The sequence below is a fragment of the Pan paniscus genome, chromosome Y (assembly GCF_029289425.2).
Source record: "Pan paniscus chromosome Y, NHGRI_mPanPan1-v2.0_pri, whole genome shotgun sequence".
Taxonomy (NCBI): Eukaryota; Metazoa; Chordata; class Mammalia; order Primates; family Hominidae; genus Pan; species Pan paniscus.
In genome coordinates this window covers 34,798,232-35,086,589 of record NC_073273.2, presented here as the reverse complement: position 1 = coordinate 35,086,589, position 288,358 = coordinate 34,798,232, and the positions used below count along the sequence as shown (strand labels likewise).

General features: G+C 38.5%; 1 long non-coding RNA gene and 1 pseudogene across 1 annotated transcript; one reads left to right on the top strand and one right to left on the bottom strand.

Annotated features, from left to right (window-relative positions):
- The first annotated feature begins 89,540 nt into the window (after positions 1-89,540).
- Positions 89,541-279,295, top strand: LOC129395515 (RNA-binding motif protein, Y chromosome, family 1 member F/J-like; annotated as a pseudogene).
- LOC129395557 (uncharacterized) lies at positions 208,360-238,644 on the bottom strand. The gene is made up of 3 exons (XR_008622938.1): positions 238,175-238,644; positions 233,921-234,083; positions 208,360-208,484 (listed from the first exon to the last, which is right to left on the bottom strand). It is a non-coding gene; the product is annotated as an uncharacterized LOC129395557 (long non-coding RNA).
- Positions 279,296-288,358: the final 9,063 nt, after the last annotated feature.

Sequence of the window (288,358 nt, the reverse complement as noted above, 5' to 3'; positions counted from 1 at the left end):
TTGCAGTAGCAATGAGCCTGGCTCCTCCTCTTATTGTGTGGAAGTAGGGAAACAGGCAGGCAGGAAGCCCACTAGTAGGAACTCTGGCCTTGCAGGAGTCACTGTTTCTCCCTTTTCTTCCCTTTTACCCAATAAAACCCTGTGTCTGTCTTATCATTTAAATTGTCTGTTAGCTGAAATTTTCATAGCTGCAGGACAAATAACCCTGTTTTTAATTGAATAAGGGAATGTCCTGCAACACTGGGGGCGAAAAAGAGTATGAAGCATAGGGATGGAAAGAGATTAGTCAATGGATACAAAAAATGCAGTTAGATGGAAGAAATATGTCACAGCAGGGTCACTGTGTTTAGTAATAATGCATCGTAGGCTGGCAAGGTGGCTCATGTCTGTAATTCCAGCACTTTGGGAGGCTGAGGCAGGAGAATCACAAGGTCAGGAGTTTGAGACCAGCCTGGCCAACATGGTGAAACCTTGCTTGTCTCTACTAAAAATACAAAAAATTAGCTGGGCATAGTGGTGGGCACTTGTTATCTGGCTGCTCAGGAGGCTGAGGTAAGAGAATCACTTGAACCTGGGAGTCAGAGGTTGCAGTGAGCTAAGATTGCACTATTGCACTCCAGCCCAGGTGACTGAGTGAAACTCCATCTCAAATAATAATAATAATAAACAATAAACAATAAAATAATAATGCATTGTATATTTCAATGTAGAAGAGAAAATTTCTAGGGTTCTCATCACAAATTATCAACCTTAGAAGGGATGGATAAATACCTTTATTTGATATATGTATGCATGTATAGAATAACATGGTCTTCCATATATAAGTGTGCATGTATTATATGTCAATGGAAAATATAATAAAATTTAAAATGTAAAAAGTAACACAGTGAAAGAAATAGATGGAGAGGCAAGAAAAAATGCAAAACAGGCCAGGCACGATGGCTGACTCCTGTAATCCCAGCACTTTAGGAGGCCGAGGCGGGTGGATCACGAGGTCAGGGGATCAAGGCCATCCTGGCTAACACGGTGAAACCCCATCTCTACTAAAAATACAAAAAATTAGCCCGGCATGGTGGCGGGCACCTGTAGTCTCAGCTCCTCCAGAGGCTGAGGCAGGGGAATGGTGTGAACCTGGGGTCGGAGCTTGCAGTGAGCCAAGATTGTGCCACTGCACTCCAGCCTGGGAGACAGAGCCAGACTCCGCCAAAAAAATTAAAAAAATTAAAAAAAAAAAAAAAGAAAAGAAATAATGCAAAACAACACAGACACTTATGAATGTATATACATGCAAATTCAGAAAAAAAATAAAATGTACCTGAGACATAAAGACAAATAAAGCTAAGAGAAGATGGCATAAACTCACACTGAGTACATAAAGAAAGCTGGGGGTCACTCCCTCTCCTCTTTTGAGTGCCTGTTTATTCGAAAATAGTGTCCTGATTATGATACCTCTGCTGCCAGGAGGCCAAGGTGGGTGGATCACCTGAGGTGGGAAGTTCAAGACTAGCCTGACCAACATGGTGAAACCCCCTCTTTACTAAAAATACAAAATTAGCCAAGTATTGTGATGCATACCTGTAATCCTAGCTACTTGGGAGGCTGAGGAAGGAGATTCACTTGAACCCAGGAGGCGGAAGTTGCAATGAGCTGAGATCACGCTATTGCACTCCAGCCTGGGCAACAAGAGCAAACCTTCATCTAAAAACAAAACAAAACAAAACAAACAACAACAACAAAAATGAGAAAATAGTGTCCTGAGACCCAGTAAACTGGCACAAGGTGCTCCACCAGCTGTGCTTCTTATCTGTACTCTTTATCACTTCTCTTCTCCACCCATTTGTTTTTCCTACTGGTGCTTTATTTCTGAGATACTACTGCAAGAGACTGAGCTGCATGTTATTACTGTTAAACTGCTGGAGAAAATGACACCGTTGAGATTAATGTTCATCCCTCATGAACTTTTACAACTGAAACAATTGAAAAATCCACCAAAATCATATCTACTGATGCCCATTATGCATCCCTTCAGTAGTTGTCTTGCTATATCTCGTGATAGTGAGGTCAGACCACTAGTTAAATAAGTTAAGACAAGTAGTGATGTTTCTGTAGATCGAACCTCTGTTCATATTGCAGCCCTTTTGAATTTACATAGAATAATACCATACATATCTTGGAGAAAAAGAAGAATAGAGGGAAAAGTCTGGATTACTTTGGCTCTTACCTCAACCATGTTCTCCTCAGTGTTACTTCTTATTAGTGAAGATAATCTTGAGTGTCCATTCTACAACTTCTCTCTCTCCATCTTTCTCTGTCTCTGTCTTTCTCTCTCTCTCTGTATACATATATGCATACATTTAGGTTGATAATATCTCAACTTTTCTGAATAAAGCTGGGACCAACATGATGGTGTAAGTATCTCTTTAATATACTGTTTTTCTTTTTCTTGAATAATGAGGTTGCTGGATCATATAGTAGGTTTTATATTTGTTTGTTCACCTTGTGAGAAACCTCCATACTATTCTCCATAATGGCTAGCTCAGACACAGTAGAATAGGCTACCTAAGGTTTTTTTATTTATTTTTATTTTTATTTTTGAGATGGAGTCTTGCTCTGTTGCCCAGGCTGGAGTGCAATGGTGCAATCTCAGCTCACTGCCACTTCTGTCTCCTGGGGTCATACCATTCTCCTGACTCACTCTCCTGAGTTGCCGGGATTACAGGCACACCCCACAATGCCTGGCTGTTTGTTTGTTTGTTTGTTTGTTTGTTTGTTTTTGTATTTTATTCACCATGTTAGCCTGGTTGGCCTCAATTTCCTGACCTCGTGATCCGCCCACCTCAGTCTCACAAAGCGCTGGGATTACAGGAGTGAGCCACTGCTCCTGGCCAGTGAAGTTCTCTACTCTAGTCCCTAGTTCTCATTTCATCTCTGGATCTGTCCATGACCTGGGGGAAATTTCTGCCCTCAGTGGAAGGAAAAAAATCTGGTTGTCTTTATAACTTGTTTATGTAGAGCCATAGGTTCTTTAGCAAACATAGGCAGTAAATGGTTAATAATTAGACCTGGTTTTGTGCAAGATCTAGTGCTGTCCTGGCTTCATGTCTGTCCCACAGTGGAGTCCTGGGGTGGTGGACACAGGGGTGTTATTTTTACAGAGAAGGGGAGAGGGAGGGGGAGTGGGAGAGGGAAGAGGGAGAGGGAGAGGGAGACGGAGAGGGAGATTTGGTTGGAAAAAAGTAGGGGAAGAGGACTAAAGCATCTGCCTGCTAATTTATAAAGTTCTTCTAGACCTCATTTAAGACCATTCATCTATGTGGTGCTTTTTACACATCTATAAGAATCACAACATTACTGGGCTTAGGAAGCTCCCTAATGCAGATAAGGTTTAGATAGTAACACCAAAGTTTTTTTCAAATATCTGAAAGCCTTCCCCCGTACTGGTATAAGCAAGCTCAGACTGTGAAGACAACAATAACTCTTCAATGCCCAGAAACCAATGAACATCAACAACCAGCAAGACCACCAAGGAAAAATTGACTGTCCCAGACAAACTCAGCACGGCATTAGGGATCAATCCTGAAGAAACAAAAGATATGTGGTCTTTCAGATTTAGAATTCAAAATAGTTCTGTTTGGAAGATAACACAGAGAAGAAATTCAAGATAAATTCAGCAAAGCACAGAGAAGGATGACAGAATTTGAGAAAACACTGAGAAGAAATACAGAATTTTATCAATTAGAAATTAAAATGTTAAAATTCATCATTTTACAAAATCATTTACATAACTAAAAAGAGCCAAGGAGCATTTTAGAAGGTAAAGTATAATTCAAAAACAGAAAAATGCACTGTCTTTTATTTATTTATGTATGTATTTATTTATGTATTTATTTATTTCTGAGAAGCAATCTCACTCTGTTGCCCAGGCTGGCATGCAATGGCATGATCTAGGTTCAATGCAAACTCTACCTCCTGGGTTCAAGCAATTCTTCTGCCTCAGCCTCCCAAGTAGCCGGAGTTACAGCCATGCACCACCATTCCCAGTTAATTTTTGCACTTACTTAGAACCAGAATTTCACTGTATTGGCCAGGCTGGTCTCTAACTCCTGACCTCATGATCCACCCACCTCAGCCTCCCAAAGTGCTAGGATTACACACATGAACCACTGCACCTGAATACATCTGTGTCTTTTGTAGAATAACTGATCAAGCAGGAGAAAAAAGTAGTGAGCTTGAAGACAGGTTATTTGAATACAGTCAGAGGAGACAAAAAAAAAATTAAAGAAATTTAAAAAAAGAATAAAGTATTCCTACAGGATCTAGGAAGTAACCTCAAGGGGAAAACTGAGAATAATTGGCCCTAAAAAAAGGCAGAGAGTGAGAGAGAGCTAAAACTTTATTCAAAATCATAACAGTAGAGAACTTTTCAAACCTATAGGAAGATATTTGTTTCCAAGTTCAAGAAAGTTGTATAGAACACCAAGGAGATTTAAGCCATAGAAGGCTACTTCAAGGCATTTAATAAATAAAGTATCAAATAAAGTATAATAAATAAAGTATCAAAGAACCAACTTCAGTAAAGTTGGAGGATATGAAATCAACCTACAAAAAAAGTAACATTTATATATGTCAATGGCAAACTGTCTAAAAAAAATCAAGAAAGTAATCTCATTTACAGTAGCTACAAATAAAACACCTAGAAACTAACTTAAGCAAAGAAGTGAAAGATCTGAAAACTATAAAAAATTGATGCAAGAAATTGAAGAGGACACAATAACTAGAAAGATATTCTATGTTCATAAACTGGAATAATTAATACTGTTAAAATATTTATACTACCAAAATCAGGTTTAATGAAACCTTCATAAAAACACCAATGACTTGCTTCATAAAAATAAAAAAAGAAACAAATTAGTATGGAACCACAATGACCCAGAATAGCCAAATCTTTTTTAAGCAAAATGATCAAAGCTGGAGGAATTACATTACCTGATTTCAAATTATTCTATAAAATGATAGTAAAAAATTAAAACATAAAAAGCTACATGCTACTGCCATAAAAACAAACACATTGACCAGTGGAACATGTTAGACAATGCAGAAAAGAATTTATACATCTACAGGGTACTCATTTTTAACAAAGTTCCCAAGAACATACACTGGAGAAAAGACAGTCTGTTCAATAAATGTTTCTGGGTAAACCAAATATCCATATGCAGAAGAATGAGAATCAAATCAATATGGAGTAAAGACTTCAGATGTAAGACCTCAGATTATAAAACGGCTAGAAGAAAGCATTGAAAAAAAGGCCCTCAGGACATTGGTCTGGGCAAATATTTCTTGACCAAAACTCCACAAAAACATATTTCTTTACCAAAACCAAAGCAAAAATAAAAAGTGAGATCAAAACAAATTAGAAAGCTTCTGCATAAAGGTGGGCAGATCACGAGGTCAGGAGATCAAGACCATCCTGGCTAACATGGTGAAACCCCGTCTCTACTAAAAAATACAAAAAAATTAGCCAGACCTGGTGGTGGGCACCTGTAGTCCCAGCTACTCGGGAGGCTGAGGCAGAAGAATGGCATGAACCTGGGAGGTGGAGTTTGCAGTGAGCTGAGATTGTGCCACTGCACTCTATCCTGGGTGACAGAGTGAGACTCCATCTCAAAAAATAAAAGCTTCTGCATAATAAAGACAACAATCAACAAAATGAAAAGACAACCCACAGAATGGAAAAACATTTTGCAACCTACTTATCTAACAAAGGAGTAATGATCAGAATATATGTTTATATATATCTGATGACTAATCAGAATACAGGAGCTCAGACAACTCTAAAAGAAAAAACTCATAATCCAATGGTAAAAAATGGACAAAAGAGCTGAATAGACACTTCTCAAAGGATGACATAAAAAATTTCATACAAACAGGCATATTTTATCTGAGCATATATTCCATACTTTTCCCCCAAAACTGAAATCAGGTAATCAAAGAAATTATTTAACATAAATAAAAATACGTCTGAAGTAAGTAAAATGTATGAGACAAACAAATGTCCATTACCTAATAAATTTATAAATAAAATGTAGAAGTTTCATACAATGCAACATTAATTAGTCATGAAATAAAGAGTGACTGGTATAACCCCTTGAAACACTGAAAATCTTATGCTACACAAACAAAAACAAGAAACATAAGGGCACACACTGTGAATTGTTAAATAAAATATTCTAAATAGTAAAATCTCTTTGTTTATGTCATCCAGTATAATACTATTTACTATTTATTGGACATAACTTGAGGTCCTTAATTTCTAGACATCAAAACTTCAAAGGACTATTTTTCCATGGCGTTTAACATTAAAATTAGTGAATAGTGAATTCATGTATTATGTGTATTTTTTATTGCAAACCATTCACATTACTGTAGATCCTGAACTCATAAGCAAGGATCATGCAAATGTTGGCAGCAAGCCAGAAAACCACTCTGCAAGCAAACAAATACTCTGCAGAGAATGGAAATTCATACCACAATGCCAAATGTCTAACCTCAGTCATCTTAGAATTATACATATATTGACACACTAATTCACATAGGATCTGGAACTTAAGTGATTGGTTGGTTGTTGATGAGTTGACCTGATTTGGGGAGAATTTGTCCTGGAATAATGAAGGGAATGGGGGTTAATATTTCTTCTTACCTGCTTGTTCTTCCCCAGCACCTTCAACTTTATTTTCCTCCTCTTCAGCTTTTCCTCTCCTTCTTCACCCTGACCTATTTCTTCTTTATCCTTTGCTTCTTTAGACACTTCCTTAGCAGCTTAGTCCTCTTCCCTGCCACCTCTTCCTCATCCTCTTTATTATCTTTCTCCTCCTAGGCTTTTTCTTCAGAGGGGTACTAGTCTTTGCCTTCCTCAATCTTAGCGCTCTCAATGGATTCCTCCACCATGATCTACTCCTCTTGCACATGGCTACTGTAGTAGGACAGGAAGGAGTGGGTGGACATCATGTAGGAGTTGGTATGTGAACCCCAGTAGGTGATCAACCAAAGACCAGGGGGTCTGGAAGCAGTGTGCTTCCCATGCTGCTGAAACTCAGCTGGGTCTCCTTGCCTTTGAAGGGTTTCCTCTGAGCTGTAGCCTCAATACAAAGAGCCATCTTCATGTGGAGGACTTGGTATTCATTTAGGTATCCAGATGTTTAACTTTGCCATCTTCAATTCATTTTCTAATTTGTGGATGATGGCCTGCACACTACTGATGTAGGTGTTCAACTTGTCCTTTGGCTCCTGCAGCTATATCTCCATTACTTCCTTCATGCCCTAGCATGTTTTGATCTCCAAGTTCTTGGTCTTGAGCAGGTAGTGGCTCTGAGACACCTTGTTTCTGGTGCCTTGCATGGCATAGACCCTCTTGACGGTGCTCTGGCTCAGCAGTCTAAAGGGCTCTTAAAGCACTCCTCTGCATGCTCTGCATGCTCTTGGCAGCCATCTTTCCCTACTGTGGGCAGATGACCTCCAGCAAGGAGGTGAGGTTGAGCTTGGTGAACATGTTTATCTCTATGGAGATCTGCACATACTGGATCTGCCCCTGAAAGTGGATGGATCTCCTCTTAGTGAAATGTCTTCAGAAAGGCAATTTTGCCCATCAGGCTATCCAGGTGCTTTTCGCTCTGCTGTGGTGCAGCCTGGTCAGAACATTTGCAGGCTTCCATCCTGCTGCCCTCAGCATGTTTGTAGGAAAATTTTGTATCAGGGTAATAAAAATATTTTTAAATTAGTAATTGCAGTGAAAAAACATTGTGAAACAATTAAAAACCCCCAAGTGTACGCTTGAAAATGATACAATGTAAATATATCATTATATAGGATATATAAATTATATAGATCATTACCATTTCAGTTAAAAGTTAAAATTTATGAGAGCAAATGTAGAAACTAGTGGGCATTATTCTTAAATGTGTCTAAGATAATACCAAAACTCTGTATTGCTGGGAATACAGACTATATACAGAGTATTGGTATGGAGCAGTAGGGTATTGCTATGAAGCTACCTGAAAATATGGAAGCCACATAGGAATTAAATAACTAACATAGGTTAGAAGAGTGTGGAGGTCTCAGAAGATGATAAGGAAAAGTTTGGGACTTCCTAGAGTGTTACTAAATTGTTGTGACCAATGTGCTGATAGTGATAGGGAAAATGAAGTAGACACTGAGGAGATCCTGCATGGAAATAAGGAGCTTATTGGGAACCGGAGCAAACGTCATGTTTGTTACACATTAGCAAGGTACCCTTGATAATGCATTGTGCCCCTGCCCTAGGGATATGTGGAACTCTGAAATTGAGTATGGTGACTTAGAGTCTGTGGTGGAAAAATTTAGGGTATGTGGTGAAAAAAATTTCTAAGCAGAAAGTGCTCCAGATGTCACCTGGATGCTTCTAACAACCTAAGCTCATATGCATGAGCAAACAGATGACATGAAACTGAAACTTATATTAAAAAAAAGTAATACAGCATAAAAGTTTGGAAAATTTGCAGCCTGCAAAGTGGTAGAAAAGCAAAGCCCTTTTTCAGAGAAGAAATTTAAGATGCTGCAGTAAAGCAAAAAGGAGCTAAGTGTTAGTATCCAAGACAATGGGGAAAAAAACTCTAAGATATTTCAGAGAGCCTCTTTTACCACAGACACAGAGGCTTAGCAAAGATAAATGGTTGTTTCATGGACCATATTCAAGGACTTTCAGCTCTGCACTACTTTGGGACACTGCTCCTTGAATGTGAGCACATTTCACACTCTTCAAATTCTCAGCAGAATTTGTTATTCAAAGTCTTTTGAATAAAACCCATTTTAACTAGATTGAGATGATATCTTATTATAATTTTAATTTGGATTTTTCTGATAATCAATGATCTTGAGCACTTTTTGATATACCTGTTCACATTTGTATGATTTCCTTTGAGAAATATGTTTTTCAAATATTTTGACCAAATTATGAGATTTTCCTATAAATTTTTTCCTATAGATTGTTTGAGATTTTTATTTATTGTGATTATTAATCCTTTGTCAGATGGGTAAGTTACAAATATTTCTTCTATTTCTGTGAATAATCTCTACACATTGTTGATTTTTAAATTTTTCCCCTGCAGAAACTTTTCAAGTGCATGTGATTCCAGACGTCCATTTCTGGTTAGGTTGCTTGTGCTTCTGGGGAATTGCTGAGGAAATCTTTGGTCAGGCAGGGTGGCTTATACCTATAATACTAGCTCTTTGCAAGGCTAACTTATATGGATTTTTTGAGCACAAGATTTCAAAACCAACCTGAGGACATGATGTAACCCCATCTCTACAAAAGTGAACAAACACACAAAAAAATTTCCATGGTATGTGGTGATATGTGCCTGTAGTCCCAGCTTCTCAAAGGCTGAGACAGGAGATTGCTTTAGCCTTAGAGATGGTGATTGCCGTGGGCTTTGATCTTGCCACTGTACATCAGCATGGGTGACAACCTATCTCAAAAAAAAAGCAATATTTTTTTCACATTAATAACCTGGAGATTTTCCAAAGTCTTTTTTTGTAATTTCAGAGTTTCAGGTTGTAGACTTCAGGCTTTAATTGACTTTGATTCAGTTTTTATATATGGCCAAATGTAGAAGTCTCATTTTTATTATTGCACATATGGAAGCCCAGATTTCTTGGCATCTTCATTTAATAGGGTGTATGTTTTCCTCAGTGGATGTTCTTGGCACATTTGTCCAAATTAGTGTACTGTAGCTGTGTGGATTTTTTTCAGGTTCTTGATTCATTTTCATTTTTCTGTGTTTCTATTTTATGCTAGTAAACTGGCTATTTAAGGCTGTTTTACTTACTGTGGCTCAAGACTCTAATTTGAGGTCAGATAATTTGATTTATCTAATTTTGTTCTTTTTTCTAAGGACAGGTTTAGCTATTCTGAGTCTCTTGTGGTTCCATGTAAAATTTAAAATTATTTTTTCATTTATTTCAAAAATATTATTGGTATTATGTTAGGAATTACATTGAATCTGTAGATTGCTCTGGGTAGTATGGACATTTTAACAATATTGTCTTACAATTCCTGAACATAATATGTTTTACCATTTTGTAGTGTCATCTTCAACTGTTTTCATTATTCAGATCTTTCACTTCTTTGGTTAATTTCTAAGTATTTAATTTTATGTGTGACTATTGAAAATGAGATGATTTCTTATTTCTTTTTCAGATTGTTTACTGTTTCAGATTTGTGTCTGTTAATTTTATATACTACAACTCTACCCAATTTGTTTATCAGCTCTACTAGTTTTCTTGTGGTGTCCTTAAGTTTTTTTTCTAATATGAGATTATATCACCTGCAAAGTAGAATAATTTGAATTATTCTCTTCCCACTTAAATGTCTTTCATATATTTCTTTTGTCTGCTCTCTCTAGATAGAACTTCCAGTACTACGTTGAATAATAGTGGTCACAGTGGGCAACTTTGTTGTATTGTAGATTATAGATAAAATATGTTCAGTTTTTCCCCATTCAGTACAATACTGAATATTTTTTAGTCTGTCATAAAAGGTTTTTATTATGTTGAGGTATGTTTCTTTTTTCTGCTGTTTTTTGAGGATTTTTATCTTGAAGGATGTTGAATTTAACCAATTGCTTTATCACCATCAATTGAAATTATATAAAATTTATCCTTTCTTTTATTGAAATGATATAGCAGACTGTTTGATTTGCATACATTAAATCATGTTTTTATTCCAGGAATAAATCCCACTTGGTCATGATATATGATGCTCTTAATATATTGTTGAATTTTGTTTGCTAGTATTTTATTGAGAGTTACTGCTTCAGTAGCCATCAGAGATATTGGCCTGTAGTATTATTTTCTAGATGTGTCTTTGTCTGGTTTGGGTATCAGGGTAATATTGGCTTTATCTAATTAGTTGGAGTAATTCCATTCTCCACTATTCCTCAGAATAATTTGAGTAGAATTAATATTAGTTTTTCTTTAAAAGTTTGGTAGATTATAGCGTTGAAGGCTGTACTTTACTGTGCTTTTCTTTGCAGACATATTTACATTATGGTTTTTATCTCATTACTTGTTATTGGTCTATTCCGGTTTTGAATTTCTTCCTGGTTCAAACTTGATGGATTCTGTAAGTCATGAAATTTGTCCATTCTTTCTAGAATTTTCAATTTATTGGCATATTGTTGCTCATAGTAGACCTAATAATACCTTGAATTTCTGCAATATCTGTTATAATGTCTTTTTTCACATTTTTAATTTTTTGCTATTATCTCTTATTTTCTTAGTCTGGCTAAATTTATCAATTTTATTTACTATGCAAAAAAAACTTTTAAAAAGTAATCTTTTATGCCAAAAAAACTTTTAAAAAGTAATCTCTTCTATTGTCTTCTCTATTTCAATTTTATTTATTTATGCTCTGATCTTTGGTATTTCTTTTTTTCTACTAATTTAGGGGTTGGTTTTCTCTTGATGTTCTAGTTCTTTAAGATACATTGTTAGGTTGTTTATTTGAAGTTTTTCCCCTTTATTCATACATAAATGCATACCTACAAGCCTTCCTTTTAGTATTTATTTTGCTGTATTTCATAAGTTTGGGTATAATATGTTTCCATTATCATTTGATTTGAGAAAATTTCCACTTTATTCTCACTTTTTGACCCATTAATAATTTAGGATGTTAGTTTATTTTATTTGAATGTATTTATATTTTATTTCAATAATTTGGGAGATATGTGTTTTTTAGTTAACTGAATAAGTATATAGTGATGAATTCTAATATTTTAGTGTCCCCAACACCCAAGTAGCCAAGTAGCTAAATATACCCAAGTAGTGTATATTTTACCTAGTATGTAGTTTTGTGAAAAATCCCTGAATCCTCTTTCAACCTTCACCTTCTGAGTCTCTAAATTCCATTTTGTTTCTCTGTATGCCTTTGCATACTTGTAGCTTAGATCCCACTCTTAATTGTTTTCACTTATAAGTGGGACCTAAGCTACGAGTATTCAAAGGCATACAGAGTGAATTCATGTGTCCCACTCCTATGGACTTCACTCAGAATAATGACCTCTAGCTACATTCATGTTGCTGCAAAAAATCATTGTATTATCCTCATTCTGTTTTTATAACTTCTCTCAAAGAGAATCTCATTCTCTGTTTTGAACCTCCTGAAGCTGGGGTAGAGTAACAGCATCATTCATGTGGCCTCTATCACTATGACTATGTGGACTTAACCCTGAAGCAAGCAAAGCACTGAGTCTCAACCAAAGCCTTCTGTAAGCACTTCTTGACTACTGCCTATTTTGACTCAAGATCTTTGGACTCTACAGTCAGCAAGTGCTGAAGCCAGTCAGGTATATGTTCTTCCCATCAGGCTGTCAAGATCTCCCAGGCCCCAAGTTGTTATTATTTTGTAGTTAGAAACTAGAGTCAAAATTTTAGAAGCCTAACTTGTGTTCTGTTACACTGAGGTTGAGCTGGCACTTAAACCACAAGATGCAATTCTCCTAAGTCTTTCTTCCTTTTTATAAGAGGCAGAGGATTCTCATTCTATGATCACCATGACCCCAGGTTTCAGGAAGTATTTCTGCACTACTACCAATGTTCCCTGAAGGCTCAAGGGCTCTTAGGCCATCTTGTAATTGTCGCTTCCAGGCCTGAGACTCAGGTTTCTGATCAGAAGGCTCCCTTGTGATCCAGAGAAGGTCTAGAAATGAACTTCAAGAGTCATAGAATAGAATTCCTCAATAATTTGCTTGCTCTATACCCTGCTGTCGCCTAGCTGGCACCTAAGCTGCAAGAAAAATGTCTTCTTTACATTTCCCTTTGCTTTTTATCACACAGAAGGAATTTTGCCCCATAGATGTCATGTGGAATTTGCTGTGTGTCACCTGAAGCCACTTAGTCTCAGAGGCTCACCCAACACCTCTGATGCTGTACCTATTGATGGTTATTTAGAGCCCAAGGGCTCCTCAGTTAACATCTGATGAATGTGGCCATGACTTGGTTCTTTCCTAAAAGGCAGCATGTCTTTTATGGTCCAACATAGCTAGAGATGTTATTCAGAAGCTAGGTCCTAAAAAAGAAACCTCATGACTCTGACCAGTTCCCTATCCTGTTGTGGCTGAGCTGAGCTGGTATTCAAGATGGAAAACAAAGTTATCCATATTCTTCTCTCTTCTCTTTTGAATTGGAAGAAAGCTGTCTCTCTCACTCTCTCTTTTTTTTTTTTTTTTTTTTTTTGAGACAGTCTTGCTCTGTCACCCTGGGTGGAATGCAGGCAATCTCGGCTTACTGCAACCCCTGCCTTTCAGTTCAAGAGATTCTCCTGATTCAGTATCCCAAGTAGCAGGGACTACAGGTGCATGACACCACGCCTGGCTAATTTTTTGTATTTTTAGTAGAGACAGGGTTTCACCGTGTTAGCCAGGATAACTCAAACTCCTGATCTCGTGATCCGCATGCCTTGGCCTCCCAAAGTGCCAGGATTACAGGCATGAACCACTGCGCCTGGCAGAGATCTCTTTTTTATCTATTAGCTGTGCAGCCTGTGATTAGGAGAGCAATGATGCCCTCACTCTCTTAACCACTCCAGCTGGGGGTTTCGGTAGATCTTGATTCCCCAGTCCACTGTCTCTGAGCTTAGTTCAACACTAGAATTTGCATAAGAGTTGTGGTCCTTATGAAAGTCCTTGAAGACTGCCTTTCAGGTTTACTTAGAAACCCAGAGCATTTTAACCCTCAGTAGTGAGGTAGGTAAAAACTCCAGTTTGTACTGCTGGAATTGCCAATTCCCCTCTAACTTGGGCTGGATTAAATGCTCCCTTTATGACTTAGCATCTGCTGAGTTTGGTTCATTTTTTTCCTTTTTGCTCTAACAGGACAGCACTCAGTTTATTGCTTCAAAATTCCTGTTTTCTCTTCCCCAGCACACAGAGATATTCTTTCAGCATACCATACTGCCATAGAGTGGTGGAGGAATGACACCAGTAATTTGAGACCTCTTCAGTGGCTCTGTGATACAAAGTTAAAACCAGGTACTTTGAGTGTCTCTCTCTTATATATAAGGTTGTATATAAATACTAGAATAAATATTTTCATTATTAGAATGCAATATTAGAGGAAAAATAAAATCCTGTAATTTGCAGCAACATTGGGTAAATATAGACAACATATGATAATGAAAGTAAAGTTTTATTTTGTTTAAATTGGCACATAATTTTCTACATGTATAGGTTAAAAATGTGATGTTTTAATATATGTAATTATGTGATGATTAAATCAGGGTAATTAATATATCCATTAACGTAATTATGTGTTATTTTCTTGTGGTGAGAATATTCAAAACTCACTTTTTTTGCTATTTTGAAATATATGGAACTTTATTGTTTATCATAATCAAGGACTATGCGATAGAACACTAGAAATTATTTTTATTGTCAAATTCTAAATTTATAACAAATAAGACAACTACTTTCTTTCCTTCCTTTCCACTTCATATATTTTGTTAACCACTATTGTACTCAATACGTTTATAAAATCAACCTTTATCAAGCTCTCAAATGTGAGTGACATAATGCAGTATTTTTATTTCTGTGACTGGTTTATTTCACATAGCATAACATCTTATGGTGTCCTCCACGTTGGCACAAATGTCATCATTTTGTTCTATTTATGACCAAATAATTAACTATTGTGTAAATATACCACATTTTTATGTACTCATGTTGATAAAATTTGTAGTTGATTTTTTTTTATCCTGGCTATTGTAAATAGAGCTGCAATAAGCATGTAAAAACAGATTTTTTTTTTTTTGTAAACTGATTTTCGTTACCTTGAATAAATACTCAGTAGTGGGATCTGTGAATCATATGGTGGTTGTAATTTTAGTATTTTGTAAACACTCAACACTTAAAAAATATAAGAACAGTGCTAATTTACACTCTTACCTGCAGTATATATATTTCCTTCTGTCCACAACCTCACGGTCATTCGACAATTTTTTAATCTTTTTACTGATAGCTATTTTCACTAAAGTGAGAAAATATCTCACTTTTGTCTTAATTTATATTTTATGGTGATAAGCATAACATTTCTGATATTAATGGGAGTATTCGTATATCCGCTTTTGAGGAGAATGTGCATTTCTTCTTTTGAGAATTGCCTAATCAGATTCTTTGTCAATTTTTTTTTTTTTGAGACCAAGTCTCTCTGTCACCCAGGCTGGAGTGCTGTGACATGACCTTGCCTCACTGCAACCTCCGCATCCCAGGTTCAAGCAATTCTCTGCTTCAGCCTCGCTAGTAGCTGGGATTACAGGCACCCACCACCACGACCTGCTAATTTTTGTATTTTTAATAGAAACGGAGTTTCACTATCTTGGGCAGGTTGGTATTGAACTCCTGACCTGCCTCGGTCACCCAAAGTGCTGGGATTACAGGAGTGAACCATCATGCATGACCTCTTTGTCCATTTTTTAAAAATCAATTTGTTTTGTTTTTTGCTAATTAGTTTCTAGTATATTCTGGATATTAGTCCAATAGCAAATTTCTTAATTTATTCTTCTATTTTCTATGAAAATACTTTGCAGTACAATGTGGTGAAGTGCATCAATTTTTCATTTTGCTGCTTCTGCTTTTAAAGTCTTATTCATGAAACATTTGACTAAACTAATGTCTTGAGGCGTTTCTTCTATTTTTGTGGTAGTTTTATAGATCAGAAACTTATGTTTAAAGTCTTTTCTTTTTTATTTATTTATTTATTTATTTTTTGAGATGGAGTCTTGCTCTGTTTCCCAGGCTGGAGTGCAGTTGTGCCATCTCGGCTCATTGCAGGCTCCACCTCCCGGGTTCATGCCATTCTCCTGCCTCAGCCTCCTGAGTAGCTGAGACTACAGGCACCTGCCACCACACCTGGCTAATTATTATTATTTTTTTTAATTTTTTTAGTAGAGATGGGGTTTCATCATGTTTGTCAGGATGGTCTTGAACTCCCAACCTCAGGTGATCCACCCACCTCAGTTTCCCAAAGTGCTGGGAGTATAGGCATGAGCCACCGCTCCCAGCCAGTTTTGTTTAAGTCTTTAATCCATGTTTAGTTGATTTTTGCATAAAGGGTGAAATGTAAGCCTTTTAAAAAAGTAAGAATTTTATTTCTCTGCATATTCAGTATTTCCAACACAATTTATTAAACACACTATTCTTTCATCCAAAGAATGTTTTTCAGGCCATGTTGAATAATCTAAGTTGAGAATGTGTGAATTTATTTATTTTATTTCTCTGTTCTCCCTCAATTGTCTATATGTCTGTACTTACACCTATATCATGCTGTTTTGGTAACTACAGCTTTTTTGTCAATTTTAAAGTCAGATACTGTGATTCATCCAGCTTTGTATTTCTGCTCAGTAGATTTTTTGATATTCAGGTTCTTCTGTGGTGCCATTAAAATTTAATGATTGTTTTATCTACTTATATAAAAATCTTGTTATTTTGACAGAGATTTAATTTGATCTATAAATTGTTTTGGATAATATAATTATTTTAACATTTTTCACAAACTATAATCCCATGTATTTCATATTTGTGTCCTTTTAATTTTTTTTGTTAGCATTTTGTGGTATTTCAGAATTTTTTTTAATCTTTTTGTTTGAATTGATTTCTTGCTAAGATTTATTTATTGTTTTCAAATTGAATGCTGTTGGTATATAGAAACATGGCCAATTTGTATATGTTGATTTTATATCCTGTATGTTTACTAAATTTGTCTATCAGTTGTAATGGTTTCTTTGGTAGAGTATTTAGTTTAATTGTTTAACTGTATAGAATTATGTCATCTGCAAAGAGAGGTAATTTAAGTTTCCCTTTTCTAATTTAAATGTTCCATATTTATTTCTATTTCCTAAGTCCTCTGGCGAATACTTTCAATACTGTGTTGAACAAGTGATGAAAGTAGGCAACCTTGTCTTATTGGAGTTACTAGAGAAGTCAAAAAAAAATTAATCTTTCCCCCTTTACTGAAATGTGGGTTTATCATATGTAGTTTTTATTAGGTTGACGTATGTTACATACTAAATTTTTGGAAATATTTCTTATGAAAATATGTTGAATTTCATCAAATGATTTAAGATGAGCTCAATGTACTACATATATTGAGATTATTGTATTGTTATGATGATTATTCTGCTGATGTGATGTATCACATTTTACAATATCTCTATGTTGAATTTTGTTTACATTCCTGTGAAAAATACCAGTTTACCATGTTATATTATCTTATTTTTTGTTTTGATAATATTTTATTGAGGAGTTTGCATCAGTGTTCATTAAAGATACTGACTTGAAGTTTTATCTTTTATTATGTCTTTGTTTCATTTTGGTATTAGGATAATTCTAGCCACATAGAATTATTTAGGAAACAGTCTTTATTTTTTGGAATAACCCAATGATTTATATGAATTCTGTACTAATGTTTGGTAAAATTTATCGCTAAAGCCATTTATCACTAAAGCCTTCAGATTTATTTTGTTGAGATACTTATAACTTACTATTTAAATTAATTTTCGGTATGTTCAAGTTTTATTTATCTTTTATTTTAGATTAAAATTATTTTATTTTTATAATTTTTATTTTCTTTTTAATTTTTGTAGGTACATAGTTGGTGTACACATTTATGGAATATCTGAGATATTTTGAAATAGACATTAAATTTGAAATAATTTTATCATGAAGACTAGATTATACATTATGCCAAGCATTTTATTCATTGAGTAGCAAACAACCCATTTACTCTCTTTTGTTACTTCTAAATGCACAGCTATTATTGGCTATAATCACTTTGTGTGCTATCAAAGAGTAGGTCTTATTAATTTTTTCTATTTTCTTTTTATGGCTTAAACATCTCCACCTCCTGATCAGCTTCCTATTATTCTTTCCAGCCTCTGGTAAACAGCCCTCTACTCACTATGTTCATAAGTTCATTTGCTTTATTAGGTTTCACAAATAAAGAAAATGTGTAATGTTTTGCCTTTCTGTTCCTGCTGTATTTTACTTAAAATAATAATCTGACATCCATCTATGTTGTTGCAAATGAAAGCATGCTATATTTTATGGCTTATTAGTACTCCATTGTGTATATGTACCACTTTTTTACTCACTCATCTTTTGATGAATACTTAGGCTGCCTCCAAATCTTAGTGATTGTAAACAATGTTGTAACAAACACAGGTGTGCATATGTCTTTTTGATAATATGAATTTTCTTGCTTTGGGGTATATAACCAGGAGTGAGATTGTTAGATCATACAACAGCTCGATTTTTAGCTTTTTTAAAAATCTCCCAAATGTTCTCCATAGTGTCTGTACTACTTTACATTCCCAGCAACAGTGTAGAAGTGTTCACATTTCTCCACATTACTGTCAGCATTTGTTACTGCCTGTTTTTTTTTTCTTTTTGTATCAGCCGTTTTAACTGGAGTGATATCTCATTGTAGCTTTTATTTGCATTTCTCTGATGATCAGTGAAGGTTAGCAACTTTTTATATGTCTATTTGCTACTCATATGTTTACTCTTGAGAAATGCCTATTCAAATATTTTGCCCATTCTTTAGTCAGGTTATTAGATTTTTTTTCCTATATCTTTGTCTCAGCGCTTTATATATTTTGGTTACAAATCTCTTGTCAGGTGGGTAGCGTGCAAATATTCTGTCAGATTTCATGGGTTATCCCTTCCCTCTTCCTTTTTTTTCTGAGCAGAAGCTTTTAACTTGATGTGATAACATTTGTTTATTTTTGCTTTGGTTGCCTTTTTGTGCTTATGAAGTATTAAACACATAATTTTTCCTGAGACCCATGTTCCAGAGTTTGTCCACAAAGTTTATTTTGTTGTAGTTTAAGAGTTTAAGGTCATAGGTTAAATTTTAATTCATTATGATTTGATTTTTGTATATGGTGAGAGATAGGTGTCTAGTTTCATTTTTCTGCATATGGATATCCAGTTAATTGAGCAACATTTATTTTAAAAAAAACTGTCTCTTTCCCCAGTATATGTTCTTCACACCATTGTTGAAAATGTGTTTTCTGTAGGAGCATAGATTTGTTTCTTGGTTCTCTATTCTGTTCCATTGGTCTATGTGTCTATTTTTATGTTAGTATCATGTTGTTTTGGTTACCATAGCTCTGTAGTATAAATCAAAGTCATAATGTGATTTTTAAAATATTTTTGTATAGAATAGCTTTGGCTATTCTGGGTCTTTTGTGGTTTTACATACATTTTATAATTAGTTTTTAATATTTCTTTTAAGAATATCATTGGTGTTTTGAGAGAGAATGTATTGAATCTGTAGATTGCTTTGGGTAGTATTGACTTTTTAGCAATATTGAGTCTTCCAGTTTTTGAATGTGTAATATTTTTCAGTTATTTTGGTGTTTTTTTCAGTTTATTTCATCAGTGTTTTAGTTTTTATTACAGAGATATTTCACTTCTTTGGTAAAGTTAATCCCTGAGTATTTAATTTTCTATGTGGCTATTGCAAATGCAATTACTTTTTAAATTTTATTTTCACATTGTTTCCTGTTGGCATATAGATATGCTACTAATTTTGTATGTTTATTTTGTATCCTGCACCTTTACTAAATTTGTTTATTCATTCTAATAAGAGTCTTTAGGTTTTTCCAAATGTGAGATTATATAATCTGTAAGCAAGGATAATTTGACTTATTTCTTTCCAATTTAGAAACTTTTGTATCTTTCTCTTGTCTCATTGCTCTAACTAGGACTTCCAATATTATGTTGAATAAAAGTGGGCCACAGTGGGTATTCTTGTCATATACTAGATCTTAGATAAAAGGCTTTCAGTGTTTCCCTACTAAGCATAATAATACCTGTAGGCCTATTATATGTGGTTTTATTGAGGTATGTTTTTCTCTCCCCAGTGTCTGAGGTTTTTATGTTGAAGAGATGTTGAATGTAATGAAATGCATTTTTGGCATCAATGGAATTATCGTATAATCACCATATACAAATCAATCAGTGAGATGAATCAATGTTGATATCATTCATACTTTATTTTACTTTATTTTATTTTATTCTACTTTTACAATTGTTAGTAATGTCAGTGAGGTCATGTTGGTGAGGTCATGTTGGTGAGCCTTTGATTCTGCCATCTTTCTCTCCATCTCTTCATGCCCTTTTCTGTTCTGGTTTTTATTAATTCTTTCTTCTTCAATCTGAGTAAGCTATCTAAGTGTAGAAATTTATCAATTTCCCTTGGGTTTTTAACTTGTTTGTGTATATAGTTATTCATAATAGTTTCCAATGATTTCTTGCACTTGGTTAATGGCTTTACTTATTTTTTGTTCTTGTTTTTTCTTTGTCTAGCTAATGGATTTTCAATTTTAAATCTTTCCAAATAAACACATTTATATTATGATGATTATCTATTTTTAATCTGAATTATATTTTCACTGATATTTTTATTTTGTCATATCAACAGATTGATTCATCATACTGATTTATATATGGTGACATATTATGCTTGCATCACAGAGATAAATTTTACTCAATCATGATGAATGATCTTTCTAATGTATTGTTGAATTCAGTGTTCTAGTATTTGATCGAGGATTTTCATATCAAAATTTATCAGATATGTTAACCTGTAGTTTTCTTGTTTGAATGTGCCTTTGGTTTTGGTATAAGTATAATACAGGCTACACAAAATGAGTTTGGAAGTTATATTCTTCTCCTCTATTTTTTAGAATAATTTGAGTAGTATTGTCATTAGTTCTTCACCTCATGGGTTAAAGTAATTTTCTGCCTTAGCCTCTGTAGTAGCTGGGACTACAGGTGCATGCCACCATGACAAACTCATTTTTGTATTTTTGTAGAGATGGGGTTTCATCATGTTGGCCAGGCTGGTCTCACACTCCAGGCCTCAAGTGATACACACGCCACCAGCCTCTTAAAGTGCTGAAATTACAGGCATGAGCCACTACACCCAGCCTTTCAAAAAACACTTTGTATCTCTATTTCTTTGTCTACTTCTACTTTATGGCCAATAATTCTTACATTTGTTTTTTTTTTTTTTGAGGCTACATTATAAATCCTATAGATGCATTATATTATTTTATTATTTATTATTTTGTCTTATTTTACTGTACATTTTTAATAGTCTGTCTTTAAACTCACTAATTATTCCACTTGATTTTTTGTTATTAAATAATTTTCATAGATTCTTTAGCATGACAATTGTATTTTTCAGCTACAGAGTTTTTGCTTGCTTGTTTTTAATTATATACATATCTTTGAATAGCTTTTCTGATATAAATCTAAATTCCTATTTGTGTTACCTTACATTAGTTTGAATTTTCTAAACATGACTATCTGCTCATCTGTACAGGGAAATCATGTGCATATAGGGTATATGCCGTATTTTTATATAAGCATACAATGCAAAAGAATCGCATCAGGGTAAGTGAGATATTCATCTTCAAGCATTTATTTTATCTTTGTATTACAAGAAAGAATTATACTTTTAGTCATTTGAGTTAGGGTTTTTCTCCTTTTTAAATTATTTGCTATGCATCATTAGGTTTTTAGAATTTAAAAACTTTCTATTTACCTGATATGGGTGTTCGTTGATATAAACAGTCTCAGTACTGCATTTGCTTTATTCTACATGTCCTGGTGTGACATATTTTTATTGTCATTAGCTTAGATGTTTAAATCTTAATATATTTGTTAACTTGTGGTTCCTCAGGGTCATGTTATTTCTCAACAACCTCGCCAGTATCTCTTATTTCCTGGCTTTTCAATAATTGCCATTCTGACTATTGTGAGATGGTACCTCATTGTGGTTTGGATTTGCATTTCTCCAATAATCAGTGATGTGGAGCTTTGTTTCATATGTTTGTTGGCTGCATAAATGTCTTCCTTTGAGAAGTTTCTGATCATATGCTTTGCCCACTTTTTGATGGGGTTGTTTTCACTTGAAAATTTCTTTATGTTTCTTGAAAATTATGGATATTAGACCTTTATCTGATGTGTAGACTACAAACATTTTCTACCACCCTGTAGGTTTCCTGTTCACTCTGATGATAGTTTCTTTTGTTGTGCAGAAACTCTTTAGTTTAATTAGGTTCCATTTGTCAATTGTGGCTTTTGTTGCAATTGCTTTTGGAATTTTTTTCATGAAGTATTTGCCCATGCCTATGTCCTGAATGGTGTTGCCTAGGCTTTCTTCTAATTTTGTTTTATGGTTTTGATGGCTACATTTAAGTGTTTAATCCATCTTGAGTTAATTATATAGGTGTAAGGAAGGGATTCAGTTTCCGTTTTCTGCATATAGCTAGCCAGTTTTCCCGTACCATTCTCTTGAATAGGAGATAATTTCCCCATTACTTGTTTTCATCAGGTTTGTCAAAGATCAGATGGCTGTAGATGTGTGTTGTAATTTTTGAGGCCTCTGTTCTGCTCCATTGTTCTATATGTCTGTTTTGGTAGATGTGCCATGCTTTTTGGTTTTGTAGCCTTGTAGTATAGTTTGAAGTCATACAGCATGATGACTCCAGCTTTGTTCTTTTTGCTTTGAATTGTCTTGACTATTGGGGGTCTTCTTTGATTCCAAATAAAATATAAAATAGTTTTTTTTTTTATTCTGTGAAGAATGCCAATGGTAGTTTGATGGGAGTAGCATTGAATCTTAAATTACTTTGGGCAGTATGACCATTTTCAGGATATTGATTCTTACTATCTATGAGAATGTAATATTTTTCCATTTGTTTGTGTCCACTCTCATTTCCTTGAAGAGTGGTTTGTAGTTCTGCTTAAAGAGGTCCTCCCCATCCCTTGTTAGCTATATTATTAGGTATTTTATTCTTTTTGTATTGATTGTGAATGGGAGTTTATTCTGGATTTGTCTATCTGCCTATCTGTTGTAGTTGTAAAGGAATGCTTGTACTTTTTGAACATTACTTTTGTACCCTGAGACTTTACTAAAGTTGTTTATCAGTTTAAGGAGTTATTGGGCTGATCATGTCACCTGCAAACACAGAAAATTTGACTTCCTCTCTTTCTATTTAAATAACTTTTATTTCTTTCTCTTTTATGATTGCAGTGCTGAGAACTTCCAATATTATGTTAAATGGAGTGGTTAGAAAGGACATCCTTGTCTTGTGCCATTTTTCAAAGGGAATACTTCCAGGTTTTGCCCATTTGGTATAATATTGGCTGTGGATTTGCCATAAATAGCTCTTATTATTTTGAGATATGTTCCATCATTATCAAGTTTACTGAGTGTTTTTTACATTAAGGGATGTCGAATTTTATTGAAGGCATTTTCTGGATATATTGAGATATTCACATGGTTTCTGTCATTTGTTCTGTTTATGTGATAGATTACATTTATTGATTTGTGTATGTTGAACCAGGCTTGCACCCAGAGGATGAAGCCAACTCGATCATGGTGGATAAGCTTTTTGATATGTTGCTGGATTTGGTTTGATGATATTTTATTGAGAATTTTTCATTGGTGTTCATCAGGTATATTGGCTTGATATTTTTATTGTTTTGTCTTTTCCTGGTTTGGGTATCAGGATGATTCTGGTCTCATAAAATGAGTTAGGGAGGAATCCCCCTTTTTCTATTGTTTGGAATAGTTTCAGAAAGAATAGTATTAACTTCTCTTTATATATCTGTTACAACATGACAGTGAATCCATCTGGTCCTGGGCTTTTCTTAGTTGGTAGGCTATTCATGAGTGCCTCAAATTCAGAACTTGTTATTGGTCTATTCAGGGATTTCACATCTTCCTGGTTTAGTCTTGGGAGGGAGTATGTGTCCAGGAATTTATCAATTTCTTTTAGATTTTCTAGTTTATTTGTGTAGAGGTGGTTATAGTATTCTCTGATGGTAGTTTGTATTTCTGTGAGATCAGTGGTGATATCTCCTTTATCATTTTTATTGTGTATATTTGATTCTTCTTTTATTATTTGTTAGTCTAGCTAGGAGTCTATTTTGTTAATCTTGAAAAAATCTGGTGTATTCATTGAGTTTTTGAAGGGTTTTTTGTGTCTCTACCTTCTTCAATCCTGCTTTGATTTTACCTATTTCTTACTTCTTGTAGCTTTTGAATGTGTTTGCTCTTGCTTCTCTAATTCTTCTAATTATGATACTAAGTTGTCAATTTTGGACTTTTTTTGCTTTCTGACGTGGGCAGTTAGTGGTATAAATTTCTCCCTTAACACTGCATTAGTTGCGTCCCAGAGAATCTGGTAAATTGTTTCTTTGTTCTCATTGATTTCAGAGAACTTCTTCATTTCTGCATTAATTTTATTTACCCTGTAGTCACTCAGGAACAGGTTGTTCAGTTTCCACGTAGTTGGTGGTTTTGAGTGAGTTTCTCAATCCTGAGTTCTAATTTGATTGCTTTATGGTCTGAGAGACTGCTTGTTATGTTTTTAATTCTTCTGCGTTTGTTGAGGAGTGTTTTACTTCCAATTATGTGGTCGATTTTAGTATAAGTGCTATGTAGTGCTGAGAAGAATGTATATTATGTTGATTTGGGACAGAGAGCTCTGTAGATGTCTATTAGATCTGCTTTGTCCAGAGCTGAGTTCATGGGTTAAGTATTCTTGTTAATTTTCTGTTTCATTGATCTCTGTAATATTGACAGTGGTGTGTTAAGGTCTCCCACTATTATTATGTGGGAGTTTCAGTATCTTTGTAGATTTCTAAGAACTTGTTTGATGAATCTGAGTGCTCCTGTAATAGGTGCATGTATATTTAGAATAGTTAATATTTCTCATTGCCTTGATCTCTTTACCATTATGTAATGCCATTCTTTGTCTTTTTTGATCTTTGGTGTTTTAAGGTCTTTTTTCTCAGAGACTGTGATTGCAACCCCTTTTTTTCTTTTGATTTGCTTGGTAAATATTCCTCCATCCCTTTATTTTGAACCCATGTGTGTCTTTGCACATGAGATCGGTCTCCTGAACACAGCTCACTGATGGGTCTTGACTCTATATAATTTGCCAGTCTTTGTCCTTCAATTGGAGAATTTAGCCCATTAACATTTAAGATTAATACTGTTATGTTTGAATTTGATCCTTTCAACATATGATCCCTTATTTTGAACATTAGTTGATGTGGTTTCTCCACAGCATCAACGGTCTTTACAATTTGGAATGGTACCGGTTGTTTCCTTCCATGTTTAATGCTTCCTTCAGGAGCGAGTGCTTGTAAGGCAGGCATAGTGGTGACAAAATCTCTAAGCATTTGCTTGTCTGTAAAGGATTTTATTTCTCCTTCACTTGTGAAGCTTAGTTTGGCTGGATATGAAATTCTGGGTTGAAAATGCTTTTCTTTAAGAATGTTGAATATTGGCCCCCACTCTCCTCTGGCTTATAGGGTTTCTGCTGAGAGATCTGCTGTTAGTTGTACAGGCTTCCCTTTACAGTTGTACAGAACTTCCCTTCCCTTTATAGTTGTACAGGCTGTCCCTTCCCTTTATAGGTAACTCGACCTTTCTCTCTGGCTGCCCTTAACACTTTTTCCCTCATTTCAGCCTTAGTGGATCTGACAATTATGTGTCTTGGGGTTGCTCTTCTTGAGGAGTATCTTAGTGGTGTTCCATTTCCTGAATTTGAATGTTGGCCTTTTTTGCTAGGTTGGGGAAGTTCTTCCGGATAGTATCCTGAAGTGTGTTTTTCAACTTGTTATCATTCTCCTCAACACTTTCACGTAAACCAATCAATCACAGCTGTGGTCTTTTCCAATAGCCCCATATTTCTTGGAGGTTTTGTTCATTTGTAGTGGGAAATCAGAGAACCAGAGAGACCAATCGGGTCACAGAAGGATTTATTATTTAGGGTGTGCCCCAACTCCGTGGACTAGCATCCAGAAAAAGTGTGAGCACCAAACAAACAAGGCAAGTGCCTTTTATGCATCTTAAGGCAGGCAGTACACGAGGCAGGAAGCAGGCTTACAGAAGTGAGAACAAAAAGCAGTCAGTCACATTATGACGTGTCTTACAACTTTGGAAAAACATGTTTTGCAGCTAGTGCTTATCTATCTTGTGACCTTTCAGTTGTTCAGCAGAAAAACAGGAACTTACAGAACTTACAAAATATGCAGAGGGTAGATTATGGATAATGTTTCACAGAGAAGCAGTTAGTATTCTTTCTTAACTCCTACTTCAGTGTTGGGGGGCTACTTGAGGCCTATTTTATTCTAACTCTAACAACAATTTTTACGCAAGTTTTACCTTTCCTTTAATTCTCTACTTCATTTCCCCCTTTGATGCTTTTTATGAAAGAATTTTTAATAGAAAGCACCACTATCATCTATTTCTCAATGGGATGGCACACTTTCTTCTCTAGATAGAGGATAGTGTTTACTTAAAGCCATCATTTGGGTGGTGGTTTGCCTTGTCACAATTGCTTTTATACTTGACTGAACTCTTCTGATCAAAAGAGGCAGGAGAGAAGGGAGTATTAGACACCCACTTAAGATAACTACAAAGCAGCCTGTTATGGTTTTAAATCCACAAAAAGATGAAAAACATCCTCCGAAGAAGGAGTCTGGAGACCAGCCTTTCCTGATTTGCACTGGAACATGAGCCAGCTTTCACATCTTTGCAGTAATCTTAGTTGTTCATTATCATCAATTTCCAGACAGCAGTTTGTTAAACTGAACTTCCCACATACTGTCCTTTCTGAGGCCAGGAGTTAATCTAGTACCAACCTATTTTGATAAATAGTTTCTCTCCTCTGTGTGGCTTGCACGGCGACCAAATCTAGAGCCCTTGATGTTTCCTTGGTTATAATTTCAAGAACAGCTTGTAACCTTATGACATGGCTGATCATGTAAATGAGGGTATGATATCCCCACATTCCATCTTCTGCCCAGGTGGCTTGCCCATAGTATTTAATAATTCTTTCAGGAGGTCATTCATTACATTTCCAGTCTCATATATCTATATCCTTTTTGAAGTTTGTTCTATTTTTGAGACTAACAACAAAATAAAATAACCTCCTGGTTCCTTTTTATTCTCATCATAAACTGTATACCCTGAAGTCTCACCCTGCTTTAGGGGGATTAAGAAAGAGAAAGGTCTAATTATTTTTAATACATTGGCCCCTGACCACTTAGGCGGCAGTTTCTGATACGCCTATGTTCCACAGATGCAATGGAGGCCAGAGGGTACTTGCCAAGAATTTGGATCCTCAAGCTGATACCAAGAATGGTGCGAGGTGGGAAACTGAGAAAAGGGGTTAAAATAAGATAAGGAGGAATCATTTTTTGTACTCCTCCATGGAATTTTCCTTCAGTTCTATTATAATATTTTTGCCCTAAGCAAGTTAATTATCCTACTACATCTGTAAATGCTTCTCCTCAATGGATGATACAGTACCTTCAAATTATAGAGGTATTCAGTATCCACACGCTGGCTGAGTCTATTGATTCATTGGTGGATTTAGGAAGAGTGAAATTATCTTGAGGCATTAATTCTTTTGCCTCCCATGGCCATTGGTCTTCTACATTTGTTCCTCCACAAACATAACAGGAAGTAATTCCTAAACTGCCAGTTATGTTTTCAGCTAGCTGGGTGAATAAGTTTTTGGTTGGAGGAGGTGGCTCAGATGCCTTCTGGTTGGAATATTTATAAAATGACATGAAAACTAGAACTGAGGTATTGGCTGTTTTGTTTGTTTTCTTAATAATAAATAGCTAGATTTCCATGGCTGCCTTTTGATCAGCAACTCCTAACGTTATGGGATATCCTGTAGTCCATATGAGTTCATTTGGCTTTAAGATAGTAAAATTCACAGTACTACAGGAACATGTTTTCCAATTACAGTGAGGTTTGGCTAGCATTCTGGTAAGTAGAGCCTCCTCTAATGGGTTGTGTAACCATGTTGAGCAGCTCCAGCATCCAATCATCACTAGGTATCTGGCAGAGCAAATGGAGGGTGCACATCCAGTGGTATGACAACTGCTAAGGTAACCTTCAGGGTCAGAGATAATAATTAAGTGAGTGGACACTGTGAAAGTGTGTTGGCAAAGGTTAAGATATAAGGATATGGCATCTATGCCAAGGGAAAAACCCTTATTTTGATTCAAAAGATCCCCATCTTTTGTTTTTGCATGAGATTCAAACTAGAATTCTGTGAGTGGAGTCTTAGGGTCATAACATATATATAGTTGATTATTTCCTGGGTCACAAATTGAATATGTTATTTGGTCATATACACAGGTACCCAAATGTGCCCTGGCACACATGTAATGAGTATGATATAGCAGAGTTTTAGTTAAAGTTCTTCCAGACTTTGTGGTATGAGTGCAGTGGGGGCACCATTCCAGGTGCTTTCTCTTTGCCATAGGCAGTGGTAGTAGCAAAATAAAAATAAGGAGTGGCATGTTTACACAAAGTATGGACAAAAAAGGTCCTTTCCTGGGAGGAGGGACTGGCAAAAATTATAGCATAGCAACAGAACAATTAATATTACTAAGATAGCAACTAAACTTAATACTTCTATCCACATTTACTCATCTGAGGAAGACTCTTCAAGCTTCAGCTGTGCATAGACTAGTCAGCTTCTGGTGTGACTAGGGCAGGGCTTGAAGTTTCCTCAAGCTTCAGCCATGTGTAGACTGTCCAGCCTCTGGAGTGGGCAGAGCAGAGTGGTTGTCTTTCTCAGCATGACTTGGTTCCATCGCAAGATCAGCCCTGTTGGGTGGTCTGGGTCTTCCTGACTGGTCCACTTGTCCAGTGCTGCCAATTTCGGCCAACTGTGGTGGACCCACAGTATGATACCTGCAACTTTAACAGCTGTGGAAGTAGACAAGATTACAGCATGGGGCCCATCCCATAAGGGTCCTAGAGTAGTTGGATTCTGTTTCATAACTCAAACCGGGTCCCCAGATTTGAGCGGGCATATTGGGTCTGTTAGACTTACAGGCATCATTTCCTGTACCCAGCCATGGACTTTCTGCATAGCTAGACCTAAGGCCTCTATTTGCCTGGTTAAGGTTAATTCCCCTAAATCATGGAGGTCACCTTTAACCTGAGTTATGCTGGGGGTGGTCTGCTGAACAAAATCTCCTAAGGTGAGTACCCAGTTTGTTTGGTAGTGGGGCACCTGACTCAGAGGAGGACTCCGGGCAAAACCTGATCCCACCTGAGATGAGTTTCTTGACAGAATTTCTTCAGTAGTTGCTTGAGTGTTTGGTTCATCCACTCTACTTTTCCTGAGCTTTGCAGGTGGTAGGCAGTGTGCCACTTCAATTTTATTTTTAGTAGTTGTGTTAGCTGCTGTACAATCTCAGCCACAAATGCCTGGCCATTTTCTGATCCTATAGTTACAGGCAGTCCAAATCTAGGAATGCAGTCTTTTAACCGCACTCTAGTTACTTCCCATGCCTTTTCTGTCCTGTTTGGGAAAACCTCAACCCACAGTGAAAAGATGCAAACAAGCACTAGTAGGTACCAGTGGCCCCCAGCCTGGGGCAGTTTGGTAAAGTCTACAAGTAAATTTTCACAAGGTGTAGCTCTGATTTCTGAACTGCTGGGGGCCAGGTTGGCCCCTGCCATGGGTTGTTTTGAGGACAAATCAGACATTGCTCACAGATGGCTCGAGGGATGGGGCTAAGTCTTTGCACATAAAAGTGCCATCCTAGCAAGGTTTCTAGTGCTGTCTTCCCATGTGGGTTCCTTGGTGGAACTGATTTACAAATCTGGGAGTCATCATCTCAGGTATGGCTAGCCTCCCATCAGAGAACTTCCATCATCCTCCCTCAGTGTAGTTTCCATTTTCCTGAGCAAAACAACTCCTTTCATTTAGAGTGTAATTTGGGATCTCTGGGAGGGAAATCTCTGGGAAGAGAGGCATTGCTAGGGCTCCCTCTTTAGGAGGAAAAGTGGCCATTGATGTCCATTGTGCCTTTTTATCTGCTTTTCTGTTTGCTTTTGCTTCAAAATTTCTGATGCTTTATGTCCCTTGCAGTGAATGACAGCCACCTTTTCTGGGGCCCACGCAGCATCTAAGAGTTGTAGAATTTTCTCTTTATTTTTTATCTCCTTTCTTCCTGCAGTTAAAAGTCATCTTTCTTTATATATGGCCCCATAAGCAAGCAGTGTCACAAAGGCATACTTAAAGTCAGTATAACTGTTAACCACTTTTCCTCTGGCCAACAGAAGGGCTCTTGTTGGAGCTGTTAGCTCTGCTTTCTGAGCAGATTTCCTAGCAGGCAGAGGCTGAGCCTCTACCACTGAGTCCCAGGTTACTACTGTATATGCAGGTTACTGGATCCCTTCTGAGATAAAACTGCTCCCATCCATGAAGTACTCAACATCTGGGCCAACAAGGGGCTGGTCTGTTAAGTCTTTTCAGCTAGAGAATAATTCCTCCACTACATCCACACAATAGTGATAGGGAATGGAATCTTTTGGCCTTTTTATGGGTAGCAGAGTGGCTGGGTTTAAAGAATTAACAGTTCCTATGATTACATAAAGATTTTCAGATAACAGTCCTTGATATCTATCTGGTAATTCTTGGGTTTGACAACCAATAATGTCCCCTTTGATCCATCAAGATGATAACTGTGTGGGGCACTCTGATGATTAGTTTTTGTCCAAAGGTCAATTTATTGGCTTCTTGTGACAAAAGGGTTGTAGCAGCTGATGTCTTAAAGCAAGGGGGCCAGCTTAGCACCAAAGGGTCCAGCTGTTTGGATAAATACACCGCTGGTATATGCCATGACCCCATCATTTGAGTCAGGATCCCTACAGCCACTTCCTTCCATTCATAGACATATAGGAAGAAAGGCTTAGTCTGATCTGGCAGTCCTAAGGCCAGGGCCTGGATTAAAGCCCTTTTGATCCCTTGTAAGCTTTTTCCTGATTGGCTTCCCAAAGAAGGGGCTCTTTTTCCCCACTTTGTGGCTTCATACAGCAATTTTGCCATAAGTAAAAAATTTGGAATGTAGATGTGGCAGAAACCTGCTGCTCCTAGGAATTCCCTTATTTGGCACCCGGTGGTTGGGATGGTACTGCACAAACAGTCCGCTTTCACTCACTGCCAAGCTCACATTTCCCTTCACTTATTTCAAAACCTAGATATATGACTCCTTCTGAACAGATTTGTGCCTTTTTCTTGGATACTTTATATTTGGCCTTCCACAAAAGGTGGAGGAGTTTCTCAGTGCCCTGAAGGCAATCCACCTGAGTGGGGACCATAAATAGGAGGTTATCTATGAACTGCAGTCAGAAGCATTTGTCATTAGGAGGAATGAAAGCTCCTGAGATCTGATGCTAGCACTTCTCCAAAGATTGTAGGGGAGTTCTTAAACCCCCGTGGGAGCCTTGTCCAAGTATACTGTGTTTCTCCCCAATGAAATGCGAAGATAGGTCAGCTCACTGGCACCAGCTGGAGACAAAAGAATGCATCCTTTAGGTAGAAGAAAATAAACCAGGCTGCACTAGCTGGTATTTGTCCTAACAAGGTGTATGGGTTGGGCACTACTGGATAGATTGTCTCTGTGACCTGGTTTATGGCACACAAATCCTGCACTGGCCCATATTCCCCAGATGGCTTTCATACTGGCAACAGTGGAGTGGTCCAAAGTTATCTGCATTTAACTATGATTCTGTTCTTGAAAAGCCAGTCTATATGCTTTTGAACACCTTGGATGGCTTATATGAAAATCAGTTAATCAGTTACTGACAAACTCATACCAGGGTGACTCCTGGTTTTAACTCTACTAAGACTGGTGCCTGATTTACAGCCAATCCAGGTGGATTGTTTTCTGCCCATACTCCAGGTATTTTGGTAACTAGCCCATACTTCTCAAGAGGTCCTAGAAGTCCTTGCTTAAGTGGTACTTGTGCATATAGCCTCCATTCCTCAGCTTTTGGCACTGTGAGGGTTAACACCATAGCTTTTGGTTGATGTAAGTTTAAATACATATTTCCTTGTGGTGCAAAGGAAATGTGTGCCTGTAGTATTTGGAGCAAGTTTTTCCCTAGCGAAGAAACTTGACAATTTGGAAGGTATAGAAACTCATGGTGGACTTCTCATCCTCCAATAATGCAACCGCTTGACCAGCAAAAAGGCCTTTTTCTGAAACTCCAGATCCCCTGAAAATAGTGATATAATTCTTACATAGTAGCCCTATGGGTTGGGTAACTACTCAGTGTTTAGCTCTGGTATCTACCATAAAGTCCATTCATTGGTCCCCTCTCTCCACTGTGACCATAGGCTCCTGGTGGCCCAAAGAGATGGAGACCAGTCTGTCTCAGTCCTCCACAGTCTCTGCCAGGCTGATCAAGTTGGCATCCGGTTTCAGAACACAACGACTTACAGCTGGTAGCTCTGGCCAAGCTCCCTGGTCACAGATATTGCCCTTATCCTTCTCTGGACATTCATCCTTCCAATGTGCTTTCTTTTTGCATAATGCACACTAATCCCTCTCCAGCCTTCTCTGGCCTTCAAATCTGGGCCACTTTGACCTCTTCATGACCATGACCATGACCACATCCTTGTCCCCTTACAATGCTAGTTTCTGTTTCAACAACGGCTGCCACCAGTAGCTCAGCCTTTTTCTTAATCCTCTGCTTAGCCTCCTTCCTTTCCTCTTGATCATGGTTAAAACATACTTTGGTGGATACTTCTATTAGCTGGGTGGCATTCATGCCTGCAAAACCTTCAAGATCCCAAAGTTTTGTTTAGTGTCTGCCTGTGCCTGACTAACAAATGACATATTCACCATGCACTGATTCTCTGTAGCCTCGGGGTCAAATGGGCTATAGAGCTGGTAGGCCTCACAGAGACTCTCATAGGACTGACTTGGGCTCTCATCAGCCTTTTTAAGGACCTCTGAAATTTTTCCTATGTCCATTGCCTTTTTCCCTTCAGCTTTTATCCCATTTAAGAGTGCTTCCTGATATCTCTGCAGGCAGAGCTGCTCTTTTGCCTCATTTGGGTTCCAATTTGGGTCTGTTTCTGAGAACTGTTCCTGGGCATACCGCCAGACATCATGTGTGCCATCAGGTGCATTGTTCTCTATCCACCGGAGGGCCTCTTTGGACACCCTCTGATGCTCCTTTGTATTGAACCATGTCAGAAGGAGCTGCTGGCAGTCTGGCCAGGTAGAATTGCGAGTCAGAAAAATGGACCACATCAGGTCTATTACAGACTGGGGCTTCTCTGTATAGGATGGAGTATGCTGTTCCCCATTTAGGTGGTCTGTGATGGAGAAAGGCTGGTAGACAAAAATTCACTGCCCACCCCGGACCTGGCCTTGTTCATAATAATAGGTCTGTGCTCGAGTCTCATGGAAGAGCATTTGCAAGGCTTGGGTGCAGCCTGACCAGAAGTGGCTTGCTGTTTAATCCTGCCTTTCCTCTTCGGTTTTTATGGGCAGGGGCTCAGGATCCCCTCCATGGGGTTATGCTGCTTGAGACTCACTTTTCTCTGAGCCTGATTCCTCGAGGGCCATTTGCTTTCTGCCTTGTCTTAGCCCTGACAAGGATGGGTGTATTGGAGCATAAGAGGGAGGAAACTTTCTTTCCTTGGAAAGCGTTTGGAAGACTGTTTTTTCCTGACTACTCTGTTGCTTTTTCTTCTCCTCTGAGGCTCCTATTGAGATAGACTTCTCAACTTCCTTAGGTATAGCTCAGGCTACCAGAGACTTACAATAACTTGTCAAATAAGGTTGTATTCATTTGGGATGTGTTAGAACCATGTTCAACCAGGAATCAATATATGGGAACTGATCTAGGTTCCCAGGCTGTTCTCCAACCCCTGTCACTGCCCTAAACACATGGCCAATTTCTTCCCTATCTATTGTGTCTTTGGCAGGCCACACAACATTAAAAGAAGGTCAGTCTAATTCACAGAGAGTTCTCAACCTTTGGGGGGTCAGTTTTACCCCATAATCTCCTCCAAAGCCTTTCTCAGAATTATTTAACATGCACTCCAATGGAGAAGCTTTTGATGATTTTCCTCCCATTCCTCCTTTTATGACACACACTCACTCTACCTTTTGTTACGGACTGATCAGACTGTTTCCTATTACTGGAATTTCATGCACTGCTTAGCTAGGACAGTATCGTATTCCCACTGCAGCTGCTGCAGCTGTAGGGCAGCTCCTGTCAGCCTTATACAGATCGCTCTAGATCTGGTCAGCCACACACTGGCTTCAGAGCACACAGTCCACATTAAGAGATCTGTGCCTTCACCTGTCATGCCCCATGTTGGCCCTTCCCAGAACTGTCTCTTTAATGTGCTTTCACATGCCTCCTCACTCCCAGTTCACGTTTTTTAATTAGGGTGGCAACTCATTTTTCTTGCTACGTCTAGTTTCAGTTTTTATTTTCCTAAACTGACTTAGTGAGCCTCTTTCATGTGCTGTGACAGTTAGGTTGTAAGTTTCATCCAAATTGGCAGGTCACTCCCACTTTCCTCAGCCCCTCTGTGTTAGACGAGTAGTCACACCCTGGGAAGTGATCAGGCCCCCGTTTCATCCTTACTGGATGGGTCTTGACTTGGGGCTTCAGGCCTTACCATGTTTTTGAAGAATGCACGCAGCTCCTGGAATTGTCCTGTAGCCCCTTTGCCAGTTCCATTGTGCTGTTAGGGAAGGGCACTGGGATGCAGGAGAGCTGGTCTCCTCTCCAGTCTGAAGTTCTCCTGTCAGTGCCTAGGATTTCAGGTATCCCCTGCTCTCGGGCTCCAGTCCTATAGGCAAAGGAGACAGAACATTTGCCATCTCCAATCCTGGATGAGCCCCTAGAAAATGTTACAGGAAATCAGAGACTGGAGAGACTGATGGGGTCAAAGGACGATTTATTATTTAAGGTATACACTGGCTCAGTGGACTAGTGTCCAGAAAGTCTGAGCACCAAACAAACAAGGCAAGTATCTTTTATGCAGTTTGTTTTTTGAGGCAGAGTCTCACTCTGTCACCCTGGCTGGAGTGCAGTGGTGTGATCTCAGCTCACTGCAAGCTCCACCTCCCGGGTTCACACCATTCTCCTGCCTCAGCCTCCTGAGTGGCTGGGACTACAGGTGCCTGCTACCATGCCTGGCTAAGTTTTTGTATTTTTAGTAGAGACAGGGTTTCACCTTGTTAGCCAGGATGGTCTTGATCTCCTGACCTCGTGATCTGCCTGCCTCGGCCTCTCAAAGTGCTGGGATTATAGGCATGAGCCACTGCTCCCGGCCTTTTATGCATCTTAAGGCAGGCAATACATGAGGCAGGAAGCAGGCTTACAGAAGCGAGAACAAAAGCAGTTAATCATCTGTGACACGTCTTACATCTTTGATAAAACATGTTTTACAGCTAGTGGTTATCTATCTTGTGACCTTTCAGCTGTTCAGCAGTAAAACAGAAACTTAGAGAACTTACAAAATATGCAGAGGGTAGATATGGTTAATATTTCACAGAGAAGTAGTTAGTATTCTTTCTTAACTCGTACTTTGGAAGGGGGCTACTTGAGGCCTATTCCATCCTAACTCTAACAACAATTTTTAAGCAAGCTTTAATTTTCTTTTAATTTTCTACTTCACATTCCTTTTCTTTTCTCTAATCTTGTCTTCATGTTTTATTTCAGTAAGCTGTTCTTCAACCTCTAATATCCTTTCTTCCACCTGATCAATCTGGATATTGATACTTGTGTATGCTTCACAAAGGTTTTAGCACTGTTTTTCAGCTCCTTCAGGTCATTTATATTTTTCTTTAAACTGGGTATTCTAGTTAGCAATTCCTGTCACCTTTTATAAAGGCTCTTAGCTTTCTTGCATTGGGTTAGCACATGTTCCTTTAATTCAGAGGAGTTTTTTATTACCCACCTTCTGAAGTCTACTTCTATCAACTTATGAAACTCATTCCCCATCCAGTTTTCTGCCCTTGCTGGAGAGGAATTTCAATCATTTGGAGAAGATGAGGTATTCTGGTTCCTTAAATTTTCAGCATGTTTTTGGGTTTTTTTTTTTTTTTGGTTTTTTTTTTTCTTATCTTCATGGATTTATCTGCCTTTGCTCTTTGAGGCTGATGATCTTTGGACAGGTTTTTTTAGTGGGGGTCCTTTTGTTGATGGTGGTATTGTTTCTTTCTGTTTGTTTTTTTCTAACGGTCAGGTCCCTCTTCTGCAGGTCTGCTGCAGTTTGCGGGAGGTCCACTCCAGACCCTGTTTGCCTGGGTGTCACCAGTGGAGGCTGCAGAACAGAAAGGATTGCCGCCTGCTCCTTCCTCTGGAAGCTTCATCCCAGAGGGGCACTGGCCTGATGCCAGCCACAGCTCTCCTGTACAAGGTGTCTGTCTACTCCTGCTTGGTGGTATCTCCCAGTTAGGAGTCATGGGTGTCAGGGACCTACTTGAGGAGGTATTCTGTCCCTTAGCAGAGCTGGAGCACTGTGCAGGGAGAATCCTTCTTGACAGATGCTGCTCTCTTCAGAGATGGCAGGCAAGAATATTTAAGTATGCTGTTGCTGGGCACATAGCCAGCCCTTTCCCCATGTGCTCTTTTTCCACGGAGATGGGAGTTTGTCTATAATCCCTTGAATGGGGCTATTGCCTTTCTTTCAGAGATGCCCTCCCTAGTGAGGAGGAATCTAGAGAGTCAGTCTGGCCACAGCTGCTTTGACATGCTTTGGTGAATTCTGCCCAGTATGAACTTCCTGGCCTCCTTAGCACTGTCAGGGGAAAACTGTCTACTCCATCCTCAGTAATGGTGGATGCCTCTTCCCCAACCAAGCCTGATCATCCCAGGTTGATTTCATGCTGCTCTGTTGGCAGCAAGAATTTCAAGCCAGTGGTTCTTAGGGTGCTGACTCCATGGCAGTGGGACCCACTGAGCAAGACCACTTGGCTCTCTGGCTTTAGCCCTCTTTCCAGGGGAGTAAATGGTTCTCTCACTGGGGTTCGAGGTTCCACTGGGAAAAACAAACAAACAGACAAACAAACAACAGCAACAACAAAAACAAAAAAAGTGAAGCTAGCTTGGTGTCTGTTGAAACAGCCACCCAGTTTTATGCTTGAAACCGAGGGCCCTGGTGGTGTAGGCACACAAGGGAATTTTCTGCTCTCTAGATTGCAGATCCCATGGGAAAACTGTAGTATCTGGGCCAGGTAGCACAGTCTTTCATGGCTTCCTTGGGAGGGGAGAGATTGGTTCCTGGCTTCTTGTACTTCTCTGGTGAGATAATGCCCTCTCTTGCTTTCTGCTCACCGTCCATAGGCTTCGCCCACTGCCTAAACATTCCCAATGAGATTAACTGGGTACCTCCTTTGTAAATGTAGAGATTATCCATTCACTTTCTGCATTGGTCTCAATGGAAGCAGCAAACTGGAGCTGAGCTGTTCCTATGTGGCCATCTTGTCAGATCTCCCTGTAATTCTTATCTTATTAAATTGTCTTAACAGAATTATCCACTGACAATGTCAATGTATCAGAAATATATGAGTTTATTTATTTGTTAATTTTTCATTCAACTACATATTTCTTTGTGTACACACTTTGAGTAGTTCTTCATTTAAATAATTATTGTAGTTATTTAGTAATACTTAGTAATATTAGCAGTAAAGAAATATGAACAAGAGTTTCTTTTCTGTCTCAACAATTTTGGCTAACCAGACATCAATACAAATTTTATAAGATAATTTTTTAGTTCTGCAATGGAGAAACAAATTAGAGATTGACAGATTTATATAAAATTTAAAATAAAAATTTGCAATTCTGCACAGAAAAGTACAGCAATATGCTAGAAAAATATTAAGTTTGCAAATAAGTTTGAAAAAAGATTTGCACTTTAAACATGTTAAATCTTAGAATTTGGGATCCAAATGCATTGTTCTACATTTAATTCTTTTTTATACTTCATATAATATTTTGTACTTTTAGTATACAATTATCACAACATGTATACATTTTTAATATTGATTTTATTATTTTTGTGTTATTCTAAATAAAATTATGTCTATAGTTTTGTTTCCATATTGTAGATTACTAGAGTTTAGAAACATTTCATTTAGGTGTTGATTTTTAATACTTCTATCTATGCATTAAAGTATGCAAAATTTATATGAACGTAATTTATATTACTTTTTACATTTTTTTCTAATGACTTAGGCTAGAAGTTCCAAGGCAAAGTTAAGTGAAAGTAAAAAAAAAAAAAAACGCATCCTCATTCCACATCTTATTTAAAAGTAAGCTTCCACTTAGCACTACTGAAGAAAAGAATACCTGTGAATTGTAGTGCTCTCTATGAGAGAGGAAATTTTCCTTTCATTTCTAGTTTATTTACTTTTAATAATAAATATATTTTTTGAAAATGTTTGTTGTATAAGCTATGATTATACTGTTCCTTATTATATTCTTATTCTGCATTGCATTTATTGGTTTTATAACTAATTTGTTATAAATTATTTAGGTACGTGACTCTTTTGGAAGTTATGTAAGCCTTGAAGTGTTGATGGATTTTAATTGTTAAGCATCCCATAAGGATTTTACATCTGTCTTCAAAAGGGGGTGGCAGGGGTTGGTCTGTATCTGCCTGTTCCTTAGTATTTTTTGTTCCAGATTTGGTCTTAGAGTAATGTTGGTTTATTGGAAAATTGTCTTCAATGTTTAGGTAAAACTAGGAAAAAATCAAAGATTGACTAAGTTACAGTATTATGTCTACTTTAACTTGTTGACAGAGTTTAGCAGTAAAGCCATCTGTTTATGATATTTTGTTTGTTAGGTGTTCTAAATTACTAATTTAAATAATTTACTTACTCCAGTTAAGTTTGGCTTTTTAAATTTCTTATTCAGTAGTTTTTGAGAATCATGTATTCTTAAAAAATTATTCAATTATTCTAGGGTTTTAAATTAGAGGTATAAATGTGTTTATAGTATTCTTTAGTACTTTTAAAATATCTGTAAAATTTATAGTAAGTACTTTATATTATTCATATAATTTACTGTTGTTAGGTGTGATATGTAGAATTGTACCTATTTGTTGATGTCATTTGTTTTTTATTATGTAATGACATTGTCTCTTTTAAAACATTTAGCTTGTAATCTGTCTTGTTTGATATTATTAAAAACACTCAACGTTCTATTTGATTAGTATTTCCATGAGAAGTTTTTTTTTTCCAGTTTGTAATGCCAAAAGAATTTTGAAATTTATATCCAATGTGATTCTTTATTGACAAAATGTATCTGGGTATGCATTTTATTAACTCTGCATTTTATATGTTATTTATTTATTTAATTTTTGCTAAGTTCAGAGAATAGAGTATACATGCAGGTGTGTTACATGGGTATGTTGTGTACTATTGAGTTTTGGCCTTTAGTGTGTCCATCACTCAATTAGTAAATGTTGTTTTGAATACTTTTTAACTCCCACTTTCCTTCTGTACTCTCCTCTTTTGATGTCTCTAGTGTTTATTATATCCCTCTCTATGGCCACGTGTACTCATCGTTCACCTTCCACTTACATGTAAAAACATATGGTAAGTGATTTTCTGATTTTGAGTTATTTTACTAAAGATAATTGTTTTTAGCTCTATGGATGTGGTTGCAAAAACTGTAACATTATTATAAATATTTATGGTTATGCAGTATTAAATCATGTATAGACACCACATTTTCATATTTTCAATTCAATCATACTTTGATGGAAACTTGGGTTAATTCCATGACCTTACTATATATATATATATGTATGTATGTATGTATATGTATATATATATATTTTTTGAGACAGTCTCTTTCTGTCACCATGCTGGAGTGCAGTGGTGAGATCTGGCTCACTACAACCTCTCCCTCCTAGCCAGGATGGTCTTGATCTCTTCACCTCGTGATCTGCCTGCCTTGGCCTCCCAAAGTGCTGGGATTACAGGCATGAGCCACTGCACTCAGCCAACCTTGCTATTTTGAATGGTGCTATGATAAACACAGCAATGCAGCTGTGTGTTTGATATAACTCCTCTCACCACAACCACTTTGAGTAGATATCTAGTTGTGGCATTGCTGGGACAAATGGTAGTTCTATTTTTATTTCTTTGAAAAATTTTCAACTGTTTAAATAAGAATTGAGCTAATTTTATTCTCAGGAACACTATATCATTATTCTATTTTTCTGCAATTTAGCCAGTGTTTGTTGATTTCTGAATTTTTGTAATAGTTATTCTGACTACTGTGAAATATCTCACTGTGATTTTGATTTTTCTGCCTCTGATGATTAACAATGTTGAGCATTTTTTATCTATTTGTTGTTCACTTGTATGTTGTCTTTTGGGAAATATCTGCTCATGACTTTTGCCCACAGAATGTTTTCTTTCCCTGGTTAGTTATTTGAGTTTCTTCTAGAGTCTGGACATTAGCCCTTGTAGGAAGTATTTTTTGCCTTTTTTTTTTTTTAATATTCTACAGGTTATCTGTTTACTGTGTTATTGATTTGCCATACTGAAGCTTATTAGTTTAGTTGTTGCATTTGTTCCTGTATTTGTTGCATTTGCTTTTGAGGTCTTAGCTATAAATATCTTTAAACTGTATTATTAAATAACAGATTGTATGACTTATCTGTTTTATCTACAATACATAAAAATTGTACTATTAAATAATAAAGTGTATTATTTATCTGTTTTACATACTGTTGGTTTTGCTTTGCTGGTATTTTGAGAATTTTTGCACTTAGGTTTATTAGAGACATTGGTCTGTAGCTTTCTCTTCTTGTATTTGTTTTGTTTTGTTTTTGTCTGGTTTTTATATTGAAATAACACCTGCCTTCTATGAGTTAGGAATAATTTTCTCTTCCTCAATATTTGAAATGTTTGCAGGAGGATTGGTATTAGTTTCTCTTTGCATGTTTTGTAATATTTTGCTGTGAATCCATCTGCATCAAGGCTTTTTTTTTTTTGTCAGGTGGAAGCATGAATACTTGTTATTCAAGTGTTCAGGTTTCCTGTTTCCTCCTGGGTCAATCATAACAGGTTGCGTGTTTTCAGTAATTTGTTCATTTTCTCTAGATTTACTTGTTTGACAGTTAATAGTTGTCACAATGCATCTGGTAATCCTTTGTATTTCTGTGGTATCACTTGTAATGTCTTTTTTATTTGTTTTTAATTTATTTATTATTATTTATTTATCTTTATTTACTGTTTATTTTGTGTTTGAGTATTCTTGATTGGCTTACTTGCAACTTACTAATTGTGTTTGTATTTTCAAAGCAATAGGTTTTATTTTGATCTTTAAAAAAATTTTAGTTGCTATTTGATTTAGTTCTGCCTTTATTTCCATTATATATTTTCTTCAGCTATTTTTGGGTTTGTCATGTTATTTCTTTTCCAGTTTCATGATGTGTGTTATAAGACTGTTAATTTGTAATCATTCTTCCTTTTCAATGTAGGCATTAAATATGTTAAACTTCCTGCTTAGCAGTTTTGCTGTATTCCACAAGTTTTGGTACATTGTGTTTTCCTTTTTGTTTGAGAAAATGTTTTTATTTTCATCTTAATTTTTTACAGAGTCAGTGATCATTTCACATCATGTTTTTCAATTTTTATTTATTTGTGTAATTTCCAAAAATTATCTTACTATTGATTACTAGTTTTATTCCATATTTAGTTAACAATATAATAATTTCAATTTATTTGAATCCCTAAAATTTGCTTTGTGTTCTATTCTTGAGAATGTTGCATATGCTGAGAAGAATGTGTATTCTACAGATGCTGGAGGAAACGTTCTGCAAATATCTATTACATTTATTTGTCCTATTGTATAAAGTAATGATTATGATTCTTTTTAAATTTTTATTCTAGATTATCTGCCTTCTAGATAATGAAATTGTAAAAGTCTGTTTTGTGATAAAAATGTCTTGAAGCCTTCAGCTGATCTTTAGGATTTTACTCTATTGTTTAAAATGTATAAATTTAAGTGTACAGTGCAATTTTATTACGTGATCATATTGTGTAGTGATAAAGTCATGGTTTTAGTGTATTAATCATCTCAATAATGTACATTGTACCCATTAAGTATGTCTCATCAACCAAGCTCTTTCCATCCTGCCACATTTCTGACTCTCCAATGTGTATCATTCTATACTTTATGCCCATGCTTACAATATTGTGAATATACAGTATTTGACTTTATGTTTCCAAGTTTGTTTGTTTTAGATCATGGCCTCCAGTTTTATACATGTCAATAGAGAGGACATGACTTTATTCTTTTCTATAATGAAATTGTATTTTATTATGTTTATGTAGCATATTTGTTTAATCTAATTATATGTTGATAACCAGTTTAGGTAATTCTATTGTTTTACTACTGTGAATAATGCTGCAATACTTATATGAGTATGTATTTTATATAATGATTTTAATATCTTTGATAGATACCCAGTAGTGGGATTGCTGGAACAAGTGGTACTTACAGTTTTAGTTCTTTGATAAATAACCATTCTGTTTTTCATAGAGGTTATACTAATCTATATTCCCACCAACAGTATTAAGCATTCTTTCTTAGCATCCTCATCATCTGTTTTTCTTTTTATGTAATAGCCATTTTGAGTGGTGTAAGATGATATCTATCTTACGGTGGTTTTAGTTTGCATTTATTTGATCATTAGTGATGTTGAACATTGGCTTATATGCATGCTGGCCTTTGGATGTCTTCTTTTGATAAATGACTATTCATATTATTAATAGCTTTTATTATCCTTTCAAAACTTAAATTTTGGTTTTCACAAACACATGAAGGTTTCTTACACAGTTAAACTCAGGTCATAGGGGTGAGTTGTAAAGATTATTTCATCACCTGGAAATTAAGCCCAATACCCAATAGTTATCTTTTCTGCTTGTCTCCCTTTTTCTTCCCACTATCCTCAAGTAGACCCCACTGTCTGTTATTTCCTTCTTTGTTTTAACAATTTATTACTTAGCCCTAACCTTTGATGAAAACTATTGGTTTTCTCTTCCAGCATTAGCTTACTCAGATTAATACCCTCCATCTCCATCCATGTGCCTGCAAAAAAAAACCATAATCTTGCTTTTTTATATGTATATTGGCATAGTATTCCATGGTATATATATGCCATATTGCTTTATTCTGTCTATCATTAATGAACATTTATATTAATATCATGTCTTTGCTATTGTAAATACTGCTGCAATGAATATTCATGTGTATGTCTCTGTGTGGTAGGATGATTTATGTATCATCCTTTGGTACACACTTAGTCATAAAATTGCTTAGCCAAATGGTAGTTCTGCTTTTAGCCTTTTGCAGAATCACAATACTGCTTTCCACAATGCTTGAACTAATTTATGCACCCACAAACAGTGTATATATGTTTCCCTTTCTCTGCAGTCTTGCCAGCATCTGTTACTATTTCACTTTTTAGTAATAGCTTTTCTGACAGCTGTGAGATTGTATCTTATTGTGGTTTTGATTTGCATTTATCTAATCATCACTGATATTGAGCTTTTTTTATACATGATTATTGGCAGCATGTATGTCTTCTTTTAAAAAAAATCTGTTCATGTCCTTTTCCCATTTTTAATGGGGTTTTCTATTGGAATTGTGTTAAAGTTCTTTATAGATGTTGGGTATTAGACTTTTTCAGATGCATAGTTTGCAAAATTTTTCAGATTTTTGTCAGATGCACAGGTTGCAAAATTTTCTCCCATTCTGTAGGTTGTCTGTGTACTCTGTTGATTGTTTCTTTTGCTGTACAAAGTAACATTTTAATGGTTTTATTTGTTTTTCCTGTTGTTTGAGTTTATTATATATTCTAGATATCAGTGTATTTCTTTTGTTTCTACCCTGACCTTTGTAATTTATAATTTTCTACACATTGTGAGTAGTTTCATTTTGTTTTCCTAAAACTCTGAGTTGTCTTATTTGACTTTTTAGAGCTTTTTACTTTTAAGTGTTGGAATTTGTTGCTATCAACTTTTCTATTTTAGTGATATTTGATTTTTCTTTTTAATTTTATATATTGTGTTTACTTTTTTATTTGTCTCAACATTTAAACATATTTATTTTTACTTTTTTTGGTTCATTGATTTTTCAGGAGCATGCTATTTAGTTTTTACATATCTGTAAATTTCTGTAGTTTCTAATGTTTTCCTTTATATTTTTAACTTTATAGTGTTATTTAATTGTGGTACAAATAGATATTAAATGTGATCTTGTTAAGTTTGTTGTGACTTGTTTTTTGTCCTAACATATAATCTATTTCACAAAATGTTCAAAGTGCAGGTTAGAATAATGTGTCTTCTACAGCATTTGGAGGAGTAGCTTTTATCTATTTCTGTTGGCTCCATTTTATCTAGAGCACAGTTTAAATCAGGTTTTGTGATTAAATCAAGTTGTGTTCATTGTCTGTAAATTATCTGACTTGCTGAAAGTGAGAGATTTAAGTGCCCTGCTATTTTAATATTGCAGTATTTCTTTAATTGTGATAATATTCTTTATCACAGTTTCTTTAATAGCTATAATGTTTACTTCATACATCCAAATGTACCATTGTTGGGTGATCATATATTTACACTGATTATATTTTTTTCCAAATAGATCACTTTGTCATGGTATCATGACCTTGTCCTTCTTACAGTTTTTCACAAAGTTTGTTTTATCTAATATAAATATAGTTACTTCTGTTTGCTTTGGATTTGTACTTTATGGAATAATTTTTTACATTCTTTCACTTTTAGGCTATACATTTTCTGAGAAGAAAGATGATAAAATAAATATTTTAAGAAATATATCCAGCTCTACAGATTATGTTTTATGTAATTCACCCAGTTAAAATACACAATGTGGCCAGGTGCAGTGGCCCATTCCTGTAACCTCAGCACTTTGGGAGGCCAAGGCAGGTGGATCACCTGAGGTCAGGAGTTTGAAACCAGACTGACCAACATGCTGAAACTCTACCTATCTCTACTGAAAAAACAAAAATTTGCTGGGTGGTGGTGTACACGTGTAATCCCAGCTACTCAGTAGGCTGAGACAGGAGAATCACTTAAACCTGGGAGGCAGAGGTTGAAGTGAGCCAAGATTGTGCCATTGCACTTCAGCCTGGGCAGTAGAGTGAGACTCAATGTCAAATAAAAAAATACACAATGTATTTGCTTTAGGTATAATCACATATATGTGCAGCCATCAACATACTTCGTTTACAAACATTTTCATGTAAAATTAAGTGAAGAAATATTAAAATATTATATTCCTTTCTCCAGTCACATCTCAATCTTAATGAAGGATTAATTTGTTTTCTGCACATATAACCTTTTTGTCTTTCTGTGTTCCATTCATTTTATAAGGATATGATAATATTTGGCCATTGGAATTGATGTTATAATGGCTGAAAAGCAGCATTTCAAACATAACTCATCCACTTAAAAAATAATGTGTCAAAAACCACATTTCGAATTTTTTTTTTTTTTTTTTTTTTGAGATGGAGTCTTGCCCTGTCACCCAGGCTGGAGTGCAGTGGCACGATCTTGGCTCACTGCAAGCTCTGCCTCCTGGGTTCACGCCATTCTCCTGCCTCAGCCTCCCAAGTAGCAGGGACCACAGGCTCCCACCACCTCGCCTGGCTAATTTTTGTATTTTTAGTAGAGACAGGATTTCACCATGTTGGCCAGGATGGTCTTGATCTCCTGATCTTGTGATCCGCCCACCTCGGCCTCCCAAAGTGCTGGGATTACAGGCATGAGCCATTTTGAATATTTTATCCAAAAATAATATTGGAATTTAACAGGGGAGTGACATTAAATAGCAAGAATTAGGAAGGAAAAAGTGAAGAGGCAGCCTGCTTGACCAGTAATGGCCAGGAGCTGGGAGTGAATTCCCACTCTCCAGAAAGGGTGAAAAAGGAGCTTTCTGTAGTCTGTGTTTTTGTTTTGTTTTTTGTTTCATCAAGTCATTTTATAATTCAGGCCACAGGACAGCACTTTAACCTTCTCTGTCACTGAATCCAATGTAGAAAGTTTCCAGACTTTGAGAAGAAACTGCTCCAGAGAGAGAGTTCATCATGAGCCCTGTGTCTTTTGTAAAATATAAGTGGCTATAACAAAGCTCACACTTATCACTGACTCACCACTACTGTGTGCTGTCTCAGGTCCCAGAATTGCCCGTTCTAAGCACTAAGAAAATTCAGGTTATTGTTTGTGAAACAGATGCATGGACAGGGTGAGCTCCTGTGGAAGACTGCAGTAGCTCAATGTGGGCTTAGTCATCAGTGCTAGAAAATGGGTGCCACTTCCAGAACTTAAATGAGACACAGTAGCCATGCAGGCTTGGTTTTAATACAATGGCAGGCAGTGGGAAGTTTCTAGCATCCATGAGAAAGTTATAGACTAGGCATGGATTGCTGGGCTATACAGGTCAAACATATCTGCTGTGACAGCTAGGTCTGAGAAGCCCCTGTAGGACTGAGGTGAGACAGAAATGCCTATTTCCCTCTCATTAGTCAAGACTCTGATTGCTGAAGCTGGCCCCATTGTCTACATAGAAGCTGCCAATCTTCATCTGAGAATTTAGGCAAGTCTGAGGGACATCCTTCCCATGACCATCATGGCTGGTGCATGCACTCACCATTAGGGAGACTGAGAGCAACCTTATTCATTTAGGCTCTGCTTGGCTTTGCCCCCATCTACCAAGCAAAAGTACACAGTCTGTGGCCTGGGGATTGTACAACAGAATCCATGAAGTGAGAAACCCAAGAACATCTCCTGGGGAACTGATGATGGGCATAAATGCCTGATCACTCAAAATATTCCATCATATCAGCTGGTTCCTATATACGGGCACCATCTGCTGGCCCAGAAAACAAATTAACACCCAAATATCTAATGCAACCACTGCGAACAAGAGAGCACTGTGCTTGAGATGGAGCAGAGTACCTCACCATTTCTAACACAATCACTTACTCTATGCCACTGAATCAGGGGCTCAAGAGCCTGCTTACCTGACTAGTTCATCAGTATTGTAACCAACACCTGAGAAAACCACCCAAAGGTCCAAGAATTGACCTGCCTGAAACTCTGAACACAAGTGCCAATGTAGGCTACTTTAAGACACAAGGATACACCTCCTTAACCACCATCAGTACCACTAAAGCCTGAAGATGGACTTACCTGGAATTCTAGTACCCAATAAAACTTTATCACAGCCTCCACTAATAACCGCACCCTAACAACCCAAGAATTATATAAATACTATTAACACAGCTTACAGCTGAAGAAATAATGAAGAGATTTCACACCTGCATGCATCTGGAATCAAAGCCAAAGGTGTCTACTCAACTAAAACCATAGACATTTCTAAGAGAAAGATCCCATCTCAACAAAAGTATTTGCTAAAAAAAGGAAGAAGGTACTCTTACACCAGGTGCAAAAAATATCAATGTAAGGATAAAGAACACGTGAAGAAACAGAAAAAAAAAAAAAAACCACTTCTGATGGAATACAAAACGTTACCAGTAACGTATGTTAACTAAATATAAATTACTTATTTTTAATATTTCAACTCCTATTTTACATGCAGAAGCTACATATTCTTGTATGTTACATGGGTATGTGATGTGCTGCTGAACTGCGTCATATAAATCTCATCACCCAGGTAGGAAGTATAATACCCAAAAGGTAGTTTTCAACACAACTCTCTACTTGCTTCCTTTCCCCCCTAACAGTAAACAGCGTCAGTTGTTCATGTGTGCTCAAATTTAAGCTTCAACTTACAAGTGAAAATATGTGGTAGTTGGTCTTCCGTTCCTGAAATAATTTGCTTAATATTATGGCCTTCAATGGCAACTATGTTTCTGCAAAGGACATTAATTTTTTCTTTTTATAACTGCACAGTATCCAATTGTGTAATGTGCAACATATTCTGTATCTGAACCATCATATATGGGCCCCTGGATTGATGCAGTGTTCTTTTATATTGTGGATACGATGGTAATGATTATACAAGTTCATGTTTATTCTTGCATAGAAAAATTTTCCTTAGAGTATGTACCTACAGCAATAAGATTATTGGGTTGAATGTTGGGTTGGTAGCACTATGTTATCTGACAAATCTCCAGACTGCTTTCCACAGTGACTGAACTAATTTACATTTACTCTCAAAATGTATCAGTGTTCCCTCTTCTCTGGAGCCTCATCAGGATGTCTTATTTTTTGATATTTAATAATAGTTATTCAGACGAGTGTGAGATGGTTTCACATTGTGGTTTTAATATGCATTTATCTGATGGTGAGCAATGATGAGCATCTTTTCTTATCTTTGTTGATCGCTTGTATATCATCTTTTGAAATACATGAGTTGTGTGTTTTATGCTTGTTTAAATATTTTTTAAACATAGTCACCATGGTGACTATGAAGTGGTCATCTTGTTCCTTGGAAGTGGTCATCTTGTTCTAGCCAGAGTTCACTGTATTTCCTAAATTTGCATGTCAACCTATCTAATGAGATTACAGAAATTTTCATGACCTTTATTTATTCTGTCTGTCTTCTGTCTTAGGAATGACAATAAGTCATAGATTTTGTCTCTTTAAATAATGCCATATTTTGCGGAAGTTCTTATTTTTACTTTAAATAATATTTTATTTATTTATTTTTTCTTTTAGCTGAATTGATCAGAAGTACGAGCCTTTGCACTCTGAGATTTTTTTTTTTTTCTGAGATTGGTGTATTCTGCTGTTGGTACTCCTGATTGTATTATAAAATTATTTTACTGAATTTGTAGCTCTGAAAATTTAATTTGGTTTATCTTAAAATGATTATTTTAGTTCTTGGTCGATTTATTTGATTCTCGGGAATTTTTGGATTAGTTTTCAGCTTTGTTCTGAATTTTGATTAGCTTCCCTATAATCCATAATGTCTTCCATTTAAGTCATTTCAGACTGGTTAAAAAGTATGGATGGGAAGCTTATGGTTTTACTGGGACAGAAGGGGGTACTCTGGCTTTTTGAATTGCACTAGGTTGAATAACACAGGATTATTGCACAGATACATTCTTCTCTGTGAATGTTGTTATTCCTTTAATTTTGATATTAGTTTGATATTGACTTTGTTTCTGAATGTTTTATAGAGACAAGGCTCTGTGCAGGGATTTTGTGGCTGAATTCTTGTGACCGGTTTAATAGAGGAGTATATTAGCAAAATATTTTTGGTTTTATAGTTTAGGCTGTGATACAGCTGGTGACATTTAAGAGTAATAGCCAGCAGGTAGGTTTTTACTAAACTTTTTTTTTTTTTCCCTCATGTTTGCAGCCATGCTCAGTGTTGTGGGAGGCAGGGAGGTGACACCCTCACCATGTCCACTACTGGGCTTGGGGAAGTCCCCTACTATTACTGACAGCATACCCACTTTTATTTTATTTATTTATTTAATTTATTTATTTCTTCATGCATTCATTTATTTATTTTAGAAAGGGTCTCACTCTAGCCAGGCACGGTGGCTCACGCCTGTAATCCCAGCGCTTTGGGAGGCCAAGATGGGCAGATCACCAGGTCAGGAGATCAAGACCATCCTGCCTAACATGGTGAGACCCCGTCTCTAATAAAAATACAAAAAAAATCAGCCGGGCGTGATGGCGGGCACCTGCAGTCCCAGCTTCCCAGCTATTCTGGAGGCGGAGGCAGGAGAATGGCGTGAACCCCGGGAGGCGGAGCTTGCAGTGAACCCAGATGACGCCACTGCGCTCCAGCCTGGGAAACAGTGCGAGACTCCGTCTCAAAAAAAAAAAAAAAAAAAAAAAAAAAAACAAAAAAAAACAAAGGGTCTCACTCTGTTTCTCAGATTGCAGTGCAGTGGCAAGATCTCGGTTCACTGCAACCTCCGCCTCCTGGGTTCAAGTGATTTTTGTGCCTCAGACTCCCAAGCAGCTGAAACCACAGTCAGGCACCACCACAGTTGGCTACTTTTTTGTAATTTTAGTAGACAGAGTATTTCTCCGTTTGCCAGGGTGGTCTCAAACTCACTGGCCTTAGTTGATCCACCCACCTCACCCTCCCAAAATGCTGAGATTACAGATGTGAGCCATAGCACCTGGCCCATACCCACATTTCTTCTGTTATGTGTTTCAGTCTGTGAGGCTCCTTTGGAAAGAGTCAATGACTGGGAGATGTCACACTTTTTCTGTACTAGCTTTGTGAAGGAAGGCATGTTATGCTCCCACACCAGCCCATGATCAATAAATCACCCTTGTCAGTTCTCCAAGAGTGTGGACTCTTTCCGAACTCATCTGCCAGCCGTGATTCTCAACATTCCTGAGCTGCGTGCTGCAGCCCTTTGGTGCCAGGTTAGGCATATGGCTTTATTATCCGTATGTTTGAAACACAGTTCCCATGTTCCAGGTGCACTGAGAGATCTAAAGTGCTCCAAGACTACAATGAAGGAATATACCTTCTATGTGCATCAGAAGCTGTGCTGTGCACTCAATCCTGGTAAGGAGGTATGGCTCCTGGGAGGCACTGGGAGGTAGGTGTGCCTGCAAAACAGACATGCCCAAGTCCTGCAGGGAAGCTGGCTTTACTTTCTTTTATACCTATATAGCTAGGGCTAGGTTTTCTCTAAGAAATGTGAAGCACTTTCAGGGAATGGACACCTATGACTGCACAGTGAGCTGCTCCACACACAAAGGCTCTGCGCTGGCTGAAGCATTGCTTTTCTTACTCTCTGGGAAGATTACTTTGCCAGCTCAAATGTTCTTAGGGGACATGTTGTCCCCAGGACCTAGAATCCCAGTGCTCTAGGGAAAGAGTTGGAAATTCCACAGCTTTTTCACTCACCAATTTCCCCTGAGAAATTTAGGACCAAGAACTTCCCCGAGCATTCAAGTTTCTCATAGTGGATTCCTAGCTTGTTCCTTCTAGAGCATTAGTGTGTGCATCATATCCATGCACTCTCCACATTTTCTTTCTAAAAATCTGTACAAATTATGTTTGTTTACTTGGAATGTTGGTGTCTACTAATGGGAAAATAACTTTCTGGCTGCATCAAATTGTTCTTCTTGCCCCTGAAGTCTGAAAATAAATTCCTTAAATTACACATAAATAATTCACAGTATACATTTTTTAAAAGCTCAAGGAAAAGCAATAGTAAAGTGAAACCAGAATTTAGAGAAACACAGTTATACAATAAAAAATTTTCAAGAAGATACATATTTTTAAAAAATAAAAATAAACACAATTATGGAGATGAAAAATGTATTGGCCAGGCGTGGTGGCTCATGCCTGTAATCCTAGCACTTTGGGAGGCCGAGGCGGGTGGATCACAAGGTCAGGAGATCGAAACCATCCTGGCGGACATGGTGAAACCCCGTCTCTACTAAAAATACGAAAAAATTAGCCAGGTGTGGTGGTGGGCACCTATAGTCCCAGCTACTTGGGAGGCTGAGGCAGGAGAATGGTGTGAACCTGGGAGGCGTAACTTGCAGTGAGCAGCGATTGCACCACTGCACTCCAGCCTGGGCAGTACAGCAAGACTCCATCTCAAAAAAAAGAAAAAAGAAAAAAAAGAAAAATCTACTGAGCATACAAAATACATTAGAAACTTTTAATAATAGACTAGATATAGCAGAAGAAATAATCTTAGAATTTGAAGACATATCTACTAAAATAATCCAGTCAGAAAAATATGAAGAAAAACTATTAAAAATGTTTAGCACAAGCTTTGAGTCATTTGGGACAACATAAAATGACCCAATGTAGAAACAATCATTATTTATAAGAGTGAAAGAAAATTAAAAGGTCCAGAACATTATAGAAATCAAATGTACATGTTAAGCTAGCCTTGGGAAAATAAAATTTATTGTCAGTTGTTACTCCTGTGACTGACTGAAGACATTTCCATGACACCTTATCTAGTTAAAAAAGCAAAGTAGTATGTAGACAATCACTCTTTGAACATATTATCTGGGATGGAACATGGAGTAGAACAGAAAGTAAAGGAAAACTCCATATGCTGGGAGAGATTAGAAGGGCAGGCAGCCTATGAGGCCAGGACCAGCCAAAACCTGGGAATAAATACTCTATATAGAAGATAGGTGAGTATCTTTTGGCAGCCTACTTTTTAATTGGATCTTAAAGTACAGATCATATGACAGCACTGTGATTCCGTCAGCCCCTGCATTTAACTTGAGAAGTCACTGGGAGACAGTGAGTAAAAACTTCTCTGAAAAGCATAACATACTTAGTGACTTGGGTAAGATGCCATTCTTGATCCTAGCAAATTGTGGCTGGTTTTGGGAGCTAGCAACAGCAGCACCTCTTGGCATCAGAAAAACTTAAGCTGTATATAATGCAATGGGACTCAAGTGGGAAATATGATCCCACAGCCGGAACTAATAAAAAGTATGGAGTGGGTTCTAGCCTCTAGCACTATACCTGGCCTTCCTCCAATTCCACGAGTTGAGCAAAAGAAGAGCTCTTAAGGATGTTTGATGAGTTACCAGCTAATGTCTCCTATGACCCAGGCTATGATGGTGTACATCAGCAAACTGCAGTGACTAAATAAATATCCACAATCTTGTCACAGTTGGCTTAGAGGGAATGAAGCCTGCTGGGACTGGGAGGTGAGAAGAAAGCAGGTTCCATTGCACCAACAAATACTTTGGTGCTGGAAATGCATGCTTTTGTTTGTGATGAGAGCTCAGCCTAGGAGTAGTTGCCTATTGCCCAGACATTTTACCAGAACAATGAGGACTCTTTCATTTTTAACATCAGGGCTGGTGCCTGCACCTGCCTTTGAGGCCTGATTGCAGGATTTACTAGTCCAGCTATGGATAGCTTTACCACACTCTCTGAGACACAGTGTGGAATCCAGGCCACTGGTCATTCCACAGCTGAATTCACCCACTGAAATATCCATGCACTTTTCTCAGAGAACAGTTGATAGACAAAATCTTACTGTTGTAGTTTTGCCAGTGTAACAAGATGAAGCAGTTTCTCATTTGTGATGACATCTGGAGTTTTTTGTTCTACCCTCAAGAAAATTAAGGAGTGCAGAACAGTATAGTGAGGTTGGAGCAAAAGTTAAATAAGTGAAATAAGAAAGCTCTCTGCCAGAAGAGAGGGATTCCTGAATGAGTTACTCCACATGAGGCTGAGGTTTAGGAATTTTATGAACTGGGAAGGGGAAGGAGGAATGTGCTTAGTCTGCAAGCTGTCCTGGAGAGTGCTGACTTAGCTTGGCCTGGGACCAGTTAAAAACTTGGCCAAAGACCTTGGCCCAGGACAAATCAGAGGCTGAACTGATGATTTATAGACTCTGTTTAGCTTGGCCAGGGATCTATTTAGAAGCTGAAGTGAAAGCTTAACCCAGGACCTTGGACCAGAGCCAATCTTAATCCAGAACTTGGGCCAGGGGCTGAAGTGATGCTTTAGAGAGTCTGGGCTCACACTTTGCACAAGAAAGCAAACTATCCATTGAAACCCACTGGAGCCCACTGTGTTTATGATCACAAAATGAGAAAAAACTTCCTGGGAACCTACAGATTATACAAAGGATAATGGCATTCTTATGTTAGGTCTTATTTCCTTATCTGAGTGAACCAGAGGTTTGTACAAATTTTTATCTGAATGGGCTGGGAGTTACCGTATTTGTGCAGCCATGGGCATGTCTCCAGGTACAACAGCCTGTGATAGTTTCCTTATGGTGCCTGCAGCTTGATTTTTTTTCCAGCCTGCTTTGTTTCTTGCATGGGGATGAGGAACTGACCCATGGGTTGGGGACTGTCCAGAGTCTCTTCCCTTGTTACCTACCTAAGGCAAACTAACAGTCTCCTTTCATTACCACCATATTAGCAGCTGGCTCTTGTCTTCAATCATTACTTATTGCACTTGAGGCCAGCCCACAAAGTCCACTGTAAAAATTGCTAACACAAGAGTACAGAATGTGGGAAAAAGGAGAGCTTCTCAAGTCACTGGTAGCACTCTTGCCCGGTCACTCCAACTAATAAAAGGGTTTGAACCAACTCATCCACCAGCCAAATTGATACTACAACTAGGATTTCACCACATGACAAAATTCCACCGAACCACAAATAAAAAGATTGAGAATAATTTAAAAAAATCAACTAGAAAAAAAATTAAGCATATAATGAAGATAAAACCTCACATATCAATATTAACCTTGAATGCATAATCGCTAAATATTTATAATCCAATTAATAGCTCTATTTGGTTGAGAGGCTGAGGTGGGTGGATCACGAGGTCAGGAGATCGAGACCATCCTGGCTAACATGGTGAAACCCCGTCTCTACTAAAAATACAAAAAAAAAAAAAAAATAGCTGGGTGTGGTGGTGGCCACCTGTAGTCCCAGCTACACGGGACATTGAGGCAAGAGAATGGTGTGAACCTGGGAGGCAGAGCTTGCAGTAAGCCGAGATCGTGGCACTGCACTCCAGCCTGGGCTGGAAAAAACAGTCTCAAAAATAAATAAATAAAATAAAAAATACTGTATTTGGTCAGGCAAAGTAGCTCACACCTATACTTCTGGCATGTTAGGGAGGCCAAGGTGGATGGATCACTTTAGTCAAAGAGTTTTAGATGAGCCTGGACAACATGGTGAAAACCCATCTCTACAAATAAAATGCAAAAATTAGCAGGGCATCATGGCATGTTCTTGTAGTCCCAGCTAATAAATAGGCTGAGGTGGAAGGATGGCTTGAGCTCCTGAGACACAGGTTGTAATGACTAAATAAATATCACACAACAACACTCCTGATTGGGCAACAGTGCCAGACCCTTCTTCAAAAAAATATATATATATACACACACACATACACACACACATATATATTTGAAAAAGTGAATAAAAAATGTTCACTGCCTACAAGAAATTCAGCTTCCCTCTAAAGACAAATATAATCTAAATGTATACAAACAGAGAAAGATAATCCAAAAAAACCTATAAAACAGAAGTTAGCAGAAGTGGCCACACTTAAATGAGAGAAAATTCTTTGAACTTAAAAGTAATCCAAAAAACCTATAAAACAAAAGTAAGCAGAAGTGGCCATACTTAAATGAGAGAAAATTCTTTGAACTTAAAAGAGTAAAAAATATTAAAATGTCCATATATAATGATAAGAAATTGATTCAGAAGGTGAATAAAACAACTAAGTACACATCAAACACTATTGCTTCTAGATTTATGAAACAGATATTACTAAATAAAGAGATAGCAATGCAATACTATGGGAAAGTTTAACACACCACTTAGAGGATTAGATAGACCAGTGAGACAGAAACCCAAAAAGAAAGCCTGAACTTGTTAAATTAAACATTTCACAAAAGAGACCTAACAGATGTATACAGAAATTATATCAAAAAACATCTGCAAAATGTAAATTCTTATTAGTACATGCCATTTGATTAAGAGAGATTATATGTTAGGCCACAAAACAAGTCTTAACAAATTTTAATAATTCAAGATCATATTAATGTCTGCTTTGACCACAGTGTAATAAGCCAAAAATTAATACCAAGAACTTTGAAAACTGTACAAATACATGAAAAGTAAACAACATGCACTTGAATGATCACTGAATCAACAATGACAATAAAATGATTTTAGCTGAAATAAATTGAAAAGAAAACACAACATACCAGTCTCTGATAAACTCCAAATAGTATTAATAAAGAAGCTTACACTACTCAGTGCCTACATTAAGAAACAAAAACAATAAAAAATTAACGGCCTATTATTGCACCTCAAAAAACTAAAAATAAATAAATAAAAACAGAAAAAATCAAACTCAGTGTTAGCAGAAAAAAAGACATAGCAAAGATCAGAGAAAAACTAATAATAGCAAAAACACAATACCAAAAATTAACAAAATGAAAAGTTGTTTATTTGAAAAGACAAATACAACTAATAAACCATCAACTAGAATAACAGAAAAAACAGAAGATAAAAGATGCAAGTAAACAAAGTTGAAAATGAAAAAGAAAACATTACAACAAGTGTCACAGAAATAGAAAAGTGTATGAAGAGACTACTATGGACATCTGTGAATTCAGAAACTAAAAAACCTAGAGAAAATGGTTAAGTTTCTGGAAACATGAAGCCTTCTAAAATTGTAACTAGAAAAAGGAGAAAACCAAAACATATCAAGAATGAGTAGCAGGGTTGAATAACTATTTTTTTTAAAACCCAAAGGGAAGTACAAAAACATATAAATTTACAGACAAATTTCAGTAGCCATACAAAGAACAAATGCCAATTTTTCAGAATCTATTTCAAAATTTGAAGAAAAGATACTTACTCTTAGCTCATTCTATGAAGTGAACATTATCATCATACTAATACCAGAAAAAGACACACTCATACACACAAGACATGCACAAATCCAAAACAACAAAACATATTCATTATGAGTGTGGCCACAAAGGTTCTTAACAAAATATCAGCAAACTGAACCCACTGGCACAATAAAAAGAATTATACATTATGAGCATGTGGTTGATATACCAGGGATGAAGGGACAGTGCATTACATTTAAATCAACAGAAGTAATAAACAGAAATAATAGTTTTCTTTAAAAATTTGCCTATCTTTATAGATAAAAACATTTGATCAAAGGATTTCCTTATGAAAAAAGAAACCCTTATCAGACTAGGCTTATACAGAACATACCTCAAAATACCATCTATAATAAACAATCTATAATAAACCAATAGCCAGCATCATATTGACTGAGGAAGAATTGAAACTTTATCTGTAATTACTGGAAACAGACAAGAATGCTGATTTTTACCTCTCCTAAAAAACACATTATTGGAAGCCCTAAGCCATCAGGCAATAGCTACAAATAAAAAGCATTCAAATTGTAAATTAGGAAGTGAAATAATTTCTCTTCACTGATAATATGATCGTATATCTGGAATATCTAATAAATGAATTGAGTCAATTATCAGAAGGCAGCATTCAAAAATCAGTTTATAAAAATCAGTTGTGTTTCTACATACCAACAACAATCTAGTTGAGAATAAAATTAAGAATGGATTCTATTTGCAATAGAAACAAAAAATACTTAACTAAAGCAATGAAAGATGCCTACAATGAAAACTACAAAACACTAATGAAATAAATATTAAATCACACAAAAATGAAAACTCATGCCATTCTCATTGATAATAAGAATATTATTAAATGACCATAGTGCTGAGAGCAATCTACAGGTTAAATTCAACTGTTATAAAAATATTGATTTTATTTATCACCAAAAGATAAAAATTAATTCAAACATATATGGAAGAAACCAAAAAGAGCACGAATAGCAAAATGATTCCAAGAAAAAAGAACAAAGTTGAAGACATTACCTGATTTTAAATTTTATTAGCAAGTGTAATAAAAATAGTATGGTTTTTATATAGAATTAGACACATAATTTAACAGAACAGAATACACAAGCCAGAAATACAGCCACATATTTCCAGCTATTGATATATATAGTCCACTAGTCTTCAATCAATTGGACAAAAACACACACTGAGAAAAATGATACTCTTCTAAATAAATGGTACAGAAATAATTTGATTGCATTATTCAGTGGAAGGACACATGAGATCCCTTTCTTTCGCCATAAAGGAAAATCAAATCCAGATCAACTAAAGACTAAAATGTGGACACAAACTTACAAATGTACTTGAAAAAAAAGAAAAAACACTCTGAGCATTGTTGTAGGCAAATATTACAAGATTAAAATCTAAAAAGCATAGGAAACAAAAATAAGTAAGAGCGACTTAAACCAAAAATACTCTGCACATCAAAAGAAATCATCTAGAAACTGAACCCACAATTTACAGATTGGGTAACATTTTTCAATAAATTTTGACAGGGGACTAATTTATGAGAAACTCATATACAATGCCTATATCCCCATTGTATCTTGGAGTTAACTGTTTTGTATTTTTTTTTATTTTATTTTACAAGTTTATAGGTGGAAGAGACTTGCCTTATCTCAGACGAGACTTTGGACTTGAACTTTTGAACTACTGTTGTGATGAGTTAAGAATTCATAAATTTATGAGAAACTCAACTTCAACAAAAGAATCTTATTAAAAAGTGTGTTTATTTGTCTTATTCTCACACTGCTATAAAGAACTGCCTGAGACTGGGTAGATTATAAAGAAAAGAATTTAAATTGATTTACAGTTCCAGAAGTTGCTCAGAAAGCATGGCTGGAGCACCTCAGAAAAGTGACAGTCATGGCAGAAGGGAAAGGAAAATCAACCAAGCCTTCACATGGTGGTTGTAGAGAGCAGAGAAAGTGCTACACACTATCATGAGAAAAACAGGAAAAAATCTGCCCTCATGATCCAACCACCTTCCACCAGGCTGTTCTTCCAACACTGAATATCATAATTATACATGAGATTTGGGTGGAAACAAAGTCAAACCGTATCACTTCACCATGCCCTCTCCCAAATCTCATGTCCTTCTCAAATTTTAGAACAAAATCATGCCTTCCCAAGAGCCCACAAATTCTTAACTCATCACAACATTAGTTCAAAAGTTCAAGTCCAAAGTCTCATCTGAGATAAGGGAAATCTCTTCCACCTATAAACTTGTAAAATAAAAAAAAATACAAAACACTTAGTAACCTCCAAGATACAATGCGGATATAGGCATTGTATAAATGCTACCATTCCAAAATGGAGAAATTGGCCAAATGAAAGGCGCTAAAGGCCCCATGTAAGTCCAAAATATAGCAGGGCAGTTATTAAATCTTAAAGCTGTAAAATAAGATTCTTTGACTCCATGTCTCACATCCAAGCCATTTGATGTAAGAAGCAAGCTTCCCAGGAACCAAGCAGCCCTACCCCTGTGGTTCTACAGGATACAGCCTCATTGGCTGCTTTTACAGGCTGGCATTGAGTGCCTGTAGCTTGTCCAGGTGCAAGGTGCAAGCTATTGGTGGATCTATCATTCCGAGGCCTGAATGACAGTGGACCTCTACTCACAGCACCACTAGGCAGTGCCCCTGCGGGGACTCTGTGTTAGAGATCTAGCCCAATATTTCCTTCTGCATTTCACTACTAGAAGTTCACTTTGAGGAATCTGCCCCTGCAGCACATTTCTGCCTAGACATTCAGATGTTTCCATACTTTCTCTGAAACAAGGGAGAGGCTTCCAAACCACCATTCTTGTCTTCTGCACACCTGCAAGCCAAACACCACATGGAAGCTGCCAAGGCTTGGGTTTGCACCCTTTGAAGTAATGGCCCAAGATGTACCTTGACCACCTTTAGGTACATTTGGAGCTGGAGCAGCTGGAATGCAGGTTGCCAAGTTCTGAGTCTGTCTATAGCGGTGGAGATTTGGGCTGGTCCACAGAACCATTTTTCCTTCCAAAGCCTTCAGGCCTATAAGGGGCAGGGTTGCAGCAAATGTATGGAAAGTACACTGGAGGCATTTCCCCCATTGCATTGTTTATTAACATTCAGCTCTCCTTTACTTATACAGATTTCTGCTGCCTTGATTTCCTTTCCAGCGGATGGAGGGTTTGTTTTGTTTTGGTTTGGTTTGGTTTTGGGTTTTTTTGTTTTTTTTTTTTTTTTTCCGAAATGATCAGGCTGCAAATTTTTCAAACATTTATTCTCTGCTCCCTTTTTAAATGTAAGTTGTAGTTTCAGGTCAATGCTCTATGTAAACGCATGTGGGCTTTTATAAGCAGCCAGGTCAATTCTTGAAGGCTTTGCTGTTTAGGAAATTTTTCCTTCAGATACTCTAAATGATCTTTCTTAAGTTCAAAGTTCCACATATTTCTAGAGCATTTCCACAATGCAGCCAGTCTATGTTTTTGCTAAAGCATAGAAAGAGTGACGTTTGTTCCAGTTCGCAGTAACTATCTCACCTTCACGTCAAACTTCCTCAGCTGGGACTTCACTGTCCATATCACTGTCATCGTATTGGTTACAGCCATTTGATTAGTCTCTAGGAAATTCCAAACTTTTCCTCACTTTTCTTCTTCTTCAAAACCCTCCAAACTTTTTTAGCCTCTCCCTGTTACTCAGTTCCGAAGTCGCTTCCACATTTTCAGGCTTTTTTTTTTTTTTTTTTTTGAGGTGGAGTCTCGCTGTGTCGCCCAGGCTGGAGTGTAGTGGCGCGGTCTCTGCTCACTGCAAGCTCCGCCTCCCAGGTTCACGCCATTCTCCTGCCTCAGCCTTCCTAGTCGCTGGGACTTCCGGCGCCCGCCACCACACCCGGCTAATTTTTTGTATTTTTTAGTAGAGACAGGGTTTCACTGTGTTAGCCAGGATGGTCTCGATCTCCTGACCTCGTGATGTGACCACCTTGGCCTCCCAAAGTGATGGGATTACAGGAGTGAGCCACCGCGCTCGGCCCATTTTCAGTCATTTTTATAGCAACGCCTCACTTCCCTGGTACCAATTTCGTGTATTAGTTATTTCTTACTGTGCTATAAAAAACTAACTGAGACTGAATAATTTATTTGAAAAAGAGGCTTAATTGACTCACAGTCCTGCAGGTCATACTGGAAGCATTACTGGGAGTCCTAAGTAAACTTACGATCATGGCGGAAGGGCAAAGGAAAATTAAGCACAACTTCACATGGCAGCAGTACAGAGAGCAGGGGGAAGTATTATACACTGTAAAACAACTCGATTTCAGGAGAACTCACTTATTAACATGGGAGCAACAAGGGAAACTCCTCACCCATGATCCAATTCCCTCCTACCAGGCACCTCCTGCAACACTGAAGATCACAATTCAACATGAGATTTGGGTTGGGAAAGAGAGTCAAACTGTATCAGTGGGCAAATAACATAAGCATCCTTTTTCAAAAGAAGACATACAGATTACAAAGAGTAATATGCAATTTTTAAAGTTAATAATTATCAGAGAAAAACAAAGACATAATGTGATATAATCTTACAGTTACCAAATTGCTGTTGTTCAAGGGGCAAAAAAAAAATAACTGATGTTCAGAATATGCCAAGAGAACTAGTTTTCTTATATACCATCAGTGGAAATGGAAATTTGTACAACCTTTATGAGAAACAGTTTGGTGATTTCTCTAAGAATGAAAAATAGAGCTATCATTCCACCTAGCAATTTCACTACTGTGTAATCAATAAGGAAAATAATAAGTGTTAGTGTAGATGTTGAGAAAGTAATACCTTTGTAAACTCTTGGTGGGAATATAAATTAGCATAGAAATTTTGGAAGAGTTTTAAGGTTCTTCAGGAAGCTAAAAATATAATTACCATATTATTCAGCAGTTTCACTCTTTAGTATATATCTAAATAAATTAAAAGACTTGTGTTAAGAGATATTTGCAGTCCCATTTTTATTTCATCATTATTTATAATGGACAACACATGCAAAACCACCCAACTGTCTATCAATAGCTGAATTAATAAAGAAGAAGTGGTACATAAAAAATGGAATTTTGTAAAGTCATGAAAATACGTTACGGGTGACTATACAAATGTAACTAGAGTACTTGCTGTTAAGTGAAATAAGCCAGGCACAGAAAACCAAATAGTTCATTATCTCACTTACATATGAAAAATTCAAAAGTTAATCTATAAGAACAGTGAGGAATAAGATAGTTACTGGAGTCTTAGGAAAGGGAGAGAAATGGATAAAGAAAAAATGTTGATCAGAAAATATAAAGTTGCAATTAGATTGGATGAATACATTTACCAATGTATGACATTGCCTGATGACTACCATTAGCAGTAATAGATTGAGGACTTCAAAACTGCTTACCTTGGTTTTTAACACTTTCACCACAAAAATTAAGGAGGTGATCAATATACATTAATTATCTCTTTTGAATGTGTTTCTTAGATAGATAGATAGATAGATAGATAGATACATAGGTAGACAGATATTGAAGCATCACATTTTACTCCATAAATGTTCACAAGAATTATTCGTCATTTAAAATATTTGGGAAGAATTAAACTGGTTTTAACTTCTGAAACATTGTATCCCTTGAATATTACATTATGCATACTTGAGAATAATGTGTCTTGTGATTTTCGAAGTTAAGTTTTATATATAATTTTTACACATTACTTCTACTCATTTTACAGCATTAAGTTATCCAATTTCTTATTGATTTTGTGTCTGTTTTTTTCTTATTCATGTCAAAAATTAGTTATGAAGTTTCTATCTCTCATTGCAAAACTTCCTTATATCTCCTTTCAATTTTATGATTTACTTTATATATGTTTAATAGCTCTCTTTTGGTGCTCATGTTTCTACTTACAATATCTTATTTCTGTATCAAAAATTTATATGTATATATACATATATATACATTGCACAGAAATGCTGCATATATATATATGTGTGTGTGTGTCATAAAATGTTTTATGTCTTTGACTTAAAGTTTATTTTGCCTGAAAATACCAGCCTCCATAAGCTAAGTCTATTTCTTTACACTTTCCATGGGAGGATTTTTTTTCTTTTTTGAGGGGGGAGTCTAACTTTTGTCACCCAGGTTGGAGTTGGTGATTATCTCAGCTCACTGCAACCACCCTCTCCCAGGTTCAAGCAATTCTCCTCCCTCAGCAGCCCAAGTAGCTGGAGTCACAGGCACCCACCTCCATGCTTGGCTAATTTTTGTATTTTTAGTAGTGACAGGGTTTCATCATGTTTTCCATGCTGGTTTCGAACTCCTGACCTCAGGTGATCCACCCACCTCTGCTTCTTAAAGTGCTGGGATTATAGGTGTGTGCCACTGGACTGCTTTTTATTCTTACATGTTATACCTCTTTTTTGTAATTATTTTAAAGGTGATTATCTTGTGGATAGCATTAAGTATTATTTTTTAATTTTTCCACTGTGTCAATCTTGTTTTTTTCAAAGTATAAAGAGTTTATTATAATAATTATGATCTTATTCAACTCTTAAAAAGGGTTTATTATAGTAATTATAAGGTCAGGGAGTTCAAAACTCAAGAACTCAGCCTGAAACACCACAGCAGGTAGTTGTCAAAAATTCTCATGACAGCCACTGTGAATCTCATGTATGCTTATATTTGTTAGTTTCCAACTGCCTCCAGAGAAGTGGTTTCTCCTCTTGGGCCCTATAAATCTCTCTCTTTTGAAAATTATTTGCCTATTTATATATTGTATACATTTTATGTTTATTTTTACATTTTTAGAGATAGGCTCTCACTCTGTCACCCAAGCTGGAGTACAGTGATGTGACTGTAGCTCACTGTAACCTAAAAGTCCAGGGCAAGTTTAATACTTTTTTTTTTTTTTTTTTTTTTTTTCCCCGAGACAGAGTCTCGCTCTTTCACCCAGGCTGGAGTGCAGTGGTGCGATCTCGGCTCATTGCAAGCTCCGCCTCCCAGGTTCACGCCATTCTCCTGCCTCAGCCTTCCGAGTAGCTGGGATTACAGGCGCCTGCCACCACGCCTGGCTAATTTTTTTTTTATTTTTAGTAGAGACAGGGTTTCACCATGTTAGCCAGGATGGTCTTGATCTCCCAACCTCGTGATACATCTGTCTCGGCCTCCCAAAGTGCTGGGATTACAGGCGTGAGCCACCTCGCCAGGCCCCAAGTTTAATTCTTATACACATAATACAATTACTAAAAAGCAAGTTGTCTTCAATTTACCTATTTATCTTGTTTCTTATATACTTTATGTTTCTCAATTCTATCTTTTATTAAAATTGATTATTTAGCTGTACTGATTTGAATTCATTCTTATATTACTCTCTGCATATATTTGTTATTTCTTGCATTTATGCATATATTTCAATGTGCAACTTAAATTTACAATATTCTACTTTGAATAACAATTTGGTTTCATACTATGCAAATGCTCTGCTTCTATCTTTATTTTTTCTCCTTTACATGAGTATATTCATAGACTGCAACATCATAAATGGTATGTTATTTAGCAACAATTTGTATTATGTTGTGCAATTATTAAGTCATCTAGAAAAATGTGACAAATTATATAAATATATGATAACATTGCATTTCATATTTACTAAACATTTATATTTACTAGTGTTATTCGTTTTTCTCTTGGCCTTAAGGGTCATCTACTATTCTTTTATTTCAACAAGAAAGTTTTTTTTTTACATTCCTTCTTTCTTTTTTTTTTTTGAGGCGGAGTATCGCTCTGTTGCCCAGGCTGGAGTGCAGTGGCACAGTCACGGCTCACTGCAAGCTCTGCCTCCTGGGTTCTGCCATTCGTCTGCCTCAGCCTCCTGAGTAGCTGGGATTACAGGCGCCTGCCACCATGCCCAGCTAATTTTGTTTTTTTTTTTTTGTATTTTTAGTAGAGATGGGGTTTCACCGCGTTAGCCAGGTTGTCTCAATCTCCTGACCTGGTGATCCGCCCACCTCGGTCTCCCAATGTGCTGGGATTACAGGCCTGAGCCACCGCGCCTGGCCAGCATTTCTTAAAGAGCAGTTCAACTAGTTTTTAGTGTTTGTTTAACTAGAGGTAGAATACTTTGTTCTTCATTCATGAACAATAGTTTTTCTAAATATGGAATTTTTGTATGAGAGCTTTGTTTTCCTTTTCTGAACTTTATGCCATCCTATTACAATATGCCATCATATTGCATTTTATTTATAAAAAATTATTTTGTATGGCTTTAATATCTGTTGAATTTTTTAATTTTTAATTTATATATATATATTTATTTATTTTATTTTACTTTAGGTTCCAGGATACATGTGCAGAACGTGCAGGTTTGTTACATAGGTATACATGTGTCCTGGTGGTTTTCGCTCCACCCATCAACCCATCATCTACATTAAGTATTTCTTTTAATGCTATCTATGCCCTAGCCTCCCACCCCTCAACATGCCCTGGTGTGTGATGTTCCCCTCCCTGTGCCCATTTGTTCTCATTGTTCAACTTCCACTTGTGAGTGAGAACATGCAGTGTTTGGTTTTCTGTCCTTGTGTTAGTTTGCTGAGAATGATGGTTTCCAGCTTCATCCATGTCTCTGCAAAGGACACGAACTCATTCTTTTTTGTGGTTGCATAGCATCCCAGGGGGTGTATGTGCCATATTTTTTTTTATCCAGTCTAACATTGATGGCCATTTGGGTTGGTTCCAAGTCTTTGCTATTGTGAATAGTGCTGCAATAAATATTATGTGTGCATGTGTCTGTATAGTAAAATGACTTATAATCCTTAGGGTATATAACCCATAATGGGATTGCTGGGTCAAATGGTATTTCTAGTTCTAGATCCTTGAGGAATTGACATGCTGTCTTCCACAATGGTTGAACTAATTTGCACTAATTTGATAGTTACATTAATTTTTATATTTTTGTTCTTTGACATTTGTACTAGAATTAAAATATCCTATTATACTATTACATTATTATAATATTTTGATATACCTTTGTATTTTCTTTTGCTAGCAATAATTATACTTTTAAATGCTTTATGTTTCTATTTAGTGTCCTTTTGTTTTGACATAAAGGATTATTTAAACTATTTCTCATAAGACAAGTCAAGTGGTGATGGATTTCTTCAGTTTTACATATTTCTTTGCTCAAAAGTATTTCTTCACTTAACAATTTGCAAGAGTTAAGGTAAAGAAGTCAATGCAACAAGAAGAGCTAACTATTCTAAATATGTATGCACCCAATACAGGAGCACCCAGATTCATAAAGCAAGTTCTTAGAGACCTACTAAGAGACTTAGACTCACACACAATACTAGTGGGAGACTTTAACACGTCCCTGTCAATATTACACAGATCAAAGAGACAGAAAATTAATAAGGATATTCAGAAGTTGAACTCAGCTCTGGACCAAGCAGACCTAAAGGCATCTACAGAACTCTCTACCCCAAATCAACAGAATATACATTCTTCTCAGCATCACATTGCACTTATTCTAAAACTGATCACATAATTGAAAGTAAAACACTCCTCAGCAATGCAAAAGAATGACAATCATAATAATCAGTCTCTCAGACCACAGTGCAATCAAATTAGAACTCAGGATTAAGAAACTCATTCAAAACCATACAACTACATGGAAACTAAACAAACCTTCTCCTGAGTGACTACTGGGTATACTGGGTAATAACAAAATGAAGGCAGAAATAAATAAGTTATTTGAAACCAATGAGAACAAAGACACAATGTACCAGAATCTCTGGGACACAACAAAAGCAATGTTTAGAGATAAATTTATAGCACTAAGTGCCAACAAGAGAAAGCAGGAAAGATCTAAAATTGACATCCTAACATCACAATTAAAAGAACTAGAGAAACAAGAGCAAGCAAATTCAACAGCTAGCAGAAGACCAGAAATAACTAAGATCAGAGCAGAACTGAAGGAGACAGAGACACAAAACAACCCTTCAAAAAATTAGTGAAGCCAGGAGCTGGTTTTTTGAAAAGATCAACAAAATACATAGACTGCTAGACAGACTAATAAAGAAGAAAAGAGAGAAGGATCAAATAGACACAATAAAGACAACAAAGGGGATCACCTGGTCCCACAGAAGTACATACTACCATCAAAGAATACTATAAACACCTCTACACAAAAAAACCTGAAAATCCACAATAATTCCTGGACACACACACCCTCCCAAGTCTAAACCAGGAAGAAGTCAAATCCTTCAATAGACCAATAACAAGTTCTGAAATTGAGGCAGTACTTAATAGACTACCAACCAAAAAAAGTACAGGACCAGACAGATTCACAGCTGAATTCTACCAGGGGTACAAAAAGGAGCTGGTACCATTCCTTCTGAAACTATTCCAAACAATGGAAAAAGAGGGATTTCTCCCTAACTCATTTTATGAGGCCAGCATCATCCTGATACCAAAACCTGGCAGAGGCACAACCAAAAAAGAGAATTTCAGGCCAATATACCTGATAAGCATCAATGAAAAATCCCCAATAAAATACGGATAAATCTAATCCAGCAGCACATCAAAAGGCTTATCCACCATAATCCTGTTGGCTTCATGCCTGGGATGCAAAGCTGGTTCAAATATGGACTTAATCCATCATGTAAACAGAAACAATGACAAAAACCACATGATTTTCTCAATAGACACAGAAACGACCTTTGATAAAATTCAACACCGCTTCATGCTAAAAACTCTCAGTGAACTAGGTCTTGATGGAACGTATGTCAAAATAATGAGTATTTATGACTAACCCACAGCCAGTATCATACAGAATGGGCAAAAACTGGAAGCAATCTCTTTGAAAACTGGCACAAGACAAGGCTGTCCTCTCTCACCACTCCTATTCAACATAGTGTTGGAAGTTCTGGACAGGGCAATCAGGCAAGAGAAAGAAATATAGGGTATTCAAATTGGAATACAGGAAGAACCAAAGTTACTGGTAAATAATTATAGCATGAGTAGAATACTGAGGAAAGGGTGCAAACACCTGTCATAGAACCCATGGGAAGGAACTAGAGCACAGAAAAGAGTGAAAGAAAATGTTTAGCAGAGATTGACTCCAAAGGAACTTGAAATACCATGAAAAGAGTACGTGGGGATGCATTGTTTTGCTCCCCTGGTTGCTATAGGAGTCTTTTGACTGCTGAACTGTCAGATAGCCCCTGTGCTCTCATAAGCCTGTGATTATGAAATGTAGGTAGCAATTTGGGAGCTTATTTTATTTTATTTTATTTTATTTTATTTTATATTTTATTTTATGTTTAGGCTCACTGCAGCCTCCACCTCCCAGGCTCAAGTGATCCTCCCATCTCAGCCTCCCAAGTTGCTAGAACTACAGGCATACGCCACCAGGCTCAGCTACTTTAATTTTTTTGTATGTTTTATGGAAACAGCATTTGAATATGTTGCCCAAGCTGGGCTAGAACCTGTGGGCTCAAGCAATTTGCCCATCCCAGCCTCCCAAAGTGCTCAGATTACAGGTGAGAGTCACTGCAATTGGCAGGGGACTTACTGAAGGCAGAGTACCAGGTAAACAACTTGCACAGGCTCTCTTTTCATCCTCCCAGATCTGAGTTGAGAAAGCATGTATCATACTGGTTGTGCACCCAATTTGGGACTCTATTTTACCCAGGGAATTCCAGCTATTGTGTCTCCACATATCTAGGCCCCCAACAAACCTTCCCCAAATGCACTTAGGATGCAACAGTCACAAAAATATGGCAGGACCCTGGAAAGATGCAGAATTCCTGGAGGCCTAGCCCTCAGGGCCAGCCACCTCTAGGGAAAGGAAGAGTAAAGCATGCCAAAGCATTCCTCAGTTCAGTGGAAACAAGATTGCATGCTCTTCTCTGCCTTAGAGCACTCTGCTTGTGAGAAAAAGGTGATTGTAACCATCCAAAGAAATACAGATACTGTGCTCAGATCTGCATTGGATTAGTGTGGTTCCATTCCATTGAACAGGGAGCAATAGCACCTAGCAATGGACATGGAGAGAAGGGCATATCCTACTTCACTCCCATTACTGTGGATGCAGCATGACTGCAGCATGACTGTTTCTCCTTTTGGGGTTGCAGAAAAGGTAGGACCCATCCCCCCACAAGGAGTAAGAGCATTCCTGCAGCAGAGAATAGATGAGCCAAAGAGCTATTGTTGGCAGAGGAAAAAGGATTTACCTTGAAGCCACTTTGGTGGTAGTAAGACAAGCATGTATCTTGGGTGGCTTGGAGATAATAAACAGTCTTTATCTGGGCTGAAAATAATGACCCCTCAGATACAGTGTGAAAGGAACGTGGATTTTGTTTCTGCCTGGCCAGTGTATGGAGCGTATCTCTTCTACTCTCCCCTTGCAAAGGCCTTGGCCCATTTTGCTACAATCTGTCTCTTCTACTCCAATCAGGGAAAATACTTTCACTCATCAGTGGGGTACCTGATGGTAAATCACCTCTTACCCATAAGTGCCACCTGGAAACTGTAGTTTAAACTGCGCAACCAAATAATAAAACACATAGACAAACATAAGGGCATAGTGCTGCAGGATGGGATAAGCTTTTTGACACTTCCACAGTCCCAGTTTCACAGAAGATACTAAGGTTGATCAAGTCCCCAGTGTGTTACTCCTACAATCACCATTTCAGAACATCAGTGCACAGAAATGCTATGTAACTAATGAAAACCTACAGAGACTTGGCTCATTGAAAAGACCCAGAATCAAGGTCAAGTGACAAATACAACATACATTACAGTCACTCCCTAAAGAGGGGAAGTTCAATTTGAGTGAAAGTAAATTCAAAAATACAAAGTGACACCTTGTCCAATTGAGAAGGCATCACTGTATAGACCCTGCAAATATGATCAAAAATGCTGTTTTGATAACTCCCAAAATCAAACTTGCTCTCTGGCAATAAATTTTAACCAAAATAGAAATTCTAAAATGACAGATAAAGAATTCAAGATACAAATTTTAAGTCCAATGAAATCCAAGAGAAAGTTTAATACAAACACAAAGAATGTGAAACAATTCAGAATATGAATACATTTACCAAATGGATAGATATTGAAGAAAAGATAATTTATTGAAATAAAAAACCTCATTGAAGAAATTACTAGTGTTAAAATCCTTAATAATGAATTAGACAAAGCAGAATTTTGAAAATTTAAAGCCTGAATATAGGACTTTCAAATTAACATAGTCAGATATAAAGAAGCAACTAAAAAAAACATATAAACAATTATTTTGAGAAATATAAAATTATGTAAATCAACCAAACCTATAGGTTTTCAGACCCATAGGTTTCCTGGGGAAGAAGAAAATTGTAACAAGCTTTAAAAATCTATATGAAAAATTAAGTAAAACTACACTGATCTTCTCAGAGAATTAGACATCCAGTTTCAAGGAGCCCAAAGAGAACTTGGAAGACACTTTACAAAATAAACCTATGAAGGCATATCTCATGAGAGAGTGCAAAACGAGCACAAGAGAAAAAAATCCTAAAAGCAAGAGAGAATAACCTAGCTAATTATAAAGAAAATCATGTCAGATTAACAGCAAATTTCTCAGAAAGAGCTAAAGAAGCCAGAACTGATTGTGGTCCTCTTTTTTCCATTTTCTCAATTAAAAAAAAAAAAAAACAACTGTAGCTAAGTATTTTGTTTGCTGCCAAACCTAGTTTTATAAAGGAAAGAAAAATGTGTAATATTCCTCGGAAAAGCAAGCACTAAGCAAAATTTATCACCGCTATACTGGTTCAAAAAGGAAAAGCTCAAAGTTTTACAAATGGAAACAAAAGGATGATATCATCACAGAAATAAACAAAGGTATATAACTCAAAATATTACAAAACAATTACACCAATGAGACTACAAAGTGAACAGGTAACAAATAACAGTATGACAGCAACAAATTCCCACATGTTAATATTTATCTTAAAAGTAAACAAGGTCCAACTATAGGCTATACTTACAAGAAACTAACAAAAATGTAAAGTTATTCACAGACTAAAATTTAAGACATAGAAAAAGAATATTATGCAAACAGAAAACAAAAGTAGGAGTAGCTGTCCTTATATTAGATAAAACATACTTTATTATTAAAGGTTCTAGGTTATATTTGTTTTGTTTTATTTTGGTATTTGTGGGCCCCTGGTAGGTGTATATTATCGTAAAGTACATAAGATTCTTTAAAAAAGATGCATGCAAAATAACAATCACATCATGGAGATTGGGGTATCCATCCACTCAAGCATTTATCCCTTTAATTACAAACAATGCAGTTACACTCTTTGTGTTATTTTAAAATGCACAATTAAATTATAATTGACTAGAGTCACCATGTTGTGTTATTGAATAGTAGGTCTTATTCATTCTTTCTAATAATTTTTGGTACCCATTAATAATGCCCACCTCCCTCCAACCCCACACAAAATTTCCAGCCCTCTAGGAACCATTCTCCTACCTCTATGTCCATGAATTCAATTGTTTTGATTTTTAGATCCCAGAAATGAGTGATAACATACACTGTTTGTCTTTCAGTGCCTAGCTTATTTCACCTGACATATTAAGCTCCAGTTTCACCTATATTCTTGCAAATGACAAGAGTATCTCATTGTTTTTGATGGCTAGATACAACTCAAATGTGTACATGTACCACATTTTCCTTATTTATTCATCTGTGACTGGGCACTTACATTGCCTCCAAATCTTAGTTATTATGAACAGTACTGCAACAAACATGAAAGTGCAGATATTTCTTTTATATACTGATATTCTTTCTTTTGGGTGTATACTAAGCAATGGAATTGCTGGATCATATGGTATCGCTGTTTTTAGTTTTGTGAAGAAGTTCCAAACTGTTTTAAATAGTGGTTATATTAATTTACATTCTCAGCAACAGTGTACAAGGATTCTCTTTTCTATATATTCTCACCATCATTTGTTATTGCCTGTTTTTTGGATATGACATTTTAACTAGGGTAATATGATAACTCATGGCAGTTTTAATATGCATTTCTCTGATGATCAATGATGCTGAGCACATTTTCATATCTATGTTAGCCATTTGTATAGCTTTTTCTGAGAAATGCCTATTTAAATCTTTTGCCCATTCTGATCAAATTATTAGATGTATTTCCTGTAGAGTTGTTTGAGATTTGTATATATTCCAGTTATAAATTTCTTGTCAGATAGGCAGTTTCCAATTATTTTCACCCATTATGTAGATTATCTCTTTAGTTTGTTGATTGTTTCCTTTGCCAAAATGCTGTTTAACTTGGTGTGATCCAATTTGTTCATTTATGCTTTGGCTTCCTATGCTTGTAGGGTACTTCTCAAAAAAATACTGGGACACATACACCCTCCCAAGACTAAACCAGGAAGAAGTTGAATCCCTGAATAGACTAATAATAGGCTCTGAAATTGAGGCAATAATTAAGAGCCTACCAACCAAAAAAAGTCCAGGACCAGATGGATTCACAGCCAAATTCTCCCGGAGGTACAAAGAGGGGCTGGTACCATTCCTTCAATGAATAGAAAAAGAGGGAATCCTCCCTAATTCATTTTATGAGGGCAGCATCATCCTGATACCAAAGCCAGGCAGAGACACAACAAAAAAAGAGAATTTTAGATGAATATCCCTGATGAATATCATTGCAAAATTCCTCAATAAAATGCTGGCAAACCGAATCCAGTAGCACATCTAAAAGCTTATCCATCATGATCAAGTGGGCTTCATCCCTTGATGGAAGGCTGGTTCAATGTACACAAATCAATAAACATAATCCATCATATAAACAGAACCAAAGACAAAAACCACATGATTATCTCAATAGATGCAGAAAAGGCATTCGACAAAATTCAGCAGCCTTTCATGCTAAAACCTCTCAATAAATTAGGTAGTGATGGGACATATCTCAAAATAATAAGAGCTATTTATGACCAACCCACAGCCAATATCATACTGAATGGGCAAAAACTGGAAGCATTCCTTTGAAAACTGGCACAAGACAGGATGCCCTCTCTCACCACTCCTATTCAACAGAGTTTTGGAAGTTCTGGCCAGGGCAGTCAGGCAGGAGAAAGACATAAAGGGTATTCATTTAGGAAAAGAGGAAGTTAAATTGTCCCTGTTTGCAGATGACATGATTGTATATTTAGAAAACCCCATCGTCTCAGCCCAAAATCTCCTTAAGCTGGTAAGCAACTTCAGCAAAGTCTCAGGATACAAAATCAATGTGCAAAAATTACAAGCATTCTTATACACCAATAACAGACAAACAGAGAGCCAAATCATGAGTGAACTCCCATTCACAATTGCTTCAAATAAAACAAGATACCTAAGAACCCAACTTACAAGGGATGGGAATGACCTTTTCAAGGAGAATTACAAACCACTGCTCAACAAAATAAGAGGACACAAAAAAAGGAAGAATATTCCATGTTCATGGATAGGTAGGATCAATAATATGAAAATGGCCACACTGCCCAAGGTAATTTATAGATTCAATGCCATCCCCGTCAATGCCATCCCCATCAATGACTTTCTTCACAGAACTGGAAAAAAAACTACATTAAAGTTCATATGGAACCAAAAAAGAGCCCGCACTGCCATGACAATCCTAAGCCAAAAGAACAAAGCTGGAGGCATCACACTACCTGACTTCAAACTATACTGTAAGTCTTCAGTAATCAAAACAGCATGGTACTGTTACCAAAACAGAGATATACACCAATGGAAAAGAACAGAGCCCTCGGAAAAAAAATACCAAACATCTACAACCATCTGATCTTTGACAAACCTGACAAAAACAAGAAATGGGGAAATGATTCCCTATTTAACAAATGGTGCTGCAAAAACTGGCTAGCCATATGTAGAAAGCTGAAACTGGATCCCTTCCTTATGCCTTACACAAAAATTAATTATTTTGCTGTGCAGAAGCTCTTTAGTTTAATTAGATCCCAATTGTCAATTGTGACTTTTGCTGCCATTGCTTTTGGTGTTTTAGACATGAAGTCCTTGCCCATGCCTATGTCCTAAATGGTAATGCCTAGGTTTTATTCTAGGGTTTTTATGGTTTTAGGTCTAACGTTTAAGTCTTTAATCTATCTTGAATATCAGATAGCTTTTTATAGCAGTGTAACAACAAACTAATAGGGGAAATTGTTACCAGAGAAGTGGGGTGTTGCCATAAAGAGACCTGAAAATGTAGAAGTTACTTTGGAATTCAGTAACAGGCAGAGGCTGGAACACTTTGGAGTGCTCAGAAAAAAATAGAAAGATGAGGGAAAGTTTGAAACTTCCTAGAGACTTGTTGAATTGTTGTGACCAAAGTGTTGATAGTAATATAAACAAGGAAGTCCAGGGTAAGGTGATCTCAGATGAAGATGAAAAACTTATTGGAAACTGAAATAAAGAGTAAATAAAAACTTGCTATGCTTTGGTGAAGAGACTGTCGGCATGGTGCACCTGCTCTTTCAGAGATCTGAGAAACTTCAAAGTTAAGAGAGATGATTTAAGTTATCTGGAGAAAGAAATTTCTAAGGAGCAATGCTATCAAGAGTTATCCTGCCTGCTTCTAAAAGCCTCACTCATATGAGTTTGCAAAGGGAAGGTCAGATATTAAAACTTATGTTTAAAAGGCAAACAGAAAATAATAGTTTGAAATATTTGCAGGCTTGAACTTGTGGTAGAAAAGAAAACGTCGTTTTCTAGAAAGAAATTCAAAGCCATAGTAATTTACGTAAGTAAAGAAAAGCTGAATGTTAATAATCAACAAAAATGCCTCAGGATATTTCAGAGACCTTTGCAACAGCCCCTCCCCCACCTCCTATTCCGCCCACTTCCCATGCCCTGCCCCCTGCTGCCTCGCTAGCACAGGCCTGCAGGCCTAGAAAAACATGGTTCTATGGGCCAAGCTCAGGACTCTACTGCTCTGTGCAAACTTGGGACATGGTACCCTGTGTCTCAGCCACTCCAGCTCCAGCTGTGGCTAAAAGTGGCCGAAGCTCAGCTTGGATCATTGCTTCGGAGGGTGCAAACCCCAAACTTTGGTGACTTCCATGTTGTGTTAGGGCTCTGAATGTGCAAAGGCAAGAGTTGAGCTTGGGGGCTTCTGTCTAGATTTCATAGTATGTATGAAAATACCTGGTGGTTTAGGCAGAAGTGTGCTGCAGGGTGGAACCCTCATGGAAAACTTCTGATGCAGTGAAGAGAAAAAACGTAGGGTTGAAGTCCCAACACAGAGACCCCACAGTAACACTGCCTAGTGGAGCTGTAAGTACAGGGCCACTGCCCTTCAGATGCCAGAATGATAGGTCCATTAACAGCTTGCACCTTGTACCTGGAATAGATGTAGGCACTAAATGACAGCATGTAAAAGCAGCCAAGAGGGATATATCTTACAGAACCACAGGGGAAGAACTGCCCAACACCTTGGAAGCCCACCCTTTTCATCAGTGTAGCCTGGATGTGAGACATGGAGTCAAACAATGTTATTTTGAAGGTTTAAAATGTAATAACTTCCCGGTTGTGTTTTGGACTTGCAGGGGACCTCTAGCCCCATTGTTTTGGACAACTTCTCTTTTTTGGAACAGAAGCATTTACTCAATGTCTGTATGCCCTTTTATAACTTAGAAGTAACTAACTTGTTTTTTATTTTACCAGCACATAGGCAGAAGGGACTTTCCTTGCCTCACATGAAACTCTGGACTCAGACTTTTGAGATAATGCTGGAAGAAATTAAAACTTTAGGGGACTGTTGAGAAAACATGATTGGTTTTGCAATGTGAAAAAATGCATGGAATTTGGGAGGAGCCAGAGGTGGTATTTGACTCCCTGTTCTCACCCAAATCTCATGTCAAATTGTAATCTCAGATGTTGGAGGAATAACAAGATGATAGGTAGTTTGATCACGGGAAACATTTCTGCTTGTTTTTCTCATTATATTGAGTTCTCATGAGATCTGGTTGTGTGTTGCACTTTTCCTTCTGCTCTCTCTCATTTCCCTATGTGAAGAAGATTCTCGCTTCTCTATTTTCCTTCTCCCCTGATTAAAAGTTTCCTGAGAGTTCCCCAGTCACCCTTATGGCCTGTAAAACTGTAAATAAATTAAACCTTTTTCTCTTCATAATGTACCTGGCCTTGGGTAATTCTCTGTAGTTGTGTGAGAATGGACTCATACAGAAGTCTTTCCATATGTTAAAAAAAAAAAACTTAGATGTTTTTGTCTATGCTTTATCCCTAGCCCAAAGATGACATGGTTTTTGCTAACTTGTGTAGTTACTGCCTTGGTGATCTTGAGCAAATTCTTTTTGAGTTATCTAGATTACCAGGCCAAGACATATATTCTGTTTTCTTTATTCCAAACAAATGGAGTCTGTCCCTGTGCAGAATCATCTAAAGCTGTGGTGACACAAGCACCCCCCTGGCTAGACACTATATCTGTGCTGTACCTAAGGTATAAGAAGAAGTCTGCTTTATTTTCCCTCTACTTTTTTCAAGAGGAAGGAGTTTTGCCTGACAGTCACCACAGGACTCTCACCTGCAGCCTATAATTCTTAGAGGCCCACCCAAGAACCTTGATGTAGTACCTGGGTATCACTGCTAGTTATTTAGGGCCAGAAATCTCTTCAGTTAGCTGGTAATAAGTGCTCCAAGGACTGAGCACTTCCCTAAATGAACAAATCAAGAGGAATCACTTTATCTGCTCAAACTATATTACAAGGTTATAGTAACTACAAGAGCATAGTACTGGCATAAAAACAGACATAGAAATCAGTAAAATGAAATAGAGATCCCAGAAATAAGGCACATTACTACAATCAACTGATATTTGAAAAAGTTGGTAACAAGCTAGACTGAAGAAATAATACCCTTTTCAATAAATGGTGCTAGGAAATAAGCTCGTGCATAAAAATAAAACCAAAACTATAAGTTTCATCATTTGAAAACATTACCTCATGATGAATTAAAAACTTAAACTTAAAATCTGAAATTATAAAAATCCCAGGAGAAAGAGAAAAATGCAGGAACTCTCTACTGGACAATGGCCTGGGTAAAATGTTTATAACTACGTTTTCAAAAGCAAACTAACAATGAAAAAATGTAGGCAAATGAGATGCAGTCAAAGTAAAAACCTATATATATATATATATATATATAAACATATATGTATATAAACATATATATAAACATATATAAACATATATTTCTGTTTTTTCTGTTATTATATATGGTGAGCACATTTGCTTTAATTATACATATACGATTGCTGAATATATATGTATATATATAATTAGCAGAGTAAACAATCTGCAAAGTAGAAAAACAATTCGCAAACTACGAATCTGACAATTGGCTGATATTTAGAATCTTAAAATCATTCAAACAATTTAACAAGAAATAAAAAAATAACTCCTTAAAAATGTAGGCAAATAATGTGAACAGATATTTCTCCAAGGAAATCATACAGGTGCCCAGCTAACAGAAAATGTTTAAATCATTAATCTTGAGAGTAATGTAACTTACAACTACAGTGAAATATGATACTGCACAAGTCAGAGTGGGTAAGATTAAGAAGCCAAAAATCAACAGATGTTGGTGATAACACAGAGAAAAAGGAAAGTTTATACACTGTAGATGGGTAAGTAAATTAGATCAAACTGTATGAAGTGTTGCATGAAGATTTTCAAATAACTAAAAGTACATCTACCATATAATGACAATTTCGTTACTAGGTACCTAATTAAAAAATAACAGGTCATTATATCAAAAAGATACCTTCACTTGCTTGTTGATCACAGCATTATTTATAGTAGATAAGCTACATAATCAACCTAAGTGTCCATCAATGGATGATAGAAAAAGTAAATATGGCATATATTTATACCATGCAATACCTTTCAACCATATAAAAGAATAAAATCATGTAGTGTGAAGCAACATGGCTGGAACTGGGGGCCATTATCCTAAGTAAAATAATTGAGAAACAGAAAATCAAATACCACATCTTCTCACTTATAAGTGGAAGCTAAATAATAGGTATACATGGCCATAAAGAGTGGAAGGAGACACCTTACAGACTTCAAATGGTGTGAGGGTGAGATGGGTGAGGACTGAAAAATTACCCATTGGGTCAACATACACAAATTCATTACTATACAATATATTCATGTAAAAAACTGCACTTCAAACCCCCAAAATTACAAATGAGATTGCTTTTTATTTTCTTTATTACTAGTGAGCTTGAGCAACTCCATGAGTTTACTGGCCATCCATATTTCTCTTAGGTTAAATGCCTGTTCATATCTTTTGAACAATTTTGAATTCAGTTTGCTGTGATTAATTATTCAGGAAATATTTATATACTCCATCATTGATTTTATACACAGCAAACATACTTTACCACAGTTGTAACTTCTACTTGAATTTCATTCGTATGTTTTTATAAACAATTTTTTTTAGTCTATTCAATATTATAAACTATTTTCTTTGCATTAGGATTCTTTGTGTTTCATTAGAGGACACTTTTTCACTCTGAGTTTATAATGTTATTCTATAATTATTTCCTAATTTTTCTTCTAAAAATATGTGATTACTTTTAACACTTAAATTTTTAATCTATTTGGGGTTGACATTTGAATATGATGGATATAAGCTAGACATGTTTTTGCATTTTTTTAGGGATAACAAACTTGCGGTGCTTGATTTGTTAATCCTTTTTCCTACACTAATGTTCTGCCATCTCTGTCATATTAATTCTTTATGTATACATTAATCTAAACTTAGGCTCAACTCATTGGTTTCTGTCACTTTCCCCGCATCAACACATGCTGTTTCTATAGTTGTATGTTGGCTAAGACCATTCTTCAGATGTAAAACAATAAATATATAATCTATTTTGTCTTTTGACTCTCACTTTAAGTTGCATGTGTTCTCTTGTTTTTGGTGATCTTTGTGATGGTATGCTTCATTTTAACCTGTTGGACTATTACAGGCATCACTTATGGAGTCATTTTTCCAATGAGATTAACCACCAGTTTTGTTTGTAGTCAGAGAGCACGATGTGCAGAATCCAGTTTTTTTTTCCCTTTTTCTTGTAAATGCTATTCAATAACATATTTGTATTGTATGAGTTTTTAACTTCTTCTTTAGACATTAGTGTAAACTGAGAGCATACTCTGGGTAAAATTAGATATAATAAAATAGAAAACTTTTTGGACCACTTAAAATATGCCAGATATACTTCTAAATGTTATATATGCATTATCACATTTAATTTATATAACAACCAAACCAGATTGCTGCACCAAAGAAAGCACTGATTACTAACCACAATACATGTGCTCCTAATCTTAGCTCAAGCTTATTAACTATACAAATGTAGTTATTGATATGGCCATATGTGGTACTCTACAATGATTAGTGAAAACTTGGAGTTTTCATAAAGACAAGAAGTGTCATTGACCCTGTTGGTTGCCTACCTAATGCCTCTCTTATTCCTGAAAACGTTTTTAAGATAAATAGCCTTCTTCCAACTGCTATATGGTTCAGAGTCAGCTGGACCCATCATCAGGCCCAATGGGTTTAGAGAAATTTAAGGAGTTCAACATTGGTCACAAAGATATCATTGACATAAAAGTGTGCCTAAATTTAGCTCAATGAACCACAAGGGAGGAAGGGCTTAGGAAAAGTTCTTCTTTCTCATTGAAAAAAGACACATAGGGTAAGGTCCTTATCTGCCACTAAGTCTTTACTGTTTTCAGATAACATGCATAGCAGGTGTTTGTGATCATAAAGGAAACTAACTATAGGATGAGGTCAAAAGTGAGAAACATGGAGTAAAATCTCAATGGAAGTAACCTAATATTTTTAATAAAATTACTAAACTTCAAATTATACCATACTGGGTACCTTATTGTAAAGTTAGTATTTTTTTTATTGTGAGAAATAATGCACATACTGCTATTGATGTAGTAAATATATATTTTTCTAAAAAACAATTTGGCAACATAGGGATTTTAGTTAAAAATGTATAATTTTGAAAAATTATTTTTTAACCAGAAATATAAATAAGATTTTCTAAACATACCATATGGCAGAAGAAATGGCGAGAATCTGACACAGAGGCTGAATTTAATATGCAGAAGGATGACCCAGAAAGGGAGATGAAGAAAGCATAGCCACACAGTTGGCAGAAATTGAAGACAAAGATGTATCAAAGGAGCTAGATGTATTCTCACACTTCTATAAAACACTGTCCAAAACTGAGTAATTTACAAAAATAACTGAATAACTAAATAAATAAATAAATAAATGCCACACTGTTTTGCAGGGCTGGTAAGATCTCAAAAAACTTATGATTATGGAAAAAGGAAAAGCAAATCTTTCCTCCACAGGGCAGCAGTAGGAAGAATAATGAGAGACCTGCAGAGTGAAGAAGGGAAAGCCCATCACAAAACTATCAAATCTCATGAGAACTCACTGACTGTAACAAGAAAAACATGGGGTAACTGCCATCATGATTCAATTATGTCCCACAAATTCCTCCTCCAACATGTGAAGATTAAAATTTACATTACAATTTAAGATGAGATTTGGGTAAGGATACAAACAATATTTTTTTTCTCCTAACCTACACATATTCTATGTTATCACATTTAAAAATATAATCATGCCTTTCTAACAATCTCCCAAAGTCTTAACTCATTGCAACATTAATCCAAAAGTCCAAGTTCAAAGTCTCATCTGAAACAAGTAAGTTCCTTCTTATTGTGAACCTGTAACATCAAAAGAAAGTGAGTTACTTTCTAGATATATCGGGGGTATAGGCATTGACTAAATGCACCCATTTGAAGTGGAAAATTGTACAAAACAAAGGGGCTACAGACTCAGTGCAAGTCCAAAATCTAATAGAGCCGTCATTAAATCTTAAAGTTTCAAAAAAAATTTTGGACTCCTTGTCTCATATTCAGGCCACATTGATGAAAACTTGGGCAACCACAGCTTTCGGCGGCTGTACCCCTGTAGCTTTGCACGGAATAGCTCCCCATAGTTTTATGGGGCTTTTATGGCTGGCATTGAGTGTCTGAGGCTTTTCCAGGTGCGTAGTGGAAGCTGTCAATGTATCTACACTTCTGGTGCCTAGAGGACAGTGTCCCTCTTCACAAAGCTCCACCTGGCAATGCTCCAGTAGGAACTCTGTGTAGAGGTTCCAACCCCATATTTTCCTTTGGCACTGCCCTAGCATGGGTTCATAAGGTCTTTGGCCCTTCAGCAGACTTATTCTTGGACATCCAGGTGTTACCATACATGCTCTAAAATCTAGGCAGAGGTTCCCAAACCTCAAATCTTGTCTTCCTTGAACCCACAGTTAAAACACCACATGGCAGCTGCCAAAGTGGGGGGCTTGCACCACCTGAAGCAACATCCTGAGCTATACCTTGACCCTCTTATTCACGGCTGAAACAGCTGTGATACAGTCTCCTGGACCCACCCATAAAACCATTTTTTTTCCTCCTTTGCCTCAGGGCCTGTGATGAGAGGGGCTGCTGCAAAGACTTCTGACATACTTTGGGGACATTTTCTTCATTGTCTTGGTGATTAACCTCTGTTTTCTCTTCACTTAGGTAGATTTGTACTACCTGCTTCAATTTCTTCCCAAAATACGGGTTTTTATCTTCTACCCCATTCTCAGGCAGCAGATTTTTTATAATTTTATGCTTTGATTTCCTTTGAATGTTCTGCCTCTTAGAAATTTATTCTGCCTTGATAAAAAACAAGTCGTTTAGACAATTCCTCTTCAAAGAGTTTCACTTTGCTACAAACAACTGTTCTTCTCCAAGAGGTCTTTACTTCCTTGTGCTGTCTGTCCTGAAGTCTTACTTCCCTGTTCTTTGTGTAATCTTGCCCACCAATCTGTCAGCCCCTCCTGCCCTGCTGTGCTCAGGCATGCCCACCAAGAAATCACCCTCCTGCCTTCCCACCAGTGTAACCGCATTCCTGCACTCTTCAAGTTAGCCAACTGCATTCTGCTTAGATTGTGTGGTCTAACTCCAGCCAATGGAGGCACATACACTAACAGGGACAAGCTGCATTAAAAATCATAAAAACTCCTGCTTTCCTCTGTTCTGGGTGCTCTTGCCATTGCTGCATAAACAAGATGCACCCTCCTGCAGGAGTAACTTTGCCTTGCTGAGAAAATTTATGTTTGAGTGCTATTTCTTTTGCAGCACTGAAAATTTCTTTCTAACATGCCTGGTACCCCAAAGTTCCACAAATATCTTGGGCAGGTGGCAAAAAGCCACCAGTGTCTTTGCTAAAGCACATCAAAGCCACCTTTGCTCCAGTTCCCTACAAGTTTCTTTTCTCCATCTGATACCATCTCAACCTGAAGGTCATTGTCCATATTACTATCAGCATTTTGGTCACAGCCATTAAATAAGTCTCTGTGAAGATCCAAACTTTCTCACATCTTCCTTTCTTCTTAGCCTTTTAGGTCATAGGAAGTGTCTAACTTTTCCAATCTCTTTTTCTTTTTCTGAGTCCTATAAACTGTTTCAACCTCTGCCTGTTACTGCCAAAGCTGCTTCCAAATTTTCAGGTATCCTTACAGTGGTATCTCACTCTTAGTGTTCTAATTTATGCATTGGTCCATTCTCACACTGCTAGGAAAGAACTGCCTGAGACTATGTAATTTATAAAGAAAAGATTCAACTGACTCACAGTTTTGCAGGGCTGATAAGGCCTCAGGAAACTTGCAATCAGGGTAGAAGAGGAAGCAAGTGCATCCTATTTTACATGGCAGAAGAAAAGAGAAGAATAAAACAAATTCAGACTGAAGGAAATTAAAGCCTCTCACAAAACTATCAGATCTCATGAGAACTCACTATTATGAGAACAGCATGGGGGAATCACCTCACAGTTCAATCAGCTCCCATGAGATTCCTCTTTCATCCCATGAGGATTACAATTTTGATTACAATTTAAGATGAGATTTGGGTGGAGACACAGAGCCATACCACAGCACTAGATAAAAATGATTTTCAAATAGATAAAGAGGTAAGTAGAACTGCATGCTTGTTTAAAAACATGATGTAAACATAAAATTCCACTCTAGATTCCTAGACATGAAAGTCATGAATGGCCATAGCCAGAGTGAAGGGGCTGGAAGTGAGATTGATTTTGGTTTATTTCTAAGTATGTGTGGTCACCTATCAGAATGCAGCTCTCCTATCTCATTTAAGTGAAAAAAAAAAAAAAAAAAAAAGGAGTTATTACTCTAATTGCCATGACTGCCAGCCCACATTACTCAGCTACAAAACCCTTTTGAGGTTTGCAGAAAACCCACTCATTCAAGGCCACATCGCCATTCCCATGAAGGTCTACATACAATGAGTAACAGAATGGGTCCGAAGTCCCAGTTCTCTTGCCCTCCACTGCAGACAGCTCTGAAGATTCATTCCATTTTCCAAACTCCTGATAGGGCTGGATAAAGCTTATATTGAGACTGTCTTGCAGCTCAATGTTTTTTCCATGCCCTCTGGCTTCTATGCCCTCTCTATGCCCTCTCTATGTCCTCTCTACTGCTTCTATGCCCTCTCTACTGTGTTGACCCTAAGAGCACAAAGTGATCAATGTAGTGTTGTGTATTTCTATCTAAGCATCTACTTTCCAAGCAACACACTTCACAGAAAAGAAAATTATGGCCTTACTACGGATGAGTTCTCTTAGCAGCAGAAAGTGAGAAATTTGAAACGATTAACTCTAATTTTTTTCAAAATGTTTGATAATTTAGGGAATGTAAGAGATATAACTTAAAAGACTACTTAGAGAGTTTTCTTCCTTTATATTTTTATTTTAGAGACTTACACTTTATAAACACAGACACTAAAGAACATTTTTAAAATACTTTAAAATGCCTGGAAGTAAACATTGAAAAAATATTTTTCCATGCATACAAACAAGAAGGTGTAAAGAACTTTCAAAGGACAAAAACAATAAAAAAACAAGACTTTGAAGAAATCATAAAGCCTTAAAGCCAATGCATTTACTGGGCTAATTGTCAACTCCTCATGGCTCCTAGACCTTTGTTTTAATGGGCTTGATATAGGGGGAAAAAAAAGTAAATAACCTAGTTAAAGAAAAGTGCTGATCAAGGCTCCCTTGCACAGTTAAAACAACCAAAGAGGACACTCATATTCAAATAGTTATCAAAAGTGTACAGGCATTGTAATGGTTAATACTGAGTGTCAACTTGGTTAGACTGAAGAGTATTGGTTGGATGCAAAATATTGATCCTGGATGTGTCTGTAAGGGTGCTGCCAAAGCAAATTAACATTTGAGTCTCTGAGCTGCAAAAGGCAGACCCACCATTAATCTGGGTGGGCACCGTCTAATCAGCTGCCAGTGCAACTAGAATATAAAGCAGAGAGAAAAATGTGAAAAGACAAGTCTGGTCTAGCCTCCCAGCCTACATCTTTCTCCTGTGCTGGATGCCTCTTGCCCTTGAAGGTTGGACTCCAAGTTCTTCAATTTAGGGACTCAGATTGGCTCTCCTTTCTCCTCAGCTTGCAAACAGCCTATTGTGAAACCTTGTGATCATATGAGTTAATACTTAATAAATTCCCCTTTATATATCCTATTAGTTTTGTTCATCTGGAGAAGCCTAATTCAGATTTCAGTGATACGAGTGGTTCTAGAGGAAAAGAATATTAAGGATGGAGTTATTTTCTAGGTTTGAGTTTCTGGGATTGGACTCTTAATACTATTATGCCCCAAAATGCTAAGGACTCTACTTCTAGTAGTATCAAGACTGAGAGTTCATGACATGAACTATATAATGTGATGGTTAATACTGAGTGTCAACTTGATAGGATTAAATAATGCAAAGTATTGATACTGAGTATGTCTGTGAGGGTGTTACAAAAGGAGATTAACATTTGAGTCAGTGGGCTGCAAAAATAAATGCATTTGGCACTCCCGATGCACTGCTCACGAGAAACAAGGAGTTTAGTGATTTTATACATAACACCTTTGACTATATGTGGAGAATCAAGGAAAATAATGAACCTGGTTGGTTGCAACTAAGTTCAGTGGAGAAAGTGATGAAATAAAATAGTGGACTCAGGGATTTTCTCTCTCAGCTTCAGAAGCAGATATTGAGCCTCAAATCTGCAAAGAATCGCCCTGTGTGAGAGTCTTATCTCCTGTAGAGAAAGAGATGAAATTGTTGAAAAACAGACACAAGCTCTTATCCTGTGAGTGGCTGACCTGCAAGGAAAGGTGCATGCACAGCCTCACTAGGTGTCTACTTTTAAAGAAAAGGCATTGATTGGAAAATATTGGGTCCCTGAAACTTGGAAGGGGGGCATAAGGAAGGACCCTGATGAAGCTGGGGACACTGAGTTTATAAACTCTGATGAACTTTTTTTGCCAGAAGAAACAGCTTCCCCATCCCTAGCAATGGCAACATCCCCTCCCCATCTCATGTTGCCATCAGCATCTCCACCTTTGCATGACGTGATAAACACTGCACTTCCTGAGGAAACAGTGATGGGGTCCCTTGAGGCAGTTTCCAGGCAAGATAATGCTGATTCTCCTGAAGAGGCACCCTGAACACCCCTGTTTGCTTCTAGACCTATAACTAGACTGAAGTCCTGGTGGGCCCTTGAAGATGAGGTTGACAGTATGACCCATGAGGAGGTGCATTACACTTGAACTGCTAGAGTTTTCTAATTTATATTAATAGAAATCAGGAGAAAAGTCATAGGAATGAATATTAAGGGTGTAGAATAATGGCGGAAGAAAACATTGAGTTGGATCACACTGAATTTATTGATTTGGGCCCAATAAATAATGACTCTGCATTTAATGTTGCAGCTCAGGAAGATAAAAAAGTTCTAATAGTTTCTTTGCTTGGTTAGCTAAAATATGGATTAAAAGATGGCCCACAGGGACTGAGCTGGAAATGCCTGTTTGGTTTAATGTAGAGAAAGGGAAACAAAGGCTTAGAGACCTTGAGATAGTGGAGTGGATTAATCATATTAGACCCATTCATCTTAGCTGGGAGGGTCCAGAAGACATATCCTTGACCAATTCTTAGCAAAATAGGTTTGTGAGGGCAGCACCTGTATCTTTGAAGAGCCCTATAATTGCTCTTCTCTGTATGTCAGATCTAACGGCAGGAACCACAGTTACTCCACTACAAAATTCAAATATGATGAGAATAACTGGACCCCAAACTAGCAGGGAACAAGTAGTGGCATTCAACAATCAAAGGCAAGGTGGACATAGCTACTGTAATGGATGGTGCAGGCAAAGCAAGAAACAGAATAGTCTCACTCACTTAGAGCTCTGGTATTGGCTAATTAATCACAGTATTCCTATAAGTAAAGTTGATAGGAAGCATACTGCAAAAAAACTAATTGGAATTTTAAAAAGAGAGAATCACAGCCCCTCAATTGATGTCCAGGCTGGAGCCCGTTTTCAGACTGAGAAACTTTGAATAAAGGGGAGTCTGGGTTCCATTGAGGAAGGACCCTACTACTATACTGAAAGTTTATGCTGTTAATCTTTCTCTAATCCTTCCCTAAGGAGACCTCTGGCCTTTTATCCAGGTGACTGTGCACTGGGGAAGGGAAAATGATGAGACATTTTGGGACTACTGGATACTGCTTCTGAGATTGCGTTGATTCAAGGGGACCCAAAACGTCATTGTCATCCTCCAGTTAAAGTAGGGGCTTATGGATGTCAGGTAATTAAAGGAATTTTAGCTCAGGTCTGACTTCCAGTGGGTCCACTTGGTCCCTGAACTTATCCTGTGGCCATTTGCCAAATGCCAGAATGTATAATTTGCATAGACATACTAAACAGCTGTCAGAATCCACACACTGCCTTCCTGAAAGTTAGGGTGAGAGCTATCGTGGTGAGAAAGGCCAAACAGAAGCCATTAGAGCTGCCTCTACCTAGAAGAATAGTGAATAAAAACAATATTGCATCCCTGGAGAGATGCAGAGGGGTGTGAAAGATGCAGTGTCACCATCAAGGATGTGAAAGATACAGGGGTGGTGATTTCCGCCACATCCCCATTTTTGACTCTCCCATTTGTCCCGTGCAGAAGAAAAATGAATCTTAGAGAATGACAGTGGATTATTCTAAGCTTAACCAAGTGGTGATTTCAATTGAAGCTGGTGTACCAGCTGTGGTTTCATTGCTTGAGCAAATTAACACATCTCCCAGTACCTGGTATGCAGCCATTGACTCGGCAACTGTCTTTTTCTCCATTCCTGTCCATAAAGCCCACCAGAAACAATCTGCCTTCAACTGGCAAAGCCAACAATATACTTTTGTTGTCCTACATCAGGTGCATGTTAACCCTCTGGCATTGTGCCATATTCTTATTTGGAGAGACCTTGAATGCTTTACAATTCATCAAGCTATTACACCAGTCCATTACCTTAATGACATTATACTGATTGGATCCAGTGAGCAAGAAGTAGCAAACACACTGAACTTATTTGTTAGACATTTGTGTGCCAGAAGATGACAAATAAATTCATCTAAAATTATTTCTTTTTAAAAGCTGGACCTCTGTGCTGCTTATGAAACATACATCAAACACAAGGCAAGAAACAGAAAATAAATTATGTAAATGGATATCTGGGAAAATTCTATGCCCCTAGTAAACAATGCATATTTTCAGATTTAAAGCAACAATTAATACTAAAGGGAAAATTATTGCCACCTACATAACAACAAAACTTTCAGTAGACTAGGAGTATAATACAGTTTTAATCTACACTTCTAAAATATAGACAGCAAAAATTAATGAAATTATAATAAATTAATTATCATGAAACATTTTAGTACAACACTCCAAGATTATTGGTTCAGCAGAGGTTAAACTATGTAAGAAGCTATTCAAAAACTTTATCTGATAGGCGGTTTTAGGCTATGGTATCTAGCAATGCACATTCTTCTAAAAATTCAGAAACATTTACAGACATACTATGCCATAAGGTAAGTCTCAATACATTTCAAAGGTTCATATATTATCAAGAACACATTATCTGATTCTAATACAAACAAGTATAAAAATATACATATTTTTAACCTTGTAAATTGGAAATATATGACAGACTTCTTAATTACACATAAAAAACACAAAACTTGAAATTCAGAAATAAATAATAGTTTAAAATATTAAGTATCAGTACTTTGGAATCCTGCTAAAAAGAAAGTTAGTGATAAATTAAAAGGTTGAAATGTTGTATTTCATGAAGAAATAAGAAAAGCTGACACTAATATGTGAATAATTTGTTACAAAGAATTAGGAAAAGAAGAAATAAGTACACCAAAAGAAACAAGTATGAATTAGAAAATAATGAACCAAGAGCAGAAGTTAATCAAATAGAAATAGAATTAGTTCTTTGAGAAGATTACAAAGCTTACAAATCTCTGACCAGATTGATTGGGGAAGAAAGAACACATAATATCAAGACATAAAGAGAGGGCATGTTCAGCGAGGCAGCAGAAATTTAGAAATACAGCAGTATTAGGAACATCTTTATGCAAATAAATTTTAATTCTTCAGTGAAACAGAAAAGTTTTACAAAAAAAGTCAGTTACCCAAACTGACACAAGAAGAACTAGAAAACTTCACTTGCTATATCATTTTGAAAAAAATGCATCCACATTTAAAATATCCCTATAAAAAAGTATTAGAATAAGTGGCTTTTATAGTTGCATTCTACTACACATTCAAGGAAAGAAATGTTTCAGAGAAGTGAAAAAGAGAAGAAAAACACAAAACCCTAATTAATTTTCAAATGAATAATTTCGTTACTACTTTCAAACAAAAAGCATAAGAATTAAGCCCAAAAAAGATTAATTTAACTTTAGAACAACACTGTGAAAACATGAGCAAAATATAAGTATATTATTTGTTTTCACACAGCTGCAAAGAAATATCCGAGACTGGGTAACTTATAAAGAAAGGAGACTTAACTGGCTCATAGTTTCTTAAGCTTTGCAGGAAGCATAGCTAGGAGGTCTCAGAAAACACACAATTATGCGAGAAGGCCAAGGGAAAGCAAGTGTGTCTTCAGATGGTGGCAGGAAAGAGAGTGTAAAGGGGGAAGTGATACACATTTTCAAAAAAGTCGATCTCATGAGACCTTACTTACTATCATGAGAAAATAAAGAAGTCTGCTCCCATTGTGTCCGAAATTGGTGGGTTCTTGGTCTCACTGACTTGAGGAATGAAGCCACGGACACTCACAGTGAGTGTTAACAGTTCTTAAAGATGGTGTGTCCAGAGTTTGTTCCTTCTGATGTTCAGATTGTTCGGAGTTTCTTCCTTCTGGTGAGTTCGTGGTCTCACTGGCTTCAGGAGTGAAGCTGCAGACCTTCACAGTGAGTGTTACAGCTCTTAAGGTGAAACATCTGGAGTTGTTCACTCCTCCCAGTGGGTTTGTGGTCTTGCTGGCCTCAGGAGTGAAGCTGCAGACCTTCGTGGTGAGTGTTAACAGCTCATAAAGGTAGTGCAGACCCAAAGAGTGAGCAGCAGCAAGATTTATTGCAAAGAGCAAAAGAACAAAGCTTCCACTGCTGGAAGTGGACTCTAGTGGGTTGCCACTGCTGGCTTGGGCAGCCAGCTTTTATTCCCTTATCTGACTCCACCCACATCCTGCTGATTGGCCCATTTTACAGAGATCTGATTGGTCCGTTTTGACAGGGTGCTGATTGGTGCATTTACAATCCCTGAGCTAGACACACAGTGCTGATTGGTGTATTTACAATCCTCTAGCTAGAAGTAAAAGTTCTCCAAGTCCCCACTAGATTAGCTAGACACAGAGTGCTGATTGGTGCATTTACAAACCTTGAGCTAGGCACAGAGTGCTGATTGGTGCATTTACAATCCTTGAGCTACACACAGAGCACTGATTGGTGTATTTACAACCCTTTAGCTACAAGTAAAAGTTTTCCAAGTCCTCACCAGATTAGCTAGATACAGAGTGGTGTATCCAGGAACCCCAAGCTAGACATAAAGTGCTGATTGGTGTATACACAATCCTCCAGCTAGACATAAAAGTTCTCCAAGTCCCTACCCGACTCAGGAGCCCAGCTGGCTTCACCTAATGGATCCCATGCCAGGGTCACGGGCGGAGCTACACACCAGTGCCGCGCCACACATCTGCAGTCCTCAGCCCTTGGGCGGTCCATGGGACCGGGCACCACGGAGCAAGGGCTGGCACCCGTCAAGGAGGCTCAGGCTGGTGGGAGCCCACCACAGGGGTGCTCCAGCATGGCAGGCTGCAAGTCCTGAGCCCTGCCCCATGGGGAGGTGGCTGAGGCCTGGAGAGAATTCGAGTGCAGCATGGGGGGCCAGCAGTGCTGCGGGACATGGCACCTCTTCTGCAGCTGCTTGCCCAGGTACTAAGCCCCTCGCTGCCTGGGGCCGGGTGGCACCACTAGGCCACTCCGAGTGCGGGGCCGCCAAGCCTGTGTCCACCCAGAACTCGCGCTGGCCCGTGAGCACCATGCACAGCCCTGGTTCCCGCCCGCCCCTCTCCGTCCACACCTCCCTGCAAGCAGAGGGAGCCAGCTCCAGCCTTGGCCATCCCAGAGATGGGCTCCCACAGTGCAGTGGCGGACTGAAGGGGGCTCCTCAAGCGTGGCCAGAGTGGACACCCTGTGGCCTGAGGAGGTGAGGAGAGCAAGTTGGGCTGCTAGCACTTTGTCACCTCTCGCCATGATCCAGTCACCTCCAACCAAGCCCCCCTCCAAAACATGAGGATTAAAATTCAGCATGAGATTGGGGTGAAAACAGAGCCAAAATATATCAATGAGCAAACAAATATAAGGTTATACATCATAACTACAAATCTACACAAAATTTATTTCAAAGACAAAAGAGTGGCTCAACTTAAGAAAATATATTAATTTAATGCATCATACTAATATATTAAAGTAGGAAAAAATAGAATTACATCAATGAATACAGAATAAACACCAAATAAAACAAATAGCTATTTATATATAATAAGACATTAAAGTACAAATAAAGAAAATGTTCCTTATCTGAGAATACTTCCTTCGAAATCAGAAGAAAGACTAGAAGACTCACTATTACCATTTCTCTTCAACATTGCCGTGGAGATTTTTAACGTATATGATAAATAATACTCATAATGATAATAATAATACTTTATAAGAATTGGCAAGAAAGAAGTAAAACAGTCCTCATCTGTAGATGACATGATTATCTACATGGACAACTTCAAAGAATATACAAACCATATATATTAATAAGAAAACTTAGAAAATTTTCTAGATGTAGTATTAAGATGTCAAAGTTGAAATTACCTACCTTCCAGTAAAAGAAAGACACAGGATGGTTTTGAGTGATAATGGAGGCTGTACTTCCATTGTGAACTGTGTGATATTGAAGTATACATAATCCTCCCTCAGTATCAGTGGGGGATTGGTTCAGGACTTCCATGGATACCAAAATCTGCAGAGTCTCCATTTCTTGGCATTAAATGGTGTAGTATTTGCATATAACTAGCTGTCCAGCTCTTAAATAAGGTGGGAGTGATTCACTGCAGTAGGCACTAAAAAGAAGACCCTTCTATTATCAATGGAAATTCTCTGGGAGAGAAAACAGCTAAGGGCAAATCTAAAGAGGTACCATTGTTACAGGCCACTGGCTACTGCCAGGTACTGCACCCATGTCTGGAACACTACACTGTACCCATGAAGAAATTTAATGGACAGGACAAAAAGGGTTATAAAAAAATCCCTCGGGATGGTTACTAGAAAGCAACAAAACTCTTTCTCCCTGGGGCAATGCAATGAAAGATAGTTAAGCCTTTATATGACTCCTCACATTTGGGACAAGTCTCAATATACAAGTTATTTTCTCATATCATTTAAGGAAAGAAACTATTCTACACTATAAAAAGGATGATCAGGGCCTGTGAACTCTGTGGCTGTAACAATCCAGGAAGCTACTCCATACCCCTACCTGTACCCAAACCTTTACAACATTGAGGGACATATACCCTGAGAAGACTGGCAAATATAATTTTTTTGTTTGCTTTTGACACAGAGTCTCACTCTGTTGCTAGGCTGAAGTGCAGTGACACAATCTCGGCTCACTGCAACCTCTGTCTCCCAGTTTCAAGTGATTCTCCTGCCTCAGCCTCCCAAATAGCTGGTATTACAAGTGCGTGTCATCAGGCCCAGCCAAGTTTTGTATTTTTAGTAGAGACGGGGTTTTAGCATGTTGGCCAGGATGGTTTCAATCTCCTGACCTCGTGATCCACCCGCCTTGGCCTCCCAAAGTGCTGGGATTACAGGCATGAGCCACCGTGCCTGGCTGGTAAATAGATTTTTATCAGATACAACCATACAGGGGCTGGAAATATGCACCAGTATTTATAGACAACTTGACCAAGTGAATTGAGGCTTTTCCCACTTTATGAGTGCCCACATTTTTACTCAATAAGATCAACTGCAAAGTTTCGATGACCTGAAAGCCTTCATAGTGACAATGGACCTACCTTCATAGCCAAAGTGACCCAGCAGCTTGCATTCAGCTTTAGGCATTACCTATCACCTTCACTCCCCCTGGAGTACTCAATCCTCAGGTAAAATAGAAAAATCTAATCATGTTTTGAAAAGACATTAGCTAAGCCATGTCAGGAGACCTCAGAGACCAGGTTCCTCTCTTAGCCATAGTCTTTATACACATAGGAATGACCCTTAAAAACCTCCAGAAAAATCCATTTGAGAGGAGTTATGTGAGGCCATTTTTAGCTTGAGGTCTCCTGCTTAATAAAGAGATACATAGTTGACTCATAAGTTGAAACATATTGTCAACTTAGACCAGTTTAGAAAAGTCCTCCAAGCCTATGGACAAAAAGTATTGCCCCCTCTCACAAGGCAATTAACTGACCTCCTATTCAGTCATGAAACTAGTAAACATTTTGAAAGAAGCATCCCCTGACAATCAGTTACAACCAAAATAGAAGGGCCCCTATCAAGTGTTGTTGACTATTCCAGTCCTTTTAAACTTTAGAGCATACCTAGTGGTGGATACAATTGTCCAAGATTAAACCTGTTTCTTTTTTTTTTTTGAGATGGAGTCTCACTCTGTCACCCAGGCTGGAGTGCACTGGAGTGCAGTGTCACGATCTTGGCTTATTGCAAGCTTTGCCCCCCGGGTTCGTGCCATTCTCCTGCTTAGCCTCGTGAGTAGCTGGGACTACAGGTGTCCGCCACCATGCCCGGCTAATTTTTCTTGTATTTTTATTAGAGATAGGTTTTCACTGTGTTAGCCAGGATAGTCTCAACCTCCTGACCTCGTGATCCACCCACCTCAGCCTCCCAAAGTGCTGGGATTACAGGCATGAGCCACTGCACTTGGCTTAAACCTGTTTCTTATAAGTTGCAGGCACAAATGGAGGACACTGTAACCTAAATTTTTGGAAGATCTCCACTACCTATTTAAAAGAATCAACAGTCACTCATCCAGAAGTGGCAACATGATGCTGCTGGTGGGAATAGAGGGTATGTCTACTAGGGAAGCCAGAGAAAACACAATTGAGCTCCTTAATTTTCTAGAAGAGGAATGGTATCATTGTCAGTTTCCCAATTTTCTGGAAAGAAGGGTATTTCTCTGTTTTTTCCACCTTTTTAAAATCTATCTTAGGACGCTTGACAGCTCTCTTGTTACTAATTTACTTGTTTGTTTAACCTCATAGTAAGGTCTGTATCTTGTAGATTACAATATTTCCAGGTGCAAACAATGCTGGCATAAGGCTTTTGAGTTATATAGTGATCTGGATAATTGTGGTGTTCTGCCTTTCACCCCTTTAGCTCATGTATCCAGAGACATTTAGTTCTGTAGTGCTAGGCAAGGCCAATGCTCATGATTCAACAGGAAGCAGTTACAGTGCATGGACCTCCTCCCTCCTGCAGCCCCCTTTAGATTAAGGGAAAGTATTTAACATCTGAGTGGAGAATAAGGTTGAAGGTGAGACTCAACTCCAGGGGTAGGGCTCACGCATGATCCAAATTGAGGACTACCTAAAAAACAGGTCTTAGGCAGAAGCAGTTTTCAATCAGACATGCTCACCAGTGTGCTATGGCACTTAACATTGCTATCGCAACACCCAGGAGTTACCACCCTTCTATGGCAATGATCCAATGATTACCACCCCTTCCCTATAAATTTCTGCATTTATCAATCCATGCAATTAAAAGCAAATATAAATATGGCTGCAAGATATCCCTGAGCTGCTATTCTTTTGCTATGGCATAGCCCTGTTCTGAAAGAGGAGCCACAGGGCTGTAACACTGCCAGAGCCATAATTCTGTCTCATCAGTTAAGCTATTTTTTTCTACCTCTGGTTTGGCATTGAATTATTTCCTGGACAAAGTCAAGAAACCAGTGGGCTTAGCTCTGCTTGGGGCTTGCCTCTCCTGCATTGTGTCTACAATTCCATTCCAAGATTTAGTAAACTATGAATTAACCAGATGAAGTGAATGCAATTACTTTAAATGCAAAAGTTAAAGGTCACCAGAAGAATTAAATAATCAACATAGAGAATATTTTAATGCAATGTTTTCATAATCCAAAATAATGTAATAATCATTAATAAAGTATTATATTTTTAAAGATAGCATATTATTGATTATTTTGTTTCCTGCTTCAATATTCCTTAGCATAACATTAATATTGATAATGATCTTATCTTTCTATAAAATATTTTGTTCAACTTTAAATTTCATTAATAATTATTTATGAATATTGCACTGAAATACAGATCTTAATTACTGAGCTTTTTAAATTAATAAATCTCAGTAGAGTAGTTTTACCTTACAACAAAATTGAGTAGAAAGTATAGAAAGCTCCCTTACACCCTATGCCCACATGTACAACCTTTCCCACTATCAATATTTCTGATGAGACTGGTATGTTTGTTACAGTTCATAAACCTACATCAATACATTATCACTCAATACCTGCAATTTACATTAGGGCTAACTTTTACTGTTGCACATTCTATGGGTTTTTACAAATATGTAATAAAATGTATCCAAAACTGTAGTATTATATAGAATAGTTTCACTATTGTATACTCTAATACCTGAGTTGTGCCTATTTATTACGCTCTCCCTTGTAATCAATTGCAACCACTGATCTTTTTACTTCTTCAACATTTTTTTCTAGATTGTCATATATTTGAAATAATACGTGTAGCATTTTATGATTGGCTTAGTTCACTTGTAAATATACATTTAAGTTTCTTCCATGTTTTTTCATGATTTGAAAGCTCATTTTTTCAGTGCTGCACAGTATTTCATAAATATTCCATAAACCACAGTTTAACCACTTTAATATAGAACAACATCTATATGCAGATTTTGATGTAAATATGTTTTTAATTTAGTTGGATAAATTCCAAGAAGCAAGACTGCTAGATGAGATCGAAAGAGTACGTTTAATTTTGTTAAACCAAACCAAAACAAAGCCTACCATTCTTCCAAATTTGCTGTTATCAGTGCTTTCAATTTTTGCAATTTTATATTTAATTTATTATCAAATTCACAACTCCCCAGTATTATATGACGTTTATCATCCTTTCATATGCTCATTCCCTTAGTCTTAACTACTAGGGAAGCAAAGGAAGAGGATATGTGAGACTTGGAATTGGAGGCTGCAGTGAGCTATGATGGCACCACTGCATTACAGCCTGGGGACAGAGACCCCATCTCAAAAGAAAAAAAAAAAAAAGAAGAAAAGAAGGAAGGAAAGGAGGAAGGAAAAGAAAGAGAAGGAAAGGGAAGGGAAAAAGGAGAAGAAAAAAGGGAAAGGAAGAAGGAAGTATTAATTTGTCAGGAAAACAGTGACTCCTAAGCACATTTTTCAGGTTTCTTCCCTAGAATTCATTGCAAAGGAATTTTTTGTGTGTGTGAGTTTACTTGTTTTGTTTTGTTTTTTGTTTTTGAGACAGGGTTATGCTGTATCACCCAGTCCAGAGTGCAGTGGCGTGATCTTGGCTTAGTGCAAACTCCACCTCCAGGATTTAAGGGAATCTCCCAGCTCCCACCTGTAGCTGGGACCATAGGCCCACACCACTACTCCCAGACAAGTTTTTGTATTTTTGCTAGAGACAGGCTTTCAACATTTTGCCCAGGCTGGCCTCAAACTCCTGGTTATCTGACCCGCATTGGCCTCCCAAAGTACTGGAATTACAGGCATGAGCCACCAAGCTGGGCCTACATATTGGGTTTTTATTTCTTTCCAAACAATTCTTGATAAATCACGGTTTTTTAAAAACTTATCTGTCATCTTATTTTCCACATCACTATCATAATAGTCAAACATTGCTTATAATTCTTTTATGTTTCTTTCTCTTGTTAAGAGTATTTGAAACATATTTCATGTATCTCTGGCACCATAATAATTTAAATTATTTACACCAAATAAGTGGGTGTAATAGAGATAAATGGTGATAGCTTAAAACTGAGACAAAATAAATGCGTTTAAGTTATTCTATTAACTTGCCACACTGACTTACTCTTGTAATCCTACCATTGGGAAGAGGAGATGTGAGGATGTCCTTGAAGTCACGAGTTGGAGACCAGTCTGCGAACATAATGAGCCCTTTAATCTATTGCCATTTTGGCGCCAGGGACCAGTTTAGTGGAAGCTATTTTTCCACAGAAAAGAGGTGGGTAGGGGGAAAAGGTGGCGAGGTGGACACACCAGGGAGATGAGGGGCTGCAGTTCCAGGAGGAACACAGGGTAGGGAGGGGCTTCGGGTCAGAGCAGTGTGACAGGAGGCAGCGGTGGGGCAGCGGAGCTGCGAGGGGGACAGGGCAGGCCAGCGGGGAATAGGGAGAATGGATTCTGGATGAAACCGTTCCACCTCAGTTCATTCAGGCATTACATTCTTCTAAGGAGAGCGCCACCTAGATCATCGCATGCGCAGTTCAAAGTAGGGCTCCTACTCCGGTGAGAATCCAATGCCTTTGCTGATCTGACAGGAGGCGGGGCTCAGGCGGTTCTAGCGATTCGTCACCTGTTCTGCAGCCGGCTTCCTAACAGGCCGCAGACAGGTACCGGTTGGAGACCAGGGTTTGGGGATCCCTGATCTATTGTACATTTCAAATCACTAAAACATTGTAAAAAATTTAAAATGCTCTCCCCCAAGAAAGGATGTATTTTAATTAGCTTGATTTACTCATTGATTTAAATATTAAGCTGGGCGTGGTGGTTCACCTTTGAAATCTCATCACCTTGGTAGCATCAGGCCAGAATATCGCTTGAGACCAGGAGTTCGAGACTAGCTTGGGTACGATGGGGAAACCTGTGTCTATTAAAGAAACACACAAAAAATTGCCTGCTAGCTCTGGTAGCAAGCGCCTGTTGCTGAGACGTGGGAGGATCACTTGAGACTCGGTAGAGGAGGCTGCAGTGAGCAGTGTGCACTTTAACAACAAGAAATTTACATCTGAAGAAAAAATACACAAAACATCACATTTTGTAGTCTAAATATATAGTTTTCAAATGAAATTATTTAAATGGGGCATCCTGCGTTTTGCAGCTTAAGAAAATTACAATAGCTTTTCTCATCTCATTTTTACAAACAAGTTTTTGTCAGGTAAGTATTAAAATGCAGCATTTGTCCATGAAGTCACTGCCCCTTTTGCTCTGCATGTTACAAATTTTACATATTTAAAGTAAGAAATACTAAAAATATGTCAGCCTCTGTAAGGGAATTTCACTTGAGTTTTCAACACAGTATGTAATAAAATTTTATCTTTTGGGATTATTTATTGTTATCTAAACAAGATTTTTTTTTTTTTCCATTTACAGCAAAATGGTGGAGGCAGATTGGCCTGGCAAGCTTTTCATTGCTGGCCTCCATTTAGAAACCAATGAAAAGATGCTTAAAGCAGTATTTGGGAAATATGGTCCCATATTGGAAGGCAAGTGTTTTTTTTAAATATATGTATGTATATAAATAAAGAATCCTTTTTTAGATGACATATTCTTTCATAAACCTTGGGATATTGAAACAAATAAGTGATGTGAATACAAATATGAAGTAGATTATTGTTTGTGAAAAAGAAGATGTGCTACATTATCCTAGAATGTGTGATGCGTTAAGTTTTTTTAGGTGATTTTTTAATACTGGAAAACTTTTCAAGGAATTTGAATAATATAATTTGTGTTTGATCCCTTAGTGGAAGGCATGTGCTCAGTAAATGTCTCAAATTTGGCATTGTGAAAGACATGGTCATTTCAGGAAAAAAAAGAGATATATTTGGTTTGGGAGAAAACATCTAGAACTGAAATATAGTGGATGCAAAAATGTTTGTAAAATGTGTTTAGGTTAAATGTGACAGTGTTATTGATAGGATACTTAATACTTTTAGTCTTTGGATGGAAAAGAAATAAAAGTAGAACAAGTCAAGAAACTATCTTTTTCAAAATGATGGTAGGTGGAGATCAACAGCTTCTTGGAGAAAAAGGAGCCCTTCAGGAAGTCTGAGATCTGCAAGAGGAGGTAGTGGAGGAACAAGAGTGTTTCTTCCCTCATGTGAGGGACACTTGGGTAATGTTTTCAAATACAAAGATGAAACCATAGGACTGAAAGACAGTAAGTTTGAAGATATCAAAATTTCTTAATTGTTTTACTTCCTTTATGTACAGAAAATTAACTTACTGATAATGAGCAAAATTATTTGTAAGTACTAAAGATATATTATGAGAATGATTGAAATAATATGAAAATTTCATTTTAAAATCTTAATTTGCATTGAAATAACACATATTTAAAAGAAAATTGAGTTTATTAATATTGATTGTACTCAACAAGTTTTCTGCAGAACTCATTTACATTCATTATGCTTCAGAGTTTCTTATTTTGGGGCCAAGAACTTTATATAAAATGTATTATCAAAATATGATGGAATCTTGAAAACCTTCCAACAGGAAATAAGAAGTCATTATTTTAGGATTGATCTTGCAATATTTGTTATTTGTGTATACACATGCAAATATCTATACAAATGTATTCCTTTGCCATTTTGATAGGCATGATTTGCACATCGGCCTGCCATAAAGCATTTTGTATTTAAGAAATGTGTAACTTCAGTTTCTCAAAAGAGTCTGTGACTCAGGAAAAGTCTAAAAGCCACTGCTTCACAAATATGTTAGTATCTTTCTTTGCTGGAGGATGAGTCACTGAAAATGGCATTTATGAAGGATCTACTCAATAGGAATGAGGGGTCAATTTTTACTTAAAAATATTCATGTATTAAAAAAATTGGGTCAGTTGTATTATCTATTAACCAACCTTCAAAAATATAACATTTAATTTGAGTTTTAATAACCAGATGTGTAATTCATTGGATATGTTTTCTCAAGTTGAAATTGCAGTGTTTGCTCCATTTTAAGGTACATAGCTTCATGATTTTTTTTTCTCAATTGATTTTGAGGGTGAAGATTAATACTACTCTGCCATGATGAGAATATGCATTTTCTTACCTGTGACACCACCAGGTCATTAGAATATATCTACATTTTTTGTAAGTATATGAAAATATTTTTTATTATTTAATATGCAGTTCTTAAAGATTATTAAAATTGAGCATAGCCTAAGCTAAAAATTAATATTTCATAATGGATTTGTAATAATTGAATGTTATGACACAAATTTTACAGATAATGTATTTTTCTGAGGTGCCATGTTTTGATTTTGTAAATATTTGAGTTCTTTAAATGGAATTTGGAGTACTCTTATGATATGTTTTGAAAAAACTTTCCTCATACCAGAATTATCTGAACAATAATGTATCATTTTTCTCCTAATATATTTTTCTTTATCTAAATTGTGTTTATATATTTAACTGATAGATTTTTGCCCTCTCTTCACTATGCATTTATCCCATATCTCTCTCTCTCTCACACCAGTATAAAATTCTTTTTTTTTTTTTTTTGAGACGGAGTTTCGCTCTTGTTGCCCAGGCTGGAGTGCAATGGCGTGATGTCGGCTCACCACAACCTCCGCCTCCTGGGTTCAAGCAATTCTTCTGCCTCAGCCTCCCGAGTAGCTGGGATTACAGCTAATTTTGTATTTTTAGTAGAGACGGAGTTTCTCCATGTTGGTCAGGCTGGTCTTCAACTCCCAACCTCAGGTGATCCTCTCACCTTGGCCTCCCAAAGTGCTGGGATTACACGCGTGAGCCACCACGCCTGGCCTGATTCTTGTGTTATTTTTTAGGCTTTCTTTTGTGGCCAGGCTGGAATGCAGTGGTGCAACCTCAGCTCACTGCAACCTCCGCTTCCTGGGCTCAAGCGATTCTCCTGCTTCAGGCTTCCATGTAGCTGGGACCACAGTTGCACACCAAGAGGCCCAGTTAATGTTTGTATTTTTAGTAGAGATTGGGTTTCACCATGTTCCCCAAGATGGTCTTGATCTCTTGACCTCATGATCTTCCCAACTCAGCCTCCCAAAGTGCTGGGATTGCAGGTGTGAGCCACCATGCCCAGCCATTTTCTAGGTTGTCTAAACGAATTTTTATTGCTTGTATTGCAGTAATATGGTATAGAAATACTAAATTGTATTAGTTTAGACACATGAATTCGTAAGATTATCATATTTAAGAAATATTTATAAACAAGTAAAACTTAGCCATTTAAGACACAGTGATGTTACTTAACTAAAAAGTTTTTTGTTTGTTTGTTTGTTTGTTTGTTTTTTCGTAAACACAGAAGGTGGTGGATACACTTTTGATCTCAACATGACTTCTTCTAGGGGGCCATTTCCATTTGAAAAAAGGTCCGTGTTCAAGAAGTGGAGGTTCTCTTCCTAAAAAATCTGCTTCTTCTGGGCCGGCTGCGGTGGCTCATGCCTGTAATCCCAGCACTTTGCGAGGCCGAGGCGGGCAGATTACGAGGTCAGGAGATCGAGACCATCCTGGCTAACAGGGTAAAACCCCATCTCTACTAAAAATAAAAAAAAATAGCCAGGCATCGTGGCAGGCACCTGTAGTTCTAGGTAGTCGGGAGGCTGAGGCAGGAGAATGGCATGAATACGGGAGGTGGAGTTTGCAGGGACCCGAGATTGCGCCACTGAACTCCAGCTTGGGCGACAGAGCGAGACTCCCTTTCAAAAAAAAATCTGCTCCTTGTATTGTGGCAAGAAGCAATAGTGGGATGGGAGGCCAAGGTAAATGCTATCTTATAGAAAGACAGTTGTTTTTGTATGACAAAAAAATGAGTTATTTTAACTGGATGCTTAACTTTTAGTTCAAGAAACAAAATAGTAGTGACATACACATAGGCATATTTACTAATTGATAGCTTTTATTGTAGTTTCCGTCGCACTAGGTTAATTTCACATTCATGATGAGGAAATACTTTAGCTTCTAATTGTAAATCAAAGAAGTGATTACACTGAGGCAAACATTAGTTTTAATCCTGTGTTTGCTAGAGAATTCCTCTTAATTTTTCTTAAAGTTCCTGGCACTATACTTTGATGGTTGGCTTCTTAATCTAATGAATTATTCCATTTCCTAGGTCCCTGGGTAGTGGTCCTCCAGTGGGTCAATCTAAAAATTGTTTGCTCAGTTTCTTTGTTGGGTTGGAGTCTTGTTCTCACCAGGTCAGAGTGTGTTGGTGAGATGATGGCTCAATACAGCCTCAAATTCCTGGGCTGAAGCAATTCTCCTGTTTCAGCCTCCTGCATTGCTGTACCTACAAGTGTGCACCACCACACATAGCTAAATTTGTTTTTCTTTTTTCTATACTTTTGTAGAGACAAGATCTCATTACATTGTCATAGCTGATATTAAAGCCCTGGGCTCAAGCTGTCCAGCTGCCTCAGCCTTCCACACTGGCTCACAGTGTGAGCCACTGCGCTTGGCCATCCAGGTTCTAAGACCTCAATAATACTTATGTGCAAGGAATTCTTACTGGTTTTGTGAAGATACTAAGAACTAAAAGAACTTATTTTGCAAATAAGCAATCACTGGGCTTAAACAATATTTAATAATAAAATTAAGGCTAGAAAGATAGACTTGAAGGAGTCCAGCATTTTTAAGTTTAGTGCATACCACAAAAGTTCAGAGTTGTGAAATATATGGGGGTGTAAATTACTCATTAAGATTGTACAGGGATGTTGAAACCTTAACACAAGATCCTTAGTGTAGGATTTGAAATTATTGGAGAATTTAGTTCTAAGCAGCCTGAGGTGAACAGTAGGATTGAATAGAAGTAATGTTTTTGAGAAGAAGTGTAAGATTTCAGACTGAACAGAAGAAAGCAAGAAAATAATATAACAGTTCTTAGCAAAGAAATTTAAGGAGAACAAATTAAAATTCTTACCTAGCCCTCCTTCCTAATATGGAGGAAATTGAAAACTGCCATTTTCAACATTTCTCATATAGAGTATCAGTGAAGTTAAATATTTATTGATATCAGAATACACAAGCCAGCACATTTCCATTAGAAGACTAGCCAGTGAACACATCATAGGAGAAAGACTGACCTCTCTGAATTACCATGTGAAGAGTATGATAAAAGAGGAAGCTTTCTGTTTTTGAAAGAGGTACAATGTTGTAATGACCCCTTTAAGAGTATTGCTAACTGCAGTAAAAATAAATATTGGCCATCATTAGAAGAGCTGTACTAGGACATTTTAATTTGTCAACATTTAAGATAGAGCCAATCACTTAGAGATAAAGGAGCACTTTTATGTAAAAATTTAGCATGCAGTCTTTCAAAGGTAGCAGTATTTGTGTGTGTGAGATGGATTGAACAACATGGGAAAATTTACCTTCTTCAGCTGAGAAAGGACAACATATGTAAACTTTATATTCAGTGAAGAGTTTGATGGTTTTACATGCTTTCCCTGAGTCAATAGTAATCATCAGTAATTCATATGAAAAGAAAAATAATAACTAACTAGTTATTAACAATTAAAAATGAACTTTTACCTAAGAATTAATGTCTGCCTTCAGCTTCGTTAGAAGAGCTGGCCTTGTGGAGTCATGGGATTATCCAAAGCCAGAAGAAATATTTAAGTGTCATGAATGTCTAGTAATTTAGGGAAAGAAGAATAGAGTCATACAAGAAATAATTTTAAAAAGTTGTTTTACAGAAGAAAAAACGGTGTTTCAGATTTTGTGTCCTTTACATAATATTTAATCATTTTAACATTAAATATCCCATGTCACTTGGATGAGAGAATTATGGAGGTCCTCCATGCAGAGAGCCAGTCTCTTCCTGAAGAAATGACCATGTGTCACCAAGAGATGAGGGTTATGCAACTAAGGATAGGTAAAGGAAAAATGGAAAAATAGTTGACTTTTGTTGTGGTGATGAAATTCACATAACAAAATTAAACATTTTAAGGTAAATAGTTAAGTGGTGTTTAATGCATTCTGTGTGGTGCAACAACTACCACCACCTAGTTCCAAAACATTTTCATCACTCCAAACTACAGCTCCACTACCAGTTAAGCAGTTCCTTTCATTTTCTCCCTTCTGTCAGCCACTAGCAAACAACAATCTGTTTTCTGCCTCTGAACTTACTTTTTCTGGGTGTTTCGTGTTAATGAGCTCAAACACTACACGACTTTTTATATCTGTCTCCTTTCATTTTGCATGATGCCATGAATGTTCATTTACATTGTAGAACTTCTTTCCTTACACGAGCTGCTAACCCATTATTTTATTTGGGTTGTTTCCACCATAGTATTTCTATATGCACGTATTTGTTTGGGTACATTTATTCAATTCTTGGTATATATGAGTGGAATTTCTTGGTCCTATGAAAATTGTGTTTATTTTCTTGAGGAAGCACCACATTTCTCCATACTGCCTGCATCATTTTCCATTCCATCTAGCATTGTATCAGGGTTACAGATTATCTACATCCTCTCAAATGCTTGGTATTTCCTGCTTTTTAAAATTTATTTCCATTCCAGTTATGTGTGAAGTATGGTATCTCATTTTGGTCTTGAAATGCATTTTCTGAATAACTAATTATGATTATTTGTTCCATGTGCTTTTTGAGCATTTGCATATTTTATTTGGAGAAATATCTGTTCAGATGTTTGGGCCTTTATTTTGTTTAAGTTGTAAGTTATGTTTTGGATCCTAGAAGTTGATAATTTAAAATTTGTTGCTTTAACTTATGGAAGTAGAATTCATACAAGTTCCTGAGACACCAGGGATGATGCTCCACCACCTAAAGATTATCGATACCATGACTACGGTCGTTCTAGTTGGAGTGAACAATCCTCTGGAGGATATAGGTACTAAAATAATTTCTGGTTTTGTCAAAGAGATTTCTTCAGTTTTTCCTGCTGACATTAACAAACGTTTTTTTAAATTTAATGACCGTGATGGCTACCAAGGGGGCTGTGGTAGAGATCATTCTGAACGTCCAAGTGGAAGTTCTTACAGAGATGCATATCAGAGTTATGGTAAGTGTCTGGGTTTGATTTGTAAATTATAGTATTATATTTAATAGATGAGATCATTGCTTTAATAAAATTTTAAGGAAGATCATAAAGGAAAAATATAGCATGTTTAAACACTGAGAACTGAGAATTGTTAACAGTATAATGCATAGTGAACATGTAGATGAGAACTTCAGTTCATTTTCAGAAAATGTGACTTAACATCATTTATTTTAAAATAAACTTTCTTATACTTTGAAATACTATTCTTATGCTTCTTTACAATAAAACCTTTTGACTGTTTCAGGCATAATAATATGCTCTCAATGAAGACAGGGGAAAGCAGATTTTTCCAAATAGTACTTTAACTGAGACATGCATTAGTGATACCATTAAAAATGTTTAAATGTAGTTCATTATAAGTTCTATATTTTATCAACCTTGCAGGGACCTCTCATGGTGCACCACCTGCACGAGGGCCTCAGATGAGTTATGGTGGAAGTAGTCACTATGATTATAACTGTACATGAGATGGATATGGCAGAAGTCAGCAGAGTTACTCACAGAGGTGGTGATGTGTATTCCTGTGATCATGGGCACAGTGGTAGAAAAGAGTGGAAGTAGTCACTATGATTATAACTGTACATGAGATAGATATGGCAGAAGTCAGCAGAGTTACTCACGGAGGTGGTGATGTGTATTCCTGTGATCATGGGCACAGTGGCAGAAAAGAGTGAAGGAATCACCGCATATTCTTACTCATAGGTGGGAATTGAACAATGAGAACACATGAACACAGGAAGGGGAACATCACACTTTGGGGACTGTTGTGGGGTGGGGGGAGGGGGGAGGGATAGCATTGGGAGATATACCTAATGCTAGATGACGAGTTAGTGGGTGCAGCGCACCAGCATGGCACAGGTATACATATGTAAGTAACCTGCACATTGTGCACATGTAACCTAAAACTTAAAGTATAATAATAAAAAAAGAAAAAAAAGAGTGAAGGAATCTACCTTCTGTGGATAGGGTGTACCCTGCTCCTCATGAAGGATACGATAGCTCAAGTTATGGAGCACCTACAGGAAGTGGTGGGGGAAGCTGATGTGAAAAAGGAGACTGAAGCAGATATTAAAGGAGATATTCAAAATAATACTTACCGTGGTATTCAGCAGTCTGAGGCAGGAGAATTAATTGCTTGCTCCCAGAAGGCAGAGATTGAAGTGAGCCAAGATCTCATCACTGCACTCCAGTCTGGGAAGCAAAGCAAAACTGTCTCACAAAATAAAAACAAAGAAAGAAAAAAAATAAAGAAAGATAATACTATCTTTCTTTGCTTACCAAACCTTGCTTGCAAAGCAAAAATTAAAATACTATTTCTGCATCATTACGTGAGTACCACTAAAACAAAATGTTGATTTTGGAGGGAGAGGTAGATCCTAACTTCCTCTATGAATTTTTTGGGTATTAAGATGAAAAGGAATTTCTTTCAAAGTAATTTCATAATTGTTAATGCTATTTGAAAACTATCTGTTTAGATGATATGGGTGTATTAAAACGTTTAGAATAAAATTATACATATAATAGGTAATGCCTGATTTTATTGCTACACATGTTTAAAAGCAAATTTAATAGAAGACTAAATTGCGATGTTTGTTGAAAATTTTCTTTTGTAGCTTTGAATAAAACTAAATACAAAAGTAGGCATAGGTTACGTCTCCCTTGCAAACTGCACACATTTTCTAATTAGGCTGTGTTTCTCTTTAAAAACTTACAAGCTTTAAAAGTTTTAGAAGTCTTCAGAAAGACTACAAAACTGTCTGTCTCACCATAAGATGTTTACAAGTCAGAGGAATCATGTAGGTAAAAGGAAATAATTAGATATCATTGATACTAAAGTTTAAGACATGCAGAACATTCTTCTTGAAGCATTCTGTGACTGAAAGGGGATAATGGTGATGAAAACATTTTTTTCCACCTAAACAAAAACTGAACCAGCTATGTTTCCTGAGTACATAGCTTAATGAAATTAAGTGTTCCTAATTTAAATAGTGGAAAATAAGTGTTTTTACACGGGAAGTACTCACGTTAATGAATTCCTATAATATTTGGCAATGGTTGTTGCTAAGGAATGGTTTAGCAATAAGTTCTTACAAATAGAAATTATCTAGAAAGCTTGGGATTTTATCAGAATTTTTTTTTTAAGACAGATTCTAGCTTTGTCACCCAAGCCGGGGTGCAGTGGCTGGATCTTGGCTCACTGTGACCACTGCTTTCTGGGTTCAAGCTATTCTCCTGCCTCAGCATCCTGAGTTACTGGGTTTACAGGTGTGTGCCACCACAGTTGGATAATTTTTTTGTATTTTTAGTACAGAGAGCATTTCACCATGTTGGTCTGACTGGTCTTAAAAACCTGATTCACCCTCCTTGGCCTCCCAAAGTGCTAAGATTACAGGCATGAGCCGCCAGGCTCAGACTATCAGATTTAAGTGAAGGTATGAATAGGAATGCTTTAAACCTCATGGTTTTTGGAAAGTGAAGTGTGTAAAACATACAACATCATAAAGTTTCAGATAAGTGATTGCTTAAAGGTTTAAGATATTTAAGATATCATCTAATGATAAAAATGAAAAGATTTGGACCCAAGTAAGTAAACCAATTAATTTTCCTGATCATACAACTTAAAGAAATGAAATATATGAAGATACAGAATTTTACAGTCCATAATTCTTAAAATTTACAGCCTAATCTGTAAGGAGGATGTATTTTTATGAGAAAATTTTGACAAGATCATAGTTTTTATAGGGTAAGGGTGCAAATAATTTTAAAGGGAGAAGTTACCAACTTTGATTTTCAAGTGAGTTATTTATGTTATGAAGTTGTGTTTTTATTCGCCTATAATGTAGGATTGTGAAAGGATACAACTCTCTAGTCTTGTGTATCTTTACAACAGCAACACGAGAAACAGTGTCTGTCCAGGTGTGATGGCTCCAGTCTTATATCCCAGCATTTTGGGTGGCTGAGTGGGCATAGCACTTCAACTGAGGAGTTTGAAACCAGCCTAGGCAACATGGAGAAATCTTGTCTGTACAAAATAGGCAAAACATTTACTGGATGTGGTAGTGCATCAGTGTAGTACCAGATTTTTGGGGGCTGAGGCGGATGATCGCTTGAGCCCATGACATCCGGGTTTCAGTGAGCCTGTTTGCTCCATTGCATTTCAGCCTGCATGACAAAGCAAGACCCTGTCCAAAAAAAAAAAAAAGGGAAAAAGGAAAAAGTATCTGTGATACTCTCTCCCTAGGATTTTTTAACCCAAATTATCTCCATGAGGTATTCTGTCATAATGATTAAAAGGTAGGGGAAACAGAAGAGTAACCTGTAACATACCATTTATCAACCTTGTAATAGGGATTCTGTTTCAGCAGGTTAGAGTAAATGGAGAAAAATCATCAAATAACAAAAGCTAAAGCCTTATTGCATCATTTTTCATAGGAACATAATGCTTATGAATGAATAATAGGATAATTTTTTAATCATATTTGTCCACATGCATTGCTATGAGAAAATACCTGGATTTGATAGTTTATAACAAACATTTCTTGTAATCCCAGAGGCTGAGAAGCCCAAGGTCAAGGCATTAGCAAATACAGGGTACAGGTGAAGGGTCACTTCCTGGATTTTATTTTTATTTTTATTTATTTATTTATATTTGAGATGTAGTCTTGCTCTGTCGCCAAACTGAAGTACAGTGGCACAATCTCAGCTCACTGCAACCTCTTTCTCCAAGGCTCAAGTGATTCTCCTGCCTCAGCCTCCTGAGTAGATAGGTCTACAGGTGCACACCACCACACCTGGCTAATTTTTTATATTTTAGTAGAGACAGTGCTTCACCATTTTGGCCAGGATGGTCTTGATCTCCTGATCTCATGATCCGCCTGCCTTGGCCTCCCAAAGTGCGGGGATTACAGGCATAAGCCGCCGTGCCCAGCCACTTCCTGGATTTGAAACACCCCTCTTGCTAAGTCTACACATGGTAGAAGTGGCTTGGGAACTCTATAGTCTTTTAGGAGTGTGCTAATAACATTTATGAGGGTACTGTCTTCCTGAGCTGATTACTTCCCATCAAAGGCCCTTTTCCCCTTCCAGCGGGAAGCCAAGTGACACTTCCACATGTTGAGCTTAAGGATGGTGGTGTGAGGTGGCAGTGATGATGTAATGAATTCTTTGGTTTGCAGTGTTTAACGCCTCCAGTGTTGGCATCAGGTATTAAAGGCATGAAGATGATTTTTTAATTATTCAAATGTAGTCATCCACCTTCAGCTTACAAGGTTTGGGGACAATTGGGCAGTTTTACTTTTCAGTGATGCTAAATCATGAAAGGGGGATACAGTGTTGAAATTTTAGTTTGGAGAGTTGTAGCTATATATTGGATAAAATCAGAATTGAAATTGTAGACTATGTAAGACAACTCACATGAGTGTGTTTTAGTTTTCCATTGAAACAAAATTCTCTCTGCAGTTACTTCTCTTAACTCTTGTTCACAAAATAAGTTTGGTCTGACTAGATTTGTCCTCATTTTTTACCTAAGTGCAGTAAGAATTGTCATTGACCACAAAGACATACATATATACATATTTTATTATATATTTTATATATATATTATATATCTTATATCTTATATATTTTATTATATATAATTTATATATATATAATTTATATATATATATATAATTTTTAAAATTACAGACAATGTCCAGCTCACTGCAATCTCCACCTTGTGGTCTGAAGTGATCCTCCAAACTCAGCCTCCTGAGTAGCTGAGACCATAGGCACAAACCGTTATGCTTGGCTAATTCTGTATGCTGTTTGTTTGTTTGTCTGTTTGTTTGATTTTGGAGATAGGGTTTTACCATGTTGCGTAGGCTAGTCTTGAACTTCTGGGCTCAAGTGGTTCTCCCACCTCTGCCTCTGAATTTGCTGGGATTTCAGGTGTGAGCCACCATGACCGGCCACAGAGGCCTTTCCACCTCACTTGGTGAGAACTTTATATAATTAGTTTCACATTATACTTTTTAAAGCCTTGAGACTAGAAATCAAGCCAGGAACTTGCCACCAGACTTCCCTTTCAGATTCTATACATTTGGTTGAATTCCTTTCCTCTCAGAGTCCTCAAATATCGTGAGGTTCCAGAGCTTGCCCAGAAGTAATCTTTCTCACATCTTCGGCTAGGAACTCTAAGAAACTAACAGGCTGGTTTTTCCAAGAGGGCTCTATAAGTATTTTCCCCACAGTCAACTTTAGTTCTTAAAGCTGCCTGGTTATCCCTGATTTTATGCGAATCATTCTTAAATGTATTTGATATTTCAGACAAGGCTTTGTAATAAAACCAGGTTCCAATTAGGTTCTGTTGAAAAGAGAACACATTCTTACTGAACTTTATAAATGACTCAATTGCTATATAAATGTTTATAAAATCTTAAATGTCCAGTGAACATAACATAGCTTAACTAATAAATTAGTAAATCCAAGAAGGATACAAATGACAAATTTATTCTCTCTCTTTTCTTTTTTATCTTTTGAGATTGAGTCTTGCCCTCTCACCGAGGCTGGACTGCAGTGGCATGATGTCGGCTCACTGCAACCCCTGCCTCCCGAGTTCAAGCAATTCTCCTGCCTTGGCCTCCCAAGTAGCTGGGATTACAGCTGCATACTACCATTCCTGACTAATTTTTCTATTTCTAGTAGATATGGGGTTTTGACATAATGGCCAGGCTGGTCTCAAACTCCTGACCCCAGATGATCCACCTGCCTCGGCCTCCCAATATGTTGGGATTAAAGGCATGAGCTACCATGCCTGGCCCACAAATGTCTTTTTATACTTAATAATAACAACAATTTGTAATATGTAGCTGTTTGTATTAAACAATTTTAAAGTAATCTTAGTTACTAAATATTTGCATGAGTGATGTGAGCTTGAATACGTATTTCTAGAAAGGATTGTTAGGCGTATGTAATTCACAATAGTGATCATTTATCTCTAAGCCAATTTGAATAGCTCCCTTTTAAGTGATATTAAAAATTAACTTGGTAGTAATATCCAGAGATAGAAATATATCACACACACGTAGCATATATGCATAAAAATATAGAGACAAAAAGATTACGTAGCTCTCCTAAAATTTAGTCATGAATGAGGCAATAGGGTAATATAAAACTTGCTGGTTTATGTCCATTTTATATTATGTCTAAATTGTTCTTCTGGAAAATGATACAAGGTTGCCTATTCAATAGGAGGTCTGATACCTTTGTCTGTATTGATGAAGAATAATCTTATGATATTATTTTGCCCTAATATTTTATCTGTGGAGCCAGAGGACTACATTTTAGGCATAGAATACATCTAGTTGCAGTCTGGATGTCTCCAAAGGCTGGGTAGATAAAATACTCAATCCCTTCTAATTAGCATTTTTCATTTCAACTTCAGGCCAATAATTTTTTGGAGGGTGGGAAAGATACTTGAGTCACTCCAGAGCCTCTGATTTAGTGGGCCTACATTTCTGTTGACTATAAAGAGTTGAAAGGATAAAATAGGAAGGAAAAGGCTTGCTTAGGGGTAGATGGAAAAATGATGAGAAGTTTGAGGGAGGATATGTCAAAGGATTCAAGGAAGGTAAAGGGAAGATTGAAGGTAGTGAAAGGAGAAACAAGAAACATGAGTAATAAGAAGGAAGACATCAAAGAGGCACCACTGTAAGGAGATGTTAAGTTTCTCAAAGATCATGGAAGTTCCAAATTATCCTTGAAAAATGCATGCCAACAACAAGGATATAGAGTTACCAAAGCCTAAAGTCCACAAGGGTTCAAGAAAGTGGGTTTTAGTGGGCTATGAGACTTCCATTGGAGAGGCAAGAATACAAATAAAGAACAGAGAGGTTTCAAAGAGCTTCAATGAAGATTAGAGATAGAGATAATGGGATAGAAAGATAGAGATAGAGATACAGATAGAGATAGATAAAGATAGAGATTAACTTCCTGACAGGCTAGAAAGATGGGAAAATTCCCATTAAGGAAAAAAAGTCTCCAACATAGGGAATCAGGAAATAATCTCCACTCAGGAAAGAGACTAAAAAAAGGGAACCCAGCCAATGGATTCAAGGAAAACCCCACTCAGAAAGTAGCAAGGAAAAAAGATGTTTAGCATAATCAGGGAAAAATATCTTCGTTGAGAATGATACCCAACCGGACAATGAAGCCAAAAATGTCAGAGAATGAACCCCTCTTGGAAGGAAGAAGGGTATACAACACAGAACATAAAGCAATAATCCCAAACATGAAGCAAAGCTGATAAAAAAAAAGTTCCAGTTTGTAAATCAGGAAACAATTTCTAGTCAGATTAGAGAGCAAAGCAAGAGAGACTTGCAACCCCAGGGAGTCAGAGAATAATCATAAAAAAAAAGATAACCTGGGAAAAGAAAATGTCACCCTAGGAGACAGGGAATAATACCCAATAAAGAAAAAAAGCCAGGAAGATGAGATTTCCAAATAATGTATCAGGAAATAATCCTCAGAAAATTGGAATAATCTGTAACAAGGGAAAAAAAGTTCAGAAAAACAAAACAAGAAAATTTTCATCTCTGGAGTCAGACAGTAATCCCTAGTAAGGGAAACACCAGGAGGAAAATACTTTTTGCACATTAGGAATAAATGTCGCTGGGGAAAGAGAGAGCCTATAAGAAGGAACTTCTACCCAAGAAAGTTACAGTAATCATTATTATTTTTTAAAGAGATAGAAAGAAGGATTTAAAACAAAGTCAGGGTATAATCCCCGTCAGGAAATAGAGTCAGAAAGAAGAATTTTGAGCCCAAATGTCAGAGAAAAATTTCAAATCAGAAAAAAGAGTCAGGGGTGGCAAACTTCTATCCCAGGGAGCCAGGAAATAATCTTCAATCATGAAAAGAAGTAGAAAAACACTCTTTCACCAGAGAGCTTATTTAATATTTATCTCAGAGAAAAGAACAAAGGAAAAAAAAAAGAGGTTCAGTCCAAGGATTCAGAGAATAATACCAGTTTAGGCAGGGAACCAAGAAGAAGTGACTTTGAACTCAAAATCACATGAGAATTATTCTCACTTAGGAGAGAGAGACAATCAAGTAGTCAGAAAATTTTACCCGTTACCAAAGAGACCAGAAAGAAGAGATATCATATGCCAGAGAGTCAGAAAAGAGAGCTAATAAGAAGTGACTTAACAGCTCAGGGTGCCAGGGAATAAATTCCATTTGATAAGAGAGCCAGGAGGAATGTCTTTCAAAGCAAGAAGTGAGATAATAATTTTTACTCAAGGAAGAGGTCTGGAAAGACATGATGTCCAATCAGGAAAATAATTTCTCTTATGAAACAGAGCCAGGAAAAACAGGTTTTCACTCCAGGAGTCAGAAAATTTCTACACAGGGAATAGAGACAGGAATTTTTTTTTTTTTCGTGCTCAGCAAAGAAGTCCAGAAATTTCCAAACCAGGAGTCCAGTCAAAAATATTCAGAAAAACAATCAAAAACAAGAATTTTCTACCACAGGAGGCACAGAATACCTCACATTGAAGTAAAATAGCCAGAAAAAAGAGTACTATCCCAGAAATCAGGGAATAATTTATATTCAGATAAGACATCCCCTAAAAAAAAAACTTCTGTCTCGTAAAGTCTGGGATTAGTCACCAATAAAACAACAGCAATGAAAATATATGATGTTTACCACAGTCAGAGAATAATCCCTACTAGGTAAGGGCAGAAAAGGTAGAAGGGACTTTCACTCCAGGAGTCAGGGAATAATTCCTACCAAGAGGTGATAGCAAAAAAAGACACTTTAAGCACAGAGAGTTAGGGAATAGTCCCTATTTTGAAAAAAAGCAAGAAAAAAGACAAAAAGCTTTTAACCTATGTAGTAAGAAAATAATTCCCTACTCAGGGATATCAGGAAGTCAGGATTTCCTGACTTAAGCCCAGTGAGCCAGAAAATAATTTCTACTAGCAGGAGAGTCAGGAAGAATAGATATCCAACCTCCATGCAAGGAAATGGGTTTCCTATTAATAAAGACAGCAATGAAGAGGAGACTTTCAGATCAGGAGTAAAGGTCGGTCTAATGTTCACTAAAAAAACAAACAAACAAACAAACAAACAAACAAAAAAAACAGTTAAATGGAGCTGACTTTCACGCCAGTCTTGGAAGAAACATTTCACACTATAGAATATATTTCCATCTCAAAGCAGAGTATCAGGATGAAGAGAATTACAGCCCAGGGGAGTTGTAACCAAGGTTGTAATCCCTACTCAAAGCAAACAAACAAACAAGAATAAACCTTGTGGAGCCTAATGGGAAGGACATCAATCCCTGTGCCTTCTTCCCTGGCTTCCTTCAGTGATTAGGGAAAGCCTTTTTTTCTCTCCCCAGAAAGATGTTTGAAAGTCTTCAGAAGCGAGAAGAAAGGTCTCAACACTTCCAGTCCCTTCTTTCCTAACTTGCTTTAGTAATCTATTTGTGAAATCTCTCCCTGGCAGGAAACTAGAACAAATACTACTGAAAGCCTAAATGAGAAGAATGGCAATCACTGTGCCTTCTTTCACATCCTTCAGTGATTTCTGCAATTGTTCTCTCAAAGTAGGCTAGAGACAGACCTCTGTGAGCCAAACACAGAGAGACAGCACTGCCCAAGGCATTTTCTCTGACTTGCTCCAGCAAAATTTCCTGCAGTCTCTATCTGGAAGGAGGCAGAGAGTTGGAATACTTCCAAACCTAAATGAGAATAAAAGCACTTCCCACACTCATTTCCATGGCTTACTCTAATAGCAAATTTCTGCCATCCCTCACTAGAGAAAATCAGGGAATTAGATCTCTGAAATCTTGAATGGAAGAGAGACAGCACTTCCCTTCTGTCACCAGACATAGCATGCTTGCTTCACAGGCTTGTTATAGCAACAAGTCGCACCTGCTATTCTCCCTGGACATCAGTAAAGTATAAATGTGACAGTGAACACCTCTCAGACCTTCTTGGCTTCTTCTCTGTCTTTCCACAGCAAGAAATCTGACTTGCAGATTCTTCCTGGAAAAAAACTTGTGTGACTTTGGCAATGCAGAATGAGAAAGCAGGCATGTCTGCAATACCTTCTCCCTGGCTTGCTCTGGTGAGGAATCAAGATCTGTAGACCTTCCCTGGAAGTAGCTTCTGCAAACATCATGTGTCACAAATTTTGCAGCCTATACATACTAAAGGACTTGTGCTAAATTATTTACTTCTGTAAGTGAATGGGAATTTGTATTGTGAGTCTCCTATATCACAGAGAACAAGATTGTCAAAGTTGTAAATATTCAGTGGCCATCTGTGCAGATTCAGAGTGAGCATAATGAATGACTGCACAGGGGTCAGTCATGGACACTATTCTTGGCATAGGGCAGAACTAGTTGGACATAAACTCTGAATCTAAGCTTGTCCACAAGTAAAATACATCTAATCCCTTTTAGCTGCATATCATGGGGCTGGCCACTATCTTGCCTATGCCAAGGGAATATTATGATTTTGCACACCATACAATCCAGAGGGGCATAAGAAGAAAGACAGTGGGTTGGTTGGACAATCACAGAACTGAGTAGCACCTGGAATCCCTGGTTGCACTGATAAGGAAATGAAATTTCCTACATAGGATGAGTTAAGGGAAACAGAGAAAGATGGTTATATTTACTAACTTACAGAAACCAACTCATAGTCAAGAAAAATGGAGCTGGTGGTAGTGGGTACGGGAAGGCAGGGCAGTGAGGGAGTGCAGTGGAGAGGAAAATACGTTCTGAGGTAAAGAACAAAATAAATAAACAGAATTGGACTCTGATAAAATGAAAGTGTGTAATGTCCCTGACAGGGAAATCAAAACAGAAAGCTCTAAGGTATTACCAGAAGTCTGGAGAGTAATGCATTTAAAAACTGAGAAGTTTAACAAAGAGGTATAAAATATTTCAAGGTATCAAACAGAAATCAAAGAAGTAAAAAATACAGGAACTTAAGTCAAAAATTAAATAGAGGGGCTGAACAGTAAACTGGTTCAAGCAGAACAAAGGATAAGCAAAATTAAGACAAGTGTTTGAAAATAATCAAACTGGAGGATAAAACTGAAAGAGAAAAATAAGGAATCATGAAGACAGCCTAAGGAACTTATGGAACATTTTGAAGCAGGGTGATAATGTATGGAGTACTATAAGGAGAAGACAAAGATAAAAGGAGAGAAAAATAATTGACATATATTTTTAAACAAATAAAAAATAAAAAGCCGGGCACGGTGAGTCATGCCTGTAATCCCGGCATTTTGGGAGGCTGAGGCGGGTGGATCAACTGAGGTGAGGAGTTTGAGACCAGCCTGGCCAGTATGTGAAACCCCATTTCTACTAAAAATACCAAAAAATTAGCCAGGCTTGGTGGTGGGGGCCTGTAATACCAGCTACTTGGGAGGCTGAGAGAGAAGAATCATTTGAACCCAGAAGGTGGAGGTGGCAGTGGGCTGAGATTGCACCAATGCACTCCAGCCTGGGCAACAGATCAAGACTCCATCTTAATAAATAAATAAATAATAAAATCAACAACAACAACAAAAGGATAAAGATGACTTCTAGAGTCACTGAAGACTCACCCTAACATCCTCCACGAGGAAGGTCCAAAATAGCAAATAGATAACTATGCAATGAATCGAACATCTCTGGGAGAATGCTGGAATTCAGCAGGGAAGTGACTGACTTTCTGAGACATGAAAACTGAATGGCTGCAGTATAGAGAGGGACCAACGCAGCCAGCTGGAATTGGCTCAAAACCAAAAGGAATTCTCTACTGTGGGGGCAAGAAAGACTGCATTTGCAACCCTAGATGCAGAGAATCCCCTTGGCCCTTTGAGGACAGCTTCTAAGCCTAATACAGAGACCTGCCTGACAACTACATTGTCCACACAACTACACTGTCCCAGAGAGGGAACTTACACAAGATCCCATGCCCACAAGGCCCACACTGCTGGTACATGGCTCAATATTGAGGGTGATAGGGCAAAAGGCTGTCTAGAACCTACATCAGAGAGCCTTTTGCCCAGGGGTCCAATATCGCCTGCATCTCCATGTCCTGGGTCCTTGCTGACATGCCCTCTTGTCCACACAGAGGTCCCAGTATCACGATGTCAGCTGGATGCATCAATGTGGCTGGGTCCATGGTAATAGAAATCATGCAGCATCCTATATCCCAGGGAACAGACATTCCAGCATATTTGAGAGGCTGCCTCAAAACATAGGGAACAAAAATGCGTGATCCATAGAGCATGGGAAATACCTGCCTGAGGATGCTGCCACTGAGGCACCAACTCCTCCCAACCCCTCAGCAGCAAGAAAACCACACACCAGTAAGTGTCACATCAGGACCCACAACCCAGAACCTAAGTTGCTACTGCAACTATAGGCACCCATATGTACCACATGGGGGAATGAAGACTGGCCTACCTCGCCCACAGCCACTACAGTGGGCCCTTCCATGCTGCCTGGGACCCCTAAGACTGACCTGCCCAATGCTGCTGCCACAGCTTGTTTCTTCTGATGTTATCCAGGATCCTGAGTACAGGCCTGCCCAGCACACCAACCCCAGCAATATTTCACCACAGGCTTTAAAACAACTATAACCTAAGCCATTAAGGCACTCTCATACATTTGTGGTATTGAGAATAGCTAAAGAAATAATACGAAGACCATGCTGTGCTACTTACCCAGAACCAAAGTCAAAGTACTCTGCCCAATCAACATTATAGATGCATGTACAGGGAATAGTTTTGTTCCAGTGCTTTCTTTTGAGCTTCTGATAATATTCTCACATGGATATGCAGATTAACAGCCAGCAGAAGGCCTGCATGAACTCTTTTGCCTCTCTGGGATTTTCTTTTTGTATAAGTACTTTTTTATTTTTTGGCATTTTGTTCTGCAGATTCTAGCTTTCTTGATATAGTTGAACTCTGATTTTAGTCTTCTCAATCTAGCAACACCCCCTAAGTTATGGCCTGGTGATAAGGAGGGTTCATCCTTACACTGTCTTTGTTCATCTTTTCTGAGAAACTATTGTTTGGTGCTGCCTGGAATTGAATGTAGAAAAATCTTTGTTTCATATTTCTCTCTAGTTTTATACTTATTTAACCTGGCAGGGTAAATATGGTCCCCATTACCCCATTATGGTTAGTGGCATAACAGGGGCCATGGAAGTCTTTCAGAAGTCATTTTTGAAGACTCAATGAAAATTCTGTTTGCATAATGAACTTAGATAAAATACAGCCAAGAAAATAATGTTAGCAGAAACCAGGTCCTATAGAAATCTTTTTAGTAAGTTATTATGCTCAGACTTAAAAGAATAAAAAAACAGACCAAAGGGTAAAATATACATATTCTAACTTTAATCTGGGGTATTAAAATTATTCAGACAGTTGTGCAAATAAAATTCAAATATAGTTGAAACATTTATATAAGCTTGTCTATATACTACTTTCTGTGTCAAAGGAATACATACAGATAAACATTTCAGAAAGAACCTAAAAAGTGGCTTATTATATTCTCAAAAATTTCCACATTTATTTCATTGTATTTTACATTTTTCAAAGAGTCCGGTTCTCTGGCCCACGCTAGAGTGCAATGGCGCGATCTAGGCTCTCTGCAACCTCTACCTCCTGGAGTCAATTCTCCTGCCTCCTGAGTAGCTGGGACTACAGGCATATGCCGCCAGACCTGGCAAAATTTTTTGTATTTTTAGTAAAGCTGGGCTTTCACCATGTTGGCCTGGCTGGTCTCATTTGAGATACACCGGCCTCAGCCTCCCAAAGTGCTGGGATTACAGGTGTGAGCAACTTTGTCTGGCTTAAAAAAAAAAAAAAAAAGAAACACATTTTAAAATAAAATAGAATACAAATTATTATGGACATTACAATTTTTATATCAGTCACTTGAAAAATGGCACTTCTCTCAGATGAGTATTGTATATAGGAATCAATTTTTCAAAATCAGAAAGTGTGATTCACTTCTGGGGATTCTAGGCATATTAGATATTTTTACCAGTTGCATTTACTATGGGGAAAAGAGCTAGACAGAGAAATTCTGTGACAGTCCAGCTAGTCTATGAGTACATAGGACAACCCTATAATCTAATAAAATTGCATTGACTTGTTATGGTAAGGTCAACCATGCCTGTGGGGCAACTAAAGTAATAAAACTAGGTACTGTAAGATTTATGGGAAAGGTGGTGAACAGATATTTAAACAGAACAGACTTTCAATAGGTTCAAGGTAAAGTACACCTATGTATGAAAGGCCAAAATATCATGTTTAGACTGTGAGAGAACCCAGTGTCTCTTCCTTGTAGATCACAAGTTGACATTTATGTGGAATTTTGAGTGCAAATGCTTGTTATTTGAAGCTATGCACCTAAACTGGAAATCAGTTTTTCTTCTGTGGAAAGTGACATAAATCAGCCAGGCAAGATGTCCTAAATTTTATCTTCACTGATAACATTTCAAACAGCAAATACTCTGTTTATAATTTTAGACCATAAAGTTTGTCAGTGAGTAAGAAAGCAGAAGTCATGGAGATGATAATTTTTGTGACCCTTTATATCTGTGCTCAGACATTGGCAGAAATATTGATTTCCATTAAGTCGGAAGCTGGCTTTTCAGTTCTCCCCTCAGTGTGATTGATTGAGATGGTGGATTTTCACCTTCTCAGCTTCGTTTTACTTTCTATCCTGTTAGAATGTACATATCTCAGCATTATTGCTATTTCCAGTAACAAAGCTGAACTTGCTTGTTTATACTATAGACAATTTAAAGTAAAGAAAACTACCACATTAGCTTCTACATTTCAAAGTAAAACTAAGTAAAATTTGGTCATTTTTTATTACCGTGTCTGTATACTTTTACTGCATTTGTATATGCAATTTGATGTAAGTAATTCAAAGTTAACATTACTATTAATGGTATTGACTATGGATGCTCTTTTTTCTATTGACTCTTTTTTTTGTTCACACTTAGGCAATTTCCTACATTTTGCTACTAAATATTTTTTCAGATAACTTTCTTCTGCATTCCTACTTTCCTAATGTACAAGGAAACTTGTAAGTAGGGATTTTAAGTTGGTAGTCATACAGCAACACACATGTGCATTTGTACATGTTTAATATAAACAGACCAGTAAGAGAATATAAAGAGCAAAATAAAACAAGTAAATATTGCCCAGTTCTCAAATGAAGAAATCAGTCTTCATGGCAAAATCTTTAGCATGAAGTCATATGCCACTCTACAAAATAAACAATGGTCCAGAGCTTGTAATCCAGCACTTTCGGTTGTAAGTAGGGATTTTAAGTTGGTAGTCATACAGCAACACACATGTACACTTGTACATGTTTAATATAAACAGACCAGTTAGAGACTATAAAGAGCAAAATAAAACAAGTAAATATTGCCCAGTTCTCAAATGAAGAAACTAGTCTTCATGGCAAAATCTTTAGCATGAAGTCATATGCCACTCTACAAAATAAACAACGGTTCAAGCTTGTAACCCAGCACTTTCGGAGGCTGAGAAAGTCAGAGCACTGTAGATGAGGAGTTCAAGACCAGCCTGGCCAACACCAGGAAACCCCATCTCTGCCAAAAATATGAAAATTAGCCGGACATGGTGGTGCATGCCTTTAGTACCTTAACTTGGGAGGCTGAGGCGTGATAATTATTTGAACCCAGGAGGCTGAGTCTACAGTGAGCTGAGACTGCACCATGTACCCTAGCCTGGGTGACAGAGCGAGACTTCAGCTCAAAAATAAATATGAAAGTAAACATGTATACATATGTAACAAACATGCACATTGTACGTATGTACCCTGGAACTTAAAGTATAATAAATATATATATAATAGACGTGGTATCCTTCACGTCAGGCTGTTATCATATTTTCTTTCTTTTTTTTTTTTTAAGACAGTGTCTCACTCTGTTGTCCACACTGGATTGCATTGGCATCATCATAGCTCACTGCAGGCTTGAACTCCTGAGTTCAAATGCTCGGGTCTCCCATTTCAGCCTCCTTAGTAGCTGGAATTACAGGCACACACAACCATGTGCAGTGTGTGTGTGGGTTCTTTTTGTTTGTGAACTATATTTTCTTTTGAATCACATCTTTTTAGAACCCAGTCTTTATGTTCATTATTTTAGTTAAACTCTGTTTCAACTGCAACGTGCTTTTATATTAACTTTTGTTTTTTCATGGGGTAGCATGGGATACACTTTCCAAGCTCTGGTATATGTAAAGTTGTCTTTCCACTAATTTTCCATGAGTCTGAAAACTTAGGTGTATGAAATTTTGGGTCAGGCCATATTTTTTACCAAGAATTCTTTAGACATTGCCAAATATTCTGGAGTTTTGTTTATAGAACAGACATGTGAGGCCGATTTGACCAGTGACTTCTATTCAGGAAAATTCTTAATTTATTTTTATAAGATTTTTTAACACATTAAATTCAAAAATTTGACCAGGATAAGCTCAATGCCTCTCCCAGTTTATATAAGTGAGGTTAACACAAGACCATTGTGTACTGTGCTGTTTGTTTATGCCATTAATTTATCTTGCTGAATGACCACTACCTGTTGACCTGCCTGCCTCCTTGCCTCCTCATAGACTCCACTTACCTCTTTAGCCACATTAATGTTGGCTTTTTAAATGCTGTATCTTTAGCATGTTGCACAGTGCTTGATACAGCATAACTCTCAATAAATATTTGTTGAGGGGATGAGTAAGCCAGCAAATATAAACCTTTCATAAAATTCCAGAATTTGACACCATTTTTGTAAGTGAAGTTGAATGCAATCCACGGGATAGACATGTTTAAGAATGAAAATTAAGAGTCTATATATTTTTAAATAAAAAATTGAAAGATGATTAAAATATTGGTGTGAAAATTAAAAACATTATTTGATGTTATTTAATAATATTTGATAACATATTATCAAATATTATGAATGAATTCAAGTTGCCTTATCTTTAGTGCATCTATTGACTCTTTCATGGATGTTTACTTCATTATGGTAACTTTTAGTGATTTCTGATGCTATGTTTATTTCTAGTAGGCACCGTCTTTTCTGGGAGCAACCTGCATTTTGGATGCTAGTGCACACATGCATTTCCATTTTACCTCTGAGAGGAGGCAAAATTTATTCTCAATGCAGCAGATGCCCATCCATAAAGTAAAAGTTCTAATTGAGTTGCATGTGGGTAGGCTTGTGTTCCAGTTGCTGACAGGCCTCTCTCTCCCACACTACCCCCAAGTGATATGCAGAAGGAACGCTGCCAATGCCATTTTCCAGTAGAATAACCAGATCATGTTTCACAGTTCTGAGTTTATATGGAGGTTTTGTGCCTTTCAACTTATGAGAACCTCATCTTACACCCTTAGTCTGGAATCAGAACCCATGATATCACCCTGCAAAGGGTAAATTTGTGTTGAAAAACAGTAAGTCCACCTTGGCTTCAGCTCCAGCTTACTGTATGGGCTTTATGATCCTGCTTCATATCCCATGTGTGATTTTTTTGAGTTCTATTAAAACTATTAATATTTAATAGTTTTCATTTACACAGCATCCTTAGGTTTTTGGAGGAGAAGTTCACTCTGCTGTGTCAAATGGACATGTTTACATTTCCAGGGTTTTCCCAAATCTGTGGGACATGGTGGTGCCTCCTGAATTCACCATGAAATGAATAAAGCAAGTGTGAATATCCTATGAGAATCATAATGCCGACGTTCATTCAGAGAGTAGAAAATAGAACCCAAAACTTTTCAGGAAAAATAATAAGAAATAATGGGAAAGGGGAGAGTATAAAACAGCTGACAACCCAACACTAAGGAATAATTTCTGTGGCTTGCAAAAACTTCCTGAGACCAGATTTATGTAGGAAAGTATTTTTAAAGTCACCAGAATGACCCTAGTTTTGCCATGCTGATGCTTTCATTTTTTCATTTTATTAAGGTTCTATAACTCTTCACTAAATACATGCTCTAAAACTTCTGCCCAATCAAAGAAAGATGTCATCAAAAATAAATAGTTTGGAATAGTGAAAATACCATCTAATGCAAATTTCTGGTAGCAAATTCCTTTCTGTAACACCCCTGGCTTGACAAATTTGGATCATGCCACACATGAATTTTTTTTTTTTTTTTTTTTGGCAATAATGTTAGTTTTCTCCCAAATAGAAACTTCGTGTTGACTCCTTTCCAGAAGTACCCGTGCTGGCTAATTCTTTAAAAAATGTCTTTCATTGTTCAAAGAAAAGAAAACATTGAACATATTTCTCTGTGTATTTATTTTCCATTTGATAAAAAAATTAGTTTAACCAACTAGGACATGCATTCCATTCTCTCAGCCCCTGTGGTAACAGACCTTTTTTTTTTTTTTTTTCATCTGCGTTTGCTAAATATATTATGAATGGCAGGACAGTAGTTGCTAAGAAAGTAGATTATAAAGATAAATGTAAGAAACATTATGTTATTTCCCCAAAGAGTTTCAAATGTGCCTTTTTGGCTCCTATATCCCATAAAAACAAGGACAACTATACTAGCTGCTCTGTACTGTCAGAAGCATGATATTTCTTCTTCTGCTAGCACCAGCCACCACCCCCAAAGGAAAGAAAGTCTCCCAAGCCTGAAGTAAACAGGTGGAGCTTTCACCAGTGCTACAGATAAAAGAGTAGGACCTGATAGCTCTCTGCTGACAGTGTTTTTCCATAAAAAAAATAAACAAAGTATAAAAGACATGAAATTCAGACATTAAAAACAGTTCTTTGGATATTAAAAATTGTAGTTTTCTGATCTTTTATAACAGTTATATCTGTTTCTTTGGCAATGTTTCACTCAGCAGGAGTGAAAACAAAGAGACTTAACTCCTTACAAGACTGAATAATACATGGATTACTCGCTTCCATTAATATGAACACTTTCTTCTGTGTTATTGCATTTTTGTACAATGTAATAACACAAAGGGAAATAGTGTTATTGCATTGTACAAAATGCACTGTACAAAATACATTGTACAAAATTGTGTTATTGCATTGTACACAATTTACAATGTGTTAGTTTATGTTAAAATCAGAAACACCATTCAAGTGCCATAAAAATGTGAGATGTATATTATTCTTTATTTTGTAGGCTTTATTATATTCTATCAAATGGTGAGATTAGACATTTTCTTTCTCTTAATAAAAACATAAGATTACACTTTCAAAAAAGCCTGAGAAGTGCTACCCTGAGGATCTTGATTTCAACATTCTTGAATACTGGCCACAAAGTAGTAAGTTACTGTTTGATACTGGAAAAAAACATCCCAACACAACTCCCACTAAGATATGGAAGTACATCATTCCAAGCTTGACAAACTACAATATGATAATTGCCTAAAGGGAATTCCAAATCTTATGGCAATGTTTGCTCCCTTCACACATGCTCACTTTAACACTTTGTTGAATTCCCATCATGAACTCACACATGCACACACATCCCACCCCATCACCTTCTGTAGTGGAAACACTGCTGGCTCTGTCCTGGTGAAGGGCAGAGAAGTCAAAATCTATTGAGTCTCCATCAATAAGCTCATAGGCTGGTACCTCTAGACTCCTCTGAAACAGTCAGAAGAAGCTTCAGAAAAGTTTCCAAAAAAAAAAAATCTAGATTCATAATTTAGCCTTGATACTTAGGAGTGTTGGTGCTGGTATTTATTTATTTTTTAACCTTTGTTTCATTGTTTGTAAAATGACTAAAATAACCTGTGTCATTTCTTACCCAGTGATTTTTATCATAAGCAGGTGAGATAACATATGTAGAAATCTGGAAATTGTTCATAAAATTTAATATTCCTATATTTGAGAGGTTTATATTTGGTATATTTAGCAAATGTGCATGCCTTTCTATGTGCCAATCTTCTAAGTGGCCTAAGTTTGTAACTCATTTAATCATCCCAATATGTGTATGAAGTATAAATGATTATCAGCCCCATTTGGTATATCAGTAAACTGAGACACTGAGAGACAAAGTAATTCACTGATGCTATTAATACATACACTATACCAGTGTTTTATGGATGTCACTGACTGAACTCATGCCATCATATGCTATCCCATGCTTAGGCTGTAAGACCAGTAGACTGGTATATAAGTTGGTTTAACTATACAATACTAAAGAGATTCCACATAGAATCCCTCAAAATACAGTGCGAGGCAATCCTAGGACCAAGTTAGAAGAGATAAATCAAAATATCTAAATTTTCTAAATGGAAACAATGGACTTTGGCCATGGAGGAACAAAGAATAATGATAGTGACCTGCTCCTGAACAGCCGTTAACTGCATAAGGCTGGGCTCTTCGAGTGTCCTTTGTTCGTATCATTATCATAGTACTTTGTAAGCAATAGCAGAAATTTAAAATGTGGCAATGAAGTATTGGAGATATGATACATCCTATTGGTGAGAGTAAGATGATGAAATGAAAATGTTATTAAATTAAAATCAGCAGGGGAAAGATGGGAATACAAAGAAGTAAGTATCAGCAAATTGCTCAGATAATGCAGAAAGAGCTAAAAGAATGTATCAGAGTAATTCTACCCTTAATGTACTATTTGACTAGAACACCACATCCTTAAGAGCTAACCTTAAGTAGGCATGGCACCAACACTACTTTTATGGGCAAAGCAGAAATTTAGATGCATTTATAGAGTGTGTTATGGCGTATATACTACTTCCCTTCAGCTACTCGATCACTCTGTTTTTTATGACTACTTTTTTAGAGATTTTAATATTGCTTCCTAGTTACCAATTACCTAATCACATAACATTAGTTTCTAGCATGCACTTTAACTGCCAGAAGGAGAGATGACTGTGGTAACAGGGCATAGCTAGTTTATTTGTGATCTCAGAAGGAGAGATGACTTTGGTAAGATGGCATAGCTAGTTTATTTGTGATCTATCACTGAGTAACAAATTTTAGCAAAACTTAGTGGCTTAAAGAAACACTGTTAGTTATTTCACAGTTTCTGTGGGTCTGGAAACTGGGCATGGTTATCAGGGTATGTCTGGCCCAAGGCTTCTCACAAGATTGCAATCAAGGTGTTAGCCAGGATTTCAGTCATTGTAAAACACGTGGGGAAAATGTGCTTCCAAGCTTGTTCACGTGGCTGTTGGCAGGATTTAGTTCTTCATGGACTGTTGGGCTAAGGACCTTAGTTCCTAACTGGCTATTAGCTAAAGGCTGTCTCTGCTGTACTGACACATGAGTGTGCTCATAATGCAGCTTGAACATGACAGCCAGCTGTCCAGGAAAGAGCTTGCACAGGGGATGGGTAAGGTGTTCCACATGTGGGCTTCCACAGGTGAGATGTATAGGCAAGGTACTTTAAAATATTAGTAAAATAAATGGTTAAGGGGACCATGCGTGGTGGCTTATTCCTGTAATTCCAGCACTTTGAGAGATCAAGGCAGGAAGATCGCTTGAGGCCAGGAGTCTGAGAGTAGCCTGGGCAACATAGCAAGACCCATCTCTACAATAAATACATAAATAAACATTTCAGTTGGCATGGTAGTGTCCATCTGTTGTTCCAGCCACTTGGGAGGCTGAGATGGGAGGACCACTTGAGCCCAGGATTTCAGGACTGCAGGGAGCTATAATCACGCCACTGTGCTCCAGCCTGGGCAACAGAGTGAGGCCCTATATCAGGAAACAAAATAGTGAAGAGAAAACAGTGAAAGATGATGGCTGAACTAAAGTGTAAGAGAGAGTCTTTGGAAACTAGGAATTTCAGGAACTGGTATTATTTGGTGGGCCTTTGTGTGAATGTTAAACTCACTGTAATCATTGACAGGAATTGGAATGGACAGGAAGATTGTGAGAATAAAGGGAGTGGGTCATAAATTTAGGAAAGTGTACTTGAATGTGATATTAGAAAGGGAGGAAGAAGAAGCTGTGACCTCACTCAGGCCTTCCAGTGTATGGAGTGTGAGAGAGTAAGTGGCCTCTGCTTGGGTGGGCTGCAGGAGAAGTAGTGACTTCTATGGAGAACCTGTGTTATTTCAGGCACAAAGGTTGAAGGTTATTAATTGAGGTTGTTGTGTATACAGAGGAGTTTCTTTATCATAAAGTATTAACTCTCGAATTGCCCAAACTCCCTTTCAAGCTGGCCTACTTGATAAGATGTTATAGTAAATCTTCTTCCTTCTGTATGTTGCTTTTCCTGTATCTCATATACCCCACTAAAGTACTCCACGCATGCTCTTTTATTTCAGGCTTGTTTTCTGGGGAACTCAAGCTAGGACAAAGGGAAAGGGAAATGTAATACTGTCTATTCAAAGGGGTTTATGTGTGCACATGTATCATATACATGATGTATACCAGTGAATGCTAGCAAATTATAATCAAACAAAAAACTAAGATATGAATTATCCTATTTCTAGTAATTATCATCATTATCATCACCGTCATCATTGTCACTCTCTTAAATTCACTGCAGGGTAACAAGCCATATGATTTAATCTGGGATGCTTACAGGAGGAGGCCCAGGCCAGACTGCAGGAGAGAAGGAGGATGTTTTTCTTCACCCAATTCATTAAGGATGTTTTTCTTCACCCAATTCACTGATTTCATTAAGAAGACTAAAGGTGTTTTTCCCTTTAAATTTACATATTCTGTTCAGAATCCCTGAGATTACTAGAAGTTTTAGAAGGTAAAGCAACAACTTCTATACAAAAAGTTGGAAATTATGTGTCTTTACTAGTAACAAGAAAATGTTGAAAAAGACAACAATGAGTAGATGATTTATAATCAGGGGAAAATTATAATTCTGAGAATGTATTAGGTTCCTAGAGCTGCCATAAAAATATTACCACATTTTGAATGGCTTTTTAAAACATAATTTTTTTTCTGCATTCTGGAAGCTAAAAGTCTGAAGTTAACATGTTGCCGGACCTCTCAGATTTCTAGAGGATAATTCATCTTTTCCCTTCCCATCTTCTGGTTGTTGCCAGCAATCCTTGGCCTTCATCAGTTTGTAGCTATATCACTTCAGCACCTACCTCTGTCTTCACATGGCTGTTTTCCCTCTGTGTGTGTCTCTGTGTCTCTAAATCTCTCTTTCTTTATAACGATACAAGACATTGAATTTAGGGCACACCCCAATCTAGTGTGACCTTACCTTAACTTGTTTATATTTGAAAAGCTTATATTTCCAAATAAGGTTACAGTGACATGTCCCCAGGGTTAACATTTCAACAGTTTATTTATTTATTTATTTATTTAGAAAATTCAACCAACTACAGGGTTATTACCAAATAATAATTGGAATGTTGACACTAATTCCTACAAACCAAAGCTTCTACTAAAATAAATAAATAAAGATGAGGTAGCAAAGTAACAAATGTATTACTCACATAAACCACCAAATCTCATGACCTGGCTGGAAGCAGTCATGAGATTTGGCAGTTTACCTAAGTCAATGATGCCAAAGAAATTATCTTCCTAATCACAATTAAGATAGTTCTCAGATTAGGCATATCCTTAGTCCTGCTGATGTTGTAGCTTTGCTTTGCTGTTCACAATTCTGGAGTTGAAAACTCCTTAGGGGCCTCATCCATTAAGAAAAACACAAATAAAAGGGGCAGACATCAGAGTTGTTTGCATACTTCAAATGACTGGATTCTGAGCTTCCCCGTTCTCTCAAGGTTCTCAGAGGTGGAGGGCTTAGCATCCAAACAATGTGAAAATGCATACTGTGAAACACTAAGCTTCTGTCTTACCAGAAACACCACTGGGAAGAAAAAAAAGGATTTTCTCTATATTGACAAGTAACTTTGCTGCAAAGGATATGTGAAAGCAAAGAGATTTCACTCCACTCTCACAGCCTTCAGCACTGCAAATATGTGCTGTCATGCAGACCAGCTCTCAGTTCTAAAATGTAGGACCCTCTAGGAGACTGGCTATCTACAGAAAGTACAAAAGTTGAAAGTCTTTTTACATGACCTCTTTAAACACACATTAATTTTGTTGTTGATGTTTGTTTCTTAAGGCCAACATGTTTTATTAATTGTACACCAATCTGTGCAATAATTTTCAAGGAAATATGAATATGGAGTTCACTTAGTGTAATATTTATGTTACACCCTCAAAAAATTCCAAATTGCAGATGTTTTACATCTTAAAGCTCTTTATCGCCTTTGATAATGGTTTTTCTAATATATATAATATTTTATTGTTGTTAAAAAATTCAGCCTGATTAATTTTAGGATCAATAATTTATTATTAGAATATGAATCATTTATATAAATATATGACACAATCCTGTTGTATTTTTCTTTACCCCATTCTATGGACTCACTGTATTCTCTTCATTTGCATTACTGCAGTCTTCCTCTAAAACCAAGTAAGTTTACAAATAGATAAAAAATTGTTTGTTGTGTTTATTTCCTCACAGGTGTTTTTAGCTCCATTCTTTCATCATTAGTTCATTTTGTCAACAAGCATTGTCACAAACTATGTAATTGTCACTGAACCTTCTCTCAGCATTCTCTCTCTGCTTAACAATGCCATATCTTCATTTTACATTTTCTGTGCCATGGGTGACCTCTGTTGCCACAAACACCACATGCTGAAGTTCTTTTTCAGAGATCAAATCACAGGGGGGCAAATTTCCTTTAACTCCGCACCTCTAACTCTGGGATTTCAGAAGAGTGGGAAAAACCTATGCTCCTTATGTTTTACTATATTTTTTCCTTTCTTTTTGTGTGTTTTGCTCTTGTTGCCCAGGCTGGAGTACAATGGGGCCATCTCGGCTCAACACAACCTCTGCTTCCTGGGTTCAAGTGATTCTCCTGCCTCAGTCTCTGGAGTTCTCTAGGATTACAGACATGCACGACAACACCCGGCTAATTTTGTATTTTTAGTAGAGATGCGGTTTCTCCATGTTGGACATCTGGTCTCGAACTCCCGACCTCAGGTGCTCCACCCACCTCACCCTGGAAATGTGCTGGGATTACAGGCATGAGCCACTGCACCTGGCCTACTTTCTGCTTTCTTCTCCACCATGGTTTCCTTCTTCCCAGACCTCACATGTCCCTAAAAATTTTCATTACATTTCTTCTCTGTCTACCCAAAATTCCTCTTCAGTTATTATTATTTGTGCCTTCTCTGCACTTTGGCTAATGTTAACTATCTATAATTTGTGTCAGATAGGCTAGGATCTTCATATTACAATCTCAGGCTTCTATAAACTAGTGTTTAATTAGGGCAAATAATATATTGGTTAACTAGTCCACAAATATTTTTTTCTCATACAATACTCACTTTCATGTAGACCTAAATGGGACTATGTCAAAAATTTATTGAAACTATTCAAAAATGTTTCCTTTTCACTTAGAATAAAATACAAACTTTCTACCCAAACTTGAAGGGTCTGGCTTCCCCTCCTCCTGTATCTTCCGTTGTCACTTCAACCCCTTTCCCCCAGGTTCATTGTACCCTCAAACACATATTAAATCAACTCTCCTCCCTTTAGGGTCTTTTTTCTCCTTCTATTTTTCTGAATCTTTGCACACTCAGTTTCTTCTCATCCTTTAGGTCTAGGCTGTAGAGTCACCCCCAAAGAGGAATTTCCTAAGCTTCTTGTCGAAAGACTTTGGCAATGAACTTCCACTCTCTCAAGCAAATTATTTCTCACACAGCACCACCATGATTATATTTCTTACAGTGCTTAAGACAATCTGAAATGATTTTGTTCATTAATCTGTTTGTTCATAATTTTCTGATAGTATAGAAAATACAGGGATCAAAGGTTATTCTTACATTGTTCACCATTTTATGCATAGAACTATTAAGATATAGCGCCTGAATAACTGGTGCTTAATAAAAACTAGAGAATAAATAGTCTAATGAATGGAAATATGTGAATCTACTAGGAGTTTTCATGACATGTACATTTCTTTATGTCCCTAAATTATTTATACTTTTGAGAATACTGTGAAGACCAAAATTGTAAGAACTAAAGAAGGAGGAAAGAAACACAAAGCGTGGCTTGAGTGTCAACAAGGAGAGATTTATTTTAGAAAACAAACCTGACGGGGATTTCTTGCCAAGTTGAGTCAGAGCCACACTCTCTTACAGATTAAGACTTTTCAAGGATTCAGGACAGGACAGTTTATTACAGGCTTGGACTGCTTATATGTCTCTTTGTTGTGCTTATCTGGGAGGGAAAGTTGTGTGTCTGTTGCCATACATCTTCCTGAAGCTGCAGGCATACCCCCGAGACTGCTTTTAGCTTTCCTATCTTAGTGCACCTGAAGGGAAAGCAATGTCCTTATTAAGGCCCACTGTTTTACTGGGGCCCACTGTATGATGGTGAAGATTGGCAGTTACCCAAGAGACTTTCCTCCACTTCCCTCTGTGCCCCAGCTGTCTTATCTGTGTTTACCTGTCTGCTTTTTCTGGCTGCTTGTTGTTAGAAGACAGGTGATTTCTTTGAAGTGCATGAGGTTAGAAAGGAAGCTGGATCTTCAATTGGTGGTTTGTCCAAGATGATGGTGCCCTTGCTCTGTCATTCCACACCCTTTACTTACAAAAGAAGGAGGGGCCACCTGTTCTTTCTGGCTACTTCCTGCTGATAGGGGGGTGGGGCTGAGAGTTTTTTGATCTTGGATCCACTGCAGGAGAAACACCGTCTGTAGATATTGTTGGGTAGTTGTCTGTGAAATGGCTATGATTCTGTTGATTAAAAATTTTTGGAAAAGTTTATCGAGGCAGGGTAAGAACTCTAATCCTAGGCTTTTCAGCAGCGTTTCATATTAGGCTTGATTTGTTGAGAAAGAAGCAACATTTCCCTCCAGGCAGAGGCACATGTTTGGAAAGACCCATGTGTTATTGTTTTATTAGTAACTGTTATATCTGCTATGATGATAATAATTAAACAAAATGCTACAGTAATTGAGACTCTTTGTTCAATATTTCACCCTTAGGGTGCTACAATATGTAGTCCTACTGCAAATAGGAGAGTGAGGAAAGCAATTCCCATAAGGTTGGCATAGTAAATAACTTTTGTTAAAAAACAACAACAAAAAAGTTTTAATATCTGGCTTAAAGGACAGGTAGGAATGACAAAAAGTATTAGGTAAAGTAGGGTTGAGACTAAGATGAGTAATTTTGACGTACTTATATTTTATGATTTTCAGGTTAAGATTTCTTATTTTTTTACACTGATATTTAGGACGTTTTTCTGGCTACTAGGGTTTGTTTTCTCAGCTCTTTAAGCTTCGGCTTGAGTGTGTAGTATCTAGGAGTTGATTTCTGTAATGGATATAATTTAAACTGTAGCAAATAGTAAAAATTGAAAAACATTTGGCAGACTAGAATTTAAGAACAGGTGTGCAATAGTTTTTGAAACATTATTTTCTTTCTTCAATTTCCCATTTTTATTAAAAGAATAATCATAGTAGGACTGCTTTCCTTTATTGTACTTGGCTTAATTAGTTGTATACAGTGCAGCAAGAATAATTATTTGCTACACAGGCCTTTTAAGTGAGCTTTGACGGAAGTTTGTGTTATAGAAGGAATTTGAGATCAGATTTTTTAAAGCCAAGCCCAGCCATGGATTTGTATCCTTAAATACCTGTGAATTGGGTGAATTCCTCTCCTCTTGAAGTTTTAAGATAACTTGCATCTCCTGGCCTGTCTGAAAGTGACATTCCTTACTTGCCACACATCAGAAGCCCTATACCAGGGCTGTGTACACAAATATGAGGCCAGATTTCCAAGGGCTTTATTGGTTACATAAGTTTGATTCCTCAAAGGAGAGCATACCATTCCTGTCAAAGCCTTGGTAAAATAACCACTTTTTCCAATTGTGTTTTGTTACAAAAGAAAATAGATTCGTATTGCACTGATGCAAACAACTATATTGTGGTAGTTTAAGAATACTTATAACTAGTATTCAAATTCTAGAGAAACTAAGGAGAGAAACAAACACACTTTAATTTCCACTTACTGAAGTACACTTTTTTTAATTGTATGATTCCATATATATTTTTTAATTTCTTAAAGAAAGGCTACCTTTTATTCTACCATTTTATACAAGAGTCTTTCTTTTTTTCTTTTTAATACTTTAAGTTTTAGGGTACATGTGCACAACGTGTAGGTTTGTTACATATGTATACATGAGCAATGTTGGTGTGCTGCACCTGTTAACTCATCATTTAACATTAGGTGTATCTCCTAATGCTATCCCTCCCCCATCCCCACACACTAAAACAGTCCCCGGTGTGTGATGTTCCCATTCCTATGTCCATGTGTTTTCATTGTTCAATTCCCACCTATGCATGAGAACATGCAGTGTTTGTTTTTTGTCCTTGCGATAGTTTGCTGAGAATGATGGTTTCCAGTTTCATCCATGTCCCTACAAAGGATATGAATTCATCATTTTTTATGGCTGCGTAGTATTCCATGGTGTATATGTGCCACATTTTCTTAATCCAGTCTATCATTGTTGGACATTTGGGTTGGTTCCAAGTCTTTGCTATTGTGAATAGTGACACAACAAGCATATGTGTGCATGTGTCTTTATAGCAGCATGATTTATAGTCCTTTGGGTATATACCAAGTAATGGGATTGCTGGGTCAAATGGTATTTCTAGTTCTAGATCCCTGAGGAATCGCCACATGGACTTCCATAGTGGTTGAACCAGTTTACAGTCACACCAACAGTGTAAAAGTGTTTCTATTTCTCCACAACCTCTCCAGCACCTGTTGTTTCCTGACTTTTTAATGATCGCCATTCTAACTGGTGTGAGATGGTATGTCATTGTGGTTTTGATTTGCATTTCTCTGATGGCCAGTGATGATGAGCATTTTTTCATGTGTCTTTTGGCCGCATAAATATCTTCTTTTGAGAAGTGTTTGTTCATATCCTTTGCCCACTTTTTGATGGGGTTGTTTGTTTTTTTCTTGTAAATTTGATTGAGTTCATTGTAGATTCTGGATATTAGCCCTTTGTCAGATGAGTAGATTGCAAAAATTTTCTTCCATTCTGTAGGTTGCCTGTTCAATCTGATGGTAGTATCTTTTGCTGTGCAGAAGCTCTTTAGTTTAATTAGATCCCATTTGTCAATTTTGGCTTTTGTTGCGATTGCTTTTGGTGTTTTAGACATGAAGTCCTTGCACATGCCTATGTCCTGAATGGTATTGCCTAGGTTTTCTTCTAGGGCTTTTATGGTTTTAGGTCTAACATTTAAGTCTTTAATCCATCTTGAATTAATTTTTGTATAAGGTGTAAGGAAGGGATGCAGTTTCAGCTTTGTACATATGGCTAGCCAGTTACCCAGCACCATTTATTAAATAGGGAATCCTTTTACCATTGCTTGTTTTTGTCAGGTTTGTCAAAGACCAGATAGTTGTAGATATGCAGCATTATTTCCGAGGGCTCCGTTCTGTTCCATTGGTCTATATCTCTGTTTTGGTACCAGTAGCACGCTCTTTTAGTTACTGTAGCCTTGTAGTATAGTTTGAAGTCAGGTAGGGTGATGCCTCCCGTTTTGTTCTTTTGGCTTAGGATTGACTTGGCAATGCAGGCTCTTTTTTGGTTCCATATGAACTTTAAAGTAGTTTTTTCCAATTCTGTGAAGAAAGTCATTGGTAACTTGATGGGGATGGCATTGAATCTATAAATTATCTTGGGCAGTATGACCATTTTCACAATATTACTTCTTCTTATCCATGAGCATGGAATGTTCTTCCATTTGTTTGTATCCTCTTTTATTTCATTGAGCAATGATTTGTAGTTCTCCTTGAAGAGGTCCTTCACATCCCTCTTCAGTTGGATTCTTAGGTATTTTATTCTCTTTGAAGCAATTGTGAATGGGAGTTCACTCAGGATTTGGCTGTCTGTTTCTCTGTTTTTGGTGTTTAAGAATGTTTGTGATTTTTGCACATTTAGTTTGTATCCTGAGACTTTGCTGAAGTTACTTATCAGCTTAAGGAGATTTTGGGCTGAGACAATGGGGTTTTGTAGGAATACAATCATGTCATCTGCAAACAGGGACAATTTGACTTCCTCTTTTCCTAATTGAATATCCTTTATTTCCTTCTCCTGCCTGATTTCCCTGGCCAGAACTTCCAAAACTATGTTGAATAGGAGTGGTTAGAGAGGGCATCCCCATCCCTTTCTCTCTTTCTCTCTTGTTCTCTCTCTCTCTCTCTGTTTCTCTCTCTCTCTGTTTCCCTCTCTTTCTCTGTTTCCCTCTCTGTTTCTCTATTTGCTTCTCTCTCTGTGTTTCTCTCTGTCCGTTTCTCTCTCTCTCTCTGTCTTTCTCCTGCTTCATGTTATATGCTAGCAAAATGATGATGCAAGGATAGAAGTTATCTAAAGACAGATATTGCCTGTTTGAAAAGCCCAACCAAAAAATAAACTAACACTGATTTTTTAAAAAGCCATATATAGCATGAGGAATGAGGACTTCTTGTTTTTGTTATTACTGCTGTTTCATTCAAGAAAAGGAAAACTAGGACAAAATTTATTCCTATGTATACAGGTAAGAGCAGCTCAACCACAATCAATGGATATCTACACTGACTTGAGTGAAAAATGCAGGACCCCATTTAAATGGAAATATGTTATTTTAAAATCTAAAAAGCTAAAGTTTTAAGCATTCCAATTCACAATGTGAATTGTGTCTTTTTTATATAAAATGAGATAATGTAAGTAAGACACCTGTTTTAATTGTTATTGCTACTGAGGTTATCATCACTGTTCTTGTTAATGTTACTTTTAATTTTCTAATTGCTATTACTACTGAGATTATCATCACTGTTCTTTTTAATATTACTTAATTTTAATTTTCCTGTATAGGCCTTAGTCTAACACTTTTTTACCAAATGCTTGTTTGGCAAAACTGTTTTTTTTTTTTTTTTTTAGGTAATGAGTATAAAAGTTAGTGTATCAATAATGCTGCCTAATTATCCATACCAAAACTTGGTGGCATTTTATAGTAAGCGTGTATTTTTTGCCTTTGTAATTGCAGATGAAGAGGGATTTTTTACTCTTCTAGGCTTAGTTGGACTTGGTTTTGTCTCAGTGCACTCTAATGTGTTCTCTTTAAACGTAAAGCTATTTTCTACTTGTAAAGAAAAGCAGGAAGGCAAGAGGGTGAGTTCAATTGCCAAACACATTTCACGACCTTCCTTGTTTCCCACGTCTGAGCATCCCATTGGCCCCTATCAGGAAGCAAGGAGCAGGAAAGCAGAATTCTGCCATGGAAAGTATGAATATGTGCTGAGCAACAGGACTATTAATTTTAAATAATAAGCTGTCAGGTGGGTTTTATTCTGTGAACAATTAGATTGCAAGTGACTTGTACATGTTATCTTTCTACCAGAAATCTACACCCAGAAAGCTTTATCCTTTGCTCCTGATTTTAAGGGTGTTCAATTGTCATGTCTTTTTCTCACTTCCACTGGCTGTATTCCTCCACTCTTCTAACCATCCTCCTACTTATTTTAGAATCAAAGTGAATTATGTCTTGCCAGTCAGAGTTTATCAATCTTGGATCCTGCAATTATAAAGATTGTTATACATCTTCCTAGTTCTTTTGGTATTATTACTATTATTGGAAAATGTATACCTTTTTTAAAATAATGAAAATGAAATAATTTTGTAACATAATCCATTTTACAATGAGAAATTCCCTCTCAAACACATGCACACATAAATATTCTATATGGCAAATTTATTATAATTCAAATTAACATGAAATATTAAATTTAATTTACATGGTTATTAGGGATTATGTTTTGTCAAATACAAGGTAAGTTGATATGTTAAGATTTTTTTCTCTTTTTGTCACAAAATTGCCAAACACACGTGCCAAAGTATTACTACACAGTATCATACATATGAGATTCCATTTAACAAATTTTGACATTAATTCATTGTTTGATCCAAAAATTTCTTCCTATTTTAATAAAGATACACTTTGGAACTTTATCTGTTCTGCACCTTTTTAAGGCTTCTTTTAATAATGAACTTAAAAAATTAAATTTTTAGGTGGAGCCAAGATGGCCGAATAGGCAAAGCTCCATTCTACAGCTCCAAGAATGAATGAAGCAGAAGGCAGATGATTTCTGCATTTCCAACTAAGGTACTGGTTTCATCTCACTGGGGAGTGTCAGAGAGTGGGTGCAGGACGGTGGGTGCAGCGCACCGAGCATGAGCTGAAGCAGGATGAGGCATCACCTCACCCAGGAAGCGCAAGCGGTCAGGGAATTCCCTTTCCTAGTCAAAGAAAGCGGTGACAGATGGCACCTGGAAAATCAGGTCACTCTCACCCTAATACTGCACTTTTCTAGCAGTCTTAGCAAATGGCATACCAGGAGATTATATCCTGTGCCTGGCTCAGAGGGTCCTATGCCCATGGAGCCTCACTCATTGCTAGCCCAGCAGTCTGAGATCAAACTGCAAGGCAGCAGCGAGGCGGGGGGAGGGGCACCCACGATTGCTGAGGCTTGAGTAGGTAAACAAAACGGCCAGGAAGCTTGAATTGGATGGAGCCCACTGCAGCTCAAGGAGGCCTGCCTGCTTTTGTAGACTCCACCTCTGGGGGCAGGGCATAGCCAAACAAAAGGCAGCAGAAAACCCTGCAGACTTAAATGTCCCTGTCTGACAGATTTGAAGACAGCAGTGGTTCTCTCAGCATGCAGCTGGATATCTGAGAATGGACAGACTGCCTCCTCAAGTGGGTCCCTGACCCCCGAGTAGCCTAACTGGGAGGCACCCCCCAGTAGGGGCAGACTGACACCTCACATGCCCGGGTACTCCTCTGATACAAAACTTCCAGAAGAACATCAGGCAGCAACATTTGCTCTGCACCAATATCTGCTGTTCTGCAGCCTCTGCTGCTGATACCCAGGCAAACGGGGTCTGGAGTGGACCTCCAGGAAACTCCAACATACCTGCAGCTGAGGATCCTGACTGTTAGAAGAACTCACAAACAGAAAGGACATCCACACCAAAACTCCATCTGTATGTCACCATTATCAAAGGCCAAAGGAAGATAAAACCACAAAGACGGGGAAAAAACAGAGCAGAAAAACTAGAAACTCTAAAAATCAGAGTGCCTTTCCTCCTCCAATGGAACGCAGCTCCTCACAAGCAATGCAACAAAGCTGGACGGAGAATGACTTTGACGAGCTGAAAGAAGGCTTCAGATTATCAAACTACTCCACGCTAAAGGAGGAAGTGCAAACCTATGACAAAGAAGTTAAAAACGTCGAAAAGCAATTAGACAAATGGCTAACTAGAATAACCAATGCAGAGAAGTCCTTAAAGGACCTGATGGAGCTGAAAATCACGGCACGAGAACAATGTGATGAATGCACAAGCCTTAGTAGCTGATTCGTGCAACTGGAAGAAAGGGTATCAGTGATGGAAGATCAAATTAATGAAATGAAGTGAGAAGAGAAGTTTAGAGAAAAAAGAATAAAAAGAAACCAACAGAGCCTCCAAGAATTATGGGAGTATGTGAAAAGACCAAATCTACGTCTGACAGGTGTACCTGAAAGTGACGGGGAGAATGGAACCAAGCTGGAAAATACTCTGCAGGATATTATCCAGGGGAACTTCACCAATCTAGCAAGGCAGTCCAACATTCAAATTCAGGAAATACAGAGAATGCCACAAAGATACCCCTTGAGAAAAGCAACTCCAAGACACATAATTGTCAGATTCACCAAAGTTGAAATGAAGGAAAAAAGGTTAAGGGCAGCCAGAGAGAAAGGTCAGGTTACCCACAAAGGGAAGCCCATCAGACTAACAGCTGATGTCTTGGCAGAAACTCTACAAGCCAGAAGATAGTGGGGGCCAATGTTCAACATTCTTAAAGAAAAGAATTTTCAACCCAGAATTTCATATCCAGACAAACTAAGCTTCATAAATGAAGGAGAAATAAAGTCCTTTACACACAAGCAAATGCTGAGAGATTTTGTCACCACCAGGCCTGCCCTAAAAGAGCTCCTGAAGGAAGGCCTAAAGCTGGAAAGGAACAACTGGTACCAGCCATGGCAAAAACATGCCAAATTGTAAAGACCATTGAGGCTAGGAAGAGACTGCATCAACTAATGAGCAAAATAACCAGCTAACATCATAATGACAGGATCAAATTCACCGTAACAATATTAACCTTGAATGTAAATCGGCTAAATGCTCCAGTTAAAAGACATAGACTGGCAAATGTGATAAAGAGTCAAGACCCATCAGGGTGCTATGTTCAGGAAACCCATCTCACATGCAGAGACACACATACGCTCAAAATAAAAGCGATGGAGGAAGATCTGCCAAGCAAATGGAAAACAAAAAAAAAGGCAGGGGTTGCAATCCTAGTCTCTGATGAAACAGACTTTAAACCAACAAAGATCAAAAGAGACAAAGAAGCATAACATAATGGTAAAGGGATCAATTCAACAAGAAGAGCTAACTATCCTAAATACATATGCACCCAATACAGGAGCACCCAGATTCATAAAGCAAGTCCTTAGAAACCTACAAAGAGACTTAGACTCCCACACAATAATAATGGGAGAATTTAACACCCCACTGTCAACATTAGAGAGATCAACGAGACAGAAAGTTAACAAGGATACCCAGGAATTGAACTCAGCTCTGCACCAAGCAGACCTAATAGACATCTACAGAACTCTCCACTCCAAATCAACAGAATATACATTTTTTCAGCACCACACCACACCTATTCCAAAATTGACCACATAGTTGGAAGTAAAGCACTCCTCAGCAAATGTAAAAGAACAGAAATTATAACAAACTGTCTCTGAGACCACAGTGCAATCAAATTAGAACTCAGGATTAAGAAACTAACTCAAAACAGCTCAACTACATGGAAACTGAACAACCTGCCCCTGAATGACTACTGGGTACATAATGAAATGAAGGCAGAAATAAACATATTTTTTTGAAACCAATGAGAACAAAGACACAACATACAAGAATCTCTGGGACACATGCAAAGCAGTGTGTAGAGGGAAATTTAAAGCACTAAATGCCCACAAGAGAAAGCAGGAAAGATCTAAAATTGACACCCTAACATCACAATTAAAAGAACTAGAGAAGCAAGAGCAAACAGATTCAAAAGCTAGCAGAGGGCAAGAAATGTCTAAGATCAGAGCAGAACTCAAGGAAATAGAGACACAAAAAACTCTTCAAAAAATCAGTGAATCCAGGAGCTGGTTTTTTGAAAGGATCAACAGAATTGATAGACCACTAGCAAGACTAATAAAGAAGAAAAGAGAGAAGAATCAAATAGACGCAATAAAAAATGACAAAGGGGATATCACCACCAATCCCACAGAAATACAAACTAACATCAGAGAACACTATAAACACCTCTATGCAAATAAACTAGAAAATCTAGAAGAAATGGACAAATTCCTCGACACATACACCCTCCAAAGACTAAACCAGGAAGAAGTTGAATCTCTGAATAGTCCAATAACAGGCTCTGAAATTGAGGCAATAATTAATAGCTTACCAACCAAAAAAAAACTCCAGGACCAGATGTATTCACAGCCAAATTCTACCAGAGGTACAAGTAGGAGCTGGTACCATTCCTTTTGAAACCATTCCAATCAATAGAAAAAGAAAGAATCCTCCTTAACTCATCTTATGAGGCCAGCATCATCCTGATACCAAAGCCAGGCAGCGACACACACACAAAAAGAGAATTTTAGACTAATATGCCTGATGAACATCAATGCAAAATCCTCAATAAAATACTAGCAAACCGAATCCAGCAGCACATCAAAAAGCTTATCCACCATGATCAAGTGGGCTGCATCCCTGTGATGCAAGGTTGGTTCAACATATGCAAATCAGTAAGCGTAAGCCAGCATATAAACAGAACCAACGACAAAAACCACATAATTATTGCAATAGATGCAGAAAAGACCTTTGACAAAATTCAACAGCTCTTCATGCTAAAAACTCTCAATAAATTAGGTATTGATGGGATGTATCTCAAAATAATAAGAACTATCTATGACAAACCCACAGCCAATATCACACGGAATAGGCAAAAACTGGAAGCATTCCCTTTGAAAACTGGCACAAGACAGGGATGCCCTCTTTCACCACTGCTATTCAACAAAGTGTTGGAAGTTCTGGCAAGGGCAATAAGGCAGGAGAAGGAAATAAAGGATATTCAATTAGGAAAAGAGGAAGTCAAATTGTCCCTGTTTGCAGATAACATGATTGTATATCTACAAAACCCCACTGTCTCAGCCCAAAATCTCCTTAAGCTGCTAGGCAACTTCAGCAAAGTCTCAGCATACAAAATAAATGTGCAAAAATCCCAAGTATTCTTATACAACAATAACAGACAAACAGCCAAATCATGAGTGAATTCTCATTCACAATTGCTTCAAAGAGAATAAAATACCTAGGAATCCAATTTACAAGGGACTTGAAGGAACTTTTCAAGGAGACTATAAACCACTGCTCAATAAAATAAAAAAGGATACAAACAAATGGAAGAACATTCCAAGCTCTTGGATAGGAGGAAGCAATATCATGTAAATGGCTGTACTGCCCAAGGTAATTTATAGATTCAATGCCATCCCCGTCAAGCTACCAATGACTTTACAGAATTCAAAAAAACTACTTTAAAGTTCATATGGAACCAAAAAAGAGTCCGCATTGCCAGGTCAATCCTAAGCCAAAAGAACAAAGCTGGAGGCATCATGCTACCTGACTTCAAACGATGCTACAAGGCTGCAGTTACCAAAACAGCATGCTACTGGTACCAAAACAGAGATATAGACCAATGGAACAGAACAGAGCCATCAGAAATAATGCCACATATCTACAACTATCTGGTCTTTGACAAACCTGACAAAAACAAGAAATGGAGAAAGAATTCGCTATTTAATAAATGGTGCTGGGAAAACTGGCTAGCCATATGTAGAAAGCTGAAACTGGATCCCTTCTTTACACTTTATACAAAAATTAATTCAAGATGGATTAAATACTTAAATGTTAGACATAAAACCATAAAAATCCTAGAAGAAGACCTAGGCAATACCATTCAGTACATAGGCATGTGCGAGGACTTCATGTCCGAAACACCAAAAGCAATGGCAACAAATACCAAAATTAACAAATGGGATCTAATTAAACTAAAAAGCTTCTGCACAGCAAAAGATACTACCATCAGATTGAACAGGCAACCTACAGAATGGGAGAAAATTTTTGCAATCTACTCATCTGACAAAGGGCTAATAACCAGAATCTACAATGAATCAATCAAATTTACAAGAAAAAAACAAACAACCCCATCAAAAAGTGGGTGAAGGATATGAACAGACAGTTCTCAAAAGAAGACATTTATGCAGCCAAAAGACACATGAAAAAATGCTCATCACTGGCCATCAGAGAAATGCAAATCAAAACCCAATGAGATACCATCTTGCACCAGTTAGAATGACAATCATTAAAAAGTCTTGAAACAACAGGTGTGGGACAGGATGTGGAGAAATAGGAACACTTTCACACTGTTGGTGGGACTCTAAACTAGTTCATCCATTGTGGAAGTCAGTGTGGTGATTCCTCTGGGATCTAGAACTAGAGATATCATTTGACCCACCCATCCCATTACTGGGTATATACCCAAAGGACTGTAAATCATGCTGCTATAAAGACACATGCACACGTATGTTTATTGCGGCACTATTCACAATAGCAAAGACTTGGAACAACCCAAATGTCCAACAATGATAGACTGGATTAAGAAAATGTGGCACATATACACCATGGAATACTAAGCAGCCATAAAAAATGATGAGTTCATGTCCTTTGTAGGGACATGGATGAAGCTGGAAACCATCATTCTCAGCAAACTATCTCAAGGAAAGAAAACCAAACAGGGCATGTTCTCACTCATAGGTGGGAATTGAACAATGAGAACACATGGACACAGGAAGGGGAACATAACACACTGGGGCCTGTTGTTGGGTGTGGGGAGTGGTAAGGGATAGCATTAGGAGACATACCTAATGTTAAATGACGAGTTAATGGGTGCAGCAAACAAAAATGGCGCATGTATATATATGGAACAAATCTGCACATTGTGCACATGTATCCTAAAACTTATATATAATGAAAAAAAATTAAGTGTTTATATTTAATATTATTGCTGGCATAGTCTCATTTTTATAAATGGGTGTCCTGTTCTTTAAATGATGATGTATGATACACAGGCAACAGGATAACCTAGAGGTTTTACATTTTATTTTATATATATTTCATATATATTTTTGAGACAGGGTCTCACTGGGTCACCCAGGCAGGAGCGCAGTGGCACAATCTCAGCTCACTGCAATCTCCTCCTTTGGGTTCAATTGAGTCTTCTTTCTCAGCCTCCTGAATAGTTGGACCAAAGACATTGACCACCGTGCCCAGCTAATTTTTGTATTTGTAGTAGAAATGGGGTTTTGCCATATTACCCAGGCTGGGCTTGAACTCCTGACCTCAAGTGATCCACCCGACTCAGCCTCACAAAGTGCTTGGATTACAGATGTGAGCCATCGCACCTGGTGTTTTGCTAATTTTGTTTTGATCTTATGTATAGTTGCTTGCAGCAAAAGAGCCAGGAATTAATCAACACATCATAGATATACACAACTAAATTTCCAAGAGGAATATGTTTCCAAGATCAAGTAAGTTACTATGGAAACTTATTAACAAAGTCCTCATTCAAGAGGATTGCAGAAACTGAACTATGCTTAGCGAGATTAGTATCATAACGTGGTACAAAGACACTGAATAAGATTATATGATTAACGTTTTGTTGCGGTTGCAGGTCGACTTTCATTGCTTAAACCACCTACAGTGCCCCACTCAAACTTGAATGGAAGTGAGGCAGTCACAATTTGGAGGAAGGCCCAGGAAGAACAATCAGGGCCCAAGGACAGAATCCTGGATTTGCCTATGGTGCTTATGATCTTTCACAAGGTAACTGTGAAATGATCAGTGTAGACAGCATATCTTCTGTCATAGATTAGATATTTCAACCAAATTTATTCTTTTAAATTTATCTGTCCTTACTCTAAATAGTTAAATCCACTATATTCAAGATTTAAAGTTGAATCCAAAGAGTCTTTAATGTTACAAAGAAATATGAAGTTACCTTAAGTTAAAATTGTTTACTGGATATTAAAATAACTACGGTCTGGCACAGTAGCTCATGCCTGTAATCCCAGCACTTTGGGACTCTGAGACGGATTGATCTTGAGGTCAGGAAATCAAGACCATCCTGGCTATGGTGAAACCCCATCTCTACTAAAAATACAAAAAATTAGCTGGGCGTGGTGGTGGGTCCCTGTAGTCCCAGCTAGCTGGGAGGCTGAGGCAGGAGAATGCTGTAAACTCGGGAGGCACAGCTTGCAGTGAGCTGAGATCACGCCACTGCACTCCAGCTTGGGCGACAAACCGTGAGACTCCATCTGAAAAAAAAGAAAGAAAGAAAGAAAAAAGAAATAACTACCAACACCTCCCAAAATTCTTCTTAATGTTGACATAAATAATGTTATCTCAGGATTATATTTTAATGTGTGCTTCAATAATGATCTCTCCATTGGAAGCCTCTAGGAGAGAAGGAATCATTGAGTTTCAATCACACAAATATTTCCAGAGACAGACACACATTTGCTTTGAAAAGTGTGCTTTTTTACAGTTTTCACTGGAGGTAATGAATATCTGACAGTAAAGAACAACTGTTGTAATTCCTAAATACCTGACTAGTAGTATCATTTTTATATATAATATATTTATTTTCATTCATCAGGAATTAATCATGCACCTACCTTAATACCAACCCAGCAAAGTTAAAATCATACGGTACCTAAAAATATAAACAGTATTCTACTTAAGTAGAACTTGCTATCATGCTGATGGTGGGTTGCCATCTATTCCTCTGAAACAACAAAGAGGTTATTGCCTTCAACATATGCAGTTGCTAGTTTCTGTTACCATTGTTAAAAATAGACTCATTTGACAATTTTTTGATACTTTCTAAACTAGAAAGTTTATTGGTTTTACTTTACACCACCATACAGCACATATTGCTACTAAATAAATGATTTGTCACCAAATAATGGAATCTGTAATTTGTAGGAAGAACAGAAACCTAGGCTCCAGGTATCCCAAAGTAGAAATCCTCCTAGGAGGTATAGTAATTTGGAGCTCTGCCATAGTTGATTAGTGATGAAGAGATCCATAAAGCTTTGTGGGAGGTACTGCATCTGTGACATTGTGTCTAGCAAGAATAAGGGATACTCAAGATACATGCTAGTTTCACTTATTTCAGTTTATACCCATGAATCAATGACACAACTCTTCAAAATGTTGTGGATCAGCTACACACAAGACAGGAAGAATAAGATATGACTGGATACTCTGTTTCACACATTATGGATTTAATCCTCAAACACATCCAAATGAATACAGTTGGAATAATGGCTACCCACTTCTGGGTAAAATAAAACGCATTGTAAACCTTAGCTTTTTAGTTAAAACGTAAGTATAGTATTAACCATTTTTGTTCATGCTATCTTTTAACTTCATTGCAATGAAGACAATAGTGGATGACATAAAGACCATCAGTTTCCTGCATTTTGAGTAAAATTATAAAGGATGATTTATTGCACTTTCTTGAGAAGCAAATTAATTTTCACAACTTTTCTAGGTTTCTCATTGCCAGCTGATCACTTCTTATAAAGAAATAGAAGACAGTTCTGCTCTATTTAAAAAGGACATTATCAATTGGTCTCAATTTTTGTCTTCTGTTTTAACTTAAGCCTTATTTGTGGATATTCAAGATATGTATTGTCTGTTTTTGTTTTGTTTTGTTTAAGTAGGAACTATGGAGCCAGAAAAAGGTGCCTTGCTGGTGAGTTAAAGTTAACAGAGGCTATACTGGTCTTACGGAAGATCCAGGGGGCAGATTGGCCAGGGAAGAAGGGCCATGGTCATGAGCCATTAAAGTGTTCTCCTCAGGGTGCCTTAATAACAGCCGAGGCATTAGAGGGATTCCCTCTAGAGTCATCAGTTTTGATTGTTTAAGTCTTTTTCCCACTGTTGACATATAGAGAGACACAACGCTAGGGAACCAGTAACTCTACTCTAGTTACTGTAGGTGCTGGTGTAAAATCACAAGTCTCCAAAGCCACTTGTAAATACAGGACCCATCTGACTAAAGAGTGTTCCTCTTGGGAAATACGCTGTATTATCAAAAGGAGGAATTTTGGGAATTGATACTACAGTTTAAACTCAGTGTACTGGTTCTTCTGAAGTTCTTATAATTATAGATTGAAGTGATGATGGTTTATTTTATTCTAACTCATTGAAGGTCCAGTTATTCCCTTCTACCACCCCCAAAAATGTATCCTAAAAACTGAAACAAAGTGATAGTACTGTTTTGGAAAAGCCCATCCCACACTAAGATTTATTTTGACAAAAATAGTTTCAGTGATGCCTCACTGATGGCAATCAGTGTATTGGCTGTAATTTTGTAAAGATTTATGAAGTTCCAATTAGATCCATCACTGCAGTTAGAAAAGCAGTCTCATCTACATTGTTAGAAAAAAAAGCAGTCTCATCTACATTTCTAGAAAGGGGAGGTGGCTGGTAAGGTCCAATTGGAAAAGCATTCAGAAGACAAGAAGGTGAATTAGCAAAGTGGAAAGAGATGTTGAATGAAAAATATGCAAATTTTTAATGACAAACTGCTTGTAAATCGTAGGTTATGTATAATTTGAAACACAGAAGATTGATGGCCCTACATCAAACTTAGTGCCAGAGTAAAACAAAAGGAGACGTGTGCCACTGTGGTCTTTCCTGAAATACAAAGTTCCAAAAATAAATAAATAAATAAACAAACTAACATAGAAATAATAAACTGAGAGGCTGAGAGTGAATAAGGGATTGATGGTCAATAAGACTATCTGGAAGTCACCGAAGAAATAAGACCATAAACAAAAAATGGACCGTGTTTAAAAAGCTTCAGGAACATGATCAGGTCATGCCATATGGTGCAAGTTGGGTTTGACTGGTTCAGTTGAAGCCAGAACCTACAAATAATGTATGGATAACAGAGATCCACTTCCATTTACACTTACTGCGTAGCACAAATTTTGGCTTTCTTATTTAATGAAATAATGCAGTAACCGAGTTCATGCTGATGACGAGCTTTATCTTTAGCTTTTTGTGACCCCTCCCTTCCTCCCTCCCTCCCTCCCTTCCTTCCTTCCCTTTCTTCCTTCCTTCCTTCCCTCCTTCTTTGCTCATTTTTAATGAGAAGTCCAATTGAACCATGGCTTGTGCTTTTTTGACCTAATGTACAGGCTTTAACATGTTACTGATTGGACCATAATGTCAGGTAGCTAAGGAAAGGCAGTGAATAATTCAATTTGATTTAGTTTGTCTTTGATTTGAAACTTAAGGCCATGAAATGGTATCATCTCCAGCACCCTGAATAGGAATAGTTCCATCACAGAAATAGATGATAATTTATTTAACCCCTCAGTTTTGAAGTCTTCAAGAACTTAGTTGAAATAAAGATGGTGAAGTCTCCCAATAAAATGAGCTGAGACTTTAAGATCAAGCAGAGGTAAGGCACTAAAAATTTTGAATTGGTAAAGCTGATGTTGTGTTACTAATTTTCTCTGAGAAAATGACATGGAGCAAGATTTGAGACCATCAAAAAACAAACTAAAAAAAGTACTTAATTGAATTTAAAAGAAGTTAGATGACTTCAAATTGATTTGAAGATATTTTAAAATCTATGTCTGATTTCACAAAATTAAATTAGATGTTTTATAATAAAATAAACTTGTTTTGAGTTTTAAAGTCACACAACCATACCCACACATTATTTTTGTTAATTAATGGAAAAGAACATAAGTTCTACCTATTGCCATAGTGGCAAAATAATAAAAAGGAACACACAACTCAAATATTTCTACACACACACATATGCATTATAAGTGACATACAGGGTTACTTCTATGCAGATTGCAAAAAATATTTCAATCTTGTGTATTTTTCTTCTCTTTAAAAATAAAGAAAAAAACACAGGCAGAATAAGAACTAACCAAAATGAAATAAACATTTTTTTGACAGAAGTGGAGAATAAGTCTGGACCATGTCACTGGGAAATCCATGAGGGATAAACTTGAATATATGTAACATGCTAAGAGATATGTCTTAAAGCAATATTTGCAAAGTAAGCACACTGTTTTCACTTACTTTACATGTGACACATTGGGCTGGTAGTGTGAGGAGAGCCACTGCTTGTCCCTTCACTGATCCTCAGTCACAGGCTATGACAGTGGTATTGAAAATTAGACAATAGGTCTGACATAGAACATTCAGATTTACACATTTGCGGATATACAATATACATTTGCGGATAATACACATTTGCGGATATCAAGCTGAGTGCAAAGGTTCCACATTTGCAGCGACTATTGTTTTTTGAAGAAAAGTTTTTATATGCTGGGAGCAGTAAGCTATACTATTACAGATCTGAGACATCTGGAGAGGGCAACTCATTATACGCTGCAAGTCTTGACAACTGGAACTTAAACGGTAGCTCATGTAAACATTCCCCTATGGTGACTATGGTTACCAATACTATACTGTATACTTAAAAACTTGCTGAGAGAGTGGATCTTTATTGTTCTCCCCCAAAACAAACAAACAAACAAAAAACACCCTAAACAGATACCAAACACAATGAAATTATCTTAAAGCGTACTAGAAATAAATGACAAATTTCCCATACATGAATGGCATTTACACTAGCAAGAAATTTCTAAAAATCAACAATCAAACATAAAGAAGTAGGGTTTTTTCAAGCCATGATCTAAAATAATATATATTTTTAAAAACTATCATTAAAGTGTGAGTGTAAAATGAAGATACTTTATATTATACCAAACTTGAAAGGTTATAATACAGTTTGTTTGCTGAAATAATTTCTTAAGGTTAAGTTTCAGGAAAGAAGAAATTTCACACAAAAGGGAAAATTCAAGAAGTAAGATGAGTAAAGAAATTAATAAAGAAGAACATATCCCTAAGCTAGCAATAACAATGTAAACAATAACACTAACAATGAGTAATTAAGCATATAGGTAAGGTGTACCTAAAATTCTGAACAATATGATTAGAATTTAATTACAATTTAATTGACAGTTTATGAGAACAAACAAAATTGTGAGCCATATAAAAATGAATGTAGTAAAAAAAAACCCAAAAATTTTCAAGGAAAAGCACTAAATTTTATTGAAAGGCATAATAAATGAAAGCCAAAAGAACATAAAAAGTGTGCCAGGCAATTGTTAAAAAAATCTTCACATGATAAGACCTCTCTTTTTATATTAATGTATAAATTCAGGCAATAATAATAAAAATTACAGCAAGATGCTTCATGCACATTGACAACCTGATTCTAAATATGGAATTGAAAAGGGTGGGACTCATCTAGGCAAATTTATAGTAAGTGCAGGAGAACAATGGTATGGAAGAGGAAGATGGAAAAGAGGACTCTTTATTTCTTTCTTTCTTTATTTATTTATTTTATGATTTATTTATTTATTTAATTTTTGGAGAAGGAGTTTTGCTCTTGTTGCCCAGGCTGGAGTGTACTGATACAATCTCGGCTCACTGCAACCTCCGCCTTCCAGTTTCAAGTGACTCTCCTGCCTCAGCCTCCTGAGTAGCTGGTAATGCCTGCCACCATGCCTGGCTAGTTTTTGTATTTTTAGTTGAAATGGGTTTCACCATGTTGGCCAGGCTGTTCTCAAACTCCTGACCTTACGACCCACCCCCGCCTCAGTCTCCCAAAGTGGTGGGTTTACAGGAGTGAGCCGTTGCGTCCAGACGAGGACTCTGTTTAATAGTGAACACTTTTATACAGCTATTTCTAAATATTATAGTATGGAAAAATCTATTGCAAATAGAAATAACCTAGAAGAATACACTATTATGACAGAAATTACAGTCTAAACAATGCTGAAGTAATACACTAGTCAATAATAGCCTAAGAAACAAAATGAAAGCAAATTGGCTAAACACATTTGTTAATGACATATAAAAATAAATCTTTATGTCATGGTATACACAAGACTAAATGGATGATGATTTTAAAAATACTTGTGAAAACCAAAGCTGCCAAATTGCTAGAAGAAAATATTAGAGAATAATTTATAGTATCAGAAAAATACTGTTAATAACACCTAAAAGGCTTTAATAAAAAATAAAAATCTTAGCCAGGTGTGGTGGATCACACCTGTAATCCCAGGACTTTGGGAGGCCGAGGTGGGCAGATCATGAGGTCAAGAGAACAAGACCATCCTGGCCAACATGGTGAAACCCTTCTCTACTAAAAATACAAAAGTTAGCCGGACGTGATGTTGGGTGCCTGTACTCCCAGCTACTCAAGAGGCTGAGGCAGCAGAATCAGTTGAAGATGGGAGGTGGAGGTTGCAGTGAGCAGAGATGGTGCAACTGCACCACAGCCAGGTGACAGAGCAAGTCTCCATCTCAAATAAATATAAATAAAGCAATAATAATAGAAGTAAAAATAAAAAATTTAAAAGTACACATACTAAAATAAAAATCTTTTTGACATAAAACATCATGAAAAAATAAGCTAATCATATGACTAACTGAAGAGAGCTGTAGCACAAAGCATTAGTACAAAATAAAATAACACACGTAAATCGGTCAGATAAAGGGCAAAATATAGAACAAGAGTGAAGCGTATGCGCAGGCACTTCACAGAGGAAAAAAAGCTGAATGTTTAACAAATACATGAAAAGAAGATTAAGACCACAATAAAAGGCCATTTTTTTAACCCATGATACTGACTAAAATTGAAAAGTCAAACATCATCAAATGTTGACAAGAGTATTGGGAAGCAGGAACCTTAGTATTTAATACACTGTCGCTGTGAATTGACATGGTAACTTCAGAGAGTTCTGTAGCCATGCTTGGTAAATTTGGAGACAAACATACCAAATTACCAGGAACATTTATTTCTTGATATACACTACAAATAAGCATTTTCATATGTTTATAAAAAGAAAACAGGACCAAATGTTTTGGAATTAAGAAGACGTCATGGAAAACTTTTAACTCTCAATGGAGAGTATGTGTAAAAGATTGCTTTTCTTTCACATAATGGAATGCAATACAGTGGTTAAAATGAATGAAATAGAACTGTCAGTATAAACATTCACAATTTCAAAACTATAATAACAAGTTTGAAAACTAAATTGCAAAGGGATATATTTGGTATAAAATATTATATACTCTTTAAATGCCTCCAAAGCAATAGTGTGTGTGTGTATATATATCATATATATATGATATTTTCTCTATAAAACATATGTGTGGGAGAATTATACACAAAATTCAGGATAATGATTACTTATGGAGAGAAAGGAGGAAGAAAAGATGGAGGTGTTGTACAGCCTTCAATATCCTCATAATATTTATTTACTTTTTCAACTCCTAAGAGAAATTAACTGATATAGAAAAATGTTAACATTTAATTACTGAATTATATTTAATAAAGGCATACCTTGCTTAGTATGCAGCAGTCACTGTTATACATGCTTTACAAATATTACTTGATTTAATTTTAATGGTAAAAACTATGAGGTAGTATTATTATAATGCTCATTTCCTAGATTACAAGACTAAGGCAAATAAAGTTTCAATGGCTTGCACAAATTCACATAGAGCTAGATTTGAAGCCAGGTATGTCTGTTGTCTATTCATATGATGCCCTTTCTTGCATGGCTCATTTCTTCAACATCTGTAGTACATGTAAATGGATATTTACAATATGTTTCTTCATACTTTGGGATTTTCTGAAAAGCATCATAATTAAAATCAAACACTTAAAATTAAAATCAGGGAAATTCTGCTTGCCACTATTAGGTGACAAAAGGACCATATATATGTAGAAAGCCAGTTGTTAGAAGTAAGTCCCAACATAACAATAATTATTGATAGAGCAGGAGCACTGGCATCTCAGACAAACACCATCCCTTAAATTCCATCTCCTTTTCTGGCCACATGTATTTCAACGAAATCACTTCTCTCCTAACTACAAGCAGCCAAAAAGAGCAGACATTACAACACAAATAAGACATCTCAGCACACAGCGAGGTGAAGAAAAAGTCCCTTGAGTAACTGCCAAATTTCCCCTCATACAATGGGCCCCAGTAAAACACTGGGCCTTGTTAGGCACATTCCTTTCCCTACAGGTGCACTAAGATAGGGAAGCTAAAAGCAGACTGGGGGAATAAGCATGCAGCTGCAGAAAGATGTATGGGAAGACACACAACTCTCCCTCCCAGACAAGCACAACAAAGAGACACAGAAGCAGCCCAAGCCTCTGATAAACTCTCCCACCCTGAATCCTTAAGAACTATTAGTCTCTGAGAAAGTGTGCCTCTGACCTAACTTAGCCAGAAGGTGCCCTCTCAGGTTTGTTTTCTCTAAAATAAATCTGTCCTTACTGGTGAGCCACTTTTTGTATTTCTTTCCTCTCTCTTTACATCTTACAATCATAATAAATGTAAATGATCTAAACTCACCCATTAAATATCAGCTAAACAATACTTACAAGAGAGAAGCCTAATGCATCAAACACATAGGGACTGAAAATAAAAGGATAGAAATAAATAAACTAGTAAACACTAACCAATAGAAAGATGATACGTTTATATTAATTCTATAAAAACTAAGCTTTAATTCAAGAAAATACATATTTTTAAAGATAGAGAAGGGCCACTTCCTCATGGAAGTCTTCCTTCAACAAGAAGTTAGTTACCTAAAATATGTGTGCACCTAACAAAATAAGTACACGTATACACTCAAAAAGGATAAAATTTCAGGGATATATATTTTTTAATCTACCCATATGGTTATTTTATGTGTCAGTTTGACTGGGCCACTGTGTGCCCAGATGTGTGGTCAGGCATTATTCTGTTGTGTCTGTGAGGGTGTTTCTGGATGAGATAAATGTTTTAGTTAATGAGTAAAGAAAGATATAAGAAATGGGTAGAACTGAAAGGATGAAATAAAGGGGAATTCCTCCTTCCTGACTGTATTTGAGCTAGGACTTTGAATTTTTCTGCCTTTAGATTCAAACTAAAACCTTGGCTCTTCCCAGATCTAAAGGTTGTCAGCCTTCAAACTGGTAACACAACATTCATTGACCATCCTGGTTCTCTGGCCTTTGGACTCAGACTATCATTGACCATTCCGGTTCTCTGGCCTTTGGACTCAGACTACAACTATACTATCAAACCTCCTAGGTCTCCAAATTGCCAACTGTATTTTTTAGAACTTGTCAGCCTTCATAACTGCAGGAACCAACTTTTTATAATCAATTTCCTTCTCCATATATTTGTGTGTGTCTATATACGTATATTATATGTAGATACATATATAGACACACACACACATGCACATATATACACTGTGTATATATGTGCGTGTGTGTGTGTCTGTGTGTGTGTATATTTGTGGGCATCTGTGTATACACACACACACACACACATGCATCATATATATATATTTTTTTATTATACTTTAAGTTTTAGGGTACATGTGCACATTGTGCAGGTTAGTTACATATGTATACATGTGCCATGCTGGTGCGCTGCACCCACTAACTCGTCATCTAGCATTAGGTATATCTCCCAATGCTATCCCTCCCCCCTCCCCCCTCCCCACCACAGTCCCCAGAGTATGGTATTCCCCTTCCTGTGTCCATGTGATCTCATTGTTCAATTCCCACCTATGAGTGAGAATATGCGGTGTTTGGTTTTTTGTTCTTGCGATAGTTTACTGAGAATGATGGTTTCCAATTTCATCCATGTCCCTACAAAGGATATGATGCATATATGCATCATATTTATTTCTGCCACTGCAGAGAATCCAGAATAATACAACCCCCAAAATGGGTGATTTCAATAAAATTGGATTTCAATAATATTGGAGATAGGTCACATTTACAAAAGAACCTTAAAAACCAGTTTTGAAAAATTAAACATTCTAATAGATACATATCAACTTCTAAGTACTATAATTAGAGAAAAACAATATTCTCAAACACAAATGAAATTTCACTATTACCATTTTATATTTGGTCACATGATAGTGTGTAAGCAAGTCTTAACAAATGTCAAATAATTAGTGTCATAAACACCGCAAGTTCTTTGACCTCATGCAATTAGGTTGAAGTCAGTTACAAATGATTTGTTCAGTCACTGCTTATTAGAAAAATGAAAAAAAAAACACAAGAAAGCAGTTCTCATGACTCTTTTGGATCCATACATCAAACAAAAATAAAAATAAAAATATTCAAATGTACTTACATATGTATAGAAAGATGTAAAATCTTACTATCTTACTGTGTTATTTTTTGTTATAGCAAAAGCCTTGAAATGACGTAATTGTTCATCATGAAATAAGGAATTTCTTTAGTACAGTATTTTGCCTCCAGAAAATGGTATGCGATAGCTGTTCATGTTATTAAAAAGAACAAAGTTGCTGTTTGTTGATAAAGTAGTATTAGGGTGAATAAGGTAAGTACAGAACAGCACATAGAATACACACTCATTTTAACTTGAAAATTGTATGTTTTAATATATATTTCCAAGAAATTGAACAAACTTCTATTAGGGACAACTTCAGAATGGAGAATTATACATCTGGGCTCAGGTACTCTGTGGTACTGTCTAATTTCTTTTTCTTTCACATCCTTTATGCATTTACAACTTAAAAATACTACTAAAATGTTGAATGAATCAAAGAACCCTAGCCTAAAAATATGTCTTCTGAAATGTTGCCAAATGGCTTTCAGATCCTTCCACGAGTGACTTTTTTCCTTTGGTTTTAGCACTGGCATGTGCATTGGAATGCTCTTCAACATAATCCATCCTCATGAAAGTATACCATATGATGTCATCAGTAAATTAATGTAAAAAGGAGAATTGGATTTTCCAACCATCATTCTCTGGACTAAAGACACTGGGTGCCAGGGAAAGGAAAGGAGACACATGGAAAGAAGAAGGTAAGCTAAAAGCACTTGTACTTTCTAGGTCTGACAACAAAATTTCAGGTTGAGACTTCACCCAATGATCTTAAAACTCTTGAAAGATTTCCTGCAGTCCTTACTTTTTCAGACAAGAGGGTCAAGCTCAGCAATATTCTTTGTTGTAACTCCTGGTCTAAAGGGAAAAATGATTGAGATTCTGGGTAAAGTGAATAGAGAACTCTGATGAAAGCAATGGTTAACATAGGCCTGAAGCTTAGAAGCATCAAATTTACATAAACATAATTTTTTTAAAAACCAGCATAATTTTAATTTTATTGTAGTCATCATTTGCAGACACTGTTTATTTTGGAGAAGCGATTACAGAAATCTGACAAATCAAGGCCTGATGAGAATACTTAAATTAACCACATTCCAGAAGCCCAAATCTGAAAAGCAAAGGTGTTTCTGATATAACAGCCCAACTTCTGCATTTCTTCTCTATTGGGCACTGTAATATTGCACATATGAAAAACAAAATGGAGTGTTAAATAAAAAGTAATGGGATTAAGAAGAGTCATTGCTTAGTGAGTTAAAACAACACACATATACATGGAGAAGAAGAGGAAGACAGTGATAGAAAACATACTATTGATTTAATTCAGAATAATTTTCATTTTTGTCTATTACCATTAAATAGTACCATTACAGTAATATAATTTTGTATATTGACTTCCAAACTGTGAGTGGTTTTTATTTTGTATATTTGGAAACCTGAGCAAAGTTCTTTATAAAGACATTTCGTTTTTTCCCAAATTTGCTAGCTAATAGCTAGCTAAATGCTGGTTGCCTGAATATCTCTCACTAAGTATTTTGTCTTTTCCCATTGATTTTAATATGAACTTGGTCTGTATTTTCTTGGCATCTTTACTAAATCTACAGGTGTTGAAGTTGTTCAGATCTCAGTCATGGATCTTCTTAGGTTTTCTCAAGGCTAAAACACCCTTTCTATACTGACCATCAAAAAATTCCCAACTTCAGGCCAGATCTTTGTTCGACCTTCAGAGTTGGCATATCCAACTGCATGCCTTACATCTCCACATACCAAAACCAGACCTTCATTTCATCCTCCAAACATGTTTCCTCCTACAGGATTCCACTATTTCAGAAATTCACCGTGCTAAGTATCCTATATTTCAAGATAGAAATGTAGAGGATGATCCCTGAGGCAGCCTTTTCTCAATGAGTCTTCATCATTCACATCCAACACTTCACAGTTTGTGTGTCCTCTGCCAAAATTATACACTTAGTAAATAAAGTTCCAAAAATATAGACTTAGTAAATAAAGACTCCCCTAAACAACCTTCAATTGTCCACTTTTTTTTCCAATTCACGTCAGTTTCTTTACAGAACAGCTGGAGTTCTGCAAAGTCAAATGTTAGAGTAAGTACCAGTTTCTGCCAGTATTACTATTTTCTTTATCACGAGATAAATGTTACTTAAAAACGTGCATATGAAGCTATACTAAGTAACAAAGTTAAATGATGTCTCTGTTTTACAGAACAGTACAAGTCAAATAGAATCAATTGTTATTATATAATCTTTATAAATACACATACACGTAGTAGATATTTTAGACCCCACTTCATATATCTGCAATTTGGGTCTCAAAATAGTTAGCTTATCTTAAAGTCTAATATCAGATTACAGAACTGCGTCTCGCCACAATATCATGTTATCTCCCTTTAAGAACCAGCTGGGGAATCATTAAGAACAAAAAAAAATGTCCTTTTCTTGAACATCTCCAAGGTGAGCCAAAAATCTAAATTTCCTGTGGAGATGTTGTCATGTGCAACTTCACCAAAACCTTTACAAATTTAACTACAGTTATGCTTCAGTGGCCTAGCTGTTTATCCAATACCTGCACACCTGCTTTAAAACAGAAAAATTTGGAAGTTAATACAAATATTAACTCTTATCATTACAGATGCTGACATCTGAAGATGCTTTCCAATATTCCATGAATATGTGAAATTCAAATGTCAGTACAGTCTCCAAAATGTCAATGTAATCTTAGTAGCAGTGGATCATTTACAGAAGGTAATTTTGCCAGAGTGGACAAATTTTTTTTTTTAAATATTGCTATTTTAGACTTATTGATAGCATTAACTTATACACAGTGTATAGCTAGAAACATAATCCTAAAGAAAATGTTCAGAAATAGGTTTCTTACTTTTTGCTAAATTGCAGACTAGCAGGTTAATTACTCCTGTGAAGTGCTAGATAATTGCGGTAGCATTTACCAAGAATGAGAAAGAAGATAGGGGCATATGACTTGAGAAGGTGAGAGTGAGGAAAAGATAAGGTATTTATTCCTGACTCCTGACTTGATGTTCTTTGTTTGATTCTTTTGTTTTTGTTGTTGTTGTTTTACTTTATCTTATGTGTCAGACCAGAGCTTCACAAACAGCCCCAAATAATTACATGGGTCATAAAAAACATATCCAGACAATTCTCATTATTTTCCATCAAAATCCTGGTTCAATCATTTGAAATGAGACCTGGAGAACCAGCAATTCTAACAAGTATGCTAAGCCATTGTTACCAAAATGACAATTGTGAAATATTTAGAAAACCAGGCAGGAGCCAGGTAATCAATATTTAATGATTGGTTCTTGCTGTAAGGGTAAAGGATTTTATTGAAATGACTATTTAAATGCAAGTTTTATGAAAAAGAATTGAGCACTTTAGTGCTTTCTCATTAATATGTTTAAAATATGTTTTGCTAAAGTGGAAAAATCATCTTTTCATTAGAAGTTAGCATTAGGGCCACAAATGACTTCTGAGTTAGCTTTTTGAAAATCTTCAGATCGTAAATTATAAAAATTATCTTGGGGGTTTATAAAATTCCAGAAAATCACTAAGAAAAATATACATAAAAATACCAGTTTCCAAATCAATCAAAATAACACTTACAAATAGACAAGAAAATATATAGACAATCTAGACCAGTAGAGGAAAACAGGACAGGAAAATGGATCCATTTTAGAAGAGATGAAAATTAAATGACCAATGGAAAATGGCTAGATGTTTGAGCTCATTAGTAATCCGGGGATATAAATCAAAACCACATTACATTCCAACTTTTGTTCATTAGTTTGGCAACTATTAAAATAAAAGTACCAAGTGTAGTCAAGGGTATAAGGAATGGAAATTTGGTTCCATCAATCACAGGACTATCTAATGATATTTAGTAAAATTAGGGTGACTAAAACTTTGGTTGCTCCAATGGAAACTTTTTTTAGAACAAAGGGTACTAACATATATAAAATTATTTAATATTTATTATATTATTTCCTTACAGGTTTTTTTATTGTATTGATGGATCTATGAAATAGTTATCTTCCAACTATTTTTGAAAATAAAATGCTTCAAAAATTTAAAAACCACAATTACATATCTTGAGGCAAAACAGAAAAATAACTTCTTTATATTTATTATTTAAATATTTAAAAGAGTAGGCAGAATAATTATTCTAGAACATATTTATATGAATTAATCTGTTTCTTAACAATAATTATCTGTAGTTCTTTTCTGGAAAATGCATTTATTTTAATATTATACTGATTTTTAAATAAAGTTACTTGAGCTTTTCCGAAGTTGCTTCTTCTTGTCACCAATAAAAGTTATCAACAATGTTTAGCTTTTTAAGTGAACTTTAAAAAGCATTTATCATGTTGTTCAATTTTTTTTTCTGGCACAATAATATTTCCACAGCTTTATTTTGGTCCCAATGATTGACTAAAAATTCAAACCACATTTTAATCCAATTTTCTGTTTGAAACATCTAAATGGCATTATTCAACTCTTTTGGAATTTCTTCTGTTAATGGAGCTTATGGTGCTTACATACTAACAATTACTGATGAATATTTCTTAAGTGCAGAAAAATTAGAATTAAAAATGTACACAATTGATTTTAAAAAATAGTAATTTGATGTAAATAAAAAGCTAGGCATCTCAGAATTATATGCTTAATTTTTCCGAATTCACACACTAAACCTGTGAAAATGTCATCTTCAGGCATAGTTTTCTTAATGTAACTAAGTATTACCTTCTTAAATAGCAGCTGGGTTTTCCCCTCAACCCTCCATATTCTGGATTTCAGGATATCACTTTTAGCCTTATGGTCCCAACATGGACTACAAGGCTTTATGATTACACCATGTGTTTATTGGCACCTTTCAGCCCATAATTTGATTGAAAGGGAAATTGAGCAGTTTTTGATTAAATATCTACTTGGATTTTTATGTCATTGCTGCTGAAACAGATTTTTAAAAAATAGTCATTAGCAAACAACCTATAAATAAATAGTTGTAGGTATATGAGAGATGACAAAACCCCTGTGGCCAGACAAATTAACTACGCTTTGTGTGCTAAGCTTCTATTTCTAACACATAATTTACATATATCTAGCCTACTATTTCCTTCATTTTCCCCAAACACACCATATGATGATCTGGCAGTGTCACGTGAGTGAGCCACATAGAAAAAGAAATATGTTAAATACTTCTTCCATCACCAGGCAAGACTGGAAGAAGCTAGCCATTACTAGCCAATACTGACTCAGTGTATATTGATTTATTGTCAAGCACTCTGCTACATGCTGTCCTTGAAAATGAAGCATTAACTATGTTTTGTATAAACTGTGTTAGGAAAATAAAGTTGATTTTCAGACTTATCCCCCTATTCAAGTCATCATTCTGTTAATATTTTATATTCCTCACATACTAATAGAGCCCTGACAATAGCTATCTATAATTATTAAACAAAATGAACATTTAACAAACACATGCTGGTTCTAATCAATGTAACTTATAATAATACTTCATTAAAAATGAAAAACCTAAGACAAATGCAAAGCTGATTAGCATGGATGAACAACAGTAATAAAGTGGTAGCCCTGGGAGCTAATGAGAATATTTTATCCCCTCAAAGTTAAAACTGTATGCACACTGCAGTCCAGCCATTCTTCTAGTATTTTCATTATAAACTCTCCCACATGTATACCCAGAGGCATAGGGAAGGTTTTTTACTGTAGCATTTCAATAAACACATAATGGAACATAATGAAATTCAGTAGACTGAGAACTATGCCATCAATAATGGCAGCTCTCAACAAAAATGTTAATAAAAAAATAAGTGAAATAATACACAGCTTATAACATTTACATAAACATTAAAAATTCACAAAGCACCAGTCTCCTGACTGTCTTTAAAAGTATAAAAGATGGGATAGCTACCTTTATGCAAATTAACTAGACTTCAGTTGCACCAATTAAGAGAACAACAGCTGAGTCAATCACATGATAATAGGCAAGTTATAATTGATGTCAAAATTCTACCTTATTATATATTAACTTCAAAATCATATCACAAGTTTTCTTCTATTTTGAGAAACATCACTTTACTAATAAATAGAACAAAGATTGATTTTGCAGATTTGCCTGATTTCAATAGAGCATATTTCATCTTCAAATATGATAAGCACTTTCCAATCCATAAAACACTGTTAGAAAAAACTCTCAATCAGGCTAGACACACATTTCGAAGAGCCTGTGAGTTTGCAAATCATGTATGCCTCACTCTCATGTTACCCTGATAAAGCATAGCGCTTACACAGTGTTTCTTAGCTTGAAAGAGTCTAGGGACTTTAACTAATTAATCCTTAGACTAACCAGTGAGATAGTGATAAGAAGTCCCATGAAGAGATCATTTAACTATATAATCCACACTTCCTTAAATGTAATTCAGCTTATGTGTCATGTTGTGTTTTCCTAGCTTTCTATTTCAATCTTCAGAGAAATAATATTTATGTGTGACTATATCATGCATAGGCATCTATTATGAATACAATTATGTAGACTGCACTCTGTCTGCTACTAAAAGCTAGCAGATGTATGCACAGCCAATACATAAAAAAGTCTGGTACATTCTGCGGTATTTTCTTTTCTTATTTATTTCATATCTTATTTTCAGGTATTTCAGAGCAGACTTGTTAGATTTGAGCAGGCTAAAACTTTTTAAAGGAGGTATTACAATTCTCTTTTTAATTTTTATAATTACTTTAGTTTTTTGGAAAGTGTGTTAAAATTAAACTTCTATAATTATGCTGAATGTAAAAGAATATTATATGTGAATGCTTCACCCAAATGAAATAATATTTAATATTCAATTTAGAATTCTCTCTAGTAGAATTTCCTTCTCTGCAGGTAGCTGGCTACAGGGGTCTAGCAAAACCAATCTATTTTTGTGGTAAAGGCAAATACTGGGTTACTCAGTAAAGAACTCTTTCAGTCTGCAAAGCACAGTACATCTTTTCTCTGAGCAGAATAAATTCTTATCCAGTTTTACTGTTCAATTAAATATTCAATTGAAGTTAATCGTTTTCTTTTTTATTACAAAGAAAATCTGGTTAATTTCTAATTATTTGTACTAAATATATTCTCTGTAACTACCTAAAATTACAGTGACATACACACACACACACAAAAGACTCAGTACAACTGGAAGACCAATGTGTACATGTGATCTGCTAAAAAAAATAAATAAATAAAAATAAAAAAATTCTACTCTATTATTTTCATTATAGGATATAGTTGAAATTTGATCAATGGCCTATTTGAAATGAGTGTCTAAGACATCACTGGAGAAAGTATGTACAATGCAAAAAACATTTCTCTATGCATATACTTTATTTGTAAATACATTTATACTGTAGAGTTAAAATGGTTAACTTTTTTGTCAGAGACTGGTACTGGCTAAAATTTTGTTTCTTAATATATGTATCCCATTTGTGTTTTGTATCTTATAATCCTTTTATGCTATATCTAAGATTTAAAATGTTTTAAACATTGGATGTTTGTCTTTAGTGGAAGTGTGGGGGACCCATGCGGTTGCTGTTTAGGGGATCTCATCTAAAGAAAGAAGTAGTAACACGCAGCTGAGCAGGCAGTGGGCAGTCGTCCAGTGCTAGGTTTTTAGCTGAGACATGAATAAGTTTCTCAGGAATTCTCAGAAGTATTTGACGGAAATGAAACTGGTTTACCAACGCTCTTCAAAAGAGTCAGCTAAAGAATATCCTATAGTGTCCTGAGGAGAAAAATGAGCAAGGCACATAATTTGAGACAGGAAAAATACTAGGTGATTGCAGGAGAAAAGCCAATCTCAAGCAGCAGTTTCACATGACAAGCAAAAATACACCCTTAAAGTAGCTGCATAAACTGGAAGCTGATAAGACTCCCACAAACAAGAGTGTGGGCAAAGCTGGATAGCAACAACTGGACCCAATATGGTGTTGGATTTGAGCTAGGTTTCGCCTTGGAGAAAATACCAAAAAAAAAAAAAAAAAAATTACTGCTGCTACTGTGCAGCCCTGCTACTACAGTGCAGCAGAGCCACTGATCAAAGGCAGCAACTGCTTAAGTATGGCTGGTTCACATGTGAAAACTAGAAATTCCTGTTTGTTTAATTCATGTTTACTTTTTCTGTTATATAAAGTAAAAATTATTCCTTGCTGACACAGTGTTTCATTTTTCTTCCTTATTCCATACCATTTACTTTCTTCTCACATTAGTTATAGTTTGTAACTTGTTTTGTCAAATATATGCAATGAGATAACACTGCAGTATTGTAGAAAGCACACTGCATTGGAAACAGACTCATATTGAAACAGGAAAATGCTGGAGGGCACACACCTGGAGAACTCAAGGCTCAGGGAAGAGCCTGCAGTGAGAAATCACAGGCCATCCCTGGTCTGGGGGAGAAAGGCCCATCAGGGAACAGTAACACTCATACTTCAGAATTGGGGAACCTGAAGTGACCTAAGAGGTGGGCTTTAATGCTCAGCCACATTCCCTCGCTAGACACACACAGAAGGTCCCCTGCCATTTAACTGGTCATCTACAGTGGGACTTATTTTTACTTTTTACCAAGGCTCAATGGATAGCTGCCTCATTGTCTGCAGAAGAACACAGAGCTCTGTGGGGCTGTGGGAAAAGAGAGCTGACCTGCCCCCTTCCAAGAATAAAACGCCCTCCTTAGATGTCAGTGCCTTGAAGGGATGGGTTTGGTGTATTAATAAGAAAGAGTGCATTGGACTGGATACTAAGAAATGTATTGCATTATTTTTCTTGTCCTCTATAACATGAAAGGTCAATTAGAGATATAGAAACAATGGAATATTTCACAGCATGGTCTGACATTTCACTGCACTTTTATCTTTTTAACCATGTACCAAGTTCATTAAATATGCAAAGGTAGGACTGTTATAGGACCAAAGTGGTGGAGTCAGAGGTCACAATCCACAGCAAACTGACAGTCCCTTGTGGATGGGAACCTGAGTGCTGAATTAGAGTGAGAATCAGCTTTCAGGCTACCAACAGGGGACAAGGAGAATGAAGCTATCAGCAGTTAACAATATTGGATTAATTGAAATGATGTTGACAGAGATTTTGTTAGCTTTACATCAAATTGAGTATAGTACTTCAAATTGAGTATTTGATAAGGGTAAACTCTTGTCAAATTTCCCACATGTAAAATTGAGGATTAATTCAAAGATTACACAACCCATACATATGAGTATCTCATTTAAATGTATATACACAAGGGCAAACTTGCAGTGTGTAAATATTTGTCTACATCTAAATGTATCCAAATCCATTGATCAACAGTTAGAAATTTAGAAATTATTCTCCCATTTTACCATTCCCTTTCCTAGAATTTTGTCAGAAATATAATTTTTCCATCTGTTTGAATCCTACTTTCTGGAAGCATGTAATGTATGGATATAGTAAAGCCATGAGAAATCCCAGAGTTTGTGTCAGAGAAAACATTAACACTGGTTTTATAAAAGATCCATTTTGAGGAGAAAGTTATACTTCACATGACTACAAATACAGAAGTATTAATTCATCGAAAGCTAATATCACTCAATACAATTTGTTTTTAATGTTTTATTTAAAATATGTAATCTCAAACGATTACTCGAGTAGAATAATGTCGTTGGTAATAAACAATGATTAAGAATTTCCTTTAATTTGTTGATTATTTAAAATGTAAGTAAAATACTAAAAAGTAGTAGTACTAAAAAGCAGCCATGTAGTTTCTCTATGGGTTCTTTTTTTTTAATTAATAGTATCAATGGAATTCTTTTACACAGAGAAATCTCCTTATATCATTTTATTATTGTACTTTTACTTTATTACTTGCTTGCATGTCACAACTGATAGAAATAAAAATATTTTTTATTTATACATATTTAAAGCATGGATTTTTGTTTAGGTTTTCTAGTGAGAGAAAGTCACCAATAATTTTATCTATATAGGAAAATTTTGACAAGCCCAAAATGCTTAACTTTCTTTTCTTTTGAAGGTTCTTATTTCAGTCTAGGTATGAGATGGAATTGACTGTGATCACTTTTTTATTTCACTATGACTACGGAGTTTCTGATACAGTGTTACAAATGCATAGACTTAAAAACTTGCTTTCTTCTTCTTCTTCCTTTGGACCTGTATCATGTGATTTCTGCAGTAATGTGCACTGTTATCTGAAATGAGGTTGCTGAAAGATACAAGCATAAATGGAATTTTTTACTTCAGTGAACCTTTAGGAAAAGACAAGTGAAGCTGTAAGATAATTATGATATGAACTTAAATCCACAGTTTCTCACAGAAGCACATAAGGGTGAAAATGCATTTAAAAATACATGCTGCATCCAAAACATGAGGTGGGAAAATGAAAAGTTTATTTTGACATAAAGAACAGTTTAAAAGCTATGATTATTTCTGGTGAGAGCAACTAGCACTAAAAATCCTATTTTCTGTGTTTTAATACATGAAACTATTAATGTATCTTCATGCTCTAAAAACAGTTAGCTCTAACTTAAGCAACAACTTTACAGCCATTTCAAACACTGGGTGCATCATCTTAGAATTTCTCCAAGAATCTTTTGGGAGAAATATAATGTAATCTTGCTCTATAAACAATTGAATTAATCAATGAAATTATTATGACTGTAGTCTTGCAATTTCATTGTCCTTCTCTTTTCGGTTTTTACATATTCTCATTAAAATTCAAAAGCCCCTAGGAAGCATATGATAAATAACAACGACTGAAACAGCTGAAAAATAAAAACTGAGCAGCAGACACATTTCAAGGTTTCCTTTATGAGAATGCTACATTGACCATGTGACATACACATGGTATCAATCCCTGTGAGAAAATAATATTTGGGTAGCACTTGACAGTTCATCCAGTAACAGCAAATATTCTCATTTGACCTTCAAAAGGAATTTTAAACTTGTGTTTCATAAGTGACGAAAATGTGATTTAGTAACAGAAATCAGAGCTGTTACATCTCTTTAAGAACATGTCAACCAGTAAAGCAGAGGCATGAGTTTTCTTCTGGAGTGAAGAAGGCAATGTTTATTAAAATCATGAGTCTTTTTTTTAACGTTTCATCTTTTATTAATGTTTTGCTTATCAAAATCGTTGCCCTTATTTGCAGTTATATTGCCTGTATTTGCCTATTACAGCAGTTATCACACTTACTATTCCTCATTTATCTCTGTACCTGTTTCTACTGCACACTCAAAATAGCAAGGAAACTGTTTCTCTGAGCTTCTTGCAGACTGCCAGGCTTATTGTGGCATTTAGAAACTATCTGCTGAATGTTTGTGACATTTTCATTTAAGTTACATTCTAGGCCACTTGATTCTCATTTTCTATTTAGTATTTGGGTTTGGAGAGCTATTTTTAATTTTAAGGTTTTTTTTTCTTTTTTTTTTGTTTTGTTTTATTATCCTGTAAGTTCTAGGGTACATGTACACAACGTGCAGGTTTGTAACATAGGGATACATGTTCCATGTTTGTTAGCTGCCCCCATCAACTCGTCATTTACATTAGGTATTTCTCCAAATGCTATCCCTCCCTCAACCCCCCACCCCCGCGACCGGCCTCGGTGGGTGATGTTCCCTGCCCTGTGTCCATGTGTTCTCATTGTTCAACTCTCACTTATCAGTGAGAACATGCGGTGTTTGGTTTTCTGTCCTTGTGATAGTTTGCTTAGTATGATGGTTTCCAGCTTCATCCATGACCTTGCAAATACAATGAGATACCATCTCATGCCAGTTAGAATGGCGATCATTAAAAAGTGAGGGAACAACAGATGTCGGAGAGGATGTGGAGAAATGGGAACGCTTTTAAGTTTTTTTTGTTGTTGTTGTTTTAAGTATATTTTAAGGATATACTTACACAGACGTGGAGCGCACAGTGTACCCCGTTCAAATTGGAGGCTCTGCTGGAGAGGGCAGCCAGGGCACAGAGCGTGGAGGCGCCCTAGGGGGAGGAGAAGGTGCTGCTGTGGACGATATCGTGGCAGTGGTCCAGGTGGTGGTCGAGGAGAAGTCCGATATGGAGAGGCAGGAGGAGGATCAGCGGGCACGGCCATGCCCTGGCCCCAGCACTCCCCAGCCAGTAACAGACTCGTTGGAGCTCCGTGAATGCCCCAGGCCGCATGGCCTGCCAGCGGCTGAGGTAGAAGCTTTGGCAGAGGTTCCTGCCCGGCCTCCGGAGCGAGCAATGAGGACAGGTTGTGCGGCTCCGATCCCAGGCAGCATCTAGGGGTGAATGTTTACAGCTCCCGAATCCCCAGCGGCCATGTGTTATATACGATGTTAATTTAGTTTATCCATCTGTAGGCGTCTTGTGTTAGCTCAAGAAGACACTCTGCCTTACCGCAAAAACAGAAGGCTTTCTGGATCCCGGGGTTTCCTACTTTGGTGTACCTGAAGAATTGGCTCACACGTGGGCTTGGAGAATAAGTGCAAGGTTTCATTGAGTGGAAGTTGTCAGCAGATGGATGGTGAGCCAGAAGGGAGATGGAATGGGAACGTGTGCACACCCGTGCCTGTGTGCCTTTGTGTACCTTGGTCTGGGGGGGCCCACACTCCGGCCCACAGATGTGCCTCAGACTCAGCTCTTGCGCTGGGAAGCAGGGCACCACCAGGTTTGGCAATCCAAATTCTGGACCCCTGAAGCCTACACGCTAGGGAGACGCGAAGAGTCCTCATGGTTCTCACAAATGGCAGAGGGAGGAGGAAAAGGGTGGCTGGCTCAAGCTACCTAGAGGAGATGCCATGGATCTGAAATGATATTTGGAGGGAAACAAAACCTAGCTGGTGCACGTGGGTCCCTTCCACGCCTTGAGGCCTGTTAACACCTGGGGCTCAGTTAGGCTCAACTAAGGCCCTCTTACCCTCCACGCAGAGGTGCACAGGAGGGCGAACCCAGGTCTACGTCCTTCTAGAGTGGCCAGTCCTATCATGTTCTGTTTCAATAACTCCAGGGTCCCTTGACATGCTTTCTCCCTCTGCCACCCTCATTCATGCTTCCCCAGCCCTGAGACATTTCCTATGACATGAAAAAACAGACATAAAATTTGTAAAGTACCTTAATACTATAGATGCAGATAAAGTAATTTGTTATGAAAAGTGCTCTTCCTCCTTGTATCAGTCGTTTTCATGATGGGGGAAAGAATGCAACATACTTTGGTAAATTAAAAAAGTATAAAAGTAAAAATAGATCCCACTGTAGATGATCAATTAAATGGCAAGGAACCTTCTGTGTGTGTCCAGCGAAGCAATGTGGCTGAGCATTAAGGCTCACCTGAGTATTGGTGTAGACACACAGTTTCCCTCATACCAGTGTGAGTGTGGGCATGTTCCCACCTGCGTGTCTGAGCTGGTGCACGAGTGTGCACACCTGTGCCTGTGTACCTTTGTGTACCTTGGTTTGTTGGGGGACACACTCCCGCCCACAGGTGTGCCTCAAACTCAGCTCTTGAGCTGGGAAACAGGGAGCCACCAGGTTTCGCAATCCAACTTCAGGACCTGAGAAGCCTGCGCGCTAGGGAGACGCAGAGTCCTCATGGTTCTCCAAACGGCAGAGGGAGGAGGAAAAGGGTGGCTGGCGTAAGCTACATAGAGGAGATGTCATGGACCTGAAATGACATCCGGAGGGAAATGAAACCTAGCAGCTGTTTCTGTCTTCCTGTGTGTTCAGTCGGGGCATTCAGGGAAGAAGCAATGGAAACTGCGGGGCTTTGGGATTCGTTGTCTGGGAATCCCTGTGCACCAGAGAGTGTCCAGCCCATGAGACAGGAGGACAGCATGTGGGTCCAGCAGGGCCTGAGTCTCCAGGGAGGCTGGCATTCTCCCCAAGAGGGCATGGGTCGGTAGGTGGAGGAGGAACCCGGGCTGCGGGGTCAGGTAGATGAGACACTTATCACTTAGTCAGGTGGGAGCTCAGAAACAGGCCGGTGACAGCCAGTTCCAGTGCTTCATGTGCGCACACAAGCTTCTCCCCACGCATCCTCTCCAGGATGCCTCACCTGGGCGGATAGGAAGCAAGGCACACAGCATCCTAAGCTTATGGTCATGAGTGGACCCAGAGGGGGGTCTCTAGTATCACTGGTCCCAGGAGAGGCAGGCATGCATGGTCTCTTCAAGACAGGGGTAAAATGCATAAGCCCAACTCTCCACCCAGTGGGTGTCTTGCCCTGATGATGTCAGCCATGGCAGATACAGCTCTTCCACCTATATTGCAGATCCACAGGCTTAAAACATCCCCCCGGCATTCTCCGGGAATGGTCCCTGGACTCTGGACCAGCCAGTGCCCCAGGACTGTTCCTTCCCAGCCGCCAAGCTCATGGGAGGCTCAGTGGGGACTCTCCTCCTAGTACATGGCCACCCACAGGCACTGTCAACAACCCAGGGCCCTTCTACATTCCGGGGTCCTGCCACCTTACCCAGCAGCGGGATAATGGGAAGGGAAAGAGCTGGAACAGACAGAGTGGAGGCCACAAGCCTCACACTCCTGCATGGCAAGTGAAGTGGGGGGATCCTTTTCAGCCCAGGGAGCTGCTTCCTGAACATACCTGGAAGCCCAGCACAAGCTGAGAGATTCATTCCACTACAGCTGGGCATGGGGGATTTCAATGTGTGCCGGAGCCCTGGATCCTAGTCGCCCTACCAGGTGTACTTCTCCTCCAGGTCACATTATGTTCACAACCTCTTTAACCCAGATGGACTCCTTGTCCTCACTACATGGTGTTGGCTGTAAGGGTTACTTCTGGTGCCCCAGCTGCTGTTTCAAGGTGCAGAGATGGACCAGCAGACCCCTGAGTCCTTGTCCTCCTGTCCAAGTAATACCCATAGAAATAGTAAAATAGTGGCACATCAGACCTCTTGACATTTTTAAGGCTGACATATTTACAAGCATTTCATCCAGATATTTATGAGTTTATCTCATTTATTTTATTTATTTATAGCTGTCATTTCAAAATCTATTTTTGCTTGAGAGTTATTTATACATGTAACCAAATGTTCAGAGCTATGACATATAGGTTTCAAGGTTAAAAGTCTGTATCTGCTATTGTGTTGGGTAAAACCCATCCAGCACTTATAAAAATAATTATTGATTAGGCATGGCCACTGTAGTGGTCTAAAACACACTTTGAAATTCTTCTCAAACTCATTTGAAAATATTCCTGATGTAACTGAACATAGTACTTGCTTCTAATGCTTTCTAATAGAAAACACAGCAAGCATTTTCTAGATACTGGGCCACCTCTGGCCTAGGCTAGAAAAGGTGACACAGCTGTGCCTAAGTCTCCTGCTCTCATGGGGACAAACCCCTTAGGAGAGCCCTGGACCAGTACATCACGAAGTCTAACACCCTGATAACACTATACAGAAGGGACATGCCATGGAAAGACTCATAGAAATAGGAGATGCCCAAGGATCTCAGCATTCCAGCCCCAGCTATTTGAGTCATGCTAGCCATGGCACCAGGGAGACAGGAAGACAACTGACAATGTCCCCATCCTGAGCCATCACTAGACTGCATCCTCCTGAGTGCCTCTGAACCACAATCATTTGGCTGAGAGACTATGGAAGATTGCAGAGACTGAGAGTTAGTAAATTATAATGATTGTTTTAAGCCATTACATTTTAGATAATTTTGAAAAGCTCTTTAGACTCCTAGAAAAACTGAGTTGTCTACTGATTTGAATAATTGTGGAGAGCTTTAAAGGCCAATGTCATGAATGCTAATACCCTGGAAAAGTCAAACCATCAAGACTCTTCAAAACACAACAGATCTTTAATGTCCCTTTGCTATGGCTGGAGAATAACCTAACATGTATCTGATAGACCTTTTGGAAAGCCTCTGTTCACATCTCTCGGCCTGGTATGAGTCAACTCTGGTCTGGTTTAATTCTAGGCAACTGCAGCAGCTCACCTTTCATTTTAGGTCGTGGCCTACACTGATTTTTTGATCACTGACTGTGTCTGTGTCTGTGCATGTATGTTTTGTGTGTTACCATACTTTATCCGAAAGACCTAAATAATAGTGTTATAGTTTTTTTGTGAACATAAAGCATTCCAGGAAGACAATATTGCTTATCTACTGAGCTTTAAAACAGATACGAGGCAGGGCACAGAGGCTCACAGGTGCGTTCCCAGCAGTTTGGCAGGCCAAGGTGGGCAGATTTCTTGATGTCAGGAGTTTGAGACGAGCCTGGACAACATGGCAAGATCTCATGTCTAATATCATATGAAAGCTAGCCAGCCTTGGTGGCCCATGCAGATTATCCCAAACCCTGGGGACAGAGTTTGCCCTGTATTAAGATTATGCCACTGTGCTCCAGCCTGGGCACCAGAGTGAGACTCTGTCTCAGAAATAAAAACAAATAATAAAATACTAAAATAGATAGGAGAGATCACTGAAGAGAGAAATGAATAAAACTGGGTGGGTATTGTGGCTTATGCCTGGAATCCCAGCACTTTGAGAGTCTGAGGTGGGTGGATCACTTGAGGACAGGAGTTCAAGACCAGCCTGAGCAAATATTGTGAAAACCGGTCTCTACTAAAAATACAAAAAAGGAAAAATAGATAGGATCGGTGTCATATGCCTGCAGTTGCAGCTGCTCAGGAGGCTGTGACTGGACAATTGCTTGAACCCAGGATGGGGAGGTTGTAGTGAGCTGAGATCATGCCACTGCACACCAGCCTAGGCAACAGAGCAGAATTCTGTCTTCAAAAAAAATCAAAGAGAGAAAAAGAGAGAGGGAGGAAGGAAGGAAGGAAGGAAGAAGGGAAGGAAGGAAGGTTGGAGGGAGGGAGGGAATAAGGAAGGGAGAGAAGAGAGAATGAAAGGTATAAAACCAACAGGAAATGAATAAAAATAAAAACTTGCCATTTTGCCCATTATCCACATGAATTTTTGAACTATGTTTAAAATAATATTTAGGTCTCTAGTCGACTAACTGAAAGTTTAAAATAAGCTAGTGTATATTGTCAAAATTACTCATGTAACTATGGTATTAACTAACATTCTTGTAGTTTTCAACAACCAAATCAAATTAATGTTTATCATCAAATCACATACTAGTGAGTGCAGGGTAGTCTGTTATGCTGCCTAATCTACACTAAATTAAAAATGAAATCAAATCTGCAAAAGGCTTTACAGTTACTATTACCAGGAAAGACTGTTTTGTTTCCTGACTTGTGGAGGGTTTTATTTCCACAGTGTTGAGGGCTCTGGCAGAAAGCCTTCTTGGTCCAAACTCACCACTTATCATCACAGTATTTGTGTGTCAGGCATTAAGGGGAATGAGCATCCAATCCCACTGCTTTTCTGCATTGGTTCCCATGCACAAGCAAATGTGCTGTGTTAGTGACTATCAAATATGCTTACATTTGATCACGGAAATTTGTGTTTTCCAAACTGTAAAACAAAAATATTACTATCAGTTGTATTTTTATTATTTATTTACTTAGAGGCAGGGTGTTGCTCTGTCATCAGGGTGAATCATACATCACTGTAGTGTCAGACTTTTGGGCTCAGAGGATCCTCCAACAGCAGCCTCCCAAAGTACTGAAATTACAGACCTAAGTCATTGCACTCAGCCTCAAGTTTAGAGATAAAGGCTAAGGAATATATTGTAAACTATGTAAATAAACATAATTGCATGCTCTCTAGAGAGCTGTAAGAAACCCCTGCAAAACTGCCATTGTGGACAAGGCTGCTGACAACAATGTAATGCAAGCAAAGGAGTGGGTCCTTCCCCACTGAGCCTTCAGATGATACCAGAGGCCAGCTTGGCATTTCCACTGCAGCTTTTTGAGAGAACATGAAACATAGGTGTGTGTGTTTGTATGTGTGTTTGTGTGTGTGTTTGTGTAAGCATACATACAGAACCTGTTGAACAAACTAGGATCACCCACACAATGGAATATGATGTAGCTTTTTGTAGATCTGGTAGAATTCTTCCAAATCTATCAGTTTCTGGGCTTTTTTTTTTTTTTTGGCTGGTTGGTCACTTATTACTAATGATTCCATTTTGGAAATTGAAATTGGACAGGTTGGAGCTGAGACTGTGTCCACTTACATTCTCTTGTGGAACACAGAATGGCATGCTTGTAATTTGGCTGTGACGGTTACTGGAAGGTCTCTGCACAGATAGGCTAGCTTTCTGCCAGCAGCAAGAGGGCCTAGGACTGACAATCAGCTCCCTTGATATCTGCTGTTGAACAGTGGGAAGGGCTGGAGCTGAGACTGGGATTCTCTGTTTCTGAATAAAGTCGTGTGCTCTAGAGATTCTAATGCCCCAGTGATTTCCATTAGATATATCAGAAGTGATCTTCCTTCCAGGGGTACCAAGGCTTATTATATAAACGACTTGCCCACTGTGTCCAGGTAGGGCCAGAAACTTCATCCTTCACTACTAAATTGCCTCTGCTTTTCAGCCTGGGGATGGGTGGAGCACACAGGGCTAGGATGGTCAAAAGTATGGCAGCTGGGATTGGGTGGGGTCACATGCCCCTTCTGTGGATAATCACCAAGCTGCCTCTTTGTCACAGCCTTGGAATTTTGCAGAGAAAATCACTGTGGGATTTGGCAGTTAGTCAGTGATTTGAGCCTGGCAGACCCATCAACCATGGTTCGTTGCTGCAGAATGATGCTGTTGCTTCCTTTCTCTGACAGTGCACCTCTGCTGGCTGGAATGCAAAGCCACTGGTAAGATTACTGTTATGATCCCTGTAAGCCCCATCCATGTACTTTGTTTCTAACTGACCCCAGTTGTCTGATACCCGCAATGTTTCCCACAGGGTAAGACTAGAGAGAACATCACATGAAGAATTGCAAAATGGAAAAGAAAAGGCTGAATGTACACCTTCAACTCTCTCCTCCCTGAAGAAACTGTGAGTCCAGGGAAATTTTTTGTATGCAACACTATGCTGGCTTGGAGAGGAGAAAAGTATCACATTAAAACTGTTATTTTATCCTATTTGTGTGGCTATTCTTAGTTCTACAGTCGAAGAAGGTGTCTCAGATTCAATCGCAAGTTATGGAATCATTCACTAAGGTGTCCTTACCTAAGGAGAGTTGTGAGTTAAGGTTTTTGTTTTTCAGAGAGGGAGGGAGTTAGTAGAATCACAGAATGCCTATTGTGTCACATCAGACCCCAGAAACAGGCAAGTTGAAAGGCTGTTCCAGGCTGAGCACAGTGGCTCACACATGTAACCCCAGAACTTTGGGAAGCTGAGGTGAGCATATCACGAGGTCAGGAGGTGAAGACCATCCTGCCTAACCGGGTGAAATCCCCTGTCTACTAAACATACACACACACACACACACACACACACACACACACACACACACACACACACACACACACAAATAGCCAGGCCTGGTGGCATGTGCCTTTAGTACCAGCTACTTGGAATGTTGAGGCAGGAGTATCTCTTGAACCCAGGAGACAGAGGTCAAAGTGAGCTGACATCACGCCACTGCACTCCAACCTGGGTAACAAAGTGAGACTCAATCTCAAAAAAAAAAAAAAAATAGCGATCCTAAGGGAGGAGGAGTTTAAAAGGTTGGGGTGCTTCCATGGAGAAGCCGAAAGCTAGAGCAAGCCAAGGGTTGGATTTAAGGAAGAGCTCACGGGACCATTGAAAACCACCTCTTTGTCCTCTATGGAATGAAGGAAATAGTGAATTCTGAGCTCCACTCCTTACTGACATAGGCAAGTTATCAACCAGAGATACATGTCTTAATCTGTTTGTGTTCCTAAAAATGACTATGAGACTGGGAAATTTATAAAGAAAAGAGCTTTCATTGGATCCTGGTTCTGCAGGCTGTAAAAGATGTGTGGTGCCAGCATCTGCATCTGGTGAGAGCCTCACCAGGCTTCCACTCAGGACGGAACATAAAAGGAAAACAGTCACGTCATGTGTGGAGAGAAGAGAAGGGGAGAGAGAGAAGAGGAGAAGGTATAAGGCTCTTTTCAACAAACTACTTGGATGTGATCTAGACTGTGGCAATAATACGGTGGAAAACTCACTTATTAACCATTGCAAGGCAGCCAGGCCATTTGTAAGGGATCCATCCCCATGACCCAAACAAACACCTCCCACTAGGTGTCATTTACAGTGTGGAGGACCATATTTCAACCTGAGACCTGGAGGAAAAAATGTCCAAACTACATCAATAGGCAAGTTTAAAAATCATGCAGAGTTATTGTAAAACAATCCTTTTTCCTCTTTAGAATCCTGGAACTACAAAATGCTGGGATTCATTAGCTTCCAGAGATTGGTAAGTTAGTGTGCAAACTCTTAGGCAGCAACCTGAGAAGTCAAGGCCATAGTTGAGTAGTTCGACTTCTTGGAAGGAAAATTTAGAAGCTCAGTATATTGCTAGAGTGAGTGATGATGAAGACTGATGAGAAATGCCTATGTGCCTGCTCTCAGAGGACCTTGACAGATCCAAAAGTCAAAATTAGAAACAAGATACCTGGGCAAAAGCTATAAAAGTCAACATAAGGCTGGGTGCAGGCTCACGCCTGTAATCCCAGCTCTTTGGCAGGATGAGGAAGGTGGATGAGCTGAGGTCAGGAGTTTGAGACCAGCCTGACCAACATTGTGAAAACTTGTCTCTACTAAGAAATACAAAAGTTAGCCTGGCATGGTCACAGATGCCAGGAGGCTGAGACGGGAATATCCATTACTCAGGAGGCTGAGACAGGGGAACCACTTGAGCCTGGGAGGCAGAGTTTTCAGTGAGCCGAGATCATGCTATTGCACTCCAGCCTGTGCAGCAGAGCAAGACTCCATCTCAAAATAAAAAAGAAGAAAAAAAGTCAAGACGTTAGATGTACAATCTAAGATCTTCGAGGAACAAAGTGGGAGCTGAGCTTTCTTGACTGCTTAAGATTCAGTAAACCAGGAGGAAACAGTTTTAGAAGTGCTTGAATGTCTACTTAAATCCCTCTTTTATCTTGGAGGTCCTAGGAGAGCTTTGAATGCCAATCTGTGCTAGAATCCAGAGATAGGCAATCATTTCGTTAAGAAGCAGCTGTTAACAGTTGGGGCATTACGTATGTGGCTTAACACTTCAGTCCTCTTAGAGAAGCTGTGAAATAACAGTTCTCTATTGACTCTAGGGTCATGTGTCAGCCACAAATTCTAGAACAAGACCATGATTCAGTTTTTCTTACTTCTTTTTAAGTGAGTATTTTCATAATCCTATGTGCAAGAGTATCTCAACTAGTTTCTGAGTTTATCTCATAGGGAATTGATGTGGGTGTGGCTTTTTATTTGTTGCGTTTGTGGATGGAGGAACAAATTAGAGCCTCCTATTTTATCACCTTGTTGGAGATACCCTTTTAATTTTTTACTTATTTAAAAAAATTTGTACATAACAGTTGTAGATACTTTTGGCATACATGCGATATTTTGATACAAGCAATGTGTACTGGTAAGGAAGGGATCAAAGAGGGAATGGGGGTGGGTTCAATTATAGTTGCTTAGAAGGAATAAGATCTAGTGTTCAGTAGCACAAGATGAGTACATTTAATAATGGTTTATTATATATCTCAAAAGAATTAATAGAGTGAAGGTGGAATGTCTCCCAGATTAGAGTGCATGGCACAATATCGGCTCAATGCAGCCTCAGCCTTCCAGGTTTACACGATTCTCCTGCCTGAGCCTCCCAATTAATTGTAACACACTACAGGCGTGTGCCACCACACCGGGCTAATTTTTATATTTTTGCTAGAGAAGGGATTTCATGGTGTTGGCCAGCCTGGTTTTCAACTCCTGACCTAAAGGTATCTGCAAGCCTCAGCTTCCCAAGTGTTGGAATTAAAGACCTGAGTCATCACACTTGGACAATAAGATACACAAGACTAGGGAGTTGTATCTTTTCACTTCACCCTCACAATCCTATGTTATAGGTGAATGAAAACACAACTTCATAACATGAATAATTCACTTAAAAATCGAAGTTGGTAACTTCTCCCTTTAAAATTATTTGCACCCTTACCCTATAAAAAGTGATGATCTTGTAAAATTTTCTCAAGAAAATACTCCTTCCTTGCAGATTAGTCTGTTAATTGTAAAAATTATGGACTGCAAAACTTCAGGAACTTCATGTGTTTCATTTCTTTAGGTGTATAATCAGGAAAAGTAATTGGTTTAGTTATTTAGGTCCAAATCTTTTTATTTTTAACATTCGATGATTTCTTAAACCTTTAAGCAATCCTGTCTGAAACTTTATGCAGTTATGTTTTATACACTTCATTGTCCCAAAAGTGTGAGGTTTAAAGCATTTCCATTCATATCATCAATTAAATCTGATAGGCTGAGAGTGGTGGCTCATGCCTGTAATTTTAGGATTACACTTTGGGAGTCCGAGGAGGATGGATCAGGATTTTAAAGAGTGGCCTGGCAAACATGGTGAAATGCAGTCTGTACTAAAAATACGAAAAATTAGCCAGCTGTGGTGCATACTTATCTAATACCAGTTACTCAGGATGCTGAGGCAGAAGAAGAGCTTGACCCAGAAGGCGGAGTTTGCAGTAAGCCAAGACGGAGCCACTGCATCCCAGCTTGGGCGACAAAGCTACGTTTCATCTCAAAAAAAAAAAAAAAAACTGATAAAATCCCAACCATTCTAAATTATTCCTATTTGTAAGAACTTATTACTAAACTGTTATAACAACCACTGCCAAAACTTTCAAGAAAAAATTATCATGAGTACCACCCAAGACAAAACACCTACTTTCCACTATTTAAACTAGGAACATTTAATTTCATTATGCTATGCACTTCGGAAACTTAGCTAGTTCAGTTTTGATTTAGGTAAAAAAAAAAAAAAAAAAAAAGGTTTCATTATCATATCCTCTTTCAGTCACAGAACGCTTCAAGTAGAATGTTCCAGATGTTTCAAACTTTAGTATCAACCACATCTATTTATTTCCTTTGACCTGTACTATTCCTCTAAAAGATAAACGTTTTATGGTGAGGCAGACAGTTTTGTAGTCTTTCTGAAGGCTTCTCAAACATTTTAAGCTTGTAAGTTTTTAAAGAGAAACAGCCTAATTAGAAAACTTGCGCCTCTTGCAAGGGAGATGTAACATATGCCTAATTTTGTATCTATTTATGTTCAAAGAAACAAAGGAAAATGTTCAGCAAACAACAGAATTTACTCTCCTATTGAATTTGCTTTTAAGCATGTGCAGCTAACCAATAACATCAGGAATTTTCTATTACTGTAAAATTTTATTCTGAACATTTTAATGTAGATATTACTTCTAAACAGATAGTTTTCAAATAGCATTAACAAGTATGAAATTACTTTGAAGAAAATTCCTTTTCCTTTGAATACCTCAAAACCTTCATGGAGGAAGTTAGTATCTACCTGTCTCCACAAAGCCCATATGCTTCTTTTAGTAATATGCAGGTAACAATGCAGAAATAACATTTCAATTTTCGATTTGCAAACAAGGTTTGGTATGCAATAACTATTATTTGGAATACTTGCTTTAATATCTGCTTCAGTCTCCTTTTCAGATCGACTTTCCCGACCATCTACTGTAGATGCCACATAACTTCACTTACCATATGCTTCACGACGAGCAGGGTGAACCCTACCCAGAGAAGGTGGATTCCTTTGGTCTTTTCTGCCAGTGTGCTCATGACCACAAGAGCAAAAATCACCGCAGCTTCTTGAGTAACTTTCTTGACTTCTGCCATATCTATCTCGTGTATTGTTATAATCAGAGTGGCTGCTTCCACCATAAGACATCCGAGGCCCTCTTGCAGGTGGTGCACCATGAGAGGTCCCTGCAGGGTTGATAAAATAATATGTTGGACTATATTTAAACACTTTTACTGCCACCACTAAAGGATGAATTAGTTAAAGTGCTATTTGGAAATATCTGCTTTCCTCTGCCCTTGTTGACAGGATAGATATTAATTAAGCCTGCATTGGTCAGAAGGTTTTATTTAAAAGAAGTGTAGGAGTAGTATTTTGAAGCTTAACAAATTTAATTCTGAAGTAAACGTTGAGTCACTTTTTCTGCACATGAAGTTCTCTCCTTCATATCGTTCCCTACGTTTTATACTGTTAGACTACTCAATATTTAAATATGTTATATTGTTCTTTATAATTTTCCTTAGAATTTCATTAAAATAATGATCTAGACTATTACATAAAATTCTTTAATTTAAAAATCCATCCTGGACTCTTACCATATCCCTGAAATTCATTTTTGTAAGAACTTCCACTTGCACAATCAGAATGATCTCTACCACGGGTTTTGTCGTAGCCACCACTATCACTAAATTGAAAAAATTTTTTTTAATGTCAGAATAAACAATTTAAGAAATCTATTTGATAAATCCAGATAATGTTATAGTACCTATATCCTCTAGAGGAATGTTCATCCCGACTAGATTGACCATTATCATGGTATGCATAGCCTCTAGATGGTGGAGCATAATCCCTGGTTTCTTGGGAGCTTGGATGATTTCTGTGTGAGTAAGTTTAAGCAACAAATTTTAAATTTTCAACTTCTACTATCCAACATATAACTAAATTACAACTTAAACACAATTAAATTGCCAAACATCTAAAAAGATATTTCTCCAAATAAAATAGGCAAATGCCCAAAAACACATGGAACAGATACTAATAATCAGTGATTCATAAAATGCATTTCAAATCCAAAATGAGATTCCAGACTTCACACACACACACTAGAATGGCATTACATTTTAAAAAGCAGGAAGTAGCAAGTGTTTGAGAGTATGTAGATAAATTGGAACCCTAATACAATGTTAGCTGGAATGAATAACTTAAGAAATCTTTTTGACAAGTCCAGAAAAAGTTATAGTACCTATATCCTCTAGAGTGATGTTCATCCCGACTAGAATGACCATAATCATGATATGCATAGTCTCTAGATGGTGGAGCATAATCCCTAGTTCTCAGGAGCTTGGATGATTTCTGCGTGCATAAGTTTAAGCAACACATTTTAAATTTTCAACTTCTAGTATCCAAAACGTAACTAAGTTACAACTTAAACAAAATTAAAAGGTCCAAAACCTAAATGGATATTTCTTCAAATAAAATAGGCAAATGCCCAAAAAGCACATGAACAGATACTCACAATCAGTGATTCAGAAAATGCACTTCAAATCCAAAATGAGATACCATAATTCACACACACACACACACACACACACACACACACACACACACACACACACACACACTGGAATGGCAATAAAAGCAGGAAATAGCAAGTGTTTGACAGGATGCAGATAAATTGGAACCCTGATACAATGCTAGTTGGAATGGAAAATGATGCAGCTACTATGGAGAAATGTAGTGGTTCCTCAAGAAAACAATATAATTATCATACTACCAAGCAATTCCACTCATATACACCCAGAATTGAATACGTGTACTCAAACAAATATGCGTGCATAGAAATACTGCGGTGGAAACAACCCAAATAAAATAATGAGTTAACAGCTTGTGGAAGGAGTGAAGTGCTATGATGTAAATGAACCTTCAGGACATCATGGAAAAGGAAAGGAGAGAGATACAAAAAGTCGTGTAGTGTTTGAGCCCATTAACATTAAATGTCCACAACAGTAAGTTCAGAGGCAGAACACTGACTGGTGTTTGCTAGCAGCTGAGGGAAGGGAGAAAATGGAAGGAACTGCTTAACTGGTAGTTGGAGTTTTATTTTGGCGTCATGAAAATGTTTTGGAACTCGATGGAGGTAGTTGTTGCATGACATAGAATGTATTAAATGTCACTTAACTGTTTACCTTATAATAATTAATTTTGTTATGTTTATTTCATCATCAAAACAAAAATAATCAACTTTTTAAAATTTTTTCCTTTACCCATCCTTAGCTGCATAACCGTCATCTCTTAGAGACATATGGTCATTTCTCCAGGAAGAGATTGGCTCTCTGAGTGGAGGACCTCCCTAATTCCCTCTTCCATATGATACGGGACCTTTAACATTAAAATGTTGGAACATTATGTAAAGAACACCTAATCTGAAACGCTATTTTCTCTTCTCTCAAACAACTTTTTAAAATTATTTCTTCTATGACTCCATTCTTTGTTTCCTAAATTACTAGACAGTCATGACACTGTGAATATTTCTTATGGCTTTGGATAATCCCATGGCTCCCACAAGGCCAGTTCTTCTAACGAAGCTGAAGGCAAACATTAATTCTTAGGTAAAAGTTCATTTGTAATGGTTAAGAACTACTTAGTTACTATTTTCCTTTTCATATGAATTACTGATGACTACAAATGACATAGGGAAAACATGTAAAACCACCAAATCTTCACAATTTTAAAGTTTACATACATTGTCCTTTCTCAGCTGAGGAAGGTAAATTTTCCCACATAGTTCAATCTACCTCACAAACACAAATACTGCTACCTTTGAACGACTGCATGCTAAACTTTTACATGAAAGTTCTCCTTTCTCTCTAAGTGGTTGGCTCTATCTTAAATGTTGACAAATTAAAATGTACTGGTGAAAACTTTCTAATGATAGCCAAGATTTACTTTTACTGCAATAAACAACACTATTAAAGGGGTCATTACAACATCGTTGCTGTTTCAAAACAGAAAAAATTATCCTTTAATATACTCTTCACAGTGCTATTCCTTAAAGGTCAGCCTTTCACCTATGATATGTTCACTAGCTAATTTTCCAATGGAAATGTGTTGGCTTGGGTATCCTGAAGTCAATAAATACCTGACTTCACCAATACTCTACTTATGAAATGTAAAATTGAAAATGTCAGTTTTTAATTTCCTCCATATTAGGATGGAGGACTAAGTAAGAGTTTTAATTTGTTCTGCTTACTTTCTTTGCTGAAAACTTCTGTTTCTTGTCTTGCTTTCTTCTGTTCAGTCTGCAATCTTACAATTGTCCTTCTCAAAAATATTACTTCTATTCAATCCTACTGCTCATATCATGTTGCTTAGTACTAAATTCTCTCCTCAAATAATTTCCAACCTTACACTAAGGATATTGTGTTAATGTTTAAACATCCTAGAACAATCTTAATTATTGATTTACAGTTCAGCTAATAACTCGATTTAAAAATTACATGGATTCTGTTATTTGGGGGAAGATCTTAAATCCCTTACAAGACCTCTTGCAGCCACGTCGCCCATTGTTTCTACCTTGAAACTTCTTTTTTTATTTCTGGGCCCAAAATATTTGCCCAGATTTGCTCATGGCTGCTTCCTCCCCAGTGTTCCAAAGTCATCCAAAATTCCTTAAACTCTTTATTCACCTTGAAAATCTAAGAACCTCCTTTATTGGCCTTCTCAACATTTATGTGCACATAACATTCCTATTTATTTTTACACAACAAAATATGTGAGATTAAGTAGTTTAGAAATAACATTGGCTGGGTGTGGTGTCTCACACCAGTAATCCCAACACTTTGGGAGGCCGAGGCAGGTGGTTCATGAGAGGAAGAGATAGAGACCATCCTGGCCAACAGGGTGAAACCCTCTCTCGCTCAAAGTAGCAAAATTAGGTGGGCATGGTGGCGTGGCCTGTAGGCAGGAGAATCAGTTGAACCCAGGAGGCAGAGGTTGCAGTGAGCCAAGATCGACCCACTGCAATCCAGCCTGTTGACACAGTGAGACTCCGTCTTAAAAAACAAACAGACAAAAACTCTACACAAATTACCTGCTCTTTTGCTTGAAAACTAGGGGGAAAAAGGAAATTATCATAGATTACTATACAGAAGTCAAAATTATCTCCAGAGTTACCACAAAGCCATGAACCAAAAGCTACTCTTGGTTTCTACCACAGCTTGAAATACTAATTTATAAGAGTGAATAAAAATGTGCTTTCTGCTATGTGCCAGGAAATGTGCTAGATGTAACAGAAATAAAAGCAACTAGGAAGACTTAAATATGCACTATATACAATTTTACAATCAATAGATTCATACATGGTACAGCAAGTACAAAATACCTACAATACGCAATGAGGAAGAAAATATGAAATCTAAGTGGTTTTTGAAACATAAATTGATATTTTTGAGACACACACGGGGAAGGATAATTCTTAAGAAGTCCAAAAAAGCATTTTGGGGATAGCATAAAGAGGAACAGAGGCTAAAAACAGATTGAGATAATGTTATTTATCATTTTTTTAATTTGCTATATTTTTTTGCTATAGAGTCTTGCTCTGTTGCCAGCCTGAAGGGCAGTGGCATGATCTCAGCTCACTACAACCTCCGCCTCACAGGTTCAACTGATTCCCCTGCCTCGGCCTACCAAGTAGCTGCAGCTACAGGCACACACCACCACTCCCGGTGGATTTTTTGTATTTTAGTAGAGGCAGGGTTTCACCATGTTGGCCATGATGGTTTCATTCTCCTGACATCATGATATGCCTGCCTTGGCCTCCCAAAGTGCTGGGATTACAGGCTTTAATAAAAAGTGCACATAAATACAATGGCGCCTTAGCACCATCTCCCACAACTTGCCCAAATTTCAGACATGTCCGACAGTTAAAGGTAGAATCCTCAAGAAAAATCAATGAGTTTAACAAAAATGAATTTCTTAAAAGGACTAATATCACACTGCTCCCACCAAGCCCAGCCTGATTAGGATCATGTTATAAAGCAAAAAAGTTCTGAAGGGCCCAGAATGGAATGAACTTGACACAATGTAAAGGAATTCAACAGTTAACAGAATTACATAAAAGTTTAAAGCTTTAGTAAATACACAATCCGTAGATTTAAGACTCAATAGGACAACAGACCAATGTTTGGATCAAAACAAATCCTCAAACACACTGGGGAAATGAGTAATTAGGTATTCATGTTACATACATCACTCTGGTGACAGGAAAAAAACGTCCTCAGGAGAAAAGAGCAAGGATGGGGAAAAAATGCCAGTTACTTCTTGTGTTATCCAACTTCAATGTTCTCCTATTTTTTTCTATTTTCAAGTACTTAACACTTCCTTAAATGTAAAGGTCTTATTTAAACCCACTTTCTCAAAAATATATTTTCAGAAAATGGGAGAGAATCTTTCCTTCTTGTGAGTCTGTCTAGATGTCTATCCACAGTTTGTCTGTGCTCTAGAAGTATTTCCATGAATTGGAAGTAATTGCGTTAATGGCATGTAATAAAGGTTGACTTATTCCTTTCATGTACATGAGGGTCCCTTATAAGTTTTAAAGCTCTTCAAAACCTTTGAAGATCTATTTACACTCATATTGAAATACAAACATAGAAAAAGGTTACCATATATTAATTTATATAAGGTTAATTCCAATACCCTTGCAACTACAGTTGAATGTATATGGCACAAAGAAGAGGATGTCTTCATATGGCATTCTACTATCTTCAAAAGTTATGTAATTCTAAAAAGACCTAGAAATACTGTTAACTGAAGAAGAGAGTTAGAATATTATTAATGAGGGACTCTACCTCTCCATTCATATCTTTGGCAGTATTCTTAGCATCTGCAGGGTTCTCAAAAGTAATAAATGCAAAGCCTCTGGATTTGCTGGTTCGATCCTTTATCAAAAGAACTAAAATATATGAAAACATTTTACATTGATATAATGGACTCGTCAAGGTACTAACCATCTAAAAGTTACATCAAATCAAAAATAATTGCATTTCCCATCACTAGTATTATACTTGATACTGGTCACCCCTATAGTCAGCCTATTTTGTTCCAGTTTGTTCCCTAACTCCACAACACGTTTAGTTTTCCTTATTTTCGTTTCTAAGTAGTAGGTGATCCTTACCACAGATCCTTAACCTGCTACTATGAGAATTTTCCAAATATCAAATAGATAACTTCAAAATAAGAGTTTAAAAACAATAAGGCATTTTAATGTAGGTATACAATGAACTTTGAAAAACATGTTTTTTCAAAACATATATATAACAGACATATTTTAAATATACATATTGAAATATACATATGAAAATACACACACACACACACACACACACACACACACGGTTTTAAGGGTTACCTTCTGATATGGGACCATGTTTCTCAAATACTGCTTTAAGCATCTTTTCATTGGTTTCCCTATTGAGGCCACAAATGAAAAGCTTGCCTGGATGATCTGCTTCTACCATTGTGCTGCAAATGGTCAAAGAAAAATCTATATTTAGATAAAAATAAATAAGCTAAAAAGATAAAATTTTATTACGTACCGTGTTGAAAACTCAAGTGAAATTCCCTTTCAGAGCCTGACATCTTTTTTAGTACTTCTTACTTTAAATACAAAAATCAATTCAAGATGGATTAAAGACTTAAACGTTAGACCTAAAACCATAAAAACCCTAGAAGAAAACCTAGGCAATACCATTCAGGACATAGGCATGGGCAAGGACTTCATGTCTAAAACACCAAAAGCAATGGCAACACAAGACAAAATTGACAAATGGGATCTAATTAAACTAAAGAGCTTCTGTACAGCAAAAGAAACTACCATCAGAGTGAACAAGCAACCTACAAAATGGGAGAAAATTTTTGCAACCTACTCATCCGACAAAGGGCTAATATCCAGAATCTACAATGAACTCAAAGACATTTACAAGAAAAAAACAAACAACCCCATCCAAAAGTGGGCAAAGGACATGAACAGACAGTTCTCAAAAGAAGACATTTATGCAGCGAAAAAACACATGAGAAAATGCTCATCATCGCTGGCCATCAGAGCAATGCAAATCAAAACCACAATGAGATACCATCTCACACCATTAGAATGGCAATCATTAAAAAGTCAGGAAACAACAGGTGCTGGACAGGATGTGGAGAAATAGGAACACTTTTACACTGTTGGTGGGAATGTAAACTAGTTCAACCATTGTGGAAGTCAGTGTGGCGATTCCTCAGGGATCTAGAACTAGAAATACCATTTGACCCAGCAATCCCATTACTAGGTATATACACAAAGGACTATAAATCATGCTGCTATAAAGACACATGCACACGTATGTTTACTGCGGCACTATTCATAATAGCAAAGACTTGGATCCAACCCAAATGTCCAACAATGATAGACTGGATTAAGAAAATGTGGCACATATACACCATGGAATACTATGCAGCCAAAAAAATGATGAGTTCATGTCCTTTGTAGGGACATGGATGAAATTGGAAATCATCATTCTCAGTAAACTATCGCAAGAACAAAAAACCAAACACCGCATATTCTCACTCACAGGTGGGAACTGAACAATGAGATCACATGGACACAGGAAGGGGGAACATCACATTCTGGGGACTGTTGTGGGGTAGGGGGAGGGGAGAGGGATAGCATTGGGAGATATACCTAATGCTAGATCACCAGTTAGTGGGTGCAGTGCACCAGCGTGGCACATGTATACATATGTAACTAACCTGCACAATGTGCACATGTACCCTAAAACTTAAAGTATAATAATAAAAGAAAAAAAATAAATAAATATGTAAAATTTCTAACATACAGAGCAAAGGGGGCACTGACTTCATGGATAAATGCTGCATTTTAATATGGACCTAACAAAATCTCATTTCTAAAACTTAGATAAGAAAAGCTATTGTAATTTTCCTAAGTTGTAATGTGAAGGAGTGCCCCATTTAAATGATTTTATTTGAAAACTATATATTTATGAGGTACAGTGTGAGGTTTTGTGTATTTTCTTTCTTGAGATGTATATCCCCTGTTGCCAAAATGCACTGCTCATTGCCGCCTCCTCCACCCAGCCTCAACTGATCTTCCCATAACTCAGCTTCCCAAGTAGCTGGTACTACCGGGGCTTTTTACCAGAGCTGGGAAATTTTTTGTGTTTTTTTTTAAATTGACATGCGTTTCCCCATATTGCCCAAGCCAGTCTCCAAATCCTGGGTTCAAGTGATTTGCTGGCTTGGGACTATTAGAGTGATGGCATTTCAAGGGTGAACCACCACGCCCAGCGGGATATGTGGATAAAAGATTAAATCAAGGTAATTAAAATGTTCTTGGGGGAGAACACTTAAAATATCTTACCATCTTTAAGTGATTTGAAATATACAATAGGTCAAAGATCCCCAAACCCTGGCCTTCAACCCATACCTATCTGTGGCCTGATTGTGATGCCGGAGGATGACCTGTAATACCTGTCTGTGGAGAATGTAACGCCTGAGGATGACCTGAGGTGGTACAGTTTTATCCGGAAACCATCCTCCCTACTCCCTCGCTGGCCCTCCCTGTCCCCGTGACAGCCTCACTGCCCCACCTGGCCTCTGTCACATTGCTCCTACCGGAAGACCCGCCCCACCACGTGCCCCTTGGAGACCTGCCGCCAGTCCCCACTCCCAAACGTGTCCACCTCGCCGCCTTCTTCCCCTGCGCAACCCTTGTCTGAGGAAAAACTGACTTCTACTAAACCAGTCCCCGATGCGAAAATGGCAATAGATTAAAGGAGTCCATTATGTTACCCAGGCTGGTCTCCAACTCCTGACCTCAAGCCATCCTCCTACCTCCACTTCCCAAAATGCTAGGATTACAGGAGTAAGTCCGTGTGCCGGGTTAATGGAATAACTTAAGCGCATCTATTTTGTTCCCGTTTTAGGCTATCTAACTCCATTTGTCTGGATTACACCTACTTATTCGGTTTAAATTATTTATGGTGCCCGGGATACATGAAACATGTTTCAAATACTGTCATGCAACGAAGGAGACAATTACAGGCTTTACAGAGGCAAACTGAAACTGAGATTATTTACGGCCCCAGACTTCTACATAAACTAACGTAATACAATTTATGTCAAAATCTGGTAATTCCCGTCAAGCAAATCAGACATGTGACATGCGCTGACTAAAAGTATAAGTTTTTAATAGCCTTGGTTAAGTATATTGCCTGTATTTTGAATGATGACCACATTCACAGAGAAAACCCTCTGGAATAAAAAGTGCACATGGCGCCTTAGCACCATCTCCCACAACTTGCCCACATGTCGGACATATCCGACAGTTAAAGGTAGAATCCTCAAGAAAATGAGTTTAACAAAAATGAGTTTCTTAACAGCACTAAGGAGTTCTCTCCCCACTGTCTCCTCCTATAATTCAACACCCTCACATGGAAAACCCATCCCCTTTTACAGATAAAATCGCAAAACTTTTCTTTCTGTTCTTATCAAGAGACCAACGTGTCCAGAGAAACAGAAAATACACGTGCTTTTCAGCAGGACAAACAGCCTCAGGGTCGCCCGGCTCTCATGTCGTATGCATCCGGCTTTGGGACACCACGGGGCCAACTGCGGGAAGGACAGCTGGAACTGGCCTGAGGGGGAAGGACGCCAGAAGCCGTGCCCGGAAATCTCGCCTACCTCCAGCGGCCAATCATTGCGAGGGCGGGGGGCGTCGACCAGTTATTGCGAGGACTGTAGGCGTCTTACCAGGCACCCTGCCCCTAGTTGGCAGGCAGCTCCATCCTCCCGCGGTAAGCCTCCTCTGAGAAGCTGCTTGTGCCTGGCGGCGGAGGATTCCGACACACGCGGACTGTAAGCCCTTTGGCATTGTGGGCATAGAAGACCTACACCCTAACTGGCATCCTGAGTGTGGCAAGACATTAACCCACAGGGAACACATGAAACATCTCACTTCATTAGGCAGGTTAGGCTGATGGTACTAAATACTGCAGATCCAGAGGGGAGAGAGAAGAACCAGGCGAGGACGCCGCAGCTGCGGTGGCTTGGAGGGGAGTGGGGCAGGGCGGGTGCCTGGGAGAAAAGTCGACGGGTAAGTTGCTGGGGTGGAATTCGTCTGCACCAGAAGCTGAAACCCCACAAGGACTCTATCAGGTCTAGGCAAACACAGACTCCGAGTTCCATGCTTCCTCCCTGAGGATGCTGTACTCACAGGGGCGTTCCAAAAGACCTCTCATCCTGTGCCCTTGGGCACACGGGAGGCCAGCCGCCATGGTCGCCAATGCGATAACCCGTGTGCACTGCCTCGCTGGCACAGATCCTCCCGCAAGCGCAGCAGTGGCCGTCGTGCCTGCCAGTGAGGCTCTGGAAGCCCAGGGCCTCGGCCTCCGACTCCAGGGCTACTGTGTACAGCTAACCCTGCTGGGTATCTGGGCCCCATGGTGAGTGTGGCGGGCTGTGGGCCCTGCGGGGCTCCCCAGGAACCCTGTATCCACGTGGGTGTGGCACATGTTTCTCAGAAGGGCAAGGCCCAGGGGCCCTTCCGGGAGCTTCCTCTAGAGTCTAGGGGTGCCAAGGACATGAGATGGGCAGTGTAGGCCTTAGTCTGTGGGAGCCTCAAGGAGGGCACCATGTTAAGGGGGAGGTGCTGCAGGAGAGGGCAGCCTGTGCGCAGAGCAGGGAGGCAACCCTGGGGGAGGAGACATGCTAGTGGCTAGTGGGGGATGACATCATGACAGAGATAGAGGTGGTGGCCAAGGAGGAGGCCAATGTGGAGCGGCAGCAGGAGGACCCGCAGGCACAGCTTGGCCCTGGCCCCAGGACGCCCCGGCCAGCAACCAACTCGCTGGACGTCCTTCACTTGGAGCTGGGCTCCAGTCAATGTCCCAGGCTGCAGCGCATCCACGGCTTCTGGGCCAGAGCCATATCCTTGCAGCTGCCCATTCGGGATGGCTGACAGCAGTGGGTGGGCGCCGAGCTCTCAGGAGCGGGGTTGGGGGAAACAAGGTGGAAGGCACCGGGGCTCAGCCAGGATTCAGGACATGGGGGACAACGAGGGGAACCAAGGACAGATTCGTGCAGATAGAAGGGCAACTTAATTGCGGGCACCCTGAGGGCACGTTATAGGGACAGGAAGCCAAGCACAGCACTCACAAGGGAGAATAGCACCTCAAAGGACCCTTCATAAACAGCAGAAAGTTGAAGGACACATTTCACTGGGAAAATCCCTGGAGGAAGGGGAATCTGCGCGCCCAGGCCAGCCATGGAAATACCCCTGCTCCCGGTACCTGTGTCCAGCAGGCTTATCCTAGAAACACAAGGTGCTCAATACTCGGGTTCACCGTGCACGGGGCTGCTGTCCTCTGCAAGGCAGGCACCAGCTCCCCAGACACGATTTCTTCCCTCTGCCGGCGCTGCATCCAAGGATGTTTAGGCCCTGAGCATATACAACCTCCCGTGAAACCACTAGAGTCTCATGGAGAGAGCCAGGCACAGCCCTGCAGCTACTTCTACCCACAGCGGTTCCCTCGGGTGGACACGCCCACCCCTCAGTGAGACCAGGAGAAGAGGACAGCGCACACACGGACAGCAGCAGAGCCTGTCCAGCACCCAGCACATGAGGGCCTCCCGCAGCTCAGGAACCCTGAGCAAGTAGCTGCCTCACACCACAACACCCCGCCGGCAATCCCCTCCCCACTTTTTCTGTGCCTGTCCCTGGTCAGAGCAGGCTGTCTTGGCCTGCCTCCACCTGCCGCCAAGACCACCACAGCTGCGAAGGTGCCCCCCAACACCAGACAGAGGACCAGGAAGGGAGGGTGCCAGACCAAAGGCCTGCGGGGTAGCCCTGCCCCACACTCTCCGTGCTCTTGCAAAGTTGCAGGGTGTTTCTCTGTGAGAGGTGACAGCGTGCTGGCAGTCCTCACAGCCCTCGCTCGCTCTCCGTGCCTCCTCTGCCTGGGCTCCCACTTTGGCGGCACTTGAGGAGCCCTTTGGCCCACCACTGCACTGTGGGAGCCCCTTTCTGGGCTGGCCAAGGCCGTAGCCGGCTCCCTCAGCTTGCAGGGAGATATGGAGGGAGAGGCGCGAGCGGGAACCCGGGCTGCGCGCGGCGCTTGCGGGCCAGCTGGAGTTCCAGGTGGGCGTGGGCTTGGCGGGCCCTGCCCTCGGAGCAGCCTGCCGGCCCTGCCAGCCGCGTGCAATCAGGGGCTTAGCACCCGGGCCAGCGGCTGCGGAGGGTGTACTGGGTCCTCCAGCAGTACCAGCCCACCGGCGCTGTGCTCAATTTCTCGCCGGGCCTTAGCTGCCTTTCCGCGGGGCAGGGGTCCGTACCTGCAGCCCTCCATGCCTGATCCCCCCACCCCCTCCGTGGGCTCCTGTGCGGCCCGAGCCTCCCTGAGGAGCGCCGCCCCCTACTCCACGGCGCCCAGTCTCATCGACCACCCAAGGTCTGAGGAGTGCGAGCGCATGGCGTGGGACTGGTAGGCAGCTCCACCTGCAGCCCCAGTGCGGGATCCACTGGGTGAAGCCAGCTAGGCTCCTGAGTCTGGTGGGGACATGGAGAACCTTTATATGTAGCTCAGGGATTGTAAATACACCAATCGACACTCTGTATCTAACTCAAGGTTTGTACACACACCAATCAGCACCCTGTGTCTAGCTCAGGGTTTGTGAGTGCACCAACTGACACTCTGTATCTAGCTGCTCTGGTGGGGCCTTGGAGAACCTTTATGTCTAGCTGAGGGATTGTAAATACACCAATTGGCACTCTGTATCTAGCTCAAGGTTTGTAAACACACCAATCAGCACCCTGTGTTTAGCTCAAGGTTTGTGAATGCACCAATCAACACTCTGTATCTAGCTACTCTGGTAGGGCCTTGGAGAACCTTTGTGTCCATACTCTGTATCTAACTAATCTGATGGGGACATGGAGAACCTTTGTATCTAGCTCAGGGATTGTAAACGCACCAATCAGTGCTCTGTCAAAAGAGGCCACTCGGCCCTACCAATCAGCAGGATGTGGATGGGGCCAGATAAGACAATAAAAGCAGGCTGCCCAAGCCAGCATTGGCAACCCGCTCGGGTCCCTTTCCACACTGTGGCAGCTTTGTTCTTTCATTCTTTGCAATAAATCTTGCTACTGCTCACTCTTTGGGTCCACACTTGCTTTTATGAGCTGTAACACTCACCGCGAAGGTCTGCAGCTTCACTCCTGAGCCAGCGAGACCAAGAGCCCACTGGGAGGAATGAACAACTCCAGACGCGCTGCCTTAAGAGCTGCAACACTCACCGCAAAGGTCTGCAGCTTCACTCCTGAGCCAGCGAGACCACGAAGCCACTAGAAGGAAGAAACTCCGAACACATCCGAACATCAGGAGGAACAAACTCCAGACGCGCCACCTTAAGAGCTGTAACACTTACCATGAGGGTCCGCGGCTTCATTCTTGAAGTCAGTGAGATCAAGAACCCACCAATTCTGGACACACCTGCACGCTCACCTAATCATCTGGTGGCTCCTTGACCAGAGGCAGATTGTGCGTCACACCCAGGTGTTGGTTGGCCGGGATCACAAACAATGATGAAGTCAGACCTGCTAAGCTACATGATGGATTTGCAGGTCAGGCTAAGGAGCCTGGGTCTGCGGGAGGGGTCCGTTGTCTGGGTCAGGGTGAGATCCCCCTCGGACCCGGGGTGTCTCAGCGGGAGAGCTAGGAAGGGGAAATACATGCTTCACTCCAGCTAGCAGGTCACCTCAGCCCAGCTACATGAAATGGTCTTTTGAGGTCGTCTTCTTTCTCCATCTTGGCCAGGTAAGGGGAGGAACTCAGCCATCCCAGGTACCGACGGTAAGACGAAGTTTTCCTTTTGTCACAACCTTTATTTCCACAATGAAGTGATCGTTCAGGAGTATTGCCTTGGACTCCTCAGTAAGGGGTGCCTCCCAGCATGGTAGGGAAGCTGATGTGTGGGAGGGTAGGTCTGTCATGAACCTTTCTGACTTCTCTCTTTCCAGGATACAGGATGTCTCATTCCACTGCAGTCCAGTGGTTGTGGGATCATGAAGGTCAAGCCTCCAGCTGCAGGCGCTACACTTTCTACCTGAGCTTCTACGGTCGGTTGGCTGACCATGACTGCCCAGGTTCTGGCAGGATTCCTGAGATGGGTGCCACAGTGGGACATCATGGGAAAGAACCTTGCCTTGGCCTCTGGGGAACTGACTTTGAGCCATGACCTGACCTGTCCTGTACCCACTTCTGCAGTACCCCAGATCATCAGCCAGAGCCTGCCATACTCAGGATGCCAGTTAGGGTGTTGCTCTTCCATGCCCACAATTCCAAAGGGCTCACAGTCCACGTGTGCCAGGCTCAATCCCCTGCAGTACTTCCCCAGAGAGGGAGGCCATTAGAGAGGGAACAGAGAGGAGGCCAGTTGAGTGGTCTAGGGCTGGGGACTGAGAGGCCTTTGATTCCTGGAGTTGTGCCCCACGTGGAGAATCCAAGCCTCAGGGAGGTGACTGCAGTGAGCAATCCCACGCCATCCATGGGCTGTTGGACAAATGGCCATCAGGGAACTGTAACATCCTCATTGCAGGATTGGGGCACCTTAAGTCACCTAAGAGGCATAAGTGTCTAAGGTCGGAGGGTGAGAAGCAAGTCTCAAGGGGTAGCTGTCTCATCAAACTTAGAGGGCTCCCTTCCCTGCCCTGAGGCTGGCTACCACTTGAGACTCAGTTTGGGCTCAGCCAGGGCCCTCTCACCCTCCAGGCAGATGTCCCCCCGAGGCAGATGTCCTCCCAAAATGGCTCTCTGAGGCCCATCGTTTTCTGTTACAATGACCCGAGGGTCCCCTGACATGCTTTCTCCCCTCTGCCATCGTCACTCACACTGCCCTGCTCCCCAGGGACAAGAGAGGCCACTGCACAGGGAATCTGGAAGACCACACTGGGCTCACAGGGGAGGAAATGTAAAGAGATTGCACAATGGCTGGGACCTTTGGTGTTTGTCCAGGGAGGGGAACTGGCTGGGATTTAAGGCCTATCTGAGTAGTGGTTTGGACACCCAGTGTTACTTATCATGATGAAGACCTGCTTTTTCACATCCCCTAATATTAATATGGAAGTTATTTTCTTAGAATAGTGAAACAATGAGTACAAAGAAACAGTGTTTGTTCTGATTCATATGGAAATGCTGCAGACGCGTCCATTTTCCATTACAATTCTTATGTGAGAATTGAAGTGTATATTGAGTTTTAGGATACATTTTGATTGTTCTACTCCTGGCAAATTTTGTGGTCATGTTTGCAATGTAGAGCCATAGAATCCAGAACATTTTTGAGCGACTTTCAGCTTCTTTTAGGGTACTTAATTGTATGTTTTTATTTTCTCACCCTGTGGTTCTCTTCAGTTTATTATTTGAACTTTATATGCAAGCTGATAAATTTGTTCTCTTATTTGTCTCTTGTGGAAATTTGTTTTAAATGACATTATTTTCTGTTAGATATGTGAGTTTGACTGTGAGTACTTTTTCTAGTACAAATTTTTTATTTTCATTTGTTAGTTTTGTGTGTTTCTGTGTGTGTGTGTGTGTGTGTGTGTGTGTGTGTGTGTGTGTTTAGAAGGAGTCTTGCTCTGTCACCCAGGCTGGAGTGAAGTGGCAGGATCTTGGCTCACCTCAACCTCCGCCTGCCAGCTTCAAGCGATTCCCCTGCCTCAGCCTCCTGTAACAGAAAACGATGGGCCTCGGAGAGCCATTTTGTGAGGACATAGAGATGGGCCTCGGGGGGACATCCGTGTGGAGGGTGAGAGGGCCGTGGCTGAGCCCAAACCGAGCCTCAAATGGTAGCTCCTCAAGTGGAGCTGGGATTACAGGCACATACCACCATGTCCAGCTAATTTTTGTATTTTTAGTTAAGACTGGGTTTCATCATATATGCCAGGCTGATCTCCCACTCCTGACCTCAAGTGATCCACCCACCTTGTCCTGCCAAAATGCTGGGCTTACAGATGCAGGCCACCATGCCTGGCCTCACTGACATGTTTATGTTTTTGAAGCCTCCCTCTATTTTCTTCATGGACACATATTTTAGAGTTATTGAAATAATATATTTTATTTATTTACTCAATACTTTAGTAGGATTTTAAAGGTAATGTTTTTATTCCCTAAATGCAGTATTATGAATAGGTTAAAACCTTGTGTAGTATTGCCATTCTCTCTTTCATAAATTCTTCAAGAACTCTGATACTGTTTTTCCCCCACCTGAGGAGAACATGCAGATAGTTACAATAAATTGTGTGAGTGGGTATGAGAACATAATTTGAAGGCCGGGCAGGATGGCTCACACCTGTAATCCCCACATTTTGGGAGGCCAAGACTGGTGGATTACCAGGTGTCAGAAGTTCAAGACCAACGTGGTCAACATGGTGAAACCCCATCTCTACTAAATATTCAAAAATTAGCTGGGTGTGGTGGCAGGTGCCTGTAATCCCAGCTACTTGGGAGGCTGAGGCAGGACAATCGGTTGAAGCCAGGAGGCAGAGGTTGCAGTGAGCCAAGATCGCACAACTGCACTCCAGCCTGGGCCACAGGAGTAAAACTTTGTCTCCACTGTCCTAACACCCCCAAAAAAGCATCAAATTTACATAATTTTCTTAAAATCCAGCATAATTTTATTTTTATTGTAGTCATCACGGTCAGACATTGTTTATTTTGGAAAAGTGATTACCAAAATCTGAAAAATCAAGGCCTGATGAAAATATTTAAATTAAACACATTCCAGATGCCCAAATCTGAAAAGCTAAGGTGTTTCTGATATAATAGCCCAAATTCTGCATTTCCTCTCTATTGGACAGTGTAATATTGCACATATGAAAAACAAATGTAGTGTTAAATAAAAAGTAGTGGAATTAAGAGGAGTCATTGCTTAGTGAATTAAAACAACACACAAATTGAGAAGAAAAGACAGTGATAGAAAATACCTTGTCTGTTGATTTAATTCACAATAATTTTCATTTTGTCTATTAGCATTAAATAGTACCATTAACATAATATCATTTTGTATATTGTCTTCTAACATGTAAGTGGTTTTTATTTTGTATATTTGGAAACCTGATCAAAGATTCTTTATACATTTTATTTTTTCCCAAATTTGCTACCTAATAGCTACCTAGTGCTAGTTGCCTGAATACCTCTCACTAAGTAGTTTGTCTTTTCCTATTAATTTTAATATGAACTTGGTGTGTATTTTGTTGGCATCTTTACTAAATCTACAGGTGTTGAAGTTGTTCAGATTTCAGTCATGGATCCTCTTGGGTTTTCTCAAGGCTAAAACACCCTTTCTATGCTGACCATTAAGAAATTCCCAACTTCAGGCCAGATCTTTGTTCTGCCTTCAGACTTGGCATATCCAACTGCATGCCTTACATCTCCACATACCAAAACCAGACCTTCATTTCATGCCCAAAACATGTTTCCTCGTACAGTATTCCACTATTTCAGAAATTCGCAGCACCAAATACCCTGTATTTCAAGCTAGGAATGTAGAGGATGATCCTTGAGGCAGCCTTTTCTCAATGACTCTTCATCATTTACATCCAACTCTTCACAGGTTGTGTGTCCTCTCCGAGAATTACATAGTCTTAGTAAATAAAGAATGGCCACTAAGTAACCTTCAATCATCCACTGTTTTTTGAATTCATGTCAGTTTCTTTACAGAACAGCTGGAGCTCTGCAATGTCAATGTTGGAGTAAGTACTATTAGCTGCCAGTATTACTATTTTATTTATCATGAGATAAATGTCCCTTAAAAATGCCCACACAAAGCTATATGAAGTAACACAATTAAATGATGTCTTTTTTTACGGATAAGTACAAGGCAAATAGAATCAATTGTTATAATATGATCCTTACAACTACACACACAGGTCCTAGATATTTTGGACCCCACTTCATACATCTGAAATTTGAGTCTCAAAATAATTAACTTCTCTTAAAGTCTAATTTCAGATTACAAAACTACCTCTTTCCACAATATTTTGCTATCTCCCTTTAAGAACCAGCTGGGGAATCATTAAGAATAAAAAAAAGTCATTTTCTTCAACATCTCCTAGCTGAGCCAAAATCTAAATTTTCTGTGGAGATGTTGTTATGTGCAATTTCGCCAAAACTTTTGCAACTTTATCCACAGTTATGCTTCAGTGGCCTACCTGTCATCCAATACCTGCACACCTGCTTTAACACAGGAAAATTTGGAAGTTAATACAAGTATTAAGTCTTATCATTGTAGACAATGACATATGAAGACACTTTCCAATCTTCCTTGAATATATGATATTCAAAATGTCAGTACAGTCTCCGAATTGTCAATGTAATCTTAGTAGCAGTGGAACATTTACAGAAGGTAATTTTGTGAGAGTGGTCCAATATTTTTGTTAAATACTGCTATTTTATAACCATAAATAGCATTAACTGACCCATGGTGTATAGCTAGAAACATGTTTCTAAAGAAAATATTCAGAAATAGGTTTCATGTATTTTGCTAAATTGCAAACTAACAGGTTAATTAATACCGCGAAGTGCTAGATAGTTGGACTAGTATTTACCAAGAATGAAAAAGAATATAGGGCCATATGACTTGAGAAGGCTGGAGTTAGGAAAAGATAAGGTATTTACTCCTGATTCCTAGCTTGATGTTCTTTGTGTGGTTTTTTTTTTTTTCTTTTTTGGTTCGTTTTTTGTTTGTTTGTTTGTTTGTTTGCTTGTTTCTTTGTCATTGCTGTTTTACGTTCTCTTATGTGTCAGATCAGAGTTTCATAAACATCCCCAAATAATTTCTTGGGTCATAAAATATATATCTAGATACTTCTAGCTATTTTCCTTCAAAATCTTGGTACAATAATCTGAAATGAGACCTAGAGAACCTGTAATTCTCACAAGTATGCTAAGTGATTATTGCCAAAATGACAATTGTGAAATATTTAGAAAACCATCTAGGAGCTAGGTAATCAATTTTAATAATTGATTCTTACTGTAAGGGTAAAGGATTTTGTTGAAATGACTATTTAAATGCAACTTTTATTAAAAAGATAGAATTGAGCACTTCCGTGCTTTCTAATTAGTATCTTTAAAGTATGTTTTCCTAAAGTGGCAAAATTATGTTTTCATTTGAAGTCAGCATTATGGCCACAAATGACTTCTGAGTGAGCTTTTTGAAAATCTTCAGATCATAAATTCTAAAAATTATCTTGGGTGTTTATAAAACTCCAGAAAATGACTAAGACAATATAAATAAAAATACCAGTATCCAAAATAATCAAAATAAGTCTTACAAATATACAAGAAAACATATATACAATCTAGCCCAGTAGAAGAAAGCAGTACAGGTAAATAGTTAGATCCTTTTTAGAACGGAATAAAGTCAAATGACCAAGGAAAAATGGCTAGATGCTTGAGCTCATTAGTAATCCAGGGACGTAAATCAAAACCACATTGGGTACCAACTTTTGTTCATTAGCTTGGCAACTATTAAAATAATAATACTGAGTGCAGTCAAGAATGTAAGGAATGGTAATTTTTTTCCATCAATCCACAGGACTCTCTAGTGACATTTATTGAAATTAGGGTGACTAAAACCTTTATTGTCCCAATAGAAAGTTTTTTGAGGATAAAAGAGTACTAACATATATAAAATCATTTATTATTTAATTTATTGTTTTATCGATTTATTATTTATTTCCTTATAGTCAAATAGTTTTTACTATATCAATAGATCTATGAAATAGTTATCTTCCAACTATTTTTGAAAATCAAATGCTTTCAAAAATTTAAAACCACAATTACATATCTTGATGCAAAACAGAAAAATAACTTCTTTACATTGTTATTTAAATATTAGAAATAGTAGGCAGAATAATAATTCTGGAACATATTTATGTGAATTAATCTGTTTCTTAACAATAATTATCCATAGTTCTTTTCTGGAAAATGCATATCTTTGAATTTTATATTGACGTTTAAATGAAGTTACTTGCAAGCTTTTCCAAAATTGCTGCTTCTTGTCACCAATAAAAGTCATCGACAATGTTTAGTTTTTTAACTGAACATGAAAAACTATTTATCACATTGTTCAATGTTTTATTTCTGGAACAATAAGATTTCAACAGCTTTATTTTGGTTCCAATGATTGATGAAAAATTCAAACCATTTTTTCATTTAATTTTCTGTTTGAAGCGTCTAAATGGCATTAATCAATGCTTTTGGAATTTCTTCGGGAGTTAATGGAGTTAACATACTAACAACTACTCATGCATATTTCTTAACTGCAGAAAAATTAAAATTAAAAAATATGCACAATTGATTTTAAAAAATAGCAATGTGATGTAAATAAAAAGCCAAGTATCGCAGAATTATATGCTTAATTTTTTTCCAAATTCACATATTAAACCTGTTGAAATGTCATCTTCAGGCATAGTTTTCTTAATATAACTAAGGGTTTCCTTCTGAAATAGCAGCTGGTTTTTCCCCTCAATCCTCTATATTCTGGATTTCAGGATATCACTTTTAGCCTTGTGGTCCCAACATGGACTACAAGGCTTTACGATTACACCATGACACTTTTCAACCCATAATTTAATTGAAAGGGAAATTGTTTTTATTAATAATTTAAGTAATTAAATCATTTAATTAGTTTAATTAATTAAATAGTTTAATTAATCATTTAATTAATTAGTTTAATTAATTAAAACTATTAATAGGGAATAGTTTTTAATTAAATATGTAGTTGCATTTTTTTAGGTCATTGCTGCTGAAACAGATTTTTAAAAAAATAGTCATTAGCAAACAGCCCATAAATAAATAGTTGTAGGGTATATGAGAAATGACAAAACCACTGTGGCCAGACCAATTAACAACTCTCTGTGTGCTAAGCTGTTGTTTCCAGTACATAATTTACAAATACCTAACCTATTATTTCCTTCATTTTCCCCAAACCTACCATATGATGATCTGGGAGTGTCATTAAGTGGACCACATACAAAACAAACAAACAAACAAACAAAAACTATGTCAAATACTTCTCCCATCACCAGGCAAGATTGGAGGAAACTACCCATCCCTAGGCACCATGTACTCAGTGCATATTGATTTATTATTACTCACTCTGCTGCATGCTTCCTTGAAAAAGTAGCAGAATCGATGTTTTGTGTGAACTGTGTCAGGAAAATGAAGTTGATTTTCAGATTTGTCTCCCCACTAAAGTCATCATTCTGTTAACATTTTATTTTTCTCATGTACTGATAGAGGCCTCACAATAGCTATAATTATTAAACAAAATGAACATTTAACACACATGCTGGTTCTAATCAATGTAACATAATAGTACTTCATTAAAAATGAGAAATCTAAGACAAGTGCTAAGCCAATTAGCATGGATGAAAAATATTAATAAAGTGGTAGTGCAGGGAGCTAATGAGAATATTTCATCCCCTCAAAGTTAAAATGGTACACACACTGCAGTCCAGCCATTCTTCTAATGTATTCATTAGAAACTCTCACACCTGTGTATTCGGAGGCATAGGGAAGGTTTTTCATTGTAGCATTTCAATAAACACATCGTGGAACATGAGAATTCAGTAGACTGAGAACTATGCCATCAATAATGGCAGCTCTCACCAAGAATGTTAACAAAAAATATGCGAAATAATACACACCTTATAATATTCACATAAATATTAAAAATTTACAAAGCACCAGTATTATTTACAAATAAATATTTTAATAAATTTAAAAAATACAAAGGTAATAACAAGTTCATGATAATGGTGCCTCTGGAAATGGAAGAAAGGAAACAAACCTGAGGGCATATATTCCAATTACAACCAGAGGTCATGTAAATAGAACAGGGAATGTATCAATAGCTGTTATTTTTAAGTGGGGTTAGTTGGTATTTTTTATATTATTTTGTATTTGTATATATTTTTAAAATTTTACTCAAAAACAAATTAATTTTATAATGAATAATGTACCATTTACATTGGAATCATCTTGTGAACTAATTGCTTTAAAACTCCCCTGTCCCCATTGTCACTTCCAAGGAATTAAAAAAATTAAAAATTAGAATGTGGTATTTTTAAAAGAAAAATATTTTACAAGTATGAAATAAAATGTTACCAGCACGTCACATTTTTTGACTGATTATCCATGTAAAATCATGTAGTAGGAGAAGAGAGAAGGACAGGCAGAATTTCACGTATTAGTACAGGAAATAATTGAATGTTTATTTCAGATACCTTCTTAAGACATACTAGTGGCCAAGAAACATAACAAAAGTGCTCAACATCACTGATCATCAGAGAAATCCAAATCAAACTCACAATAAGATACCAGTCAGAATGACTATTTTTATTAAAAAGCCAAAATAATAATCATAAGAATAATATATGCGGGCAAGGTTGCAGGGAAAAAGGAACTCATACACTGGTGGTGAGAATGTTCAGTCACAGTGGAAAACAGTTTGGGGATTTCTAAAAGAACTAACAATAGAACTACCATTTCATCCAGCAATCCTATTACTATGTATATGCTCAATAGAAAATAAATCATTAAAGCTATCAAAAAGACACTTGAATTCTCATATTCATCACCATAGTGAAGACATGGAGTCAACCTAGGAGCTCATCCATGGTGGACGGGATGAAGAAAATGTAGTACATATTAACCCTGGAATTGTACACAGCTATAAGAAGAAAAAATCACGTCCTTTGAAGAAACATGGATGCAGCTGGAGGCCATTAACCTAAGCAAATTAATGAAGAAACGGAATATCAAATATAGAATATTCTCACATATGAATAGGAACTAAAACTTGGGTGCACACAGAAATAAAGATAAGAACATTAGACACTGGGGACTCCAAAGTGAGAACAGAGGGAGAGGGGCAGGGGCTGAAAATCTTCCTATTGGTTTCAAGGTTCCCTATCTGGGTGATGGGATCAATAGAAGACTAAACGTCAGCATCACACAATATACCTTTGTAACAAGCCTGCACATGTACTCTCTGAATTTATAATAAAAATGGAAATAAAAGTAAAATAAATCATTAAATGAAATAATATATTACATTATAGAATGGACCTTATTTCAGTGATACATAACTGAAACATGCTAATAAAATGGGATGGCTACCTTTGTGCAAATTAACTAGACTTTAGTTGCACTAATTAAGAGAGCAATAGCTGAGACAATGAAACAATAATAGACAAGTTATAATTGATGTCAAAATTCTACCTTATTATATTACCTTTGAAATCATATCCAAAGTTTCCTTCTAGTTTGAGAAACCTCTCTCTACATATATATAGAACAAAGATTGCTTTTGCAGATTAGCATGATTTTAATAGAGCAAATTTCATCTTCAAATTTCATAAGCACCTTCCAATCCATAAGACACTGTTAGAAAAAACTGTCAATCAGCCTAGACACACATTTCAAAGAGCCTATGAGGTTGCAAATCACTTATGCCTCACTCTCGTGTTACCAAGATAATGCAAAGAACTTATATAGTGTTTCTTAGCTTGAAAGAGCCTAGGAACTTTAATTAATTAATCCTTAGACTACCCAGTGAGAGAGTGATAAGAAGCCCCTTGAAGAGATCATTTAACTATATAATTCACACTTGCTTAAATGTAATTCAGCATATGTGCCGTGTTGTGTTTCCCTGCTTTCTATTTCAATCTTCAGAGAAATAATATTTATGTGTGACTATATCATGCATAGGCATCTATTATGAATAAAATTATGTAGACTGCACTCTGACTGCCACTAAAAGCTAACAGATATATGTACGTCCAACACATAAAATACATCTGGTACATTCTGCTGTATTTTCTTTTCTTATTCATTTCATATCTCATTTTCAGGTATTTCAGAGTGGACTTCTCAGATTTGAATAGGCTGAAACTTTTTAAATGAGGAATATACAATTCTCTTGTTAATTTTTATAATTAGTTTTTTGGAAAGTGTATTAAAACTAAATGTTTATAATTATGCTGAATATAAAAGAATATCATATGTGCATGCTTCACCCAAATGAAAGACTATTTAACTATTCTATTTAGAATTCTCTCTAGTAGGATTTCCTTCTCTGTAGGTAGCTGGCTACAGGAGTCTACCAAAACAAATCTATTTCTGCAGTAAATACCAACACTGGCTTACTCAGGAAAGCACTCTTTCAGGCTGCAAACACAATACATCTTTTCCCTGAGCAGGATAAATTCTTATACAGTTTTACTGTTCAACTAAAATGTCAATTAAAGTTAATCATTTTCCTTTTTACTACAAAGAGAATCTCATTACTTTCTAATTACTTGCCCAAAATCTATTCTCTATAACTATCTAAAATTACATAGACATACACACATGCATACAAAAGAAACAGTACAACTGGACGACCAACCAATGTGTACACGTGCTCTGTTTTAGAAAAGTTTCTACTGTACTATTTACAGTAAGGTTATAGTTGTAATTCAATCAATGACCTATTTTAAATGAGTGCCTAGAACATCACTGGGGAAAGTGTGTACAATGCAAGAAACATTTCCCTATGCATACACTTTATTTGTAAATATGTTTATACTGTATAGTTAAAATGGTTAACTTTGTTGTCAAAGATTGATACTGGCTAAAGTTTTGTTTCTTAATATATTCTTCTTTAATTTTTTCCAGTATGTTTTGAAATGTCTTTCATATATTTACTCTAATTTCATCTGGGAACAGATAGCCAAAGATAAATGGAGAAAACCATTTTTTTCCTATAAATTTATCATCTCCTGAGTGTCAAACTTGTCATGAAAGGAGAGATGCATCCGCTGCTCCTACTTTAGGACCAGGCTTTCCACCAATAGATTATAAATGTGAAAATGTCTGGCTACTTAAAGCCACTGTTCTGCAGAAAACACTATTACAGTCTGAGATTGAACCCTAAGAATTGGCCTTGGGAACTTTGAGACTCTGGTCAACTAATTTATAAGCTAATTTCTAAGGGTGTTCTCTGTTGCAAGAGTTATTGACTCTTTAGTCAAATACTCTATCATGGAAAAATCTAACCTAGTGGGCCGTTTCATCGTGAGATGGTAATAAATAATAATAAAAATATTCCTGGAATGCAGATAGCCAGAACTATAGGTCTTCAAGGAACAGTCCTCTCAGTAACAATGTGAAAGTTTGTCTGAATTTCCATTTCCACATTATGATAATTATGCCACATTATGTAGCAATTCTGTAAATTATTTCTGGTTTTGAAAAACTTTACTCTTGAATGTGGATTTATGTTTAAAAGATAATATTGTTTCATAGGACCATTTGCATATATAAATTATGCATCATTTTATGGGAGCTCATACATGGACATCTCATACAGAGCAAATGATGAGACAGATGTGTGAGATGCATTAGGGTGGTTGAAGAAGAAGCACTGTTTCCACTCTCTGGGTCTCTAATTTCCAATAAGACAAACTACAAAATAATTACAAATAAGAGTTTAAAGAAGAATGACTCAATTTCTTGCGTCTGATTGCTGTTTTGTATCCTATAAAAACTTTATGCTCTATCTAAGACTTGAAATGTTTTAAACATTAGATGTTGGTCTTTAGGACACCAAGTGGAAGCCAGGGGACACATGCAGTTGCTGCCTGGGGGATCTTGTCTAACGGAAGAAGTCAGTAACAGGCAGCTGAATGGGCAGTGGGCCAGTGCCAGGTGTTTAGCTGAGACTTGTATAAGTTTTTCAGAAATTCCCAGAAGTATTTGACAGAAATGAAACTGGTTTACCAATGCTCTTTAAAAAATTCAGCTAAAGAACATCCTATAGTGTCCTGAAGAGAAAAATGAGCAAGGCACATAATTTGAGATAGCAAAAATACTAGGTGACTGCAGGAGCATAGAAAATCTCAGGCAGCTGTTTCACATGACTAGCAAAATACACTATTAAAATAGTTGCATAAACTAGGAGTTGGTAACACTGGGGAAAACCAAGATGTGGGCAAAGCTGGCTGGGAACAACTGGACTCAACATGGTGATGAATTTCAGCTAGGTTTCACCTTGGAGAAAATAGCAAAAAAGTCACTGCTACTACCATGCAGCAGAGCAACTGATCAAAGGCAGCAAGTGCCTAACTATGGCTGGTTCACATGTGAAAAATAGACATCCGTTACTTACTTTTTACGTTATCTGAAGTAAAAACATTCCTTACTGATACAACGTTTCATTTTCTTCCTTATTCTCCACGATTTTTTTTCTTCTCACATTACTTATAGCTTGTAACTTATTTTGTCAAATATATGCAATGAGATAACACTGCAGTATTACAGAAAGCACACTGCATGGGAAACAGACTCATATTGAAACGGGAAGAAGTCCCTAATCCCCTCTCCCGCGGGGCGTGCAATGAGGACAGGTTGTGGGGATTTGATCCCAGGCAGTGTCTAGGGGTGAATGTTTACAGCTCCTGAATCCCCAGAGGGCATGTGTTACATGGTCCATTCGTCGGTGGCTTGTGTTAGTCAGCTCCATCAGACATCCTGACTTACTGCAAAGACAGAAGGCTATCTGAATCCCGGGGTTTATGGCCTTGGTGTACCTGAAGAATTGGCTCACACGTGGGCTTGGAGAATAAGTGCAAGGTTTCATTAAGTAGAGGTTGTCAGCAGATAGATGGGGACCCAGAAGGGAGATGGAGCGGGAACGCAGTTTTCCCTTGGAATGGGACAGGTCAGCGCTCTCCTCCCACAGCTCCACGAAACTCGGTGTTCTTCTGCGGTGGATGGCCTGCAGCCTCAGTCTCTGTGCTCTCCTTCCTCCGGTGTCTTCTCGAGGTCCAGTTGCTGTGACTTTTTCTGCTAATGGTCCCTCTAGACGTCCAGCTGCTAGGATCACTGCCTGCTAGGATCTGGGGGTTTCTTATATCACAGGATGGAGGTGTGGCAGGATGGAGGTGTGGCAGGCCAGGGTGGTCTTGGGAAATGCAACATTTGGGCAAGAAAACAGAAGTGCCGTCCTCACCTAGGTCAGTGAGCACAGGCCTGAGGGTGGAGCCCAAGCCAAGGAACACGCCCTGCTCTACCCAGCACTTCCCTGTCCCCCTTCCACATCAATATATTTTATTTAAATCTCCAAAAATAGCACCCAAATCCTTTAGAGAAGACAACTGCAGAAAATGGCATTAGAAGAGCCAGTCTGGGATTATGGTCACTACATGGAAAACGGAAACACACGCAGTGTTTCCTGCAGGCCGTGGAATCACTGCTGAAACGTATCCCCTGCTGAGAAGGACAGGGAAACAAACTGGCTTCTCTCATGTTCTTGTTCTCTAATCTCTGCAGTGTCACCCCTTGACTGAACTGAAACAGGAAGTAATTTTTATGGGAGCCTAGGAACCATGCCTCACAGGGGCCAGGCCTCTCTATTACAGAACAGTGCCAGGAGAGGTGATTGACCTCTGTGGTATCTGTGGGCATATAAACCCAGGAGCACACACAAAGGAAGATCAGAGAAAAATATACTATCAAAGGGTCAAGAGAGGAGCAGTCTGAGGAATGACTCATGCATGATATTTGTGAAAAGACCAAAAAGTAAAACGGAGCTTATGAGGTAGTAAACTAAGAAGAACATAGAGAAAAACAGGCAAAATCGTAAAGTCAAGGGTATTTACCTTTCCTTTTAGGATTTTTAAAATCCCTTCCAGAACGCTTTTCCCAATATCTTTTATTCATTGATTCATTCAAGAAATATTTATGGTCTAAGAATTGGGCAGATGGCATCATATGCACTCTTAGTACTTCTATCATTGACAGAAAGAATGTTTCTTTTCTCCCACAATGTTTTTCTCCTAAACATTCTTCTTGCAAATTCGTATTCTTACAGATCCTGTTCTTTGTTCCTGCCCTAAGAAGCTTCCCCACACCTGTCTTAACCCAGTTAAGAACTTCTTTCCTCTCCAACCAAGTTATTAAGTTTTACACGTTGTAACACTTGCACAGTACATTGCAATTATTGTTCTTCTCTTCATTCTCCAATTAAGCTATGAATGTTTTGAAGGAAAAGGCTATAAAGACAATGACTTGACATTTGTCAGTAATTATTTCACAAACGATTATTAGATATTTGTACATAATATTCTAACATATTTATCTTGATTTTTGGAAAACAATATAAGCCATTTTCTCTGCCCATTCCCCATGAACTGCTCAATTTTAAACAATGTCTATGCTCTTGGAGCAATTATACAAACTTTCAAAAAACACCTGAAAGTGTTTTTGTTTTGCTTTGTTTTATTGTATTATTTTTTAGAGACAAATTCTTGCCTGGTGAAGTGCAGTGTGCCTTGACTGCTCACTGCAACCTTGAACTTCTGAGTAACTAGAAAAGATGCGTGTCATGATGCCCTGTTTAATTAATTAATTACTTTTGTAGAGTTAGGTCTTGCTAGGTTACCTGTGCAGGTCTCCAACTCTCAGCCTGAAGCAGTCCTCCCTTCTCAGCCTCTCAATTATTGGGATTCCAGGCATGAACCACTGGACTTCAAAGAGGAAATTTTAGATTTTAGAATATTGTAATATGTTATACTTAATTTTTTTTTCAAGTTTGCTGTTGCAGTGGCACTTGAGAATAATTATTTCTTATGGTGAAAGTGTGATTTCTTGTATCTAGTCATCTACTTTTAAAATCTTTATTCTGTTTACTTAAACCCTAATAACTGGTAGTCAGCTCAGCTGAAAACGGATTCCATGGGTGTTTTGTGTTGAGGTTATTAAGACAAGTGTAGAGAGATATTAAAGGCAAAAGACATTTACTTTGTATATAAAACACTTATCTTTTTATTATGGCCATATATTTGAATAATTATAATAGGCATTTGATATGAGAAGGATTATGTATTGCTTAGTATATCTCAGGTGTTATCTCGGCAAATGTATATTTCTTGAGTCATATTATCCCATAGTAGAGTATTGTGAGCTAAGTACAGTTACCTTCCCACTTTACAGATACACTGAAAGTTATCTAGGCATTCACAGTTCATAGGAAGATTAAAACAAGCTGATAGAAATATCAGTTATACAACAGAGTAAGAACTCATTTTTTTCTTGCAAATAGTGAAACATTTGTTTGTTTTAAATAAAAGAGGTACTGGGGAGAATGAAAATGGTAATATTACACACCACTTAAGTTGCCTCCCTAGAGGCACAAATATACACTTGAGCACATGATTGGGATGTCATGTTGCCAGTATTGTTTAGATTTCTCTGCTTTGAAACATTTATGCTAAGGCTTCATCCTTGCAGATAGGGCATCATATATGGTATGGGTAGTTTTTAAAAATACCTTGAAATGCGTATTTTAATAACCAATTTTCCAACTTTGTTTTAATCAGGGGTCGATGATATGTGGCACTCCTAGTAAGTAAATGAATGTTTGAAGTGCTGTGAGTTATTTTAGCAATTGCTCAGTTTACCATTTAAGTTATCAAAGATCTTTACTTGTGCAATATCATAAAAATGTGGGACATTAAAAATTAATAACAGAATTTATGTAACTAAAAGCTGCCATCTAATATGATATTTTTCAGTAAGATGACAGCAGCAATTATGCTGAAAAATAGTCATTCCCATAGTTTGAGCCATTATAGCAATTTCCACCTGGGGATTTCACAGTCAGATTCCAGTTCTGGACAACAGTGACTAACGTATCGGTTATTAATGAGAAGAGATTTTGAGACGTGTAGCCGTGTTTAGATGTCAGTGCCTTGAAGTGATGGATTTGGCATATTAGTAAGAAAGAGTGCTTTGGACTGGATAATAAGAAACATATTGAATTGTCTTTCTTGTCCTCTATAGCATGAAAAGTCAGTCAGAGATACAGAAACCATGGAACATTTCACAGCATGGCCTACATTTCACTTCACTTTTATCCTTTTAACCATGCACAAAGTTTATTAAATATGCAAAGTAGGAATGCTATAGGAAGAAAGAGCAGTCATCAGAGGTCACAATCCACAACAAGGTGACAGTCTCTTGTGGATCGCACCCTAAGTGCTAATTAGAGTGAGAATCTACTTTCAGGTTGCCAGCACGGAACAAGGAAAATGAAGCTATCAGCAGTTAACATTGTTGTATTAATTGAAATGAATGCTGACAGAGATTTTGTTGGCTTTACAACAAATTGAATATGGATAATGTAACCGCTTATCAAATTTCACGCATATAAAATTGTGGATTAATTAAAAAATCACACAACCCATATATTTTGGGTATCTCATATAAATTTCTATGTACATGTGCAAACTTGCAGTGTGCAAATATGTGTCTACATCTAAACATGTACAACTGCATTGACCAACAGTTAGAAAGTTAGAAATTATTCTCCCATTTTACCATTTCCTTTCCTTGAAGTTTGTCACAAATATAATTTTTCCATCTGTTCGAAGCCTACTCTCTGGAGGCGTGTAATGTATGGATACAGTAAAGCCATAAAATAACACAGGGTTTGTATCAGACAAAACAATAACACTCGTGTTATAAAAGATCCATTGTGAGAAGAAAGTTATACTTCACATTACTACAAATACAGAAGTATGCTTTCATCAAAAGCTGAAATCAGTCAATATAATTTGTTTTTAATGTTTTACTTAAAATAATTTTAAAAGGATTACTCAAGTAGAAAAACAGTATTGGTAATAAATAATGTTGAAGAATTCCCTTTAATTTGTTGATTAAACTGTAAGTAAAACACTAAAAAGTACTATGTAATGTAGTTTAATGAAGATTCTTTATGGTTTTCATAAAATAAATAGTCTCAATGGAATATTTTAAGATTGAGAAAGTTCCATATATCATTGTATTGTACTTTCACTTTATTATTTGCTTGCATGTCATAACTGATGGAAATAAAAATATTTATGTTTACACATATGCAAAAAGTGGATTTTTGTTTATGTTTTCTAGTGAGACAAAGTTACCAATAATTTCATCTGTATGGGAAAATTTTTACAAGCCCAAAGTTCTTAACTTTCTTTTCTTTTGACATTTCATATTTCAGCCTAGGTATGAGATGGAATTGACTGTGATCATTCTTTGATTTCACTGTGATTACTGAGTTTCTGATACAGTGTTAGGAATGTATAGACTTTAAAGCTTGCTTTCTTCTTCTTCTTCTTCTTCGTCTCCCTTTGGACCTGTATATGTGATTTCTGCAGTAATGTGCATCGTTATCTGACATACAGTTGCTGAAAGATACAAGCATAAATATAATTCTTAGTTTCAGTGAATCTTTAGGAACAGACAAGTAAAACTGAAAGATAATTATGGTATGAATGTTAGTAAACTGTTTATCACAGAGGTACAATAAGGGTGAAAATAAATTTAAAAATACATGCCTCATCCAACACATGAGGTAGTAAAAATGAAAAATTTAATTTGACATAAAGAGCCATTTCAAAGTTATGGTTATTTCTGGTGAGAGCTAGTAGCTCAGAAGGAAGCTAGTAGCTTTGAGGAAGTCCTGCAAAGCCACATGATGGATTTGCAGGTCAGGATGGGAAGCCTGGGTCTTGGGGAGGGTTCCAAGGTCCTGGTCAGGTTGAGGTCCTTCTGGGGCTCGGGGATGTCTCAGTGGGAAAGCTGGGAAGGGGAAATGCATGCTTCACCCCAGCTAGCAGGCCACCTCAGCCCACCTAGATGAAACTGTCCCTTGACTATCCTCTTTCTCCTTCTTGGACAGGCAGGTGGAGGAACTCAGCCATCCTGAGTACTGGTGGAAGGATGAAGTTTGCCTTTCATCACAACATTTACTTCCACAATGAAGTGATCATTAAGGAGTACTGCATTGGAATTCTTAATAAGGAGTGCCTCCCCGCATGGTAGAGGGTGTGGTATGTGGGAAGCTAGGTCTGGCATGAGCCTTCCCAACTCCTCTCGCTCCAGGATAGAGGGTGACTGGCTCCACTGTGTCCAGTGGTTCTAGGGTCATGCAGGTGAAGGCCCCAGTTTCAGGCAGGACACACCTAACTGAGTTTCTTCAGCTGGTTGGCTGATGGTGACTGCCCAGGGTATGACGGGTTGCTGAGGTGGGGTGGTGGTGGGGCATCATGGGAAGGGACCTTGTTGGTCATTGCTTGGCGTTGGAGGAATTGGCTTTGAACCAGAACCTGACCTGTCATGACCACTTTGCCCAGTTCCCCAGATCATCAGCCAGGGCCCGTGGCTCAATCTCATGCAGCACTACCCAAGGGAGTTAGGCCCTCAGAGAGGGAACAGAGAGGAGGCTGGGGAGCAGCCCAGGGCTGGGGGATGAGAGGCCTGTGGGTCCTGGAGCTAGGACACACATAGCGAAGCCAAGGCTCAGGGAGGAGACTGTGGTAAGCAAAGTCAGACCATGCATGGGCTGGGGGAGAAAGGCCCGTCAGGGAACTGTAGTACCCACATTTCAGGATTGGGGAACCCTAAGCCCCTCAAGAGGCATAAGTAACTAAGATCAGTGGGTGAGAAGCCAGGCTCAAGGGATAGCTGCCTCACCATCCCTTGCTAGCTTCCTTCCCTGCCCTGAGGCCTGCTACCACCTGAGGCTCAGTTTGGACTCAACCAGGGTGCTCTCACCCTCCACACAGGTGCCCACCTGAGGCCCGTCTAGGTCTACATCCTCCCAGAATGGCTCTCCCAGGCCTGTCAAGTTCCATTTCCATGACTCCAGCCTCCCCAGATGTGCTTTCTCCCTTCTGCCATCCTCATTCACCCAGCCCCTGCCCACCCCTAGAAAAGACAGGCCACCACACAGGGAATCTGGAGGACCGCACGGGGCTCACAGGGCCGAAAATGTGAAGAGATGGCAAAATGGAAGGGGACCTTCTGTGTGTGTCCAGGAAGGCAATCTGGCTGGATATTAAGGCCCACCTCACTATTGGTGATGACACCCAGCGTTTCTTGGCCCTGAGCATGTGCACACAAACACACACATTGTCCATGGCATTGACATCAATACTACCTAACTGATCCTCAGATTCTATACAACCCCTATAAAAATATCCGTGACCCATTCTTCATAGAAAAACAATCTGAGAATCCTAAATTTGCTATGAAATGGCAGAAGATCCTGAAGACTCAGAGCAATCCAGTACAAAGTTCAAAGCTGGAGGCATCATAGTACCTAACTTCACAATATACTACAAAGTTTTATGTACCGAAATAGAACAGCACTGGCAGAAAAGCAGAGACATGAGCTAATGAAAAGCAACAGGGGACCAGAACTAAGTCACTGCATTTACAGCACATGACCTTTTCCCAAAAAAGCAAGAACGCCCAATGCAAAATTAAGTATCTTCTATAAACTAGGTTGGGGAAAACCTGAATATCCACATAAAGGATTTTACAAGTAGATTATTTCTCACCAAACTCCATTGTCAGACCTGCGATGATAAAAGTACCAGAAGAAATCACAAGGAGGAAGTTGCATGACATCCGTGTGGGCAATGAGGGTCTCAAAGTGACTGCAAGAGCACAGTAAACACCATCAAAAATAGAGAATGGAGTTATATCAAACTAAAGTGCTTCGGCACACCAAAGGAAACTAAACAGAGGGAAGGAACATCCTACAGGATGGGAGAAATTATTGGATTACCATACGTCCGTTAGTGGGTGAATATTTACAATACATAAGGAACTCCAACAACTCAATAGCATGAAAACAAATGGGCTAAGGAGGTGAATACTCGTTTGTGAAACTAAGACAAACAATTTCCCAAAAGACACACTAAAAAGCACTCATCATCCCTAATCCATCAGAAAAATCAAACCACAATGAGATTTCATCTCACTTCAGTCAGAATGCTTATTATCCAAAAGACAAAAACAAAAACAAAAAACAAACACACAAAAAAACAAAACTCATTTCTGCTAAGGATGCAGAGAAAAGGAAATCATTGCACACTTTTAATGAGAATGTAAATTAGTGCAGGCATTACAAGAAGTTTTATGGATTTTATTAAGTATAGAATCGCTGGGCGTGGTGGCTCACGCCTGTAATCCCAGCACTTTGGGAGGCCGAGGGGGGTGGATCATGAGGTCAGGAGGTAGAGACCATCCTGGCTAACACGGTGAAACCCCGTCTCTACTAAAAATACAAAAACTTAGCCGGGCGTGGTGACGGGCGCCTGTAGTCCCAGCTACTCGGGAGGCTGAGGCAGGAGAAAGGCATGAACCTGGGAGGCGGAGCTTGCAGTGCGCCAAGATCGCGCCACTGCACTCTAGCCGGGGCGACAGAGCGAGACTCCATCTCAAGAATAAAAATGAAAAAAGAGTCTCCAGAAATCTACAAGTAGAACCACCCACCATATGATCCAGCAAATCAGAATACCGGGGCACACGCAGAGGTACACAAATCAGTATGCTGAAGCGGTGCGTGCACCCATGCAATTATTGCTGCACTCTTCACAGTTTCGCTATGGCCAAGATACGGAAGCAACTTGAGTGTCCCTCAATTGATGAGTGGATAAAAAAATAGGGCACATAAACACAATGGAAAAATGCGCTGCATTGTCAAAGAAGGAAATCCTGCCAGTTGTGACAATGTGTGTGAATCTGGTGAATGTGTGCATGCCATTTTGTTAAATGACATAAGCCAGTTATCAGAAAGGCAAATAGCCCACTACCTCGTTCCTATATGAAATCTAAAAGCAGATCTCACAGAAGTAGCGACTCCAATGGTTGGGGTGGTGTTTAGTGAAGAGGGTATACTGAGGAGATGTTGGATCAAGAACACATATTTCTAGTTAGAAAGGAGGAATTGGTTAAAAACCTTTTCTGCAGCATGCTGACTTTAACTAGGGATAACACATTCTTTCTCTAATAAATGTAAGATGGGGCATATCACGTTTTATCACCTCAAAATGACAAGTGTGTGAGGTCATGCATGTGTTGATTACTTTCCACTATTTAAACTAGGAACATTTAATTTCATTATGCTATGCACTTGAGAAACTCCGCTGGTACACTTTTGATTTAGGTTAAAAAAGAAAGTTTTCATTACCGTTATCCCCCTTCAGTCACAGAATGCTTCAAGTAGAATGTTCCAGATGTCTTAAACTTTAGTATCAACCACATGTAATTACATCCTTTCACCTGTACTATTCCTCTAAAAAAATAAACGTTTTATGGTGATGCAGATAATTTTGTAGTCCTTCTAAAGACTTCTGAAACATTTTAAGCTTGTAAATTTTTAAAGAGAAAGAGCCTAATTAGAAAACTTGCGCAGCTTGCAAGGGAGATGTCATATATGCCTAATTTTGTTTCCATTTGTGTTCAAAGAAACAAAGAAAAATGTTCAACAAACAACACAATTTACTCTCGTATTGTATTTGCTTTTAAGCATGTATAGCTGAGCAATAACATCAGGCATTTTGCATTACATGTAACAATGTATTCTGAAAATTTTAATATAGATATTACATCTAAACAGATAGTTTTCAAATAGCATTAACAAGTACGAAATTACTTGAAAACCATTCCTTTTCCTTTGAATTCCTCAAAAACTTCATGGAGGAAGTTATTATCTACTTCTCTCCACAAAACCAACATGTTTCTTTCAGTAATATACAGGTAACAATGCAGAAATAACATTTCAATTTTCAATTTGCAAACAAGGTTTGGTATGCAATAACCATTATTTTGGATACTTGCTTTAATATCTGCTTCAGTCTCCTTTTTCAGGTTGACTTTCCCCACTATCTCCTATAGATGCCACTTAACTTGACCTACGATATGCTACATGAGGAGCAGGGTGCACCCTATCCAGAGAAGGTGTATTCCTTCAGTCTTTTCTGCCAAAGTGCTCATGACCACACGAATAAAAATCACTGCAACTGCTTGAGTAACTCTCCCGACTTCTGCCATATCTATCTCGAGTATTGTTATAATCGTGATAGCTGCTTCCACCATAAGACATCCCAGGTCCTTGTGCAGGTGGTGCACCATGAGAGGTCCCAGCAGAGTTGATAAAATAATATGTTGGGCTACATTTAAACATTTTTACTGCTATCACTAAAGCATGAACTAATTAAAGTACTATTTGGAAATATCTGCTTTCCTCTGCCTTTGTTGACAGGATAATAATTAAGCCTGCAATAGTAGAAGGTTTTATTTAAAATAAGTGTAAGAGTAGTATTTTGAAGCTTGACAAGTTTAATTCTAAGGTAAATGTTGAGTCACATTTTCTGAACATGAACTGAAGTTCTCACTTTCATATCGTTCCCTATATTTTATACTGTTAAGAATACTCATTATTGAAGCACGTTATATTTGTTCTTTATAATTTTCCTTAGAATTTCGTGTAAATAATGATCTGATCTATTAAATGTAATTCTATAATTTACAAATCCATCCTGGACCATTACCATATCTCTGAAATGCATCTCTGTAAGAACTTCCACTTACTCATTGAGAAAGATCTCTACCACAGGCCTCAGAGTAGCCACCACGATCACTAAATTGAAAAAAATAATAATAAAAAAGTGTTCTTAATGGCAGAAAGAACAATTTAAGAAATCAATTTAATAAATCCAGATAACATTATAGTACTTATATCCTGTAGAGGAATGTTCATCCTGACTAGAATGACCATAATCACAGTATGCATAGCCTCTAGGTGGTGGAGCATAATCCCTAGCTTCTCGGGAACTTGGATGATGTCTGTGTGCATGAGTTTAAGCAACAAATTTTAAATTTTTAAATTCTAATATCCAAAAATATATCTAAATAACAACTTAAACACAATTAAATTGCCAAACATCTAAATAGCTATTTCTCCAATAAAATAGGCAAATGCCCAGAAAGCACATGGAACAGATACTCATAATCAGTGATTCAGAAAATGTATTTCAAATCCACAACGAGATACCATACTTCACACACACACACACACACACACACACACACACACTGGAATGGCAGTAAAAGCAGGAAATATCAAGTGTTTGAGGGGATGTAGATAAACTGGAACCCTGATACAATACTTGTTGGAATGGAAAATGATGCAACTTCTATGGAGAAATGTGGTGGTTCCTCAAGAAAACAAACATAATTATCATAGAACCAAGCAATTCCACTTATATACATACCCAGAATCGAATAAGTGTACTCAAACAAATATTGGTGCATAGAAACACTGTGGTGGAAACACCCCAAATAAAATAATGGGTTAACAGTTTGTGGAAGGAGTGAAGTGCTGCAATGTAAATGAACCTTCGAAACATCATGCAAAGGGAAAAGAGACAGATGCAAAAAGTCATGTAGTGTTTGAGCCCATTAACATTAAGTACCCACAACAGATAAATTCAGAGGTGGAACACTGACTGGTGTTTGCTAGCAGCTGAGGGAAGGGAGAAAATGGAAGGAACTGCTTAACTGGTAGTTGGAGTTTTAGCTTGGAATCATGAAAATGTTTCGGAACTCGATGGAGGTAGTTGTTGCATGACACAGAATGTATTAAACACCACTTAACTCTTTACCTTATAATATGTACTTTTGTTATGTGAATTTCATCAGCACAACAAAAAAAATCAACTATTTTATTTCATTTTTCCTTTAACTCTCCTTAATTGCATAACCATCATCTCTTGGTGACATATGGTCATTTATCCAGGAAGCGATTGTCACTCTGCATGGAGGACCTCCATAATTCTCTCTTCCACGTGATATGGGATATTTAACACTCATGTGATGGAACATTATGTAAAGAACACCAGATCTGAAACACTATTTTCTCTTCTCTCAAACAACTTTTTAAAATTATTGCTTCTATGACTCCATTCTTTGTTTCCTAAATTACTAGCCAATCATGACACTGTGAATATTTCTTATGGCTTTGGATAATCCCATGGCTCCCGCAAGGCCAGTTCTTCTAATGAAGCTGAAGGCTAACACTAATTCTCAGGTAAAGTTCATTTGTAATGTTAATAACAACTTAGTTATTATTTTCCTCTTCATATGAATGACTGATGACTACTAATGACAGAGGGAAAACATGTAAAACCATCAAACTTTTCACTGATTTTAAAGTTTACATAAATTGTCCTTTCTCAGCTGAAGAAGGTAAATTTTCCCATGTTGTTAAATTCATCTCACACACACAAATACTGCTACCTTTGAATGACTACATGCTAAATTTTTACATAAAAGTTCTCCTTTATCTCTAAGTGGCTGGCTCTATATTGACCCTAAGTGGCTCTATCTCTAAGTGGCTGTCTAATGTTGACAAATTAAAATGTATTAGTGAAGATTTTCTAATGATGGCCAACATTTACTTTTATTTCAATAACCAGTAACGTTAAAGGGGTCATTACAACATTGTTGCTATTTCAAAATAGAGAAGGTTCTTCTTTAATATCCTCTTCACTAGCTATTCCTTAAATGTCAGTCTTTCACGTATGATATGTTCACTAGCGAATTTTCCAATGAAATATGTTGGCTTTTGTGTCCTGAAGTCAATAAATACCTAGCTTCACTGACAGTCTACATATGAAATGTAAAATTGAAAATGTCGGTTTTCAATTTCCTCCATATTAGGATGGAGGACTAAGTAAGAATTTTAATTTGTTCTGCTTAAACTTCTTTGCTAAGAACTTTTATTTATTGTCTTGCTTTCTTCTGTTTAGTCTGCGATCTTAAAATTATCCTTCTGAAAAATACTGCTTCTATTAAATCCTACTGCTCACCTCGTGTTGCTTAGTTCTGAGTACTCTCCTCAAATAATTTCAAATTTTACACTAAGGATCTTCTGCTAATGTTTAAACCTCCCGGTACAATCTTAATTATTGATTTACATCCCCTTATATTTCACAACACCGTCCTTCTGCGATGCTCACTTAAGAATATTGAACTCCTTCATGTCTACCTTTCAAGCCTTGAATTTATTTTTAAATTATATTTAAGCCCAGTGACTCCTTTTCTGCTAAATGCTCTTGTAGTTCTTTTGAATCTTCATATAAGCAGGAAGAATGCCTTGCACATAAGCTTATTGAGGTCTCAGAAGCTGGATGGCCCAGCTCAGTGGCTGACGCTGTGAGCCAGTGTAGAAGGCTGAGGCAGCTGGACTGCTCAAGCCCCAGGCTTTAATGTCAGTTTTGAAAATGTAGTGAGATCCTCTCTCCACAAAAAAAATAGGAAAAATGTTTAGCTAGGTGTAGTGGTGCATGCTGGTAGTTGCAGCATCTCAGGAGGCTGAAACAGGAGAATTGCTTGAGCCCAGGAATTTGAGGCTGTAGTGAGCCATCATCTCACCAACGCACTCTGACCTGGTAAGAACAAGACTCCAACCCAACAAAGAAGCTGAACAAGCAATTTTCAGATTGGAACATCAGGGGACCATTACCACGGCACCTAGGAAATGGAAGAATTCATTAGATGAAGAAGCCTACCATCAAAGAATACTGCTAGGAGCTTTTAGAAAAATAAAGGGGAATCCTCTAGCAAACACAGGATTAAAAGAAACGTTGGCCTCACTCTAATCAATTCCTTGATCTGCAATGAGAAGCTGGAGTATTTCTTCACCATAAACCTGAAACGTACCTAGTGAGAGAGAAACTATACTCAAAGTGATCGATCACCAATTAAGCCAATGTGTATGTCACTTCTATTTTGTTTGATAAACTTAAAGTTAAGCATCCAGGTAAAATGGCTCATTTTTAGTCCTACAAAAACTATGGTCTTTCTATCAGGTAGCATTTACCTTGGCCTCCCATCCAACTATTGCTTCTTGCCACAGCAGAAGGAGCAGATTTTTAGGAGGAGGCCCTCCACTTCTTGAAGAGGGACCACTTTTAACTGGAGTGAGTCCCCTAGAATAACTCATGTTGAGATCAAGAGTGTATCCACCATCATCTGCATTTCAAACAAACTCTTTTTTTTCTTTTTCTTTTTTTTGAGGTGGGGTCTTGCTCTTTCACCCAGGCTGGGGTGCAGTGGCACGATCTTGGCTCACTGCAAGCTCAGCCTCCCGGTTCATGCCATTCTCCTGCCTCTGCCTCCTGAGTGGCTGGGACTACAGGTGCCCGCCACCACACCTGGCTATTTTTGTGCGTGTGTGTGTTTTTAGTACAGACAGGGTTTCACTGTGTTAGCCAGGATGGTCTCGATCTCCTGACCTCGTGATCTGCCCTCCTCGGCCTCCCAAAGTGCTGGGATTACAGGCGTGAGCCACTGCGCCCGGCCTCAAACAAACTCCTTAGTTAACTAACATCACTGTTTCTTAAATGGCTAAGTTTTAGTTTTTTATAAAGATTTTCTACATATTATAATCTTACAAATTCACATTTGTCTAAACTAATAAAATTAACATTTTTATATGAAATTAGTACAATTCAAGCAAGAAAACTCCATTTAGAAAATCTAGAAAGAAACTCAAGAATCATAATATTTTCTATGAGAGAGATGTGGGAAAAGTAGGGAGTGAACAAGGAGCAGATATTGATCAGTAAAATATCTAAGTATACTATACATAAAAATATTAAAAGAAAAATGATAAATGACTTTATATCATTCTGTTATGAGGAAAAATTTTCAAAGCATATGATAAAGATAAACTAAATTCTATTCAAAGAAACTCAAATATTTACAATATCAAAAAGTGACACGTCAGGAAAATACCTTACCTCTAAAATTTGTTAACAGAATATAGAATTCTTACAATTCCCTTATAAAACACTAATTTTCAGATTAGACTGTTAAATTTTAATAATCTTTAAGAATTGCATATTACATAATATAAAAATATTTTTCATATATCTACAAAAAATATAGACATATGCCAATTGCCAGGTGGCGTTACAGGTTAGAATACACACATTCTCTTACATGACAGAATATTATTGAACCTCACCCTCAAGATCAATGGAGACAAAATAATCATGAAACTATGCATCTTAAAATGGAGCAAACACTGCAATTTCAGCTTCAAAAGAACATCTCCAGTTAATTACACATCTGGTTATTAAAACCCAAAAATAAATGATAGATTTTTGAAGGTTGGTTAATAGACAATACAAGTTAACTGATTTATTTATTTATTTATTTATTTATTTGTTATTGAGATGGACTCTTGCCCTATTACCCCAGGCTACAGTGCAATCATGTGATCTCACCTCACTGCAGCTTCCACCTCCCAGATTCCAGTGATTCTCCTGCCTCAGCCAAGTAGCTGGGATTACAGGTGCAAGCTACCATGCCAGGCTAATTTTTTATACCTTTAGGAGAGACAGGGTTTCACCATGTTTGTCTGGAACTCCTGACCTTGTGGTCCCCCCATCCCATACTTCCCAAGTTCTGAGATGACAGGCATGAGCCATCTCACCCAGCCCATCCAATCATTTTGTTTTGTTTTGTTTTGTTTACAAATATATGGTTAGTTTTTCTTTTTTACGTAAAAATCGACCCCTCATTTCTATGGTGTAAATCACTCATAAATATCATTTTCAGTGACTCATCCTTCAGCAAAGAAAGATACATATATATCTGTGAAGCCGTGGTTATTAGACCTTTCCAGAGTCACTGACTGTTTTCAGAAATTAAAGTTCTACGTTTCTTAAATTGAAAATGCTTTATGGCAGACCAATGTACAAACTCTCTGTCAAAATTACAACGCAATAGATTTGCATAGATGTTAGCACATGTATACACAAAAAAACAAATATTGCAAAATCAATCTTAAATACTGAGTTACTTTTTTCCTGTTGGAAAATTTTAAATATTCCATCCTATTTTGATGTTACAACTGATATGAAGTTCTGGGCCCCAAAGTTGAAAACTCTAAAGTATAATGAATATAAATGAGTTCTGCAGAAAACTTGTTGAGTGCAGGCAATCAGCATTCATAAACACAACTCAGTTTCAAATTTTTGTTATTTCAGTGCAAAGTTATTACAACTTTAAAATGAATTTTAGATATTAGTTCAATCATTCTGATAATACACCTTTAGTACTTAGAAATAATTGTATCTGTAAGTTAATTTTCTGTTCATAAAGGAAATAGATAAAATTGAGAAAATTTGATATCGTCAAACTTACTTTCTTTCAGTCCTGTGGTTCCATTTTTATATTTTAAAACATTACCGAAGTGTCCTTCCTATGAGAGAAGCCACCCTCTTGTTCCTCCACTACTTCGTCTTCCAGATCTCAGACTTCCTGCAGGTATCCTGTTTTTTGAAGAAGGTGGTGGTCTCCGCCTACCACAACTTTGAAAAGGTGGTTTCCTGGCTTGTTCTAGTTTTATTGCTTTTCCGTGCAAAGACTAAAAGTATTAAGGGTACTATCAATAACACTGGCACATTTAACCTAAGCACATTTTACAAACATTTTTTACATCAACTATAGTTCATAGTTAATTAGGTGATGCAAAGATGTTGGAAAAAGTGTTTTTGGAGTCACATGCCTTTAAAATGCCTTACTTGAGCAAAGGCTAAACCCTTGGGGAAGTAATCTAGGCAGACATTTGGAGGAAGAGAATTCTAGGCAGACAAAATAACCATTGAAATAATTCGGAGACTAGAATTAAGCAAGTAGTCATACTCCCAACATGTGGCAAGATGAACAAAGGAAAACACTTAAGTGAGATCAAAGACAAATCCTTTTGTTTATTCTGAGTATAATTCTGACTACTTGGAGAACAAACTGTAAGCTGCAAGTGAGTATCAGATTCAAGCAGAGAAACTAAACAAATGATGATGCTTCAACAAATGTAATGGCAGAGGAGGTGATACATGCAGTCGTTTCATGTGACTGTATAAGTTGTGCTTTGCGTAAAGTTACTTGGCTGAGGGCATAAGTAATATGCAGATAATGATGTTGAGTATGTAGGTGATTTTTTATTGTTTTGAACTTTCTTCTAAATTCCCTCTGGTATTTGATTTCACTTTTTAAACCAGTGTTACAATTATTTATACCTAAATGTTACATGGAACTCATGTAGTATGTACCATGTAAAATTTATTACTGTCAATCAAGTAATATGAAATTTACATGTGATAGAAATGTATAATTTATACTTTTAAGTTAATATCTTATAATTTAATATATATAAACCATATAAGCTATATAACTAACTTATAAATCTAAGTATTCCTAAACATACATAATATATGTATCTGTATATGTCATAACTAACATATATGTATTGCATATAGATGAAATGTATGCATTATATATTTTAATACAGATATACTATATGTCTATATGTATTTCCTTTTTTATATACTTTAAGTTCAGGGGTACATGTGCAGATGTGCAGTTTTGTTACATAGGTATACACGTGCCATGGTGGTTTGCTGCACCCATCAACCCATCATATACATTAGGTATTTCTCCTAATGCTATCCCTCCCCTAGCCCTCCAGCCCACTAAAGGCCCAGTGTGTGATGTTGCCTTTCCTGTGTCCATGTGTTCTCATTTTTTAACTCCAGCTTATAAGAGAGAACATGCAGTGTTTGGCTTTCTGTTCTTGTGTTAGTTTGCTGAGAATGATGCTTTCCAGCTTTACCCATGTCCCTGCAAAGGATATGAACTCATACTTTTTTATGGCTGCTTACTATTCCATTGTGTATATGTGCCACATTTTCTTTATCCACGCTATCACTGATGGACGTTTGGGTTGGTTCCAAGTCTTTGCTATTGTGAACAATGCCTCAATAAACATAAGTGTGAATGTGTCTTTATAGTAGAATGATTGACAATCCTTTGGATATACAACCCATAATGGGAATGCTGGGTCAAATGGTATTTCTAGTTTTAGATCCTTGAGGAATAACCTGTCTGTACTCCACAATGGTCGAACTAATTTACACTCCCATCAACAGTGTAAAAGCATTCTTTTTCTCCACATCCTCTCCAGCATGTGTTGTTTCCTGACTTTTTAATGATCACCATTCTAACTGGCCTGAGATGGTATCTCATTATGGTTTTGATTTGCATTTCTCTAATGACCATTGATGATGAGCTTTTTTTCATATTTTTGTCAGCTGCATAAATGTCTTCTTTTGAGAAGTGTCTGTTCATACCCTTCACCCACTTTATGATGGGTTGGTTTTTTTTTATTGTAAATTTGCTTAAGTTCTTTGTAGATTGTGGATATTGGTCCTTTGTCAGATGGATAGAGTGCAAAAATTTTCTCCTATTCTATAGGTTGCCTGTTCACTCTAATGATAATTTCCTTTGCTGTCAGAAGCTCTTTAGTTTACTTAGATTCCATTTGTCAATTTTGCTTTTGTTGCCATTGCTTTTGGTGCTTTAGACATGAGGTGTTTGCTCATGCCTATGTCCTAAATGGTATTGCCTAGGTTTATCTTCTAGGCCTTTTTTGGTTTTAGGTCTTACATTTAAGTCTTTAATCCATCTTGAGCTTATTTTTGTATAAGGTGTAAGGAAAGGGTGTAGTTTCAGTTTTGTGCATATGGCTAGCCAGTTTTCCCAACAACATTTATTAAACAGGGAATCCTTTGCCCATTGCTTGTTTTTGTCAGGTTTGTCAAGGATCATATGGTTGTACCAGTGTGGTGTTACTTCTGAGGCTTCTGTTCTGTCTCACTGGTCTATATCTCTGTTTTGATACCAGTACCATGCTATTTTGGTTACCGTAGCCTTGTATTATAATTTGAATTCAGGTAGCTTGATGCCTCCAGCATTGTTCTTTTTGCTTAGGATTGTCTTGGCTATGCGGGCTCTTTTTGGCTCCATATGAAGTTTAAAATACTTTTGAACAATTCTGTGAAGAAATTCAATGGTAGCTTGATGGGAATAGCATTGAATCTATAAATTACTTTGGGCAGTATGGCCATTTTCATGATATTGATTCTTCCTATAATGAGCATGAAATGTTTTTCCATTTATTTGTGTCCTCTCTTATTTCCTTGAGCAGTGGTTTGTAGTTCTCCTTGAAGAGGTCCTTCACATCTCTTGTAAGTTGTATCCCTAGGTATTTTATTCTCCTTGTAGCAACAGTGTGAATTCACACATGATTTGACTCTCTGTCTGCTGCTGATGTATAGGAATGCTTGTGATTTTTGCACATTGATTTTGTATCTTGAGACTTTGCTGAAGTTGCTTATCAGCTTAAGGAAATTTTGAGCTCAGACAGTGGGGTTTTCTAAATATACAATCTTGTAGTCTGCAAAAACAGACTACAAGACTTCCTCTTTTCCTATTTGAATACCCTTTATTTCTTTGTCTTTCCTAATTGCCCTGGTCAGAACTTCCGATACTGTGGTGAATAGGAGGGGTGAGAGAGGGGGCATTTTTGTCTTCTGCAGGTTTTCAAAGGGAAAGCTTCCAGGTTCTGCCATTCAGTATGATATTGGCTGTAGGTCTGTCATAAGTAGCTTTTATTATTTTGAAATATGTTCCATCAATACATAGTTTATTAAGAGTTTTTACCATGAAGGGGTGTTGAATTTTGTGGAAGGGCTTTTCTGGATATATTGAGATAATCATGTGGTTTTTTCATTGGTTCTGTTTATGTGACGGATTATGTTTATTGATTTGCTTATGTTGAATCAGCCTGCATCCCAGGTATGAACCCAACTTGATCATGGTGAATACACTTTTTGATGTGCTGCTGGATTCTATTAGCCTTTATTTCATTGAGGATTTTTGCATCAATATTCATCAGGGAAATTGGCCTGAAATTTTCTTTTTTTGCTGTTTCTCTGCCAGATTTGGTTATCAGAATGATGCTGGCCTCATAAAAGGAGTTACGGAGGATTTCCTCTTTTTCTATAGTTTGGCATGTTTTCAGAATGAATGGTATCAGTTCCTCTTTGTACCTCTGGTAGAATTCATCCGTGAATCTGTCTAGTCCTGGACTTTTTTTTCTTTTTCATTGGTAGGCTATTAATTACTGCCTCAATTTCAGAACTTGTTATTGGTCTATTCAGGGATATGACTTCTTCCTGGTTTAGACTTGGGAGAGTGTGTGCATCCAGGAATTTATCCATTTCATCTAGATTTTCTAGTTTCTTTGCATGGAGGTATTTATAGTATTCTCTGATGGTAATTTGCATTTCTGTGGAATCAGTGGTGATCTCCCCTTTATCACTTTTTATTGTGTCTTTTTGATTCTTCTGATTTTTCTCTCTTTTCTTCTTTATTAGTCTGGCTAGTGGTCTATGTATTTGTTGATCTTTTCAAAAAACCAGCTCCTGGATTCATTGATGTTTTGAAGGGTTTTTCATGTCTCTATCTCCTTCAGTTCTGCTCTGATTTTAGTTATTTCTTATCTTCTGCTAGCTTTTTAATTCGCTTGCTCTTGTTTGTGTTCTCTTGTTCTTTTAATTTTGATGTTAGTGTGCTGATTTTAGTTATCTCCTACTTTCTGTTGTGGACATTAAGTGCTGTAAATTTCCCTTGAAACACTGCTTTAAATGTTTCCCAGAGAGTCTGGTAACTTGTCTTTTTTCACATTGGTTTCAAAGAACATATTTATTTCTGCCTTCACTTCATTATTTACCCAGTAGTCATTCAGGAGCAAGTTGTTCAGTTTCCATGTAATTGTGCAGTTTTGAGTGAGTTTTTAAATATTGAGTTCTAATTTGATTGCACTGTGGCCTGAGAAACTGTTTTGTTTTTTTTTTAATGATTTCTATTCTTTTGCATTTGCTGAGGAGTGTTTTACTTCAAATTATGTAGTCAATTTTAGAATAAGTGCTTTTCCTCTGAGGGTAATTGCGGCTATAGGGAGAACAAAATGTTAGCTACAAGTGGGCATCAGAATCAAGCAGAGAGGCCAAACAAATGATGATGGCTTCAGCAAACATAATGGCAGAGGAGGTGATACAAACACTCATTTCATATGACTGTATAAATTGTGCTTTGCCTAAAATTACACGACAAAGAACATAAGTAATATTCAGATAATCATGTTGCGTATGTAGGTGATTTTTTATTGTTGAGAACTTTCCACTAATTTGCTTCTGGTATTTTATTTTACTCTTTTAAACATAGTTAGAATTATTTGTGCCTAAGTGTTATGTGGAACTCTTGAAGTATGTACCATGTAATATTTAATACTGTCCATCAAGTAATATGAAATTTACATGTAATAGAAAAGTATAGGCCGGGCGCGGTGGCTCACGCCTGTAATCCCAGCACTTTGGGAGGCCGAGGCGGGCGGATCACGAGGTCAGGAGATCGAGACCATCCTGGCTAACACGGTGAAACCCCGTCTCTACTAAAAATACAAAAAATTAGCCGGGCACGGTAGCGGGCGCCTGTAGTCCCAGCTACTCGGGAGGCTGAGGCAGGAGAATGGCGTGAACCCAGGAGGCGGAGCTTGCAGTGAGCCGAGATCGCGCCACTGCACTCCAGCCTGGGCGACAGAGCGAGACTCCGTCTCAAAAAAAAAAAAAAAAAAAAAAAAAAGAAAAGTATAATTTACACTTATAATTTAATATATGTATAAACCATATAAGCTATATAACTAATTTATAAATATAAGTATCCCTAAACATACACAATATATGTGTCTGTGTAATTTATAATTAACATATATGTATTGCATATATATGTAATTTATACATTATATATTTTAATACATGTATACTATATGTCTATATGTATTTCTAATATATATGGTTATCTTTGTTTCCACCCATTCAGGTACAGCAAAATAGTCCTGTTCTTTCCCTCTTTGGCTGTCACTGGGAACTGGTAGGCCTGGTCAGTGATACCTCAGAAGCCTGTTTATGACCCTGTTCTTGTCATCAGGACAGGTTATACATATCTTGGATTAGATGGCCTATCAAGACATCCCAGAAACCACTGGGTCGTATTTGTTCCCTACCCTGCAATTTTCCTCCTGGAGTAGAAAATAGTCCACAAAACACACTTAGCGGTAACATAGGCTCTGACACTTTGGTCTTCCATGGATTCTCAGTACAAACATGGAGAAGATTAAGCACTTCCCCAGTGAACAGAAAGCACCAGCATACTTATTCAATGTTTTTGGTTCAAATAATAGAGACTTTTTTCATGCCAAAAGACTATTACACTTTCAAAGTGGTCACCTCTCCTCAGCTAGCAAATTCCCAATGGTATGATCCTGGATTTCTCCTGTTGCCAAACCGTGGGATCATCCTGATACAGCTGAATGCTGGAGTACCCCAGAAACTGACACTTCTCAATATTTCTTTTTTTCTGGACCCCAGAACTCCCAAACAGCTATTATACCTATACCCTGGAATCTTCCTCAGAAAAAGACAACAAATTATAAATATCAAGCTGTGACTGATTCAGCAAGATCCTGGATTAATACATTAGCTAGTAAAATTAGGCTTCATACTCTACCATTAGTTAGTAGGGGTGGATCCTGGTTTCTCTTTTCAAGGGGCCTAGGTGGATCTCAAGTTCCTTCTGAGATTGATACTGGTCAGTCTCAAGTTCAATCTGTTAATGTTCTGTCTCATGGACAAATTGTAGCTAGACCTTGGCTAGAAATTACTCCTGAAGTTGCAACTTGGAAACAATTTGTGTCTTATAAAACAGGAACAGATTCAATCCAGTGAAGAGAGTATTAGACACCAAACATATCATGTAGCTCATAGAGTTAAGCCTGGTGCTAAACCATCAACTTACAACTAGATTCCACCAGTACCTTTCATAGTTAATAAAATTGAACTATGGGCTCATTCATCCCTCAGTGAAGATGGATTTCCATATCCTACAGTAACCCATATTTTTGAACCATGGTGTCAGCTACTCTTGAATGTATTTGGATCCCAAGAAACTATAGAAAAGACAGATGGATACTGGACTCTTGCGGAACCTAAGTCAACTTGGTTCTGGATTTCTTCTATACTGCATACTCCATATTCATGTGCTAAGTCAAAAGGTGACACTATTAGGTCTTGGATGCAAAATAAAACCAGTATGATCAGGCCCTCAAATCAAATGGATAGATTTAGTAACTTGAATAAACATTAGGCTATTATACTCAAACCCCTGATGCAGACATGCATCCTATTATGAACATAATTGAGCCCTTACTTCACTCTAAAGTTGACATGATCAGACCCTGGAGTCAGCCTGAAACAGCCATAGTCCAAATGTGGGCCTAGGCAGAAACTCAGTCAGGAAGACTCTTGACTTGCCTGAAAGCTGGTGCAATTAATCCATGGTTACAAACTGAAATTGAAAGAATGAGACCCTGGATTCAGCATAAATTTAAAATATTGAGACCCAGAACCCAGACTGAAGAATGGAAAAAAGAACATTGGACCCAATCAGAAAGAGATCCAGTTAGGTACTGGGCCCAAACTGGAATGGAAACAGTGGTACCTGGGCCCCAACCTGAAGATGATAAATGCAGACCCTAGAATCACACTGAAGCTGATATCAAACTTTTGTTTCAGTCTCAAGCAGAGACAGTCACACAGTGGAGAGAACCAGTAACTCTGACAGATCATCATTAGATACAGTCTGAAACTGCAACAGTGAGGTTTTGGAACCGATCTGTGACTGATAAGTTAAGAGACTGGATACATCATGAGATTATGCATTTAGACTCTGGGGTGAGGTTGAAAGTGATAAAGTTAGATCCTGGACCCAAGTTGAAGATGACACTTTGAGACACTCGATTCAGAAAGACTTTGATGTAATCAATTCCTGGGTACAAAATGAAGCTACTATATTAACACCATGCATTCAGGGAAAGTCTTGAGAATTAAATCCCTGACATAATCTGAAACTTCCACAGTGCCACTGTGGACCCAGACTGAAACTCCAACAGTAAACTCTTGGACAAATATGTTATCAGATACAGTCACAGTATGGACAAAGGCTGAATTTCAAGGATTAACATCCACCCATCTGTTGAGGAAAACTGATCCAATCATACTGTGGACTATTGCCAAATCTCCAGCAGTGAATCTCTGGACACATTCTGTATGTGATGAAGTCAAATTTTGGAACCAAGAAGAATTTCCAGCCTTATTGCCTTTGACAGAGCCTATAGCTAAGACAGTCCCACAATGGATCCAGGATAGATTTCCAGCAATGAACCCCTGGGCAAAAACTATAGCTGAAACTGTCATACCATTGACCCTTGGTGAAATGACACCAGTAAGTCCTTGGACAAAATTACAGCCTGAATATCTAGAAGGAAATACTTGGCTCCCATCTGAATTTAATCCAGTCTCATTGTGGACCATGGCTTATCTGCCAGCAGTAAAAAACTGGATACGTTTTGATACTGAAACAATAATGTTGTGAAACCAGGTTGACTTTCCAGCAATACATTCCTGGAAACAGTTGGAAACTGATATAATCACACTAGGGACCCAAGCTGAATCACTAGTGATGAATTCATGGATACACTCTCCTATATCTGATATGGTCACAATGTGTATCCAGGCTGAATCACTATTATTACATCCTTGGACACAGTCTGAAACTGATATACTCACAACATGGATTCTGGCTGAAACTCTAGGAGTAATTCCCTGGGAACAAGATATATTCCAACCATGGACCCACGCTGAACACCCACCAGTATCTTGGACTCAATCATTGATTCCGGGTAAAACAGCAGCAATGAATCCCTGGAGAGATGTTACAGCTGATATGGTCCTACCATGGAATCAGGCTGAATTTATAGTAGGAAATGCCTGGACATAGTCTGAAACTTATACAGTCACACAGGGGATCCTGAATGGTTTTCCAGCACGATATTCTTGGACACAACAAATAGCTGATGTAGACAAGCTGTGGACCAAGCCTGAATTTCCCACAATAAATCCCTGGACAAAGTCTGTAGGTGATAGTACTATACAATAGATTCAGGATGAGTCTCCAGCAATAAAACCATGGACACAGTATGTGTCTTATACAATCAAACCATGGGCCCCAGATGAATCTTCAGCAGTAAATCTCTGTACACACCCTGAATCTGATAGCATTATCCTGTGGACACAAGCTGAGTCTCCAATGGTAAATCTGTGCACAGAGGCTGCAACTTCCAAAGTCACACCATGGGCCCAGGCTGTATCTCCAGCAGTAATTCCATGGACACAGCCTATACCTTCCATAATCGTACCTTGGACCCAGGTTGAATGTCCATCAGTAAATACCTGGACAATGTCCATAGCCAATACCATCACACTATGGAACCGGGCTGAATAAATAGCGGGATATCCATGGATACTGCCATGGGCTGCTACTATCACACTATGCACAGTCTGAATCTGCAGCAGGAAATCTTTGGACACAGCCTATATATGACACAGACACTCCATGGCGTAAGGCTGAATCTTCAGCAGTAGTGTACTGGACAGAATCTGTAGCTGATACACACACACCATGAACTCAGTTTGAAGTAAAGTTTACAGTTTTTAACAGTAAAGCCTTGGATCCAATCTGTATCTGATACACTCATACCCTGGACCCAGGCTGAGTCTTCCGCAGAAAAACATTTGACACAGGCAAGAGCTTATACAATCAAATGATGGAACTAAGTCAAATCACCTGCCATAAATCTCTGGAAACAATATGAAACCAATATGTTCACGTGGTGGACTGAGGCTGAATCTCCAAAAGTTTTGAGGAAACCAGCCCCACACTGCCTGGCAGGTACCCCGAATCCAGTGGAGACAAAGGAATTAGTCCAACGGAGACAAAGGAATTAGAAAGAGACAGAATAAGAGTTTAAAAGGTGGGTTCAGGGGACCAGAGCATCGGACACTTGCAAATGGCATGGAGCTCTCGGCCTCCACCTAATTTATTAGTTTACAAGCTCCTTGTTCTTAGGGCAGATGGGAGGGGGAGGAAGGGAATGAGGAAAAGGTTTAATCCGTGAAGGAGAACTTGTGAGTCATTCAATAAAATGTATAGCAGTGGCAGTTTCTGTGAATTTCCTTGAGCAAAGGCATGTGTCTAAACGACTTAAGATCTTTAACTTATTGAGACTGAAATGGGTGGGAGTGGATTTCAGGAGAAGCCAAGATGTTTGATTATACTCCACTTCTTCAAGGGAGTGTTATTTCCCCGAGCAACCTGTGGCATTCTGCTGAGCTCTTATGCTCTCAGGGCATAAAGACATGAAGGCAATAAGGAGACTTTTCTCCTTAGAGGCTGCCCACGTCTCTCCATGGGTGTCTTACACAGGAGAGACCAACTTATCTGGCATTCCAGAAACTCTCTTTCTCATGTGTCTTCCTTCTTTGTCTCTATTATTTTTTTTTTATTAGAACTGCCATTGCTATCATTCATGCTCTCTGGCTTCTCTCCCAAGGCACCCTCTGCATCTATAGACTAAAAACAAACAGCATAAACAGACACAAACCAAAATAAAATTTGCAATTGTTGATCTACCTATGGTGTTCATCCACTTTAAAGGATTACTCTTAGAAAGGCCATCAGTGGCTCCAGCAAGAATATCAGCTCCAGACAACAGGCTTAGGTGAGCCTGAGGTGTCTCGAAAAGTTGTTTTTTTCAATTTAGCAATATCTAGTGTTAAATTGTCTTCTTTTCCAGGTAGGTTATGTCTAATCATCTCCTAATGGTGTTCAGTGGCATTATAAGAGCTAGGAGTAATATGAAGATCAGAAATATTCCAATCACATTGCATTTGAATTCTATGCTCCATAGAATCTGATCTCCCATCCAAACTACTGTTTGATGGAGATCATTAATTTGATTTGCCAATTTTTGATCTATTTGGCTTTGGGAATGCCAAAGCTTAGAATAATTTTTCTGCCAACTATCCACAAAGCCCACAGTTTGAATAGAAGAGTGCAAAGCAACACCAGCAGCAGCAGCAGCAGTAGCTGTGACAGATATAAGGCCCATGATCACAGCTATTAAAGTAAATATGAACCTCTTTGATCTATTAAGTATTCTGTTTAGCACTTCAGTGATACTATGTATGGAGGGAGAGGCCTCCGAAGGTCTATTGAGGGAAACAGGTATCCAAACTCCTTCTCAAGACTTAACCAGTAAAATGCTATTATCTTTATTAAAGGTAGAATTAATGCAGGTAAAAAGATGACAGTTGAGGCATGGTATGGTTTGAGAGTCAGGTAGGATATTAATTTTTCCCACTGCCAATATAAAAGGAGGTTTAACACAACGCTGCAAATGCACTGTCTAGTTAGAGGTCATGGCTACAACAAATCGAAGTTTTTTACTATGGTTCTCTGTTTTATATTCTCCTTTCCAAATCTGAATTGGGATTTGAGCCATCATTAATTTCCACAATTCTGGATTCTCTGGACTTAGAATTGGATCAATCATTTTTGGGCTTGGAGGAGCCATACCATTCTCCTCCCACTTAATAGTGTAATTTGTTTCAATTCTTCTGTATAATTTTGGTGCATTATCTGGGTAGTCATTTGCAAAAGGAGTCTCTCTACAATCGTCATGCTGTCCAGTACAATTTACTGCAAAGTGTCCCATAGGGGCCCAATCAATGATGATTCCATAGGAATTATTTTGCAGTACAGCACTGCTACTTGCAATACAAGCTTCCCAGGTTAGAACCTCTAGTTTTCAGACTATTGAGTGGCCTGCCTACGCAGGGCAGGACTTCTTATTAGGTTTAAATTTATTAATCTGGTGATGCGTCATAACATAGCCATGCTCAAGGTATTTAATAGGGTCCAAACATTGAAATGTCCTTCCACTAAATACATGAATAGAGGCTTTTGATGAATTATGTGCAGGAACATAAGCCATCCAGCTTCGTTTATCAGAATTTAAACATCCTGCTGCCAGCCCCAGACAGATGAGAGTAAAGCAATAACCAATGGAAACACTCATTAACATTCCTTCCTCTTCTGGATGAGTAGGACCTTGGTTATCTGCTGGTCCAGGCATCCAGACACTATCATTAACATAAACCTCCACTGGGTCAACTAACCATGTTAACAGGCCTAATCAGTGGTGAGAGTGGAATGTAGGCCCAATAAGTGTAATTTTGATCTGCCCCTTTGCAGGGAGACTCACCACCAAGGAGATTACCACCATCATAGCTACCATTAGATTACTGGTGGTCAGCGGCTTGTTCTGAGACCCCAGGTTCTCTTCTGCAATGTGAGCTAGTCTCTTAATCTGGCCCCAGGTTGGTGGAGTTGACTTGGCTAGTTTCACTTGTTTCCATGTGCCCAACAGAGATGTTCATCTGAGCCATCTGATCAACTGTGGGTGCAGGAACATTCCAAGGTCTTTTTCTCTTCCTTGGACTCTGGCTCATGGCACAGCTTAAGATGTCTTGTGGGTACCCAGACAGGAAGCTGATTCTCTCCTGGTGAGATGCAAGCAAATCCTCGAGCCTAACAAGACCCACTGGGGCCTTTTGTTTAGGCCAGTTTTTTTGGCTGTTGTTAAAGAGCTATCATCGACACATCTGCTCCTGTGTTGACCAGACCCTCAAATTATTTTCCTTGAATAAACCATAAAAATAAGTCTATTGTCAGACACTCGATTTACCCAATAGACAGCCTTGCTTGCTGAATTTGTGCTTCCAAATCCTCCTGTTCTTTTTTCTGAGCTTTCTCCTAACTTAACATATGGTAAAAGTAATAGTTGAGGTATTCTGTCACCTGGATTAGCACTGCAGGGAACAGTGGAGGAGAAAACAATTTGAATTTCTCCCTGGCAATCAGAGTCCACTACTCCAGTATGTACTTGAATTCCCTTTATGTTTAAGGTGGATCTTCCCAGTATAAGTCCCACTGTGCCATTTGGCAATGGGCTGTAAACTCCCATTGGGACCTTCCTAGGAGGCTCCCCAGGAAGGAGGGATACAGGTTCAGTACAGAATAAAACTACTGCCCCGCTTCTAGCTGTGGAGGGAGATAATTGCTGTACATTTGTACAGGGATAGACTGGGCCGGGAAGACTCCATTTGGAGTCGGGGACATCCCATCCTGAATTGGGAATGCCCCATTTTGAATCGGGGCCAGGGGCTGGCCCCTCTCTCCATTTCCCAGCAAGGGCTGTCTGCTGTTATCAAACTTTGAAAGACATTGATTAGCTCAGTGTTTACTTTTTTACATATGGGACAGGTTCCTGGTACCCTGCTTTTTCCTCCTGAGTTTTGCCTTTTTTGGCTCTTTGTACACTCTCTTTTTGTATGTCCTGTCTGCCCACAGTTATAGCAAGATCCAGGGAACACTCGTGTGCTTTTTGTTACCTTTAGTTCATCCATTGCCTGAGCTAGGAGGCTGGCCTTATGTAAGTGCCCCACAATGCCATGGTAGGCTTTAATGTATTCACTTAAAGATTTTTCCTCATTTAGATCTGCCTTTCCCTTAATAGGTCTAATTGCTGCCTGACATTCTGTATTAGCATTTTCATAAGCAAGCAGCTGAATGATCCCTTTCCTGGCATGAGAATCCTAAATACCCTTTTGAGCCATGTCTTGCAAATGGGCGATAAAATCTGGATAAGTCTCCCTTGGACCCTGTTAAACTGAGTTAAAAGAAGGATAAGTAGTACCAGGGTTGTGATTTTTTTCCCAGACTCAGGCACATCGTTCTGAGCTGATAAGCAGCCTCATCACCCATTACTATCTGTTGATTTAGAGTACCCCATGCCTGTCCGATTCCAAGCAATTGATCAGATGTGATATTAACAGAGGTTGGGTTTGAGCATTTCTGCATGCCTGATTTGTTGCTTAATCTGTCCACCAGGTTTTAAATTGGAGAAATTCAGAGGGGGACAGGGTGGATCAGGCTAATGACTCCCAATCTATAGGTATTAAACGCCAGTTATAAGCCACAGATTGTAACGAGGAATGAATATAAGGATAATTTGGCCCATATTGTCCAATTGCTTGCTTTAAAGACTTTTAATATTTTAAGAGGAAATGGCTCCCAGCATGCTTGAGCATGTTCTCTGGGCTCCTCAGCTGGAGAAATAATTACCAGAAACTGCCAAGCATCCGAATTCCCCATTTCTTGTGCCTGGTGAATGGACGCCTGTATTGTCCCTGCGCCATAATTTGTATTTGGACTAGCTCGCAGTATTCCTCCGCCATAATTAACAGGCAGGTAAGCCTGGATCATTCCCTCCCCTTACTTGGCTGTTGGGCAAGCCTGAAGCTTCCCATTGCCACAGTTACTGGAAGGGAGTGCGATAATGGGAGCTGCAAGCCGCGTCGCAGGCTCCTGTTCCAAAAATACCTAAGACTAAAGTTGGAGTGGCCATTCCGGACCTTCCCCTAAAGGCGCAGTAGGTAGCACTGTTTCTTTCATAAGTTTTTGGAGGTTAGGATATATAACTTCCCATTTCTCCCCCTTTTTAAAACTAGACTGTGACAGTTCACTTTGCTGATTAGCAGACTCCTGATTATTAAACTTTTCTACGTCATCCTGAAACTTCTCCTCCTCCTCCTCAGTGTGGAAAGGCTGCAGTGCTGTTTAAATTGCTGACCACACAGACCAAGTGGAGAAGGGCCCTCTTGTTGTGATTAAGTCTGATCCTACCTTGTCCCAATCTTTTACATCCATGTTTCCATATTCCAGGAACCAAGAAGAATACTTTTCTACGAGATGGAACAAAGATGTAAGATTTTGGGTATTCACAATTACCCCTCCGTGGCACAATAACTGCTGCACCAGGCTTAATTAACAAACTTACTCTCAGCCTGACTCATATTTTCCCTAGGTTACCCTGGAATTCTCCGAGCGCCCTACTTACCTGTAGAGCTTGAAGTGAAAACATATTCAGGTGTCCTTTGTCAGTCGTCCTCCACTTTGCACGCTCTGGCGTTCCTTCACTGGATTATTTGTAGGGATTATGGGGAGCCCCGCGTTGGCCACCAGATGTTGGGGAAACCAGCCCCACACCAGCTGGCGGTTACCTCGAGTCCGGCAGGTACCCCGAGTCCGGCGGAGATAAAGAATTAGAAAGAGACAGAATAACAGTTCAAAAGGCTAGTCCAAGGGACCAGAGTGTCAGACTCTTACTCATAGCCTGGAGCTCTCAGCCTCCACCCAATTTATTGGTTTACAAGCTCTTTGTTCTTAGGGCAGGCGGGAGCGGGAAGAAGGGATGAGGAAAAGGATTAATCAGTGAAGGAGAACTCGTGAGTCGTTCAATAAGATGTATAGCAGTGGCAGTATCTGAATTTCCCTAGCAAAAGCGTGTGTCTAAACTGCTTAAGACCTTCAATTCATCGGGACTAAAATGGGTAGGAGCAGATTTCAGGAGAAGCCAAGATGTTTGATTTTACTCCACTGCTTCAAGGGAGTGTTATTTCCCCAAGCAACGTGTGGCATGCCGCTGAGCTCTTATGCTCTCGGGGCATAAAGACATGAAGGCAGTAAGGACACTTTTCTCCTCAGATGCCACACATGGCTCCCCATGGGTGTCTCACACAGGGGAGACCAATTCATCTGGCATTCCTGAAACTCTCTTTCCCACAAAAAGTAAATGATTGGACACAGCCCATACCAGCTACAGTTATACCACCAAACCAAGCTGAATCTGTAGGAGTAAATCCCTCCACAAATCTTGAAACAGAAATTGTCATACTGTGGACCCAGGCCCATTCTAAAATCAACAATCCCTGCACATACACTCTATTTGATAGAGTGACACCATTGGCTAAGAATGTTTGTGTAGCAGTAAAACAACAGAGATAGTCTAAAACTAAAATAGTCACATCATAGACCCAGGATGTGTTGCCAGGAATAAATCCATTAACAGTGGCTGAAACTGGTATAGTCACACTGCAGTACATGGCTGTATCTCTAGTAATGATTCCCAGGAGAGAGGCTTTATCTGATACAGTCATAATACGGACACAGACCAAACCTCCAGCAATCACTTTCTGGTTACAATCTCTACCTGATGCAGGCAAACTATAGACCCAAATGAAATATCCATCAGTAAACACTTGGAACGAGGCTGAATTTCAAGCTGTAAATTCCATGATGGAGTCTAAGTCTCCAGTTGTAAATAGCTGGACAGATCCTGAATCTCCAGCCCCAAGTCCTCTGCTATAGGCCGAGACTGATATAGTCATACCATGGACACAGACTCAATCTTTAGCAGTAAATGCTTGGTCAAAGCCTGTTGCTGATACACTCATACTGTATACAGCCTGCAACTCTATCATTAATCTTCTTTTCACAAAGTTTACATGGTACACTGAAAGCTTGTACTGAAACTAAATGTCTATCATTAAATACCTGGACAGAGGCTATAGCTTCCATAGATATACCCTGGACCCAGGCTGAATTTCCAGCAATAAATCCCTGGACAGAGCCTGTTTTTCATACAGCTACAATTTGGGCACAGGCTGTATCTGCAACAGTAAAGGCCTGGGCACAGCCTTCATCTAATACAACCAGATTATGGTCCCAATCTGAATCCGCAGCATTAATTGCATGGATACTGCCTGTATCTGACACATACATAGGATTGATCCAATTTGAATCTTCAGCAGTAAATCCCTGTATATTGCCTATGTCTAATACATTATCATTGTGGACCCAGCCTGTATCTCTAGCAGTCAATTCGTGGATAGAAGCAATAGTTTCCACAGTCACACCATGGACCAAACCTTTTTTTCTAGCAACAAATCCCTGGACACATCCTGTATCTGATATAGTTGCACTTTGGACCCAGGCTGAATCTTCTGCAGTCATTACCTCCACACAGCCAGTTTCTGACAAAATTATACTGTGGCTGCAGGCCCAGTCTCCAGTAGGAATTATCTGGACACAGACTGTATCTGATATACTTATATTATGGAACTACGAGGAATATTCAGCAGAAAACCCAGAGGCATGGGCTGTAGTTTCCTCAGTGTTACCATGGACCTAGCATATCCCTACAGCAGGAAAAACCTGGAAACTACCTGTGTCTGAATCAATCACTCCGTGATCCCAGTCTGAGTCTCCAGTAGTAAACACAACCTTTGATCCAAGATAAAAATCAAGAGTCTATTTTATGGACACATCATGAAATTGAATGTATCAGTGAATGGACTTTGCCTGAATTTGGAACACTTATATCCTGGATAGTGCCTGGGCCTCCAGCAGCAAAACCATGGTCCCAACCTGAAGCTCTAGTTATAGAACTTTGTTTAAAACTGGAACAGAAAAAATAAAACCTTGGGTTCACCAGAATTTCAAACACTGAGCACATTTACTCCCTTTGGACCTGGTAAAATAGAATCCTGGGCCAAACAGAGAACTACAACTTTAATAACATGGATCCAATCCAAAAGGGATGCCTTCTTCCCATATACACCATCTGAAGTAGGTACAATAAGATCCACAACAATTTCTGAAGCCGTAATAGCAAAATATGGATCCAGACTGAAGCAGGCACAATCCACCCTTGGACTCAAGCTAGAACTAATACAATCAGACCTTTGACTCATGCTGAATTTCAAGCAGTCAGACTCTGGACCCTGTCCTTGTCTGATACGCTACTGTATCAGACTGAAATACAGGCAGCAAAATGCTTGACCATGCCTGATATTAATATTCTGAGTGCTTGGCTTCAGACCCAAAATTATGTAAGAAGAAATGGTACTCAACCTTACTCTCAAACAGTTACTACCTGGATGCAGCCGTAATCCACCCATGGAACCAATCTGAAAAGAATGCAGTCAGACCCTGGACCCAGTCTGAAGGTGATGTTATCCAACCTTGGACCTATGCTGAAACCAATACTGTCAGACACTGGACCCATTCTGAAACTGATAAAATAAAACAATGGATTGAGCCTGAATCTCAAGCAAGTAGGACCTGGCCTGAGACAGCTATGTTGATATGTTTGTCCCCAAAACGATGCAGTTTGACCCTGGACCCAACTTGAATCTCAAGCGTCACACTCCTGGACCCACAATCAAATTAGCATAAATTACTCTTGGATTTAGCATGCACCTGCTGCAATCAGACCATGGACTTACTCTGGAATTCATCCCTGGACCCACCATGAAACCAATAGAGTGATAAGATACTGGTTCCAGACTCAAATAAATTCAATGAGATACTGGAACCAACCTGAAACTGAAGTATTCCAAATTTGGACTGTAAGCCAAGGAATAAAACCCTGTAACATGACTGAAATTGATACAGTCACATCTTGCTTACAGCCTCAATGTGATACAGTTAAATCCTGAATTCATCCTGAAAGTCAGCCACTTTCTCCCTGGCCCCAGACTGAAGTTGGTATATTTTGTCCCTGGACTCAGCAAAGAGCTGCTACATATCAAACATGGACCCACCCTGAAACCCAGGCAGTGAGACCCTGGAAAAAGCAGGAAACTGATATAGTCAGATCTTTGTTTTACATTCAGGTGCATAAAGGCAGCTCATAGGCTTATTCAAAATCTCAAATACTCAGTTCCTCGATCCAGCCTGACATTGATATAATTCACAATTTTATTCAGTCTGAAACTTTGGTTCTAAGATTCTGGCCCAAGGTTCTACCTGCAGTAGTCAAACCACGGATCTTGCTTAAAGGAAGAACACTCATATCTTGGATACTGCCTGTAACCCAAGCAGACACAGACTGGATCCAGTCTGAAGCTGATATTATTGAATCCTTTGTGGATTTTAAAGGTGGCAAAGTGAGAACCTGGATCTAGCCTGAAACAAAAATACTAAGACCCAGAACCCATTATAAGGCTAATATAATTGCATCATTTTCTCCTCCTGAAATTGAGCTGAATGGAGAAACACTATTAATGAGTCATTTTGTCTCCTTGTCTAAACGTGTAACCTTTTTGCCAGTAAAAACAGTTTCTTTCCCAGATCAGTATTTAATAGCTTTGTTAACTGAGATAACTGCCACAGAAAGCCAGGATAAAATCAATTCTCTCCAACCAAGCCAGCTTAAAAGCATTTGGCTTCCTGGAAGAGTTGTTTACCAGCACTATGGAAGGAAATTAAAAATTATCAAGATAAAAGAAAGCCCTGAAGTCCCAGCTACCTTTCTTGTCTCTCTTTCTTCCTCCTTTTTCTTTCTTCTTTCTTGTTCTTTTCCATCTCCATGTACACTGTGTTCTTCTTAAGTCTTTTCTTCTTGTACATTCCCTTCATTCTGCATTTTCCCATCTTGCTCAGTTTTTTCTCCTCTGGTCTCCTCTCCTATTCTTCTTTCCATAGCCTTTTCTGCTAATCCTCTTCAGAAAATATCTTCCTCAACATTTACTGAAGAGTCCATTCTTTCTCAATCTTTTTCATCCTTGCATGCTGCTCCAGCCACACTTTTAATAAAACACCCTCTCCTGATGCCTGGATCTCAATCTGGACCCAAGCCTGTACAACAACCTCTTAGGCATTCAGAACGCAATGTTTCCCTGGATGAGTGTCAACTAGCTGTGATCTGGAAAGAGAGTTTACAGGCTTACTGGCTCTTCAAGACAGGTGTTATTTCTCATGAAACCACAGGCACCTTTAGTCTAGTCGTATGTTTGAGTTAATATACTTGGTACGAAGACTCTTGTTGAAGCCTAAAACCAGAGTTTGTAAGATAAGAGGTTATGTTCTCAGACCTTTGCAAAACCAAAATGTATGTTATTATATGAATCAGCAGAGATGTCTAAATATGAACAGAATATCTTATTTTTGCCAAACAAGATTTATGAACTATGTTTTATGAACACAATTCTATTCAGAGAACAGTATTTTAAAGATAGTCTTACTTCTTAGAAATGTTTTCTTATTTCCACTTGAGGTATGTACATATAGATACACACTGTTGGATAATAGTATTATATCTTGGATATAAATAATAAGATATATAACATATGTACTGTATTATTTGAAGGGAAAATATGGAGATAACCTCTGTAGTTTATCTAAAATTGTTGGATGAATAATGTACATTTCCAAATATTTTCTCAGAATTGAAGATACTGAATTTCCAAGCATATTCCTAAAAACCTAAAATTAGATTTTAGAAATAGGAGACTAGTAACACTAATCTCACTCTGTTCCACAGGTTTATTCCTTCTGCAGAGTATGGGTTACGCCCTGGCCATGTCCCCCTCTTTCCCAACTGCTGGGAGGCAAAAATTGGTGAATTTCCTTGGATAGTTTCCTGCAACTGTCTTTCTCTCATTTCTGTGCTGGCTCCATACTAAATGAACAGTGGATCCTTACCACAGCTAGATATGGCAATTTTATGTAAGTCTGAGTAATTCATTTCAAGATTAAGATATCATTATAAAGCAATTACAACATTGAGATTGTTAATGAATATCTTTCTCTTTGTGTGTCTGTGTCTGTGTGTGAGAGAGAGACAGAGAGAAAGAGAGATGGAGACAGGGTCTTGCTCTTTTGCCCAGGTTGCAGTGCAGTGGCATGATTCACATTAGCCTCAAATTCCCAAGATTAAGGGATTCTCCCACCTCTGCCTCCTCAGTACATGGGACCACAGGCATGCACCACTGATTCTGGCTAATTTTTTTTCATTTTCTCCAGACAGAAAGTCTTACCATGTTGCCCACCTGGTCTCAAGTGATCCTCAAAAATAGTTTATAAAGTAGTATTTGTACTTTAGTGCTTACCTGGACTTCATCTGATTCACATGATGTACAGGGCTTATTCCAATTGAAATGTGGAAATAATAAGACTTTTTCTTGATTTTTTCCCCAGAAAAAGCCCAGGAGCGCTGGCCCTGGTCCAAATGGGGCTTAGTCATCTTCTGGATTCTGCCTAAGCTTAGACAGTCAGGATTGACAGTGCCATACCCTACCTAGGTCTCAAGGGACCCCTGGGTTGATCTTCCCGAGGCAGCCACAACATTTTCAACCCCTGGTCCTTCCTGTATGCCCAGAGGAAAGTCTGGAATGGAGTAAATTTATACAACTATGTGACTATTAGCTACCTAGTTGGTCCCTTATGAGGGGTGACTAATGAAGAAGACAATGGCATGGAAGAGAAATATGTTTGGGAAAAGAATATTATCCTCTCTTGAATAATAAAAAAAAATTGTCTTTCTCTTCACTATGTTTCTCTCTCTAATCTAAGCTAAATTTGAAAACAAACAAACAACCACAAACACCTCTTCTCTGTTTTTCTTCAGAAAGTCCTAGAATTCAGCAAAAAAAGCACCCAAGCATTCTACAAATAGCACTTGTGTCCAATTTTGCCCCAAGTTGAATGAATTCACTTTTTGTATGGTGGCCAAGAAAGCTATGCGGGAGGCTGGCTGTAAGGTACAAATTCATGGGGTGTGAATACCAGAGAGAAAGAGAAATATCTTGAACAACAAAAGTTACTTCTGGCCCTCCTTCAAAATATTGATTGATATCTTGTCTCTTGTTTTTTGCAGGGTGACCTGAGAGCACCTTTGGTGTGCCAGCGACAGCAAAAGGACACTTGGGTGCAAGTGGGAATCTTGTTACTTTGAGGAGCATTGCACAAAGCCCTGTGTCTTCAGCCAAGTGCACCCTTTCCTTTTCTGGCTCCAGGGAGTGACATGGCCTAGCCATGCACCCTGGCACCATCAAGGACACATGACTACCTCTGCTTCCATGTCCCTTTCAGTCTCTACCTCTACAAATGCCTTGGCTTTTACCTCCACTGCTAGTGCTTTCCGGCCACACTTCATCTTTCTGCCACAGCCTCAGAGTAAGGCTCAAAAACTTGGTAGGAGAAGTAAAGGAAGAAGAGAATGGAAATAGAAAAGAATAGAGGGAACAAGAGTGGAGAGAAAGCTCTTCCTGAGAAATGCTTGAAAAAATTATTTTCCTTATGGCTCACATAGCCATTTCATACTTGATATATGATTCAATTTCCATAGTATCCCTACAGATTACTCTATGCTATAGATCAAATAACATGATTATTATAATTATCTTAAATGCGTATTCTGATAGTAGATAAGTACAATGGATTGATCAATTTCTCATGGCAAAAGATGAATAGGGCTAACATTAAGACACACTCTCCTAACACAAAGACATTTCCTTACCACCATGCAGTACCTGACACTTGTAATATAGTTATTTAAAATTAAGTTTGTTTTAAGTTAAAGATATTATGATGTTTGGAAACAGCATAGTAGTTGATAAGTAATGTGTTTTAGGTGCTAGTGTACTAGACTATATTACAGCGTGACTATCAGGTTCCCCCTTCCCTTGGCTATCAGAAAACTTATCATCAGATTAGCAATGTCTATTTCATGTTACTGTACTTCACCTATTTCCTTGGAAATTGAGTGATCTCTTTTGGTCTCATGTATTAAATGTGCACTTAACTGCAGCTATTTTATAGCTACCACCTATTGCCAAAGCTACAGTAAATAATACTTTAAAACATAAAGGAGGCCATAATTATTTGCTTACATCCTCCAAAGTCTAATTCAAAGACAGCTACACTTAAGATCTTAGTTATGCTTCTAATTTCATCTATACTTCCTTACCCCTTCTATAGACAGGTCATCTTCACCATTTTTATCTCTCTCTCTATATATTAATGAGCATTGCTTCAACTCAGTTTTCTGAGGAATTCTAAAATACTTTTAAAAATATGAGCTCTTTCCTGAACCTCAAACTTAAATTTTCTATTTAAACTATTGGTTTGATATCTCACTAAGATTATAAGTTTAGGAAGATAAGCCCCCTCCAATTTAGAGACAGCTGCCTTATCTCCAAATTTTTCCTTATCTATCTAATATCTTCAAATCATTGTATTTTTTGTGGCCTATCTGCTTCAATGACTTCTAAGTAGCTAAAATCATAGATATACAAATATTGCAGTGGGAGAGAAAGCTGGAATGGCTCCCAATATTTTGATTAACGAAATTTAAGCTAGGATATAAAGAAACTATGACCTTGGAAAGATAATAACAGGAATACTTTTTTTCAAGGAAAATGCATAAACACAATAGAGGTAGAACTTTGTCTTCGCTAGTCGTATTTAACAATGCTGACTCAGTTAGCAGAAATAGGAGGGATTTAAAACTTTAAAAATCATCTACAGTTGGCAATTCTATTCAAATCAGCACAATTAGGCTTATTTTTCTCCTCAGCTTTGGCAGATCGGATTGCTCTGCAATATGCTATGCCTTGGCAAGCTGTGATCATCAGCCATGGAAGTGATTTCTGCTGTGGTTCCATAGTTAGCCACTGTTGGATTCTCACAGCTGCCCACTGTGTCAGGAACATGTAAGTTTGTGCCTGCCTCTTCCCATACCCTATAATTCATTATCCCATAAATACATTGCTGAAGGTTTCTCTGTCCAAATTCACTTCTATCATGTATGACCATCTGGCATATACAGATAACATTTTTGGTTTAGGCTAAAAATAAATTGTCTCACTGTGTTTGGCTTACTAGTACCTCTGTTAATTAATTCCTCTCCTAATCCCATTGTCTGTGGGCTCTTTATTCATAGATTTCTGATTTCTCTGAAGATAAGCTAGGTACCTTGTGTATCATGACTAAAGAAATATGCTGGAAAGCCTGATGTAGGCTTAAGGTGCTGGTTTTCTAATGAATGTACTATAATAAATTTTTGCCTGTGCACACAGGAATCCTGAAAACACTGCTGTGATTCTGGGCCTGAGGCACACTGGCACACCACTGAGAATTGTGAAGGTGTCTATCATGCTATTTCATGAGAGATTCCGGTTGTTGAGTGGGGTAGAAAGAAATGATCAGTCTTTGCTACTCCTCCAAGATGTCTAGACTCCCATTCGGCTCTTAGCACAGTTGGGCTATCTGAAAAACCTGAATAATTCAGAATGCTGGCTGTCTGGGCCACAAATTATTATACCAGGTCAGCAGTTACTTTTCATATTAGGGTAGCAGCTCTAAAAAAATGAGGTTCATATTTTTAATATTATGGTTCAAGGAATAACTATAATCACAATTGTATCCATTACTAATTATAAGATATTTAATCCACATAAAAGACCCACTAGGAGATTTGTTTTTGTTTTATAAGATGATGGTCCTGATAATAACTTCACAGGATTTTAGATCTGAAAACAATTATATGAGGATCTTTCTATGTATAGTCAATTTCGTAAACCAAAATAGAGATGATTTGCTTTCTAACTCTTTGCTCACTTCAACACAAAGGAAAATGAAGCTTTTATTGGTTTTATTTTGTTTTTAACCTCTTTATGAAAATGAAGCTGAACTTGACTTGGAATTTGGAATTCCATAAGTAAAATTTACTTGTTAATTTTGAAGAGTGGCATTTAAAAAGTGAGTAAAGGGTGATGATGCTGTCCGCAGTGACTCACTCCTATATTTCCAGCCTTTGGGAGCTTGAACTAGGAGAACCCTTTGGGCCCAGGAATGTGATAGCCACTTGGGCAATATAGCAAGACTTCATCACTAAACAGCAACAACAACAAATAGGCTGGTGTGGTGTTGCACACGTGTAGTCCCAGCTATGTGGGAGGCTGAGACAGGAAGATAGCTTGAGACTAGGAGATTGAGGCTGCAGTTTGTGAAGATTGTGCCAATGCACTCCAGTCTGGGTGACCAAGCAAGAACTTGTCTCAAGAAAAAAGCGGGGGGCTGGCGTGGTGGCTCACGCCTGTAATCCCAGCACTTTGTAAGGCTGAGGCCAGTGAATCACCCGAAGTCAGAAGTTTGAGACCAGTCTGACCAACATGAGGAAACCTCATTTCTGCTAAAAATACAAAATTAGCCAGGAGTGGTGGTGTGTGCCTGTAATCCCAGCTACTCAGGAGGCTGAGGCAGGAGAATTGCTTGAACCCAAGAGGCGGAGGTTGTAGTGAGCCGAGATCAGGCCACTGCATTCCAGACTGAGTGACAGAGCGAAACTCCATCTCAACAACAACAACAACAACAACAACAACAACAACAACAACAAAGTCACTAGAAAGAGAATGAAATTGATAAATGTGCAGTGTAAAATGTTAATGGTGAGAAAATAAACTGAATATCTTTGTATGTTATACATACAAGTTTAAAGTAATGAGGAGACAGTGATAAGACAGATCATGGTCTTACCTCAATACTTAGTGATTAAATGTAACATATGTTCTTTAGAATAGTTATAGTCCATTTGTCTTTCTAGGAGAGACCGATGAGAATCCAGAAATGTTAAAGATGCAAGTGATGGAAGCTTCCAGCTGTGCCCACCTGTACCCTGGCATAGGCAGTTCCATTGTTTGCTTCATTACTCAGACCAAAGACTCTAATGCAAATGTGGTACACAGTCGATTATTTTTTGTTCTACATGATAGAAACTATAACTTTGTCCCTGTATAAAATGGTGTACAACATATGTCTAAATAATAAGCGAATTGCTCGTCAGTAGGCAACCATTTTAAAAGTCTTTAATTACAGAACAAAATCTCTGAAAAAAATTGCTGTTCATCTCTGAGTTTTCTTACATGGGTTATTAATCTTTAGCCATACTAAATAGCTAGTATGCTGCTCTTCAAACAAATTAGACATTTTATATAATTCCCATATTCTAATAATAGTATCTTTACCCCTCAGACTTTCAAACGAGTCCAACCTTTTTCTATTTCCCCAATTAAAATAACTTTTTAAGGTTTAATCTTCAGTGATTTTTGTAGTAATATTTTTGAAGGTATTTGATCAGGATGATTTACTTTTGTACATATCTGATGTCTCACTTTCTTCTGAATACATCTTTTGTTATCCACTTATTAGATCTAAGGTTAAGAAGTTGGAATAGGGATTTAAATCCAAATGCTACATTTGAATTTACAGGAGTCAGTGAGTTCAGGAAGTGTCATTATGTGCAGACCAATATCTGGCAATGGCAGTTGGAGACAAATAGGCTTCACCAGTCTCAAAGCCCTAGCTACTACAATAAGTCAACACTTCTCCTGGATCTTATCTACTTCAGCAAAGGAAGGCTACCCACTAAACCAGGCCCATGTGCTTTGGGTGAAAACTCCTAAGTCCTCTGGCCTCCTTAAACAGCCAAGCACACTGCCACTTTCTTCAATAACAATTGCTGCAGCCCTGAGACTTTGGTAGCCTAGTGACTATAACTAGTGATGCTACAGTCTGGTCACAGTGTGATAAAACACCAGAGCAACAACAACAAAATATTGACTTAAGCCTTCTAAAATCTCTCTAAATATACCTTCAATAAATATGTTTTTTGCTACATAACAACTGCTTTCTACTTCCCGAACTAACGCTTGGCGTTGGATTGTTTTCATTCTTGAAACTGATTCATAACTGTATATTTAACATGAAGGTGAATGCAGAATTTCATGTGTCAGCAAATAAAATTTTCAAAATGATGCAAAATACAAATGTGAAATTGTATTTGTGAACTTTACTATTCTTTCAAATTATATTCTAACACCTACCCATTCACACAATTTTTTATAACTATCTGCATGTTCTCTTCAGGTGGGAGAGAAACAGTATCAGAGTTCTTAATAATTTCTAAAAGACAGAATGACAATACTACACAAGATTTAATCTATTCACAATATTGTATTTACTGAATGAAAAACATTACTTTTAAAATCTTACTAAAGTATTAACTAAATAAAATATGTGATTTCGATAACTCTAAAATACATGTACATGAAGAAAATAGAACAAGGATTAAAATACATAAACAAACAAATGAGGCCAGGTGTGGTGGCCCACGCCTGGAAACCCAGCATTTTGGGAGGCCAGTGTGGTCGGATCACTTGAGGTCAGGAGTACAAGACCAGCCTGGCAAATATGGTGAAGCCCAGTCTTGACTAAAAATACAAAAATTAGCTGGACATGGTGGCATGCGCCCGTAATCTCAGCTCCTCAGAAGGCTGAGGTAGGGGAATCCTTGAAGCTGGGAGGCAGAGTTTGCAGTCAGCCGAGATCGTGCCACTTCACTCCAGCCTGGGTGACATAGTGAGACTCCATCTCAAAAGAAACAAACAAACAAACACCCAAAAACTAACAAATTAAAAAAAAATCAGTACTAGAAAAAGTGCTCACAGGAAACTCACATATCTAACAGAAAACAAAATTCCTTTAAAACGAAAGTTCCAGAAGGGGCAAATAAGAAAACAAATTTAACATCTCATATATAAAATACAAACAGTAAACTGAAAAGAACCACAGGGGAAAAATATCAAAGTTTACAACTAAGCTCTCTAAAAGAAACTGAAAATCCCTCAAAAACTTCCTAGTGTCCATGTCTCTGTATTGCAAAAATGATCATAAAAATTGCCAGGAGTAGAACAATAAAAATGTATCTTAAAACTTCATAAACACTTCAAGTCTCACATAAAAATTGTAATGAAAAATGGATCAGTCTGCAGTTTTTTCATACAATTATGAACAAATTATATTTCCTCATACTTAAATTTGCTTTTCAATATTCTAAGAAATTAACTTTTATATTAACAGTAGGCGATGTAACAAAGCAGGTCTTTATCAAGATAACTGACACTGGATGTCCACGGCATTACTCAGGTGGGTCTTAATTCCCAGCCAGTGTGTGTCCCTCCCTGGACACACACTGAAGGTCCCCATCCATTTTGTAATCTCTTAACATTTCCTCCCCCGGAGGAAACACTAAAATACAAGTACATGGAGAACGTAGAACATTTCCTCACACTGGAGCCCAGTGTTGTCTTCCAGATTCCCTGTGCAGTGGCCTGTCTTATCTGGCAAGGAAGGAAAGTGGGAGTGAGAATGACAGAGAGGAGAATGCATGTCAGGGGAGCCTGGGCTCCTTGAAACAGAACATGACGGGCCTGGGAGAACCATTCCAAAAGGACATAAACCTAGAAGGGCCTCAGGTGGACATCCGCACAGAGAGGGAGGGGGCCCTGGTTGAGCTCGAACTGAGCCCCAGTGGGTAGCAGGCCTCAAGGCAGGGGAGGGAGGTGGAGAGTGATGATAAGACAGCTATCCCTTAAGCCTTGCTTCTCACCCACTGACTTTAGCCACATATGCATCATAGGTAGCTTAGGGTTCCCCAATCCTTAAATGTGGGTGTTACAGTTCCCTTATGGGCCGTCCTGCCCCAACCCATGGATGGCGTGGGATTGCTCACTGCAGTCTCCTCCATGATCCTTGGATTCTCCAAGTAGGGCACAGATCCAGGACTCAAAGGCCTTTCAGTTCACAGCTCTAGGCTCCTTGCCTGGCCTCCTCTCTGTTCCCTCTCTAATGCTGTCCCTCCCCTCCCCGGGGTAGAACTGCAAGGGATTGAGCCATAGGCCTGGCTGATGATCTGGGGGAATGTAGAAGGGGGTCCACTACAGGTCAGGTCAGGGTTCAAAGCCAATTCCCCAAAGGCCAAGGAATGACCAGCGAGGTCCTTTCCTATGATGCCCCACGGCAGACTCGACCTCAGAAATCCTGCCAAAACCCAGGCAGTCATGTTCAGCCAACCAACTGAACAAGCTCAGGTAGGCCATATTCTGCCTGCAGCTGGAGGCTTGACCTTCACGATCCCAGAACCGGTGGACTGCAGTGGAACGAGACACCCTATATCCTGGAGGCAGAGGAGCCAGGAAGGTTCAAGCCAGGCTGACCCTCCCACACACCAGCTCCCCTACCATGCTGGGAGGCATTCCTTACCAGGGATGCCAACACAATACTCCTGAATGATCACTTCATTGTGGAAGTAAAGGTTGTGATGAAAGTAAATCTTCTTCCTGCGGCCAGTAACCTGGATGGCTGTGTTCCTCCACCTGCCTGACCAAGAAGGAGAAAGAGGATGGACTCAACGGGACCATTTCATCTAGCTGGGCTGAGGTGGCCTGCTAGCTGGAGCGAAGCATGAGTTTCCCCTTCCCAGCTCTGCCACTGAGACACCACCGGGGCCCAGGGGGACCTCAAACTGACTCAGACACGGGACCCCTCCCATAGCCCCCAGCTCCCCAGCCTGACCATCATGTAGCACAGCAGGACTTCATCATGGTTTCTGACCCATGCCGACATCTGGGTGTGCCAAACAATCTACCTCTGCTCAAGGAGCCTCCAGATGATTGGGTGGGCAAGCCTCGTGAAACCCTGCAATTTGCAGGAGCACAGAGAATGTGGAGCAGGGCTATCTCCCAGACATTTGGCCTGTCACCCTCCCTTGTTTACCTCTGCCTCTGTCTGGAGAGGAAGCAACTTCAAAACTATGGTTGTTTTGGGGGTGGGTGGAGCCAGGCAAAGACAGCTGAGCTGACCCTGGACAGGTGGCGGAATAAGTGGGCAGGTGGTTGCAACTTAGGGGCAGGGGGCGGGGTGGTGTGAGGCGGTTTCTTCCTCAGCGTTCATGAGCTGCAGGAGGCCCTGGTGTGCAGGGTGCTGGACATGCTCTGCTGATGTCCGGGTGTCTGGTGTCCTCTTATCCTGGTCTTCCTGAGAGGTGGGCCTGTACAGTTGAGGGAAGCCCTGTAGGTAGAATGGGCTGCAGGGTTGTGCGTCATGCTCCCCATGGGGCTCGCGTGGGTGCAAAGGAGGTTATATATGCTCAGGGCCTACACCGCTTTGTGTGCAGCGCCGGCAGGCGGAAGAAAGCATATCTGGGGAGCTGGTGCCTGCCTTGTGGAGGTCAGCAGCTCGATGCACCGCGAACCCGAGTCTTCAGCACCTTGTGTTTCTGGGGTGAGCCTGTTGGAAACAGGCACTCAGAGCGGGGGTGGTTCAATAGCTGGCACGGGCGTGCAGACTCCCCTTCCTCCAGGGCATTTCCCAAGGAAACATACCTTTTAACTTGGCGCTGTGCGTGAAGGGCCCTTGGTACCGCGATTCTCCCTTGTGAGTGCTGTGCTTGGCTCCCCTTTCCTACCACGTGCTCTCACGGCTCCCACTAGCAAGCTGGCCTCTGATCTGCAGGAACGTGGCCTCGGCTCCCACCCTGTCCCCCATCCCCTGCCTCCTGGCTGACCCCTTGGGCCTCCCACCTGGCTCCTCCCTCCACCCAGCCCCCAATCCCCTCCTGAAGCCCGATGCCTATCCCTGCATCGGCAGCTGCAAGGATATGGCTCTGGCCCAGAAGCCGGAGGTACCCTGTGGATTGGAGCATTCACGGAGCCCAGCTCCAAGTGAAGGATCTCCAGCAAGTCCATTGACTCCCCGGGTATGCTGGGTCCAGGGCCAGCCTTGCCCGCTGGTTCACCTTCTGCCACTCCACGTCGGTCTCCTCCACAACCACCACCTCTACCTCAGCCATTATGTCTTCCACCATCAGCACCACCTCCTCTTCCAAGGCTGCATCCTTGCTCTGTGCCCCGGCTGTCCTCTCCAGCAGAGCCTCCAGCCTGAACACTGTGCCCCTCTGGTGCTCCCACAGACCCGGGCCTATGGAGTCCAGCCAATCCTCGTCACCCCTAGGCTCTGGGAGCCGCTCCTCAGGAGGCCCCCTCCCCAAAAGGCCCATGGGCGGCGACCTGCTGAGAACCTAGTCCCATACCTATGTGGACCCAGGTTTCCTAAGGAGTCCCGATGGGCCCGCAGATTGCAGCAGTCGCCGTGTGGCTCAAGTCCCATGCAGGGTCAACTGCGCACAGGAGCTCGGGAGCCAGAGGACGAGGACCTGGGCTTGCAGAGCCCCACCAGCAGGCACGGGAGCCGCTGCTGCGCGTGTGGGAGCCTCTGGATCCGCAAGGCAGTGCACAACAGCATGCACGCAGGCCGTCGATGGCCAGTCCTGGAGGCTGGCCTCCTGTTTGCCCGGGGCATAGGACAAGAGGCCCTTTGGAATGCTCCTTGGAATACATCTTCCTCAGGGAGGAAGCATGGAAGGCGGAGCCTGTATTTGCTTAGGCCTGCGAGAGTGCGAGCCGGGATTCTGGCCTCTGGAGCAGACGAATTCCACCTCAGCACAATCAGGTGAGTTTCCTCCCACGCCCCGCCCCGACCCCCTTTCCCCAGGACACCCGCCGCCGCCCTCACCCCAGCAGCCAGAGTGAGTTCTTCTCTGGATCTGCAATATTCCGTACCACCTACCTGGCCTGCCTAATGAAGTGAGCTGTTTCATGTATTCCCTGTGGGTCAATAGCTTGCCACACTCAGGATGTCAGTTAGGGCACAGGGCTTCCATGCCCACAGTTCCAAAGGCCACGCAGCCTGCGTGTGCCTGGACACAGAGCTACCTGGCACAAGCTCCGAGGGCTTCTCAGAGGAGGCTTACCCCAGGAGGCTGGGACTGCAGGCCAACCTGGGTTGGTGCAGCCCAACCTGGGTTGGTGCAGCCCAGGGAGACTCCCACACCCTTGCACTGATTGGCCACGCAGGGAGGCCGGCGGTCTCGGCACGGCTCCCGGAGCCCTTTGAGTGCAGTCCATTAGGAGGCGTCTGGAAGCCTGGGGCTGGCGCCGTGAGGGACCACCGACCCACAAGCTCTAGTAAGGGCAGCGGCAGGGTTCCTGTGGCGTGGGTCGGGCAGCACAGGTGGTGGTCTGTGGGAGTCCGGAGAAGGGCACTGTCTTCAGGATGGAGGCTCTGCAGGAGGGGGCTCCCGGAGCGCAGAGCGAGGAGGCAGCCTGGGTGGAGGAGGCGGTGCTGGTGTTGGATGACATAATCGCGGAGGTGGAGGTGGTGGCCCAGGAGGAGGCCGACGTGGAGCGGCTGGAGGAGGACCAGCGGGCACAGCCTGGCCCTGGGCCCATGACCCCAGAGTTGACACTGGAGGAACTACTGGCCATTCAGGTGGAGCTAGAGCCGGTTAATGCCGCAGCCAGGAAGGCCTTTTCTCAGCAGAGGGGAAAGATGGAGCGGAGGCGCAAGCTGCACCTGGACCGCAGAGGCTCATTCATCCAGAGCATCCCTGGCTTCTTGGCCAGTCTTGTAGCCTTTTCAGTGTTTCTTCTGCCTTTCTAGTGGAGAGGTGCTCTCGGAGAAGTGTAAGGAACTTAACGGGCAGCTCGGCATCGATGTGACTATTTGAGGAAAAACAGTGAGTTGCCGTGGACAAGTGTGGCTGTAGAAAGCCGGCGCAGACGCGGGTACTATTTTCCTGCATGCGGCAGAGAAACCCTTCGTGAGGCCCAGCAGCAGACGTTTGGGGCATCTTTTTGAAGAGCAGAAGCAAGTTTTCACCAGAACAGGTTTTTCTGTGAATCAAGCTATTGTTAACGGAGTGTGATTGCTCCCCCTTGCCAGTCCGATCTGGGACGGGGTGTCTTCGGGTATAAGCAGATTCTGCCACTCCTCAGACACAAGCAACTCTCTGCAAATCGTCCCTCCCCGTGTCAGTGCAGTCGGCCTCAGAAGTATACACCCTCTGTGAACCCAAGAGGCCTTAATTCAGGGGGAAGAGAGGAAAAAAGGAGGTCATATATGGAAGCAGATCTGAGAAATCCCCCACCCCAGACTCTGGGTGCTCTTCGGCCTTCTTCCCTGTTGCTTCTAGCTTTTCCTTCCATCGCATCTAAAGGCTCTTTGACCTAAATCAGATTGCAAACCACCTCCAGATGTCAGCCCTGATCTCTGACCAAGATGAAGACATGCTGAGCTACATGATCAACTTGGAGGTGATGCCGGGAAGACTGAGGCTAGAGGGTTTAGGGGGGAGTGTAAGGGAAATAATTTATTCCTGTAAGCAACAGTGGGCACCTCACCGGAAAACGTATGTAAGTTTTCTCCACCTTGTCCTGACAGGTGAAAGAAGCCAAGCATTCCGTTCATCTCTGCAAGATCATGTTGTTCTTTTGGAGTAACCCCTACTTGCAGAATCAAGTGATTACCAAGGAATATCTCATGAACCTCACAGGTGACAGGTGGCTCCCAGGATGGGTAGTGGAAGGAAGATGGTGGGTGGATCATTGCCAACGTGATCCAGCCCCCTTCTCACAAAATCCTGTCTCTGTAGAATACAGGGCTTCCCATTCCACTCCAATTCAGTGGTATCCGAATTATGAAGTGGAGGCCTATCGCCACAGACACCACAACAGGAGCCTTAACTTCTTCAACTGGTTTTCTGACCACAACTTTGCAGGATCTAATAGGATTGCTGAGGTGGATCCTCACTGGGAAACATCAGGAATGACCCTGGTATGTTCCCAGCTGCATGGGTCACCAGTCTGAAAGTCTGATGAGGCCTTTCCTGATTGATTCCTCCGATAGATCCTATGTAAGGGCCTGTGACCCAGTCACCTGAAATACTGCACAAGGATGAAGCCACCTGAAGAGCGAACAGAGATTTCAGGTGAGCTGCTCGGTTGGAACTGGAGCTGTTTGATGCCCACTATGAGGGGTTTGACACATCTCCCTATTCAGGGAGTCTGCATGCTCATTTCATACATGTAGAAATTCCTTGAGAAGAAGACACAGAGTGACAGAATCTGGGAGATTCAGGGCATTGGGCTGAAAAAGGCTCATTAGAGACAGCACTGCCAAGCAGGTTATAGCTGTGGAGTCTTAAGCTCAGGGAAGTATAGTGCATGTCCAGCCTCACTGAGAAGTAAAGCTGAATCACTAACTTCAATCTGTGGCACTTGATTCCATGGCCATCAACCCCACCGGCAGTCATCCTACCAACCCCTTAAGATTGGGCTCCCTGAATGTGCCTCCTTGTCACCTTTGCCACAGACCACAAAAGACTGTTTCAGTTGATGGATTTTCTTAAGCTATTGCCCCATCAGATTTCTGTGTGCTTTTAGTATGCAATACATCTTGTAAGCTGACTCCCATCATAGAGGATACTGGGAATGGGGCAGGTATTGCAGAGAACAGTTTGTAACACATGGTAGGAAGAGGCTTAAGAGATCACAAATGGGGAAGGGGTAGTCTTTTCTCGGCAGGCCTTAAAATTAAAACATTTTAAAGTATGGCCCTGAGGAAATACATTGTGATATGCATTTGTGTTTCTCTAGGGGACTCCCAGATTTTGAGTTGAATATGATGGAGCATCAGACTTTACCTAAAACAGCAGAACTGCTAAAAAGTTACTGCAGTATGCAGGATGTCAGTACTCAGCATGGTCTTATGCACACGAACTAAAGGAAAAACAGATCCAGTCACAAAAAATGCAGACAGCAAGAGAGGGTAAAATTGGATTGAATGGAATGAAAAATAAATACTATTAAGGATGTATGATTCTGCATGTATGTGTGTGTGTATGTGTGTGTGTCTGTGTGTGTCGGTGTGTGTGGGTATGTTTATCCTTTGGATTCAGTTGTCATAATGAATTGGTCAATCCATATGTTTTATTCTCTCCGTGGAAATGACCACTTCATGTCAGAGCTAGGCCTCCAAAGTTGTAGAGTGAATAGGTATGGAATATTTCGGGATTCTTCCTGCAGGACAGAGTTGGGGAGGTAAAAGAAAGAGAAAGTTTAGTTGGAGGCTCACTTCATCCTATGGAAACAGAGGTAGTTCAACAAAAAGGGTTAATGGGCACTAAGATATCCAGGGCCCAGTTTGCCGGGATAAGGCACCCCCAAAATCCTTCATTTTGTGTATCATCAGACACATTAAGATAGCACAAGATAATGGAAATCTGAAAGTTCACTTTCATGTTGAATTCACATGTTCTCCTTTTAAAGGGGAATGCATAATCATTTTCTGGGACAATCAGCGTCTCAGGACAAGGGGTCCCATCACTGTGAGAAGAAATAGGCTAGTAAGGTGTATGGAGGGACTGTGGGAAAGGTTACAGAGGTATGTGGGAAGGCATTCAGGATACACCTTTTTTTTTCTTTTTTTTTTTTTTTTTTGAGATGGAGTCTCTCTCTGTCACCCAGGCTGGAGTGCAAATTTTGGCTCACTGCAAGCACCACCTCCTGGGTTCACGCCATTCTCCTGCCTCAGCCTCCTGAGTAGCTGGAACTACCGACACCCGCCACCATGCCTGGCTAATTTTTTATATGTTTAGCAGAGACAGGGTTTCACCCTGTTAGCCAGGTTGGTCTTGATCTCCTGAGCCCATGATCTGCCCACCTCGGCCTCCCAAAGTGCTGGGATTACAGGCGTGAGCCACCGCACCTGGCTGCCTTTTTTTTTTCTGGCATAGTTGACTAAGGGAAAACACAAACATGCAGAAGTGAGGGGAAAGAGGGTGGATTTGTGGAATATAAGATGGTCAGAGGATCCATGCATGGACTTTCCGTCACTTAATGACCCAGAATATGGACACTGTTATTGATGTTTGCATCTTTAGTTGGGCTAAGCTTTTCTCCAAGATTATTATTAGGTGAGGAGCCAATAATGTATGTAGCTAACAGCATTACCAGCGCATTTGGAGCTCATGCAAACCCTAGTGAGACTGTATTCTCCCCAGTGATTGGCACTGCAGATTGTTTCTGGAGCCCAGGGCCCTTTTATTTTCTGTGGCCTTTTCAGCATACTTTGCATAAGGTTAAGAATTTAAAGAGTGGGAATGGGGCAGCAGATTGGTGTGTGCACTCAGGGCAACTCAGATTGGGAAATGCGTGGGGACTTGCCTATCATAAGGTCGTTTGAAAATGTCTTGCCGCAAATTTAATGCATAGGAAAAAGTTGAGGAAAGGATCTTACAATGAATTTTCTAGGAGGTAAATAGATAAGGAAAATACGGTGAGTAGATGCCAGGGCTAGTTTTGGAGCTAGCCAGTTTTAAACTGGTAGTAGGGGAAGAGCTTTTCCCAAGGCAGGCAGCAAACCAGGAACTGTCTATAATGGACCGGTGTGCCGTGGGCTGGTTACTCTGCCATATTGGCCACCCCAAAGAGTGAACATGGCTGACTGGGCTTCTTCCTTGAATCCTGCATGCAGTTCAGTCTAGTGATTTCACATGAGCTCCACTGTTTAGGTATTATCAGAGATCATGCTGAATTATACAGTCTGTCTAATGCTTCTTCCACTGAATATCCATACACATGGGCCACAGATGTTAAGGTCACTGACAAATTTGCATTTGGCCTCAGTAACTCTGAAACACCTCTGTTATTTCTAGTGTCAGGGTCTTGGTGTTTTTTTCATGTTTAAACTGCCAAGTGTGTGTCTGTATTTGCGTATGTTTATTTCTGTATGTGGTTTTGTATTTTTCTCTGACTCCACCTATGTCTCTGTCTGTCCCTATGTTTCCACACTGCCTGTTTTAATTTGTATACACCTATCTCTACAACTGTGCTAGACTTTGTATCTGTGTCTTTGAACATCTGTCACTGTCTCTCCCTTCATTTCTTTCCTTCCCTTACACCCCTCCTTTCTTCCTTGCCTTCCTTTCCCATGCCCCTCTCTCCATCTGCATCATCTATCTTCCTATCCTTTATCTGAATTTAGTTTGTAATTCTGAATCTGTTGGCAGTGGCATCAGATTATTGTTTTCATATCAGGGTGAAATTCCTCTTATAAAGACTCTCAGCTGAAGGAGATGAGTTCTTTTTGTGAGACATAATGAACCATTTATTTCAAGCCTATCTAGAAATGACAGTGTTAAAAAAAATAACTGGGCATTACAGCAAAGCCAAAAGTCACATGGATCCCACTCATCCCACTCAGTATATCCAAAAGGTGGAAAAGAGGAAAAGCGGGTTATGCCTGCGGTCTCCAAAGCAGAGTGAGAATTTTCAAGAGATTGTGTCAGATTATTCTCCAGGAGGCAGCCGTAGTTCATAGGTATGTGTTGTGTAAACACAAGCGTGATGATGAACCAAAGAAAATGTACTTATCCCTATGCTTTTCTTTTGTATTATCATTTTAAGAAACACTGTGTATATAGAATTTCTTCATGAGATGTCATAAACTATTGTTTAATGAACTCATATCTAGTTTATTCATTGTGTCAAACAATGTCAAGGAATCATGATTCGTTATGACCTGTTACAGATAGGTGATGTGAAATAACAAAATGAGAGCGTACAGAAAGGGCAGATCATGGTCTGAGAATCTCACCAAGAGGTTCAGGCGAGCTGAATGCATGTCAGGGATTCAGAAAAAGATACTTGTTATTATGGGCTTTGAAGCCAAAGGAAGTACTCTTTGTACATTCGTTTAACTCATTTGGGGAGTTTGGTTTATTATTTACACTGTTCTCTCTGCCCTTTCTCACTGTTTTTTCCAACTGGGGCTGTTACTATTTGAAAGCTGGTTTCTTTCATCAGTTCTCATAGGCTCTAATGATGTATCATTTATTTTTATTCTCCTCACACTACATAGTTTTAATTTACCTAATTTGACTCTTTTTTGTTGGTTTGTTTTCTGAGAATGAGTCTTACTCTGTCTCCTAGGTTGGAGAGCAGCACCACGATCTCAGCCCACTGCAACCTGGACACCCCACACCCATGTGATCCTCTCAACTCAGATTCTCACATAGCTGGCACTACAGGTGCATGCCACCCCTCCCAGCTACGTATTAATTAATTAATTACTTTTTAGACATGGGCCCATGTTGCCCCAGGTTGGTCTGGAACTCCTGAGTACAGGCAGTCCTACCACCTCACCTCTCAAAGTGCTGGGATTACTGGTGTGACCCAGGGCCCTGGCATGGCTTTTTGAGTTTTTTGCTTTTTTCTTCTGCCTCCTCACGTCTTCTTTTGAAATATGCAGTGAAGTTTTCAATTCATGGACTATAGTCTCCAAGCCTGTAATTTCTATCTTTCAGTTGATCATCTACATTGAGATCTATTTTTATTTTTATGTATATGTTTTAACTTACCAAATGACATTGCATTCTTTCCTGTGTCATGAAAAATACATTGATACAGGTAGAAAGGAATAGCACTTCTTTATAATACAATACTTTATTGACATTTATTCTCTTAAGGTATTGAAAATTTTATGTTTATTTTTTAAATTGTCATATGAAATTATACATATTTATAATTTACGCGGTGATGTTCAAAAAGTCATATATGTTATGCATGAGATACATCCGGCTGATCAGCACATGCATGATCTCAACTACTTGCCATTTTTGAGGTGATAAAACTCGACATGCACTGTCTTAGAATTTTGTAGAGAAAGTATGTGTTATCATTAGTCATAGTCAGCATGCTGTAGAAAAGTTTTTAACCTATTCCTCCTTTCTAACTAGAAATATGTATTATTGATCCAACATCTCAGTTCATCCTCTTCACTAGACACCACCCCACCAGTGGAGTCACTACCACTGTGAGGTCTGCTTTTTAGATTTCATGTAAGAATGAGGTCATGTGTTATTTGCCTTTCTGATATATGGCTTATGTCACTTAACAAAATGGCATGCATGCATTCAGCAGATTCAGACATGCTGTCACAACTGGCTATAGCGAAACTGTAAAGAGTGCAGCAATAATTGCATGCGTGCATGCACCGCTTCAACATGCTGATTTGTGTACTTCTGGGTGTGCCCTGGTATTCTGATTTGCTGCATCATATGGTGGGTGGTTCTACTTGTAGACTTCTGAAGACTTTTTATACTTAAATAAAAGCCATAAAGTTTCTTGTAATGCCTGCACTAATTTACATTCTCACCAAAAGTGTGCAAGGATTTCCTTTTCTCTGCATCCTCACCAGAAATGAGGTGGTTTTTGTTTTGTTTTGTTTTGTTTTGTTTTGTCTTTTGGATAATAGGCATTGTGACTGAAGTGAGATGAAATATCACTGTGGTTTTTATGTGCATTTTCCTGATGCATTAGGGATGATGAGCGCTTTTTACTGTGTCTTCTGGGCAGCCGTATGTCTTAGTTTCACAAATGACTATTCACATCCTTAGTCCATTTGTTTTCATGCTATTGAGTTGTTGGAGTTCCTTATGTACTGTAAATATTCACCCATTAACAGATGTATGGCGATCCAATAATTTCTCCCATCCTAAAAGATGTCCCTTCCCTCTGTTTAGTTTCCTGTGGTGTGCTGAAGCACTTTAGATTGATATAACCCTATTCTCTATTTTTCATAGTGTTTACTTTGCTCTTGCAGTCACTTTGAGACCATCATTGCCCATACCAATGTCATGGAGCTTCTTCCTTGTGTTTTATTCTGTTATTTTTATCATTTTAGGTCTGACACTGGAGTTTGGTGAGAAATAATCTACTTTTAAAATCCTTTATGTGGACATTCAAGTTTTCCCCAACCTAGTTTATAGAAGATATTCGATTGTCCACTGGGTGTTCTTGCTTCTTTGGGAAAACGTCGTGAGCTGCAAACGCAGTGAGTTAATTCTGGGCTCTGATTGTTTTTAATGAGATCATGTCTCTCCTTTTCTGCCAGTATTGTTCTATTTTGGTATGTAAAACTTTGTTATATATTGTGAAGTTAGGTAGTGTTATACCTCGAGATTTGTGCTTTTTACTCAATTGCTCTGGGTCTTCAGGATCTTCTGCCATTTCATAGCAAATGGAGGATTCTCAGATTGTTTTTCTATGAAGAATGGGTCATTGATATTTTTACAGGGGTTGTATAGAATCTGTAGATCACTTAGGTAGTGATGATGTCAATCACATTTAGACAATGTGTGTCTGTGTGCACAGGCTCAGGGCCAAGAGACACTGGGTGTCATCACCAATAGTGAGATGGGCCTTAATGTCCAGCCAGATTTCCTCGCTGGACACACACAGAAGGTCCCCTTCCATTTTGCCATCTCTTCACATTTCCTCCCCGGTGAACCCTGTGTGGTCCTCCAGATAGCCTGTGTGATGGCCTGTCTTTTCTGGGAAGGGGCTGAGTGAATGAGCATGGCAGAGGGGCAAAAGCATGTCAGCAGAGCCTGGAATCATCAAAACGGAACTTGACAGACCTGGGAGAGCCATTCTGGGAGGGTGTAGACCTAGACAGACCTCAGGTGGGCAACTGTGTGGAGGGTGAGAGCACCCTGGTTGAGTCCAAACTGAGCCTCGGGTGGTAGCAGGCCTCAGGGCAGGGAAGCGAGATTACAAGGGATAATGAGGCAGCTATTCCTTGAGCCTGGCTTCTCACCCATTCACCTTAGTTACTTATGCCTCTTAAGCAGCTTAGGGTTCCCCAGTCCTGAAATGTGGGTACTACAGTTCCCTGATGGGCCTTTCTCCCCCAGCCCATGCATGGTCTGAGCCTTGCAGTCCCTGAGCCTTGGCTTCGCTACATGTCCTAGCTCCAGGACCCACAGACCTCTCATCCCCCAGCCCTGGGCTGCTCCCCAGCCTCCTCTCTGTTCCCTCTCTGAGGGCCTAACTCCCTTGGGTAGTGCTGCATGAGATTGAGCCACAGGCCCTGGCTGATGATCTGGGGGACTGGGCAAAGCAGTCATGACAGGTCAGGTTCTGGTTCAAAGCCAATTCCTCTGATGCCAAGCAATGACCAGCAAGGTCCTTTCCCATGATGTCCCACCACCACCCCACCTCAGCAACCCCTCATACCCTGGGCAGTCACCATCAGCCAACCAGCTGAAGAAACTCAGTTAGGTGTGTCCTGCCTGAAACTGGGGCCTTCACCTGCATGACCCTAGAACCACTGGACACAGTGGAGCCAGTCACCCTCTATCCTGGAGCGAGAGGAGTTGGGAAGGCTCATGCCAGACCTAGCTTCCCACATACCACACCCTCTACCATGCGGGGAGGCACTCCTTATTGAGAATTCCAATGCAGTACTCCTTAATGATCACTTCATTGTGGAAGTAAATGTTGCAATGAAAGGCAAACTTCATCCTTCCACCAGTACTCAGGATGGCTGAGTTCCTCCACCTGCCTGTCCAAGAAGGAGAAAGAGGATAGTCAAGGGACAGTTTCATCTAGGTGGGCTGAGGTGGCCTGCTAGCTGGGGTGAAGCATGCATTTCCCCTTCCCAGCTCTCCCACTGAGACGTCCCCGAGCCCCAGGAAGACCTCAACCTGACCAGGACCTTGGAACCCTCCCCAAGACCCAGGCTTCCCATCCTGACCTGCAAATCCATCATGTGGCTTTGCAGGACTTCCTCATGGTTTCTGAGCTACTTGCTCTCACCAGAAATAACCATAACTTTGAAATGGCTCTTTATGTCAAATTAAATTTTTCATTTTTACTACCTCATGTGTTGGATGAGGCATGTATTTTTAAATTTATTTTCACCCTTATTGTACCTCTGTGATGAACAGTTTACTAACATTCATACCATAATTATCTTTCAGTTTTACTTGTCTGTTCCTAAAGATTCACTGAAACTAAGAATTATATTTATGCTTGTCTCTTTCAGCAACCATATGTCAGATAATGATGCCTATTACTGCAGAAATCACATATACAGGTCCAAAGGGAGATGAAGAAGAAGAAAGCAAGCTTTAAAGTCTATACATTCCTAATACTGCATCAGAATCATAGTGAAATCAAAGAATGATCACAGTCAATTCCATCTCATATTTACACTAAAATATGAAACTTCAAAGAAAAGAAAGTTAAGAACTTTCGGCTTGTAAAAATTTTCCTATATAGATAAAATTATTGGTAACCGTATCTCACTAGAAAATATAAATAAAAATCCATGTTTTGTATATGTCTAAATATAAATATTTTTATTTCCATCAGTTACGACATGCAAGCAAGTAATAAAGCTACAATACAATGATATATAGGAATTTCTGTCTCAAAATATTCAATTGAGACTATTAACATTATGAAAACCATAAAGAATGCTTCATGAAACTACATTATACATTACTTTTTAGTACTTTAGTTACGTTCTAAGTAAATGGCAAATTAAAGGGAATTCTTCAACTTTATTTATTACTAGTACCGTTTATGTACTTGAGTAAACCTTTTGAAATTAAGTATTTAAATAAAACATTAAAAACAAATTATAATGACTGATTTCAGCTTTTGATGAAATCATATGTCTGTTTGTAGTAATGTGAAGTATAACTTTCTCCCCACAATTAATCTTTTATGACACCCGTGTTATTGTTTGCTCTGATACAAACACTGTGATATCTCATGGCTTTAATGTATCCATATATTACATGCCTCCAGAGAGTAGGCTTCAGACAGTTGGAAAAATTACATTTGTGACAAAATTCTAGGAGAGAATGGTAAAATGGGAGAATAATTTCTAATTGTTGGTTAATGGATTTGTATATATTTAGATATAGACACATATTTGCACACGGCAAGTTTGCATATGCACATATAAATTTATATGAGATACACGTAATGTATGGCTTGTGTAATCTTTTAATTCACAATTTTATATGTTTGAAATTTGATAAGCGGTTACCTTAGCTATACTCAATTTGATGGAAAGCCAACAAAATCTCTGTGAACATTCATTTTAATTAATCCAATAATGTTAACTGCTGATAGCTTCATTCTCCTTGTTAGTTGTTGGCAACCGGAAGGTTGATTCTCACTCTAATTACCTCTCAGGGTGAGATCCACAAGAGACTGTCACCTTGCTGTGCGTTGTGACCTCTGACTCCTCTTTTTTCCTACAGCAGTCTTACCATTGCATATTTAATAAACTTTGTACATGGTTAAAAGGATAAAAGTTTAGTGAAATATCAAGCCATGCTGTCAAATGTTCCATTGTTTCTATATCTCTAATTGACCTTTCACATTATAGAGGACAAGAAAAACAATTCAATAGGTTTCTTAGTATCCAGTCCAGTGCACTGTTTCTTACTAATATGCCAAAACCATCCCTTCAAGGCACAGACATTTAAACACAGCTGGACATCTCAAAATCTCTTCTCATTAATAACCATGATGTTAATCACTGTTGCCCAGAACTGGAATCTGACTGTGAAATCCCTGGGTGGAAATTGCTCTAATAGCTCAAACTATGGGAATGACTATTTCTCAGCATAATTACTGCTGCCATCTTGCTGAAACATATCACATTAGATGGCACCTTTTAGTTACATAAATCCTGTTATTAAGTTTTAATGTCTCACATTTATATGACATTGCACAAGTAAAGAACTTTGATAACTTAAATGGTTAACTGAGCAATGGTTAACTAAAACAACTCACAGGAATTCAGACATTCATTTACTTACTAGGAGTTCCATACATCAATAACTTCTGATTAAAACAAAGTTGGGAAATTGGTTACTAAAGTATGTATTTCAGGGTATTTTAAGAAACTACCCATGCCATATAGGATGCCTCACCTGCAAGGATAAAGCTTTAGCATAAATGTTTGAAAGCAAAAAAAATCTGAACAATACTGGCAACATGGCATCCCAATCGTGTGATCAAGTGCATATTTGTGCATCTGAGGAGGCAACTTAAATGATGTATAATAATACCATCTTCATCCACCCCAGTACCTCTTTTATTTAAAACTAACAAATGTTTCACTATTTGCAAGAAAAAAATGAGTTCTTACTCTTTTGTGTAATTGGTATTTCTACTGAGTTGTTTTAATCTTCCTATGAACTGTGAATGCTTACTAACTTTATCTGTAAAGTGAGAATGCAACTGTACTTAGCTCATAATACTATACTATGAGATAATATGACTCAAGAAATATAGATTTGCCTAGATAACACCTGGGATGTACTAAGCAACACATAATTCTTCTCATATCAATTGCCTATCATAATTCTTCAAATATATGGCCACAATAAAAATACATGTGTTTTATATATAAAATAAATGTCTTTTGTCCTTAATATCTCTCTACATTTGCCTTCATAACCTCAACACAAAACACCCATGGAATCTGTTTTCAGCTGAGCTGACTAGCAGTTATTAGGGTTTAAACAAACAGAATAAAGATTTCAAAAGTAGATGACTAGATACAAGAAATCACACTTTTACCATAAAAATAATTTTTCTCAAGTGCCACTGCAACTGCTAACTTGAAAAAAAAATGAAGTCTAACATATTGCAGCATTCTAAAATCTAAAATTTCCTCTTTGAGATCCAGTGGTTCATGCCTGGAATCCCAGCTTTTTTGGTGGCTGAGAAGGGAGGACTCTTTCAAGCCGAGAGTTGGAGACCAGCTTAGGCAACCTAGCAAGACCTAACTCTACAAAAGTAATTAATTAATTAATTAATTAATTAATTAATTAGGGCATCATGACACACATCTGTTGTTCTAGTTACTCAGGAGCTCAAGGTTGCAGTGGGCACTGATGGCACACTGCACTTCAGCCTGGGCCACAGGGCAAGAATTTGTCTCTAAAAAAATACAATAAAACAAAACAACATAAAGACACTTTCAGGTGTTTTTTGGAAGTTTGTATCATTGCTCCAAAAGCATAGACATTGTTTAAAGTTGAGCAGTTCATGAGGAATGGGCAGAGAAAATTGTTTATATTTTTTTCCAAAAATCAGGATAAATGTCAGAATATTATGTATAAATATCTAATAATCCTTTGTAAAATAAATACTGACAAATGTCAAGCCATTATCTTTATAGTCTTTTCCTTCAAAACATTCATAGCTTAATTGGAGAATGAAGAGAAGAACAATAATTGCAATGTACTGTGACAAGTGTTACAACCTATTTAGTAACTTAGTAGGAGAGGAAAAAAGTTCTTAACTGGGTTTAGAGGGGTTTTGGGAACCTTCTTAGGGTAGGAACAATCTACTAGATCTGTAAGAATACACGTTTGCAAGAAGAATGTTTGGGAGAAAAACACTGTGGGAGAAAAGAAATATGTTTTCTGTCAATGATAGAAGAACTAACAGACCATGTGATGCCATCCGCCCAAATATTAGACCATACTAGCTCAATAAATAGTTCTTGAATGAATCAATGAATGAAAGATATTGGGAAAGGGTTCTGGAAGGGATTTTAAAAATCCTAAAGGGAAAAGTAAATACCCTTGACATTACAATTTTGCCGTTTTTGCTTTGTGTTCTTGTTATGATTACTACCGCATAAGCTCTGATTTACTTTTTTCAGTCTTCACAAATATCATGCATGAGTAGTTCCTCATACTACTCCTCTCTTGATCTTTTGATATTATATTTTTTCTCTGATATTCCCTTGTGTGTGCTGGGTTTATATGCCCATAAATACATCAATCGCTCTCATGGCACTGTTTGGTAATAGAGAGGCCTAGCCCCTGGGAGACATGGTTCCTAGGCTCCCATAAAAATTACTTCCTGTTTCAGTTCAGTCGTGGGGTGACACTGCAGAGATTAGAGAACAAGAAGAGGAGATAAGCCAGTTTGTGTCCAGGGGAGACACTGCAGAGTTTAGAGAACAAGAAGAGGAGAGAAGCCAGTTTGTGTCCCTCTCCTTCTCTGTAGGGAATATGTTTCCGCAGTGATTCCATGGCCTGCAGGACAAGCTCTCTGTGTTTCCATTTCCTATACCCTAACCCTAGACTCTTCTAATGCCATTTCCTCCAACAGTCTTCTCTAAAGAATTTGGGTATCACTATTGGAGATTTAAATTAAAACTATTGATATGGAAGGGAGGGCAGGCAAGTGCTGGGTAGAGCACGGCCTGGTCCTTGGCTAGGGCTCCACCCTCAGGCCTGTACTCACTGACCTAGGTGAGGACGCGCACTTCTGTTTTCTTGCCCAAATGTTGCATTTCCGAAGACCACCCTGGCCTGCCACACCTCCATCCTGTGATAAAAGAAACCCCGAGACCCCAGCAGGCATTGACACAGCAGCTGGGAGTCGAGAGGAACCATCGGCAGAAAAAGACACAGCAACTGGACCTCGAGAAGACACTGGAGGAAGGAGAGCACACAGACACAGGCGGCAGACAATCCACCGCAGAAGAACACGGAGTTCTGCCAGGCTGTGGAAGGAGAGTCCTAAGCTGCCCCATTCCAAGGGAAACCACTTTTCCTGCTCCATCTCCCTTCTGGGTCCCCATCTGTCTGCTGAGAACTTCCACTCAATGAAACCTGCACTTATTCTCTAAGCCCACGTGTGAACCATTTCTTCAGGTTCGCTAAGGCAAGAAACCCCTGAATTGAGATAGCTCTCTGTCTTTCCAGTAAGACAGGGTGTCTGATGGAGCTGACTAACACAAGCCACCTACAGATGGATAAACTAAAACAACACCGTGTAACACATGACCGCTGGGGATTCTGGAGCTGTGAACATTTATCCCTAGACGTTGCCTGGGATCAGAGCCCCACAACCTGTCCTCATTGCACGCCCAGTGGGGGAGGGGAGACAAGGGACGTTTTCTCATTTCAATATGAGTCTGTTTCCAATGCAGTGTGCTTTCTATAATCCTGCAGTATTACCTCATTGCATATATTTGACAAAATAAGTTACAAACTATAAGTAATGTGAGAAGAAAATAAATGCTGGAGAATAAGGAAAACAATGAAACATTGTGTCAGTAAGGAATGTTTTTTACTTCATACAACAGAAAAAGTAAACATGAATTAAACCAACAGGGATTTCTAGTTTTCACTTGTGAAGTAGCCATAGTTAGAGAGTTGCTGCCTTTAATCAGTTGCTCTGCTGCATGGTAGTAGCAGAGCTGCAAGGTAGTAGTAGTGAATTTTTTTGCTTTCTCGAAGGTGAATCTAGCTGAAATTCAACACCATGCTGGCTCCAGTTGTTCCTAGCCAGCTTTGCCCACACCCTGGTTTTCCACAGTCTTATCAAGTCCTAGTTTATGCAGCTATTTTAATAGTGTATGTTTGTTAGTCATGTGAAACAGCTGCCTGAGATTTTCTATGCTCCTGCAGTCACCTAGTATTTTTCCTGTCTCAAATTACGTGCCTTGCTCACTTTTTTCCTCAGGACACTATAGGATGTTCCTTAGCTAATTTTTCTTAAAGAGCATTGCTACACCAGTTTCATTTCCCTCAAAGACTTCTGAGGATTTCTGAGAAACTTACACAAGTCTCAGCTAAACACCTGGCACTAGACCACTGCCCATTCAGCTGCCTGTTCCTGACTTCTTTCGTTGGATAAGATTCCCCCGGCAGCAACTGCATGTGTCCTCCCACCTCCACTTGGTGTCCTAAAGACCAACATCTAATGTTTTAACTTTTAGATATAGCAGAAAGCGTTTATAGGATACAAAACAACAATCAGATACAAAAGATTGAGTCATTCTTTTTTAAACTCTTATTTTACTTTATAGTTTGTCTTATCGGAAATTAGAGACCCAGAGAGTAGAAACAGTGCTTCCTCTTCATCCACCCTAATGCATCTCAAACATGTCTCATGACTTGCTTTGTGTGAGATGTCCATGTATGAGTTCCCATAAAATGTTGCATAATTTATACATGCAAATGGTCCTACGAAACATTACTAATTTTTTAGAGATAAATCCACATTCAAAAGTAAAGATTTTCAAAACCAGAAATAATTTACAGAAATGCTACATATTGTAGCATAATTATCATAATGTGGAAATGGAAATTCAGACAAGCTTTCACATTGTTACTGAGAGTACTTTTTCTTGAAGACCTATAGTTCTGGCTATCTGCGTTCCAGGAATATTTTTTATTATTTTTTACCACCTCATAACCAAATGGCCCACAAGGTTAGATTTTTCCATGATAGAGTGTTTGACTAAAGAGTCAAAAGCTCTTGCAAGGGAGAACATCCTTAGCAATTAGTTGACCAAAGTCTCAAAGTTCCCAAGGCCAATCCTTAGGGTTCAATCTCAGACTGTCACAGTGTTTTCTGTAGAACACTGGCTTTAAGTAGGCAGCAATTTTCACATTTATAATCTATTGGTGCAAAGTCTGGTCCTAAAGTAAGAGTAGCAGATGTAACTCTCCTTTCATGACAAGTTTGACACTCAGGAGATGATAAACTTATAAGAAAAAAATGGTTTTCTCCATTTTCCAGATGAAATTAGAGTAAATATATGAACAATATTTCAAAGCATTCTGGAAAAAATTAAAGAAGAGTATATTAGAAAACAAAACTTTAGCCAGTATCAGTCTTTGACAACAAAGTTAACCATTTTACCTATACAGTATAAATGTATTTACAAATAAAGTGTATGCATAGGGAAATGTTTCTTGCATTGTACAAACTTTCTCCAGTCATATCCTAAGCACTCATTTAAAATAGGTCATTGATTGAATTACAACTATAACCTTAATGCAAATAATACAGTAGAAAGGTTTTTAAAACAGAAGACATGTACACATTTGTTGGTCTTCCAGTTGTGCTGTTTCTTTTGTATGCATGTGTGTATGTCTATGTAATTTTATATAGTTGCAGAGAATTGATTTCATGCAAGTAATTCGAAAGTAACCAGATTTCCTTTGTAATAAAAAGGAAAATGATTAATTGAAATTTTAGTCGAAGAGTAAAACTGTATAAGAATTTATCCTTCTCAGGGAAAAGAAGTGTTGTGCTTTGCAGACTGAAAGAGTTCTTTCCTGAGTAAGCCAGTGTTGGTATGTACTGCAGAAATAGATTTGTTTTGGTAGACCTCTGTAGGCAGCTACCTACAGAGAAGGAAATCCTATTAGAGATAATTCCAAATAGAATAGTTAAATATTCTTTCATTTGGGTGAAGCTTTCACATATGATATTCTTTTATATTCAGCATAATTATAAGCATTTAGTTTTAACGCACTTTCCAAAAAACTAAATTTATTATAAAAATTAACAAGAGAATTGTATATCCCTCATTTAAAATTTTTAGCCTATTCAAATCTAAGAAGTCCACTCTGGAATACATGAAAATGAGATATGAAATGAATAAGAAAAGAAAATACAGCAGAATGTACCAGATGTTTTTCATGTGTTGGATGTACATATGTCTGTTAGCTTTTAGCGGCAGACAGAGTGCAGTCTACATAATTTTATTCATAGTAGATGCCTATGCATCATATAGTCACAGATAAATATTATTTCTCTGAAGATTTAAATAGAAAGCTAGGAAAACACAACACGGCACATATGCTGAATTACATTTAAGCAAAAGTGAATTATACAGTTAAATGATATCTTCAAGGAGCTTCTGATGACTCTCTCACTCAGTAGTTTAAGGATTAATTAAAGTCCCTAGGCTCTTTCAAACTTAGAAACACTGTGTAAGTGCTATGCATTATCATGGTAAAACATGAGTGAAGCATAAGTGATTTGCAGCCTCACAGGCTCTTTGAAATGTGTGTCTAGCCTGATGGACAGTTTTTACCAACGGTGTTGGAAAGTGCTTATCAGATTTGAAGATGAAATTTGCTCCATTAAAATTGTGCTAATCTGCCAAAGCCATCTTTGTTCTATATATATGTAGAGTGATGTTTCTCAAAATAGAAGAAAACTTGGGATATGATTTCAAAGGTTATGTAATAAGGTAGAATTTTGACATCAATTGTAACTTGTCTATTCTCATTTCATTGACTCAGCTGTTGCTCTTTTAATTAGTGCAACTAAAGTCTAGTTAATTTGCATAAAGGTAGCCATCCCATTTTTATACTTTTAAAGACACTCAGGAGACTTTTCACTGTTTCCATAAAGCTTATATAGATTTTATTAGCATGTTTCAATTATGTAGCACTGCAATAATGTCAATTCTATAATGTAATATATCATTTCCTTTAATAATTTTTTTATTTTTATTTCCATTTTTATTATAGATTCAGAGGACATGTGCAGGCTTGGTTCAAACGTATATTGCATGATGCTAAAGTTTAGTCTTCTATTGATCCCATCACCTAGATAGTGAACCTTGTACCCAATAGGAGGATTTTCAGCCCCTGCCCCTCTCCCTCTGTCCCCACTTTGAAGTCCTCAGTGTCTAATGTTCCTATCTTTATTTCTGTGTGCACCCAAGTTGTAGATCCTATTCGTAAGTGCAAATATTCAATATTTGATTTTCTGTTTCCTCGTTAATTTGCTTAGGTTAATGACCTCCAGCTGCATCCATGTTGCTGCAAAGGACATGATTTTGTTCTTTTTATGGCTGTGGACTATTCCAGCGTTCATATGTACCACATTTTCTTTATCCCATCCACCATGGATGGGCTCCTACGTTGACGCCATGTCTTCGCTATGGTGATGAATGTGAGAATTCTTGTGTCTTTTGGTAGCTTTAATGATTTATTTTCCTTTGAGCATATACTGAGTAATAGGATTGCTGGGTGGAATGGTACTTCTATTGTTAGTTCTTTTAGAAATTCCCAAACTGCTTTCCACAGTGACTGAACACCCTCACCACCAGTGTATAAGAGTTCCTTTTGCCCTGGGACCTTGCCCACATTCTTCTTCTTTTTATTATTTTGGCCTTTTAATAATAACAGTCATTCTGACTGGGTATGAGATAGTATCTTGTTGTGATTTTGATTTGGATTTCTTTGATGATCAGTGATGTTGAGCACTTTTCTTATGTTTCTTTGCCACTAGTATGTCTTAAGAAGGTATTTTATATAAACATACAATTATTTCCTGTACCGATATGTGAAATTCTGCCCATGTCCTTCTCCTCCTACTGCATGATTTTACATGGATAATGAGTCAAAAAATGTGATGTGCTGGTAATATATTTTATTTCATACTTGTAAAATGTTTTTCTTTGAAAAATACCACATGCTCTAATTTTTAATTTTCTTAATTCCTTGGGAGTGGCAATGGGGACAGGGGAATTTTAAAGCAATTACTTAACAAGGTGATTCCAATGTAAACAGTATATTGTTCATTATAAAGTTATTTTGTTTTTGAGTAAAATTTAAAAAAAATACAAATACAAAATAATATAACAATACCAATTTAACCTACTTAAAAATAACAGCTGTTATTTTTAAGATATTCCATGTTCTATTTACATTACCTCTGCTTATAATTGGAATATACGCCCTCAGGTTCATTTCCTGTCTTCCATTTCCTGAGGTACCATTATCATGAACTTGGTATTACCTTCATATTTTTTAAATCTATTAAAATATTTATTTCTAAATAATACTGGTATTTTATAACTTTTTAATGTTTGTGTGAATAAGGTATTATTTCACATATTTTATTCTGTTAACATTGTTGTTGAGAGTTGCCATTATTGATGGCATAGTTATCAGTCTACTGAATTCTCATATTCCATGATGTGTTTATTGAAATGCTACAATGAAAAACCTTCCCTATGCCTCCGGGTACACATGTGTGAGAGTTTCTAATGAATATACTAGAAGAATGGCTGGACTGCAGTGTGTGTACACTTTTAACTTTGAGGGGATGAAACATTCTCATTAGCTCCCTGGACTACCACTTTATTACTGTTGTTGATCCATGCTACTCAGCTTAGCATATATCTTAGATTTTTCTTAGATTTTTCATTGTTAATGAAGTATTATTATGTTACATTGATTAGAACCAGCAAGCATGTGTTAAATGTTCATTTTGTTCAATAATTACAGCTATTGTCAGGCCTCTATCAGTATGTGAGAAAAATAAAATGTTAACAGAATGATGACTTTAGTAGGGAGATAAATCTGAAAATCAACTTTATTTTCCTGACACAGTTCACACAATACACAGATACTGCTACTTTTTCAAGGGCAGCATGCTGCAGAGTGAGTGATAATAAATATGCAGTGGGTCAGTAGTGGCTGGGGATGAGTAGTTTCTTCCAGTCTTGCCTGGTGATGGCAGAAGTATCTGACATAGTTTTTTTTTTTTTTTTTTTTTTTTCCTACGTGGTCCACTTACATGACACTCCCAGGTCATCATATGGTAGGTCTGGGGAAAATGAAGGAAATAATAGGCTAGATATATGTGAATTATGTGCTGGAAATAGAAGCTTAGCACACAGAGAGTAGTTGATTCATCTGGCCACAGTGGTTTTGTCATCTCTTATATACTTACAACTACCTATTTATGGGCTGTTTGCTAATGACTATTTAAAAAAAATCTGTTTCAGCAGCAATGGCCTAAAAATGCAACTAGGTATTTAATTAAAAACTACTCAGTTTCCCTTTCAATCAAATTATGTGTTGAAAAGTGCCAATAAACACATGGTGTAATCATGAAGCCTTGTAGTCCATGTTGGGACCACAGGCTAAAATTGATATCCTGAAATCCAGAATACAGTGGGCTAAGGGGAAAAAGCAGCTGCTATTTCAGAAGGTAATACTTAGTTACATTAAGAAAACTAAGCCTGAAGATGACATTTTCACAGGTTTAGTGTGTGAATTCGAAAAAATTAAGCATATAATTCTGAGATGCCTGGCTTTTTATTTATATTATATTACTATTTTTAAAAATCAATTGCGTACATTTTAATTCTAATTTTTCCACACTTAAGAAATATGCATCAGTAATTGTTAGTATGTTAGTTCCATTAGCTACAGAAGAAATTCCAAAAGAATTGAATAATGCCATTTAGATGTTTCAAATAGAAAATTAAATTAAAAAACGGTTTGAATTTTTAATCAATCACTGCAAACAAGATAAAGCTGTTGAAATTCTATCATGCCAGAAATAAAACATCGAACAATGTGTGATAAATGATTTTTAATGTTCAGTGAAAAAGCTACATATTGGTGATAACTTTTATTGCTGACAAGAAGAAGCAACTTTGGAAAAACTTGCAAGTAGCTTTATTTAAAAATCAATATAAAATTAAAAGAAATGCGTTTTCCAGAAAAGAACTATGTATAATTATTGTTAAGAAACAGATTAATTCATATAAATATGTTCCAGAATCGTTATTCTGCCTACTATTTCTAATATTTAAATAATAAATTTAAAGAAGTTATTTTTCTCTTTTGCTTCAAGATATATAATTGTGGTTTTAAATTTTTGAAGGGATTTCATTTTCAAAAATAGTTGGAAGATAACTATTTTATAGATCCATTCATACAGTAAAAACAATTTGCCTATAAGGAAATAATATGTTAAATAATACATGATTTTGTATATGTTAGTACTCTTTTATCCTAAAAAAGTTTCCATTGGAACAATAAAGATTTTAGTCACCCTAATTTTACTAAATATCATTAGATAGTCCTGTGGATTGATGGGAAAAAAACTATGATTCCTTACATTCTTGACTACACTCGGTACTTATTATTTTAATAGTTGACAAACTAATGAATGAAAGTGGGAACCTAATGTGGTTTTGATTTATATCCCTGGATTACTAATAAGCTCAAGCATCTAGCCATTATTCGTTGGTCATTTGACTTTCCTTTTTTCTAAAAAGGATCTAATTATTTACCTGTACTTCTTTCTTCTACTGGGCTAGATTGTGTGTATTTTTTCTTGTACATTTGTATGAGTTATTTTGATTATTTTGGATACTGGTGTTCTTATTTATATATGTTTTAGTGATGTTCTGGAGTTTTATAAACAACCAAGATAGTTTTTAGAATTTATCATCTGAAGACTTTCAAAAAGCTAACTCAGAAGTCATTTGAGGCTAAAATGCTAACTTCAAATGAAAAAATTATTTTGCCACTTTAGCAAAACATGTTTTAAAGATACTAATTAGAAAGCACTGAAGTGCTCACTTCTATCTTTTTAATAAAACTTGCATTTAAATAGTCATTTCAACAAAATCCTTTACCCGTACAGTAAGAACCAATTATTAAATGTTGATTACCTAGTTCCTGTACGGTTTTCTAAATATTTCACAATTGTCATTTTGGTAATAATCACTTAGCATACTCGTGAGAATTACTGGTTCTCCAGGTCTCATTCCAGGTGACTGAACCAGGATTTCGAAGGAAAATAGCTACAAATTTCTGGGTATATATTTTATTTATGACCCATGTAATTATTTGAGGATGTTTGTGAAACTCTGATCTGACACATAAGAGAAAGTAAAACAAGAACAACAAAAACCAAAAACAGAACAACAAAAATAAAAAAAAAAACCCAAAAATAAGCCACACACAAAGAATATCGAGCCAGGTGTCAGGAATAAATATCTTATCTTTTCCTAACTGCAGCCTTCTCAATTCATATCACCCTATCTTCTTTTTCATTCTTGGTAAGTACTACAACTGTCTAGCACTTCATGGTAGTAATTAACCTGTTAGTTTGCAATTTAGCAAAATATGTGAAACCTATTTCTGAACATTTAATTTAGGATAATTTTTCTAGCTATACAACATGGGTCAGTTAATGCTATGTATGGCTATAAAATAGCAGTATTTAACAAAAATATTTGACCACTGTGGCCAAATTATCTTCTGTAATGATCCACTGCTACTAAGATTACATTGACATTTTGGAGACTGTACTGACATTTTGAATATCATATACACAAGGAAGATTGGAAAGCGTCTTCAGATGTCATTGTCTATAATGATAAGAATTAATACTCGTATTAACTTTCAAATTTTTGTATGTTAAAGCATGCGTGCAGGTATTGGATGAACAGGTAGGCCACTGAAGCATGGCTGTGGTTAAAGTTGTAAAAGTTTTGGCAAAATTGTGCATAGCAACATCTCCACAGAAAATTTAGATTTTGGCTCAGCTAGGAGATGTTGAAGAAAATTATATTTTTTATTCTTAATGATTCCCCGGCTGGTCCTTAAAGGGAGATAGCACAATATTGTGGAAAGAGGTAGTTTTGCAATCTGAAGTTAGACTGTAAGAGAAGTTAATGATTTTGAGAGCCAAATTTCAGATGTATGAAGTGGGGTCTAAAATATCTAGTACCTGTGTGTGTAGTTATAAAGATCATATAATAACAATTGATTCTATTTGCCTTGTACTTTTCTGTAAAACAAAGACATCATTTAATTGTGTTACTTAGTATAGATTTGTGTGGGCATTTTTAAGGATCATTTATCTCATCATAAATAAAATGGTAATACTGGCAGAGAATGGTACTTACTCCAACATTGACATTGCAGAGCTCCAGCTATTCTGTAGAGAAACTGGTGTGAATTGAAAAAAAAAAAAAAAAAACTGGATGATTGAAGGTTACTTAGTGGCCACTCTTTATTTACTAAGACTGTAATTCTCAGAGAGGACACACAACCTGTGAAGAGTTGGATGTAAATGATGAAGAGTCATTGAGAAAAGGCTGCCTCAAGGATCATCCTCTACATTTCTAGCTTGAAATACAGGGTATTTGGTGCTGTGAATTTCTGAAATAGTGGAATACTGTACGAGGAAACACGTTTTTGGGATGAAATGAAGGTCTGGTTTTGGTATGTGGAGATGTAAGGCATGCAGTTGGATATGCCAAGTCTGAAGGCAGAACAAAGATCTGGCCTGAAGTTGGGAATTTCTTAATGGTCAGCATAGAAAGGGTGTTTTAGCCTTGAGAAAACCCAAGAGGATCCATGACTGAAATCTGAACAACTTCAACACCTGTAGATTTAGTAAAGATGCCAATAAAATACATACCAAGTTCATATTAAAATTAATAGGAAAAGACAAACTACTTAGTGAGAGGTATTCAGGCAACTAGCACTAGGTAGCTATTAGGTAGCAAATTTGGGAAAAAATAAAATGTATAAAGAATCTTTGATCAGGTTTCCAAATATACAAAATAAAAACCACTTACATGTTAGAAGACAATATACAAAATGATATTATGTTAATGGTACTATTTAATGCTAATAGACAAAAATGAAAATTATTGTGAATTAAATCAACAGACAAGGTATTTTCTATCACTGTCTTTTCTTCTCAATTTGTGTGTTGTTTTAATTCACTAAGCAATGACTCCTCTTCTTAATTCCACCAGTTTTTATTTAACACTACCTTTGTTTTTCATATGTGCAATATTACACTGTCCAATAGAGAGGAAATGCAGAATTTGGGCTATTATATCAGAAACACCTTAGCTTTTCAGCTTTGGGCTTCTGGAGTGTGGTTAATTTAAATATTCTCATCAGGCCTTGATTTGTCAGATTTCTGTAATCACTTCTCCAAAATAAACAATGTCTGAAACTGATGTCTACAATTAAATTAAAATTATGCTGGCTTTCAAGATAATTATGTTTATGTAAATTTGATGCTTTTTTTGGGGGGCTGAGGTGGTGGAGACAAAGTTTTGTTCTTGTGACCCAGGCTATAGTGCAGTCACGTGATCTTGGCTCACTGCAACCTCCACCTCTCGGGTTCAACAGATTCTCCTGCCTCAGCCTCCCAAATAGCTAGGATTACAGGAACCTGCCAACACACAGATAATTTTTGAATATTTAGTAGAGATGAGGTTTCACCATGTTGACCAGGCTGGATTTGAACTTCTGACATCTGGCAATCCAAGAGCCTTGGCCTCCCAAGGGGATTACAGGAGGGAACCACCCCGTGTGTGGTTAAAACATATACATAAACATATACATAAGAACTGTTTTCAAAAATTGCTGTGGCCTGCAGAAAAGATTACAGTGAAAAACGTTATCATGAAATTAATTAGGATAGTTAAGCATTTCTGAGAAATTACCTGAAGTACTACATTAAGATTCGTTTTTTAAGGGCACGTCTAAGGCAATATAAGAAATGAGTAAGGCAAGAAAACTTAATGAGATCAAACAAGGATCACATTTACAGAAACATTTTTAGAGTCAATATAGAATTGTAAATCATATGGGGACATTTTATGTAAGTGTTAGCAAATCCAACAAGAAACAACCCATAATGAGTAATGCGACTAATCTGTCTGAAAAAGTAAGCTCATTTTTTTTTAAATGACACAAGTTTTGTTGGGACACTGCAACTTTCAAATCAGTGATGTGAATACAAAGATGAAGTGGATTATATATTGTAAAAAAGAGATGTGCCACATTCTTCCATAGAATGTGTGATGGGTCAATCTTTTTTCCTATGTTTGAGTTTTTTTTTTAAATAATGGAGGAGTTTTCAAGGAATTTGAAAAATAGAATTTGTGTTTGATCCCTTAATGGAAGGCATGTGCTCAGTAACTATCTCAAATGTGGCACTGCGAAAGATGTGTTCATTTTAGGAGGGAAAAATAGTTCCTTTTGAGAGAAAATACCTCGAATTGAACTACAGTTGATGTAAAAATGTTTGTAAAATGCGCTTACGATAAATGTGCCAGTGTTATTGATAGTACCCTTAATACCTCTAGTCTTTGCATGGAAAAGCAATAAAAGTAGAACAAGCCAAGAAACCATCTTTTCAAAGTGGTGGTAGGCAGAGACCACCAGCTGCTTCGAGAAACAGAAACCCTTGTTTAAGTTGTAAGTTAGTCATGTATTGGATACTAGAAGTTGAAAATTTAAAATTTGTTGCTTAAATTTATGCACACAGAAATCATCCAAGTTGCCAAGAAACGAGGGATTATGCTCCACCATCTAGAGGCTATGCATACCGTGATAATGGTCATTCTAATCGGGATGAACATTCCTCTAGAGGATATAGGTACTGTAACTTTTTCTGGAGTTGTCAAATAGATTTCTTAAATTGTTCATTCCAACTAACGTTCTATCAGGGCTCCAATTTATCTACATCCTCTCAAACACTTGTTATTTCCTGCTTTGGAAAATTTATTGCCCTTCCAGTGTGTGTGTGTGAAATATGATATCCCATTCTGGATTTGAAATGCATTTTCTGCACCCATTAACTCATCATGCACATGTACCCTAGAACTTAAAGTATAATAAAAAAAAAGAAATGCATTTTCTGAATCACTGAATATGTGTATCTGTCCCATGTGCATCTTGGGCATTTGCCCATTTTATTTGGAGAAATATCTATTTAGATGTTTGGCCTTTTAATTTTGTTTAAGTTGTAAGTTAGTCATATATCGGATACTAGAAGTTAAAAATTTAAAATTTGTTGCTTAAACTTATGCATACAGAAATCATCGAAGTTCCCGAGAAAGTAGGGATTATGCTCCACCATCTAGAGGCCATGCATACCGTGATTGTGGTCATTCTCGTCGGCATGAAACTGATTCCAGAGGATATAGGTACTGTACCTTTTTCTGGATTTGTCAAATAGATTTCTCAAATTGTTCGTTCCAACTAACATTGTATCAGGGCTCCAATTTACCTACATGCTCTCAAACACTTGTTATTTCCTGCTTTTGAAAATTTATTGCCATTCATCTGTGTGTGTGAAATATGATATCTCATTTTGGATTTGAAATGCTTTTTCTGCACCCATTAACTCATCATGCACATGTACCCTAGAACTTAAAGTATAATAAAAAAAAAAATGCATTTTCTGAATCACTGAATATGAGTATCTGTCCCATGTGCATCTTGGGCATTTGCCCATTTTATTTGGAGAAATATCTGTTTAGATGTTTGGCCTTTTAATTTTGTTTAAGTTGTAAGTTAGTCATATTTCAGATACTAGAAGTAGAAAATTTAAAATTTGTTGCTTAAACTTATGCATACAGAAATCATCGAAGTTCCTGAGAAACTAGGGATTATGCTCCACCATCTAGAGGCCATGCTTACCGTGATTGTGGTCATTCTCGTCGGCATGAAAGTTATTCTAGACTATATAGGTACTGTACCTTTTCTGGATTTGTCAAATAGATTTCTTAAATTGTTCATTCCAACTAACATTGTATCAGGGCTCCAATTTATCTACATCCTCTCAAACACTTGTTATTTCTTGCTTTTGAAAATTTATTGCCATTCATCTGTGTGTGTGAAATATGATATCTCATTTTGGATTTGTAATGCATTTTCTGCACCCATTAACTCATCATGCACATGTATCCTAGAACTTAAAGTATAATAAAACAAAAAGAAATGCATTTTCTGAATCACTGAATATGAGTATCTGTCCCTTGTGCTTTTTGGCCATTTGCCTATTTTATTTGGAGAAATATCTATTTAGATGTTTGGCCTTTTAATTTAAAGTTGTAAGTTAGTCATGTATTCGATACTAGAAGATGAAAAGTTAAAATTTGTTGCTTAAACTTATGCACAGAGAAATCATCCAAGTTCCCGAGAAACTAGGGATTATGCTCCACCATCTAGAGGCTAGGCATACTGAGACTATGGTCATTCTATGCAGGATGAACATTCCTCTAGAGGATATAGATACTGTAACTTTTTCTGGATTTATCAAATAGATTTCTTATATTGTTCATTCCAAATAACATTGTGTCAGGGCTCCATTTTATCTACATCCTCTCAAACACTTGTTATTTCCTGCTTTTGAAAATTTATTGCCCTTCCAGTGTGTGTGTGTGAAGTGTGGAAGCTCCTTTTTTATTTGAAATGCATTTCCTGCATCATTGATTATCAGTATCTGTTTCATGTGCTTTTTGGGCATTTGGGCATTTTGGGCATTTGGGATCTGTGGGTATTTTATTTAGATGGTTGGCAATTTAACTGTGTTTAAGTTGTAATGTAGTTCTATTTTGGATACTGCAAGTTGACAATTTAACATTCCTTGCTTAAACTTGTGCACGCAGAAATAGTCCAAGTTCCCGAGAAACCAGGGATTATACTCCACCACCTAGAGACTATGCATACCGTGATTATGGTCATTCTAGTTGGGATGAACATTCCTCTAGAGGATATAGGTACTGTCATGTTATCTGGATTTATCAAATGGATTTCTTAAATTGTTCATTCGGAAATTGAAAAGACTTTTTTTTTTCAATTTAGTTATCACGATGGCTACGGTGAGGCCCTTGGTAGAGATCATTCTGAACATCTACGTGGAAGTTCTTATAGAGATGCATTTCAGGGATACGGTAAGGGTCCAGGATGGATTTGTAAATTACAGAATTTTATTTAATAGACCGGATTGTTATTTTAATGAAATTCTAAGGAAAATTGTAAAGGACATATGCAACATGTTTAAATATTGAGTATTCTTTTTTTTTTTGATCATCCCAGAAACATATTTATTCATTTGCATCATTGTGCACAAATAATAAAATAAACAGTGCTTATCTGGTACTCATTATCAGTATAAAGCCTAGGGAATGATATGAAGGTGAGAACTTCAGTTAACGTTAAGAAAATGTGACTGAGCATTTACTTTAGAATTAAGTTTGTTAAGCTGCAAAATACTACTCTTATACTTCTCTTAAATAAAACCTTCTGACTATTGAAGACTTGATTAATATCCTGTCAACAAAGGCGGAGGAAAGCAGATATTTCCAAATAGTACTTTAACTAATTCATGCTTTAATGATAGCAGTAAAAATGTTTAAATGTAGTCCCACATATTATTTTATCAACCCTGCAGGGACCTCTTATGATGCACCATCCGCACGAGGGCCTCGGATGTCTTATGGTGGAAGCACCTGCCATGCATATAGTAATACACGAGATAGATACGGCAGAAGTTGGGAGAGTTACTCAAGGAGCTGTGGTGATTTTCATTATTGTGATCGTGAGCATGTTTGCAGAAAAGACCAAAGGAATGCGCCTTCTCTGGGTAGGGTGCTCCCTGATCCTCGTGAAGCATATGGTAGCTCAAGTTATGTGGCATCTATAGTAGATGGTGGGGAGAGTCGATCTGAAAAAGGAGACTCGAGCAGATATTAAAGCAAGCATTCAAAATAATAGTTATTGCATACCAAACCTTGTTTGCAAATCAAAAATTGAAATGTTATTTCTGCATCGTTACCTGCATATTACTGACAGAAACATGTTGGTTTTGTGGAGAGAGGTAGATACTGACTTCCTCCATGAATTTTTTGAGGTATTCAAAGGAAAAGGAATTGTTTTCAAAGTAATTTCATACTTGTTGATGCTATTTGAAAAGTGTTTAGATGTAATATCTACCTTAAAATTTTCACAATAAAATTTTACATGTACTGCAAGATGCCTGGTGCTTTTGGTTAGCCGCACATGCTTAAAGCAAATTCAATAGGAGAGTAAATTGTGTAGTTTGTTGTACGTTTTCCTTTGTTTCTTTGAACACAGATGCAAAATTAGGGATGTGTTATGTCGCCCTTGCAAGCTGCTCAAGTTTTCTAATTAGGCTGTTTCTCTTTAAAAACTAACAAGGTTAAAATGTTGGAGAAGTCTTCAGAAAGACTACAAAACTGTCTGCCTCACCAGAAAATGTTTATTTTTTAGAGGAATAGTACAGGTCAAAGAAATAATTAGATGTATTGATACTAAAGTTTAAGACATCCAGAACATTCTATGTGAAGCATTCTGTGACTGAAGAGGATAACGGTAATGAAAACTTTTTTTTTCACGTAAATCAGAAGTGAACCAGCTAAGTTTCTCAGGTGCATACCATAATGAATTTAAATGTTTGTAGTTTAAATAGTGGAAAGTAAGTGTTTTGTCTTGTGAGGTACCCACGTTAATTTTTTCTTGAATATTTTGCCAATGGATGTTGTAAATAATGGTGTAGTAATATGTTCTTAGAGATAGGAATAATCTAGAGTGGTTGGGATAGTATCACATTTTTTTGAGATGAAGTGTAGCTTTGTCGCCGAAGCTGGGGTGCAGTGGCTCTGTCTTGGCTTATGGCAACCACTGCCTTCTGGGTCCAAGCTATTCTCCTGCCTCAGCATCCTGAGTAACTGGTATTAGATATGTGTGCAGCACAGCTGGGCCAATTTTTGTATTTTTAGTGCAGACAGCGTTTCACCTTGTTTGCCAGGCTGTTCTTAAAATCCTGATCCACCCTCCTCAGACTCCCGAAGTGCTAAGATCATAGGCATGTGCCTCCACTGTCAGCCTATCGTATTTAATTGATAATATGAATGGAAACACTTTAAACCTCATACTTAGAGGAAAGTGAAGTGTATAAAACATAAACAACAGCATAAAGTTTCCGACGGGATTGCTTAAAGTTTTAAGACATCATTGAATGATAAAAATATTTAGACCGAAATAACTAAATGAATTAATTTTCCTGATTATACAAACTAAAGAAATGAAATACATCAAGTTCCAGAAGTTTTGCAGTCCATAATTCTTACAATTGACAGACTAATCTGCAAGGAGGAAGTATGTTCTTGAAAAATTTTGACACAATCATCAATTTTTATAGGGTAAGTTTACAAATAATTTTAAAGGGAGAAGTTACCAACTTTGATTTTCAAGTGAGTTATTCGTGTTATGAAGTGTTTTCATTCACCTGTAGCATTGTGAGGATGAAGTGAAAAGATAAATCCCCCGAGTCTTGTGTATCTTACTGTCCATGTGTGATGGCTCAGGTCTCTAATTCTAACACTTGGGGAGGCCGAGGCTTGCAGAGCACTTTAGGACAGGAGTTGAAGACCAGGCTGGCCAACACCATGAAACCCCATCTCTACCAAAAATACAAAAATTAGCCGGGCATGGTGGTGCCTGCCTGTAGTACGTTGCAGTTAATTGGGAGGCTCAGGCAGGACAATGGTTTGAACTTGGGAGCCTGATGCTGCGGTGAGCCGATATTGCACCATGCACTCTAGCCTGGGTGACACAGTGCGACTCCAACACAAAAATAATTATGTCAATCAACAAATATATCAATAATAAATAGGGTATCCTTCAGTTCAAGCAGTTATCGATTCTTTTTTCTTTTTTAGAGACAAGGTCTCACACTGTTGTCCAGCCTAGACTGCAGTGGCACCATCATAGCTCACTGCAGCCTTGAACACGGGGTTCAAATGTGCAAGCCTTCCATTTCAGCCTCCCAAGTAGCTGGAATTACGGACACACACCAACCACCATGCCCAGCTTTTGTGTTTGTGTGTGTGTGGTAGGGACAATGCTTTGGATATGTTGTTCAGGCTGGTCTCAAATTCCCAGACCGAAATGATCCTCCTTTCCTGGCTTCCCAAAGTGTTGTGATTATAGCAGTGAGCCACTGAGTCTGGCATATCTTTTCTTATTATGAGCGACATTCCACCTCACTGAGTCTGGCGTATCTTTTCTTGGTATCAGCGACATTTCACCTTTGCTCTTTTAATTATTTTGAGATGTACAATAAATCATTATTAGGTGTAGTCATCCTGTGCCACTGAACACTAGATATGATTCCTTCTAAGCAAGTATAATTTAACCCACCCCCATCCCCTCTTTGATCCCTCCCTTACCAGTTCACATTACTTGTATCAAAATATCACATGTATGCCAAAAGTATTTACAACTGTTAGGTACAAATTTTCATTCCCTTCCTCCTTCCCTCCCTTCCTTTCTTCCTTCCTGTCTTTCTTTCTTTTTGTCTCTGTATCTTTCTCTCTCACTGATTTATTTTTTTTTTCAGACAGAATCCTGCCCTGTCACCTAGGCTGGAGTGCAGTGGCGTGATCTCAGCTCACTGCTCCCTCCTTATCACGGGTTCAAGCAATCGTCCAGTCACACCCTCCTAAGCAGCTGCGACTGCAATCATATGACACCAATCCTGGCAAATTCTTTGTATTTTCAGTAGAGACCAGGTTTCACAATATTTGCTCAGGCTGGTCTTGAATTCCTTTCCTTTAGTGATCCACCCACATCAGCCTCTCAAAATGCTGGGATCCAGGCATGAGCCACAGTGCCCACCCAGCTGTATGCATTTCTCTCTCCCATGATCTCTCCTATTTTATTATTTTATTCTCTTTTTATTTCTGAGACAGCGTCTCGCTCTGCTGCCCAGGCTGGAGCACAGTGGTGTGATCTCACTTTACTGCAAACTCCATCACCAGGGTTCAATGGATTCTCCTGCATCAGCCTTCCAAGTAGCTGGGATAACATCCATGGGCCACCAAGCTTGGCTAGCTTTGGTACGATACTAGACGTGGCATCTTGTCATGTCTAATTGCGTATCTGTTTTAAAGCTGGATTGATCAGCAATATTGACTTCCTGGAATGTTTTATGTTTACAAAACAATTATAGTACTACTATTTAGCCTCCTCAGATAAAATATGGTAACACACAAAACATACACACACAGACAAAGACACAGTCAGTGATCAAAAAAATCAGGGTAGGCCATGACCTAAATGAAAGGTGAGCTGCTGCAGTTGCCTAGAATTAAACCAGACCAGAGTTGACCCATACCAGTCTGAGAGATGTGAACAGAGGCTTTCAAACAACTCTATCAGATACATGTTAGATTATTCTCCAGCCATAGCGAAGGGACATTAAAGATCTGTTGTGCTTAGAAGAGTCTGGATGATTTGACTTTTCCAGGGTATTAGCATTCATGATGTTGGCCTTTACAGCTCTCTGCAATGAAGTCAGTAGACAACTCAGTTTTTCTAGGAGTCTGAAGTGCTTTTCAGAATTATCTAAAACTTAGTGGCTTAAAACCATAATTATAATTTCCTAACGGTCAGTCTCTGCAATCGCCCTCAGTCTCTCAGCCAAATGAATGTGGTTCAGAGGCACTCAGGAGGATGCAATCTAGTGATGGCCAAAGATGGGGACATTGGCGGGTGTCTTCTCATCTCCCTGGTGCCATGGCTAGCGTGACTCAAATAGCAGGGGCTGGACTGCTGAGATGCTCAGACACCTTGTTCTGTTTCTTTGAGTCTCTCCATTGGATGTTCCTTCGGCATAGTGTTATCAGGGTGTTAGACTGCGTGATGTACTGGTCGGGGGCTCCTAAGGGGTTTGTCCCCATGAGAGCAGGAGACTTAGGCAGAGTACTGTGTTCAGCTCCATCAGGAATATTTTCAAATGGGTTTGAGAAGAATTTCAAAGTGTGTTTTAGACCACTACAGTGGCCATGCCTAATAATTCCTTATTTTTACAAGTGCTGGATGGGTTTTTCCCAAAATAATGCTTTTTGGGGGTTGTGGGGTGGTGGAGACAAAGCTTTGGTCTCGTGACCCAGGCCGTAGTGCAGTGGCGTGATCTTGGCTCACTGCAACCACCGCCTCTTGGGTTCAACCGATTCTCCTGCCTCAGCCTCCCAAATAGCTAGGATTACAGGAACCTGCCACCATGCCCAGCTAATTTTCGAATATTTAGTAGAGATGGGGTTTCACCATGTTGACCAGGCTGGTCTTGAACTTCTGACGTCTGGTAATCCACCAGCCTTGGCCTCCCAAAGTGTGGGGATTACAGGCGTGAACCACCCCGTCCGGCCTTCAAATTATATTTTCCTACCCACTCACTTCCACAATTTTTTGGACCTATCTGCATGTTCTCCTCGGAGGCGGGGGGATGGAAACAGTATCAGAGTTCTTGAAAAATTTATGAAAGAGAGAATGACAATACTATACAAGGCTTAACCTATTCACAATACTGTATTTACTGAATAAAAAGATTACTTTTAAAATTGTACTATTGACTAAATAAATAAAATACATTCTTTCAATCACTCTAAAATATGTGTACATGAAGAGAGTAGAAGAAGGGTTCTAATACATAAAGAAATAAATGAGGCTGGGCATGGTGGCTCACGCTGTAAGCCTAGCAGTTTGGCAGGCAAAAGTGGGTGGATCACTTGAGGTGAGGAGTGGGAGACCAGCCTGGCAAATATGGTGAAACCCAGTCTTGACTAAAAATACAAAAATTAGCTGCACATGGTGGCATGCACCAGTAATCCCAACTCCTCAGAAGGCCGAGGCAGGGGAATTGCTTGAAGCTGGGAGGCGGAGGTTGAGGTTGAGCCAAGATCCTGCCACTTCACTCCAGCCTGGGTGACAGAGCAATACTCCTCAAAACACACACAGACACCCCAAAACAACTAAATAATGCAAATAAAAATTTTGTACTCACAGTTCAACTCGCATATCTAACAGAAAACAGAAAGTACATTAAAACGAAGTTTCCACAAAAGGCAAATAAAACAAATGAATCACCTTGCATATAAAATTAAAATAATAAACTGAAGAGAACTATACGGAAAAAAATTCAAAATTTACAAGTAAGTACTCTAAAAGAAGCTGAAAGTCACTCAAAACTTTTCTGGATTCCATGTCTCTGCAGTGCAAACATGATCATAAAATTTGCTGTGGGCAGAACCATCAAAATGTATCTTACAACTCAATAAACACTTCAAGTCTCACATGAGAATTGTAAAGGAAAAGGGACGCGTCTGCTGTATTTCTACACAAATCTGAACAAACACTATTTCTTTGTGCACATTGTTTCACTACTCCAAGAAAATAACTTCCATATTAATATGAGGGGATGTGAGAAAGCAGGTCTGCATCATGATAAGTAACACTGGGTGTCCACACCACTACTCAGGTGGGCCTTAATTCCCAGCCAGCTTCCCTCCCTGGACACACAATGAAGGGCTCATCCATTTTGCAATCTCTTCACATTTCCTCCCCTGTGAGCCCAGTGTGGTTCTCCAGATTCCCTGTGTAGCGGCCTCTCTTGTCTGGTGGGGCAGGGTGGGGCAGGGAAGTGTGAGTGATGATGGCAGAGGGCAGAAAGCATCTCAGGGAAGCCTGGGATCATTGTAACAAAAAATGATGGGCGTGGGACAGCCCATCAGGGAGGACGTAGAGAGGGGCCTTGGGAGGATATCTGCGTGGAGGGTGAGAGGGCCCTGGTTGAGCCCAAACTGAGCCCCAAGTGGTAGCCGGCCTCAGGCCTCAGCCGGTGAGGGATGATGAGACAGCCACCACTTGAGCCTTGCTTCTCACCCACTGACCTTAGACACTTATTCCTCTTAGGCGGCTTAAGGTGCCCCAATCCTAAAATGTGGGTGTTACAGTTCTTTGATGGCCATTTCTCCGCCAGCCCATGGATGGCGTGGGATTGCTCACTGCAGTCACCTCCCTGAGGCTTGGATTCTCCATGTGGGGCACAACTCCAGGAATCAACCGCCTCTCAGTCCCCAGCCCTAGACTGCTCACCTGGCCTCCTCTCTGTTCACGCTCTAATGGCCTCCCTCCCTGGAGAAGTACTGCAGGGGATTGAGCTACAGGCTCTGGCTGATGATCTAGGGGACTGCAGAAGTGGGTATAGGTTAGTTCAGGTCATGGCTCAAAGCCAGTTCCCCAGAGGCCAAGGAATGACCAGCAAGATCCTTTCCCATGATGCCCTACCTGGCGCTCACCTCAGCAATCCTGCCAGAACCTGGGCAGTCATGCTCAGCCAACCAGCTGAAGAAGGTCAGGTAGGAGCTGTACGGCCTGCAGCTGGAGGCTTGACCTTCCTGATCCCACAACCGCTAGACTGCAGTGGAATGAGACATCCCGTATCCTGCAGAGAGAGGAGTCAGGAAGGTTCATGCCAGACCTACCCTCCCACACACCAGCTCCCCTACCATGCTGGGAGGCGCTCCTTACCGAGGACGCCAAGGCAGTACTCCCGAATGATCACTTCATTGTGGAAGTAAAGACTGTGATAAAAGGAAAACTTCATCCTGCCGCCGGTACCCGGAAGAGTTGCTTTCCTCCCCTTACCTGGCCAAGAAGGAGAAAGAGGACGTACTCAAAGCAGCATTTCATGTAGCTGGGGTGAGGTGACCTGTTAGCTGGGGTGAAGCGTGTGTTTCTCCTTCCCAACTCTCTCATTGAGACACCCCCGGGTCCCAGGGGTACCTCAACCTGACCCAGACACCAGACCCCTCCCGAAGACTCAGGCTCCTTAGCCTGACCTGCAAATCCATCACGTACGTAGCTTAGCAGGACTTCATCATCATTTGTGATCCCGGCCAACATCTGGGTGTGCCGCACAAGCTGCCTCTGGTCAAGGAGCCGCCAGATGATTGGGTGGGCGTGCAAGGAAACACCCTGCAACTTTGCAAGAGCACGGAGAGTGTGGGGCAGGGCACCTTCCCTTCCAGGCCCTCTGTCTCTGTCTGGCGTGGAGGGCACCATCAGAGCTGTGGTGGTCTTGGTGGTGGGTGGAGGCAGGCCCAGACAACCTGCTCTGACCAGGGACTGGCACTGAAGAAGTGGGCAGGGGGTTGGGGGCGGGGTGTTGTTGTGTGAGGCGACTACTTGCTCGGCGTTTCTGAGCTGCAGGAGGCCCTCCTGTGCTGGGTGCTAGACAGGCTCTGCTGCTGTCTGAGTGTGTGGTCTCTCCTTCTCCTGGTCTCCCTGAGGGGTGCACGTGTCCACCCCAGGCAACCGCTGTGGGTAGAAGTAGCTACGGGGCTGTGCCTGGCTCTCCCCATGGAGCTCGAGTGGTTTCAAGGGAGCTTATATATACTCAGGGCCTAAACATCTTTGGGTGCAGTGCTGGCACAGGGAAGAAATTGTGTCTGGGGAGACAGTGCCTGCCTTGCATAGGACAGCAGCCCCGTGCACAGTGACATCGAGTCTTGAGCACCTTGTGTTTCTGGGGTAAGCTTGCTGGACACAGGCAAGGGGAGCAGGGAAGTTCCATGGCTGGCATGGGCATGCAGACTCCCCTTCCTCCAGGGACTTTCCCAGTGAATCGTATCCTTCAACTTTCTGCTGTTATGATGGGTCCTTGGCGCTGCTGTTCTCCCTGGTGAGTGCTGTGCTTGGCTTCCTGTCCCTACCACATGCCCTCAGGGCACATGCAATTCAGCTGCCCTCCTATGTGCATGAGCCTGTTCTCGGTTCCCCTTGTTGTCCCCCATGCCCTGAATCCTGGCTGACCGCCAGTGCCTACCACCTTGTTTCCCCCCACCTCCGCTCCCGGGAGCTCGGCGCCCATCCCCTGCTGCCAACCATCCCGAATTGGAAGCTGCAAGGATATGGCTCTGGCCCAGAAGCCGGGGATGCCATGTGGCCTGGGACATTCACGTAGCGGAGCTCCAAGTGAAGGACGTCCAGCGAGTCTCTTGCTGGCCGGGGCGTACTGGGGCCAGGGCCAGGCTGTGCCTGCAGGTCCTCCTGCTGTGGCTCCACATTGGCCTCCTCCTTGGCCACCACCTCCATCTCTGCAATGATGTCATCCCCCACTAGCATGCCTCTTCCCCCAGGGTTGTCTTCCTGCTCTGTGCACAGACCATCCTCTCCTGCACAGCCTCCAGCCTTAACATGGTGCCCTCCTTGAGGCTCCAACAGAGCAAAGCCTGTGCCTCCCACCCCCCACCCCCTCCCCCGGCACCCCTCGACTCTGGGGGCAACTCCAGGAGAGGCCTGCGGGCCTTGCCCTGCTGAGAACCACATCCTACACCTATGTGGAACAGGGTTCCTGGGGAGCCCCACAGGGCCCTTAGCCTGTCACTCTCACACTGCGGCTCAGATACCCAGCAGGGTTAGCTGCGCACAGCAGCCCTGGAGTCGGATGCCAAGGCCCTGGCTTCCAGAGCCCCGCTAGCAGGCACCACGGCCACCACTGCATTTGTGAGAGCCTCTGCACCAGCAAAGCAGTGCACACGGATCACTGCATTGGCGACCATGGCGGTAGGCCTCCCGTGTGCCCAGGACACAGGATGAGAAGTCCTTTGGAATGCCCCTGTGAGTACAGCATCCTCAGGGAGGAACCATGGAACTCGGAGTATGTATTTGCCTAGACCTGACAGAATCCTTGCAGGGTTTCAGCTTCTGGTGCAGAGGAATTCCACCTCAGCAACGTACCAGTCAACTTTAGTCCCACGCACCCGCCCTGCCCCAATCCCCCCAAGCCACCGCCGCTGCCCTCGCCCCAGCGGGCAGCGCTTGTCCCTCTCTCTCCCCTCTGGATCTGCAATATTCGGTACCATCAGCCTAGCCTGCCTAATGAAGTGAGATGTTTCATGTGTTCCCTGTGGGTTAATTAATGTCTTGCCACACTCAGGATGCCAGTTAGGG